The sequence below is a fragment of the Triplophysa dalaica genome, chromosome 2, assembly GCF_015846415.1.
Source record: "Triplophysa dalaica isolate WHDGS20190420 chromosome 2, ASM1584641v1, whole genome shotgun sequence".
NCBI classification, from domain to species: domain Eukaryota; kingdom Metazoa; phylum Chordata; class Actinopteri; order Cypriniformes; family Nemacheilidae; genus Triplophysa; species Triplophysa dalaica.
In genome coordinates, this window is record NC_079543.1 from 28676278 (window position 1) to 28945860 (window position 269583).

Genomic DNA, 269583 nt, shown 5'->3' on the forward strand with positions numbered 1-269583 from the left:
GTAGGATTTCTGTGAAATAAAATGCACAATCCTGAAGCAATAATTCACAATGAATGGAGAAGTGATAACTCTTTATAGAACATCAAATAGTGACTTTATATTCATTTTCATGTGTCCATTTATGAGGAATATGAAGCGTTATGGATGTGACAATCCTGAAAATGGCTCTTACCTGACTATGAAAAATCATGCAGTAAACATAAAACAAATGATTTACAAATGTAAAGAGAGATCTCACATGGGTATCTGAACCACCAAATGTTCAAATCTGTGCTGTTACCATAGTAAAAAATGCTGTAAAAACTTAATTTTTTCCTGGTACAGTTGATATTTTCACAGAATTGCCCTGCGGGTGTCATTAATATATATAATACCTTAAAAATACAGCTAACAAATTTCACATGATATCACAATAAAAACATGACATTTAAAAATAGGAGTTTGTTTGGGCAAATAAACTTTATGTTCAAATGAAGCTAATCGTAGGCCTGTCAGCATCTCAATAAACAGTTAGCAGATAATAGTTGTCTTTACGATTAAGTTCATTGAAATCTTCATTTCAAGGTAGACTGTGGGTGTTACAGTCATTTAAGGATTATTGGGTGTTCACTACTCTTCTCTACTCCTGACATTTCACAGATTTCTGAGCTAGTAAAACGCTTTGTGAAATACAATAATACTTAATCATTAAGATGTGAATACAGGCCCTGATCATGTCAGGTGATAATGCTGTGGTGCGTTTTCAGACTCTTAAAAAGGCAACAAGGTCTCATGATGACTTAAGGAACAAAACTAAAACAATACTGTACATCAGCACAACTTTGAAGAATTTCTTCAGTAAAATGATTCAGGATCTTTACAGCTACATGAGGGAGAAGAACATGTTTTATTATTGCATTGGTTCGGCCGGCTACATGCGCAAAATAAACAAAAACCAAGAGTTTTGTCATGTCACACGTCTACTTTCTCAATATATCGCTTCAATATCTCGCTCTGTAGGCTGGAATAAATACACTGTGAATCTCTATAAATTGTGTTAAGGTGCGTCACACGCAATTCCAGATAAAAAAGACACAGTAACAATGTCAAAATAAACACAAACAAACAAAGACAGAGGTCATTAGGTACATAGTACCAAAGATTTCAAAAGCAGTGATATATTGCATCTTGCGCTAATATGAAGTGCGCTGTTTGAATTAAATTAATACAGATTTATTTCTGAAAGGTGTTGATTTGATAAAGCGCATTATTCAAAGGAATACAATGTTCGCTGAACTTCTTAGTAGCCTGTTACGTTTATAATAAAAACACTTTGTTGTTAAAAAGTTTCTCAGTTCATGTCAGTTAAAAGTCCACCTCTGAGGTCAGTATCCTCTCGTTCAGCAGAAACTTTGGCACGTTTCCGTGAGGATAAGCAGTCTTTGGAGCAGGAAAGCCCCGTACGGTCCACGTTACCCTGACAACAGCGCGAAGGAGGAGAATATCAAGAGCAGAGCCGGCGAGAGAGTCTGAACCACACTCGTGCCAGAATTCAGCCGATCAGAGGCATCTGTTTGTGGGTCATGGTATCTGTGATTGTTGGAATTTTCTGGCGTCACTGTATGTGAGAGAGAGAAAACATCAGAGTCAATCCCTCAAACATAAACTCATCAGATTCAAAGCGTGTTTTTAATGCGATGAGGAATAAAGATAAAGTAGAGTTCACGTGAATATTCTGCAAGAAACTCAAGAGATTTTTAGTTAGGGGATTATCAGAGAAGCCGCTGAGATATTTCTGACTCATTTAAAGTCCCTGTGAAATTAAAAATGACTATTATTTTTTAATGAAACATTGCAGCATTTGTAGTAAATAGCTTAACAATGTGGGTCATTTTCTTTAAAAAATTCATGCACCCTCATAATCTTCAGTTAAAATCTGTTAAAGCACTTCTGCTCTGTAATGACTGTCCATCTGAGAAGACGTCCGCTTGTGAACCCCTCCTACCAGCTTCATTTCAAAAGGCAACGGCTGTTTTTAAACATCCAATCTATTCGCAGTGAAAAACTCAAGCCACGCCCATTCATTTTCTCCTTTAATGATAAATGAACCAAACAGACAAAAAATTGAAAGATGCCTTCCATGATGTGTCACTGGCCTGCTAGATTTTGCAATCACAGAATTGAACTTATAATCATACAAACTCTTGCAAAATTTAGAGATTGTTAAAGATTTTCCGCACAACTTGGACGAAGACTCACCATGTGATGTCATCATATTGTGTATTCCTTCAAAACCCGCTTCAAAAAGTCAAGCAGAAATACTATGAAAGGTTTTTTCTTATTCTTCTGTGTCTATGCCACTTTAAAAAATGTAATCGCTGAATGTACATTATGTGCCATATTGTTATGTTAATCTGTAATATTTGTAATATTTCAATAAAAAAATGGAAAAAACAGAGATATTATAGAAGGGAGATTGATGTAAGACTTACAGTTTGCTAACAACATCCATTGGCATCTATTTAAAATAAACTAGCCTCTGGTCTCCTTTCCTTCATTCTGCTGAAGGCGTTAGCATTAGCCGTTACGTTTTTGAAGTGAGCCTCACCGATGTGTGCGTCACATTCTTAAACAACACACCTGGAAACAACATCTATCAAGAATGTTGTGTTTATTTCCGTGTCATTCATCACAATCAACTAAACGCTGATTTCTTAAAAGTTATGCTATAGGTTCATGACATAAACTCATAGATGTTATCGCAGAAACATTTCCACAACCATAAACATGAAGCAGGATGAAACGAAACGTGATTGGTTTTTGACCTGTCACTCAAACTGGCCTCTTCGACAAGTTTTCCAGACCTTCAGTATGAATCTGCTGCATGCCTTTTAATGATAGGAAAGGCATAAAGAGAGAGCCACTTCAAGTATTATTTTTAACCTTTTGGGTAAAGAAACCCCAGCAATTTTTATTGCAGGATCTGAATAAAGCCGATACAAAATTAAGCATTTTTGGAAGCAGAAATCAGAAAGAAATCTCCACATAATCCTGTGGGGACTATACTGTATACTGTAGATTCCCAGAGATCATACCAGACACATACACACGCCAAAAACTACAACTGCTTCTCAGCAAGACCATTTATACAAGAGTTATGATCTGAAATACTTTCAACAAATATTTGTCTTGTGTTTGTTTAAACGCCCCGCAGAAGAGTTGTTCACATCAGACATTCATGGGAAAACTCTTCGGATTTGGCTGCAGTATAATGATGCATTATTAACTTTTCTGAGGTTAGACAATACATATGCAAAGAGCCAACAAGAAAAAAACATCAATAAGATTAATATAATGACAGCAAAGTCTCAGAAATCTCAACAAATGTGTCTGTCATCACAGTTTGAGAAGAGATGTCAATGATGTGTCAAACTGAGCTCAGATTTGTCAAGTCTTTAAAAGTCAAACTTAGTGAAGATCTCAAATATTTCTCATCGAATCGACTCAAATCCAGATTATTTGACCTCTACAATCCACGTTCATTTACACCTCCACACTCTTCAGAGATCTACACAATGACACTCATAGATTCTCCACAGTCATTTTAAGAGAAACTAAGTTGATATTTACAGTAAATGAATCAAAACTGAGATGGAAAATCGCAAGAAATAGCGATATAAAGAGTACATTCTTACACCCCGGTGCTGGAGTCAAGTGTAAATCACTGGCATCCACTGATCAGCTTTGAGCTTTTGTTGGTAAAATCAGTGTGGACCGAAATTATGGAGCCATTGATGGTCCTGTCTGACGTCTTCACATGGCCGATAGGAGACACAGGCTTGATTTTGTCAGCCCACAGGTCCAGCTCTTCAAGAGATCGATCCTCGCTCGGCTGTATCTCCGGCTCAACGAGACGCGACGCCTCAGACATGAGGAAAACACGCCAGTGGCGGTCGATGTAGAAATCTGGCCCATGCTGGCGTCTTCTTCAAAGCTCATGGCAGGTTTCAAAGGTTTGCCGCACCGGTTTGAGGGCATACAGAAACAAACAAGAAAAATCTGTGGGAGACCGGCGTCTCATCTGAATCACAACTGTTCGCTTGATACTTCAGAAACATGATGACAAAAACAGATGTGTGATGAATTATGGGAAACAACGAGATGTTGATGAGAGATGTCGAGGGGTGTTCATGTTGAACGTGAATAAACGCTGGAGGTCTCTATTGAGTGCTAGTTTCTACAAAAATGAAGTGTACTATCAGGATTTTGGCTACTTTTTTGTATCACCGTGAAAAAATCTTAAATGTAAGTATTATATGTAAAAAATATGAAATAAAATAATATTTATAATAGGGCTGTCAATAGATTAATCATGATTAATCGCATCCAGAATCTGTGTCTGTATAATGTGCATTTTAATTTTGTAATTATAAAAACATACACATTTTTTTAAGAAAAAAGTGATTTATAAATAAATACATGTAAACATTTTCTTAATATATACATGCTGTGTACATGTTTGTGTTTATAAATAATACATTAATATGCACAGTACACAGACATAGATTATGTAAACACAGACTTTTATTCTGGATGTGATTAATCGAGACTAATTATTTTGACAGCCCTAATTTATAGTAACAAAATAAATAAATCAAATACATTTTAATCGAATTTTAAAGCATGTCTGGTTCTGTAATAGTGCACAAAATACGCTTAATTAATAATATAATATAATAATAATAATTATTGTTATATATTTTCCATATTTTTGTTGTACAGGAAGGGAAGATTTTTTAAAAGCACTGTAGACATAACAATGAATTGAATTTTATCAAACAGTAAAGTGATAAATGCAAATGATTAAACTTAAAAGTGATACTTCAGCCAAAAATGAAATTTCTGTCATCATTTACTCACCTTCATGTTGTTCCAAATCTGTATCAATACTTTGTTCTGATGAACACAGAGAAGATATTTGGAAGAATGCTTATAACCGGACACATTTTGACTCCCATAGTAGGAAAAAATACTTTATCATCAACAGAAGATATTTTGAAGAATGTAGGACAGAAACAGTTCTGGGGCACTTTTGACGACCATTGTATTTTTACCTACTATGGAAGTCAATGGGGGGCAAAGTCTGTCAGGTTATAAGCATTCTTCCAAATATCTTCCTCTGTGATCATCAGTACATAAACTCGAAGGCGAGTAAATGATGACAGAATATTCATTTTTGTGTGAAGTATCCCTCAGTTTAAACTTTGCCATTAAGAGGATTTAAGTTCTAGTGAAACTGTTCATTTTTGTGAGGGTCAGACACGGCGGTGCAGGCATACAAATGACTGGCGGTCCACAATCTGATGGCGTTTTCTACAAGAACAGAATAAATATCAGGCCAAGAGAGGAAAGACAAATGCATTTGGATGCGGTCAGGAGTAACAGCTCATGCATCTTAGCGTTTGGTTAAAGGTTCTCGATCGATATCTTTCCAATTACGACTGAGCTCAGACACGTTTGTATTTAAAAAATGGTCGACTCCATCTCTTTTAATTAACTCTGAAATCAATCGCTCGCATTTACACTTTTACATTTACATGTGCACCTTTCTATTCATACATTGGCAAGCGGCCGTCTGCGCATGTGCAAGTTTGAACCAAACAATATACTCCATCACATTATTGCTTTTGTGTTCTGATGCGTCATCTTGTTGTTGTACTTCACAAACAACTGGACCAAACTTTGTTTCAAAGCTGATGTAATCGTCTCGACTGAACCGACCTCGTGTCCTGTTTGAGCGGGCGATGTTCTGCATTCCACAGACAAAAATACCAACAAATGAGTCCATTTTCCTTTTAAAAATCCTATAAAATGAGCATTAGTGTCAGAGCGGCTTCAGATAACACGGCAAAGACAAAGTCGTATGCTGATGTTAAATCAATGCAAGTTAAATCTCTCGGACCTCAGAGAAAAATGATCGATAACAAAACAAGCAGGAGGGAAAAAAGGCAGAAGAGAGAGAAGAAGTGAGTCTATCTGTACTGTATCCACACATAAACAAACAACAAATACATGTACACAAATGCATCGGTGTTGGCGAGAAATGGCTTCAGGTAAGGTACAAATGTGAAGGTACACTCTGAGCAGTGAATATCATTTGAAAGAGTTCTGTGTTGATTCGGGTAATTTCCATAAAATAATTCACAAGAATGCAAAGTAATCTCAACACGAAACAGCTCAGAGACAGAAAGTGTTCACGTTTAGATATGCAGAAGAGTAATTGACCTGAACAAACACAACACACAAAAGATACTCATTCTGCTCTGGACCTTATTCTGTTCAGCGCTGTTGACATTCAACACATCAATTATTGAACATCCACCGCAGGAAGTGTACGGCACAAACAACTCCTGCACTTTTACACTTTGCACAAAAGAATCTGACGAATGAATTCCGTTCATCGCGTTTTTATAAAACAGTCATTACAGGATAAATAAAAGAATCTTCAAATATTAGTAACTAGTTAACACATCAAATTCCTGGTGTCACAGCTGTCATTTTGTTTTAGGAGTAATGACGAGCATGCGAAATCGGACGGTGCAGTGAAAACGGCGGGAGCGATTCCTCCATCTTTCCTGTAGCGAGAGGTCACGCTGTGACGTGTTGATCTTCTATTGGTCTCACGCACTCACGTTATGTAAATTCGCAGGTCAGAGTTCACAAAACTTGAACTTTGCTACGCGCCGAAATGCTAAATATCTTTGGACATGCTTGCGCTTCTGGACTGTCGCATTCTAATGCGTATGAATGGAGGTCAATGGAATGAAAAGGCAAGTGTGACCGCGGATTTGCACAGTATCACTGACAAGATGTTCTGCTAAAGTCTGCATGAAACAGAAGTCGTCTCATCCTGATGTATATCAGACTTCTGAAATGAGAACAAATGTAGGCGGGGCTTCTAGTGTATTAAAAAAAATAGAAACCATTATAGAAAACACACTATAAAATGTAATTTTGTAATGGTTTTAATGGAAAAAGCTAATGGTTCATAATGGTATCTTAATGGAGAATTTCTGTAATGGTTTCTGTTGGGTTTCTATTGTTTTTTATGTAAACAGGAAGTGAAGTCATTTCAAGTCATTTTTTGATTAAAGATTATAAAAACAGATAAATCATTAAATAAACTGCATTGTTCCCTTAAAAAAAACAATTTCATGGTGATAGTAACGTCATTAAAATGACTAACTGTACACCCAAACGTCTCATCTGAGCTTCAGACGACACAATGCTGAACCTTTCTCACGGGACAACTTGATCGACGGACTGTGTTCAAACGATGACACAACGAGCTGTTCAATGTAAAAAAGCTAAACATTAGTCATGAAAAGAGATGCTGACATTTGGCCAGAAATCTGCTGCATTAAAGCTGTTCTTCTCTTTCATTGGAATATCACACAATCGAGAAAGAGCAAAGCTGGGTACAACAGTTTAAGGTGAAAATCAAGATTTTAATGTTGTGTATGTTTATGTGGTGTTGTGAACATGCCTTAAGACAAACCACATGCACATTTATCATTAAAAAACATTGCTGAGAATTTTCTCCATAAAAAGACTGAAACTGCCCCAGTTAATGACGTCATAAAAACCTGTAACCAATCACATCGACTCATTTTACCCCAGTCGATCAGTAGTTTGAAGTATTAATATGCAAAAATGGCTCACTTTCGGTTTTACTAGCGTCTAAACTTAGAGCGTGATTGAGTGGAGGCAGGGCTAATTTGAATATTCATATATCTGCATATTCTTATGAAGCTAGCACAGGGGGACTATAAAGTAGCGGGTCGAAACAGCACAAGCTGAAATATTTACCAAATGATTGTATCGGCTGCTAGGAAACAAGGCAACAAGTGCCCGGGATGAGCCATCTGTGCTAATAAAGACAGAAGCGTGATGAGAGGAGAGAGAATGAAAGAGGAGCTCTGGAGAACTGGTGGAAGGATGGTTTGAGGTAGTCATGCAGATCAAGGCCACACGAGATCTTCTGTGAAAGCTGGCAGAAATCTTCTACTCGCCCACTCTCTCCGGCCTCAGCGTCCCTCCTCAATTAATTTACACCGCCCGGCAGGAACGCCGCTGAATATCGCCTTCCTGAAATATGGCTGTCACGCCGGACGTGTTTTCCCGGCTAGTGTTTGTTGTGGTTTGATTAATTCTGCAGCTCGGTCTCATTGATGTGAAGCTTTTATTGTAATGGCTTGTGAACGAAGGTCAAATGAACAATCTGTCTGTCTGTCTGATGCGTCTCGTTTTCTAAGAGTTTAAAGCCGACGCTTGCCATCGACGCTGGTATTCCTCTAGCTCAACTGGAGAACATCTCACGGGTTCAACCTCCCAGGGAATGTGTTAGTGTAAATACAGTACTCAAAAACTACACCACAGGTCAGAAATACAGAATAAACACACAACCAAGATCATCTGTGGACACAAAATACCAAGCGAATCCACATGTTTGAGTCTCATCATTTTTAGGCAAAAAAGATCACAAGATGTGCAACCGTAGGTCCTGTTCAAAGAGAAGAAAGTATTGACATAGTTTACTTTAGTATTTAGTATACATACATCGTAAAAGTGACTTCCTGCAGATTTAATTTACAATTTAGTTTTAAACATAAACTTAGCTAGTTCTTATATTTTCTTTCATAAAACAAGGCTTAATATCTTAGCTCACTTTTCCTGTTATGTAGATGTATCACACTGTTAATGTACACAAGATTATTGTGTAATATTAAATATAGTTAAGTCATTAAATGAATTAAATACTGAAGAATACTTTGGTGTTTACTGTAGTAAATTGTAGATAATTGCTGTATAATATAAAAAAAATAACCATGCTGTGTTAATATATACTAGAATATGTTGTAATATAAACTATTGACAACTGATCAAATTTACATTTACATTTATGCATTTGGCAGACACTTTTATCCAAAGCGACTTACATTTCATTATCCTATACATTTATACTTGGGTATCTGCAATCCTCTGGGATCAAACCCACAACCTTGTGTTGTTAACGCAATGCTCTTACCACTTAACTACAGGAAATGTAGTAAATGTTTTTTTCTGAACTATTTTCTACTTTATTTTAATTGTATTATTATTATTTTCTTCTTTAATGTATGGGATTTTGATATGTGTCACGGATTATGTTGTTCTTGATAAAAACAATTAACATTCAGTCAAAAATAGTAGTAAATATTGTAGCAAACACTATACTAAACTGTAGTATACTGTAGTATATTTATAAAAACACTAAACTGTTAAAGTACAAAAGAATATTGTGTAATGTTAACTATAGTCAACTGATAAAATGAGGTAAATTCTGCAGTTTGCTTTAGTGTTTACTGTAGTATATAGCAGTGAACTAGTTCAAATACTCTAGTATACTTTAGTTAATTGTTTATCCAGTTTGACACAGTTTACTTTAGTACATATTTGAGTAAACAATAATGTTTCTCATGTGGTGATAAAGTGCACGTGAATCGTATACGTCCAGTAAAAACAATGGTTTCTGGATGAAAAAAGCTGTAACATCATGTGATTGAACACATGAAACTTCTTTTGATATTTGTATATCTGTATATATGTATTTGTATATTTGTATACACATATAAACCCACAGTAGAGCAGACTTGTATTAACACACACACATCTGAAGACTGTACGAATGATGTAAGCGGCACGCAACGCTGCGTGTTCACATTCATCTGAATCGGTCCATTCATTGAGTTTGGCTCCATCTGATGATGTTTGTTCAATTTCACTCTCATGCGTTCACTCCTCGTCTTTAAAGCCACTGTTTTCTCAGACAGAATAATGTCTTTCTCCACTTTAACTAATGATGCTGTTTGCTTTATGGATGGGCTTTGCACAAACCATATATCGAGCATTCTTAATGTGCTTCCGATTGCTCACCACCCTTTATATTTACAAGTGTTGCGCAATGATTTCATAAGCGGGAAATGAGAACGGGACGCTTTATATAAACACTGTACCCGCTAAAGCACTGTAATCCTGAGAGGTTTTCCCACTCCATACAAAGCGGAGGAAAACGTTGAGATCTCCTCTGAAACTTTGAGACTTTTTGGTTCTCAGGAGAAATATCTGAGATGCAGAAGAGTTTCCATTTGGTCGTCATTTAAGTGAAATATTAAAGAGATCGTCGTCGACTTTTCTTTCTGGCCAAACGAGAGTGAACTGTTTTTACATTGATATTCAGAAGGCGATCTCATCGTTTCCAAGTGCGCAGACACACCAACCTCCTCCTACACGGTTTCGTTGCTCGGGGTGTTCTACGGCCATCAGAGTAACAAACTTTAACACAGAAACGTCTTTTAGAATATGACTTTCCACAGTGCAGTTGCCACGCTGAATAAATGTTGGCTTCAGTATATTCTGGTAAGGTAGAGGCCAGAAGACGTGACACACATATCCCTCCACGCTAGATCTCCAGGGCCATTACATCTCTGTCAATCACAGACGCTCGCAACAAAACTCGGCTCTGACTCGACCTTGCTGATGAATATGAGAGAAATGATTGAAGTTCAAAAGATAATTGAAGCGACGTGTCATTCATCTAGTCCTCACTTCCATGGATGTATTTTCTCGCTGGCCTGAGGGAGTCCTGATGTCTTCACACAGAGAGGTGGGATTTACATTCTGCAGCCCATCTGGGTTATTCTCCTCAGAACCACATCGCTCGGGATCTGCTCTTGAAAACGAGGAAACCTGGGGAATTACACACATCTGCTCATGCAGGACATCGACTCGGAACAGAGATGTGTTGGGTTGACATGAATGCAACATTTCAATTAATGACCACCAATACAAGATGCCCATTTAAAGTCCCAGTGAAATTAAAAATAACAATTCTCATTTTCCATGAAATATTTCATGCGTTTATAGTAAAAAGTTGATCAATGTGAGTCGTTCTCTTTTAAAAATCTGTGTGCCCTCATGATCTTCGGTTAACATCTGAAAATGCAAAAACTACAATTCACTAAAATTTACTTCTATTTACTATAGTAAATGCTATAAAAATACTACATTTTGTCTCATATGGGAAGACAATAATAATAAATATTTCTTTTTTATAACTATTAATATATTTATTTGCATATCCATATTATTTAGGAATTTTACCATTGTGTAATAAAGCAAATACTATAATATAATACAGAAAATTTTCATGTGGTCTGCCACAAAGAATCATGGGAATGTAGTGGCCTGTCAACATAATAGACATGTCCTGCGTTCCAGTCCGCATATCATCAATCCTAATAGTATTAGAATTAGTACGTCCCGATTCGTAGTACTTTAGAAATAGTATTCCAAAGAATACCGGATGGTCTACTACTTCCGGAAATGTAGAACGATGCCCACTCTTAACGGCTGATATTACCCACAACTGACCTTGAGGGGGCGGAGTTGAGTGGTGCTCCAGTGCATTAATAAATAATAAAACAGATGCGTCACAAAATAAACACATGTAAGTATAAAGTAAACATTACAAACGAAAAAATGAATGAATAAATACTATAATGGATAGAAGAGCTGTATTTTGATATGTCTCAGTTATTGGCCACAATGTTGTCTAGGCAACAACGGCCAGTTCCGCTTCATGTTAGTATGTCCCAGTGCAAGCATATTGTTTTGCCATGCACTCAAAAGTAGCTACTATTAAAGCATAGTATAAATAGGCCTATTGAAACGCAGGGATGGTCAGTGTCCCAAATGACATACTATGCACTAAAACTATGAACTATGCACTCAACTACACATGAAAGAACTATGTATGAATTTCAGAAGAGTATTGTCATCCCAAATGGAATACTAAACGGTTTATACTAACCAGAAGTATATCGGTTTTCCATACGAGCGCAATACGGGTGAATATAAATCAATTTGTACATTTTACATTTAATGTTGTTTTCATGTTCCCAGAAATACTTTGGTCATCATCCGATTGAAGCGTTATCGCTCAGCAGGAGAGTTTCGCTCGAGTGGTGTCTGATAGCCCCGCCTCTAATCCGCTACATAACTCAAACTGCAAGCGTTGAGTGCACAAAGTCTCCACACTTTCACACTTCATATTTTCGGTTGAAAAGGTGCATCATCCAGGTACGTAAAGTGCACTTCTTTTTTGAGAATTTTCAACTTGAAGGCACTATTCTCACTGTTTATATTACAAACTGGCGCAGAACAGTGCACAAGTGCACGATTTGGGACGCACATTTACTAAACATGTTTTTGAATTTCTTATAAAATTGAGTGCAAATGTTTAAAAAATAAATTGTAAGGTCAATATTAACGGAGCCAAATGATCCCAACATTCTCCAAAGAAAAGCAAACTAGTTTTCTGTGTATCCCATGTCAAGCATCAACAAGTGTTTTGTCTGTAAAGGTTGATTTGCACATTCACAATTCTGAAGGTTCCACTCATAATTTGGACATTCGTGTGATTTCTCTCATAGTACAAGAAACCAATTATAAAAAGCCAACAGGGCAACAGAAACAAGAATATTCTAAAGTTCTGACGACAGTGAAACGTTTGAGCAGCAGACTAAAATCTGCTCAGAAGTGACCCATCAAAAATCACACAAGACCATCTGGACTCACTTCATCCACATCAACTCAACGCAAAGACCTGACTGGAGACGACGGGTCTATTTATTAATATACAGAACATCTGCACACGCATCAAGAGGTCAGTGCCGTCCACCCCACATCAAGTGTAATGACTTCTACACATCATCAAAGACTCCAGAAGGAAAAACCTGAAAACCTTGCTGACATGAAATTGTACCTGGCAACAAAAGTTCAGCTTATTTGAAAGCGTTTCATGCCGGCCTGATCTCTGATCATCACAAGAGCTTTGGTCTTTCAGGACTCGGATGGTGAAACATCAGGTAATAATCGAGTACGCTCAAAAACATTGAAAAGTACAGCAAGTCAGGACTGATTTCAAAGATCTCGAAGCTTTCAAAACAGAAACAAGAGTGTGTGTGAGTCACTGCAGTCAACGATTCAAGATCCACAAATAACATCTAATAATGACTAAATATCCATCTGGATGATGGTTAACAGTATTTATAACCTATGCGACACGGAAGTGATTATTTTTCAGTTCTGAAGATAAGATTACTCGGAAACACACACGCAGATGATAATGAATGACTAATAAGAAACTAAATAACATTTCTTTTTATTTCTGGTGAATGATCTACATCCTTGCTCAACAGATGTGACATCAGAATATTTCACAACAACGTCTCTCTTGTAGTTCCTTAAAAGCAGCTCAAACCTGCGTGAGATTGGTTTAATACGTTTTGGTCTCACATGAAAGAAGAACGTGGTTCCGCCCCGCAGGATCTTCATCTGCTCATTAGCGCCGCGGCCTCGCGGGATGTTTTCCGTCTAAATCACATCTGACTAATAAAAGGAGCTTCTCACATCGACTCTGTTCTTTCTCCGTGTTAACCTCTCATTAACCTTTTTATTAACAGTCCTGGCACTCGGATCACGGCGAGACTCGCCCCGAATTCATCAAACGCCACGGCACAATTCTCCACCTCGCCTCATTAGACTGATGTACTTTGAGAAAATGGTGCTTTCGGCGGCAGGTAATACGTTTCTAAAGTGCCCGCATTTGTTTGTCTAAAATCAGGAGGAATAATTGCAAAAAACATTTGGGCTTTCATCGAAAATTGCTCGATCGGGCGGCACATAAACAGAATAAATTGAAGCGCAGGTCTTGCGCATCCGGTTTTAATGGGCGCGCTTGCGAGCGCTTTTACACCTAATAGTTTGCAGTTCCATCGAAGTTGTGTTTTTGTGCGAGAAACGCGCTGTCATTTCTTATTTACTCAAAGCTGATTTATTTATTTTCACTCAGTAAGTAGTCTCTCTCGCCTCTGCCATCTCCAACCGCAGCCAAATATCAAAAGCCGGCAATTCTGTTTTATCTTCCCAACTTACCAAGTTATGAATTTTAATGACGGCCAATTTTCTAGCTCTTCCGTCCGTAATGAACCCATCAGTCGGCCGGCAGTTGACGCTTTCCACCGTGTGCCGTTGAGAGAAACAAACAGGACACTTGTGAAATGAATAAAAGAGACTAAATAAGGTCTCGCCCGTCTATTTTGAGCCTCTTTAGCCTTCAGCTAAAATTCTGAATGGCTTCGATGAATGTTTCATCATAAATTCCCAGCGCGCTGCTTCTTTTTCACGGAGAAAACGGAGACAAATATTGACATGAAAGACATTAATTCACTTAAAAGGCATTAAAAAAATGAACTGATAAGTACTTAACAGTGACAAAAATAAGTGTATGTAGTCTATATGATATATTGTATATAGGACATATGAAGAGTTTATTTCCAAAATGAGAAAGCGGTGCGTCACACGTTTTCCGAGCGGTTTTAAAATGCCGTGCGGCACTCTGAAATGTTGAAATATTTCCATCTCGTAGTTCCATATTTGCGCGCGCCTGCCACGTGTCTACTTTTAAAAAAACAAACTTGCGACGCAAAAAAAACAAAATGCGAATCACCCCTTCATGCTGGGTTCACACCAAACGCGAACTATCGCGCTCCACGCTCTTTATTACTCGCGGATAAAGTTTGTTATGATCGCGTGAGTGATGCGATCTGAAAAATATTTTCAACCTTCACAGAAGACGTGATTAACACGCGTATGTGTCAAGCGCCGGCCGATTCAGGTCATTCACACCGCCTGCCATTGCATTGACTTTGTATGTAATTTATTAAAGGCTAACCGCTTCATTCGCGTTTGGTGTGAACCCAGTGTAGTCCATAATAACTCAAAAAAATACAGCTAACTAACATAATAACATGATAACAAAATAAAAAAAAACATTATTTTAGATTTTTCTTTAAAGTGGGTAATCTCATTTTGGGAAAAACTCTTCATGTATAGATTCCTATATTTCCTCATAAGAAGTGTAACTGGTATGTGGAATGTGGTCTATTTTACTATATATTTAAATATATATTTATTTATATTTATAGCATTATGCGCTATATTTTTATCTCTTAAATCACATTTATGAGTATGAGTACTTTGACTTTTTAACTTTCATTTTTTATTTATATATAAAATGAATATACTAAATGCTCTTGTAGGTAAGACTATTTTCAACAATCCTTTATAATTAAATACGTTTATAATGTTAAAAGTATGTTTATAATGTAATGTTGTAATTTAATGTAAAATCACATCCAAATTTTTTGGCAGATTTTTATTTTTTTATTTTTGGCAAAGCATGACTGTAACGTAACGTCCATTTGTTCCCAATTGATAAAAAACCCATGACCTTGTGATGCAGGAACAAAAACATCATCGCAACTTCCTCCCACATTCTTTTTCTGTTTACTTGTAACGTGAAGTGTGCAAACCAAAAGATGAGATTATTCCTAACAAACGCGTGACATGCGTGTGGAAAAACAGCTCGGACCGTTGACAAACAAAATAATGAAAACCGTGAAGCTACACACAACACACACCGATAGCTAAATAACAACAGACTGTTCTTCCTCACCTCCACTTGTTCCCGCTCTGTATTTTTTTTTACATCACCCTGTGTTTCTATGTTACCAATGACGTACAACAGGCCAACACACTAATAGCTGCAAAATCCCTGTCATCACACACACACACAATGACTAATATACATTACTATAATACTCTTGGAGTCTGACAGGTTTGTGTTTATCTTCGCTTCATTTCACGGCTCTGCACAGTCCTTCTTTAGTGAGCTTGTAAACTGAAAATCCAGGCGGCCATGTTTCTGATAGCTGCCAGAGCTCCGGCTGTTATAAATAGTCAAGCCCTGGTCTTCAGCGTACAAGTGGGAATTTCAGAAGCACATCATTTGATTCATGACATTCCTTGCGAGCCCATTTATGGTAGGAGACAGGAACGGGTCGGGCCGGAGAGCCGCGGCTTTGAAGTCTGTACAGATAGCAAATGAATTCCATACGATTCAAAATCCATCTCGTGCCATCTAGCGCTGACCATTTTAGGTCACGACAGAACAAGAATGTTCTTCAGCGCTCCAAACTCAAGTTGACAGTCATGAGGCAGAACTTTCTTATCGCAGTGCATTTACAAACGTCAAAGTGAATAAACCAACTATGAGGGTTTGCTATAGAAAGCCAATTTAGTTTTGTTTTAACATGAAAATCCCACAAAACGACATATTGACTGGCTCCTCCCCATCTAAAAATAGCCAATAGCGTTTGGATTACATGACCACCTTAAATCTGATGAGAAGCTCAATGATGAGAGGAACGAAAAAAGTGTCGAAAGAAGACCAAGACCTTATGTCTATATCTTCTAAATGTGAATTTTCATACTAAAAGACAAAGAACACCCAACCTGATTTAAGACAGAAAAAATGCAAAAGAGAGAGAGAGAGAGAGAAAGATAGAAAGAGAGATAGATAGAGAGAGAGAGAGAGAGAGAGAGAGAGAGAGAAAGAGAGAGAGAGATAGATAGATAGAGAGAGAGAGAGAGAGAGAGAGAGAGAGAGAGAGAGAGAGAGAGAGAGAGAGAGAGAGAGAGAGAGAGAGAAAGAGAGTCCACCCGGCCCACGCATGAAGAGAGAATAGATGAGAGATATCCACTCGATTATCACATCAAAGAACTGACCACACGCAGCATCTGAGGTGTTGAATCGAATTAAGACAAAACACAAAAATAGTCTACAGTACACAAGAAGGTACTACAAAAGGTTCTTTGATGCCATAGAAGAAACTTTTGGTTCCATAAAGAACCTTTAATATCTGATGAATATTTCTGTTACACAAAAGGTTCTTTGTGGAGGAAAAAAGATTCTTGTGATTATAAAAAGATGATTATTTAAAGAACCTTTGACTGAATGGTTGTTTGTGGAACCAAAAATGGTTCTTCTCTAACATCGCTGTGAAAAACCTCTGAAGCACCTTTATGAGTGTTCACACAGATCTTAAGAGCTCGACAATAACACAACATCAGTGATTCTCTCAATGAAGCCCTCAGGTTAGAAAAAGATTCTTTTTTCATATGAATATGAACCATGCTTAAACTTAAACCTTTACTCATTTTGGTAAATTGCTACAACAACACTTTTCATATTTTGGGTTTATTTTTCGTTTTTAGAATAATATTTAGGCCTATATTTTCTATTTAAAAAACATACAAGTTTCATTCATTTTAGTCAAGAATAATAATCTAGTTATTTATAAATGTGTTCAAAAGCTAAATGATTAATTTGTAAATTAACATTTTTCATATTTTGGGTTTATTTTACGTTTTTCAATTAATATTTAGGCCTAAAAATGTTATTTAAAAAAACAAATGTTTTATTTATTTTATTTAAAAAATTAAATTAGCTAATCGTTTATAAATGTCTTCTGAAATGAAAATATTAATTTGTAAGATAACATTTTCATTTTTTTGCGCTTATTTCACCAAAACTAAAGCCAAAAGAAACGCATGTAGTCACATGTAGTCACAGGACATGCAAGAACCAGTGAAATTTGAAGTTATCATCCTGTGACCAAATCTAAATGATTCAGTTTTTCTGATGTCACCAGGGCAAATAAATCATGAGGACATTTTCATTTTTGTGTGAACTGCTCCTTTAATAAACCTGATCTTGCATCTCTGTGAAATTTCCGTGCTGAGATTTCCAGGAACATTGATGAATGGATCAAATCTATACCTTGAATGACCCGAAGTCACTATGGATAAAAGCGTTTGCCAGTTCCACACGGGGAAATGCGACGTCTTGTAAAATCTCCAATCGTAGCGAGACGGCTGCCAATAGCATTACAGATCCTCTTCGATGTTTAACTGTTGGCAGCGAATTCATTGAGCTGAATGTGTTCTGTGACTTTCTGTAAATGTAAACCTGTCCACATGAGTAATGATTCATCATCCCATTCTTCCTTTACAACGTTCATCTCCAAAACGCCAAAACCACACAATGAGTGAATAAGTCCAAATATCACGTGAGCTACATTTTCAATTTTCTGAAGCGATACGAAAGACACAATTAAAAGGAATGTCATGAAAACCAGTCCACAAAAGTGTGAATGACATGCGAGTCGAGTAGATGAACGAATCCATTACGGTTTCACATTTGGTGCATCGGTCCTGAATGTAGATGGATGAGCTCGATCTGTGCCGGTGAATTTTAAAACCATTGTCCCGTTTTGCAACCAATTATTTCGACACTTTGAAACTTTTGAGAAGCGTCAGACACTTGGAACACACTGCTAATTGGAAACCAACCAAATGTGACCCGCTACAGCGTTTACGACCCTGATTTACTAACTTTAAAGTTAAACAGAGTTTGCGTTACTTTGGTCGCCGCTTGTACGTTTCAGTTTCACCGAGCGTGAAATCAAAACTGTTTTCCAATCACAGCCATGCTGGAAAAGCGGAGGATGAGACGCTGACGGTTTGTTGACAGGAGCACTTGGAGCTAAAGCTACACAAAAAAAGTTCAATCACAATACTTTCATTTACAAACTCTGAGAACGTGCCGTGAAATGAGCTCCGGCACGCCGCTGGTGTGATGTTCAATTAATGCACGCATGGATTGGTCTAAACACACGGACCTGTGTGCAACCGCAAGTATAACAAGGTCATCCGTGCACCAGCGCTAATGATGAGCTTTACTCATCCAACATCACCTTTATCTTCACAATCTTGTAACAGCCTGGAATATTTGTGATTTTTCTCTGGGAGCGGCGAACGCGCGCCTTCAGACTTTTCAAATATTTATAAATGGAAATGTTTCACAAGATAAACACTTCTGCTTAAAGATTTGTGCATGTCGGTCGGGGAGCGGATGAGTGCCTCGCCATCTGGTGTAAGTCCTCTCCGGAGACTTCTGAAATTCTCCGTGGCCTACTTGTGTGGATTAAAGTGTGGACGGGCTGTGGTTACGAGAGCATGGTGTTGTAAACACACAGAGATGCGCAAAACTAGAAGCACACAGCTATGTAAACTCACAGCAAATGGAGTGCGGCGCGCTAACACCACTGAACAACGCTCCACTGACCTCTCACCAGATTCACTTCATCAAACAGAAGATTTCTTCAATTGCTTTAAACTATGCGTGTATACAAACACAGGCTTGCGACCAAAGACTCCTATTGGCTTGTCATTAATTGTCTCATGTGTTCGTCCATCATCACGGGGCTTTACATTTTGTACGGAACAAGTGGCGAAACTGAAGAAAACTAAAATCTTTGTGTCGTTTTTTCCGCTTTTTGAGCATGACTAAGGCTCCAGCAGCATCATGACATGTGCACAGACCCGAGGACGGATCGATGTGAAGCGTCAGCCAACGACACCGTTAATCTCAAACTCAAGTCAATAAGATTGTGAGGAAGGTGCAGTGATTAAGTGATCGTCCGGCCAGCCATATGACCTCCTCTAAACACACACACACACACACACAGAGAGAGAGAGAGAGAGACTTTCTGTATATCATTCTGTCTGACCATATATGTGTCGGTCTCTCTGTCTTTGGTTCTATCTATTTACCTGTCTGTCTTTCTTTTTAACATTTACCTACATACCGCTCTCTCCGTCAGTCTATTTGTCTTTCTGTTTATGGTTTATCTATTTACCTGTCTGTCTTTTCTGGACTGTCTATATGTCTTTCTACATCTCGGTCTACATGTTTGTCTGTCTGTCTATCTATCCATTTGTCTGTATGTCTTATCTGTCTGTATGTCTCTCTGACTGTCTGGTCTGTCAATATGTCTGTCTGTCAGTTTGTCTGTCTATCCATCTGTCTGTCTATAAGTCTGTCTGTCTGGTCTGTCAATGTCAGTTTGTCTGTGTGTCTGTCTGTCTGGTCTGTCAGTTTGCCTGTCTGTTTGTCTGGTCTGTCTGTCTGTTGTCTCATCAGTCTGTCTGTCTGTCTGCCTGTCTGTCCTTGGGTCAATCCATGTATAATAAATTTCATTAGAAAAACTATTAACCACCACATTTTTTCCAATGATATGCCACATGTTCTTTCAGTCTTCAATCTACACAGAATAGAAAGAAAAGAATCAGAAGAGAAATACGGATGTTTATTATTCACACTATTGGTAGAATAACTCACTGTGAGGAAAGAAAATGAAGTAGCAGCTCGACAGCTCATTCTTCTGTAGAACAAACTCAGTAATGTTCACATCATCACAGCAGTGTTGTTCTTTCTCATCCAGTCCTCCAAAGACAGAGTCTAATGACTGAACTGCGTTGGGTTAAACAAACGTCCCACTGTTCTCAGCAAGCCATCGGCAGCATTATTAAACTGTCTACCTGTATTAGAATGATGAATCTCAGCTGAAGTCACCACACGCCGCTGAATCCTACATTCACAACATCTCACAGGTATGACCGAGACATTCAGAATGGAAGGAGTTCTCAGTCTGTGTGTTCTCTGTAACGTGTACGATTGGATAACGACGAGCACTGGCATCAGGTGGCGTTCAGGAGATATTGTAAACTCGAATAGATGACTGTACATCTTCCCACTTTACTTCTCAAGTAAGTAAATGCTCAGGCATAAAACTTTTGTTTGAGACTTGCAAGTCAAGCAGATATTTTTCTTAAAATAAAAAAAAAGTTACAAGTTTTTCTATTTGTACACTTCTTTTGAACTAAAGCAAGACAGTATACTTCACTCTACTTTTTAACTACTGTAATTCTCATAAATTAAAATCTTAAATGAAACAGTAACATTGATTCATACTGACAGAAAAGTGTAAATATTAAAATACTAAAATTTTTTGAAAAATATTAAATATAAAAATGCATAAACGCTTGTATATTATATCAATTATTGTTAAATATAAATAAATACATCGAAACATTTTCTAAATATATATACATGTATGTGTATGTTTGTGTTTATTTATACAAAATGAATATGCACATTACACATACAGTACATTTAGAATGGAAACACAAACTTTTATTCTGGATGCGATTAATCGCGATTAATTGTTTGACAGCCGTATTTATTTTCAAGTATGCACAATCTAGTTTTCATACTAATACCAATGTACCAGCAGTATAAAGTTATTTATAAAATAATTGTAATGTATTTTACGGCACATGCTGAAAGACTAAACTTCACTGGATGTGTTGTTTGACAGTCAAATGAGCACAAGACAAAAGACAGCCGTGGAGGTGAAGGTGTAATTCAATTAAAAATGTGACAGGTTCATGCTCCAGGATCAAAATATCACGTATGATGCTGCTTTACATATAACTTTCCCAAACAATCTCATGCTACGCAATTACACACCTTGGAAGTGAACGACTCTTGTTACATTTTGCATTAATCGAAACCTGTCAGCTTATTTGATACCTGTTAACCTCCATCCATCACCTGAGGTGTTAAAGAATACGTGTTCAGAAAGAAAGAACTAAACAGGAACTGGAGGGATTAACACGGAAACAACAAAATCAGTAAAGTGAAACAAACAATAATGTGATAATTATTCATAAAATTTAATTATGATGTTCTTTATGCGTTTACAAACCGCTGACTGTTAATTAATTTATGACCTAAAAACAGATAAACAAAGATATTTGTCGTATGTCTAGATGGATGTCGTGCAGACGCTTTGATTTGCTTGACAAAATAAATTGTCTCAATCTCAAATCTGAAGAGTTTGATGATTTGAAAAATACACAAGAGAATGTGTTTGAGAATGACCACACCAATGGATGATAAATGCAGAGTTATCTTTAAACGTTTTAGTGTACTGGGACAAAAGTGATTCTAGACACATTTTTGAATAATTGTTCAAACACACAACAAACACAATTACTGTATGTTGTGTCGAAACATTTTCAAGCTGAAAATTAAACGAGACAAAGCAATCAGATGTGTTATGTATCCTGCAATCCGTAATTGCAAAAACAATGTTTCTGAAATCGAATACACTGCAAAAAACTTCTTTCTTACTCATTATTCTGGTCTTGTTTTCTAGTAAAAATGTAAAAAAAGAAAATGAGTCTTGTTTTTAGACAAAAAATATGAATTTCAGTGAATTTGTGCATAAAACATGGAACAAAAAAAAATGCCAATGGAGTTAGAAAAATAATCTTGAATTTAGTGACAAATGTAAAAAAGTAAACGTTAATTCAATTAATGTAGTATGTAAAAAAAAAAAATTCTTACCACATTGGCAATTGTTTTTGCTATTTTTAAGCAAATTTTCAATGAAATTTCATACTTTTTCTTTAAAAACAAAATAGGTCATGTGGTTAAAAAAGAAAATGCATCTTGATTCAAGAATTTTATAACATTTTTACAAAAAAAAAGACAAGAAAGTGAGAAAGTCATTTGTTGTAGTGATGCTGTGACAGTACGTACTGAATTTGAATATGTATCGGCCGTTAAAACAGTACGTTCTATATAGTATGAGTGGGTGTAATATGAATACATTTCACAAATACAGCGTCCGCCATGTTTTATGGTCATGTGACCCGTATTCTCTTCGACCTATGACCTAATAATTTAGTCACGAGAAGTCCATTTATTGTCACTTACATTGTAAACTGACGTCCGCCTTAAAGTTTTCCACAATATTTATTTGATTGACTTTTGAAATTTAACCGTTGCTCAGCTCCCGTGGCATCATGGGATAGATAAGTGTATATATTTTGCCGACTGTTTTATGCATACTGAGGTTTCGGGGATACCATTTGTGACTCAATTTTGCCAACTTTATAGTATAGTACGAATTATAACCTTATCCGAACGCGCTCAAACTTTTCATGACAACCTCAAATCCTTCAGGACTCGACGGGTTCATAAAAGTGGGCGATACGCACCAGGAGAAAGTCTACTAGAGAGAGTCAAAAGATATTATGTGATGACAAACACGACCCAATCCTTTACAAGACCAACATGAACATGTGTTAAGACACAAAACAAGGCCGTGTTCTGTCGACTTTGGGGTTTTAGTCTTCAGAAGGAAGAATGTGTTTGAGGAGAAAGCACTCTCTCCACCCAAAAGCTTTTACTCATCGTTTGATTTGCGTTACAGGTGCAGACGGGTCATTTATTACAGGTCATGAATCAAAAACACAAACACACAGAAGCCAAACAAAAGACACTCAGAGAAGAGCTCAGCAGATGTGAAGAGGACCGCAACAGATGCTGAGATGAACAACAGAAAAGAGTGAGAACTATAATTAACACAAACAGACAGAAAAACAACTTTTTTCTAGAGTTTGTTTGTCGCTGTGAGAGATGTGTGAGAACATGAGTTTGAATCTTCTTTTGTGTTTTATTCTGTGTTATCTAAAACAAATGCTCGAGGTTACAGGTTAATCAGATATGTTTACAACTAACATTCTAACTCATGCCTAGCAACCGGCCAGCATAGCAACCACATAGAGCATCCTCAGCAACACAAATCAAGCACCCTGAGCACACGTGTGTGGTATTACTTTACGTGTCATTCAACCGCTGTCTGTTATTACAGATGACCGTCAACGCTAAAACGCTGTGAACCTTTTCCAAAGAAAATCTAAGGGATCAAATCTAATCTCTCGCATATCACATTTGGAAAAGTCAAGCTGGCACTATCGTCCGGATGGCCTGCCAAAATGCCATGATCTTTGAATTTTATCTTGAAATCAAAGCCGCCCTGAATAGTTGAGTTAAATCCATTGGCTCTGCTGTAGCGGATCTCTTCCAAACGCAAACCGGTTTATAGCCGATAGGAGCGGTTCATCCAAAAGCCTCCAGCGCCCGGTAACACGGGTCAAATAATGATGTGAGAACATCAAGTCTTTAATGAGTTTGTTTTCAGACCATTCTGGATGGATTTATGTAGATTGTTAAAGCACTCCGGTGTCATTTATTCCCTTAAATGTGTGGAAATCACAGCAAAGCTATTTCATTTTCTTCATATCTGATTTGGAGGTACTGATGCAGACTACACGCAGAATAATTCACTCAATCTCACTTCTGAATGTGTGGATTTCTTGAACGTTAGTGTGTGTCATGAGCTGTTATTCAATTAGAAGAGCAGTTCTTGTTATCATCTTGAGAAAATGTTCAATTTCCATCCAAACCAACAACTTAAAATAACAATAAATTGCCACATTCAATCCTATGAGAAAACTATATTGAAAATTTTAATTCATCCTTATCAACTGGTAATGGTTTTGTGGATTTATATTTCATGTCTATAGACATGAGACTTGTTGACAAACACTTCTTTACGCAGTTCTATAATTTGTTATATTTATTCATTTTCTATGTTTTTTTATTTATAAAGTATACATTTATATTAATATTTTATAAAGTAAGATTATATATATAAATTATATATTGTATTATATTATTTATATAAAATATATTTACATAATACATTATATAAATACATATCATAAATGATATACAATTGTTCATAATTAAAAAAAAAAAAAATCCGGAAATGACACACATTTCAGAATATAATAAGAATGTGACAGAGCAATTAACATGAGCCCTTTTCAATCAGTTATCACAGGATGCCATATGATGTGTGACAACTATGTAAAGAAAAGCTTCATATACGTGTCAAGAAGATTTTACCCATAAGAGCAGTCTCGAGAAACATGACAATTATACACAGTTCAACTAAAATTGTGAAAGTGCTCAGACTTCTATGGAATTGTACACCTCTGGACCGACACCTCTGGAACCCGGACTAAGAATAAACAGATGAGCTGATACATGAAGCTGTGATAACACTTGACTTGTGTAAGATCTGCGGCGTTATAAAGGGTCAAACTTTAGCCGCATGTTAGAAGCGATGATGGCGAACTAGAAACAGTCTCCATGGATCGATTGTGAAGTAATGTGGGAAAGAGAGCTTTGTTACTGATCAATGACTATTCATTTGCAGTCTCACATGAGACATTTAATAGCACGTGTTGAGATAATTACCACGTCCGATTAAGAGCCGCTGCTGAAATGACCACCAGAGCCCAACGTGGTGGATCTGTGTCAGCCGTGTGTCTCAATTAAAGCATATGACTGCTATTGTAAGAGCCTGCAGGTGTGTCAAATGGTGAAAACACTTCATTTAAAACTCAGAAAATATTAATTTTATATAAAAACACAAAAAGCTGACAGTAAATAATGCAAACATGACAAAGGTGGGAAGTACTTTAATATTTTTTAACCATCTGTAGTTTTTGGGAAACAAAATACTTCACTGCTTGTTTTATACGCTGCATTTCATATATACACTATTAGTTGTTTTTGAAAGGAAGATGTGAATGCACTTAAGTATTAAATGTAAAAGTAAAGGGAGATTTTACCCATGTAAAAACAAGATAGTTGAGTAAATGTTTACCAGCTACCATATTTTGTTGATCCTGTATTTGTTTTTGAATTATCGTGCGTTGTTTTTTTGCCAAACCTCCTTAATTTTGAGAGTCCTAAAGTCCGAAAATTGCGTACGAATACGAAAAAACGCATAGGAAAATTTCGGATTGTACTGGATGTGCCTTAAAGACCTTAAAGCTAAGCTTGATTCTGTTTCTTATAAGACATGCACACAAGTCAACTTTATACACAACTTCAATTCAAGCTGATTGTAAATTATTTGAAGGTCATGAACAATATATGTTACCACGAGAGAAATAAAAGCACACTTTTCCTGCATCTTCTGACAGTCTGCGACTTCGAACAAAAAGAACACGTCGTCGGCTACAAGAGAAGTATTATTTACAGGACTTCCCCGGCCTCCCGTTTACTGCAACGATTAAAGAAGATTTGCTGTGTTTAATATTATCTCTTGGCTGCGGCTGAACTGCTTGGCAGCCGTACGACAGCCGTGGAACTATTGTAGGAATTTTAATCTGATCTTAAAGACTCTCGCATGTTTGTAGCTCCCCACCCGTCAGCCGCAGACTTCAAGACCCACCGGGGAGAAAAACAACTCATACCCAACACATACAAAGACAAAGCTATGCTTTCACTATACATCTTACAAGACTCTCGTTTCTGTACATGCTTCAGATCTATTGCTCCTGCTCCCGTTTCAATCCATCGTGAAGAAAAAGAGTCTATTGTTGGAATGTGGTGGGGTACAAACGTTACCGCTTGACTCCGAGGATTTTCCTGCGGCGGTTCCTTTATGTGAGGCCCATTAAACTGAAATTGTTGGTTTACGATCGCTAACCATAAGATAAAATTTTCTCCCACCCAGGAGACAAATTTGTTTGGTATCGTGCCAGCTTTCCATTTCTGCTCTCGTATACCCACGTTCAATGTTTAAAGTGGCCGTAACTCAGACAGTTTTTGCACATCACATGATAATCTTGAGCGATTACAGAATAGTATCGTACCCTTCACATATACATAGTATTTAGTTTGATCACATGTATAAAAGACAGATACAGCTGTACGATTATTTCCGAAAACATACGACATGTACGGGGGGCGAAACAAAAACACGTGAGCACAAATTGCCAACAAAACACAATCACCGCTCCATCTATCAGTTTCAAACGATCTTCCACGTTATATCCACCCGTTTATACTGTATAACATCAATTACTGAAATGCCGTGTACAAACAAACACACCTGAACGTCTCTCACTATCGCAAGAGTGACAAGCTGCAGGCCCACAGCGCAGCAAATCTTGACGCAGCGCAGCCAATCCTGATGGTAGTCGGGTCTTCCTATCGTTCATCGGTTGAGGCATGGACAGGCTATTTCAGTCGTCTTGCCGGGAAATAGCGGCAAGTTGGGAATAAAAAAATAAAATTGGGAATAATTTCCCAATAAGGGACTAAGAAAAGTTATTACGTAATGTCTTTTCATAAAATTCTAAAACCTTTCTGAACCTTGGAGGAGTGTATCTAGTAGGGATGAGTCACGATTTTCGAATATTCGAATAGTTTATTTAATTATAGAATTTCGAATAATAAAAATTCGCCGTGTTTTCACGTGTAACGCGTTCATGTAACCAAAGGGTGGCGCTGCCAATAACGACGCACCTAAAACCTAAAGGCTGTCAATCAAGAGACAGTAGAGAAAAACATTTTCCCACAAGAATTGGTAACGAAGTTAGACACATTGTAGACCCGCGTGGCATAACAGAAACGGTAAATTGAGACGATTTACCTTTAATAAAATGAATGAGAATAAAGTGCAGTGCAAACTCTGCAATGTTTAGCTGGTTTATCATAGATCAACAACTACGATGCACAGTCATCTGAGGGCGAAGCACCCAGAAGATCCATCCACAGGTCAGCAATCAGTTGCTAGTTTTATGGTCAGAACAACCAATTTGGATGCCAGACGGGCGGAGCAAATAACGGCTTTAATTACTAAGATGATCACTAAGGATGTGCTTCTGAACGGCTTTGTTGGAGGAGAGGGTTTTAACAATCTTATGGAGTTTGAACAGCCCGAGTTTACTGTTCTTCTAGAAAAACCATCACTGCCAGACTGGAGAAACTTTTTCATGACAATAGAAATGGAAGCATTTTGAGCTATTACGGTAATTCATGAAATCGCTCTGAACTGTTATTAAATGCCGTCATTCGGTTGATATGTTTTAATACGTTTTAAGTATGGTCTAAAATCTTGCTTTAATATATTTTCCTGATCAATCACACTGTTTTTTAGTTGGTAGGGAAATGTTCTAGCATTATGAGCGGTTGAAGGTGATCGACGTACTGTTAATAAGTGCCATCATTCTGTTGTTAATATATTAATGTTTCAGTTCGTTATCTTAATGTATTGCTTGACGTAAGATTTCCTATTCCATAAAACAAAGCAGTGTGCGGTTATACGGATTTAAAGCGTAAATGTTCTCTCTCTCTCCGTTTGTGTGTGTGTAATCCTGTAAATGCATCCATGTGGGGGGGGGGGTGCGAATTTCGAATAATTTTTCGAATAGTTCTCATCGATCTTCGAATATTATTTTTGTTTTAAATGCCCATCCCTAGTATCTAGCACAGAAAAGTAATAAGTCCAAATCATTTTTTGATCGTTTTTATGTCAAGCATGAGAAGAGATCACGTTTTACTGTTTAAAGTAGTCAGAATGCATGAATCACCGTTGCATATCCCCTTCATGTTTCATACAAAGATTTCTTTGGGTCACCGAAGGTCTGTCAACTTGACAAAGACTTGTTTTTAACATGTTTAATTGGACTTGAAAAATTTGATATTTCACAAAAAATATAGAATTGGATGTGAAAGAAAAATTAATTGTACCATTCTCGAATTGTAAAGAAGATTTTTTCCTTTTCATCATCAAGCACACAAGAGTCTTTATTCAAGTAAACATGGTCGGTCAACTTCATTTATACTGTAAATAAAATAATGAACACATTTGCAGTGTAATTCATTTCTATGATGGAAGCGCTACATCAACAAAAGAAATCAAAACAGTCTGTCATTGTTTTAACTTGACATCATAAAACACGAGGCGTTTTCTTGCATATTTTCAAGGTAATTAAGAGAATTTTCCAGCAGCGTTCAATCCGACTTCTCTCTGAACACACAGCCCTGGAGCCTTTTTGTAAACTTCTGAGTTATTTTATGGATACAACTTCTTATTCTCAGCCAGATTCAACACTGCTCGCTATTTTTACTCCACAACGCTTCCACAGGTTTTTCATCACACTTCTTCAATTAACGGTGTGAAATACACACAGCAGCGACCCGGCAAAACACCTCAACCTCAGGTGTCGAGGGAAAGAAACTCACGCTGCCATTCTTTAAAAAAAACAGTGTTTTCAGGGTGATGAAATCAGGTTAACCACCCAATAGCCCAATGATTGACAGCTACAGACCAACACAAACATACAGAAATTACACAACTGGAAATAATTGCTTCTCGATTCATGAGTGACCAGAACTGCTTTTATAAAGTGGTGTTTCAGTCTAGGCTAGAACAGGAGAACAAGAAGGCTGGGAAAAATATAGATAATGAGGTAATTATTAAAGCTACAATATGCATTAAAGCTTACATTCTCTTTTACTTTGAATTCAAAACTTTCTAGAAAACTCACAGAAGGACACTTCATGAAAAACCAGCATCTGTTAATGCTGAGCGGCCTTAAACTTTCCTCTTCCATTTGAAAAAATACAGAAAAAACAAGTCGTCGCACAAGCAAAATAAAAAAGAACTGGTGAAACAACAAACATGATTTGTTGCATCGAATATTATACTCGATGAATATTTGATCATGTGTTCTGGACAAAACATAACATAAGACTGAGAACACATCCACATGAAGCCAGAGCTCTCCCTGTCCGATTTTATTTCTCCTTCTCACGGCATCGTCTCAAGAAATACTCGAAACCGCCTCAAAACGATGTAGTAAACACGTCAAATCAGTGTGTGGCACTGTAATTCTGCCACACAGATACACTTTAACGGAGAAGAAGACTTGGAGCATGTGTATCAACTCCGCACGCTGGGGTGATGACATCACCGTTTCAAAATATATACGGATGGGCTGTACACACTAAAATGAGAGGTTGGCCTTTTCAGATTTATCCACTCTGGGACCTGGTTTCCAAAAATTGCGGATTCAGGCGCCCAAAACAGCAGATCCGTGTGGATGAAACGCAGATACGATACAAAATCTTTACGTATACAGCTAAATCCGTCTCCATGTGGAATGCCTCTAAAGACTCTAGATGTCTTACTGTCCACACCAAGAGATGACAACAAAGTGTGAGGCCTTTAAATTCAAATGGATTTTGATTGCCAGTCAATATTTATCAACTTGGAAGAAAATCACGATCACAAGAGTGTCATTGCTTTATATCTATTGTTATAATTTGACATGGACTTCATTGTTCTCTTAAAAGTATCCTAAATGTTTAGTTATCATTACTGTCCTTGATATGAACGAGTCTTAAACAATGTTTAAAAGGTGAAAATTAATCATCTGCACAATTTCTGTTGACCTTGCTTTCTTGTACCCTCAGACTCCACATGAAAAATCCATTAAAATCATTCTTAATTAGAGTTGTTACTGCCTGGAGCGCTACTGTATGAAAGCTGATCGGCTCTTTAAGTAAAGAGCACTTACAGGAACATGTGCATTCTGAAGTCGTTAAGAAGAAAAGTATGACATACAAAAGAGAGAAAGTTATTTTAACCTGATGCAGCAGGTCTCAGTCTTCTGACGGAAAACACACAAACTTTCTCAACGTTCAGGTGACTGATGCCACTCGAGAGCGTTGGGCATAAAAGACCAAAGAGTTCAACTGTACGGCACAAACCCTGCACACCTCAAAGTCCTTCACATCCAAGCGGATTTAACTCACGGCTCTCTACCGTTAGGTGACAGCTGAATATAGGTCATTCAACTAGATTATTAAATATAAACCTAAGAAAATAAAATGGTCCCAGGTTTCATCCAGCCCCCAAGCTGTCCGTCTACTTTCTGTATTAAAACCACAGTTTTACCACACATACTACAGTAATACTTTGGTCACAGTATCACATTCATGTTTGATTTAGTAACCATGTTAGTTGTATTCATAGTAAAACCATGGTTCGTCTGGGTCAGGGTTTACTATAAAAATATTGGGTTATTTCAAACCAGCATTGGGTCAAAAATGGACAAACTGAACTATTGGGTTGTAAATGAACATGTGCTGTGTTGTTTGAACCCATTGTTTGGTCACATCTAAACATTTTGGGGTTCATTTAACCCAACGGTTGGGTTTGTCCATTTTTGACCCAATGCTGGGTTGAATAACCCAATATATTTTACAATGTGACCCTATACCTCCAGTTTTAAGTAGGGTTGGGTATCGTTTAAATTTTAGCGATTACGATTCTACTTATTGAATCTGGTTCTTATCGATTCTCTGTTCCGATTCCAATATTTTTAGGGGTAGAGAAAAAAATTGCAAATAATTAAAGAAAGCAAATACTTTCTCGATACCCAACCCTAGTTTTAAGGAACACAACTCCACTAAATTATCGAAATACTTCAGCAACGTTTGCCCAACAGAAAAGCTTTTCTTTTATCATTCAAGGGCAATAAATGGCCGATGGAATGGACATTAGTGCAGGTAGTGTATTTAACAGTGTGTGTGTGTGTGTGTGATGCAATCAGATGTCGGTGTACACAAACGCGAGGTCTGGATACAGTCGACAGCCTCGAACTGCTCTGTACATCTATTCAGACACAGCCAGAGACTTAAGCCGCATAGAAATCAAGTGATATCAGAATTCAACTCATGCACACCAGCTTCCCACAGTTCTGTTGGCTGGATTTGGCTACGGATGCAGAATTTCCGTCTTCTCTCTCGGCTGTACGAAGACACCGGTATAATGAGATGCAGATTAAACAAATCTGATTAGGCATAACGCCGGATACGTTACTGTGAAGCCCAGCAACCGCCATTTATTCCAACTCTGAAGCTAACAAGAAAAAAAAATCAGATTTGACTGCCACAAACAATCGGTGAGATTTAAACTCAATTAGCATGTAAAGCCTCGGCGTGTAGGATCAGATTCCTAATTACTCATTAGATACGGATGTTTGGAATAGATGAATCACGGCACCATTAGAAATGCAAAACAGATTCACACTTCTAAATGGATTTTCAAGAGATGGAAATACCACGATGGAATCTTTTCTCTCTAGTGTCGCCGGCGGCGAGCGTCGGATTATCTGTTGTGAGGGTCTCAGAGGAGAGAGAGCATCATAATCTTGCCATAAAAAACACAACGGATGATATTACCTTTCTTCTTTCTAAGACAATCGCCACTATTTGTGCATTTATTTAAATCAGAAGAAGCTCCGACACAATCTAAATAAAACTTGCACAATAATGTCAAACGCTCTCTCATTTCATTTGTCGTTTCAGAATGAATAAATGTAAATGTAAAGCAACGAGTGCCGAGGTTTTCGATCTAGACCGAAAAGCAGCGTGCTGTTGCTTCACGCTTGCAGTAAAATATAGTTCGTATTTAGAAACGTGGTTTTCAAAAGCGTCTCTAACCACCACAGATCACACGAAATAGACCTCGGCCTTGCCTTGACCTTCTGCTCCATTATCTAGCTGATGTGATGGAGGACAGAGAGGTGATAAGATGTTTACTGTTAGAGTCCAGGGGGACCGCGATGGACGGCAGATTTTATGGCTGGCATGGCAGCGGCGGCCGAGCGTTGACAGCCGACTGTCATTTGGGTTCAGCTATTGAGTCGCTGCACATTCAAGGGCAAACTGAAGTTAGATAAGTGAACTGCAGGAGAGATAGAGAGCAAACATCCACCCGCAGTCACTGATAGCTTTACACCCAAGTCAAACCAATTCTCCAAGAGGTCTAGAACAAAGAACAAACAAAACCTCAACACACCATACACAAATGTGATCCAGCTCATTTCTACAGTCACATACATGACCTCAGTGCATGTCGCAACGTTTAAAATGTAATGACATCATCTGCCAGGTGACATCATCGCTTCCTTAAGTAAACCTTAAAGAGATGGTTTGATCTCAACATCATAAACAAACATTACTGGTTACTTCCGGTACACATTCACAAACAATAGAGCGCTGTAGATTATTTCTGATGGCAATCAAAAGAAACTGAGAACAAGCGTTACTTGACTAAACTTTCTCTCCCAATATTTTGAATTTAGACTGCAATGCCAAGCTCAACCACTAGATGTCAATCTAACATATGGTTTGTTTAAATGCCACTGAACTACAGGACCCGTTCAACAAATTGTTCATTTGATCAAATGAAGATACAACAAAATTCAACAAATCGTTAAGTTAATACAATTCTTATACATTAAAATAATAATATAAATTAATATAAATTAAATTAAATATAAATAGTTACATTATAAGACACTAGCCAAACAAAAATCGGAAGTTAACTGCAGATCAGTCGCGCACGTCTGATGAAACGGTCTATATGCACTGAAGTCTTATTAGTGTCTGCTTTTTATGGACCACTGAACATTACAATCAACAAACTAACACAATACAACAAAACAAAAGCATTAGCAAAGACCACAGTTTAAATCCTGTAATATTGAGTTAATACATACACAAACACACACACACACACACACACACACACACACAAGGCAACGCATTCTTATCTGAAATATTGAACATTTTTACCAGCAGTTAAATTAAATTATTATTTGTTATTGTGTCGTTTAATTCCATTTACTTTTTTGTTTGTTTGTTTTATAATGCTTGTCTGATTTTTTTACCAGGTCACTTTTGTTTGTTATAATTTTATAAAATTATAAATTCTTCTAAAACAATTGTCATCACAAGTCATTTCAATTGACTATTTTAAGTGTTAATCGCCGACGTAACATAAAAATAAATAGCATGAAACTTATTTTGATGAGTCGAAGTAACAAAGACGTTTTTTAATTATGTTATTCATGACGTCTTTCATCGAGTTGAAATGAGATCTTAAGGCAGCAAAAATGTAATAAACCATTTCCGTTATATGATGTAAATTATCAATCCCTTAAGCAATGCCTATTATTGTCCTATTCATCTGTCTTGCTCTTCTGTAAATATTTCAGTTAGAATGTCTTAAGTTTCATTCATCTATAGCACATTTTTAAAAGCCTAGACATTCATTATAAAGAAATCTTCCATTCCATAAATTACACTGCAAATAGATGTTCTTTAGGTGCTGTACATGACACATACACCAACATGACATGATCTCATAATACTACATTAACAAACCAACACAGTTAACCCCTCCATACTTCCAAATGACTCCATCCACCCAGTGAAGCCAAAGCAACCGGCCCCCGTCGCTGATGGTGAATTTACATAGACATGTAAGCAGAATTCAGCTGATAAATAAGAGGTCTGCAGCAGTGACCGCAGGGATGAAAACAAGGCGGTGAGATGTGGGAGTATTAGATCTTAATGGGACCTGGAGTCGCTGTGGGAATTGACTTCTTTGGCTCCTGGCGGTGCGGGCTGACGACTCGCTGTCAACACGGCTGATTATAGAAACGCTCGACAGAATGATGAGTGCTCGGCCTTTTCACGCTTCATTAACAAAATCAGGCAACCTGCCACATGCGTGCCGCAGCTCATTACACCGGTGCGGGGAATAATGTCGAATGCATAGTCTCCAGCACACGGCCACGCGTTATCATAACACTCCAGAAACCACGCAGGAGTGATTCACTCGCATGAATTAGACCCAATCGGTTGCTTTTTTCATTCATTAGCAAACATCCCTGTTATTATTGCTCGTAGACAAACATCAAGATGCTGCAATATGGCCATACCGCCGCCATATTGGAGAGGGCAAGACCTAAATGCATACAAGTTTTTTTGTTGATAAAAATCACAATGATGTTTACACCAGTGGAGATGGTGGTCTAGTGGGTTAAACCACTGAACTGGTAAATCAAAGGTTGCTGGTTCAATCCCAGCATCCACCACCAGTGTGTCCTTGAGCAAGACACTTTACTCCATGTTGCTCCAGGGGGATTGTCCCTGTAATAAGTGCACTGTAAGTCGCTTTGGATAAAAGCGTCTGCCAAATGACTAAAATGTAAAAATGTAAATGTACGTTCTAATAATTTCACATTTATTCTCCAAATTAATGAAGAAACAATAGGTATTTGACGTCATTCAACAGAAATTGAATGACGTTTTCAAACACTTTTCATTCTTCAATGCTAAATTCTAAATGAAAAACAGAATTAAAGCTACAAAACACATTGAATTGCTCTTTTCTTTTGTTCTTTGAGAAACATTAGTGACAGGAGTCACAGCAGCAGGTTTACGAACGCCGCCCCTTTAAGAGCAGCCGCTCTATGCAGATCTGACTCCTTTTCCATTTTCACCACTCTTTCCATTCATTTTAGATTTTATTTAACACTGTGAAATCTGTGCTTACGGAAATACAAGACAAAACGGGATTTCCGGCATAAACACGTGTGTTTTTGTTCAGTCAAGCATGAAAGAGAACTTAATAGTGATTCTGTGCTGTCTGACAGTATTTTCACTTTAGCCTGTGACTGTATACACCAGACTGAACCGCTGTCCTGTTGCGTTATGTCTGTCTATACTGAACGCGTCAAAGCAACCGATTCAAATCGTGCTTAAATTATTTAAAGGCCTTTACATGAATAAGAGCGTAATTATATAATGTAACGCTACACAAAGGAGGACAAAACATGCTGCGTTAATTGGCTTAAATATTTTAACGCATTAATCTGAAAAAAAGAATCTCATGTGTTAACGCGTTAACGTTGACAGCCCAAATTACTTTTCTTTTCTGCGGTGGCTTTGTAAACAACATAAATCATTGGACTTTTAAACTACATGCAAATGAAACGCACAAATCAAAAGAAATATTGAAATCTTGCGCATCCACTGATTAAATGATGATTTACTATCTTGATAAATAAAACTTTATGATTGTTTGCAGCAATGAAATAATCTGTCAGGTCTCTTCCATTAGCGCGGCTGAATTAAAGCAAACAGATCAATATATTCTGTGAGTGAGTTTAAATCATTAAAAAAAACTTAAGGCCTAATGACTATAGAATACAAAAACTAAACAAAAAAATACAAAGAATAGAAGGGTTTGGAGAAAAAAGACTTGAATAATTGTGATAATGTGTTAAAACCGTTAACGCACAATATCCAAGAGGTTATGACATTAAAATGCAAAAAGTGGATTCAAGATATCCAGATTTTCATAATTTTAAGGGTACACTATCAATCATAAGCACAAGATAAAATATTGAACACCTTCATGCAAGATATAATACATCTCTGGAACTCATGACTTAACCACTGTCTTAACATATTATTATAAAAGCGTATTTATTCTAGATCTTTATTAATAAATAATTGCTTAGGATTGATTGAGTTGTGTTTGTATTTGGTGAACACCATAATAAAAGTTGACATAGCTGACAACATAGTCAACTGAGAAAAATGTCATTAAATACATTGAAAACCAGGACTGCAAAGAATTGTGGGTAATTCTAGTTCAAGCCAGCAGCACCATGTGAGTTCCTCAATTGTCGACTTCATATGTCCGCGGGGTGTCGTGACACCGAGCTCTAATGCTGGAAAATGACCTCAACATCCAAAGTAGACGAGACGCTTTACAACCGATTTCATGACAGGATTTGCCAATAAATCACATTAAGCGGATGTTTAGCCCTCGGTCTGGATCTGAAAGGGGAAGTTTGGCTGAGAAAATGGTGGTGTAGATGTTTGCGAGCGACATTAAGCTGGAAGCCGTGGGTTTATATGAGCTTTGCGACAGCTGTGAGTGGGTCAATGTGCCCACAGAAGCCTCAGTCATTCATACTCATGGACGTAAAGTGTGGCAGCTTCACATCTCTTCTGTATCTGACCAGACTCTCAGATTTGAGTTCAACCGCTGCGGCTTCACCTTCAATAATACAGACCATTACAGGACACCCCTCTGTTATAAATCTTTAAATGACTTTATATCTAACATGACATCATTTTCATGTCAAATTCTTAAATGTACATCAATATATTTATTCAGAATAATAAGACAGACTGTTTAACGCAGCTCACGGGGCCATGAATGGTATATCTGCAAGGTATCTTATCCTTTAATATGTACATCATTCCAGAGTTCTCAACGTCAGACATGAAATGCATCTAAACGTGGTTAAAGAAGTACAAGCAGTTTGTCCCTTCACGCGTCCCATAGTTCAGTTGTTTTAACTGTTTATTAGTTAGCAGAATGTTTTTATTTTGTATTCACATGGATGGAGGATTTATTGGTGTTTGCGTATTACAGTATTTATTTACAAGAGAATTGAGAACAGTTTCACGGGAGAAATAACAAAACAGGTGTGTTGACAGGTATGCTTCAAGGTTACTTTAGTTTACTAAAATTGAAACTTTGAAAACGTGTCTGTTCATTGAAATCAAATCAAATATTGAGCAACAACTTTTGGAAAAAACTTAACTAAAGGAATTTTTTTTATTTTGCCACAAAAATAAACTGAAATAAGTCTAAAGCGCTACAATTATGATAACAAAATACTAAAACAAAACTAATCAAATAATGTTATATTGCAACATAACAAATAACAAATAAATGAAACAAAAATTGCGAAAACTTTAACTAAAATGAAAGCAAAAAACAAAAGATAATATAAATAAAACTAAAATCAAAACTATAATATCTTCGATATATAGATGTAATGCATCTTGTATTGCAATAAACTGTTATATATTGAAAAAATATGTATATTTTACTAAATATAAACATACATTTTAAAGACATGATATGTTCAAAGAGGTTTAGAAATCACTATAACTGTTTTAATCAATCTGAATTTGCCCAATTATTAAATATGATTTTATGAATTGAATGTCAAAACGTGTTCCAGAGTCTTAACCTGATTTCCTGTCATTCCTAATAATATATAACACAATGGGAAAACTAAGCTAAAAATTAAACAAATTAAAAATATTATTTAAATGTAAAGCACCGTGTTTACCAGAAAAACGAACTGAACCTTTGCTGAAGTTGAGAATCCTCGTTGCTCCTTTTAAATGAGTTCCTGCTGTATTTCATGACAGATCAATTCTGATATCAACAGGTGAATGAAACACTAAATATCTGTGAGCTACAAAATATTCAAATATGTCATCAGTGATGCTGAAGAGCACCGCCCAACGCCGCGCTCCTGTTTCCTAGACGCTGTTGAATCTGAAGTAGGATCTTTTGTTGATGACAGTCGGGTCCAAGAAACCTTCTTCCCAATGATTCAGCGAGCATCGCGGCGCTCTGACGAGAGTCATTATAGTTGGTTTCCATCATTCTGTGACACAGCGGGTCATTTTCCGGCTCTTCAGAGAGAGCATTAGTTAAACAAGCAGAACGGCCATTCTTCATCTCTATAGCCCCTTGTTATCAGAAGCTCTGGATGTGAATGTTATTTTAATTTCAGCATCGGCTAACATTCTCCACCAGCTGTGAACACCGACCGCTGCGGTTCATATTCTTCAGCTCGGATCTTCAACATGACGTCTGATTTAAACCCTTCAACTTTTTTTTAAAGCTCAGTTTTTGTTATATCAGATTTTTAACCTGCTGCCAACCTGAATTATGTTTTTAACTTCATGTTCAAGTCTACAAGGGTTCTCATGAAAACCTTTTTCTTAAAAACTTGAATACTCATTATATACTGAACTTTCTGTTCATCACATACATGAAAATATACTTCAGTATACTATAGAAATTACTAAAGTAAACTGTAGTAAAATCATAGATGCTATTGTATTCTTGAACCTATCCAGTATATACTAAAGTATATCAATAGTAAGTACTGCAGTCTACTATAGTAAATGAAGAGTTTGGTTCAAAAACGTGATAAAAAAAATGTCAGTATTGTATCAGATTGGTATTGAAAAGTCACTTTATGATTTTACATAAAATGTGATATCCGCCGTGTTATTCCGTCATGTTTTCCCTCTTTCTTTCCCAACCCCAATAAACGGCAGCCTCACTTCTCTGCAGAATGCGATATATCCGCTCAACCAATCACAGCACACCATTCCACGCACTGTAGACAGTAATGGCGGCGCTCTGAATACGGTATTTCTTATGTTACTAGAACCTAAAGATGTCATGTGAAACTTTGAGACAGAAAATAGTGGTTTCATCTTCACACTTTCTTTGTAAAGAAAACACATTTTTACTCAAATGAATCAAAATGGATTTCTAGCGTATTGGAACCAAACTCTTCAAATGTACAACAGGATGACTATAATGTTCAATAGTACAGTATTAGTATTACTACAGTATGTAGACTCTTTAAAAAAAGGTGCTTAAAAAGGTTCTTGAGATGGTTCTTTAAAGAACTGAATTCTTCTACCGCATCGCTGCAAAAATATTTTTATTTTTACTATATATTTTAAAATATTTTCATAATCTTAAAAATGTTTGAAATTATTGTTGTTGATTAAAACAATAAAATGTATTATAAATATATTATTAAAATATATTATTAAAACAACATTTATTTTACAAATATTTTTGAGGACTTAGACCAAATAATGTCCATGAAAGGTCATAATGCATATATCTAAAAGCATCTCAGGGTAGGACCTCAAGAATCGGCTGATAAAATGACACAAGCGTATGCATATTAATGTAGGATATATAATAAGTGTAAATGAGCTGCTGGTCCATTAAAAGGATCTATTTAAATAGACCAGGATGATTCTGGAGCTCATCAGATGTAAAAGATCACCTTCAGCTGAAGATCATGTAATTCTGTCCGGAGAGAGACAGCCTATTCATTAATAAGAGCTCACCGAGGGCTCTTCCTTCAGTTCCTCTCTCACCGGAGATCGATGCGACACCCTTCCCATACGACTCGCTGACGCCTTTTGTTTTCTGTAGCGAGCGCGGCATCAGACTTCACTGACAAACACGGCAGAGAACACAGACCACGCTGACATACTGACGCTTTCGTCTGACCGAGCAGATCGGAGCACCCGAATCTTTCTTCTTATTTTATTTATTTAGACTTCTCTCACATTTATTTTCTTTTGGCGTGACCCCATTGAAGCTCGGGCCTAAAGCTGAGAGATTCATTTTCATCGGAGTTCACCACCAAAAGTTAACAGTAAAGAAGTGCCTACTGTATGTACATCCACAATTGAGTGGTTTATAACGTAAAAAATATATAACATAAAAAAGACAAAATTTCATCTTATGTCAGCAGCTTGGGGGGGTTTGATGGGTAAATATTTAAAATATTCTAAGATTCTTGTGGCACAACAAAACACTTTTCTTCTATATAAAACTTTAAATGTAAGTCATACTGCGATATCCTACATTAGCAAAAACTGTAGTGTAGTATAGTATTAACAACAGTAAACTGTACTGGAGTATGATATGGTATTTTTGAGTGTTTTTAATTGTTGTAAGATGTTGTGTGCTATTGTGTTAAAACAGATCTGGTGAGTACCGTAGTATACTTCGGAATTTACATTAGTGAATCCTAGTATATTTTAGTATATAATAGTATTTAGTATACTTTTAATGTAATCTGTACACTTAAAAAAATAACTTGTAGAATTTACTTTACAAAATCTTCGTAACAATTTGCACGAATAATTTTTAAGTAATACATACAGCTATAATTCAAGTACAATTTACTAACCAGAATAAAGTAAATTCTACTTATTACATACATTTAGTATTTGCTAAAATGTCAAGTTAATATTCTTTAGAGTGAAAGAAGATTTAGAAAAAGACAGTTGACTTACTTTCATATTGAAATATATATTTTTTTCAACATAGATGTTCAAAAGAGAAGAGACTGGCATTAGTACAGTTACATGCTCAATAAGTGAAATACCACACTTCATGACTAATATCATTCCTCAACGCTCATATGAATAACGCTAACCGCTCAAAAAAAGAACGATACCAAAACTCTCCTAAATCTCAAAGATAAATCAACACAAAACCCAAACAAGTCTTTCTTTTTATGGAAAAACACTTAAAATGACAGTTAATCTGGAAAATTAATCTACTGAAGCAGTCTGATGCAAAGCATGCTGGGAACTACAGATCAACTGCCAATGTAGTTATAGTATTACAAAAAATGTATGTAGTAAGTAAACTTCATTAACCAATTTAGATGGGTTTAACATAATAAAATTAAGTTGTATTTACTTATTCACTCAAAAAAATGGTTAAACTCTTAACAACCAAATGCAAGATTTTGAAGTTATTTTAACTGAAATGTTTCGTTAAAGAAGGAACATAATTAAGTAAGTATATTTTAATAATTTCAGTCACACTTCAGAATAGCAAAATCTTGCTATTAACAAACCATTAACTACGACCTTCATTTGCTGATTATTAATAGTCAGTAAGGTTAGTTATTAGATTCAGGTATTGGGTAGGCTTAGAGATGTAGAGTATGGTCATGCAGTTTTATAAATACTAATAAACAGACACTATGCAAATAATAAGCATGTTAATAATAACTAGTTAATAGTGAGAACTGCCCCCTATCCTGAAGTGTTACCATCATTACTTTTCATAATCTAGATCTTCTTAAAATTCGTATTTTATTTTAGATTAGTATTTTGTAGTATGAACTATAGTAAAGCCTTGATGCCCGATGACTCCTGAGATAGGCGCAGGCTCCCCGTGACCCGAGGTAGTTCGGATAAGCGGTAGAAAATGGAATGGAAAAAAACTATAGTAAATTGTTAAACTGTAGTAAATACTAATGTACACTTTCACACAGTTCAAAACACTGTAGTATCTAGAAATGTTACTACCATAAATACTATAGCATATTTTCCACGTTGGATTTTCCTGAGCAAATAATAATACTAATAATAAACAAACGCCGAAAAACCCAACAGAGTCAATAAAACAAAAGAAAATTCACTTATCCAATATACGTCCTGAGAAAACAAGGCTTAATATCTCATGCTATCGTTTTGCTCAGGTAAGTTCATATTGTTGTAATGTTGCTCAGATATTTTTATTGGAAAACGAGACAGAGATGAAGAACAGGAGATTACGCAGTGAATCATTGGAAAAGCTGACTGAAACTGACACAGACGGGACTCTCCGTACAGGCGTGATGTGTGTGATACGGAGGGATGAGACGGTGATAAACGAGGCAAACGTCACGCCGTCCTGTGAATTATGAACGGGGCGCGGGGTGCGTTTGACGCGGTGCGGCGCATTGACAGGTGGAAGGGAAACCAGAGAGAGATGGGACGGCGCGTTGAGGTGACCCGGAACACCCCTCTTCAGACAAAAAGAGGAGAGCGATTAATCAGACCAACACACGGGAAGCTCCGAGCCCCTGAGGTTGATTTAGCAGGGCACGGGTCAGAGATCCAATCCCGCACGGAAGATGAAGTAATTACCAGATGGCCACGTTGATTTGTTCCACTTTTTTATAACGTCATTATTCTTCATTGCATAATTCATTTGGAGGACGGATATGAAAATGTTTCCCTACGCTTGACATTAATTCGGCTCTTAATCGCAAGCGTCAAGGGCGGTACGATCGGACATCACCCTCAGATGTGGGATTTCTCTCTTTATAGAACCGTAACTTCTGATCATAACACATTCTGTAAACTCTAAATGTACTGCAGTGCCTAAAAGTGATCTGGACAATATTTGCTTTCATAAATAATAAACTTGAATAAAGATGTCAATTTTCAAACGCTGGATACCAATAGTGTATATATAGTAGTAAAGTACACAGGAAAGTGATTGTGTTTTGTGTCGACCGTGTAAATGTCATCTCATGTGTTTACTTACATAAAGTGACTGTTCTTCTGTCTTTTGGTCCACTGCCTGAGCCCCAGCATCCATCTTCATCATCACAGTCTCCACTGTATCCATCTCCACTTCCCGTCTCAATCTGGTCCAGAGTGCCAAATTTGGGGATAGCCCGGCCCTGCAACAACTGGGACACATTCAGAAAACTTCATATAAGGTATAAAACAAATTTAAACACAGCCAGAATGTTTAGAAAGTACATCAAAATCTAAAAAAACTAGCATTTTGATCTCGATTAAAAAACTGTAAAAGGTGCTTAAAACCAAAATAAAATAAAACACTGAAAAATGTGTTTTGCTGTTTATTTCATAAGGTTTAAGTAATAATCCCTGAATAAAGGTATCAAAGGATATTTAATTACTAAATATTTATATATTTATGTATGATAAAGAAAAATACTGGAAGTGCATTGTGGTTTGAAAAAAAAAATCGTTAGACATGGCAGTATTAGTGTCAGCAGTTTGCCACTAACATACTATAGATTGTTCAAAGATAAATGAACATTAAACATTAACAAGTCTTTACAGAAAAAAAACGATAAAATTAAAGCCTCATGCCAAGCATACAGGGACCCAAAAGAAGAGAAAAACAGAAGAAGGTTGATGAGAATATCCGGTTCCCAGAATGCTTTGCATGAGGCTGTAATTTTTCTGTAAAGAGAAAAACTTGTTCATTTATCTTTGAAGAAACTGTTGCCAATAAACAGTTTTGGGTGTAACTAGTTACTTAGTATTAGTGACTGTAATTTAATTACTTTTCCATGAAAAAGTAAAGTAGGGATGACTCTATTTTTCCTGTAATTTATTACAGTTACTTCTGATGTAACTCTCACATTTTTAATACTTTGGTCAGTTAATAAAACTACTTTAAGAAGTTTTATATTTTTTATTTGAACGAATAAAAAGAGTCGTTTCATGAATATCTTTGAATCACTTAACCCATCAAGGTTGATATAGGATATAGAAAAAGTAATTAAATACTTTTCGGAGAGAGTAATTCGTACAGTAATCTTATTTCACTATTGAATATGTAATTACTAACTAGTAATTCGTTACTTTTTCAGAGTAACTTGCCCAACACTGACTATAAATTAGATAAATATAAATCTACAGTAAGTTACTGGCAACTAATACTGCATAACTACAGAAACGGTGTTGAACGTCAAGCCTATAAAACTCCATTCCATTTGTGTCTGAATAAAAACAAGCTCTTCACTTTAATCATCACATAAACAAACAGTTTTATCTATTGATATTGCTTAAAATAATCCAGCAGGTGTTTGTTTTTATTCATAAGGTTTTTTATGGAAACATCATAGCGAATCATTTTGTTAAATGAATCATTTGTTGACGCTTACACAGCGAGTGTGCAATTACCATTATTTTTAGCATTCAAAGAACATCTCTGTAAATGACAAAAACAACAACATCAGCGATACGACACAAGCCCCTGAGGTGTACCTGCACGCACTACCCTTCCTCAAAGGTCACGTTTGCATTCGACTGACATTAATATCCCTTTGCCTCTGTGGGAACGTATAACCGTCTGCTTGAAATGCAAGACGTCCTCTCAGATATTGAAAGTGCTTTGTATTTATTAGTCGGAGCTCATCGGGCCGCTTCAATTGTCGCTGGTAATTAACGACAGTAGAGGTTCAATATTTGCAGATGAAGTGGCCGTTCTAATGGAGTGGTACAGACGTGATGGATGAGTGATGGAGAGTCGCACGTTTAGAGGTCACATGACCACAACTAAACCTCAGAAGAATGGACGAGTGTTACACAGTATGCACTATGTAGACTGCACAGTGAGTGGTTTGTAATTTGTATAAAGTTGTGAATCAGCCAAAACGGTTAGATATTATAAAAAAAATCAATGGCATCACTGGCACGAGAAAACACTAATGAAACTGTATGAATTCACACGAATAGCCACCACATGAAAAAAAGGGAATTGGCACAAACTTGGGTTGAAAATTGTATCCCACAATGCATTGCACAAGTCAATGACAACTAAACCAAAAGCAGTAAGAACCCCAGGATTTTTAACATCTCATGTTCTCAATATTTGATGACTGTAAAAGGTTTCTGACAAAAAATTGAAATAAAAAAGAAAATAATTGGAATTAAATCTCAAATGCCGACACAGTTAGTGTACAGTATGTAGTGCACACTATTTAGTAAGCAATACACTAAGGAATGAACAGAGAAGGATGCGTGATTGAATGATGGTGAAGAAAACCTTTTGAATGATTTGAAAACACGTCCTTTATTCATCTCCACATTCGCAGAAATGTGTTTCTACAGTCTATTCACATCTTCCATGTCCTTCACTTTAAAAAAACACCAAGTGTTTTCAATGTCTCTCCTGAGGCAGACAAAAATAATACACAATTCTGCTTCAAATGTATAAATTATTCTCCGTAAGGCCCGTGGCGTATACGTCCCTCCTGTCACTTTCCTTCCGACCGTAACCATAAGCCTGGAGCGCCGGGGTCCTTTATCTCACCGAGGTAAAAGCGCCTCGTCTATTATCTGTGGAATGGCCACGTTCTCCTCCACGAAGCCTTAATGTTTCTTCACGGTGCTAAATGACTGTCTGAGGTTTGTGTCCCACCTTCACCATTCATCTCAAACTCTGGATAAGCCATGCAAGAGAGCATGTGGAGTAAAACCAGACTAACCACAGATTTACTGGTCTCACCACAATACTCATAGTTTAACCGTGATATTTGTGGTTCAGTTTATTGCTAATCCGTCTTGAAAATGACTTTGTAAGACCTTTAAAAACTGAGAGCTTTAAGAGAATAAGAAGCAAGATCTGAATGTGAGAAATGATATCTCTGGAGTAATATTTCTACAAAAGCGTTCTGTTTCTTGTGTAGATGTGTGTGAATCACGGCTTCTTGAAGATCCTCAGACGATTCTTTCAGGAGTAAACTTCACTGTGTGACCTTCAATGAAATCACAGCTGTGTCATCAAACAGAGATTCAGTCCAGTGTCTAAACGCAAAAATATCAAACTGATCCGATGAAATCAAATCATACTGAGAACTGAGCTGTGAACAGAGTGTCATCTCATGAAAACATGCCTGCGGCGTATTATCACTCCAAAATTAAAAGCACAAAAATATATACACAACATTCCTCATTTTATTCAAAGAATCTCTTAAGGATAATACATTTGACTGTTTAAGTTTCTGGTTTATTTTCCTTCTGATTACACAAACAAAAGTGCAAGAAGTGGAATACGAGGACGTAATATCAGATGAAATGAAGCGAATTCAGGTTGATCGGGACACGTCTTGACATCACCCAAACTTCACCTTATACCCTCATGTCCAGAGAACAATGAAAGTTTTATTACCACTGTGACCACCTGAGAGTAAATGGACGGGAATAGTTCACAAAAAAATAAAACACAAATATTCTTGTGGAACTCAAAAGGGCTTTGATCACGCATGACCAAACAACACAACTGAATAAAGACACATGAAGTTCATCCTAAAAACAGCCTAAGTGTACTCAGGCAAAGTTTACTTTGTATGTAAGTAGTACTATTTAATAATACTCGATTCAAAACTCATGAATATGTTAATAAGCGTGTGATGTCATCAAGCGCCACAGTTTAATAAAATCCTGGAGGAAACACTGCTTTTAGTATATCGTAAAGTTTACTAATATAGCCAAAATTAACACCATTAAAGTGAATACCACATGATTTGGGTCGTATATTTTATCTACGATTAAATCTTAACTCATTTTCAAAGTTGAAAGTTTGTTCTTGAATATTGATGTGTAAATAAAATAAGTATGACTAAATTAAGATTTTTATTGTATAAGAGCAGAAGGAAAGGTTGATATTGAGTGTATTTTAATATTTTGACTGTATTTCTCTGCAGATTTAATGTTCATCATTCGCTCAAGTTAATAGAGATGAGGATGAAGGTCAGTAAGAGAATTAGCTAAGTGAGATTCAGAGAATTGAGTTTGATGTCATGACATGTACACAGACGCTTGTATTCAGGATCTGTGAACAGCCTGTTGAATACTGATGTAAAGAACACGACTAGGGCTGTCAACGCATTAGCACATGCAATTCATTTTTTCAGATGAACACTTTTTTATAAACAAAATTACGCCATTAATGCAACATCCACTTTTTCTGTCATCATTGTTTGGCGTTACATTATATAAACACACTCCTATTAATATAAAGGCCTTTGAACTATAAAAAGGCTCTCTCTTCCCGGATTTGTTCAAAACCAAGATGTGCACGCATCCCGAATGTTTACAAACTTACAATTGGTCAATAGATTGTCAGCTCCTTGCTGGTGAACGCAGCTCAACACAACGGGACAGCGGTCCTGTATGATGTACACACGGGCTAAAGGCGGCGTCAGTGAATCTCTGTCAGACAGCGCAGCAGTATTAACTTCTCTTTGGTGCTTGAATGAACAAAAACACACAAGCTTATGCCAGAAAGCACACTTTGTCAAGTTTAGTCAAATTGTTCAATAAAGTATGAAAATGAATGTAAACAGTAGTGAAAATAGAAAGCGCATTACTGTGTGTTCCCAACAAATGTGAATGAGGCGTTAAGCGCGAGTGATATAGATGTTAAGTCAATGCAAAGACGAGATAGGACATCATACGGGGCGATTCGTGCGAAATGAGTGTATCGGGCGTTTGACGTGCGAAACGAGTTGAAAACACTGAACTTTGGCGAAAATCCAGGCTGCGTTAACCAATCAGGAGCTTGCTCTAGTAGTGACGTGATTATGACGTAGCGAGCGCAGGAAGAAACAACAAGAGAGGGCAAAATCATCGTTGCTATATGTGGATAGCTGGAGCTGTGCCAGACATTTTACTTTTATCAATCAATAATAAAAAGGATCTTGCTTGGAAGAAAGTGAGTGAGGAGGTCGGACAATATGGTAAGTTGTAAAAAACGCTCTTTACTCAATTTGAGCTTTATATATATATACATGAGACTCTAGCCGTCTGGCAGTAGCCCCTCCTATGACGCAAATTTGAGTCTGTTGTGAAGTGAATTTTTACACGTGAAGTGAGTAAACTCAAAATGTTCAACGAATAGCTCAATTTATTCGTGCAAGTCGCGTTTGGTGGGAACGCTCTATTAGACCCCTCCTTTATTAAAGGAGCCGTGCTCTTAAACGTGCTGCTGTGACTCCTGTCACTAATGTACAAAAGAAAAGAAGAAATCAATGTGATTTCGTAGCTTTAATGAGGATTATTCTGTATTTCATGTGTTTGAGAACTTTTATTTTGGACAGGAAGGGCACAATTATTATAATGGGTTTGATTAGTAGAAAAAAGAACATACAGAATTTAATAAAGCTGCAAAGCCAACAATATTAGAAAGTTGGGATCATTCATAAAATGAGTATATTTAAAAACATTAAAGCGAAGGGGGTGCGATTAATCGCGATTACTTTTTTAAATCTACTGACAGCCCTAATTATGTTACATTATGATTACATTCATGCACTGTAGAACTTTAAAAACACCATGTATGTGCAAAAACATGGTAATACCATGCTACTGTTTGCCATTTGTATCTGCATTACATTATCTTTGCATGTAAATAATTTTCTTGACCGAAGACAATGATAGTTAAATAAATTTGTTTAATATAAATCATTAATCAGTTTTTTAAATCGACGTCTTCTCCGCATGGTCTTGGATATAACTTAGAGATAAATCTATCTTAATTTATAGAAGAACCCATAGCAAATGAATTAGAAAAATATACATTTTGAGCAAGAAACCAAACTCATATTTCAGCTTCAAAGGGAAGTTAATCGAGTACTCGGCCTCTTTTCTAAAGCACAAAAATAATCCATCGATCCATAATTAATGCTTCTCCAGAGACGCTGTCCGGATGGATCAGACAAAGCCGTTCATCTTCATTTAGAAAGATAAAGCTGACCCGACAATCCATACAGAAATAATGAGATTTTAAAACAACGATCTGCGTTTTGAAACGAGCACTTTGAAAACATCTGAACAATGCTGTCCTGAGGATAAACCCTTCAATACAAGTGAGACTTTAATCCTTCAATTCAAGAAGAGTCTCTCACGGAGCCAGGAGGCTGTAAACAGGCTGAGGTGCAGAAATATTCTATTATAAATTGTGTGGCGGTCCGCGTCCATGTGTCTGTTTCAGTGTCAACGCTAGCAAGCTACAATTAGCCGTCTGATGGCAGACCGCGACACGAGATGCTTTCTGAAACTGGAAAAACAAACCCGAGGATGATGACAAGCCACAATTGACTGTCACTCACAGAGACCACGGCAGCCGAACGGACCTCCAGACACATCCACCGGAGAGACTGTTGTTTTGTGTTGCAATAACACATCCGGATAAGATTGCCACGATTAACATCCATCAGCATGGACAGCACGTGTGTTAACCATTCAACCAAACCAACGAAATCTCTGTGTGTGCACAATAAAAACAGATCTCTAGTAAATTCTGAGATCTCAACACATCTCGTAACAAAAAATGTTCAAATTCAAGTTTGCAATAAGTCGAATAAGATATTAGTTATAACGTTCTAATCTTGAACTGGACTTTTAATTGGACTAAGAGGACCACCGATGGGGGGAGGTGATAAATCTTTCTTTCTGTAATCCGACATCACGAGAGAACGTTCTGAGCAGGCGGCTGTCAATCAAAGAGCTTATCTCTCACCGCCTCCCAACGGCACCAAACAAACAGCATTTTATTTGAGGTTGGTTGTGTCGAGTGGTGTCGGGAGAGCGTTCGGCTCTGACACGCTGATATAGATCGTACGGTTTGAACAGACTGTTAGACCCGCTTCTGTAAATGAAAAGCAAGTTTAATTATGATGCCGACCGGCCGAACCAACGAACGCAGGTGCATTGATTTTTTTCACTCTAAAATAACATGCTTCAGATGTCGAGTTGCATTAGGAACATTAAACAGCAATCGTAACCATTTTAAGTCTCATGATCTCACATATTTTAAAGTCAAATAGATTGGATGGTAGGGGTTGAAAAAAGAGCCAAAAATCTGCCAAAGACTTCCCATGACAAACAAACTCTTATATTGTCTCCATTGAGATTCAACGAAGACTGTTGCTCTTGGGAAATTCCAGCATTATGGACGTGACATTTTTCGTTATGGATGTCACATAAAAATGCTCGGAGAATAAATTTGTCCGGATTATATTGAACAATCTGTTTATATTTTACTGAACCCTCGTTGATAGTCTAAATATAAAAAAAATCAGTCTATGAATTTTTTAATTTATTTATTTAAAAAAGGGAATTAAACATGTGTTATGCATGTGACAAAAAAGACACGTTTTTTGGGAGATGTTAAACTTTGTAGGATTTCTGTGAAATAAAATGCACAATCGTGAAGCAATAATACACAATGAATGGAGAAGTGATAACTCTTTATAAAACATCAAATAGTTCCTTTATATTCATTTTCATGTGTCCATTTATGAGGAATATGTAGCGTTATGGATGTGACAATCCTGAAAATGGCTCATACCTGATTATGAAAAATCATGCAGTAAAAATAAAACAAATGATTTTCAAATGTGAAGAGAGATCTCCAACCACCAAATGGTCAAATCTGTGCTGTTACCATAGTAAAAACCGCTGTAAAAAGTAAACATTTTCGTGGTAAGGTATATATTTTAGTAGAATTACCCTCAAGTCTCATGTGTGTCTCAGATAATTCTCCTGAAAAAGAGTCATAAATCTGACAAATGTCTGTCATGAGAGTTTGAGAAGAGATGTCAATGATGTGTCAAACTGAGCTCAGATTTGTCAAGTCTGTAAAAGTGAATATTAGTGAAGATCTCAAACATTTCTTAACACATTTACTGAAATCCAGATGATCTGACCTCGGCGATCTACATTAGTTCATGGGTCACACAACAACTCTCTCATTCAGCAATTTTAGGAGACTAATTTGAACTCCCTTGGATCTTCAAAACTATGAAAGTTCAATTCTCTCCGTGTTAGATTAGAAACACAATATATTTGTGTATATACATCATACTTAAATATTTACTTTCAAATAAAGTGCAGGAATATGAATTGAGATTTAATTCTGTTTCACGTTGACTTTCTTATCAATTTTGTAAAACATCTCGACTAAGAACCGCAATCCAGCTAATCCTCAAACTACACACCATTCTCATTCGTTTTCCAAATCCGGTTTTAAGGATGGACGGACCGTCCACACTGTTGCAGATCATCAGTTGGCGCATCTACACTGGTTACTATAGTAACGATGCATGCATAAACACGCAAGTAATCCACAGTCTTGACGCACTGATCTACAACAAACTGATCGTAAAGATGGAACTCTGATGGAAAGAAACAGGCATTTGTCTTCCGCGGGTGCACATCGTCAAGTCCACATAAAGCCGCTTACACCCGACACAAAGCTCATGAGAACTTGATCTGGAAAACTTTGTTCACGCTGCAAACTATTTCAGAACACAAGTGCGTAGCGTGCGTGATACAAACCATCTCCAAATGACGAAAACAACACATCGGAATCATTACTTCACTCATCCAACGTCCAACAAATCACTATTTCCAGTCTGCACAACTATGTCACAGAGTTATGACATTTCAATAAGCTTCAACTTTTAATTGTGTTTACGGATTACTTAAAAAAAAAAGAAACACAATACACATCTCTACGCTACCAGCTTGGTGTTTTTTGTGAGGACGGCTCTCCATAACCTCAAAGCCGATATAGAGATGACATACAATTGCTTCATTTTTCTCTGAGAGCTTGAATTTGTCGGCCGTGCACCTCGTCCGACGGGCCGATTGGATTTTTCTGCACCTGAAGCCAGATCTCGCAAAAAAGTCAAAGAGTTTTGTGTCAAATATTTAAAAAAGCGTCCTTTAAAGGCCAGAGCTGATGGGCGCTTGGAGAATGCTATCTTCGGCGGGCACCGGCCGCTCACGGCTGCAATGAAGTAATCTAAATGCATTTTGCCGGTGATGTGCTACACTTTGAGCCGCGCTTTCACGCGGCTTATAGAAATGTCGCCTGTGTCAAAATGATCAATAACCCCATTAGCTAAACCGAAGAGGACGAGAGCTTTGCCCGGCTCACATGGGAACGTTCCAGCCACGAATGAACCGGGAGGTTTTACTGCAACGCAACCGGCCAATTACAACTCCCCCGAGGTGTGTGTGGAGGACGTGGACACGAGCGGTTGGGTGTTCCGGAAAGATGGTTTTGAGTCAACACCGCCATCTCTTGAGACTTTTGCATGAAAAGAATTGTTTAAATAACGTATACGCAACAAAATCGTTCCTTTGCTCATCTACATGAGCATTTCTGTGCTGCGTATCCCATAATGCACCAAACTGCAAGGCGCAAGCTCGGAGACAGGTAACATTAGCCACCAACAGAGATGGCCTTTATATAAGCACCAACCCGAGCAAATGAGGCCGTTCCGGTGGTGAAAAACAGTCACGTACTTTCTAAATCTCTCCAGGTCTCAGAGGGCCGCTGGCTGTCATGTCCGGCCGCACCTTTGACAGCCAACAACAACTGGAGAGATTGCATTTTAAACCACGTTTCTTTCCGTGTATCTCGTGAGATCTCGGCGCTTTCTCTTGTGTAATTAACGACGTCAAAGCCTGGGCCTCCCGGCTGCTTATCTAGCAGCTCCGCCGGGACGAGGACCAGCCGTACTGGAAGCCTACAGGATTAGGATGATTTGTAGAGGAAGTAGAATGAGCTCGAGGGACGGCAGGCGTGACCTCTCAACACCCTGCCGATGCAAACGGAGGCCACCGGCGTGTTGGGTAACAGGGCTGACAGAGCGTGTAAGTGATGGCTGCTGTGGGACGCTGGGCGCATTGCTGGGATCCAGAGCTTCTTTTTTGGGGCTGTTTTGTGGAGGTCTGTGAATGAATTAAGCAGCTGTGTAAGGAACTCACAAAGGAAACTAGAAACAAGCGAATGAATACAGCATGTGTCGGGGGGTAAATTATTTGTAGGTTTTGTTGAGATGGGTCCAAAAACACATTCCACTAACATCACCTCCACCACGTGTGGGGTCAGGAAACATGTGGTTAATACCTGGATTTATACTAATGCTAAAGTAACTTTAACTAATCTATACTATAATATAATACATAATGTATATAAAAGAATATACAATTATTTTAGATAATATCAAATGTAATATGAATGTATATGTATAAATGTAATATACATTTGCATAAAAATTGTAAAAAGAACGGAACAGAATAGATAATATAAGATTATATAGAAAAGAAAATATAAACAGAAATAATGATTTACAACACAACACAATAAAACAATAATAATAAAAATAATAATATCAGTATAACAAACTTAAGTAAAATATGAAAAATAAATAATACGAAAATTTATAAAAAAATATATATATAATAATATAATACTCATATTTTTATGTTAGAATAGAATGGAGTATAAATACTACAAGAAATGTTACATTAAATGCAACATAATACAATAAAAATAGACACAAAATTTGATGAAATTTATGGTCAAACTTTACTGCCTTGTTGAAATACTAACATCATTCTTGCAGTAGCTCGATCATATAGATGAAACATATAAACTTTATAAAGAAGTTCATCTTTTGATATTTTACACAAAAGCATGTAAAGAAACAAGATTTGACTGGACACGAGCGCAGACTGATTAAAAAATCTGATTAATGTCACAGTCGATAAGCTTTCTCTGCTACTGTAAATGCCTCATTAAATATTTATGATTTGTGAAAAATGGCTTTGCTAAATCGAAAAGGCAAGAGAAGAGGTAAACACCATAAAAGCGTGCCCGTAAACAAATAAATGGTTTCAGATGTGCAGATGTCTGTAAGACTCCTTCACTAACAAGAGGAACGCAGGCGTCAGCTCTGAAATCTTGAATGTTTTCTAAACACTGCATTACTATTATATTTATTTAGACAAATAAACTGCTTTTGCATGTAAATGTTGAAAAACTAAGCTCATGAGGAGAGAATCAAAGTGTCTCATCAATTTCTTACAGACGCTGGATTACACTCGGTGGACAATGTTAAATATGAAATAATCAGGAGGTTAATAAATCTTGATTAATTTTCAGTATTTGATCATGGGCAGGTAAACTTCAGCACAATGTGACTTGATCACAGCCAATCAGAAGAGATACAGATGTGAGGGGTGGGGGCGGAGCTACAGAGTGTGACATCATAAAAACTCGGACAAAGCTATCTGCAAAACATCCCAATACTTGTCACCATCAGTAAAGACGGAATTCCCTTGTTTGCATGAAGAAGAAATGTTTGCTCTGTCACTTCATTGTTTCTAATGACAGGAAAGATTTGTTTTATTTTCATCGCTATTGTGAAATAAAGTGCACATTAGAGCCTGCTGAAGCTCAGAATGAAAATCTAAATAAACAAAAGCTCATCAGGACGATTCAATAAACCTGACCTTCAGTTGTACACAGATCTGCAATTATATTAACTAGAAGTGTTCAAAAAGTGAAGTGATTTCAACGCGGAACCCTAAAATACAAAAGCTGATTGTCTCTAAACAGCTTGTTAAAGTGTGAGTAATTTAAAAATACACAAAAACTGCTCGACAATTCAAGCTTTCAAAGAACAACACGGAGAGATTTCAAACCTGATGTTTCTTCTCCCGTTCCTCTTATTGATTTCAGGTTTTCTTTAAACTACATAAATGTCACCAGATTAGAAGTTACAGCCAAACTCAAACTGAAGAAAAAATCTGAATTTATTTTATAGCTGTCAAGAGTGACTTGATGTAGACTTGCATTGTCATAAAACTGCTGACGTGGATTAATGCACACGTGTCACATGGATGCCAAAGAAAGACATGTAAATATTAGAGATTAATCAATATATTGGCGAATTATCGGTCTCGGTTGCAAATTTTTACAATATTGGCTATCCTGGAATGTTTCCTATTTTACAAGGAAAACAGTTTTTTTACACCCCAGCTGCCAGAAAATGTCTGTTTTTTTAACAAGAATTTTTTATACAGTTTAATTTTGAAATATTCCCAAAAATCTATAAATAAATAAAAAAGACTGCAAATTTACAAATAAAACTGGGGAAACATAAAAAAAAATGTTTTCTTACAGTCAATTTACAGAAAAACATAAAAAAATCCCAAATGGGTTAATGATTTAGTATACATCCTTACAGCCTATCCTATAATTTTACAGTAAAAAAATACAATTTTACAGAAAATGTCAGTGTTTTTAACAAATTTATTTTTCAGTGCATCAGTTGAGAATAAACTCACTCAATCTAACCAAATCAAAAACCTCCTTATTAAACAATCCTCAAAACTGAAATCTGACACAATTCCACCAAAATCAAAGATTAAAGAGGAAATGTTTGTAGTTTTGTTGATTTCCGCATGCGTAATGATAATCCAGTAAATTGTGTTGTGCAGGAGACAGCGCTCACGTCTCATTGTTAATAGATGTACTGGACTCCAGATGGTCCATCTCTTGTGTCCTGAACACAAGGTCGTGGAGCGCTGATGGACTGAAGACAGCTGTCTGGCCCATATTTACCCTCACGGGACACACAGTTACAGAGTTATCAATAGAGTAAAGGTCATACTGAGAATCGCTGTGTCCTCTGTGTGTACAAACACCATCAGCACATCACTACGTCAACATTCACCCCTGTCAACATCACCACGTCAACTAGTAGAAATTCAGGCCATCAACTTCAAATCACGAGAGTTTTCATTATCATGTGTGGGAGACCAAACTACAAGTACATGCTCTTGTTATTGTGCACTAATATACAGATGAATTCATGTTTATTTAAATACTGAACTAGACTTCACAAAGAAACATCACTGTACCATGATATCCAAATATATACACGACAGTACCCCTCTCTCTCTCTGCACATCTGTATCCATCATCACTTCAGCTGTAAAAGCCAATTGAAGTCCGTACAGACCAAGTTATCTCTGCTTCACTAAAATGATTTTGGACGGCGCTCTCTCAAACCGAAGCCAATGTTCTGTCACCGGGGACGACGGTGGAATGGCCCAGCTGCCAATCTGAATCCTGCATCTGCCATCTTGCAGCCGTTGCCAGGTCAGCATCTCTGGCACACCGGTGCTCACTTGATGAAACTCAATCAAACTTATCCAGAATAAATGAACAGGACTGAAGATCCAGTGAAAGATCGTTCACACCTGCGGAAGCCGACCTGTGTCGTTACTATAGTACTGTAGCTTCAGCATTCTTCTCTCTCTGACTTTATGTCTATGTGTCTCTATCTGTCCAGGGTTTATACAGTCTCATGACATCACTTATACTGTCAGACTTTCTCTAAAAGATCAAAGACACACATCCGTTATGTGCACCATTAACATACAATACTACATATGGCTCATACTATACTCTTTAAAACTGTTTAGGGTACTGCAGTGTCCTATTGTATAGTGCTACATTATGTAGTATGTTATGTGTTATGTTATAGAATGGTATGTTATGGTATGACATGTTATGGAATGTTATGGTATTTACGGAATGTTATGGGACGGAATTATATGGAATGTTATGATATGGAATGTTCTTTTATGGTATAGCATACCACGTTATAGAAAATAAGAGATGTAGGGTAGTCGAGTGTAGTGTTATGTTTCCTTGTACAGTATACAGTACATATTGGCATTTTTTTAAGCTCGTAAAAACATGTTTTTGATAAAAAAGTCAAACCCTGTTGTGGTCTCAGGTGCATGAATTGGTATCGCCGTCTCCATGGAGACCACACGCGGATCAAACAGTGACGATGTGGGACTGAGCTGGAAAATAAACTCAATCAATTTGATTGGGATTGACCTTGTACCAGCCATCACTGGTGAGTATCTCTCGCAGGATTTAAAGCCCTTAAGTGAACTTTGAGAACGAGCCCTAGGAAGTGCTCCACTAACAAGCACACTGCATCACAGACGCAGGCAACCCAGTGCTGTTTAGGCTTCAGGCCTGAAACGCTCTGACATCTTAATAGCCTTTCTCTATGTGCGTTCATGCATTTCAGACGCACCGCAAATGAAGATTTGTTTGGATTTGCGTGTGGTGTCAGTGTGGCGGGGAGGGGGCATGTTTTCACCATCTAATGCCTTGAACCTGAAATGGGCGGGTATCAATAATTCACCAGCAAGCAGCAGGCAGTAAAGTCAATGAATAGTAAATAATTCAATCTATGGGAACGAGAGTTTCAATGCTCAGTATTTCAATGCAGAAACACCGGAGGAAGAAAGCTTACCACCGACGGCTTGATTTGAAACGGCGTGTAATAATGGAAAGACCGACACTGTTGTGTTCCCCATAACACTCACAAAAAAACAAACTGTTCTACACGTACAATCCCGTAATACAATGGATGTCTTTTTCCAGGTGTTATCCAAGGTTAAACATGCAGGAACCATCCATGCTACCAATATTAATAACAGAAACAAAACACCAAAGCAGAATAAAGCAAATGTTAAAGCAAATGTGTCAGAGCGCAACACATGACATGGCACGACTTTCAACTTTGTTCAGTAAATTTAATAAATCCTTCACATGATTTACTAATTTATGGGCAGAATTGATTCATTTGGTCCCTCAATTTGTAAATGATGGGCTTCATATAGCCTGACCACCTGTTTTTCTGCATGTCATGTTTAGGGCAAATGGGCAGATGTAAGAAAACTCGGCACAATTGAGAAAAATGCCGTAAGATACTTCATCGGCTAAACAATTGACAGTTTATAGAAACTATAAATAAATTACAAACAGTCTCCTAGTTACGAAACCAAAATATTGTTAATCATTCATATGTAAACCATCACACCAAAATGAGCATTACAATTAACTGTACGTAAAAATATCAGACCCACACACAGTTAAAGCTCCAGTATGTAATAATTTTGTAATAAAATTTCAGAAAATAACTTGCACAGTGTGATATATTTCCTCCAGTTGTGTACTTACAATATTTCAAAAGTCTCTAAAGATTTTTTATTTCAGAGAAATTCCGATTTTAAATAACTGGCCGTCCTGGAAAAGAAATGTCGCCTCTCAGTGACGCAATGTCCGCTCTATACTTTGTTCCGGTGTAGACCAGAATATCACATGGTCAAATGCGGAAGTGGTTGTTATGGATCACGATTACTCTTTGGCGAGTATTGAAGTGCCAGTAAAACGGAAGCGTCCATATTTGGATACACGCAGACTGTGTGACAAACGGAGGAATAAAACCAGGATAAATATCGGCCAGGCGTTTTCGAGATGGAGAGAGCTGCGCGACAATCTTGGACTTGACAGAGACTCTGCTCTCGCGAGTGTATTGATAGACAGGTAAGCAAATCAATTATTTATTTTAGAACGATTGGTTTGAGCACGTTAAACAACACGGCATTAACCATAAACACGTAACACTGCACAACATTAACCCAACAAATCATTTAACAAATAGCTGTAAGTTGTAACGGGATAATATAGCATAACATTTCACGTTCCTTGCAGTTCATTAATTATGATGACATAAAATAATACGATCAGATATACAGGTAATACAAAAACAAATAAATTACCTCATCCGTGATCATGATTCGTTTATCCAATTTAGATACATCGCTATAGCGAAAACGCATTTAAAACGACATCTCCCATCGTCACCTGCTTCATAGCGTCATCAAGCTTCGCCTTTGTTATTGTTGGAAATGCGCCCTCTTGTGGTCAAATACCAAGGTTACATACTGCAGCTTTAACTATTTATATATAATCTCATTTAGGGGTTAATATTAATATGTATTATTGTATAATTAGTTTATTAGATAAACAATTAGTAGCATTTTGTTGTTAATAAATAAACAGTTTGTTGAATGGGTCCTGTAGTTCGGTCGCATTTAAACAAATCGTATAGTAGACTGACATCTAGTGGTTGGGCTCTGTATTGCAGTCTAAATTAAAGAGAAGTTTAGCCAAGTAACAGTTGGTCTTGGTTTATTTTATGTTATCAGAAATCATCTACAAGCACTCACAGTGAATGTGTACCAAAGGTTCAGTTGGGGGTCACAAAAGTGTGCATGCGCAGTTACGTTTGTTAAGATGAAACCGTCTATAGTCAATACGTTGGATGCACTTGTTTTGTAATAATGAAAATTTAAAAAGGGGCTTTATAAATAAAGTTGAGAGTATTCAGTTATTCCTAAAATAATTTCCGATCATGTGAAATTAAATATTTGATTAAGTGAACGATGTCATAATATACTGTAAAACAGATCTCGGTCGCCTTGTGTTGAAAAAGCAGCGGGACCGAACTGAACTTGTCATGAGGTGGCTTTGTCCAGGTCTGGAGTTAAATCGATGCTTCCTCACAGGGCCAAGAGTCTTCATACAAATGAGAGAAATTGATTGGGTCACATTTTCATTTACATATAAATGAGAAGCGTTATCAGACCGTCCACTTGTGCGAGTGTCCTGACGGCTTGAACTTTCTCCAACTCGTCTTCAGTTCACAGAACAAGCTGTGATACATGTACGAAATAATAAATGATCCTGTTATTGTGGGGAAAAATCACACGGAGACGATGGAAATTTTCATTTCAAAATTACGATTTGGTGAACGGGCTACACAGCGAAGAAAAGTCATCCAATGGGTGCTCGAAATAGACATGAACTTCTTACATTCAGTTTCAAAGAGCATCTCCGAATAAAACCTCTTTTCATCACATTTTTAAAACTTGTTTTTTTTCATTTTAAATACTTTATAGTATAACACATGATGAATTTCCCATCATGACATTATGTGTCGAATAAATGCATATGCTACACATCACTGTCTGATCTCCCACAGTGACAAACACACATACGGCGTGTTAATTCTCATCTTTTCATCCTCGTAATGGGCATCGAGTAAAAGACAGATCACAGATGGTGTGAATTAGACGTCAGTGCCAGCACAGAGGTCAACAGAGACGACCTCAGCCGCCGCTTGGCCTGCTGGGAACTCCTGCAGTCCAACACCACAGAAAGATGAAGATCACGCTTGACGTGTTTAAACCCTCTGAAGACCCATATGGACGCGGAAAGAAACTTGAGAGAAAGAAACCGAGACACAAAGAAACTCGCAAAAATAAGAAGTGAGAATATGACCTGAATGGTGATTTGCTGAAAAAAATAAGTGCTTTGGGTAAAAGGCTCTAGTGGCACTGAATGAAACTGTGACAATTGTTACCTTTAAGGAAATTGCTATTTTCTTCAAATTGTTTCCACACTTTAGGAAATCACTTTATGAAAGGCTTTCTAATGCGCCCCAGTAAATTTCAAATCAAAACGGACTTATTTACTTTTTTAAAACACATTCATCAGCCCACGTTATTGCAATGATAAAAGCCCGCCGTCCTAATTTCCCACTCCAAACATAATAGCGAGAGAGAAAATGGAGCATTAAATCTGCTGTGTGGACCCTCAGGAGGCTAAATCTGAATTCACTGTTCAGTTCTGGATCTCAAATATGACTTCCAGTTTCCATGCTCAATAAAATAAAAGTCCCGCTCTGTGTTGCATCACGGTAATATAACGGGATGGGAGTGACACTGCGTGTTGACTTCAAACAGCATCTTTAAAAAGTGGAGATCTTCAACAGAGAAGACGTGAATTAAGAGTTAAAAAGAGACAATCCTCTTCTTTTGCACAATGAGACGCTGTCTTTAATGAGATGCTCTGGGCAAAGCAAAGCCGCAGGGATGCGATCTGCCGGAGGCTTTGAAACGCTAAGCATCATGGGTAATATTCAGCCTGGAATATAGACAACGTTATCCCATTGTGTTTCTTAATTCTATAACTGATATTTATACTCAAGTACAAAGTACTTCAAATAATAAATCACCATTAGGGGTGACCCCGAAAGTCACCTGATTAACCTGCAGGATGCAAAAAAATAATATATATAGTAAGCACAGCGCAGACTTTTGGAACTTGTCATTCTTTTCGCTGTAAGCAAGCGTCTGTGTCAGGAGGACGGAGAACGAGTCCGCAGGAAAAAGGTGAAAGGGACTTTTTGACTATTAAAATGGTAAGATGCTTTATTGCATTCCTCCTTCAAACGTGGTAAATAACGTAACTTTATTGGAAGTTTATTGGTAATTAACGTGCTGTATTCCCGTTTGATAAAACATATTGTCTAGCAAGTGAAACACCATTCTAACGTGATGTTATGGGAAATGTCCATACATTTTAATATTTTGGCTTGTGTAATGAATACATGTTCAGACATTTTGCCTAAACATATTTATTTTCACATTGTGACTTGATTCTGGCTCATTTCGTTTCTGTAAATTAATGTTTGATTGTTTTTTGGAGCATCAATGTTACGCTGCACTTTGTGGTGTACCTTTGTTATAACCACCTGGTGTCGTCGTCCCCCAAAACACACACACGTGTGCAATTCGACTATCAGTCGACTATACGCAAGACGTGACAATTCTGATTTGGCTATATAAATCCTCAGTCGAGGACACCCCTATTTACCGTAGTTCTTTTTGAGGTAACCATCACTGTATCATAGTAAACGCAAGTAGTGAAAACATAAAATTGAATCATTTCTATAAACTGGAAAATCAATGTACCGTAAAATATTTTTCTCCTGTAAAATTATAGGATATAAAGATATATTTTAAACAGTTTTCCCTTTTTTCTTGTAAATGTGTAGTATTATTCTGTAGTTTTATAGTGTTTGACTGTATTTAAAAAATAAATATAAATAAATACTCTTAAAAGACAGGAAATATTCTGCAGCTGGCGCCAGGAATAAACTGTAAAATAACGTTTTACCGCTTAACGTACATTTAAAATATATATATATATATTTTACAGTTTATGACCTTTTTCAAAAAATGGATAAAAATCTGTGAAAAAGTGTAAAATTATGTTTATGATTATTATTTATTTATATATTACGTGGAAAATCTGTAAAAAAATACAGAAAAATTGATAACACTTTCCTTGAAGGACCTATGTATAATGTATTATAAAAGTAGTTTTAAAACACTTTAATGCACCTTTTAATGCATTGTAATGTCTTATAAATAATTGTTGTTACGTTAATATATTATAACACTTAGCAATTCATTGTTACACGACACATTTTAAATTGGTTATAATTCTTTCCAACTACATATATCGCATTACAACACACATATATTATAATGCATTTGACCCTTTAGTAACTCTTTACAATGCATTATGCAAACATGCTTCAAGGTAAGTGTTACCAAAACATTTGTTAAAATTACAGCAATTTTTTTACAGTGTACACATTCCAGTACTGAGTCAGTCAGTATCCAAATCACCACTGATGTCATTTCTATCAACACTCGCTGGAAACGTTCCATCGGCCCATCATCACATATAACCTCATTGAAAGTTTTCATCTATTTCAAAAGCAGATGGCGTTTTCTCTGAATCATTCATCAAGCCTCAGATTGCTCTTCGGACATCATGTGCCTGGAGTTCCACGGCAAGATTTCTCTGAGGACCGGTGACTTCACGCTAAAATTCCCAGCAAATGTCCTCTACGTGTTCCAGTTAGCGCCATCATTACAGAGAACACGGTGTGGTGTTATCAGAGAGGACACGAGCGACCGATGATTCAGACTCATATAGAAACCTGCTCCTCTTTTCCTTCCAAGATATTTCAATCAGGCATATAACAAGGAAAAAGTTAAAGAAATAAAACTACAGCCGTGTCGTGCAAGAGAAGAGGCATGTTCTCCTCAACTGTGTAATTGTTTCAATGTTAAAAACGCCTTTATCAGTCCCCGTTTAACAAATCTGATCTTGTGAGAAAAAGTACCAAGGGGTAGAGAGGATTCACTCAGCTCACGATGCGATTCATGATACGATTCATTCACGGTTTATTTTTGCAAATAGGTGTTGAGACAAATTAGAAATGAACACCTGCCCTTTTGTTATTTCTCAAATGCTGCACCTTTCTTTGTGAAATAAAAACATCTTTCAGGCCAAATAACTGCAATTTTGAAACAAATTCCAAATCAAATGATAAATGAATAATACACAAGTCTCTAATATATAAACAAACTGCTTTTATTGGATTTTTTTAAATGAAAGAAATATTAGCAGATCCACGTTTTCCAAGTTTCTAGTGAACACCTGACGCCCCCTGCTGTTCAAATCATGTGTTGCGATTCAAATAACATCTCCACCGGCTTAAATCGTCATATATTATAATCGATTTTCAACCGGCTCACGTGAATGCTTACATCCCTACCAGGTGGCGATTTTGCAGAAAATCATACGATGTAAATCTCACAAAACCAATGATCATTAGAAGAACAAATTGAGGTCCACACAGACCGTACCAAAACATCCAAATGAGATTAGCCTCCGATTAGCATAAACGAATTGCCAATGAAATGTTGTTCAACACGACTATAAGCCATTATGAGACTTCCCCTGTAAAAAAGCCCAGAACATGTCAGACCGTTTCTAAATGGATTTGCTCTTTTTCAACAGTAAGGAGGCGAACACCATCTATTAAAGCTGTCGCTGCAGGACCATCAGGCCGTCGGGACGCCGCTTCGGAACGGTAAAACATCATTGATTTTGCCAGAGGATTGAACAGCTTCAGCAGAAATGTGAACATGTTAAGGCTGAAAATGGATTTTTAAATATGTATTCATTGATTTTTGGTCTCTAAGTGTTCCGCTGTGACGTGTTTTTGGAACAACGGTGGGATTTGAAAAGAAGGATAAACGAATTTCCTTCAATTGTATTAATCAAACAAACGCATTAAAGTGTGAGTCAGCGTTTTGAGCTTTTACCCGGTTCCAAAGCGAGACTGCTAACACCATTATAATCACATAAACAAATCGTTCAATGAACGTCACGACCTGTGGAGCTCCGCTTACATTTTCTCCTGAAGTCTGTGCTGAAACGTTCAACATTTCTGCTCCTTTCTAATGATATCACAAAAAACTGAAGATAACACACTGTGTTTCAGGCTAATTATATGATCATTTATGAGGCTTCACGCCGTGACAACAAACTGATTTATGTGCTGGTAAACAGGCGACAGCATCATGAAAAATTCTATTGTTTTGCAGTCACAAACTTCAACTAGAAACTTCACACCAACACCACTGACTGCGATTGACCGCCACACAACAATGTCAGGACGAAAATTGAATAAAGAGCAAAATATATCAGGATACTTGACAAATCATGGTGTAAAAGCACAACAAAAAAGAGAAATCTAATAAACACCTCTTATGCTATTTTAAATGATAAATAAGTTATGTTCATATATTTTATTTATATATTTTTTATGACGGATGAAAATATGGGAGGCAGTGTGTAAATGTATTTATTTTTTAACCTACGAAAATTTCAGACTCGATGTGCCTTGACTGTGTATCTAGAGTCACCGTTTGATTTCTTACTTGATTGATGTGCTTGAGTTTATCGATGACTTGACTGATCACCGGATCCACCTCCTTCACTTTCACTTCCGGGTTTTCCGCCTGAGCTTTAATCCCGTTGCCAACGACTCTGAGAGTGTAGCTGGAAAGACAACAGAGAAGAGAAAGAGAGAGGATTGTTCACTGTGAGTGGGTGTTATTTCTCAATCCACTTTTCTATGTAAAGGCGTCTGAAGCTCAGCTGTTGATGAAGAAGACCTTACATGAACCGGCCAGATTTACCAGCACACCGAAGAGATAGGCGTACAACAAAAGACCGAAGCACAAAGACCAGAGACAGGACGAATAACTCAAAGCCGAGCTATAAAGCGACAGGCCTGTGAGCTGAGAGACGGATTAGAGTTTATGTGAAGAGAAGAGAATAGATGTGCTGGTGATAAGATGCACCAGTGCAGAGGAAAACCCGCTGACAAATGACATGAAACATTACAGTTCTTTATGGGTGAATACATTTTACACCATCGGTAAAACCAGCCGCGTCTCACCTTCAGGAGGACATAAAAAGTAAAGTCATCAAACAGATGGGAAAAACCTATAAATGAAAAAAAAAATCTGTGTCCCCGTAATCGGATGAGTCTTGTTTATATTTATGCAAACAGTGCACAAACACAGAAAAAAACCCTCTCAGTTTGCAGTAAACATTTCGATGAGTAATATAATATAGACATTACAAGTGTGAGTCACTATGATAGTAAAACATACATTATAAATCATATTTGCGACTCTAAAGAGGTCAAAAAGACATGTCTTAAGTCATTATAAACACTGATAAATGCCGTTTTTTAATGCAAGTGCTTTCCTATAGTGCTTTCATAGATTTGTTTGTTTTGTTTAAATAAAACACACGGACAATAAAGAACAATAATAATAATATAGAAATCACAAAAACAGGAAAATTATACCAAACGCCTTATTATAGAATACAAAGCCACAATGTCAATGTTACTACCAGTATATATAATAATAATATCAAATAAGAATAATGAAAAACTGTTAATGTTAATAAGAATAATTTATGTAGTTATTATTTATTTGAATGAATTAAATAAGCCATTTCATGTCTATCCAGGAATGGTTTAACTGAACGGGGTTGATGAAGGATATAGAAAGTAAAGCTGGGGAGAGTTATTTACACAGTAATCTTATTACACCATCAATATGTAACTAGTAACTAGTAATTCATTACTTTTTCAGAGTAACTTGCCCAACACTGTATGTTAGATATATAAATATATGTCACGCCGAGACACTGGTGGTTTCATCTGGTCTATGTCAGTCAGCAGGAGAACCGGCACACTTGAGCCGTGAGTCTGTCTGGAGACAAAAAGCTCCTCACAGGAGAAGTGAGCTCTCGTCTCCTCCGCTTTGATTCCAGCTTAAGCATAAAGAGGCGTCTTAGCACACGGCTGTCGCTTAAACATTCTAGCACCTTCCGACGCTCTCATGTGAACCACTTTGAACTCGTGACAGGCCTCTCCGAGCCAGACGCGCACCTTCTGCTGAAAGTAAACGCTCCGGACATAAAGCGCTTTCCTTGTGTGTTTTTGAGCGACAAATTGGTTTATTGGAGAAAAATGCAAGACAGAAATAAACAAATTCAGTATTATACTTCTTTCTTGAACCTTCGTGAACCACAATCGTTGGAGGGAAACATCCAAAAAAACGCCAGCTGTTGCATGAATCCCTTTAAGTATCTACAGTATGATCTAATTTGGCGTCTTCTCAATATAAGACTCACTTCATGTAGACAAGCAGATAAAAGCAGACGCATGTCTGTAAAACACAGCAATGATCCTTGTTCAGTCTGTGAAGCTCATAAACGCTTAGAAGGGCTTGCTTTCATTTAACACACAACTGTGGTCGGGCGACACTGAACTAACAGCAAACAGGTCACTCGTAAACATGATTTAAAATGCGCTCGAGAAAATCAGCCTTCGAAAGACCCAACGAGATCACTCGCTTCATTTAAAACTCATCCTTCACCGTGTCTCCGTCCCTTCTCTGTTCACGTCCCACTTATATTTCATAAAACACTCACCCGAGAACACGGAGCGGATTTTAAAAGGTGTTGAGCGATAAAAACCAGTGCGAAGCTGAGTCAACCTCGAAAGAGAGATGGACAGAGTGACATCTGATCTAATGCTGTAGATTTCTAACACAAGCACATCATCAACATGTTTCTGAAACCGTCCCTGAACGATGGCTCGATGTGGGCGTTTAATCACACGAGCACGATTCTGTTTTTCAAGAGATTACTTATGAAACTTTACAAATTGACTCAACACCGATGCACGCCGCTCAACAAACCACCCACTGAAGCCTACACTTAATGAGAAACAGAACTGGGATGCTTAAAGGAGTAGTTCACTTTCAAAACACATTTTCATGATCATTTACTCACCCCCATGTGATCCAAGATGTTTATGTATTGGTTTCTTTAGTAGAAAAGAAATGAAGGTTTATGATGAAAACTTTCCAGGATTTTTCTCCATATAGTGACTTCAATGAACTCCAAACGCTTGAAGGTCAAAATGACAGTTTCAGTGCAGCTTCAAAGGGTTTAAACCACACCAGACCATGAATAAAGATCTTATCTAGAGAAACCATCGGCACATAAAAAAAGAAAAGTATATACTTTATAACACAAATACTCGCCTTGCTCTGTTCTGCGATGCCCGTTAATGACTTCACGTAATACGTAATTACGTTGAAAACTTGCACGTTCAACTTGTAATCACTGACTTGGTACTTCCACATAGGTCAAGCGTGACCTTTTCAACGTAATTACGTTATTTTGTGAAGTCATGAAAGTTCTAGACGTTCTGGACAAAGCTCAGCTTTCTAGACCAAATGGTTTTATAAAGTCACAAACAGTTGATGTCTTACATTTATCTTGTTGTGTGATAACATAAAATGTGTAAAGTTGAACATTTGACTATATATCAACTATTAACGGTATCTGATTTTCACTTCAAGGTTATCATAACCGGGGCCGTTTGCACGGTATTATCGTGGTATCCAACCCGCTGTTTTCAGATACATTAAAGGTGGGGTTACATGCTATTTCATGACAACATGCTGTCTTCTCATGCTGAACATGGTCAACTAGTCAAAAAACACGTTGGAGGTATAACGTAGTATTTCTGTGCTCGATAAACTCCCCTAGCACTCCAACTTGTTTCGGAAAGTTTTAAATAAATTAGGAAACCGTTATCCTATTCCTTTCATTGGCCATCCTCCCGAAAAAGAACGCCAACGCATCTTCCATCGAGCGAAAGACCATCAAAGCCTCTTCTCTCGACTGACGGAAGTTCATCTGTGTTTGTTTGTTCACTGCGTTTCGTTGAGGGATGTTATATAAATGGTGGATATAGCACTGGATTTGGAGATGGTTTGAAACTGATAGATGGAGCGGTCCCGGCGATGCCAGACATGAACCGCACGCGGTAAGTCAAACTGAGTCATATGTCTGTTTTTGGCAATCGGTGTGTACGTGCATAATGTAAACAACACAAAGCGATAATGAGATGATACGTTGTGTGTTCTTAGCTTAGTTCCGCCCCCCCTGTCTGCCTCCAGGCACTTGTCTTTTTATGGAAATAATTGTACAGCTCTATCTCTCTTGTATACATTTGATCAAACTACATACTCTTCGAAAATACGATACCCCATCTTTAAAATACATTGTAAAACAAATAATATCATCAGATTCATGTTAAATTTTGTTTATTTTGCATTTTGGCCAATAAAATTGCACTTAAAATTCTTAGTTTTAAGTCAAAACTAAAGACGGTTTCATCTTAACGACATAAACAAATGTTACTTTTGTAACCCCAACTGAACTTCTGTTACACATTCGCAAACAATAGAGCGCCTGTAGATTATTTCTGACAACAATCAAAAGAAACCGAGAATAACCCTTACTTGGCTAAACTTGTCTCTCTAATATTTTTTTTTATTTAGACTGCAAAACCAAGCTCAACCGCTAGATGTCAATGTACCATACGGTTTCTTAAAATGCAACCGCACTACAGGACCCATTCAACAAATTGTTTATTAAATAAAATGAACAAACAACAAAATTCAACAAATGGTTGATTTAATACAATAATTATACAGTAAAATAATAATATAAATTAATATTAACGTAAATTAAATGAAATATAATTAGAGACAAGCCAAACAGAAACCGGAAGTTAGGCAGGTGCAGCGGGTGCACCCGCTCAACCGGACTATAAGCGGGTACAGAATTATTTACAATATTATCATAATATGTCTAGAACTAACTGATCTATAATCAGGGTTTTTAATATCATGATGACTATGCTAATTAGCGCATGACATCATTTTCAATAGTTCTTCAGCTACCTTTCATAAAAAATTCACTTACCACAACGGCAGACTGACATCAAGTGAATTCTATATTAAGACGGAGAGTTGCTTGGCAACTGTAAAGGGCCTGGAGTTAAACTAATAATCTATATTGCGTTGTTTACCATGTAAGATTTATTCTCATTGTTTTTCACCATTTCAAACACTAACTACAACAGCTTGTGCCGGTACAGTAATTGTTGACTTTGATCATTTGGATCATATTGTTAACGGGATTTGACGAAAGCAATAGGCCGCTCGAGGTCAACATTACAGACGTCTGAAGACACTTCGAGGAGTTTCAGGCATGTCACCTGAAAAACAGCCTGTAATCGTGGTAAAACCGCAGTAATGTGAAGCCTGGAGTGGATTATTGCTTTAATAACTTCTTACACAGGAGGCCGGCCGGTCGACAGAAGGTTCAAAACTGTAGGAGTTCAATAAAAGCTTCTGTTCAAAGAGGCAAATGGATTAGAAAGTCTGAGGTTTAAGCAAAGAGATTTGATGGTGTTCCATCACCTGCCTGCAGGACTCAAGTTTTATTTTCAGACACACTGAGACACACTTAGACTCCAGATGTGCCTGAATGTACTTTGCAGTAATACCTGTTCATCAGGGCACCATTTGGAACGCCGTCTAGTTTATGTTTTCAGATCTGTTCCTCATAATTGCTACATAATAATCATGTGAACGGCTTTCTGCTAGAAGAATCGTCAGACAATTGTTTCCTCAATAAGGGAAATTACTGCTCATTTGTAAAAACAAACACTCAATACAAAGACAGAAATCCTTGGCAAACATTCTTCAATTTAAAATGACAGTCCACCCAAAAATGAGAATTCTGTTATCATTTACTCGTCTTGTCATTCGAAGCTGTATGACTTTCTCTCTTGCGCAGAACACAAAAGAAGATATTTTGAAGAATGTTGATAACCGAACAGCACCGGCACCCATTGACTTCTATTGTATGGACACAAAACTAATGCAAGTGAAGGTCTGCCATCCCTTTTCGGTCTTTGACATTCTTCAAAATATCTTCTTTTGGATTCTTTGGAAGATAGTAATTTCATTTCAAACCTGTTAAACTTTCTATCACTTTAATACATTTTAAAATGCGCCCGTAATTCAGATCCTGATAATAATCAGTATTTCTGATGATTTACCCCAAAATAACATTTCAATAATCCTTTATTCTATTTTTTTCCCTGTGAACACAAAGAAGATATGTCTCTGTGGTTTTGTGTTCGTTCAGTGTTGCTTTGTTACTTCAAAATAACTTATTTTATATCCTCCAGAAGGAAGAACCTTGTACAGGTTTGACCAAATGATGACAGAATTTTCCCTTTTGGATGAACTGTCCCATTAAGATGGGCCTTCTCTCGTGTAATGTCCCCCACTTCCTGTTTCAACAGGAAACAGGTCTGCACTCCTCAACGTGACCACCTGTGATCTCTAATCATGACAGACCGCGAGCGGATCAGACCCACATCAGACCTTCTCTGTCGCGTTCATCATGATTGGTACGAATAAAGATGAGAGAATAATGATTTGCGCTCATTTTGGCGAGGACTCAATCGAGCGAATCGCTCCAGCAGCTGTTTCCCCATCAACTCTTCTCATCCGTGACGTCTTGAGGGCCCCCCGGGACACAACAATCTAACTGTACCCGTGTTCTTCTGCGTGAATTCCACAAGACAGAGACGTTAATTAAAATAAATAACGGTTGAGATTGAAAGCGGCGGCTGTGAAAGGAAACGGGAAGTTAAAATGACGGGCGCTGAAGAACCCCGCCTCCTCCCTTATGAAGCTCTGAAACTCATCGCTGCATCCAAACAAACATGAATATATGCTGATTGAATACGACGGATCACGTTCACCATGTGAAGAGGAAGGCCGGGACAAGGACGAAGCGCGCCGGTCCATTTAACCGCAACTTCTGCGTTCCAATCAATGAGAACCCCCGAGCCATAAACATCTATTGATCTGTGCCAGGGACAAACTGTGGCATTAGCCAACAGGCACGGGCGCTCGGCGGAGAGCAGAGCTGTGGGCTTTCTGTGTTTTTCAAAAGGTCAATATCCATCGTACATAATCCTCGCTCGGCTCTTCGCTCCAGCAACTGGAGTCAGCGACCTCTGGATTTCCATTCGAAAGCGTCACCGGCAGCGAGAACAGTACAGTACCTGAGCAGATATATTCCTGACCTGAGGTCAGCAGATGTGCTGTAGCATTATATATCTTACTTATGCGTGTATATGTAATCCGCCTCGATAATGTTCTGTTATTACATCAATATCATTCTTTGTATTACTCATTAAAACAACGTGATGTGGAAATATAGATCACAAGCGATTAAAACATGACTCATACAATCACAATTTCAATTCTTAAAAAATGACAAACATTTATTTATTATAATTTATATAATTGTAATAATTATTAAATAGTAACGTGTTTTTAGCTGTAAATGCTAAAAAATATATACATTTAAAAATGAGAAAGTGTCCATTGTTTAACTACGGATTTATAAGTGATGAATAATTATAAACAAATAATTTATAGAATTATTTTATAATTATACACCGTCGTGAAGATTTTTATAAAGCTATGAATGCTTAAAAAGAAACATGTCCATTGTTTAACAGATTGGTGAATAATTGAAGAATAAGTTTACTTTTTCATTTTATAAATTTAGAATAAAATAAATAATCAAATTAGAGGAGCTTTTTATTTAATAAACTATTTAAATCAGTCTGCTCTTTGCGGATGATGTCGTCGTGCTGGCCCCATCAGACCAGGACCTTCCGCATGCACTGGGACGGTTTGCAGCCGAGTGCGAAGCGTCTGGGATGAGAATCAGCACCTCCAAATCTGAGGCCATGGTTCTCAGTCGGAAAAGGGTGGCTTGCTCTCTTCAGGTTGGTGAAGAGTTCCTGACTCAAGTGGAGGAGTTCAAGTATCTGGGGGTCTTGTTCACGAGTGAGGGAAGGATGGAACGGGAGATTGACAGATGGATCAGCTCAGCTCTCGATTTACCGGTCAATCTACGTTCCTATTCTCACCTATGGTCATGAGCTGTTGGTCATGACCGAAAGGACAAGATCCCGGATACAGGCGGCCGAAATGAGCTTTCTCCGCAAGGTGGCTGGGCGATCCCTTAGAGATAGGGTGAGGAGCTCGGTCACTCGGGAGGAGCTCAGAGTAGAGCCGCTGCTCCTCCACATCGAGAGGGGTCAGCTGAGGTGGCTCGTGCATCTTTTCTGATTGCCCCCTGGATGCCTTCCCGGGAAGGGTTTTCCGGCCATGTCCCACCGGGAGGAGACCCCAGGGAAGACCTAGGACACGCTGGAGGGACTATGTCTCCCGGCTGACCTGGGAACGCCTCTGTGTCCCCCCGGAAGAGCTGGAGGAAGTGTCTAGGGAGAGGGAAGTCTGGGCATCACTGCTTAGACTGCTGCCCCTGCGACCCAGCCCAGGATGAAGCGGAAGAAGATGGATGGATTTAAATCAGTCATATTCCGGCCACATTACACTGATATTACTGATAATTGTGATTATAGACCTTGTGTTAATCTAACACATATGATAATGTTATATAAATAATTAACACGTTTGATATTTTTCCTTAATTTTTCGACAGATATTGGAATAATATCATTATCATGAATTATTAATTATTAATTATCAATAATAATCGTGCCGTGATAATAATTTCAATACTTTCCGTAAAAATGACTCAAAACAGACATGACCAAAGTTATTGAACACACCCTTCAAAATTGTTGGGTTGTTGTCAAATATGGACATGTGCAAGTTTATGTTAATCCAACAAGTGTGTAAACACCAGGACATGTATGGAACGGTTGTGTTGCCATGAAATCAATAAGACAGGTCAACCCAACGGTTGGGTTTGTTAGACCCAGTACCATTTTCACGGTAAGAAAGCCATTTCTTACATTGTTATTCCAGCACTATTAACTCCATCGATGACGATATGTTATATACAAATCCGGTCTCAGCACCCAAATCCGCCTTCTGAACATCAAAGGAGACAAAACAAATCCCAGAAGGTCCTGCTGACAGGTTTAGATGTAAAGAAGAACGGCAGAACATTGTTATTTTCCTTGATCTCCTCACAAATCACTGGGTCTTAGCGAGTACAAGCGAGGATACAAAGACACAGATATGATCAGAGTTTTCTGCACTTCTGTGGCCTTTCAGCTGAAGGAAATCTGCTTTTATTGATGTTGTTTTATCAGAACCATCTCCTTGGCAATTTCCCAGTCCAATTACAAGCCTGCGAGATGTAAGTGTATTATACAGCATCATAAACCTGAAGCGGTGATGCAGGAGAATGTAGATTAATAACTCTCTCTCTCCAGAGCCTCAGCTTGATCAAATGATAAAACGTCTCTATCATCACACCACATCCACTCTTTTATATTACCAAGGCCAAAATCTTCTTGTTCAACACTTAAGCTTGAAAGTAAATCGTCTGCCAACAGAAAGAAATGAAAAGTGACTTAATTCACCAATAGAAAGGCTCAATGCAATCGCAGAGGCCTAAAGTAAGATCTGCTGTCTTCATAAACAGGGTTTATTTTTGCATTACATATCCATTAAAGCAATATTTCAATGCCCCCGTGTTTTACTCACCCTCAAGATATCCTAAGTGAATATGACTTTCTACTTGAAGAATAACGCTGTCGGAGTTATAAAACCAAGTATCATTTTACATCCACGTGGTGGAATGGAGGGCAATTTTTTAAAGCTCCAAAAAAAGTGCATCCATCTATCAAAGAACAGCTAGACAGGGATCTGTGGTCTTAACAAAGGTCTTCTGAAGCGAATCCATGCGTTTGTTTAAGAGAAATATTTATATTGACAGCGCTGTTAATGTATAGTGCGTTATCCACAGGCTTCAATGTAAAAAACTGAATTTTCTGTAAACTGGAAAAACAGAAAATATACCGTAAAATATTTTTCCCCCGAAAAATTGTAGGATATAAGGTTATTTTATATTAAATAGTTTTTCCCCATTTCTCTTGTAAATGATTAGTTCTTTTCTATATTTAGAAAATAAATTGTCAAAAAAAAATCTTGTTCAAAAAACTGAATTTTCTGGGGCACCAGAATTTAACTGTAAAATAACGGTTTCCCTGTCAAATGAAATTTCCCCCTGTTCTTCTTGTAAATTTGTGGTCTTTTTCTGTGATTTTACATTATTTGACCGTATTTTAAAAAAACACAGAAATGTGTAAAAAAAACATGACATTCTGTTAGATTACATGTTTTTTTACAGTGTTGTTTTTTCCGGCAGATGACGCAGTTGTCATTTGCCGGAAAAACAACCCTCACGCAGAAGAGGTATAACGGAAGCTATACATTAACATTTAAACCACTCTCAATATGGATATTTATCTTAAACAAATGCATGGATTTGCTTCTGAAGGCCTTTGTTAAGACCACAGAGCCGTGTCAAGCAGATGGATGGATGCACTATTTGGTGTTTCAAAAAATGTGCCCCCTTTCGCTCCCATTCTACCACTTATACGTGATATTAAAACTCCAACTGAATTATTCTTCAAGAAGAAAGTCATATTCAGTCAGGATGCCATGAGGATGAGTAAACATGGAGACATTTTGTTTTGCCTCTGAAATATCCCTTTAAGCTCTTTTGCTACACAAAATAGCAGAGATAAATATTTACTTTCAATAACACGACTTGCTTTTAAAAAAGAAACTGGCTCTATTTCCAGAGGCAAACAAGCACCCCCGCATCTCCAATAACACCTTGATTCTCATCTGACATCAATCGATGTGGAGTAAACAGCGGTGATTGCCTTTCCCCTCGCTCTTGTTTTCTCCTCCGTGTCATTCTTTGGCTTTGACCGACCCGTCTTTAATTCGCTCTGTCAGAAATGTTTCATCATTCACCTTCCAGACATTTAAAGACTAAAAGGGTGAGTCTGTGTGAACCTCCGGGGTTCATCCTCGGTCTTGACTTTCCTAACAAAATGTCGTACTGAGCATCGTGTCAGAAACCTTTAAGTGAACGAGATCCTCCGCGGCCTTTGCGAGTTAAATGGGACTCGCGCATGTCAATCACGACACCAACAGACATCTTCATTTTACAGAAATCCTAAAATCTCATCGCGTTTGCCGAAAGACCCCTGGCGTGATGTAGCGACAGTTTTTCCAGCGCAACCGGGACTCGTGTGGTGCGTAATGAGCGATTCGACAGATGCCGGGGCGAGCGGGTTCTCGCCTCTTTAAAGAAGCCCCGTGTGGACTGAACACGATCGTCGTTGTCACACAACGTGAGCTCCCACCTGGAAAACATCAAGCGCACATCACATCCAGGCCCTATCGCAGCCAAACGTCCCCTCGCGCCTCACCGTTACGTGCCGCTATTTAGATTTTTATGCCCTGATCGTTCATCTCCTCCTGTTCAGAGAATTGCTCCACCCGTATCGATTCCAAGTCAATTTTATAGTCCAGAAGTCCTGAGGGCCGACCGAGTGATTCCCCCCGTCTGCAGTCTGTATTTATGTTTCCACGCGGCATCTCGACGGACACCTTTTCATGTTCAGCGTGGTATCAGCGACTGGCCGTTACCATGGAAACACTCTCGCAAGTGCTCTTCATTAGACTCTGATCACCTCCTCTCGGTCTCATGGCGGCTGGTGGGCCGGTGGAGTGGCTCGGTGGGCCTGTGCTCATACTTCCACTAAATTTGTGACAACCACGTTTATGCAAATTGTAAACTGGGAGAGACATGAAAACATCTTGTTTCAAATCTAAAAGTTAAAATGACATCATCATTCATTCCCCCAAAACATGTTGGGGAGAACACGAAAGAAGATATTTTGAGAAATGCGTCCAGTGAGTTCAGTGTTCTTTGGTTATCAACATTCTTCAAAATATTATCTGCTGTTGTGTGAAGAAAACTATACAGGTTTGACATGACATGAGATCGAGTAAATGATAAAAGAATTCTTATTTTGGGTGAACTGTCCCATTAAAATGTTTTAAAAATGTAATATTTTGGATGAAATGATCTGACCTGTCAAATCTATGAGTTATTACTAGTCTTATTACTGTGACGCGTTATTTCAACCCTATGAAATGCTTGATTCTGATTGGCTAAGATACTTTTCCAATCACATAACTAATCTTTCCATCAGTGTGTTTTTGTTTTGCAGCGCTTCATTCATTTCTGCATTTGGGTGTCTTTATTCAATCTCTCATGACTCATAGCCTGCCTGGGCTCCGTTTAAGATTCTTCAATATCATCCGAGTGTCCTCTGGAAGACAGCACTCGAGACTTTCACCTCCTCAGGCCCGTGTACTTGAGCTCCTACCGCCGTGCTGAGCTCCAGAGATCTTACAGGTCTTGTGTGAAATGAAACAGCTGTGATCTTCTGCAAACCCAAACCTTCTTCAGCCTCTTGCTGTGAGAACATCACACGTTTTACCAGAAAAGATAAAAACTAAGTGTTAATCGAATCTGTCGTTGACACTGTCAAACACTACGGCAAAAATGGAAGATCTTGACTCAAGAAAAGGTTCCAACACTGTTATGCTCATTTAAACTCTTCCAGCGTCGATACACAGATAAAACTCATCTGAAGATATAACCAACTTAATAGAAATATTTACAGCCTTATGCCATCACAGACGTACATGACTTACTTCACTGCAATCATTTTACAAAATGTCCCCATGTTTAACTTATCCTCACTGCATCCTGACTGAATATGACTTTCTTCTTTAAGAATAATGCAGTCGTTTTAATTCCAAGTGGTATAAGTAAGGGGTAATCCACGGCTACTTTATACCACTTACTTATAGCACTTGGAATTGAAAGGATATGTGGAGGCGAAAAACAATCCATTAAAATCCTTTAATGCACGGCTTGCCATGGATTTTCCCACGTTAACCATAGTCAATTGCCAAGTTAAAAGTTTTATTGATGTTTACAGTATCATTTAATATCAAACAGGTCAAAATAATTTACAGGTTAATTTTAAATGTAATCAAACTGACTGGAGCTACGCGTGCGTTAAAGGCTTTTAATGCACACCTTACAGCCAAACAGAATCCAGTATTCAAACATGCCGTGATATAATGGAAGTGAACGGGGTTGAATTTTTTGAAGCTCCAAAAAGTTCATCCATACATCAAAAAACAGTTCGACACGACTCTGTGGTCTTAACAAAGGTTTTCTGAAGCGAATCCATACATTTACTTAAGCGAAATATCCATATTGACAGCCCTATTAACTTCCGTTATACCTCGCTATACCGGAAAAACAAGCCTCTGGTTCACGCGCAGTCCAGGGATAACAGAAGATAGATATCAAAGTTTATATCACAGAAATGAACCGTAATTATTAAAATGTAAACACTGGAATTTGACAGGTGTATATTGGTTTTATAAAGATGTTAATTAGATTATTATGAACTGTAAAAAAGACAATTAAAAAACTTAAAATATACAGTACAGTTTGTGCAATCCCGAACAAACAATTACACTGCTACCGTATTTTTGACAGTGAAATTCTGGCAACCACAGCTGCCAGTTTTTTACCGTAAAAGTTGCGGTTTATTGCAGCTTCTTTTGTTTAAAAACAGAGACTCTGTTCTTTCAGTGGATATATTGTTTGTCCATAAATTCTTTACAGAAAATTTACTATGAGCCATTAAAATTTGGTGAAAATGTAGCAAAAGGTAATAAAACCTGGAACAGCACCACTTCTGCGTGTTTTCAATGATTCACTATCAGTGCTCAACTAACGTCAACACCTGCCGTCTCCTCACATCTGCATTCACTGTAATCCAATTTACACAGTCGAGAACGAGAAGAAAGACTCACATTCACTTTATCTAAATGACTTTAGCATCAGATAGTGTTCCCTGAGTCACCCGGAAGAGAGAAAAACAAGGAGGATAGATGAGGAAAAAGTGGAAGAAAGCCTGCTTTCAGGAAACAGTGTGACATCATCCCGATGTAAGATTATCTGATGCTCTTTCTCTGGTCTGACACACCCGGGAGAAGATGCAGGATCTTTTCATCACAGCGTGTTATTTTTTCTGATGGCCGGTGATTGACGGGAACGATCAGCGGGGACGTGGGGGATTTTGGCAGCGGCTTCTGTCCGTCTTATCACAACATGCATATGGATGAGAACGTCTCCAGCCTATGTTCTTTGTGCTGGATTCAACCGCGGACGACGCATTAAATATTGAAGATAACAAACGAGGAATTCTCACGAACGAGAGGAGATGAGATTGGGAAACTTGCAAAATAACACATCAGTCTGTTTTTTTCTATTCCATCCACACACATCCATATCTATCCACCACCAATCCATCCATAAATCCCTCCATCTGAACCTGATAAGTGATATAAATGATATTCTGGAGTGTCTATGAGCCCATGAAGAGAACATGAGGGTAAATCAAGTATAACAGCGAGCTGTAAAACTCTCTCTCACCCGAGGTGAAGCAAACCCATTAGCATTCCGTGTTTGTCCATCGATACTGAATGTAATTTTCCAGTGGGCTGCTTTGAAAGAGGTCCCACGCTTAATGAATGAAACAGCGAATGGCCCATCCTGAAGTCAAAGCACACCCCTCAGAAGTGAAGTTCCCGCTCGCCTCTGCTTATCACTTCTGCTCTCCTGACATTCACATCAAGCTTATTAAAGTTTCATAAAGCGAATAGTAAAACTAGGTTAATTGAAATCATTTCAAATATCAAGCAAAGTATTATTTGAAGAAGAAAAAAATAAAAATCATAAAACTTAAATTGTCGCCATAAAATCTAAATAAATTAAATGTATACAGCAACATAAAAAAAGAAATTAAGAAAAGCACATCCAAAATTGAAAAAGAAAAAAAATGGAAAATTGAAAACTATACATATAAAAATAAAAGCCATTAAAAGCATAATTTAAAACATTAATAAAACTACAAAAAAAAAAAACTCAGTTTTAGATGAAGAAAGGCAGATGAGCTAAAAACGAATTATTCCATTGTCTCTTTGAATACTCGATTCATATTGGCTGGAAAGTGTGCATTAAAACCCTTTAATGCACGGTAGCTCCAGTCTGTTTGTAGTCATTTAAAACTACACCGTTATTATTGATAAATAAAATGACCATGGTATAAGGAATAATCCACAGCTAGCCGTGCCTTAAAGGATTTTGATGCACTTCATGGGGGGTGCTTGCCTCCATGTCGCGCATTAAAACCCTTTAACGCACGGCTAGCTGTTGATTATCCCTTCCATAACACACCAAAAAGTCTGTCTACCGGTTCATTTATCCATCTACATCCATCTGTCCACCCATACAAGTCTGACCACCTGACCTTCATCCTAGCAACCCTGAAAGCCCTAGCAACCATCTTAGCAACTACAAACCTTCATCTCTCTTTTCAAAGAGCTCAAACATTGAAAGTACACCAATGACCTTCAGATGTTTTCAGCTTCCAGACGGGTCTTCATCAAACCTTCACACACACCCTAGATGTATTTTCATCTCATCTAAGGAATGTTGGTAGAATCATCTCAAAACAAAGCTTATACTTCAATAAACACAACTAAGAACTACATTATATCGCTGAAAGGTTCCTCCAGGATGCTACGGCCCACACAGATTTAAAGGTGTCTGGATTTCTATTACTTTGGCTGTGTAATGTGTCAAGGCTTTGCTTTAGAAAGCTGGTGTTTGACCGGCCTGACGTAAAGATAAATACGGATGGTGCCAGTGGATGTGCACAGGTTGGCAAAGCGAAATGCGAGTCTCTCGGCACAGAGGATCGTTTATCTTCACTGTCACTCCAAAGGGCATCGAGGAAAAGGTGAAACCCTTTTGTCTCATCTGCCTCCTGCTTTTTTAATAAGCATGTTCTCGTGGAGACCACGCGTGACTTTAACAAATGCAGCATAAAGCTTGCGTCTTATCTCGCGGGTGCACACGCAAACTTTTCATGCAAATCTGAGCTCGACAAATATAAGAGAAACAACTGCTGTTTAACTCCATCACTGGGCTGGACATTTCTACGGTTTCATTATTCTAATTATTTTAAAAAAGCAATGCATGCGTTTTGTTACGATATCTGATGAACGACGTAATGTTTTTTTAACAAATGTCCTCAATCTGTAAATTTAAATGCATATCTCAGCATCATTTTAAAATTGACATACTGTTTTGGTTAAATTACTTCAAAAAGTAATAATTGCCTAATCACATTGTCAACACTGTATTGAAATGACTGATGTGTACAACTTTAACACTTTAAAGGGGTCAAATGACACGGCTAAAACAAATATTGTCAGTTCTTTTAGATTTAATGCAATGTGTAAACACGATTTAAGGTTTAAAAATGCTGTATTTTCCACACTGTGCATGTTTGTATCTCCTCTTTGCTCCGCCTCTCAATACGTAGAGGTTTTAAATAAAGCTCATGGATCTGAAAAGCGTGGTGTGCTATGCTTGGCCAGTTAACCAGTGTGTAGTTATTGGTCGAAAACTGCAAGTATGTGAGGCAAATGTAACAGCTCTTACCATATCTGGAACATCAGGTTCCTCTTCAATTGTACTGAAAAAGATATATAAACAAGACGTGAGCCGCCTTGCAGAAGCCCCTCCCATGATGCGTATTCGTGTCTATTGTGAAGTGAATTTCACGTGCGAATGAAGAGAGTAAACTCAAAATGTTCAAGCGTCCAACTACGCGCAAATAGCGCAATTTATTTGCGCAAGTCACGTCTAGAGTTAAGGCTCAATAAGTCAAATCAGACCACCAACTGACGTAGATTTGTGGGGGTGTGGTTACACGAGAAGTTTCAGGCAGGTCTGGTTGAGCATTCACTTTTTGATAGAATGCACCTTTTGTTCCCACTCCTTCATTCGTGCAATTTTACGTGTCTAATACATGCATGGGCAACTTATAACACACCAAAAAAACCTATTCGCACCATACGACCCTTTTAAGCATGAAAGGCTGTGCTTCTTCATAAATAAAGCAAAAAGATACATTCGCTTAATTCTCACGATATTTCTACCGATTAAAGACATAAATAAAACGTTGCAAAGTAACTTACCATCTGCCTTTGAGCTGTTCTGTTACAATTTTAGGTTTAGATTGAAATATTACACAACCGAGATTGCACTTCTCAAACAGTGACATGTACAGAACCGAGCTCAGCTCTTATGACTTAATGTTGAAGGAAAGGAAGTGCTGACTGCAGACATCCAAATATGAGTTTTCATTGCTCACCGACAGAATAACTTCAGGCGATAGATCTCTAATTGACTCGCACATTTCATAGTAATGAAGATTCAACATCTGCCATCAGCACATTGATGTGTACATTATGATCGCCGCGGGCAACGTCTTCAAATAAACAGCTTTTTGAATTCCCCGGCGTCATGCATTTGTCTTCAATAAAAAGGCTGGATGAACCGCAGCGGTGGTTTGACTTCAGTGGCGTCTGGAGTTTGAAGGTGACGGCAGTATGTTTAACACTTGATTTGTGTCGGAGGTTTTAATGAGAAGATCGCATCTCTTTGGTTACGGGACACATAGCACGTGATGATGTGATGCTGCGGTTAATTACTGAGAGGTTATGAAGCTGAAGGTCCACGCATGAATACATCATCACACAAACGCCTCACTGAGAAATGACTCTTCCGCGTGTTTGGGATGCGACAGCAGAGAGAGGACGTCAGAACTAATGTTCCCTCCACATAAAACCTCTCACGTAACTCCAGAGCAGAATAACTTAAAAGTGCTCGCGGAAAACACAATTAAAGTGTCTGAACATTTCTTAAAATCAAGTTTGATGAGCGGAAGTTCAACTTCATGCATGTGTGTTGTGTTGAGCTCAAACAATCGGTTATTATCATTACCAAACACAACTTTCTTAATAAGACTTTGTTTTTATTTATATTAATTTATAGGCCTGTCAAAAAAAAACAGAAGACTACATTTTATGACTTAAACTACACTTCAAATTAAAAACAGAAACTGAAATAAATATATATATATATTTTTATAAATAAATACAAATAAATAAAAAATTAAACTCGCATAGCAATATGAATACCACTATAATAATAACAATAATAAATAAATAATACAAAATAAAATCACTTTAATATTGTTGGTAAAAAAAGGCTAATTATAAAATATTAATAAAACTAAATTAATAAAACTAAAATAACTCTGAAAATAATAAATGTCCTATTCTAACCTAATACAGAAATGATCTTGCATTTGTCATTGGATTTCTTTCTACACCATGTCGGCACACTGAAGGTTTCTGCTCAGGTGGTTGTAAGTTTCTGCCAAATAGAAATCCAGCCAAGACACAAAAAATACTTATTTTTCTTAAGCTTGCTGCTTTTCTCTGGAACACATTATTATATTGTATTACGGTTTCAGAAAACATTATTCTAACATCGCGTAAGGTCACTGTGGGTTCTGCAGATGGTCAGATTTCTGCACTCTGATCTGAAGAAACGTTGCTTTTGGAAGAGGAGTATTTTCTCTCTGGCTGTGCGAGTGTGTTCTGTGAGATTCAGACTGGTGGTACGCCGGTGAGTGAAATGAACCCACGGCTGTAGGTGAGGGTCGATGGCTCATGAGGTCGACGGTTATATATTGAGAACGGGATTTCTATTACTCCAGCATGTAGGAGAGCGGGCACACCCACACACACTGTTGTCTTCCGAAGAACTTAGTGATACTTCATCCCAAAAATAAGATTCTGTCATCATTTACTCACCTTCAAGTTTTTCCAAATCTGTATAAGAGATATCAGAGAAAAATATTTGTAAGAATGTGTATAACCAGACAGATCTTGCCATTGACTCCCATGGCAGGAAAAATACAATGGAGGTCAAAAGTGCCCCAGAACGGTTTGCTGTCCTACATTCTTCAAAATATCTTCTTTTGTGTTCATCAGAACAAAGACATTTATGCAGATTTGGAACAACTCAAAGGTGAGTAAACAATGACCGAATTTTTATTTGTTGGGTGAAGTATCACTATAAGATAGATATTGTTGTTTAGCATTTTGTTTGCCCACATAAAGAAAAATTCTGCAGTATACTTGTAGTATTTGATAATTTGTAGTATTTACTATAGTAAACTGCCGTAACCTGTCGTATACTGTAGTATATTATAGTATTTACTAAAGTAAGGTTAAAAAATACTAAAGTAGCAAGGAATCAACAGCATTTTAGTTTACTGAAATTAAAATGTTGAAAACGTTCCTGTTCATTGAAATCAAATCAAATATTGACCTAAAAATTATTAGAAAAATTTAACAAAGGAAAAAATGCAAAATGGTGTAAGTTTAAAGCAGTAAAACTATAATAATAATAAACAAATGCTAAAATAAAGATGAATTAATCATAAATAGCAACATTAAAAATAAACATAGATATACTCACATTCACACAAGACACACAAAATATACAGTGCACACACTCGCATGCGGCAGAAGGACACACACACACAGCGCACATATACCAAAAACAGGCACACACTTTGTTAACACAAACAGTTGCGCACTGAAACACAATCACAAGCACAGAAACACAACCCCTATGCTCGCCCGCACATAACATACACGCAATGACACACACATTAACGCACACCAAAACACACATGCATGCACCCGGGAACACTAACGCACACAATATACTTTCAAATTTTTTCGGGTGGGTACAAGATGGACAAAAAGGATGTAAATGTATTCTACACAAGATGTCTATGGTTGTGATCCGTTTGGTTCCAAAAGTGTTGTTGATCAGATCTAATGGATTAGTGAATCAGAACCCAACACTTTCCCGCGATCAGCTGCACTGCTCTGAGAGTATCACTTAATCTGTTCTTCACATTCGTGAGCGGATCGATGGCGCACGGATCACCTGTGGCTTCATTTGGCCTTGCGTGACAACTTTTGAGCTCCTTTAAATCAAACACACACACGTACATACAGGAAGATCCGGACGAGAGCGCAGCGCATCATTCATCTACAAACTCCAGAGGTTCGGCCGGCCGCAGTGAATTAACCCGATTTAATGAGAGAAACAGAGTTCCTGAGAGCAGCTGGCAGGTAAACAGGGCAGAACCGCAGGGCAAAAGCAACCATCACATCTGTCAGTGAAGGAAGACTTGATGAAATCCACCAAAGTAAGACTTCACTGTGAAAAAAACACATTCCTGTTGTTTAACTGCTGAAGTGTTGTGTTAGCGACACAGAGGTCATGGGTTTGAGTCCCAGAGGAGTTTGCAGTTTGAATGAACTTCGATATACGTCTGTCAACTGGATGAATGTAATGTAATAAAAATTGCAATCTGCAAATTTTGCCTCTCTATCACCATCTTTGTTTGTAAGATAAACTTACAGTTTGCTTTACATAATTGTAGTTACGTGTGTCGAAGTCTAATGACGTCAAACATTTGCTGCACTACACCAGATCTGCGACAGACAACTGAACTTATATCTCATTTTTATAGTTTTAAGTTGTATTGAGATGTATTAATATTAGTATTTAAAACAGCTTTAATATATTTTATTTATATAAATATATATATATTTTAAATTTTATAACAGATTTTTGGTTTTGTTCAATTTTTTGCAATTTTGACACATACTTTTGTCACTTTGTGATTTATTGGTTTATTTTTGTTATGTTGCTTTTTAAGATTGTTTTATTTTGGTTTTGGTTTTATAATTAATATTTGAGTGCTTTAAACTTATTTCCATTTATTTTTGAGGCAACATTTACATTTTTACAATCAAATTTTACAATCATTTTTCGATCAATATCTTATTTGATTTCAATGAACAGAAAAAAATTCCAAGTTTTAATTTTGGTAAACTAAAATAACCTTGATTGTGAATTAGTAAAAATAAACTGATTTTTTGATTATATTCTTGCTCAAAAACTCATTTTTGTTTATTTTAACCCCATAACGTAAATGCCGTAATCTTGATTAAAATATCAGAACATCTCTATATTTTTTATTTCAGAAATGATTAAAGCAAAACCTCAGTTCACATCTTAAAACCCAAAGTGTCCACTACTGCATCATCTCTGACCGTTGTGTCCTCTCGTGCGCTTCTGTACCGGGCAAATAAAGCATTGTACCGCAGTATCCACGCACCTGAATTTACCATCTGCTTTTCTGCACAACGGCAGATGGTCTTTACGTAAAACTTCAGTGAATAAACCCTTCGCACCGACATATGGAATTAATGTCTGCGTTGGGCACGCGGCTGTGAGGTACAGCACATCTTTAGAGCTGCAATAATTGATGAGCACATCCTTCGCTTTCTGCTTAGCCTTCATCAACAACGCCCCAAAAATCTCATAAGTGCATGCAAAATCCTGAGGCAGGAGCGATTAGACCGAGTGTGCACTTGCTATTTGCCCTGTGCCTCTGCGTCCGTGTCAGGCAGAGATTTAACACAGACGCTCATAGAGAGAGAGAGAGGAACATGAGGTCACGTCTGTAGACACAGGTCTGTGTTTTCAGTCTTACGGTGTAACATGTATGTGAACCCCTGAGAAACCCCACCCTGTTGACTTGACCTCATGTTCTCACACGGGTTCCCACTTAGAGTGACCGCGGGTGGTGTTTTGACGTGACTTCGCCGTGCACGAACAAACGCTCTATTGATAAAAGCTCAGAGCGTACCTGCTCCCCATAACCGGTCTCCTGTTAGCTGCGATAATAACGCCTGATTTAATTCTTTATTTGGAGTCATACGTGTTGAATTCAGACAGAGAGAGAGAGAGCGAGAGAGAGAGGGACGAAAGAGATGATGAAATGGACACAGCTCCCCCTAATGGACTAAAACAAAATTGCACCTCAGACTAAAATAGTAGCTCAGAGTATTCAGCTCAGATGTTTTACATTTTTTCATTGGCCATTTAAAGTGGATTCAAAGGATACATTTCCTGACTTTCTGTCGGAATGATTTGACCTTAAAAAAAATATTTAACTATTGAATATTCACTTTTCAGTCATTTCCTTTTATTTTTGCTCCCTCGATTTTAATGAATTTCAAAATCTTTTGGTTTCTTAAAACTTCTTTGCTACGCAAAAAACATGCTTTCATACATTTTTGTGATGTACATCTTGTATGTCAAAATACCAGCAAAATGCAATGTCTACAGTTGCCACGGCTACACAACCGCATCATATATAATGTGATACATCGCACAATAGTGATTCTCTTTAGCGTCTCTTCATTGGACTGACTGCTATCTCTTATTGGTTGAAGGGGGTGAAGGTGGGTTTTCAGTCTCTCTCCTCAGGGTAAACGGGTCGATGAGGCCTGGGAAAGGTAATCGGGGGTAACAGCACACCCCCCATCCCGGCTGGCGGTAACGGAGCTTTGGGAGCCGAGGGAGAGTCGGGCACTGATGCGGTTCTGCAGGAGAGAGAGTCATCAATCCTGCAAGTGGATGCGGTTGCCCACACACTAGCAGTAATAATTTATGCTAAACAGAGAGAAGAGGAGAGCTGGGACGACGTAACAAAGGTCATCCTCATTTACAATGCCTTTATTCTTTAACTTCAAATGTATAAAAGAGTTTTTTTCAGTTACGTTTTCACTGAGATCCAGACTTCAGGGGCATTTAGACAGAGAGAATCTCACAAACCGTGGTTTTACGTCAAATAACTATAATACCACAGTAACTAGTTTAAGGATAGCATTTGAAGTAAAAAAAAGTTACTAAACTTTTACTATGGTAAAACCATGGTTCTCTCTCATGAGTCTGAAGACGTGTCGAAATGAATCAAATGCAAGAAATAAAAATAAGATGAACAACATAAATTAGATAAGAAGAAAAATAATCCATACGGTATGATGAAAATTTGGAACACGTATGTCAGTGTCATTTCATTTTGGCTCTTCACAGCGAGATAGAAATTCTCTCTGATCCCATGCAGGAGATTTAAAGTCCCAGTGAAATAAAAATTTACAATTCTTATTTTATCATGAGATAAAATAAGAGGCGGAGCATCCGTTAACTCCTCCCCTTTAACCGTCAGTCTGCTGCCAATTTTTACAGAGCCAATTAAAACGCAGTTAAAAAAACGCAAGCTACGCCAACACATTTTCTCCTTTGAAATTCCTTCACTCAGAAATGCTTTAAAACGGGGACTTTAACCTCTCAAAGAAGCCTCTTTATATTCCTTAGCGAAGTGTGTACATCGCCACAAGAAGTTCAATTTCAGCTTCTGGGGCGAAATAAATCAGTTCAATCAGAAGTTTCTGGAAGGATGACTTTTCCTTCGCACTTCTTTTCAGCGATTCTGAAGTTGACTACGGCTCTGTTCGTCGCATTAGCTTGATGGAGAGTACGGATTTGTCTAGTTCAACAAACGTTTGAGCAGTGTATTAGCGTATCGTATGAGCAAAGCTGTCTGACAAAAACTGAATGGCCTCATTTACAAATAGATCTAAATAAACATCTGGGAAAACTAGCAGACGGTGGAGAACGGAGCAGGGACGTGGCGTTGCGCTGCATGGTGCAATCCTGATGAATAAAACATTCAGGGCGCGGGTGCACTTGTTGATTTTGTGTGTTTGTGGACAGTCTGAGCGGGAATTAGGTTTCGCTCATCAAACATGAAGCCTAAATCTGCATAACAACCACAAACAAACAATCTGACTCTCAGAGACGTTTCACCCAACCAACAAAAAAACATCAGTCGACATGAAACACAACTCGCGACCCTTTTTTGAAGTGTATCTTCCCATGGCTTTGCTACAGTAACCATCATATTACCATGGTATTTTAGTTTATCAATTCATTTAATACTACACAATATCACAGCATGCATTACAGAAGTGTAGAAAATACTGCAATGTACACCAGTATGCTACCATTTATGAAGTACAGCACTACAGTATTTAAAGAATAAAAAATTACAATTCCTATTTTGTGCGCCCTAATAATCTTCACATAAAATCGAAAAATGCACTTCGGTAGAAAAACTTCTGTAATGACGTAAATTAGACGACCTGGGCGGAGCATCCCTTAACTCCTCCCCTTAAACTGTCTGTCTGCTGCCAGGTCCATTTCAACCATCTCAACGGCTGTTTTACATCCAATACATCCAATCAAATCGCAGAGAAGGACAAAAGCCACGCCCGACATTTCTCTCATTCGAAATTCCATTTCACTCGTAAATGCATCAAAATACGGAACTAAAAACGATCGTAACTTCCAGTTCACGGGGACTTTAATATATTTACAAATTCACTATAGTTAATACTAGGAAATACTGTAGTATGCATTAACAAAGTGCAGTAATCACTATAATATGCTTCAGTCCTATTTGGTATCGTTTACTATAGTAAATACTAAAGTATACTGCATAAGCGACACTCTCTGATTCATGGAGTTTATTTTAGGCTCACCTTAAGTTAAGAGTAACCATAGTCTTGCTACGCAAATGGTTATCAATTCACCAAAAAACATGGTTGTATATGCTTTTACTATAGTAAAAACATGGTATTTTTTAATAACCATTAACATGATCATAGTTTTATTACAAATTATGATAAAAATATGGTTACTACATATACCACAGCTAAACTATGATTACCGTAGTAAAACCACGGTTAATTTCTTAAGTATTCTGTTTGACCTCAAATTGGCATCTAATTTGAGCACTTTTCATTTGTAGAGCTCACAACTCACTGAATGATCCAAAACATGATCGTTTCATTTATATTCATTGAATTTCCACCTACATGATGACACGTGCTCTTAACGTGATATAAAAGCCTTGTGACTCTGATGGTATGGCTCACCTCCTCTGAATCATATGTCACTTCATGCTGACTTTAAAGATCCGGCGAGATTACACACGCCCGTGATGGAATTTTGCACCAGGACTTTATTATCATGAATCAGAAACATGTCGCATCATAAATAACCATCACGAAGAGCAAAAATCAGTTTTTTCTCCTCCGTCTGCTCTTATTTCTCAAGGCTGACGCGTCGTTCATCCTAATCGCTGGTGGCTATTTCTCGCTGGCTCTCGGATGTGCACCGTGGCCTTGTGGAAGTGACCGGGGTCCAGACCACTCGTTACAGGTCTGAATGGCCTTGCTAAATCAGTCTGTCCTCCCGTTTCATTTGTCCTTTAAATCCCTCTCTCCCGGCAGATGTCGTGCCTGAGGGTGGCCGGTTATTTATCATGTTCTCTCTGGTGAGCCGGGCGCTACAAGCAGGGGCTCTGGGTTCGCTGGAGGACGGGCCTGCCATGCGTAAATAGACCGTGATGATAAAGTTAGTCTGTAGCGAGACGAGTAAGCCATCTTTTGTAGGATACGGGTTATCGCTGCATCTTATTTGAGTGGCGGTGATCTATAAGGCCGTCTGGGGAAACCTATTACATTATAAAACGCATCTCAGAGAAGCGCCAGAGAAGCTTTAAGGAGTCTTGTATATATGAAAATAAACAAAACCACAAATGCCTTCCACATGAAAAAATACTGTAGTAAACTTTAGCATTTACTATGGTAAACTCCATTCAAAACACATGGATACTATAGTTTTTTAGACCCTAGATAGTAAAAAAAATAAACTGCAGTCTATCAATTTGGTATACTTAATACTTCAGAATACAGTAGTATATATAAACAACTACAAAATATGTTAGTTTACTATAGTAAACACAAAAGTATACTATACTATATTAATTCAGTTTCTCAAAACACTAAAGCTAACGCTAGAGAATATTCTAGTATACATAAAAAAGTGCAGTACATACTTTAAATCAATCGTAGTACACTTGTTTCAGTAATGTAACAACAGTAAAAACCTATGTGCAATACAGTATTTAGGGCTTTATTTAGTTTACTATAGTTAATACTAAATAATACTAGAGTATGCATTAGCAAAGTTCATTAGTTACTATAATATAATACAGTATACTAGTATTAAGTATGTTTTACTATAGTAAAAACCCATGTAAACTACAGTATTTAGGGCAGTTTTCCTATTTACTGTAGAAAATAATATATTTTGTAAAAGTATGCATGGACAAAGTCCAGTAATCACTATAATATACAACAGTATACAGCAATTGAGTTCAGTTTAGTATAGTAAAAACCAATGTACACTACAGTACTTAGGGCGGTTTTACCACCTACTATAGTATGCATCATCAAAGCTCATTAGTTACTATAATATACTACGTTAAACTAGTCTCTAGTACGTTTTACTATAGTAAAAAAATTATACAGAAATTAGGGCAGTTTTACAATCTACTATAGTTAATACTACATTTTTCAATGTAGTAACCATGGTACAAAAGCGTCTGCCAAATGCATGCAGGAAAATATTCAAATGAAGGTCAATACTCCTCAGTGTCCAGTAGGGGGCACCACTGTCTGTCGATTTGAGCTCAAGAAAGAGGCTGAGAATCCACCTCACCTCCTATCAGTGTTTCCTGATCATCTATAACCCAGCCCAGCTGTGATTCTGACTCCGCCCACCTCTTTTTTTGACATATGGTCCCACCTGCTATCCGCCAGTGTTGACAGCAGCTGACAGTTAGGAGGAAATACCACCGCGCGTGAATTTATGGGGCTGTTTGGGTGCTGACAGGCCAGGTGAGATATCAGCAATGTGAAGGAGATGGATCGGTTAGGGGGGCGGGAGCGAGAGTGTCCGAGTGTGCAGCGGAGAGCAAGAGAGAGAAAGCAGAACGCCACGGGTCTAAAAAACAGCTTTCAATCATAAACCTGTTCGCTATATAAAAATATACATGAAAAAGCAAATCTTTTCACCCATAAAGAAAGCCGACTGAGAGCAAAAGTTATGAAAGAATGAAAGATAGAAAGAAAGGGAGGGAGGGAGGGAGGGAGGGAGGGAGGGTGGAAGGAAGGAAGGAAGGAAGGATTTATACAAGGAAAGAAAGAAAGAAAGATAGAAAGGATGTATACAAGGAAGAAAGAAAGAAAGAAAGAAAGAGGAAGGATGGATGGAAAAAAGAAAGAAAGAAAGAAAGAATGAAAGAAAGAAAGAGAGGAAGGATGGATGGAAAAAAGAAAGAAAGAAAAAAAGGAAGAAAGAAAGAAAAAAAGGAAGGAAGGATGTATACAAGGAAAGAAAGAAAGAAAGAAAGAAAAAAAAAAGGAAGAAAGAAAGAAAAAAAGGAAGGAAGGATGTATACAAGGAAAGAAAGAAAGAAAAGGTGGGAGGGAGGAAGGAAGGACGGCACGAAGGATGGATGGATAGTAGGAAAGAAAGAAAGAGAGAGAGGGTGGGAGGGAGGGAAGCAGGAAGGAAGGAAAAAAAAGAAAGAAATCATTTTTTTACCCATAAAGTAAGCGGACAGAAATCAAAAGTGATGAACTATAGAAGCCTCATTAGAGTGTTTTTTTAGACGTCTACCTTCTGTCAACATCAGCGCCGCTCCAGCAGGACGTCCCGTCTGCAGAGGCCAGTTCACTGACACACAGCTGATCCGCCAGACCACCATAAAACGTCCGGTAGAGACGCAGACTGTTGAGAAACTCCCTACAGAGACATGAGACAGTTAAGTGATGGTCCAGCAGAGGGCACAATCACACAGCTCACTTCACACCTTATGGACATACCGATATAATAACATTCTTGTTCATTTTTTGGAAGTAACAAATGTAAAGCATGTTTTTTTGTCCAGACTTACTTTCGTCTGTGACTGAGCGTGTCGTCTGTGTTTCGTACCGGCCCTTTAAGAGGAATAGAGTTCCGGCTGCTGGTCCCATGCTGGACGCTGCTCACCTTCTCCGGCTGTCTGCCAGGACCACCACACACCTTGTGCACCTGCACAATTCAAACACGTACAAGCTGTAACTGAGCATTAATAAAAGCAAAGAGCATTAATAAACAGACTTTATAGTGAGGACCAGGACGACAGTACGGTGTGTGCTGGTATAATATGTTTTGGATGAAAGTATTCTTTAAATGTGTATCTGTACAATAACATTAGAGCCTATAAAAGACAAATACTGAGATTATCTCTTATCTTAACTTCATTGTTGACTTGTTCCACTAGGTGGTGCTGTTTCATCAGTTTTGCATTCAGTTGCATTTGAGATCAGAAACGATTTAGTCAAAAACACAAATGGGCATCGATCCACCAAAAAACACTTGTCATTATAAAAACACAGTTCATTTTAATAAGGGATGCTTTAAACATATATGATTCTACCATACTATTAAGTGATCCGCCTTAGCAGCCACATAACAACACGCAGGTAACATCACTATACAATGTCAAAGGATGAAGACTGAACTAAGATCGCCGTTTTTAAATATGATTTAAACTAGTGAGTGGCAAATAAAGTAGATATTCATTATAATACCACGTGAAAAAATACTGTAGTATACTTCGGTATTTACTCTAGTAAACAGTAGTAAAGTTCCTGCATACTATAGTGTTTTTTGTATTGAAGTATACTATATAATTTACCACAGGTAATATTATAGAATATAACATTAAAGTGTAGCATTTACTATAAATTAATACAGTATACTACAATACACTAAAGTAAATAATAAAGTGTACTACAGTATTTATTGATTCGCTGTGGTTGTGCGACAGTACTTTTCAATTCTGGATTATAATGATTGAACACGAAATGACTTTGACCGTGTGTATTTAAACTGATTTCATTGGTCTAATACTTGCACTGACCACAACACTCACACTTGATACTTGACCCTTTTACAACCTGACGACAACATCTTATTAGAGAACACTGCTTGAGATCCATTTGGTTTAAAGCCTTACGTCATTGTTTACACGCACTTTGCTTGCACGCCTAAAACATCTGAATAATCCTGGATTGTGATGCATTGATTTGCAGGCATCCTGTCACCCGCTCGCCCCTCCATCTGCCCGGGCGGTGAGGTTGGCACTGCCCGCCGCAGCTGCCCACACAGAGAGTATTTTAAGAGTACTTCGGGCACGCCGGCATGTGTGATTGATAGCCGCTCGTGTTCGGGCCACGCCACATTCCTCGCTGTCCAAACATCAGCTACACCACGAGGTTTACAACAGCGATGGAGAAACACGAAATGTAAAGAAACGTCTCATTTCACCTCGACATGACTGTGAGTGCATCTAGTGCCGGAGACAAAAGGTGCCTTTTAAAACTCTTCAAAATTTATTTAGAATGTTGACGCTTTATAAAACATAACAATAAAAATTGCTGTAAAGTATATGAAGATATTGGTTCAAGATTTAGATTACTCTGTTCATAATGTTCAAAAATCCTGTTTTTTTAGGATCTAATGTTTTTATTGTGTTTGTTAGCTGTATGTTTCAAGTTATTATGGCTTTTAAAAAAAACTGCAGTTTGATTGATATTAAAGTGATACTTCATCCAAAAATGAAAAATCTGTCATCATTTACTCAACCTCAGTTTGTTTCAAACCTGTATACAGTTCTTCGTTTTGATGAACACAGAGAAAGATATTTGGAAGAATGTTCACAGTTTTCCGTTCTGGGACATCATCCACTACCATTGTAGGATACAAATATTGTATTTTTTTGTTCTGTTAAACACATAATGAGATATTTTAAAGAATTTTGGAAAACAAACCGTTTTGACTAGCATTACATTCTTCCTACTATGGCAGTCGATGATGTCACAGAACTGAAAATTACTAACATTCTTCCAAATATCTTTCTTTGTGTTCATCCAAATTTATAACGGTATGAAATGACATGAGGATGAGCCAAACTGCTCACATACACACTGAAATCCAAAATATTAAAGTGTTCAAAGCGTATATTTAAACTTGATTTAAGAAATTCAATTAAATTTGAGTATCGGTTTACCATAAAAAAAGGTATCACTACATTCTGAATAAAAAAGCCCTAAAGTTGTAAAAAAAAAAAAAAAAAAAAATGAGCTGAAAAAAATCAAAGAAAACAAATATTACCAAATTTGGCAAAATGTAAAGTAATGAAAAAGTTTCATTCAATATGAATTTTTCAGCATTTCGACAATTTCCCTCATTAATCCTCAACTATTAAAGTATTCGCACATTCATTCCGAAATTTTCGTATGTGTTTTTTCGTATTTGGCGCACGTTTTTACGGTGTCTCCGAATTGTCAAAACACCTCTCAAAATGCAGAAATTCGAACCCAGTCCGAACGGCGGACCAAAAACTCGTAGGCAGTGTGAATGTTATTGACAAAACTTGAGGTCGTATTTATGTTTTAACATACAAAAATTCCGTACGCAAACTTGAGATTCCATGTGCAACGGCCTTGAGTCCGCACCATCTCTTACCTGTGCAGAGAGTCGAGGTGCGTTCTTCTGTGCGTGTGCCACAGCGTCCCCGACCAGTCCGTGTACTCCCAAAAGCACCTGCTCCAGGTCCTGTCCTCCGCGCGTGCGAGTCTCGAGAGCCTCCAGCGAGCGCACAAACTCCCTCCAATGAGAATCCACTTCGGCCAGGCTGGCCAGACATCCTCTCATCACATTGAGACAGTAGCCCGTGCAGGGCTCGCTGCCGGTCAGACCCTGACAGTGCGGGCAGTAATTCATCCGTAGCAGCGCCCGTCTGCACTCACGGCTGATCTGAATATGATCCGTGGTGTTGATGACCTCTACGCCCAAATGAAGCGCCTGCAGAAACACCCGGCCCGGCGCGGAGGCGCGGGAGATGTGCGCGGCGAGGCGCCCGGGGGCACCGGCGAAGGGCGCCAGGTCCCGGCAGGCCACACGGACGCATTCGCCGTAAGCGGGGGTCAGACGGGAGAGACCGGGCTCCACGAGTCGCTCGTAAACCAAGGGAAAGAGAGCATCGAAGAAGCGGTGCGAGGCTTCTTCCAGGCTGAGCTCGGACCCCAACGCGAAGAGACTGACGTCCGTGAAGAACTCCCCGACAGGACCCGCCGCGTGATGGGACAAGTCACGGTAGGTGTGCAGGAGGACGGTGTGAGTGTAATTCTCCGCCTGACGCACTAGAGACTCCACGGTTTCTGGAAGAAAAGATGAAAAACTGTTAACTGAATGCAAGTTTGCAGTGTTTCGTGGGTATGTTGCCCAGCACACACTTTGATTTATCCCAAAGGTGTCACAACAATACCATAATATTATTAATACCTGCGTAACACTTCGTCTTAAAAGTCACAGAGGTTGCAAACTCTCTCCGAATAAAAATATTGAATGAATAAAATTGGTGCGGTTGTTGAAATATCAAACGTCTCTTTGGCCCGGCTCTCTAAAGAGGACACTGGCAGTGCAGTTTGAGCACATTAAAGTCATTCTGCAAAATTGAGCCGTGGACCCTTTGAAAACCGCAGAGCTGAGAATGACTCCTGCAGATTCACCCCCTGTGAAACGCTTCTTTATCTGTGTGCACGGAGACATCTGAAGAGAGAGAGAGAGAGAGAAGAGCATCAGAGACCACAGAGATCTCCTCAATGATGAGCTCCCACAGAGAAACAGAGAGAGACAGAATAAGTGAGCAAAATAGTAAGTGAGTGAGACTGATGCTCTGTTCATATCTGATATTAAGATGCATTTGGGTAGAAGAACGAGTGGACAAATTAGACACATACACCTGGTGTACACAGAGAGTGAGCGAGTGAGTGACAATGAGTGACAAAGAGTGAGAGAGTGAGTGAGTGAACGAGTGACAAAGAGTGAGTAAATTAACGAGTGAGTGAGTGAGTGAGTGAGTGAGTAAACGAGTGAGTGACAGAGTGAACGAGTGGGTGACTGAATGAGTAAGTGAGTGAGTGACAGAGTGACAAAGAGTGAGTGAGTGAGCGAGTGAGTGACAGAGTGACAAAGAGTGAGTGAGTGAGTGAGTGACAAAGAGTGAGTGAGTGAGTGAATGAGTGAGTGAGTGAGTTAGTGAGTGAATGAGTAAGTGAGTGAGTGACAGAGTGACAAAGAGTGAGTGAGTGAGTGAGTTAGTGAGTGAGGGAATGAGTAAGTGAGTGAGTGACAGAGTGACAAAGAGTGAGTGAGTGAGTGAGTGAGTGAGTGAGTGAGTGACAAAGAGTGAGTGAGTGAGTGAGTGAGTGAGTGAGTGAGCGAGTGAGTGACAGAGTGACAAAGAGTGAGTGAGTGAATGAGTGAGTGAGTTAGTGAGTGAGTGAACGAGTGAGTTACAGAGTGACAAAGAGTGAGTGAGTGAACGAGTGAGTGACAGAGTGACAAAGGGTGAGTGAGTGAACGAGTGAGTGACAGAGTGACAAAGAGTGAGTGAGTGAGTTAGTGAGTGAACGAGTGAGTTACAGAGTGACAAAGAGTGAGTGACTGACAGAGTAACAAAGGGTGAGTGAGTGAACGAGTGAGTGACAGAGTGACAAAGGGTGAGTGAGTGAACGAGTGAGTGACAGAGTGACAAAGAGTGAGTGAGTGAGTGAGCGAGCGAGCGAGCGAGTGAGTGAGCGAGTGACAGAGTGAGTTACAGAGTGACAAAGGGTGAGTGAGTGAGTGACAGAGTGACAAAGAGTGAGTGAGTGAGCGAGTGAGTGACAGAGTGAGTTACAGAGTGACAAAGGGTGAGTGAGTGACGAGTGAGTGAGTGAGTGAGTGAGTGAATGAGTAAGTGAGTGAGTGACAGAGTGACAAAGAGTGAGTGAGTGAGTGAGTGAGTTAGTGAGTGAGGGAATGAGTAAGTGAGTGAGTGACAGAGTGACAAAGAGTGAGTGAGTGAGTGAGTGAGTGAGTGACAAAGAGTGAGTGAGTGAGTGAGTGAGTGAGCGAGTGAGTGACAGAGTGACAAAGAGTGAGTGAGTGAATGAGTGAGTGAGTTAGTGAGTGAGTGAACGAGTGAGTTACAGAGTGACAAAGAGTGAGTGAGTGAACGAGTGAGTGACAGAGTGACAAAGGGTGAGTGAGTGAACGAGTGAGTGACAGAGTGACAAAGAGTGAGTGAGTGAGTTAGTGAGTGAACGAGTGAGTTACAGAGTGACAAAGAGTGAGTGACTGACAGAGTAACAAAGGGTGAGTGAGTGAACGAGTGAGTGACAGAGTGACAAAGGGTGAGTGAGTGAACGAGTGAGTGACAGAGTGACAAAGAGTGAGTGAGTGAGCGAGCGAGCGAGCGAGTGAGTGAGCGAGTGACAGAGTGAGTTACAGAGTGACAAAGGGTGAGTGAGTGAGTGACAGAGTGACAAAGAGTGAGTGAGTGAGCGAGTGAGTGACAGAGTGAGTTACAGAGTGACAAAGGGTGAGTGAGTGAGTGACAGAGTGACAAAGAGTGAGTGAGTGAGCGAGTGAGTGACAGAGTGAGTTACAGAGTGACAAAGGGTGAGTGAGTGACGAGTGAGTGAGTGAGTGAGTTAGAGAGTGAGCGAGTGAGTGACAGAGTGAGTTACAGAGTGACAAAGGGTGAGTGAGTGACGAGTGAGTGACAGAGTGAGTTACAGAGTGACAAAGGGTGAGTGAGTGACGAGTGAGTGACAGAGTGAGTTACAGAGTGACAAAGGGTGAGTGAGTGACGAGTGAGTGAGTGAGTGAGTTAGAGAGTGAGCGAGTGAGTGACAGAGTGAGTTACAGAGTGACAAAGGGTGAGTGAGTGAGCGAGTGAGTGACAGAGTGAGTTACAGAGTGACAAAGGGTGAGTGAGTGAGTGACAGAGTGAGTTACAGAGTGACAAAGGGTGAGTGAGTGACGAGTGAGTGAGTGAGTGAGAGAGTGAGCGAGTGAGTGACAGAGTGAGTTACAGAGTGACAAAGGGTGAGTGAGTGAGCGAGTGAGTGACAGAGTGAGTTACAGAGTGACAAAGGGTGAGTGAGTGACGAGTGAGTGAGTGAGGGAGTGAACGAGTGAGTGACAGAGTGACAAAGAGTGAGTGAGTGAGTGAGTGAGTGAGTGAGTGAGTTACAGAGTGACAAAGGGTGAGTGAGTGACGAGTGAGTGAGTGAGTGAGTGAGTGAGTGAGTGAGCGAGTGAGTGACAGAGTGAGTTACAGAGTGACAAAGGGTGAGTGAGTGACGAGTGAGTGAGTGAGTGAGTGAGTGAGTGAGTGAGTGAGTGAGTGAGTGAACGAGTGAGTGACAGAGTGACAAAGAGTGAGTGAGTGAGCGAGTGAGTGACAGAGGGAGTTACAGAGTGACAAAGGGTGAGTGAGTGACGAGTGAGTGAGTGAGTGAGTGAGCGAGCGAGCGAGTGAGTGAGTGACAGAGTGAGTTACAGAGTGACAAAGGGTGAGTGAGTGAGTGAGTGAGTGAGTGAGTGAGTGAACGAGTGAGTGACAGAGTGACAAAGAGTGAGTGAGTGAGCGAGTGAGTGACAGAGGGAGTTACAGAGTGACAAAGGGTGAGTGAGTGACGAGTGAGTGAGTGAGTGAGTGAGCAAGCGAGCGAGCGAGTGAGTGACAGAGTGAGTTACAGAGTGACAAAGGGTGAGTGAGTGACGAGTGAGTGAGTGAGTGAGTGAGTGAGTGAGTGAACGAGTGAGTGACAGAGTGAGTGACAGAGTGACAAAGAGTGAGTGAGTGAGCGAGTGACAGAGTGAGTTACAGAGTGACAAAGGGTGAGTGAGTGACGAGTGAGTGAGTGAGTGAGTGAGTGAGTGAGTGAGTGAGTGAGTGAGTGAGTGAACGAGTGAGTGACAGAGTGACAAAGGGTGAGTGAGTGACGAGTGAGTGAGTGAGTGAGTGAGTGAACGAGTGAGTGACAGAGTGACAAAGAGTGAGTGAGTGAGCGAGTGAGAGAGTGAGTTACAGAGTGACAAAGGGTGAGTGAGTGACGAGTGAGTGAGTGAGTGAGTGAGTGAGTGAGTGAGTGAGTGAGTGAGTGAGTGAGTGAGCGAGCGAGTGAGCGAGTGAGTGACAGAGTGACAAAGAGTGAGTGAGTGAGCGAGTGAGAGAGTGAGTTACAGAGTGACAAAGGGTGAGTGAGTGACGAGTGAGTGAGTGAGTGAGTGAGTGAGCGAGCGAGTGAGCGAGTGAGTGACAGAGTGACAAAGAGTGAGTGAGTGAGTGAGTGAGTGAGTGAGTGACGGAGTGACTCAATATCTTTTCCTCTAAAGAGCTTTAAACACACTGATGAATCTCATGTCTCTTATACTGAGAATCATCTCTGTGTACGCAGGAAGCACTCAGCTCTAATTCAGATGTGATGTCTAATGTTAGAAATGACCGGCTGGGCTCCTAAAACACATCAGTTGTCATCATAATAGCGTTTGTTCTTTTAATTTCATGCCGTTCGTTGTCTCTTGTAAGACTCGAATCTGTCACAAACAAAATTTGGTACTTTCATGACCATAGAGCAGCTAATACGTCCAAATGCAGGGCTATTAAAGTAATCCAGTCTGATATAATAACACAAGCCAATAGCCGTCATACTGAATTATTTACAGAAAACCACTGAAGTCAAACATTCCTTTAAAAATCTTGAGGCTTAAAAGACTTAAAGCTCGTAAGGCTTTAATATTTCCAGACTTAACTGTCCACCAAAACAAAGAGATTTTACAGTCTTAGGAACATAAGAACATTTGGGTGAGGACCAGCTCAACCGTTCACCAGGAAGATGACGGATAATCACACATAACCTGACGACAGCTGACAAACAAATACACAATATCCTGTTGTCATACATCATCTTGTGCGGACAGAGACACACAATTTCCTCCCTGGGCTTTACATTTAAACATGGACAAAAAACAAGCCGAGAGTCTCCCAGAGGAAAATATTATAGCTCAGAGGTTTCTCTTTCAGAAGATTTCAGAAGTCATATTTCTAAGATATTGACTTTGATTGAAGTATCTGGCCGACGCTTTTATACAAAGCGACTTTGCAGTATACTCAACATTTGTTTTGGAGTATGTGCAAACCCTGGGATGAAACCCATGAACTTGGCGTTCCAGAAGAAGAACTTCTTCTGAAGTTTTACCGCCACCTCACTTTTGTAATTACAACAAGACTTACATTGCATTATCCTATACATTTTACATAGGCATTTGCAATCCCCTGGGATCGAACCCACAACCTTACGTTGTTAACGCAATGCTCTTACCACTGAGCTACAGGAAAGCTAGTTTCTGTTCCCAAACAGAAACATCGTGAACGAGATGACCGCGTACACCACCGGTGTTTTGCATTTGACGCGAATATATTAAAATGATAACCACAAGCATCGTTTTATGCGGTATATAATTGCAAATTATTACACGGCTCGTAAGAATGCTTGATTCTGAATGGCCAGTCGCGACATTTGCAGGTTCGTTATTCCCAGATAACAACCTCTCGGAACTAATAGCACACAGCAACCTGGATGCAGCACATCATTTTGATGTTTTCTTGGCAAATATGTCTTTTAATAACAATTACCACATTATATTTACAATTGATTCAACCAAATTACATGTTGGTGACATCTGAACGTCGTTTATTAGCTCAACACCGAAAGCAAACATTCGGTAAAAATGAGCTGAAAAAATATTTCACATTTCATGTCCAGTTTTTCTCCTCATGTGGCAAGTAGCTGTGTAATAAGCGGGATAATGTACAACCAGCCAGGTGTTGCTCCCCTTCCCGTTGGGTTCTGGTTACACTGTAGTGGATTATATGTGCCATAACAACCGGCTGCCTGTACATTACCAAATAATCAGACTAATAAAGCTTTCACGTAAACGTGAGCAAAGAGGTGTTCCCATGTCACGTAAACATGTTATCATGATTAAGTCCTTGCACCAATTATTGGAAATAATCACATTTTTGGTGGAAAAATGATTGAGATTTGAAGAGATCTCATCCGTCGTTTCTCTTTTTTATAAGATACAAGAACACAAATGAAAGGTTATGTAACTTCAGTTATGGGTAAATGGAGGTGTTTGGGGCACAGCAAAATCACCAGTGTTAAAAAATGTCAAATTAACACTTACAGTGTATACATAATCCACACTATCAACATGTTAATTTGACCTTTTTTAACACTGGCAATTTTGCTGTGGGGGTAAGAGAGTGTCAGTGGGGTGTAAGCCGACAGGAGGGTGAGAGGTTGTGCTAAAACGGCTTTATGGCGAAATATTTCTGTTGTTGTGTTTGAGAGCTGCCCACATCATGTGCCCGTCATGGGTTGTGTCACTAGGAGGGGGAGAGAGATTTGAGAATGAAAGGGGCTGGAAGTGAGTGCTAATGTATTACATTTTCTTTCCCGTGTTCACATATTTCCCCAGAACGAGGAGCTGGTGATAGATATGCTGGCATGCCACATTTGAAATGGCAGAACCGTGATGCCAACATAGTCAAGTGTCAAAACATAACATTTAACTCCGAGGAACAGAGAACGAAAGAGCATTTCTAACAGTGAGAGCATCGTACAAACAGCCGTACATTGATGTGATTTACCATCAACAATCCACAAGCACACTTCAGCAGTGAAGAGACACTCCAGCCCTGGACCCGCACAACATCAGCGGCTGTATAATGAACGTGTTAAAACCTTCAGGTCGAAAGCGTTCTCTCCTCTATTGTAACCTGTAAATTCATCTTGATACACATTTTGTAAATCATCATCGTTTATTTACCCTTGTGTGGTTGTAAACCTGTGTGTGAGTCTTTCTTTAGCAGAACACAAAAGAAGATATTTTGAGAAATGCCTCAGTGGTTTACAATGGAAGTCGATGGGGTTCAATGTTGTTTGACTATCAACGTTCTTCAAAATATCTTAATTTGTGTTCTGCGGAAGAGAGAAGCAGGTTTATGAATAAATGATGAATGAATTTCCTTTTTAGGGTTTACTGTCCCTTTAAGAATGCATACAGAAACATTTTTGCAACAGAACATCACTAGATAAACGCTATAAAAATCCTAACGACTAAGATTTTTCTCGTTTTAATGACTTTACCCAGACCTGAACATCACAACTTTATTATCCCCAGATCATTTGAGGTTTTCTGGGACTCAAGATCTTTTTTCACTGTTGTAATCTTTTGTTTCTTTGCCTGTATCTGTTGGTGTTCCCGAGGCTAACGATTAAACATAACAGCAGAACAACTGAAGTTTTCAGTTCCTGAAACCTGCCTGCCGGCTTCAGCGTTTTCTGCTGATGTCTTCCAGAGGGGCCGCCCCAGGTGAGCCCCCGGAGAATTCTGGGTAACATCAAACCGAACAGTGAAAAGATGCTGCATCATCAGATCACTCGTGACGGGTAAAACGCTGCTGTTTCCAGTGTATGAGAGCAACGAAAAGAAAGACCCCTGAAAAAAAAAAAAAAAAATGCCGGAACCCCGTCAACAGGTCTATTATTCATTTAAATCCACTGGGAGCCATGGAAAGTGCCACAACTATTTACTAGCCAGCATTCTTTTACTCTCTCCATAGTTAAATTCAGGGCCAAATTAAGAGTTGGCACCATGTGATATCGCTGACAATCTCTGCCGGCTTTAACTGGATACATTAATTCTGGGGATTTAATTTTTTTTTGGGTGAAAACAAAATTGAAAGCTTGTGAAAATAGCGTTCCTCTAGCTCAACTGGTAGAGCGTCTCAATTTGACTCCAAAATGTTATAAACATGGTAAACTATGGTTCCCATCTGTATTTGCAAAGACACATCCAACAACCTCACCAATACCGTGATTTGAACCATTTCAGCCTGCTAATATCAAACACTATATATATTACCAAGATGCGCCACTGCCATTACAACCAATCGGGAGAAAACAAAATTTGGCCGCCTACCATTAAAAAGATCAAATTGTCAATCGATAAAGACTCCAGATTCTCTTGGCGAAGCGACCATGGAAAAAGGTGATTTTTGTGCAATTTAAGCTTAGCAAACCAAGGCTGTGGTACAGTTCATATCAGGTTCAATCATTGATCGGAAATGTGCTGTGTTTAGAAATATCTCCCTTCCAACATTCAAGGAGATAAGACTGTTGTCTTGCTAAGAAGTAAATAGCTGTCCAGAGGCATTGCAAACATGTGGGGCGACTTTCGTAAACAGACTTTGGTAATGTGAATGTCTATTGTTTAAAGAGATACTTCACCCAAAAATGAAAATTCTGTCATTATTTACTCACCTCTGTGATGTACCAAGTCTGTTTAAATGTGACACTGAGAAAGATATTTGGAAGAAATATCAGATTTTGTCCGCCATTGACTCCCAAAGGAGAAAAAAATGCAATGGTGCTCAAAAGCGCCCCAAAACTGTTTGCTGTCCAACATTCTTCAAAATGTATTTTTTTGTGTTCAACAGAACAAAAAAATGATAAAGTATTTTTTACTTTTATGGGACTGAGATACGTTTGGTTAAAAGCATTCTTCTAAATATCTTTCTCTGTGATAATCACAACAAAGAAATTTATACAGATTTCGAAGGAGAGTAAATGATGACAGAATTTTCACTTTTGGGTGTAGTATCCCTTTAGAGCCCCCGTGAACCTGAAGTTGCCATTGTTTTTACTTCCATATACTTGACACATTTCCAAGTGAAATGGAATTTCAAAGCTGAAAATTAGTGGGTGTGGCTTGTGTTCTGCCCTGCGAATTGATTGGATGTGTAAAAACAGCGGTTGCATTTTGAAATGAAGCTGGGTTCAGACTGACAGCTGAAGGGGAGGTGTTAATGGATGCTCCGCCCAAGCCGTCTGACGTACCTCATTTCAGGGTGGAAGTGAATTTTCATATTTAAACGAAGATTATGACGGTACATTATTTTTTTTAAGAAAATAACCCACATTGATCAACTATTTACAGCTAACGCTGCAATATTTCATGAAAAAATAAGAATTGTAATTTTTATTTCACTGGGACTTTAAGACCTCTTCACACCAAGAAGGTTATCATGTAAATTATCAGCTAACAATGTTCTGTTCATTCTAAACTTACACATTATAAATGCATGAACCCTTTTTATTTAAATGGATTTTGATTAGCTCAATGTTTTATCATTCATCAGCCGTAGGATGATTTTTTAAATGTTATATTTAAAGTTGTCATCTTTGGTGTTAAAGAGTGGAAAAATAAGCACCGTACAGACTCATCATATCATTACGCTCCGTGACTGCGCTTGCAAACCAGACTTCTGCTTAACAAGAAACTGCTCATCTGCTTCTAGAGATCTGTCATGATGACACTGAACGCATGCATTTTCTTCTGTTTTTAATGCAGAGTGAATGTCCAGCACGTGACTGATCTTTACAGGTGACCTTTAACAACAACAATGCATCAATGCCGCATGAATAGTGTATGAGCCTCTCTAATGCACGTCCTGAAGACAACGAGAAGAACTACAACAAAACACAAGATGACTTTACACCAGGACAAAGCCAGGAAACGTGTTTGAAGGGTCACCAGGTAGGTTGTGGTCTTTTACCGAGTGAGTCGTATTCCGTCGGTCGGGGAAAAGGGACGCACTGAAAGACATTTGATAAAATGCACACAAACGGCTTTGTTTTTAACACAGCACACTAAAACCTTTTTAGCCTTTCGTTCACACTCACAGCATTTTTGTGAAGAAAATTTTGACGTTTTGAAAACCCTCTCTAAAGTGTACACATTTATATATGTAAAAAAAAAAGATGCAAATATGCATTTTAATTCATGTGATTTATTCAGCCCAAAACAAGGAAGTGGACGACATCACACTGCAGTTGTTTTGGCTGCTTTCATAGCATATTTAAAGTCCCCATGAAATCAAAAATGTCTTGTTTATTATAAATGATAATTTCTAATTTCAAATGCCTTCAACTTGTTTAATCAAATTCAGAAACTACCCCTCCCTCTCCAAAAGCATCTCTTCTTTTCATGACGTTCGTCTCGGCCTGAGGGCGGGACAATAATGACTGCCCGATGGCAAACCAAACTGAAACCAACTTCCAACAATCCAAACATACCTTCAAACTGAAAGCAACGGCCCTACGTTCTTCTCATTCCAGAAGCCGCTACACAAATATACATCACCATGCATTGAACAGCCTATATGTGAAAAAAGCATTTTTAACGATGAATTGACAACAACGATCGAGTAAGCAAGCAAGACTTGTTTCACAACACTTAACATAAAAAAACATGACAAAGCCACATTCTCGTACGTGCATGTTTTACAATCTTTAATCAGTCTTTCTGAAAGCGCTGCAGGTGTGAGATGTTTTTTCCTCGCAGCTGTTGCTTTGACATCTTTGTCCATCAAAGCACAATCAGAAATGCATTTCATTCCACACACTCTCTGTTGTCTATGTAGTCGACTGCTAAAAGGCTTTCGCAGACCCCGCTCTCATCCCTCAGCCGTAATTGTGGCATTACTCAATTTTCAATAATGCCAAGTAATCCACTTAAGCATGACGGCATATTATTTCTTTCAACTATGAGGGATGGCCCAGCGCCGCTCTCGGGGCATTTGGGTTCACTGCGGTGGTCTCAGTGTGGGAGGGGGTCGTCGCTTTATGGTGAAACAGTGATGTTTACTTGTACATGAGATTGAAGATATTCAATTTGCTCTGGAGTTCTTTCAATTTCAACTAATACGGTTTAATTTATATTAAGCCATTTATCGGTCAGTCACGGCTACCACATTATACTACATCACAGGGTTCTACTGTAAACAGAAGCTTGCATCGCTTGCCCCGCCTCCGAATTCTTCTGATTGGTTCACTGCTTTTGGAACTGACATTGATGAGCAGCGCTGCATGTAAAAGTAGATTTTTTGCGTATATACAAGATCATTATGGCTCACCCTCCGCCTCATTTTGAGGTAGGAAAAACCCTGACAGACAGAAATGTCAATGGCAAAGTGTTTAAATGCCAGCGCCGATCTGACAAGTCATATATGCTCGAGATTTACGAGCCGTGTGCTTCTGTATTTCCCTTCCTTCAATTGAAAGCTGTAGTGTGAAGTAAGAGGGGCTTCGCACGGCCCGACTTTAATGTTTGTTTGAGTTGGACCAACGCTTGTTCGCTGGCAGAACGTTTATTTGCCGGCACGACTGCAGAGGTGACACTGCTGGCAAACACAACTCTGCAAACATCAGCACCTCCATCTTAACAGAAGCGCAAAGGATGATGGGAAAGTGGCATTTGGACGGCAGTGAGATGTGGATGATATGCGGGTACGCTCATCCGGTGTGTTTAAATAGGGGCTGAGGTTACGTCTGGGACAGGCGCTGTCATACCCTGTCTTACATCGGTGTCTGGTTTATACAGGGCAGAAAGTCAAGATGTGGGTGAAGCAGGGAGACATCCAAACACTCGTACAATCACATCACAGTGTTAAATCTTTTGAGTGTGAAAATAATAATAAAAACAAGCAGGTCGTGCAGAAAAGTTATTTAGCGAAAAATGAATAAATGATGTGCCGGTTTGAGATCTTTCTGAGATCTTCTCTCATTCAGAAGCGTGTTATAATAAATAAGGAGTTGGAGAGAGTGAATTAGTCTGAAAAGTGTTTGGGTTGACATCTGACAGCGGGGGAATTCACCAGAGATCAATGGTGTGATTGTTCAGAGATATCGCTGTGAAACGATCCTCGTGTGACGACTCAATATCTGACAACTAAACTCGAGCTAATAAAAACAATAATACAACTGTCAAAGTTCTGTCAAAACGCAAATGAAGAGTCAGACGACCACAAATGTTTTCATTTATAAAGTGAAGGAATTCATCAAGCTCCAAAGAAAGCAGAAAATATTCTAATGAGATGAAGTGCATTTTATTTCATTTATAAAGTACTGTATCATCCAAACACAAACATGACAAGCACTAATGTTTTTAGTTATACAATGTATTTAATTAGTTATCAACTTTTTAGTAGATATATTGTTTTTACTTAAATTAAATAAAGTCCATAATAACTATGATATTTATCACATATGTGATTTTTCTTTAAAGGGGTAGTCATAATTAACTCACCCTAAGATTGTTCCATATCTGTAGAAATGTCTATGTTCTCTTGAACACAAAGGGAGATATTTGGAAAAATGTTAGCAACTGACATTTCTTGGACTTCATTGACTACCATAGCAGGGAAAAAAGGTAGTTAAGGCTGGCCCAGAATTGTTTGTTTTCCATTTTTGTTTCAAAATATCTCCCTTTGGTTGAATGGAATGGAATGGAATGGAATGGAATGACAAGACAAGACAAGACAAGACAGGACAGGACTAAACTGGACTGGACTGGACTGGACTGGACTAGACAATACGAGACTAAACTAGAATAAAATAACAAATTTTTGCAAAAAAAAGACTAACAACACTGGAGATGATCACAAATAACAGTTTTGATATATTCTGGATTTTGTCAGAATGTAATTCCCAAACAATCCATAGTTTTGATGAGTTCATCGATATTTATTTTTTCCATTGAGAATAATAGAGAAGTGTAAGTTAATACAGTGGAAATACCATATAATATATAATCATACCAGAGTGATACCCTCACGGTACCGCAGTCAATGTGTCACAACTTTACCATAACAAATGATGAGATGAGACCGAGTTTCAAATATATGAGGATTTACTCAGTGTGTGACTCATGCGAACCACACACACAAATATACCACATTGTGGCAACAAGAATGTGACAAAAACAGAAAAATACAGTGCGATTGTGACTCATCAAAACAAACTGTGCCCAGACATGCTGGAGATTTTAATGTCACCTTCCAAAATCCTCGACGCTTCTTTCCATTTCATTTTGCTAAACCAGCGGATGGGACAATAGCGGCCTTTCTTTCATTCTCCAGACACGCTGCCTGTCACAGCACCACTTGGGTCCGTCTATAACGTGGCCCGTGATTCGCTGCTCTGTCTAATCCTCCCTGAAAGGGTCCCGGCTCCAGAGGAGGCCCCTCATTGTTACTATTTAACCGGACATCAAAGCGTTTCTTACGCCACCTGGTCTTTTGGATGTTGGGAAACATGAGGACGACTTGTGTTGGTGTGATTCAGCTGATCTCAATGGCTCTGGACCACAAGAAAAGCCACCGGTGATATACGAGACGAGGCAGAGACCCACGAGACGGATGAGAGATTCTCTCTGCGGTTTGAGTGAACTCGCATTCAACCGAAGGGCCTCGGACCGCAGTGAGGGTAAAAAACATCATCTGTACATGTAAGCAAACTCATATACAAACTCACGTCCGGAGTGAACGAGCAGATTCATCAGGTTTTTTTGTGCATTCCACTGTGAGCGTAAGAAACGATGATTCACAACACAACCACACCTCATATCAAGGCTTTCTAGCCTAAAGCCATTGTGAGCACAGAAATATTGAACTCTGATGATAACTGATGCTGCAACTTTGTGCCAAACAGACACGAGTCACTCCTTAAACTATGAAGTTTATTAATGAGGGAAGTTCTACACAAAAGACTTATGAATTTCAGCTGCCAGACCATTAATGGTGGAAAAACCAGTAAAGACACAATTAGGAAGATCCCTTAGCAACCACCTAGCAACCCCCAACAACATCCTTTTGCTTTCACACATTAAAAACATTTATGGGTTAGGGTTTTAAGATCTTTCATCATAAAAATAAAACATACAGTTTTATAAAACAAAATATTTTGCCATGAAAACCAATGACATTCAAAGTTTTGCACATGACAGCACAGAGATGTGTTTCAATTTCACTAAATAAGTTTAAAATATACACTGGAAAAAAATCTGTAAACTGGAAAAACAGACATATACAAAATAATAGGGCTAGGCAAATCCTTTTGCTTGTTATACTGTATCATAAAAATATAAAATAAACTGTTCTGTTTTACCATACCCAAGGATGTTTAAAATTTAATATACAGGTTTGTGGCTCTTCGCTTAATTTTTTTATTCATCATTGCAATGTGATATTTACTGATCTTACTGAAAATCTATAGGATTTGTATTTATATATAATAATTATAGGATATAAGGATATATATTAAATTGTTGACCCGTTTTTCTTTTAAATGTGTTGTCTTTTTCAGTAATTATATAGTTTTTGACTGCATTTAAAAATAAACGGTAAAAAAAGAAATATTGTAAAAATGAAAGGACATGTTCTGGCAGCCGGGGAGCCAGAAATAATCTGTAAAATAACGGTTTTCCCCGTAATATTACATTGTTTTTCTTGTAAATTTGCTGTCTTTTTCTGTAATTTTATGTTTTTTTACCGTATTTCAAAAAAGACATTAATTTTTTTTAACAACCTTCCGTTTTTAATTCAGTTTGTTCCTTTTTACGTGGAAAATCTGTAAAAAAATTACTCTTAAATTACATGTCATATTTTTCTCATACATATCAAAATAAGTATTTTAAGCACTGTTCTTAAAACTAATTTCAAAAAGTTGTATTTTATCTGTTTCGTTGTGCATTTAAATGCAAATTCAGATTGTTCGCATTTTCGAGATGTCGCCAATATATGCATTTTCTTTTTTTTATATATCTTTGGATGATATGAGGGTTAATAAATTCTATTTTTCTGTAAAGTATTCCATTAATAATCCTGTTTTAATCTGCTATTGATTTAGTCACAGAGCTCATACGAACACAAAGCCCCTGACACTGATGATCCACCACCAAGAGTCCAGTTCATCAGTGTTATACATGAGATGAAGCTCAACACAAGGACAAAACAAGGCTGAATTATGACCTGACAGCAGGATTAAATTAGTCTAACCCATTTAGACCCAGAGGAGAAACAGACAGGACTAGATAAACTATTTAAAGGTCCCAAGGTCTGAATAATAAAAGTCTCATTGAGCAAAGCAAGATCAGAGTTTTAAATTAAGAGACAATTCACCAACATTCTAACCCCTCGTGGTGTTCGGCTCTGTGGGACACAATGAAAATATTTGTAATTGGTATCAAGATCTGTCAAGTATTTGTAAATACATTTTCTGAGTAGCAAAAACACCATAAGGCCCGATTCACATTTCGTGTGAAAAACGTGAGCTGGGCCTTTATCGCTCTTCAAATGACCCGGGTTGCACATGCGGCACTACGAAAAGTTGAACTACTACCATCTCGATGCGGCACAGACACATCTAGAAAACATTACATGTCTACATTTAAAATAATAAATACGCGAGCGCAAAAGACACAAAATGTGAATCTGGCCTATAAAAGGGTTAAAAATAAAGGATTGTCAAAAAGGCAACTTCATGTTTCAAACAGAGATGGCAACCTGATTATATATATATATATATTTGATGATACTCGAATATAATATCCATCCATCCATTTTCTACCGCTTATCCGAACTACCTCGGGTCACGGGGAGCCTGTGCCTATCTCAGGAGTCATCGGGCATCAAGGCAGGATACACCCTGGATGGAGTGCCAACCCATCGCAGGGCACACACACTCACTCATTCACTCACGCACTCACAACCTAGGGACAATTTTTCCAGAGATGCCAATTCGAATATAATATAATATTTAAAAAGGTTTTCAAATATTAGGCACTGAAAATGGTCTCCTGTTACTATGGGTGCTGCTGGGGATCCTTGAAATGAAAGTGATTTCCTTCTTGAGTATTGAGTGCAAACGGTTCAGCAGACCTTCATGTCCTCTCAGACAGGGACTGATCTCACTGGTAGCCAGCGGTTGGTTTGTTTTCCTCAGTCTGTGAAGGCTTATGTTAGTTTTGGAGTCAACTCAGTAGAAAAAGGGAAAACATCTACATTATCGGAGAAACAGCTCCTATCATCCAAACAAAACACGGAGCTTCTGCCAAAGCCGTCCGGCTCACTGTACAACACGACAACACTGACTTCAAATACCATCCATACCTGAAACTAACGCTGAGGAAGTACCACAACACTAAACCCGCTTGCCTTGTGTCCATCTGGACAAGTGTTTGAAAACACACACACAACTGGACCAATGTTAAAGGTCATTATTACGTTTAATAATAATAGTAAACTCATCCAAACTATGGAACGACACAAATGTAACTATGTTGTGACAAAACCACTCAAAATATTTGACCATGAGTTTGCAGAATCTTTCTCTTGTCATTTCTCCTGTCCGCAGCTTCCTGAGGTATAATCCTGAAATGTTTTTGAATGATTTCACATCTATTCTGAGCCCTCGTTGACTGAGTTTTCCGAATTACTTCATAATATATGTTTAACTGGTGTTTAGTGGTCTGCTGATGAAACACGTCTGGAACGAACAGAAAGTCATTGTGTGCTCGTCTGAATGATCAGCACTCATTTTTGTAGCCTTGCTTTTTTATTACTGCTAAACTGCTTTGACCTGTGACCTTAAGAGTGTTTCTAATTCTGCGTCCGCTGTGTTGGGTAAGTTACTCTGAAAAAGTAATGAATTACTAGTTACTAATGACATGTTCAATAGTGTAATTACTTTACTGTACAAGTTGCTCTCTCCAAAAGTATTTAATTACACATTCCTAATTACTTTCTATATCCTACATCAACCTTGATGAGTTAAGTGATTCAATGATAGACATGAAACGACTCTTTTTATTCATTCGTAAATAATATAAAACTTATTATGAAGTAGTATAATTAACTGACCAAATCATTATAATTGTGAGAATTATACATTAAAGCACAGATTAACAAAGTTATACACACAAATAAACTATAAAGTCATAAGAAACTATATACACTATTAATTTCAGTTTATTATAGTGCTTATATTGTGCATTGTTGCAAAGCAGTGGTATAGAAGGCACATTATATTCACAATAAAGATGATAAATGATGCTTTAGATGAACTTTTGACTGAAATGTCCTTTAGGGGAACAAAAATTGTAATTGCCGTGACTAATATGGTTTTAGCACCTTAAAATGTAGAAATATTTAAACAAATCATTCAACTGCTAAATTAATTAATGTACATAACATGTAAATTAGCCACTAAAAAAAATATGTAAAATAACCGTAAAAATAGGGCACGATATACTGTATTAATATGAAGACATTTTCCATATACATTTGTTTTACCTGTATTTTAAATTTTTCACCGCATTCAATTGCATTTTAGCATTAACAGAAATGTCTGTAAAATAAAGGAAATGTAATGGTAATATTCTGCCAATACTTTGTCCGTTTTTTACAGGATATTCATTACGATGTGTCTAATTTTATGTATGATGCACTTTAGTGATACTACATGTAAAAATAATCAACTAGACTAAGAATCGAGGTGTTTTTTTGAGGATAACTTGACCTCTTTCTTTCCTCCTTGACCTCCATTACTGAAACCCTTCCGAGCATTAGAGCATCCGGCGATGAGTGACGGATGGATATTACCGAGCCATTACAGCCGAGCTCGGGGTCTCTCCTGACATGTCCCGTGTTGATATTCTGATCGTCTAAACATTCCTCCACAGATTTAAGAGCTAGACTGTCTTGAAATCTTAACATTCCTTATTTCCGTCAGAACTGAATGCGATCAAACACGGCCCGACACAAAGACGGACTGCTACAACGGTCCAAGGTTTCCCAGAGAAGGTGCGAGAACGGCTACACCAAAAGGAAATGAAATGATAATCAAAGCAGAGAAACTTGAAGGAAAATCCTCCACAGCCCCGTGCCTCATTGCCACAGGAGAATTCCTCTTTCCCATTGTTGCCTCGGCGCCATCCGGGACCCGTAAAACCTCTCTAAGCAGAGTTTGAGTCTTTTAATCATTCATCGAGATTTTCTTTGAACCAGTAAGCCTTTTCTTTGGCTCTTGGACAAGTTTCGGTTTCTATCAGAGCAAATCAGCCATGCAATGCCTTTTAATGCCTGGAAGGTGGACCTGTTTACAAACACAACGCACGTGAAGGATGTTTTATCACACCGTAGCATCTCCGTCAAAAACACGAGGCGACAGGATTAATGTAAGGAACAAACGGCCTGCATCTCGCTGGCAGAGCTTTGAAGCGAAGGCTAATTTAATTCTGTTGTTGACATGTCAGATCATTGTCCTGTGCTGTCAAGAAAAGATGGAAGAGAACAGATAGCATCTGTGAACACCTTGATCCACAGCGGAGCATCCTTCAGAAGAACTCAAAACTGTGGAACAAGGTCCTTTTAGTTTACTTACATTACAATTATACATTAAAAACAAACTATAAAGCAAAATTAAAAATAAACAAATCATTTATCAAATGAAAAAAGCACACAACACAATTGCTAAAACTTTAGCTAAAATTAAAAGCTAAATTAAAATTTTTAATAAAAATAAAATAAAAAACTATAATAACTATGCTGTGGAACATGAAAGTTAAGTTACCTGTGGCACCACATGAGATGTGATATGTTTGGTCTATTACAGGTCTCAACAAAATAAATATATATATAAATAATATGAAAGAAGATTTGGCCTTGTTGTGCAGTTATAAATATAAAAGTTTTTAGTTAAAATTAGTAATTATGTATCGCTTATTGCTCCCTGAACTCTCTGTAAGTCGCTTTGGATAAAAGCTGAATGACTAAATGTAAATGTAAAAGTTTTTAGTTGCAGTTTAAAAATAAATGATGTGTTGATCAGGGGCCAGGGCATAACAAAACTTCCAATTGTGACGGTACATGATTTTGAATGAAACAAAAACATTATACACAAGCTATAAACTATATGACAAGCAAGCATTTTAAAATAAAATAAATAAATTTAATAAAACAAAATAATTTTTGATGGTGTAATTAAAAAACAAAAATATGACATCAGATCAGAGCGGATCACACATCAGTTTGATTTCAAATATTGAGAAAAATAATGAATAAATGAGCTTCTACTATCCAGCTAAAAGAGCAACTTTGTTACCAAATTTCTGTTTCAGAATCAGGCCTCAGAGAAACCGAGGCGAGAGGTTTAAAGTCAATTATCTTCCCTCATAAGTTCTGCGTTATTTCCAGAGTATTTACTTGAAACATCTGCCCTACAAGACCAAACATGATCCGAGCGTTCCGCGTGAGCGATTGCCCCTGAATAATGACTTTAAAATATCCACATAAACTTCAATAAGTGCAGGCCAGTCATGTTTTAAAGGCCTTTTCTCTCCTAGTATGAGACTCAAAATAGATCTAAAACAATGCCTCTCTCTCTCTCTCTCTCTCTCTCTCTCTTTAAAGAGACACACAGGAATTGTATAGCAAACCACAACACAGTCTGGGAAACCCCAGAAACTACACGGGATGAAAGACGTAGAACTTGATAGATGGCGGTCAGCCACAATTTAAGCAAAATGAGAATGCAGATGAAAGCGGCAGGTTCATGCGTGTGTATTGTCAGATCGCTGCTTTTGTGAAAAGACTCTTGAAGTACTTTGTTATTTAATACAATTCAATGCGGGTATGACCGACGGCTATGAATAGTTCAGTGACATCAGCCTGCATACAGCAGCATTTCTTTACATGAAAAAAATCTGGAAAACGTTTTCTGGACACTTTTCTGGCAAACATAAAATATGTTTCTTAAAGAGACAGTTCATCAAAAAAATAAAACTTCTGTCATCATTTACTCCTCATGTCATTTTAAACCTGTATACGTTTCTTTCTTCTGAAGAATACAGAAGATATTTTGAAGAATGTGGATGAGCAAACAGCGCCGGGATCCACTGACATCTATTATGTGGACACAAACCAATGCATGTGTTTTTATAAAATATCTTCTTTTGTGTTCAAAGTCAAGAGTCAAAAGTCAAAGTCTTCTTTATTGTCAATCCTGCCACGTGTTCAGTACATACATATAGAGGAATGAAATCACGTTACTCTCAGACCCATGGTGCATACAAGTAACAATACACAGCATAAAATTAAATATAAAAAAATATACAGATAAGAAAGAAACTCATACAGGTTTGAAATGACATGATGATGACAGAATTTTCATTCACTTTAAAAAGAGAAAAAAAAATATTCTGTCATCATTTACTCAAAACCTGTATGAGTTTCTTTCATTCGCAGAACCCAATAGAAGATATTTGGAAGAATGTTGGTTACTAAACAACATTGGTTGACTCCCTTTGTATGAACACAAAACCCCGAGACATTTCTCACAATATCTTCTTTCGAGTTCCACTTAAGAAAGAATCACAACAAATTAAACAGACAAACAGATTCGATCGTGTTTCAGGTACGAACAGACGTACCTCAAATTTTTTTTCAAATTCTTTTCCTGTATTTGAGAATTTCATACCGTGTCACATTCTGATGCGTTTCGCAACCTTTCCACATAAATAAACACTTATAATATGAACAAATCCATTCCTACCATTTCCCCGTGGACCTCCAAAAAGCAACAATCAAGATCTTTATCGTGCTTTTTGTTTCTAAAAACCTCAAGAGTTCACATTTGTAGAGTTGCTTTATGTTGACCAATCGTATTGCACAACAGATGCTATTTTCTCATCTACAAGAATCCAAAAAAGAAAACCACAAAAGCTCTCAGACGACACGACGCACATTACTGACACTTCCGACATTTGCAAGCGAACCACTGAGCTGCCAGAAAGTTTGTGTCTTTTGTTTTTCTGCTCTGTAATTTCAAGTCATTACGTCTGTCGGCCTGTATAACTAAAGTGTTTCAGGACACACAGAACAGAGTTTGGTAGTTTCACAAGAACCCATATTTCTGCATTCGAAGACGGTCGAACCGGCAGACGCATTCAATCGTGAAACCACATACTAACGCAAGGGTGCTATTTATTCTCATCACCCCATTTGGGAGTTTATTTGACAGCGAAATCCCACAAAAGCATCCATTCATAAAGCTAGAAAGAGAGAGACTGGAACATCTGAGAGAGAGCGAAAGTGTTTGGATTGCCAAAGTTTGCCATCTTATTACACACTAGACAGAGTCATCATTTATTCCCCATCATGCGTTTCAAAACCTGCGAGTCTTTCTTCAGTGGAACACAAAAGGAGATATTTGGAGAAATGTCTCAGTGGTTTTGTGTTCATGTAATGGAAGTCAACGGAGTTAAGCGTCGTTTGATTCTCAACATTCTTCCAAATATCTTCTTTTGTGTTCTGAAGAAGAATCTCGTACAGGTTTGACATGACATGAGCATGAATAAATGATGAAAGATTCTAGAGAGTAAATAATTGTGTTCGGTGTCTTTTAAGGAATTTAAAGAGAAACGAGACAAAGTTGACACTTAAGAAATAAAAGAAAACTCCTGAGCTATGAAAGCTCGACCTCAGCTTCGTCTGGGTAAACATGTCAAATTGCATCTTACACCGTCTGTCTATCTGTTCTCTCTCTCAGTCTCTCAGAGGGAAAGAATGTCGTCTTTGCTGAAACCTGTCATTTACAGCTTCTGAAAACAGTCCGTCTGTGGGAAAGGATTGTGCTTGAACTGAACCCAACTGAAATGTATATCAATTCACAGAATGGACTTACAGAATGTTTATGATGTGAACATTTGAGTTTCACGAGCAGATACGCTCTTAAAAATAAAGGTGCTTCAAAGAACCTTGAACATCTGAATGACCTTTCTGTTTCACAAAAGGTTCTTTGTGGAGAAAAAAAAGTTCTTCAGATTATGTAAAGGTAAGAAAGAGGGGACGGGCCATTTGGCCTAAAATCTAAATTTCCATTAATTGAACATTTTCTCTCCATTACGATAATTGAACGATTATTTAGTTTTTTGCCCGCATAGATCACTGACAAGGTTTGTAGTGTAAATATGCCCAACTAAAGGTGGGGTGTTTTTTCTAATGAAACCTTTCTTATCTCATGTTATTTTTAGATAATCAAAAAAAGTATTTATTGTTATTCATTTGAACATTTAGAATAATAGACATCTTCTTCTGATAATGATTAAAGAAGGGGGCAATTTTGACTATATTGCCATTAGAACCCCTGCCGCAAAAAGGAGTGATTTTATCCACTTCACCCATTTTACACCTGACAGTAGCGATCTGTTTGCTGTGTAAGCTAGTCACATGAGCCGCGCAGCGAAACATCAATTCATGACCCATGACCAAATATTGTAATAACAGGCCTTTTCAATCAAGGACATTTTTTTGAACTTATATAAACCAAATACATTCTATGTAGATATCAGAGAACAATTAAACATATTGTATCAATTCATTTTTTGGCACCTTTATGTGAATAATATACATCCAGGTCAATCAGAGCTTTGTTATTCGGTCTTTTCTCTCTTGCGTCTCACGCTGTTGTGTGTGGTGGTCTGTCAGCGGTAGTCTGGTTTGAGGTGAAACAGAGGTGGAACCTTTATAGCCGAATAACCAATGGGGTATAAGCGAATAGTTAATGGGTATTATAGTACACATTCACACAATGTCGTTTTGACCACAATAGACAGTATCATACTACAGTTTCCTACTATAGTCCATTTTACAGTACGCTACAGAATTATTTAATTTGCATTTACTTTTTTATTATTATAGATTAAAATAATCGGTTAATGTAATTGATAAACCGTTGTGGTATAATTTATAATTAAGTATGTCAATGCTCAAAAACACTACAGGTCTAGTACGTAGACGTTTAACTTCAGCATACTATATTAAATATTGAAGAATACAAATCGTACCATAATGCATTTATTTTTAGACAATATAGTATTTTGAACCACGTTAGTACATAAAAAGTGTTATACAATATACTAAAGTAAGCCTAAAGTATACTATGACATACATTAACAAGGTGTTGCATTGACTATAACAACTAAAGTACACTGTAACGAATTGCTGTAAAAACTACAGCGTTATTTTACAGAAGCTGACTGTATTTTAAATAATACAGAATATTGCTGTAAAGTGCAATGCATTCTGGGGTCACGTGACGGATTAACTCAATGTACAGAATATTGCTGTAAATTTCAAATCTACAATGGCGGGATGATCTTCAACAGTCGAGATTGGGGTAGTGCGCAAAATGAATGATTCACACCTGTGGTAAGTAACTTATTACGTATTTTTTTTTCCATATTTGGTAACTATCATACTGGTAACTTTATATAGAGGTATCTAAATTCGCGGTTCATATTGCTAACCCCGGATTCAACCTCCATCCGCGGGGACCGAAGGAGTCTTGCGGGGTTTCAGCAGCGCCGTCGCGGTAAGATTTCAAACATTCTCCGTCGCTATAGCACCTGAGGACAGAAGTTGTTCATGTTATTTAGAGTTTTTGTTCACACCAGGAGTGAAGGCGTATGTGACAAGCTACAGTTCATTGTATTAGTAAGTTGACGGTTGTTTTTTTAATGTTGAACATCGCGCCCGCCGTAGACTCGGTAAAAGTTACATGCTTCGACAGTTGGGATACCACACTCGCTCGTGATTATTTTGTGGTGTAATTCAAATTTGCAAATGCAGTCATCCGTTAAATCGAGCGCCCAAATTAAAATGAGTCACCATAGCTCGAGGTAAGTCGATGTTCACGGAGGATAGCCCGGTAAAGTGATTAATGTACGTAACCATCTAGATATACAGTTTATGTATCGGAGGCCAGCTGAGAGCTTGAGCAAAAGACGTTAGCGACACCCTCATTGTATAGCAGGCCTGTCTCCCAAATAGGACCGTTGGAGGGTGGGAGTGAGACCCGTTACAAAATACTAGTGTGACAATTTCTTGACCGTGACATCCCTAACGTTAGTTGGATTACATTTCTGTATAAGTACGGTTTTAAGTGTAAGTTACTCTGTTTAATTTGCTTAGAGTTTGTTTGTAGAGTCACTTATACTAAAATGTAGTTTAAATGTAAAATGCTTAAAGATAATTGTATAGTCACTATTAACTATTACTATTGTCACATGTATAATTGTTTGTTTTAGGACACACTTTGCCATGCAGGCCACTGAATGCTGACTACTGAAGGTTAGGTTGTGTGTGACGGTGCTCAGCACAGCTTCATGTCTGGCCTTCCCACTCTGTTCATAGCATGTTACATATTCAGGCTTGAGTACCAGGATGGGGCAGCATGTACTTGGAGTCCAATGAAAGGTATTAATTGAACAACTTCCTTACCTGCATTTTATAGATATGTTAATGTTATATACCTGTTAAGACCTTTAAAACAATATTTCTCAACGAGAGATGCAATTTTTTTGGGCAAATTATTTAGAAGTCTCCCCTATTTAACACTAGCAAGCTGATGATTTAATTCATGTGTTTTAATATAATATATTTTGTACATTTAATATATAACATTTAGTTTTTCCTGACTCTTTGTAGATATTAATCCAGAGAGTGGAACAAGAAGCGTCATCTAAAATGCCAGGATACAGAAGAAACAGGTTGCAGTGAACCCACATGTCGCCGCTCTTCTAAACACAATGATGAATATTCAGTGTAATCGATGAAAAGTAAGAAGCACACACACACACACACACACACAGAGACACGCACACACACACACACACACACAGATCTCATCATTGAATTACATCATTTTATTATTCTCTGACTGTAGATGTTGTCCTCTGTTTTTCTCTGACTATAAATTGAATATCTAACATTATTCTCTTGTTTCGTTTCCATAGTTCCAGCTACTTGTTGTGCTCTGATGGATCAAGATGTGGACCGTTTTACAGACTCACTTGGGCCTTGTTTTGCAATGTTGTTTCATGATGGTAATGTTGGTTAACGTGTTGTTTAAACATGAGTGTTTAAAGAGCCATGTTGGATACTATGAAGTTCTTACTGAATAAAATTATTTCATGTACAACAACGTACACAATTTGTCTGTAATGTATTTTTGTATCAATTAAAAAAAAATAAACAATGTATATCCAGTATGCAAAACATACTGGATATACAGTGATTTATGTATTTCTTCTAAATAAAGTAAATTAAAATCAAGCAATTTGCTGTAAAAAATACAGCATTATACTGTTGCTATTCAAAATTACAGTTTTTCCTGTATTCTGCAATTACAGTAAATGGCTGTAAATTAAATTACAGTACTGTGGCTGTACAATTTACAGTAACTGGCTGGCAACCCTGCTGCCAGTAGTTTACTGTAAATTTTACAGGATTTTTTTTACAGTGTATACTACAGTACTTGTTCATGCGGGTGTGATTTCTTACTGAAAAGGAGACTTCCAAGTTAAAGGATTACACCAAATCAAGTCCAGATTCTCTCGACAAACAGTAAGACATCCATTCACATTCATCTGCTCATCCACAGTGTTTGTGTACGACCCAAACGTTTGCGGCTTAAGAGCCTGAAGGGGTTGAGTGTCAAAATCACCCAACATCCCCGTTAACCCTTTACAAAGCCCACTAGAAATGGAGAATAGTAATGGGATGGGCGGCACTAAAGGGCACTTCAGCAGAGGGCAGTCGGCCTGCAGGGTTAGAGAGGGTAAAACTGCACTGAAGGAGCATTGTGCAAACGTTGTCAAAATGTTGAAAGAGCCCTGATGGAGGCCTGCCACAGACCACACACTTATAGGACATGAGCATGTCTTTGCCCTCCAACCAGAGTCCTCTCTACCAGGAAACCATGTCAATAAAAGCCATTCTGTTTTCATTAAGCTGCCTTTGTTACCCGCTCAGAGACAGGTTCTCATTAGCGACGGGCCGGGCGACATGTTGATCACATGCCGTCTACAGAGTAAACCACGAGCAGGTTCATGTCGCTGGAATTTAATGTGCAACAGAGATGTTCGTGCAGCATCTCACTGGTGTCCTTTTTAGAAAACTAAAAACATATGTCAAATATGGGTCAAAGACCAAAAAGGGTTCTAGCATAAGAACTATAAATGTAATACTGTTTTAAACGGTTGTTTTTCCAAAAAAAGTTTTCTGTTTAATTTGAGTGCTTTTTTGTTTTTCTGAGCAAAAAATAAATATCATAAATTTTTTCCTGATTTACAGAAGACGACCAGTAAAATGTCATTCAGTGAAACAATCTTGTCAAGCATATTTACAACAAAAGACTATTTATGACATATTTAAAGACTAATGACTTTCTCCCCAAATGCTTATTAGTTTAAATAAAAAATATATATATCTTTGCAAGTTTCCTACAGGTTTTTCTAGGGATGGGAACCGAGAACCCGTTCTTTAGAACCGGTGCCCAGTGAATCGATTCCTTGGAACCGTTAGCGTATCTGCTTAACGATTCCGCTTATCGGTTCCGCTCGTTGCAAATGTGTCATCATCATGACGTCACACACGCGCTGCGTTGTTTTGGTTAAGCAGCAAACATGTCATCGAGGCAGAAGCGATCTAAAGCGTGGTTATATTTCACTAGAAAAGACACCAATGCGGTCATTTGCAACAACTGTGAAAGTTTAATTTCGACAAAGGGAGGAACAACCTCCAATATGCAGAAACATTTGGCCACACAGCACGCAATTCATTTGCAGGACTGTCGTGTGTTTGATACACTACTACTTAGCGACACAACAACAACAAGTGAGTCAAGCAGCTGCGGAGCTAACAAGACGTCATCTGCTAATGCCGAAGGTAACTTCTCTATTTAGTTCATGTGAGCGCCGTTTCATCTCGTATCCTTCCTGAGAGGGCAAACATGACAATTTTTCTGCACACAAATTGTTAATTTGCCTAAGTTGATAGTTTTGGTCTTTACAGAAGACTTCTTTTTATTTTGTATGTCAGTTGAGTTGAATTTTGTTTCAGGTAGAATATTCCCAAAGGCACAAGCTCTTCCTTGACTGTTTAGTCTGTGTTTTTAGTTTTTAGGGCACTTAAATGGCAGTTTTATTTAATTTTTTTGTCTGGACCAATGATGAATGTGAAAAATTCTATAGGTCCCTGAACTTTACTTTGTAGCCTACTTTTAGGTTTGTTCTGAGGTTGCTACACATAATTTGTGTATACTCTGAGTATGTGCTCTTATCAGATATTAAAGCGAGTTAATACAAAGAAAAAATTTGTACTTATTCCCTCACCCAATGAGAATCGATAAGAGAATCGATAAGGAATCGGATCGATAAGCAATATAGATAATGGAATCAGAATCGTTTAATTCTTATCAATTTCAATCCCTAGGTTTTTTTCCATTTATCAATAAGAATTGATCATTTAAAGCACAATAAAATGAATTATACTCCCTTATTCTTTAATATATTTTATATGTACAAGTCAGAATAACCATGTTGTTCGAATTTGTACATAAATATTACGTTACACTGAATGACAATGTAACCAAATTTTGACATGTTATTCTCCCTAACCGTAGTTGAAACCATGAAGTAGACATTTTACTTACATTTAATGTGCTTTCTATGGACATAAAATTCACGTTCGTCTCATTTCTTTCGATGGGGACATCTTAGATCAATAAACAATCATAGTTTTCAAAATACACTGCTCAAAGCTTCCCATGTGACAAAATACTGTAGAATACTTAAGTATTTACTATAGTAAACTGAAGCACAATTCTTATTCTGTAGTATTAGTATAGTCTACTTAGTAAGAGAAATATAAAGTATATTACAGTATGTACTACATCATTTCACTATAGTTAATACTGCAGAATAATACACTACAGCATACTAGTTTACTACTTTTAACTTTAGTAAATACAAGGGTATACGACAGTATGTACTACAGTTTATCAGTTTACTTTAGCGTAAAATGTAAAGCATTTTACCACAATATACCACAAATTACTACAATATTTAGTATTTACTATAGTGGACTGTAAGTATTTGTCAATTCCCTATAGTTAATACTACAGAATACTATAGTGCACTTTGATACTGTGTAGTGATACATTCTGCCTTCATTACATCATGCGTATAAGTCCTAAAGCTTCACCTCCTAGTGATGAAAATGCATATAGGTACATAAGTATGGATGGCACGGAGGGACATTCAATCTTGCCAGAGAGACTTCCTGAATCACAAAGAGGACTGCAATCCAAGTCAACCAGGAGACATTGGCGAATACAAGTCAAGCATATAACATGTTTTATGGGCTCGGAGTGGTCCGTGACAGCTGAATTAATAGACCGGCTTTGTATCTTTCTTCCTGTTGTTTAGGCGTCAAGGATGCACACTTTAAAAAGAAAGAGGGCTCTTCATTCCTCCAGTGTCGAACGCCTTCCAAGTAGCTCTCAAAACTCCAAATTGAATTCAGGCATCTATGAGATCTGAATGAAACTCAAGCAGAACGAGTTCTGAAAAGTGAAAGTGCCAAACTCATACTAGAATTACTAGCTAGTAGGGGTTGAACAGCCTCAGGATTTCAGAAGTTGACTATTACATGATAAAGTCGTGTCGACATCACTAGTCGATGTCGACATTAATAAATAAAACAAGAACTAGGGAATGTTTCGCAAAAATATTTGATAGGTTTGGGCAGCAAGACACTCGTGCGTGAAAAGACATTAGAAACTCATTATAATTGTACATTTTGTCCATACAGTCGCGCTGCTCCGCATCCAGTGTTGACAAAGTTTTCAATTCTAACGGATTCTATTGTCTCTTGTCACGTCGCATCGCGTCTCCTCCGGTGTAGACATGGTGTAACTTTACTTCAGATCTGAAGCGTGTGTACAGGCCAAACTTCCCCTAGTTTACAACAAGTCAACTGAAAGGGTCATGTACACTAATAGATGAAACGACTTGCAAGCGCAGCAGCTCAGTGACACAGCAGCCAATATGTTTCTTTTATGTTTTATTAAATGGGAATCAAGTAAAAAATTGCCAATAATATGAAAAGATCACTGTGTATAAGATAATGCACTGAAATGTATGTACTGTTTTCTGCGAGCTTTTATGGCGTGAGAACAAATCGTGAATGATGCGGACAAAAACAGGACACATCTCTTGGAACCGCTTATATCCGCTCATTCATAGTATCGTTCAGCTCTGGGCATCTATATACAGCGACGATGATTTAGTCCTTCATTGTTGTTTCAGATTTCTGCCTCCGCTCACTGCGTCGTAATCACGTCACTACTAGACCAAGCTCCTGATTGGTTAACCCGGCACGAAAATTTGCCTTAAGTTAGATTTTTTTTGAGCGTTTCTCCCAAAATGCTCAATTCGCACAGCCTCATTCGCTCGAAACTCGCCACAGAATGTCCTATCGTGTCTTTGCATTGACTTAAAATGTAAATCACTCACGCTTAACGCTTCATTCGCGTCTGGTGGGAACGCACCATTAGAACAGTCAGCAGTCTTTTTAAAGGTACGGTTTTAAAAAAATCACATGACCCGCGACAAGTTGACATTAAGTTTTAATTGTCACATAAGAGCATTAATGCCGACTAGTTCGTTCAACACATACTAGATAGTTGAAAATTCTAGAGTTACTAGTGAAAACACAACATGCAACAACTGAGACTGACAGTAAACTCCCTCATTATATTTGAAAGTGACATTCACGCCAATCAAAATGTAATGCTAATGGAAGGACAACACATGAACAATAAAGGACAAGAACGCAGGTCAAATGTTTTCTGATCAGGTCTGAATCTGTGTGTCTAATGTAATGAACAACAGATCGTTCTGTACATGTGCCCTGAGGTGAGAGAGGAGCGACGGGACAGGAGGAGTGGAAGAGAAAGACTAATGTACCCATTTGTTACACACAAGCCCTTCAATTAAGCGTATTTATGTGATACAGATGGAAGCTGTGATTCATTACCCTCACCGCCATGCTGAACGAAATAAAACCATTGACAACAACACAACAAAATCATCATCTAAAAATGGTGTCTGTAACGTGCAGAGTAACTATTATGAACAATACAGACGGGATATTTTGTTCTTGGATGAATCTTAAAATAATGATTATGTTTATATTGAGATGGTTGACTTATCGAAAAAAAAAAACTTCTACGATAAATTTCAACAAACTATTTTTCAAGCTGGCAAATTCATAAAAATTCATAAAATGTTATTTGCACGTATGATGATCTACGTTTAGGGGTGGGGCTTCATTATGACATTCTCTAATAACATCTGTTCATTCTTGTATGATTTACATTATACGCGTTTAAAACATTTGCCAACTCATAAAATAGCTCTTAAATCCTGTGAGATCAGGCTTGACATTTTTTACAAAGCTGAACATCCCATTTACTTTACATTATCACTCGTTGATTAAGAGGAAATGCTGAAATATTTAAAAGACATAAACATAAAGCCGTTTCACAATACTTCTAAAGGGCAAAACATCAACACATTTGAACAAAAGTTCCCCTTTTGAAAATCTGCAGTCGCGCCATAACTCCATATATGATGATTCACATTTTTTGCATGTCAAAGTAAATAACCTCTAAGATTGAATGTGCCCGAAGGCCTCTGCAAAAATTCCAGCTATTTCCCCCCACCTTAAATTTAGGAAGCACGTCTTCTCTAAACCCTTTCAACAAGTGGCTTCCAGGTATTTTGCTCACTCAACGGAGCAATTTCACTTTGACTAGTGAGCACTTCTTAAGAAAAACATCCTGGCCTCTTATCCCGGCCTCCGTTCGGGAACAGATTGCTTTTTTCAGCATAACCTGGGCATTTTATGATACCAGTCCTCCGGTGAAGCAGAGCACACTTTGATGTCATTTAGAAATGCAGGAAAAGCAAAAAAGCGAAATGGGTGAAAGAAAGCAGGTGAATGACGTCTAGCCAGTGGCCTTTTCAAAATGCAAGATCTAGCCGAGCGAGAGGCCAGGACTGTAGCGCCACATGAGTGTGTTTGACTTTAACCCGGGGTATGAGGGTCCCTACGTCAGATTAACAATGTGCAAACACACCACCGGTGCCCGCTGAGAGAGACGGCGGTGAATTCGCCCCTTCTGTATCACTCGCAGAGAAGTTTTGCAGTCATTCCATGGCAACCACAACTATTAATCTCGGCTTGTAGAAATACGCCACTGGCCAAACATCTTTCTGAAAAACGTTCTGCCAATACAGACCCGTTCACATCATGAACACTAACTATATAAGCTGCGATGCCATTGTTTATTCAACACTTTGAAAGTCCAACTTGCAAAATGTTCTCTCTACATAGATAAATAAGTAAATTGAACATAGAATTGATGTTTTATTAACGAAGTTCGGAGGAGCAGGAGCAGATAATGATCACTGTTTTAGTTCTTACTGGCTTAATTTGTGCTTTAATATCATTGTTATTGTTTTTTTGAATGACGGTTTTTGATTGTTACCATAGTTGATGTTTGTGTGTTCAGTCTTGAGGTGTAAGTGCTCAATGGGAAACCGGTATGAATGCACTAAACACCAAGTGATTAAACAGATTATTTATAAAGGTTTTGGTATGTTTGAGGAAAAAAAGATGTACAATTGTAAAAGACAAATAAATTTGTGAATTTTTAAATAACCGAACTATATTCTCTCTTTATGTTCAGCCAAAAAAAATATTTAGTTCTGTCGTTCATTGAGCAAACTTGACTATGTTGTGACAACGAATGACTTCAACATGTTGGGTTGACTTCAGTCTTTGTTGAGTTAACTCAAAAACTTGCTTGTGATAGCTAGCCTTAATAAAGTTAACTCAACATTCTTTTCACTGTGATATTTAACATCCTGCTCACATATTAAATACATTTTGATTGCATGACAATAGCAATGGAGTTTGTTATTCTATTGAATTCAGTCAAAAAAAATTAAACATTATTTTTATAGTTATAGTTCTTGGTATAAACCTTTAGACAGTAGGACAATTAACGTACAACACATTTCTGAAGCTAAATAAAGTATCCTAGCATATATCAGAAGCAGGTGAGTATGTTTTATCGAGATATCTAACACGAGTACAATTTTTATTACTTCAACATGGTAACATATGTGCAAACAAAAGGGACTCACTATACATACACTGCATGATTTACAACGTGAGATAGTTTAAAATTAAACCACAACCATCACCTAGCATTCAAATCTTATGCTTCTTTTGTCTTTATTTGGAGACTAATCTTATTCTTGAAAATGACTTTTTTCCAAGATACAGATTAGTCTACACAAAAAAAGGCAAAAGAAGCTTGATAAGGAAAGGATGTACATGTGCTTTACAGACAAAACATTTACATTTTACATTTACATTTAGTCATTTTGAAGACGCTTTTATCCAAAGCAACTTACAGTGCACTTATTACAGTGCACTGTACTGTAAACATATTAATGCTTCTCACACAACATGAGCGCAGTCTCTTTGGGGATGGATCTAAACTCATAAATATGGTGGTAATCCACACACTTTTACTGTACCACCAAGAGAAAGCAAGTCAAAGGAGATGCGTTTCTATTTCTCTAGCGATGTGCTCCAAATATGACATTAAAAAAAGATCCAAACCGTTGTGTAAAAAGACACACAAATGCAAAAAGAGAGGTCACAAACATGACTTGCATTTGAGCTTATGATAACTATGGCCATCATTGCTTGCTGATTATTATGGAAAGAATTGACATTGTAAATATTTTGTAAATCTGCTCAGACTAAATATCCAACCACAATTTCCAAAATATTAACATTAAAATAATTCAAAACAAAAAAGTATGTTTGTAACAACAACTAAACTACAATACAGACTACAGTAGAGGTACGGTGTGGTATTTCTTCACCGGTGTTTATGACAGTATGTGAGTGGTAACGACCATCTGATCTGACGGCTGTGATTCAGACTCTGTAATAAGGAGCTAATCTCATAAAAAAGTCTTGTGATGATGAAGCAGAAGCAGGGACATCCCGGGGCATACACCCAACAAAATCCTCAAATGTTTTTAAGTGCTATGGTAACTGCCACCTGCGTACCGTTCTGGTAAATGATACCGTACAAGAGACGCTTGCCCTGAGATAAAATACCCTAAGACCACAAGAGAAATGATTCAGAGATTTTAATGATAAATTCTCTATATGAAATTAGTTCAGGCTCACCTTGAGCTTGAGCTCGATCTCTGTGTTATTGGCTCTGGCAGGAGGTAAACAGAAGCGTGTCTGCACCTGCGCTCGAAACGTCAGTCACTGAGCTCAGAAATAAAGGCGTAAAACAGAAGAAAGTCAACAGGCTTGGACTGACATGGGCTGCGTTTCCCAAAAGCATTGTAAGCTTACGTTTATCGTAGCTCCATCGGTGACAATGGTTCTTAGATCAACTTTAGGTTACGGTGCTTTTGGGGGCACAACCCTGGGCTGGTGTTGCTAATTTCAAAGACGTGACAATAAACTACAAAAAACACTGACCAACGAACTTCCATGACATGTTTTGTAGAAACGACACTCATTCTAGCTAATGAAATACTGACTTAAATTATTACAACATTTAATACTAGATTAGGGACACATGTACATGACAACTACTTACCAAGAACGCCAAATTGCTTTTTTGAAAGGAAGAGACAATAAATGATGTCAAAACGATCTCACTTATTGTCACTCGAATCTTCAAAAACTAACTAAAAATGCTGCATTATGCAAGGCCAGACGTAGTTAGCGTTGTTTCTTGGGTGCATACGCAAGTACTCGTGCATGCCTTATTTTTTCTTACAAATTCATATTTTATCAAATAAGATAATGGCATCCTCTTTAAAAAACTCAAAACATCTTGTCAATGAACGGTCAACACACATAGAAGGTTAAAAACAGTGTTGTGTAAACGCAAAACAGGGATAACTAGGTTCACAAAATATACTAACTCCCACCTTCCACAATGTTAGCGTACAGACCCGTGACACTTTAAGTGCAAGTTGTGGTCATGCGTAGGACCTGAATCATGATTTTTATTACGTCATCATGTTTTATTGTGTTAGTTAGCTGTATTTGTTTTTAGTTAATTTGGCTTGAATCAAAACATATCAACTGCAATTTGATTGATATCAATTAGAATGCACAATTAAACAAATCTCAGCGATGAGGGAGGGGTTCAAACAGACAAATCACAGCGCTTGCGTTCCACGTTAAGTTGACGTTTTTGTTAATTTCTGGAGAGGTGCACATCAGGCTATTCACAGCCTACGGCGTAGGTCCTACACACGTCTATAAATTTAACTTTATTTGAATTTAATGTAGAGACTTGATCTACACCGCTGGAAACCTTTCACAAACACACGCAGTGATCCGGACTCATCATGAGCTTATAACCACCGTCCTGTAACCCGAGATCAAAACCCTTTAGAGAATTAACAGAAAGCAACAGAAACGATTTTGTTTGTGAAGAACCCTGGACCTCCTCACATCTCACAGGAGATTACAGGTTATCCAAGTCTGTCATTTGGTTCAATTGCAGAATGCCGTTCCTCCAAAGGTGTATGCTGAGATCTGTGACCTGACATTATGAGCTGTAGAGGGTTTCAATCAAGACTTTCAAAAACAATCCTCACGTGCATCACACGAGGGACGCCATTAAAGCCAAAACCTTACATGAACTCAAGTCAACTGAAATACGGTCAACAGACAACAGAAGTACGCCCTTACAGAGCCACCAAGACACTTAATTACATATTGTGAAGTTCAGCTGGGTAGACTCTACTGTACCATGAAGAATGATGAGCAAAAAAGACTCATTTAAACCAAAAACACACAAACAGCATCTCCGGGAATCTTGGGATTTCCAGATTAGCCAGTGAAGAAAACAACTGAGGTCAGAGAGTTCAGGAGAACTCCTATCATACACCAGCGAGCTCACCTTGAAACGCCGCCACATTTCGTGAGATCAGGACCTTTAGACCAGAGCTGGATATCTGGAGAAGGTTTTGGATGTCCCGTCGCGCCGCCACCTGGTAGCGCTCCTCCATCTTTTTAGTGCAGCAGGTTAAATTCCTGGACACACAAACCTGGAGGTCTGAACCTGTTGGGTCAATGAACACAGATTCTGATAAAAAATTACATTTAAGGACATTTCAATTTTTTACACAGTTACACCAAGAAGGATTTTGAAATTTGACGGCAGGTAATTTTATTTATTGTGCTCCAGAAACACCTATTTTTTTCACAACGGACCTAAAAGTTATAAACTGTTCTCAGAATTTTTGGAAGATTTTGTCCAGCAAACATGAAAATTTGTGACTATTTTACAAGGTGCCTAATCAGTATGAATTCATGCAATCTTACTTGCACATTTAAATGCAAACGGTTTTCGTGCCCTTGACGGTCATGTTGATGGGCGGGCTTCGTTTTCATAATTGTGTATTTTAAGATTAGTTTTAATGTGCAAAGTTTATTTTTTCACGTATTTCTGTACAATTCACTGCTCAGCAATTGATACAAATTCGCCACCTCGTAACATTTACAAATTCCCCCAAGATCAGTCAAGCGCAAAAAAATGCCCTGGAAACCACCCACGAGCACACTTCCATCTGTAAATGTAAAAATATGGTTTCACTCTGTTCTTTTTGTTATATTCTCTTTAAGGACCATTAAGAATCTCGTACCACACCAGGGGGTTATAAACCTTCCGCTTTGTACAAGCTGTAACAGCCCAGCGTTGGTTGTGCAAAAGATAAAAGGCAAGATATCGCCAGCCATCAAAAATTCTTTTTCCATCGCCGGAGCTGTATGAAAACAGCGCTGGACGTGCCGGAACAGAGAACATCAAGCCATGTGTTGCAAAAGACACTATCACCACCGCGCCATCAAGATGTGTTTTCAGATTCTGAGCAAGATGCCGCGTGAAAAGGAATTCTGTGTCCATCTCACACGCGCAAAATTAAAGTGCCTCGGGAAGTGTTTATTTGTCACGTACGATCAATCCATCCGAGTGTGAACTTTAACACCTCCATCTTCCCTTGGCTTCAGTTTCACATGATTCAACAGGTTGAGAGATCTGGGACTTGTCAGAGACGACTGCAGAAGGGAACTCCGTACGTTGAGAAACCTCATCAATGACATGAAGTGACATTAAATCCCCCGTGGACTTTTTTGAGCACTCAATTATTCTGCAACTCATTTCTGCAGCTCCACCGAGAGAACACGCCCTTAAACATTCACATTTCTGAAAGCAAACTTGTGTTCTTTAGGAGGCTCAGTTAAGCAATGAAACGCTTCATTTAAAACAGGCAATGAGTCCTTTCACAAGTTTCTCAGGTCATTACTTTAGGACTGAAACTGTCTACACTCTTAAGAAAAAGGTTAGAAGCCAAAGAAGAACCAGAGAAAGATATTTGTAAGAATGCTTGTAAGCAAACAGATGTTGCTCCCCGTTGACTCCCATAGTAGGAAAAAATACTTCCATTAATATTCCAAAATACACTACCATTGTATTTTTTCCTACTATGGGAGTCAACGGGGGGGCAAAATATATCTGGTTATAAGCATTCTCCCAAATATCTTTCCACGTGTGGATCAAGACGTTTATACAGATTTGAAAACAAATCGATGGCGAGTAAACGATGACAGAATTCTCATTTCTGGGTGAAGTATCTCTTTAAGAAACTGTGTTTAATAAAAAAACAAACTTGATTCCTCAGAAGTACAGTATGAGCACGAATAGAAACACTCAACTTTGAAGTAATGTACAGTTGCACAAGACTACAACAGCAACCCCAAGCTCAACTTCTAAACTCTTGTAAAATCTGTTCTCTCTAAACAAGCGTCTTCCGAGCAGCACTTTGAAGTGAACTTCGTGTGATGACCTCTGCGGGGAACAGTGTACACATGATTCCTCCCCAGCCACTTTACATCCATTACCGCAACGGTGTTTGTCAAACTGGTTCCTCGTTTCCTCTGATATGAAACGTCCACGCAAAGACTATTACTCTCCATTATAAGCAAAACCAGCTTCACGTCGGTTCACAAGAGCAACGCAGAAATTGTCCAAACAACCCGACAAAGAGCGTTTCATGGGCTCAGAGGTCACAAAGCAAACAGTCGCGAGGTCTCGACGAGACAGCTGTTTAAAGCAAACACAACTTCTCATGACTACTAACTGGGACCTTAAAGTTTATTTACAAGTCGAGACCACTTATACTACTATTACGAACATTGATTTTGAGTGTTGATTTTGAGATCTCCAAGAAACATAAATTATAAAAGCTTCGCTCATCATTATAAACCATCAGTTCTTTACTGTTAAACCAGTTCTAAATGTCCTTTAAGTAGTCTTGTCTCTCATGCCAGTAGGATTTCATGGTATTGGTTCTCATCCATCAGATGGGAACTTCACACCAATAGAACCCGACACATTACCAGTAGACACCCCCAGAGACCATTACAGTTTCCACAAAAACCAAAACAACTCCCATTATAGCCATTCGACCATCCAATAGAACTGAGTTCATGGTTTCTGTTGCTTTTATTTTCAACAGGGTTACTGCTTTCATATCCCTAAAATTAAACTGAAGTTACCTCAAAAACGACAATCTGTCAGTATGTCTTGTAGCTATAGATACAAAGTGTCAGAAGTATTCTAGATGTAAACGCATTCAGAAACAACAACAAGTGTTTAAATACACAGACAGTCTTTATTAATACAAACCTCACAGCAATGCAGATATAAATGTTTTCGGAACGATAAGCAAATCCAGGTGGATGCTGCGCTTTGGTGGTGGTTGGGGAGATCCCACCTTTCGATGTAAAGCGCTTTGAGTACCCAGAAAAGCTTCAATTAATTCAAGAAATTAAATAAAAGCGGTTAATGAAGGATCTGAATCTGATACAAGTAACGTTAGACTATCACCGTGTAACGTTTCACTTCAGGTGGTTTTATTTAGATTTCAGACTCGCTCAAACTTCCGCGTAAAACAAACATTTCCAGTAAAAACGAATGCGTTGACTTTACATATTAACATCTTAGAAATCGTTCAAATCCAGTAACGTTAACACAGCTCGGGTCTCACCTGTCCTCGGCGTCTCAGGTAAATATTTCACGGGTCCGATCTGCTTCAGCTGGAAAACTTTACGCGTTTCGTCGCAGTTCGTCAAACTTCCCGAGTTTACTTCCATCAAGGACGTTAAAACAGCGCAAATCAAAACTCCGCGTAATTCCATCTTCAGCTGAGCGGAACCCGAGGACGCCGAACAGTACAGTCAGCACGTAGTGGATGTTACATGGGCACTGTTGAGGGTTTGACTGTGTTGGCTGTCAAGGGGAAGTGGGCGGATCATGAGTGTGGGTCATCAGACGGACGCATCCATGGCTGGACCGTCACCGGCACTTCACGACTTCGAACATTGTTCGCAAGTTGCCTGATCGTTTACCTCATTCGTTAATGTTATGAACGTTTATAAATTGTGAGCCCTTTACATTAGAGGAATTAAAAGAATGAAGGAAACCTGACATCGGAAAAATAATTAAAAGCAAATAAACGTCCCTGACATCAAGTGTTTGTTTGAAGTGGGATACCAGACAGCCATCTGCTGGACGCATTTATATCGCTCTGCGGTGAATCATTGACTGAAAGATTATTAAACACTTTGGTAAAAACAATCTTGCAGATGAAAACAATTATAATCTGAGAGATTCTACTAGACTAATGGAAACTATATGATGGTGTTTGTGAGTCTCTATTGTCTTTCAGGATCTGACTGATGAGAACCAGATGGAATAAGACCCAGAAAACATTACAGAAAGGAATTTTGTACGTGTTTGAATGGTAAATTGTGGTAGTGCATAATGTCAAAATGTCTTCTTTCAGCTAAAGATTAGTCCATTATGAACTTTAGGTTTCCAGAAGAATTAAAATAAGTGAGGGGAACTTTTTATTATCTATACCTCACAAGAAATAAGGTCTGGATAATAAGTGAGATTTACATTTCAATGTGCTTAGTTGCAAGAGTCTTATTTAAACCTTTCTAAGATCGTGCAGAATTAAACCCCAGTGGTATATAACCCTTATGATGAACCATTATTGTCTGTAATCTCCATTAAACAAGTCACAAAATAGCATTTTTACTAAACACTCGTTGAAAGAGGAATCCTATATTTTACAGCACGGTTTTAAAAGTTAAAGTTATAAATGATGGCCAGTTCCTGACATAAGTGGTATTAAGTAGCCAAAGACCACCCCTTCGTCATTACATTTGTTAAGTGGGCAGATGAATGACTTTGCTTAGGCTGCATTCTTATAATTGGATTTGACAAACCAACTAACAGCTGATTGACAGGGAACTGTGACAATTCATCCATTAATACATTTATAAGTTCAGCCCTAGTAAGAAGAAACTATAGTCTGGGTACTTTATTGATAAAAATTAAGCACTTCAGCCAACATACCAAAACCATTTGCTTATAAGTTCCTGAATACAAAAAAGCTGTATGGAAGACAAAGAATCAAAAACTTCATTTAATGAAACCACTACAAATCCAGCATTTGACTACACAACATTTATTTTCGAAAACAAATGTGACCCTGGACAACAAAAACAATTTTATGGGTCAATTTTTTGAAATTGAGATTTATACATCATCTTAAGCTTAATAAATAAGCTTTCTATGAATGTACAAGTTATTAGAATAGGACGATATCTGACAGATACAACAGTTTACAACTCAGGAATCGGAGTACAAAAAAATAAAAATATTGAGAAAATTACCTTTGAAGTTGTTAATCAGGGGCTCTCTGCCAGACCATCCACTCACAAAAATTAAGTCAATACATTTAAGCTAGGAAATGTATAAAATATATCTTCACAGAACATGATCTTCACTTCATATCCTAATGATTTTTGGCATAAAAGAATAGACAATTTTAACCCATACAATGTATTTTTGTCATACTACATATCTTCCCGGGCTACTTAAGATGATCCAGGGTCACAAATGACAAAACAAGAATGGAGAGCGTTCAACAGGTATAAAATGTCAAGTGAAACATGGGGTACAATCTCCACAATCCTCTACAGGCCGGGACAAGTGCAATACCTTTCAAAAACACTCAGCACTGCCACCGATCCCAACCTGTGCAGAAAGGGACGAGACGTCAACAAAGCGGTTCTCAGATGCGAGCTGCCACGGTCAGTTTTGCATGGATTTGCACAGCACCGCTTTTAAAGCTGAATGCAAACCAGCAAAACTGACCGAAGTCCAGCAAAGTCAGAGACGAGCTGTTCGTCGGCGAGAGCGTTCCGATCCCAGATGCATTTAGCTAGAAGTACTTCAAGTGCTCACACTGCAGTAGATGACAAACACACTACCTGCACTATAAGCACTTTGGCACTGCCTGAACTATGAACACTTAAAAGGCGACACGGGGCAGGTTGCACGTACAAAAACAAATGGCGGCATTTGAATTGGACGCTTCTCGCAGATTTCCAACACTTCAGAAACGCGGAGAAGCAGCAGGCCACCATCAGTTTTGCATAGATTTGCACAACTCTTGTTTTCTTGTAGTGCAACTCTGCAAAACTAGCAGAAAACTGCACCATAGTTTTTTGGGGGGGTCTGTACATCCGGATGTAAATAACAGTCCCTCGTGCCAGAAGGGGCACTTAGGGCAGTAGGAGCTAGTCTATTTCACTATCTGCACTAGATGCACCTTAGCACAAAGCCGTTGGGAATGACATCACCGTGAAAGGTGCTCGGAGGTTGAGGGCCGAAAGGTAATGGCCAGAGTATTGCTAGAAGTGCCTCCACTGCAGTAGGTATGACATAATACTACCTGCACTGTAAGCACTTTGATAATACCCTGACGCCAGCCACTTCCACACCAGGGCCACCCAAAGTCGGCATCCAATTGATTCATCATGTCACAGAAGTTATTCACACTTCTTCATGCTGCTCCATATCTCTTCATGTCTGGAGGGGGAAAGGCAGAACATTGGGGTTAGTTTATTGGCTAGGTTAATATTAATTCAAACTTCATTGGCGTTCACTTTTCACTACAGTAAGTTAACCCTTTTTAACAATGGTCTTTGTGATCTCAATCTTACCATTGTCTCATTATGGTAACCACAAATGAATAACGACATTTAAAGATAACTATAACAATACTAATGTAACAAATGTGTGGTTCAAAACATGGTCGAGCGCACTTTTACCATAATAAAACCATAATAGGGACAAGAGCGCCGATGGCCTCATGGCAAAGCACATGTCGTACGAGCACTGCGGTACCGGTGCTGCCTTTAACCGGCCACAGACTCTTCAAAAACAGACATAACTTCATCACACCCTTAAAAGGCTACTTATCTGGCTCCCTTTCTGGTGTACATTTGACTATCAATCGCCAAGTTGAGAGAACTAGTGAATTGAGCGCGTGAATGAATTGCGCAGCCTGCGGACCGCGCCGCCGTTGTGGCGCATGCGCACCGAGTCGCTCGCCTCTCACCCCTCCCCCAAACCGAGGCGATCTGAGCTAACATGGCGCCGTGAGTTCTCGAACCGGACCACACTTCGTTTAAAAACAACTTTATTTGACGACAATTAGTCAATTTAAGGCGTCAAGTAGGTGACAACAACGAAGAGCGTCAGGAAAATAAAGTTTGCGAAGGACGTTGTTGCTATCGCGTCCAGCTGAGGTTGAGGGAAGCTATGAAGCTAACGCCATGCTAACTGATGGGGGTTTCGCTTTAAACGCACACAACTCAAAAAACTGTTATGCAAAGTAACGTGTACAGTTCCAAAAAATAAGATTCTCTTGATATCAACACTATGCTCTTCCCGGTGAATTACTCAACACTGAAACTGCAAAGGCTAACATGGGTTAGCCTCTATCATTTCACATTAAAACGCACGCTAGTTCAAAAGTAACCCGTCAATTATTTGGATAATACACGTTTAAATCCCATTCAATGTTTATTCACAATCCGGGAAAGAAGTCAAGGGGGGGAACGGCCGCAAAACGGGAATGTTTTTGTCCCGCGCGCCGTTGCTAGGCTAGCCCGTGTGCGCGGCCTACGCGTCTCCCATGTGCTACTGCTTTGTTCTGGAGGCACTTTAACTCGCACGCCACAACACGCGCAACAATGACCAAACAATCCGCAAATACACAAACAACTTAATTCTGCGTCCGCAACACGCGCACAACATGGATCGTAACTTGTTGCGAATTGTAGCTCAGCCGCGCTATTAAATAAGAGTTGCATCTTAGCAGCACGCACGCTTTTCAAATCTCCCACAATCTCCACAACTATGGAGGTGGAGAGACTACCATGCGCCACTTACTACATTGTTTTTATCGCCGTCGCTGTCGTTTGCTCTGGCGGAGTTGGAAAACCTCGCTCCGAGTCGTCACGCGCGTTTAAGCGGCACCGCGCAATTGAGTTTCTGGATCTAGACGCGATAAAAAATGTTAACAACAGGTTCTCAGTCACTAACGCGGAGTAAGGCGAAATCCACCATCTTCACACACTTACCGATCGCCGCTGCGCTGGATAAACTGGTGCACGAACTTCAAAGTAGGGCTTAATAAAACCCGCGCGTCCGCTAGAACCCGACCGGGCTGTTTGGACGACTTTGTTAAGCGTAGTAGAAATGCAAAAGTGGCGCGAAGTCGACCTGCCTTTAACCATGTGGGTGAATGAAGGGCGGCTCCCGTCGAACGTAAATATCTACAACCCCCAACTCCTTCATTAGCATAAATAAACTACTTCCGATCTGTCGCCCTCCACCAATGAAAAAAGAAAGCGGCGGTGCATGAAAAGGACACCCGAACATGGGCACTTAATGTCCTCATCAGCCATGCGATTAATATCAACAATAAAGTCAAAGTTACGTATAAACTTAAGTGCGCTTTAGTTGTAGTTTTATTTTTGTGATTCATTTGTTTTAAAACTGTTTTGTTCATATTAGGATGGTAAAAGTGTGGAATTTGAAATCGGTGAATTAAATGAAATATCTCTGTAAATTAACACATTTGAATGATTTTGGAAATTGCATGAGACGTGTAAAATTGTAAAGTTTATTTTATATGAAATAATGTAAACAATAGATTTTTTAAATAGGATTAGTTTAGACTAAAATATGAAAAATATTGACATATTCAAAACGGTTTTTATTTCAATTCAACCCCTGTTTTCAATTCCATAATAACAAAATGTTGACACACTTGTTCAAATAAATCAAACCTACATTGCTGAAAACATTTTTTAAATGCTAGTAGATTTAAACAGATGTAATAATTTGCAGATTTTGTACAAATCAAGGTGAAATTTCGTTTGGTAAAGCAGAATATGTTGTTGCATTTCTGCTCTTTGTTCCTCACAAAGTCTTCACACACTGGAGTTGAGTGGGCTACGGGACAGGTCTTGTGCTTGATCGTTGGCTCGTAACCTTACCAACCCCCTCATTCCACTTCAGTACTTTCAGAACAGGGCTCTTTTCCTCAACGGGGGCAGATTTCAGGCCCCACGTGGACGTGGGGGTCAGATTTGGCTTAAGGCTGCTCTTGGTCAACACCCGCTTCTCTAGTGTGTCTGGACAAAGGATGCAGTTCCATTCTGGAGGACGAGATATATACCAAGAAGCTTTGAGACCTGAAACAGAAAACAGATTATGGCATAGTTTAGAATTTTTTTAAATGTAAAGTATAAGGGGAGGGAGAAAGAAAAATGATGGATAATTCAAATTTTGGGGAATTCTTTCAGCTATGAACAAGGAAAGGAGGACAAGGAAGGAAGTCCAGAAATGCAGTGGGGAAAAAGGATGGCATGAGCTGGAAGCGAGACCATGTTGTTTTCTCAATCTCTCTTTTCTTTCTCTCAATCTGTGTCTGTCTTTCCCTCTCTCCGGCTCGTCCTCTCTTAAAATGGCAGCAGACTCCTCCCACTTTGTTGGGGCAGGAACATTTGTTTTGTCTTGAGAAAGCCAGGCCGGGAATTATCACTGTGGATGACCTGAGGTCGAGCACACTCACCTCTGCCTACCGCAGTCTATTCATCGATGAAACCACAGAACAGACCGGATAAATTTATTAGCAGGGGAAAATATTTAGGAATAAATGTGAGATATACCAGCAGCTGATTTTAGTTTGGTTTAGTTCTTTTTGTAAATAGTCAAATTGTAATTTTTCTCTTTATTTTTTTACTTAAATGTATTTGTATTACATTTTTTAAATGTCTAACTCTGGATTTTTTCGTTCTAAAAATGGTAAAAAAATATTAAAAACGAATGCAAGGTGATTATTAAAATTAATTTATTGCCTAATGTGTTAAACGTGTAAAAGATTGCATTTGTCAACATCATGTAATGCCTAAGCTAACCTGAACTAACAATGAGTAATACAGTTTTTTAGCATTTAATCATCTTTGTTAATTAGTTAATGCAAATACAGTTGTTTATGTTACTTTTTCAAATTGTAAAGTTGAATCTAATCTATCTAATCTTTGTGCAACAACTATACTGTTAAAAGTTAAAACTTTAGATTTTAAAATATATTCATAAATGCTGAAATAGCAGAAGTATCGTTCATTGTTTATTTGATGTAATGCATCGACTTATGTTGACAAATAAAACCTTATTGTGAAGCTAAAAATACTTGTAAACGAATATTTATTTTGAAGTCGATATTGTGTGAGTTCTGTAAGCACTAAACATCAAAAGACAAGGAAATGTTTTCTTCCATATATCAATTTAAAGGGCTTTACACGGTCTGCAAAGTCACTGCCAACACATTTCAAAAACAAGTTGTGTTAAGGTTGTAGATACACAAGCGATGTTTGTTTTCAATAAAGTGTTTCTTTGTTTTCCCCGTTTTTATTTTCATCTATACTTAATGGAAACTATGTAAAACATTTTGTGACTGAATAAAATCAACGTCTGGAATAAAGAAATCTATGTTTAGGACATTTAAGGCAATATAAATCAGAAAAAACAACAACATTTGTATTATTATATTTACAGTTTAACCTCATTGTCCTGTAAATGATTTGTTTGGTAACCCCAAAATCTAAATATTTTCATTGTATTAATAAACTAAACTAAATGAAAAATAGTTGATAATAGATAAGATATTTTTGAAAATATAAATTATCTATAGAAAATGTTTTACAAATTAATTTGTATTTGTCTAAACCTTCCATGGTGGTCCATCATAATAAAAAACACATCAATTAAAAGATTAAACAATGTTTTGAGTTTGCCTTTCTCACATCTCAGACAACTAAACATTTTTTTTGTGTATATTCCAGTTGTCATTACAACACCTTACCATAGAACCCAAGGTACATTTGAATCTGAATATGGAAATGAGCTACAGACACTAATACAACGTCTGTGAAGTATTTTATGTCTCAATAAAACTATATTTGGAAAATTCCATTTAGTTTTTAATGAAGTTTTCATCCGTCCGTCTTCAGTGCATTGGGTTCTGCTCCCTGTTTCCCATATTAATCTCTCGGTGTCAGATTGAAGTCTAAACTCTGTGTATGTCAGTCACTGTTTTTCATCACATGCCCAAACTCCTTATCAACAAATTCCAGATTAGACCCACACAACTTTTACACATAACACTCTTTTTGTATGGAGGTGTATAGACGTCAGAATTGATGACAGATAATATTATGAACAAAAAATTGTAGCCATAGAGCTAGAGACAAATATTATTGCTCATATGTTGGTCTTTTATAGCTCAAGAGATTTAATGGAGTTCTGTTTCATAGATATCAACTTAGTCTTGTATGTTTCACTTAAACAATGCTTAAAGAGGAACAAAAAGAGAGTCTGGAGGTCTAAATGAATGTAGATTGTAGAGTTTAAATAATCTGGATATGGTGAGAAATGTTTGAGTTGATATTGATATCTTCACTAATATTGACTTTTGATTGCAGACGAGACAAATCTGAGCTCAGTTTGACACATTGTTGACATCTCTTCTAAAACTCTCATTTTCGGATTCGGATTTCAGATTTCAGATTTCGGACTGTTTTTTTTCTCAGGAGAAATATCTGAGATGTAAATTATTCCTCCATTTAATTTAATTGATGAATTAAGATATCTGTGATTGTTTTTTATGGGTTTGAGTAGAATTGTTTCCATGAAATTGTATCATTTCATGGTAGCTGATTTAAAATAAGATATGTAAAATGTGAAATAAACATTTTATAAACACACTTTGAACATCCTCCAGTAAAATTGTTAAAATTGTTGTAAAGTTTTTCTCCTCAGGGAATAGAAGTTCTATAACTTTGTGAAAAATATAAAGATTTATATGACAAAATCAATTTTAGAAAACAAAGTTTATTTTCTCGCAGTTTACTCTTTTGTTTGCAATAAATTAAATAAATATTGAAATACAAAGTGCTGTGAGTGAAATTCAGAGAATAAGGACTTAAAAGAAGACGATGGTATTATAATTGGACATAGTAAATTTTATTTAGTTGAAATCACAGTGTTACCTGTTTTTTGGAACATCATGTTTCATTTTTCAATGGCGCCCTCTTTTGGTCATCACGAAGTACTGAAATCTCATTTAGTATTTCTAAAATCACACAATGCATGCATGACCCATATTAATGCAATAATTCATCCTGCACTTTAATTTTTGTGATATGAAGCATTATTTATGTAAGGATTTCTTAAGATTGGTATTAAATCGGAGAGAAAATGTAAACTTGCCGACAATACTTATTTAACAGTTTGTTACACTTTACATGTTTTTACTATAGTATTTACTATACATTCTGCACAATTGCTTGTAGCTAACCCTAAACCACACTTTAATCCTATCCTTAATCTTGCAGTAAGTGCATGTAGTTAATTATATAAACATATCATTAATGACACAATAAAGCGACAGACTTTAAATAAAGTGTAAAGTTATAACCAACTTGTCTTCTGCATCTCAGATATGAAAAAGCAACCTCTGAGCAATAATATTTACCACAGTGTTCATATTAAAATGTACCAAATTCTAAAGTTTATAATTCAGGTCATTTGAAGCATTTAAAGATCTCACTAACTTCAATGTTTTATTCATCTGACAGAACAATTTTCTAATTGAATAAAGCGATTGTAATGCGCTCTTTTCTCTTTTCAAGACACGCTTTCTCTGTTGAATCTTGGTGTTCTTTGAAATTTCATTCTGAATTGATAAGAATATGACTCATTATCTATAAAACACAGATTCTTGATTCTTGTGTGTACGATATGTAAATAAATAACCAAAGGAAAATATACAATTTTATCATATTTATAATTTTATAAATCTCTCTCTATACTGTATATATAAAAAGCTGATTTTCTATAGATACAAATCTGGTGAAAGTAGAAGTACTTTAAAGGGTTTTCTCTCAGATTTCTCCACAATAGATCCCGAAACCAATTCATCTGGGTAAAGACAGTGAATATATCCACATTAAATGTATACTGTAGCTCTATATATTTTCTGTATATATCAGCAAATGTAAGAAGTCTGCTCAGCTCAGAAAGGCTTCTGAAAAGGTTGGCACAGATTTGTGAAGCTCTTTTAAACTGCATTCTTTCTAAACGTTTTGCATGTCATTTGATAAACAGTCAATATACAGTAGAGACAGTGTCAATCCTAGACATCTGGGGGCCCTAAGCAAATCTCGGTGAAGGGCCCTTGTCATAATTATTCAAATTAGATATAAAATTGACTGTATATTATAAGAAATGAAAACACTTCAACAAATAAAGACTGAAAGACAAAGAAAACATGAAACTGTTTAATTAAGTAAGCTAAGCATACGAAAACACATCAATCATTTTCTGTGATGGCACAAACTAAAAATGACATATTATCATCCAATGTGCGTTATAGCAGAGACTCACATGAACTCTGGAGTTGGTTTTGGGCCTGTAAGCCATTCCTTGTAAACTAACTGATATGATAACTAATGATAACTAATCATTTATCTTTATATGAACCTATATAGTAGTTCAAATACATAGCAATATTTACATATGATTTGACAGTTCATTGTAATAAAAATATAAAATAAAAAGATGTGCATTATAGCTGACACCCACATGAACACTGTACAGCTGGTTTTGAATTTGTGCCGACAGTAATTCTCTTTATACCCTAGAAACGTGTATTAAAGTTTATGTAACTTTAGAGATGGTCTCTTAATTACGAATATCAAACGTCCAACATCAAGCCAACTTTACGCCAGCGGACAACTACTGAAAATGAAAAAACGAAAATAACGCTTTTTATAGTTTTACAAAAACACACGCCTCCTTGTTCTTTCTCTTTAAAGCCATGGCCGCCATATGTAAAGACGCATAATCATGTGACATCCATGACGAGTATGTCACAGTAATTAAATATTAAACGGAAATTTCCAAACAATTCTCCTAAAGGTAAAACAAAATGATACAAAACGATGTTTTTCATTCGGTACTCAAGGACCCCCTTTGATGGTGCACGGGCCCAACGCAACTTGCATAGTTTGCGTATAGAGGGTATTCATTCGCCATCTTGGGAGGATCATACTCCACTGCTATTATTGATTTGATTTGTACCGTTACTTGTATTGTTTGATATATGGTGAAATTGAAAGTGAAAGAACCAGGAGCTTTTCCTGAACGACTCTGCGTAAGACTATTGCCGTTTTTAACACAGTAAGACCGACCTGTCATAGTTATATTTCCTTATCAAACAAGAAAAAACATATTTTTGCATTGAACGCTCTAGCAGCGATCCTCCCAAGATGGCGCAACATTCAACGCGGCGTGGCGTAGATTAACAAGCTATATACAAAGAGGCCAAAGACAAGGCACAGCTGGAATAGTGGGAAGATCACCAGGCCATCCCTAAAAACTTGGGACATATCCTTGTCTGTTTATACAATTGTCATATCATGTCCTCAAATAACCTTTGAATGGATTTTGCTCATAAATCAGAATTTCATTGCAATAAATTTTGAGAAAGAGCCACACTGCAATTCAAAGGTTTGTCTCACTAATATGTGCATGATGCAAGATTCTGCAACGTCCCGCGCAATATCTTCTGGACAACAGTCAACATAGCACGCTTACTTATAATGGGTGTAAAACCGAAGGTTAGTGGCATTTAGAGAGAAACAGACTGGCCGTCGGCCAAACTAACAGACCTTATACTGCAGCAGACATTATGTGTTATTTAGGTGCATGTGGATATAAACCAGGGTCTTGACAAATCATTTTCTCTGATGCATTATGCTATTCCATAATAATCTATGATTTACGGCTTATCATTAGTGCTCAGCATCACACCAGATTTAACTTTACTGACACTGTGATACAGTATCATTAATGCTCATACAGAGGGTCCGCCTTATAACAGTAGGTATTAAGGAGATGTTCTGTTCGTCAGCGATGATGATTAAATCTCATAGACCCCAAGTCCCTAGAAACTGCATTGCAATAAACTCAAATCCATTCAGAACACATTAGAAACCAAAAAGAGACAAACCTAGTGCCCCCTGGTAACAGCGACAAGACACCTTAGCAACCATCTTGGTCACCTTAGTATCTGCATAGCAGCACCCCATCGACCATCATAGCATTAGTTTAGCGTGGATTCATATTTAATGAATGCATATTAATATGCATAAAACCACCTTAAAGGGACAGTTCACCCAAAAAATGAGAATTCCATCATCATTTATTCATCAAACGTGTTTGAGATTCTCTCTTCCGCAGAGCACAAAAGAAGATATTTTGATGAATGTTGATAATTAAACAATATTGACATCCATTGTATGAACATTCCTCAAAATATCTTCTTTTTGTTTCACTGAAGAAAGACTCACATATAAAGGTGAATGAATGCTGACAAAGGTTTGTTTGCAGTGAACTGTCCCTTAAAGGATAACATTTGTATTTTTCATTTTGTGTAATTCAATTTGAGCTTTTAAATGCAAGCACACATTAAATTCATAGACAGTAAAACTTCCAGGACTGGGAATTCTGGTGACGCTGTGCCGCATTCACTCTTATGTGTTCCTCTTTCAGTTTAATAATCACATCTGTCTCCTACGATCCAGCCCTCCAGGGAGACGGGAAGTGACGGACCTCAGCGGCGGTGAAGACACACCAGCCGATCTCCTCTGCATCAAAAACATCTTTTTTTGTTCCCCTTCAGCGAGTGAATGTAATTGAGAAGCAGCTCCTGGTGTCTCTTTCACTCCGTTTGTAATTTAGAGCCCCTGGAGGGACAGAAAACACACTCAGAAACTAACTGTGAGGGACTTTACTTCTCTATACTCGCCCATTTGAGCATTTCAACTCACTCTCTCCCACTCAACTTTATTTAAGTCATCGTGAAATGTCTTCCCGACTTCTGAGATATAATTCAAGCAGTTTACGGAAAAGCTGGAAAAAGTTCCTTCAAAAATGAAACTTTATTTACTCTGTCACACTGAAAACCCTAATAAGTTGACTTTAAAATACTTCAATTTTTATTTTGAGTAATTCGTCTTCCAGAACATAAAGTAACATATTGAATATGAAACACATCTTCAGCCAAATATACATCTGACAACATTTTCTTTTATGAATTGTATTTATTCTTAATGAATTTTATTAAAAAATGTTTTTTATAACAAATATATTATTTGGTAATCTAGCATTTGTGGTTATCTGTCCAGTATTTGGAACAAAATGTTGTTGTGATTTCTTGGTTATTTAGGGACAAACAGGATGATTTTCTTTGTCTTTCTAGGTGCTCAGCAGATGTGGTGACTGTAAACTTTCATTATATGAATAAGCTCCTTCAAAACTCTATTCTGTGATAAATAACAGTTTACAAGTTTAAAACAAAAGGACACCACATAAATAAATGCCCTAAAACACCCTCATCATTCTTCACCGTCGTTTCACAGTAATTCATTACACATTAAATCTGTAAGGTCGAGCGTTACTTAAAGATTCCTGCTCTAGTCTCAGATGTCCCTGTACCACACTTTCTTCCACAGGAGCATGTAAGACAGCGTGTTAAATAGATGGAGGATGCTCTGGAACACCCCTGCTGTGAGAGCAATACTGAATCACGAAAAACAGCACTCCACATATCACCTTGGGTCTTAAAGGTGCTTTCTGATTTTTCTGTGAGTTTGTCATGCGGTGGATGGAAGTAATGCTCAGCAGAGGATGTGTGGTATGACAGCGCACCACTGACACCGTCTGATTATTTATCCTTGAAGCTACAGAACACTCAGAATTCAGGAAAATCAATGATTCTGGAACCCAATGTTCTGATCCACATGAAATGCAGCTCTGATACTGTTGCTTTGCTCGGCTATTAGTGACCTTCATTCAGTCTGAAGAATTTGACCAAAAATGAATTTATAAAGTGAGCATCATGTTGCTCAGAGATTTAAAAGTAAATATTGCATTTGCACATCCATTCTGGTTGTAAAGTTTAATTTCCAGAGAACACACATACTGATACTGGACTTCAACAAACAAATTAACTTGATCATTGCTTAGAAGAAACATGCACTTTGCAGAAAGGACCTTGGTCATCTAAAGACCAAAACATCCAGAGTGTTGAAGGTGGTTGATTTTTGACCAGTAAGAAACTGTCTAGCAACTGCCCAGAACAACCAGGCAACCACATAGCAACATCCCAGAATACCAAAGCGCAAAACAGAATATCATAGCAACCACACAGCATCCCTCGGGTGACAAAGAAAACCATAGCAACCACACAGCATCACTCAGGTTATCCAGAAAACCATAGCAACCACACAGCATCACTCAGGTTATCCAGAAAACCATAGCAACCACACAGCATCACTCAGGTTATCCAGAAAACCATAGCAACCACACAGCATCACTCAGGTTATCCAGAAAACCATAGCAACCACACTGCATCACTCAGGTTATCCAGAAAACCATAGCAACCACACAGCATCACTCAGGTTATCCAGAAAACCATAGCAACCACACAGCATCACTCAGGTCATCCAGAAAACCATAGCAACCACACCGCATCACTCAGGTTATCCAGAAAACCATAGCAACCACACAGCATCACTCAGGTCATCCAGAAAACCATAGCAACCCCACAGCATCACTCAGGTCATCCAGAAAACCATAGCAACCACACCGCATCACTCAGGTTATCCAGAAAACCATAGCAACCACACAGCATCACTCAGGTCATCCAGAAAACCATAGCAACCCCACAGCATCACTCAGGTCATCCAGAAAACCATAGCAACCACACAGCATCATTCAGGTTATCCAGAAAACCATAGCAACCACACAGCATCACTCAGGTTATCCAGAAAACCATAGCAACCACACAGCATCACTCAGGTTATCCAGGAAACCATAGCAACCACACAGCATCACTCAGGTCATCCAGAAAACCATAGCAACCACACCGCATCACTCAGGTTATCCAGAAAACCATAGCAACCACACAGCATCACTCAGGTCATCCAGAAAACCATAGCAACCCCACAGCATCACTCAGGTCATCCAGAAAACCATAGCAACCACACAGCATCATTCAGGTTATCCAGAAAACCATAGCAACCACACAGCATCACTCAGGTCATCCAGAAAACCATAGCAACCACACAGCATAACTCAGGTTTTCCAGAAAACCATAGCAACCACACAGCATCACTCAGGTTATCCAGAAAACCATAGCAACCACACAGCATCACTCAGGTCATCCAGAAAACCATAGCAACCACACAGCATCACTCAGGTCATCCAGAAAACCATAACAACCACACAGCATCACTCAGGTCATCCAGAAAACCATAGCAACCACACAGCATCACTCAGGTCATCCAGAAAACCATAGCAACCACACAGCATCACTCAGGTCATCCAGAAAACCATAGCAACCACACAGCATCACTCAGGTCATCCAGGAAACCATAGCAACCACACAGCATCACTCAGGTTATCCAGAAAACCATAGCAACCACATAGCATCACTCAGGTTATCCAGAAAACCATAGCAACCCCACAGCATCACCCGGGATGAAAAAACCTATTCAGGATATGGACCACACATCATCAGTCACACAGCAATGCCTTGGCAACCACCCACGACAGTGGGCACTGAAACCTTCATCAAACGATGCTGGCATAAAGTGTGCTCTTCATCTGACTGACAAATGTGTTTGTTTGAATCAGTCACCCTGTCTGTTATTCAATAGGACGATCATTTCTAAATAAATTGGAGGAGGATGAATTGACAAATAAGTCCTGAAATATGTGCTCATGTAATTTGCCAGCTCTTTGAAACTGCTGGTGGTTCTCTGGTAGGCGTTTTTACTGCAAACAACACTCACGGTGGCAGTAATACAAAATGATTTGACTTTATTTCAGCAGTTATCACAGCGTTCTGCATAAGACACCTGTTCTGCTTGCCTTAGGGTGCTTTAGTGGATCCAACATTGATCATTGATAGTGAAATATTAAAGATAATGGAAGACCAAAAACATTTACACAAAAAGGAGTTGAGATAAAAATTGTATGTAGTAAGAGCCGTAAAGTCATAAAAGCACACTAAATAAATAAACTAACTAAAAAGGAAAGAAAAGTAGGCTGAATAAACTTTAACACGTTTTGGTAAGGTTAAACAGATGTCTATAGGCTGCTATAGTCTGGGTTATGTGATTCTTTAGGACACATCAATAATAAAACAAATTTGGGGAAATACTGATATTTCAACTTAAAGGTATGCTTAAATTTAACCCAAACTTACTTTACTTGCACATCCTCAACTTGAAAACATTTTACCTGTATAGGGGGATATTGGGGTAAGATGATCCATTCTTTACCTTGTGGTCATCAATATGAAACAAAATGAGGCATAAGTGCAAAAAAAGTATTACATCTAATTTCAGGATGTTTCCTATCAATCTAAATTATAAGAACACATCTATGACATTTGGTTTATGGCTTCTTAGAAAAAAGATGCTCCTGTTGCTCAGTTTGCCCCATGGTAGGGGTAGGTTGATCTGAGTCAGGGGGTCAGATATAATGAGCATGCACTGAATTTGAATAAAGACCGTATTCTTAAAGATTTACCTTCTAAATAAGTAATTCAATCATTATTTTCCCTAAGAAATGTTAATAGCTATTTCCTTTATGCTAACTTAACCTAAAAAATAACCAAAGAAATTTTACATTTCAGTATCTTTAATTTGCAATATCTCTCGCTTTGCATTTCTGAAATAACCTGTCTCGTGAAACCTCAAAGTGGCAACCTTCCAAAAACTAAACAGAGAGTTTGTTGATTGAAAATAAATTCATTTCTGCTCTCGCTATGTCTGTTTTTGTAGATTCTTGGCGTTATACAGTACTCTTATGCCAAACAAGTTCGGCCATTAGTGACTAAAGTTGGAGAGATATATAGTATGAGTAAAATCAGGTGTAAAATGCTTTTCTTAATCAGAAAATATAAGTGTACTTTGGTGTACACTCAGTAGCCTATCCTGAAGTAAACTTGATAAACTAGAAAGTTATGTGACATTTCATTGAAATTATATAAAAACTAGAAATTGAAGTAAACGGAAGTGTCGACACTGGCTCGATTTAAGCCCCAGTGTTTGGCTCACTTTGTCCCATAGCTGCCATCTTGGAGAAAACTAGCTAGATTACAAATTCAATCTCAAATTATTATGAAGCTTTTATATGTTAGTAAATCAACAAAATCATCAAAAAATACCACATTTGCTATACAGTACCATGCCATTACAGCTGATATGCAAAAATATTACTTTGACAAGACCGAAAACACATTTGAAGTCAATTTATGCCGTCTAAATGTCTCCATGTGCTTCACATTTCCACATTCTGGCAAAAATAACAAGTGGTTCCGCCCCCAGTGTTATTTCTCTACCTTAAAATGAACTAAAAGCAGGCAAAGTTTAAGTCTGTGATTTGTCTTTTTCAAATTCTCCTTCCGTTTTCTGTGTGGTCCTCACTAGAGTTTTAATCAGGACGGTCTCCTCACATCTCATCTCGTGTGTCTTGAGGGATTTGTCCTCGAGCCGCTTGAAGGAGTGACTGAAAGACAGCTCGTTTGTCTTCCCACAAAAGTAAGCCATCTTACATCACACCAGACCAACCACCTCGCCCCAGGCCGGAATTACATATTGATTTGATATAATAATAAATCTACCTGTGAGAGACGGTGACCTGTAGTGTCCACCAGAGGGCAGCAGAGACACACGGCTGTGTCTTACTCTCTCACATGAAGGGACTCTGTTTAGGACCCTGCCTGTCATATACAACAATGTGACTGTGGAAAACACTCAATGCTTGGAGGCTCCCTCTTCTTATCTCTCCGCCTGTCACAGATGTTTCTCAGTGAAGACATTTTCCTGTTTTATATACGCCATAGAATCTCTGAGTGTGTGGTTTCTGGGGTAGATTTTATTGAGGGGATGGCATGTTGCATGTGGCAATGTTAAAAGAATCTATGAATGATATGCTTCTGCAAAATGTCTTCCATTAAAATACCATTATGAACCATAACACGTCTTTTATGTAGTGTGTTTTGGGCCTTATTCCAGTACGTTCCTATCAGCAATCCCTGCTCAAAAAAACCACAAGAAACATTGAATGGATTTTATAGTTACAATGTGAATTGTATAAATCGTAATGGTGTTTGTAGTGAAATAAAACTGGACTGAAACGGAACTGGTTTTAATGGTACCAGCTGATTCATTATGATATTTGTGATGGTAACTGTTGTCTTTCGACTGGTCTGAGTTTCAAAGCAATACGGTCTAGACATATATGAGATACTGGTGGTGGTAGCTTTGAGTTTGGAGGTCAAAGGTCATTCAATGAAAGCTCATAAGAGAACACTGCCGAGTGTCCCCATCACCGCTGTGTGCCCAGTGAAAGGAGACTGCTTTGTTGGATAAAAATAAACCACATCCCCTGTCTGTAAGAAAGGTGTTTTCTTCTCTCTGGAGTTAGAATCTTGAAATCATATCTGGAATGTTGCTGTTCTTATGTTTTAATGATACATAATCCAGACATTATTTCGCGCTTGAAATGGGAAATATCCTAAATCCAATGCGTCTGGCGAAGTGTACCAAAGTAGAATCAGGTGGTTGGAGGGGAGGGGCTTGGTGACATCACCAGAAGAGGGAATTCCTTTAGGAGGTAGAGCAGGCTGAGCAGCATTCACGCACCATATCAAACAAAAATCATTTATTAAAGCAAGTGTATCAAAACAGTGTCTCCTTGTCATGATTCACACACAATATGGACGTAAAAGTTGGGCTGTCGGGTTGGCTTTTCATCACATGAAATTTCATACTGCAAACAGAGATGGCGATAGAGAGGCGCCGGTTATTCTTTTGAAATAATCCTGTAAATGGAGAATGATGTGAAAATGTGATACTAAGAGACTTGTCCAGCGTTATTGAAATTCTTTATGATGTGTAATGAAAGTTATGCACCTGTGTATTTCTTCTCTGTTTCTAATAGAGAAAGCGACCGCGCAGCACTTTATAAATGACCCCTCTTACCCCGGGCCAGACGTATGATTTGTATTCTGTCTGCACGTCTGTAGATATATCTATAACTCCAGGCCTCTGTTCTCTCAGGAACAGTGATGAAGTGAACGAGTCGCTGAATCTCACTCAATTCTTGTGTGTGATCCTGTTTTGGTTTTTAATGAACGCTGGAGATGTCAAGGATCTTGTATTTTAGACAACACTTGACAGTAGATGCTGATGTTGTGTGACCGGCTGACCTCAGAAGATCTCCGTCACAATCAAATTCCACCTGCGTTTGGCATTCTGACCGATGGTGAAATGGGGAAAGGTTGCCTATTAAATAGTTATGAAGTCTGCCAACTGAGTTTGTGGGAGTGATTCTTGGCGTGGGATGCTGAAGTGATCATAACGTCCGTCTGCGGTGGATCTGGGTACAAGTGTGCAGTCTAGGAATGAGATTGGCTTCAGTTGACCCACACGTGCCCCGGTCCCTCGAGGCCACGACAAAGAGGGCGAGAAATATGGAATTACAGCAGGAAATCAAAGTCTGACTCCTCCAATCAGGCAGAAGGATTAGAATCATCAGACCAAAATCAGTCTAGCACTCCAAAAAGAAGCGAAACGAAATCACATTTTTTTATTGTGGCTCTTGCACAAAAATAATTTTCCTTTCAGATCAGGACAATAAAATATTTTTGGACACTCTTAAAGATCTGAATGCGATTATACAACGAAATACAAAACAGTATTTAACAACACATCATATATGAGTTGATATTGAGAACTTCACTAATATTGACTTGTGATTGCAGACGAGACAAATCTGATCTCAGTTTGACACATTGTTGACATCTCTTCTCAAACTCTCATCACATACACATTTGTCAGATTAATGATTCGATAAATAATAAGAAATATCTGAGACGCAGATGAGAAATAAGCAAACTTTTTCATATCATTAAAGTCTAATAACAGAGATATTAAAGAGATATCCGATATGACTTTTTTTAGGTGTAAACATCATTGGAAACGTGTCCATTGCTGATTTAAAATACATTGCCGAGATGTTTCGATTGCAGTCTTTTCTCATTCACGTAGACAGAATCTTACAGGTGCACCTCCTTCATACCTGACATATAAAGATAAGACATTCTTTTCACAGGTGACAGATCATTTCGCTGACAGCCGATACGCTTCAGCTACCCGTGCAACACAGTCGCTGCTCTGGAAATGTCACCAAAGACGACCGAGCCAAGGTGACAGTCTCCTAACACAGCAGGTGTCATTCGTCGCTGCTTTACTGTACCGTATCACTGACAAAAATCCCTTCCTGAGGACGGACGGCACATATCGGCACACTAATTCATCCACACTTAGTAATTACTCAACCGTGATGGAGTACATTCTTCACTTCTCACTGTGAGAAGAGCCGGTCGAGCAGAGCCCTATCAGATTCACGTACACAAAGTCAGCATGGCTAATAAGTTGAATTTTTTTCTTTTCTTATTTATAGCCGCTCCTCAAGTCTTCCTCAACAGCGGCTCTGAGATCTGACGTGAAGCGGGAGGTTTGACCGCAAGCGGGTTGCTATGCGCGGCCTCAAATTGAGACTTTCGCGCCATTATTTCCAATCAGAATCCCTTGACACGGAGGCAGCCTTCTGAATTAACCCCCCGCTCGCTAACCTCCTCTGTCGCCTCCCCTTCTCCCCTCATTTCTCCACGGGATCAATTGTACGGCGAATTCAATGAATTCTCTGCCAGCCCTGATATTTCCTCAGAGAGGCTTCTACCTGAGCTATCAGTCGAACGCTGGACGAGAGGCCGAGAGGATGAACTGAAAAAACAGACGAAAAAACAGACGAGGTTCTGTAGCTAAACGCTATTTAGCTGCGAGCCCGAGAGACGAAATGAAAGACGCTAACAGGAAATGAAAAGGCCATGGGATAAGATCAGGAAATACAATCAAGCGCTGTCGTGTCAACACGCCTCGATGGCAATAATAGATAACACAGTGTATGCTGAGACAGTGTATTGAACTCGGTGGTTTTTTATGCTCCGTGTTTATTTATGAGGAGCAGGGGAGGACTGACCAGTAGGACATTCTGTCAAAGTCCAGAACGGCCATACCAGGGGCGGACTGGCAGAAATATTAAAAACGCGAAGGCACGTGACGCATATGCATTAGCGAGTTGAACGCGTATGATTGTAACGCAATGCTCATGTTACATACAAGCCTTCCGCATCCCCCCCCATCGTCAACAGTTTTGGTGGAGGACCGATGCCTTCAAACACACCGCACACATCCCCCGCCGACTGTCTTGGTGGAGGACGGATTGCAATCAAACACATTGCCCCCCTCCAACAAATTTGGCGGAGGGCTGATGTGGGCCAAGAAATCCAGGGCTGAGTTTGCTTCCCAGTCCGCCCCTGATCATGAGTGAGAGAAAAATCTGAAATGAGAACTTTTTAATAGATGGAGAATGAAGAGCACATGGAAACTCTCACTCAGGTCTCAGACTCAGGTCTGCTCGGCCAATTGAATTAAGAGAATGCTCAAATTATCCAACATTCACATGTTAACTGAAAATATGGCTAAAAGCAAACCAAGCATGGAATCATGTGTAATTCTACCATTAATGCATTTGTTTTAGTGAATCTAAATCTGAATTTAATTGTGATTGTGTTTCAACTGATGATAAATTTACATTACTTAGTATTTAATGCCAAACTTACATCACATGACAGCAGTTTGAAGTTACAGCTGCACTCCGTTATATTATGCCATCTATTTTACCAGCTTATAACATTCCTCTGTTCTCTGATATCGATCTCAAAATAAGACAAAATTAGACAAAAAATAGTTTTTTCCTAATTCACAACTAATAAGCTCTCCTTATTCTTCAAAAACATGAACTCAGAAACTTTGAATCAAAGTCAGTATGTGGAGCTGTGACGGGTCAGAGGAGAACTGGTCCTCCCGGCTGAGTCCATTTATTTATGATTGGAGTTGGGGTGCCTCGCCTCAGGGACCATGTTGGCTTGCTCATGAGAGACTGCTGGTATTAGATATTATTATTTATTATTTAGGCGAATGATCTTGTTTGCTCATGCGCTGTTTACACTTTTTCTGTGAAGTTCAGCAATAAGTGATACATAATTCATGACATAAACTATTTCTTTAAAAATAGCAGCCTTCGTTATTGATTTTATTCATGGATTCTTTTAAACAGAAACCTTGAAGTTTAATTGGTGTTGTTGGATTATTCATGATTTTACAAATGAGAGAATCTATCTGATATTAATGCGTGCTTACACGGAGAAGGAGGCAAATGTCAAGATGAAGCGAGTCTTCAGAGTATTTTGGGGGTCAAACCCAAGGACCAAAGTAAGCAATAAGAAGGTCAAAGCTTTCTGAGCCGCTTTGCAACAAGGCTGGTGAAACAAGTAGAGAACCAAAGGACCTGTTTGTCTTTAAAACGTGTCTTGGATGGCCAAACACGACATCCAAGAAATGTTTGTTAAGCAGATCTCATATTGCCATCTAAGTTCAGAATCGAAACCCATTGAATAGTGAAACAGTATGTGTGATATTTTTAGGTGACCGGTTGTTCTTTCAAGAGGTATGCATCAACTGCAAATCACCGGCAAATTGGCCATCATTATGGCACTCCCGCGAATATCCTTTTCTCCTCATTCTGGGAAAAGTAATCACAGTAATTGTGAAAGAAATGTGATGCATTTATATGTGACTACTTATAAGCATTCCGCGTATTTCAGAAAGATCCTCATCAAATGTAAAGATCAAGCCCATCTGAAAAGCCGCCGATTGCTTGTTGGTCTTGACCTGACAGCATCTTAGTTTTGGGTTTTACTGAGAAAAACTTCAATGTAACAGTCAGATGAAATCCGTTTCTGTCAAATGTAATGAAACATCAAACTTTTGTTTAAGGTTTGTTTGAAAATGTGAACATTTTTTTTACGATTGCTAGCAACAAGATGAATTCTTATGATTTTTTTCATACATTATGATGTCAAACAAATCTGAAATAAATGATACGTTCGGAGAATGATGGTCTCGCTGATGTTTCTGATATTTCTTCTGCTTAAATGTTAATGGTTTTTCCTGAGCTCAGAAATAAATCTGTCAAATAATGGATATACTCAGTGTTGGCTAAGTTACTCTGAAAAAGTAATAAATTACTTGTTACTTATTACATATTCAATAGTATAATTAGATTTCTGCACAAATGACTCCCTCCAAAAAGTAATTAATTACTTAAGTTATTACTAATTTCTTTCTATATCCTACATCAACCTTGATTAGTTCAGGGATTCAAGAATAGACATGAAACGACCAAAGTATACAAATGTGAGAATGATACATTAAAGCACTGATTTGAAAGTTAGACTTTAATGTTAGAAATTGGATGTCTTTTCCACTATTTAATAAATTACACACTATTTAGCTCAATTACATCAGAATAAACTATAATTAATTTACAGAAAAGATCAGAGTAATCTCTTACTTTACTTTTTGAAGTAATTAAATTACAGTAATTCAATTAACTAATTACTTGATAACTAGTTACACCCAACACTGGATATACTGCACATTGCTGGGACTTTTTAGCCATAGATAAAAGATAATAAATATATGTAAAATATTTATATGAATAAATAGAAGAAATAAAGAAACGAAATGTTACTGCATGTGTCAAAGTTAAAAAGGACATTATCTGTTATTTAATTTTATACTGTGCATTTTTGTCTTTTAATTGTATGACTACTGTATTAAACTAGACATTTTTTTATTTTGGTAATAGTGAAAAATATTTGAGACCGTAATGAGATCAAAATAAGATTCTTGCATAATTCTCCTGCTATTCAAAAATATCTCCTGGAAAAAAAGAGCCCAGAAATCACAATAATATGAAAGCTCAGACATGCCAATACATCAAAAGTTACAGATTATTTTATCATATTTCAAGAATCCGATACAAATTCAATGATGAAGTTAATAGTACTTGAGGAGAAGTGACTTCATACATCAATCACGTGGACATCAGCCGGCTACTGGAAGAGAAACAAAAGTGAGTTTTTAAAAACAGAGACACATGGCTTGATATTTGTAATAGGCTTATGTGTCTATTCTGGGAGGGTTGACCGTACGTCTCCCGCTGTGTTGTGTTATTATGAAGTCTCCAGCATTCATTATAGACGGTACACTTGTTTCATACCTCATTGATCCTCGCTCATTTCTCACCGGCCTCCCAAAATTGCTCCAGATAATGTATCATTGCAGTATTGAGTCACGCTGCAGTGCAACAATCTTCAATATTTTCGTCTCGCTGGACGGAACTCTGACCTCCACTATCTCACTAAAGTTTCTCATAAGTTGGGTCATCTTCTGCTGGCCAATAATAAAGCCAACAAATAGAGTTTGTGGAAGTTTTATGGTAACAAGTAAACACTACAGAAGTGAGAAAGGGCTGGAAACTAAAGCAGAACAACACAGGGGATCTTAAATATATAGTCTTGTGTTTCAGAGCGCTGAGTGAAATGAACCGGGTGGATATCCTACGGCACACGAACGTGAAGATCAATATTGAAATGCTCAATCTGGCCGAGACAAGAATACAGTATGACTTTGTGTTCTTCACAATTTTGAAGCTGTCATGTTTGAAATATATGAAAGGAAAACGTTTCACCATCGCAGTGACAACCGATGGACTTTTTAAGTGCTGTCTTGGTTGTGTGTTATGTTATACAAATCACATCTTTGACATAACGTGCATGAAAATTAAAGGCAAGCATTGATGCTATTACACATGCTTTGTGTTGAGGACCTAAAAGAGTTAACTCGTACTATTTGTGCTCCGACACGAATGATTGAAGACAGGTCTGACTTTTCACCTGCCTGATGAAACAGATACAAAATATTGACACACACTTAAAGCCAAAAAGTGGAATCTAGAGCGCGTAATATCAGAGATGTGATGGTGAACTAAACCCCGGTAACCAAAGGTAACCATCGTTTGGTGTTTGTAGTAAAGCTGTGATTGTACAAATGGCAACCAAATAAAAACATGACTACTATACTTTTCCTCAAATACATGGTACATGGATGTACTCGTGTGGACCTGTGGTACTTCTCGGGTGAAGATGATGTACTGTGACAATGGCCCCTGACGAATTGTTCAGTATCATCACTCGTCCTAATGGAAGAGAAAACATTGTCCATTCGCTGAGATACCAAACCCCCCTCTGCATTTACCCGAGAAGTGATAACATCACACCTGAGATAAGACACAAAAGATGAGGACTTCTCCCGCAGGAGAGCGGAGCACAGATAAAGGCTGTTTGGAGGTAAACAAGTGTAGAAAATGAGCAACGTGAGATTTAAGCGGAGCGAGTGGGCCGAGTTTATTACAGCTCTCATTACTCTTGGAGCCGGCCTCTTTAGTTTACCTTTCATCAACGGACATAATAAGCTGTGAGTGTGTTAAAGGTAAAAACCAATTCCCCGTTTGCTCTCCACACCTACACAGCGTAATGTTTTTAAGATGTTCCTCCGAGACTTTGTGTGACTGGAATCCAATGAAAGCTTTGCTTGAGGATCATTACTTCTTGAGAACTTGATAGGTTGAACAAATCCGATGACCGTAAACAACCCTGCTGATCACTATACTGTTAATGCTGAGCCGAACTTCAGTTTAAAAACATTTACTGTATGATACCCTCACAAAAAGTACTTTTTCAAGTGTGCTTGTAGCTATAATTTATAAAAAAACGTCTTCTCTTTGTTTATTTCTCATGAATGTACTTAACTACTTAAACACTTTTTTTCATGAAATATTTTTTGTAAATAGTTGATCAATGTGGGTCGTTCTCTTTTTAAAATGTGTGTACCCTCATAATCTTCTGTTAACATCTGCACTTCCGTCCTGTAACTCCTCCCTTTCAACTGTCAGTCTTCTTGCAGTTCCGTTTCGAAATGCAACGGCTGTTTATATACATCCAATCAAATTGCAGAGAAAGACGAAAGCCACGCCCACTATTTTTCTCGTTCGAAATTCCATTTCACTCGAAAATGTGTCAAAATACAGAAGTAAATACGATCACAACTTCCGGTTGACAGGGATTTAAAAAAGGAAACTTGACTTCTATACTGCTGGATAGCTTGAATATCATGATCTTGAACTTAAATATTCTGTTAAAATATTTAATGATAAATGTGTTTTTGAAACTATACAGATTAAAGTGTGACATTTGCTATTAACGTTGTATAGTGTGTGCTTAAGGTTATTGTCTATTTAAATGTGTTTTTTATGTTTTTGCAGGCGTTATAAGTCATATTTATGTCAGATTTAAATAGTTTCGATGAAACCTTTTTTATTTCATCTAGTGTTGCTGAGAATTGGAGGACTGAATGGTTTAGCATTAACTTACCACTTGTTAATAACATGTGTACACTGATGATTCATTCACTATTAACAAGCCGTTTTCTGACATTAGTTCATGACATGTTAATGCATCTTTATGTCGTTAAAGATGCTATGCCAAAAGTTGTACAAGTGTGATATTTTTTACGTGTTAATTTATATTAAATATTACAAAAGTACTCATTACAAGTTCTTAGAAGTACTCCTTCTTTATTCTTCTTTGTTCTTTATTTATATATAATTTTTTTACGTTTGATTTGGTAAGTTTCACTTCCAGGTGTTAATAAATACATTAACTAACAAACATTTACTATCATGTAGTTAACCTGTGCAGTATTAACACTTGAATCCTCGTGACTCCAGTTTCAGCTGAGGTCAGACATTTATCAATTCTTGATTCATTCATTTCTTCATCATCATAAGTTCATGTGAATGTAAGTATTCATTCAGATATCAGTACATGATTATTCAAGGACCCTTATTGTAAGCGTTACCGTAGTTGCCAAATGTTGTCATGAAGGCCCGTAGGCGTCATTTATTGTTAAAGGAAAATGCCCTCGGAAGACACGGGTTACGATGTGCCGTACGTTCAACGCTTATAGAAACAGCACAGCCATTATTTACTCTCTCTGGTGTCGTTTCTAACCAGCCGGGAGAATTTCTGAAGAACCTTCGCTCAGATCTTTCCCTTTGAACGATGCCGTGGAGCTGTCTGCAAACATCCAAAAGAAAGAAACAAAAATTCACTCACGCTGCTACAATCTATCCCTGTGACATCACAGTTTTTAAAACAGTTTGTCCTTAATTCTGTCATTGTTTATCATCACACACACGTCATCACCCTCATCTTCTGATTGTTGCATTCGATCGACCTTTGTTGCTCGTTGATACGTTTTTCTCCCTTTTTATTCTTCTTCTTTGTGCAAACGGCAGTACTGAGAGACGTCGTCGGAAGGATTCGTGATTATGGGGTGGCGTTTAAAATAAATAAAGACAGAACCGGAGGAAAAACACGAAAATAGGCCTTTAGCCCACGTAGCTCTTGATTGGCGTCTCTGTTTTGTCAGCGTGATGCTGTAATTGTTTGTCTTCATTATTACTCTGACAAATGACAGTCTTTTCACTTTAAAACACAATGGATGAACAACGCAAATCTTGAGAAAACTGCCATGTCGGAAAAGTTGGGGAAGTTGGTTTTTAAGCATTAGGTGTCAACTTAATCCCTCAATCGTTTCTTCTTAGACAGTAAAAGAGATTAAATGAAAAGTAAAATAAATGTCCCACTTCTCAGATCACATGTGTCTCTAGACCCTCAAAAATGTGAATTGAGAGTCCAGAGATGTCTAAATAAGCTCTATCTTTCTCTCGTTGACTTGAGCCATGCTGTATTTATGAGCTACATTTCTTTTACTGAGTGTCTATTTACACTGAGTACAAATTGCCCGCCTTATAGGCAGAGATTATTTGCACTAGCTCCGCCCACCAAAATGTGATTGGAATAGAGGAAGTGTAAGAACGACACCATTTCAAACAGTGAGTCTAGTGGCATGAGATGTATATTCTGTATAGCTGTTTTACTGGAAACTGGGGTTCTAATCCACCTCTCGTTGAAAATGCTCTTTTACCTTTTTCTATCACATTACAGATCATAAAGGCATTTGTTTTCAATTAAATTGATTTAAAGGTGCAATTTGTAACAATTTTGCAGAAAAATATCCAAAAACCACTAAACTGGTGTTATATATTTTGTTAAGATGAGTACTTCCAATATCTCACATTTCCAACTACTTGTAAATCGTGAGAAAATCTGCATTCAAAACAGTGACACGGGGCTGTGCGGTCACCTGTCAATTCGTTCTTATCCGTGTTACCCTTTGTTACCACCTTTACTGACGTAGAAACTGCATGACAACAGTGTCGTGGACAAATGCGGAAGAAGTGTCTAGCGAGCCACTAACTTGTTTAGAGCACTCACTTATTTATGGACCATAATTATTCGCAACAATTATAAAACTTAACGTCATCCGCTAACATGATTTCTCGTTCCCGTCGGATTGATGTCCATCAGCGGTGGAGTTGAAGTCAACAGATCGCATCATTCCACATTCCTTCACTGCGTCATCAAGCTACGCCATTGTTGTTGTTTTGATCCTGCGCCCCCTGGCGGCGGTTTTTAAAAACTGCACCTCTAAGACTTGAAATTCATCTTTATTCATAAAGTTTAGGTTAAGGGGAAGATAGCTTTAATATCTCAATAAGTTGCCATCATTTTAATACTTTAAATGTATAATGTGTAATGCACAACAATACTGAGGTGCAAATAGAAACGTTATCTGCCACTATTTATATGAACCAATAAAATCTAACTACTATTTCTACTTAATCCAAAGAAAACACAGCATATCGGTAAAAAATGCTTCTATTTCACTTAGTGTAGGCAGAAGCTACTTCTAAAATCCGTCTTTTGCTATTTACACTTATTGCAAATGGCCGCTGCCTTTATTTCAACAGTTGACTCAGTTTTCGAAGAAATTTCAGGAAAAAACATTTAAGAAAAAGTTGGATCTTCGCTGAAACATAAATGAGGAATTCAACTTACTCAAAGGGTTCTTAAGCCGCACACACACTGAAGTGTTTTTATTCTCTAAATGTTTTACCAGCATCATTTTAATAAAGTAACAAAGCGTGGAGCAGAAACAGAACCTCATGTAAGACACATCAATGAAGATTCCTCCGGTAAGTGTTTGGTACTAAAGGAGGACTTTCGAGAGATGTTTCTAAAACTATTTGAAATATTGGTCAAAGCCAGTTAAACTGTCTGATGGGAATAGAGCTACTGTCTTTACGGCCACAGCGCCCCGAGCCAAACCCCTGCCAATAACTTCAGAGTTAAAGTGCTTCATAGAGCGAAATCTCCCACCGCATTTGACTCCACCTCCAGGTAAAATAGTTCAGAGGCAATTTAGATTCATAGAAAACGTCCTTTTGCTGTGAAATGTGAGGGTGCATGAGAGAGAACGGCCTCCAGACTCTTTTGAAGTAAAGGCAGTTACAATTACTGTGCACTTTGGGCTCTCGCTGCAGCCACATTCACTGCGCTCACTATTCATGTGACTGAGTGTGTGTGTGTTTGCCTGGAGTGATGAGAGAGAGAGAGAGAAACCCAATATGGATAATGCAGAAATTCAGCAGGTGGCATTGTCATAAACTGTGTTTAAATCAAGAGAAATACATACAAAGGCGTTTTGTATGATTCAAGACAAAATATTCTTGCTCAGATGTTTCTTTTTCTTGACTCCGAAGATTTGATGGAAATCTCGGTTGTGTTTCAGTGAAGTATAAACGTAGTCTCAGATGTTTCTCCTACAGTTGTTGAGAACTGAAATGGATGGGAGTGAAAATCCATGAAGATGGTGTAAATGAGTGTAGATTGTACAGGTCAAATAATATGAATTTGAGTAAATGTGATGAGAAATGTTTGAGTTCATATTGAGATTTTCTTGAACGATCTTTCTCTTTAAGCAAACGTTTTCTTTTCTGAGAAAAACTTCTGGGCCTGTTTTTGTCTGTAGAAATGTTACAAGTTCTGTTTTCTCATCCAGTGCACAATCACGAGCGCATGTGCCATATTTTGCTTCTTGTGGGTAAATATAAAGTGAAATGATCGTTTGGGAAGATTTTTCCTTTAATGAAAGAAAGTGCACTTTCACACATGGGTTAATTCATCCGGCATGAATGTAGATGGAGAGAGAGAGAGATTCTTGTGTTCATGTGGGAGTGAAGGCAGGAAACAGCGGCAACAATTTGTAAATGCAAATTCAGCCCAGTTGAGCATCTACACTCTGCTGGAGAGAGAGAGAGAGACAGAGAGAGAGAGAGCATTGGGACACTGATGCGTCATTCATTCTAAGAAGGTTAAAGCATTGGTGTTGTGTGTGTGTGTGTGTGTGTGTGTACGGTTTACACAGGGTCTCTGTTGAGCAGGGGGATGAAAACTCATTTAACTTTAATGATCCAAGTTATACACTTAAATTCGGTTTCCTATATAAGTTTGCTTTTTCTTATGGATGTTATGAAATAACTATTTTACTTTGCAATTCAAATGGATAAATTTAGAGGGAAAATAACGTAAAATACGGATAAAACAAAGTAAGTCAACCTCATTTAAACAAAAGCATAAGTTATACCGTGTCTGTGAACGGTTTGTCACGAGAACCGCTTTCGGATGCAAACGAAAAAGAGCAAAAAAAACAATACAAGAAAGTAATTGAAACAAAATCAAATCTAGGCTGAAAATATATTGAAAAATCTGTATGTTTCTCCAGAGAAATGTATGTACAGTAATCAGTTCTCAAACGTGAAATATTTTTTATTCCTAAATTGAAGAAGAGGTTCTGAGGAAAAATAATGAGTTCCATGTTTCTCTGCAATCTTTCTGTTGTGATTTAACAAGAAAAGTACAGGTTGTTAACAGATTTAAAAGGTTTCTTAAATATTTATAACTATACAACATTTCAATTGCACGCGTGTGTAGATAAATCAATAACAACATAGGAGTTTCATTAACCCTCCATTTTTTAAAAGAACAGGGTGACTTCTTTCTTTGACCACGTATTTCAGCCCAGCAAAACAGTTTAAGGGGTGCTGCAACAATGTGTCATGCATTCTGACTCCTTGACAATGTTAAACATGCTGTCTTCTCATGCTCAATATGGTCAACTCGTCAAAAAACAAGTTGGGAGTATTACGTAGTATTTCTGTGCTCGATACACTCCCCCAGCGATCGTACAGGTTTCAGAAAGTTTTTCCTAACATATAAAACTGATTTCTCAATCCCTTATTGAAAAGCACGCGGCACACAGAAGAGCAGGAGAAGGAGCTTGCGCATACGTCACTTTCACTTGTGCAGGACAGAGAGAAAGCATACGTTGGTGAAGCTCAGGTTTGTTTGTTTACTGCATTTGGGTGATGAATGTTATACAAACTGTCGATAAAACGCTGGATTTGGAGATCCTTTGAAACTGATATATGGAGCCATTCCAGCGCTAAAAGATGCCGGACATCAACCACATGCGGTTAGTGAAACTGATGTCTGTGTTTTGTTGACAATGTGCTTTAGTTCAGTCTACACCTCCCCCCCACACACAGTATGATTTCTGAAGAAATCAATCAGCTTTATCTATCTTTTATAAATGTGATCAAACTAAATACTCTTCGAAGATACGACGTATGCAATACTACTCTATAGGTACTCAAGATTAATATGAGATTGGCAGAGACCCTGTGTTTTACACCCGCTTTAAACAAACCTCTACTACTATTTCCAAACGTCACTTCTTTTAATGGGCAATTCTTTGAAAAGCATTATCTATAAGCATACTATTTTGTGTTAAAACAATATTGATTCTCTGAAGCTAAACTGTGATCGATATAATGTGATAATGAAAGACAATCCCATCTCATCACACGTACACCCATGTGCAGATTGCAGTGCACGTGTATATATGCAGGCTTTACCAAACTAATTAAGGTGCAGTTTGTAATTTCACATCTTGTTTATTGTATGCCAGTTTAACAAAGGATGAGAAAGCATCACAGGAGTAAACACTCTGGAAAGGATTAACTGATTCATGCCTGTTTGTTTGCTTGTTAGCTAGCTGTCAGACTTCTTCCCAGTGACTCAGTTGCGATGACATCATAGTCTGAGTAAGTAACAAACTGTCAAGCGGTTCAACGGTGATCCTGGTGGAATATTGCATTGCTCTCAGCCAATCAGATTCGAGAACCAAAATAACTGTTGAATAAATGTATTGACACATGAAATATTCGATTCCCCCAGTGAACTCCGGCTCACCATTAAAGAGGGTCACAAACCTCAGGTTCAAACCATAGAGACATTTCAAAGCATTGACTGGCGTTTGGATGTCCGGAGGCAGTGGATGGAGGAGAGGCCATCAGCATCCCCTCAGGACACTTTTCCATTCATCAGCTCTTCCTCCTCAGTCGCTGTCCAGGGTGCTGAAACGCTTTATTCACGGTACAAATGTGAGCCGACACCTCTGGCACATTTACTAACAGCCTGTCCTGTCCCACACTATACATTACATACACACACACTGAGAAAGAGAGAGAGAGAGAGCTAAGAGAAACAATCTTTATATGGGTCAATGACAATAAGAATGCCGGAGATGATGAAAAGGACAAATCTATTTTAAAAAACGGACTAATTTGTGGCAGTGTAACTGCTGACTGTATGTATTTAGGAAAGACTGAACATTTTTAAGGTTTTCATTTTCACATTTTTGACTTCCACTATGAGATTCAATAGTAGAGGTCATAGTCCCGTTATGAAGCAAATAAAATGAAGTAATGTGTAACTATTAGTAGCCGTAAATCAAGCATACCAATCAACCAACCAACCGACCAGTCTTATATTGAAGTATAATCTTAAAAGGGTTTATCGTCCACCTCAGACAGGTTTAAAAACATGTGAGAGCTATCATATTGACCCACTAACAACTGAAACCTTGTCTTTGATTTTTTTCTACATTTGCTTTTTACAGACTTCTTCAGCTTTCATAGGAACATCAACTGTCATCACATATTATTTCTGTTGCCAGATTTAATGTTTTAGATATTTTCAGGACAACTAAACGACAGCTCCATCACTTTTGTGTTAGCTTTAAAGAGAAGACGGCCGTCTCAAAGCAGGCGTCTTTCATACAGCCGTTCTGAGACATTTCTGTACCCTCCTTCCCAAACAACATGTCCTCATTATGTGCCCTCATTAGTGCTCCACTCGCAGTAAACACCTACACAGCTTTCTGTACACACACCCACATACAGCCAACAGAAACAAAACTGTGCCAAACCTCTTATCTGAAACATTCCCATATTGTGGAGGTTTGCAGAAAACGTGTGTGGCAAAGAAAGACAAGAGATGAGATGTGACTCAGTCAGCACTCGGTCTGATTCTTCTCTCACATCACTGCCCGAGCTTTGACACCACTGATGAAACTGTTAAAACAGGCGACTCAGCTAACCTTGCTGAGCCGATCTCCAACCGCTGGCTCACGGGGGCTCACCGAAGATGTCTGTTATATAACAAGCAACTGAAAAAATACAATTTCGATCAATGTCAGATGTTTAAATAGATAACAGATAATATTGACTTTGATCAAATCAGATTGACTCTTCCCAAACCCAACATTTGTTAGAAAATCTGAGACACAGTAAGTGTAAGTTTCCATTTTCTCTTCATTTAATCTCATTGACATCTAGAAGAGATAAATGAGAAATTAGAGATATCATCTGTGATTTTGTAATGGTGAAGCTCACATGGGTAGGCGATCTAAATGTTAATGCGTCACACTTGCGTACCGAAACCTCAGTGACTCCAGCCTTCTATGTATAAAAAATGAAGGAAGAATTTACAAGTACCTCAAACATACATTTCTAAACCAAATCCCAGACGCCGCATGCCATTTTCTGCGAGATCTGTTTCACTGCAGGCAACAGTCCACAAAATCCATTTTGACATTTTATTCCACTCCCCCATTTTCCGCTTTTCGCAGCAGAACACATGTAATGTTTTTAAAAGAAAGCTCTTAGACTGTTTCCATCTTTTCCACTCAATGTCACATCGAGGTGAGCACCTCCTGCCTTTCAGCAACGGAAATGAGCAAAGGCTACAGCGCTGGAGAAACAGAAGAAGATAAGTAAAAAGGGCGGAGACACTATGGCAGCGGTCCGTTTCAACGTTCTTGAACTCAAGCAGAGCAAAATTACTTTTCTAAGATAGCAATGGACTCATTTTTTGTTTTGTCTCATGGACCAGCAAACTGTTTTTCGCAAGCTGTCTCTGACAGAATTCACTGAAGTATTGGTCTTCTTCAGAGACTGATGCTTCATCTGCCATATTGAAACAGTCAAACACTTGAGAGCAAGCTGACGGTGTGTTTACAACATGAGTTACACGTGTATAAATATAACGTTTCAGACCATTTCCAATATTCATGTATTCATTATTTCTAGATGTGTTGTTGTCATTCCAGTCCAGTATCTAAACAAAATCTAACCTCAGGAGTGACATAAAGCCATCTAACAGGAATGTGAATGACTGACAGCATGACAAGACACATGAAAACTTTCATAAAAAACACATAAAAATATACCTAAGCTATAATGTTTATATATAATGCATGAAACAAGTGTGATAAAATGACTTACATTGTGCACAGTCCAGGAAACCATTGCACAAACAAATCAGAAACACAAGGATTTGTCAGTAACACAAAGCAAACTGAGACCTTAGACTCAATGTGCCTAAAGCCGATACATTTAAATTAACAATTTATCTCATAATAACATTAAAACAAGTTTTTCACTATTTCCAACACGTCAAACAAGACACTCAAACCCAGCAAAGGCTTTCCAAAGGTTAGGAATGGGGTCTGAAACATGGAGTGCCATTTCTCAGCGACCGCGAGGCTAAAAAGAAAAGAGTAAGGAGGAAAAATGAGAAGGGGTCATTGTGTTCAGCAGGATTGAGAAATGATGGCGGTGCTTCAGGAGGGTCGGTCTTTTTAGTCCATATGCCTGCGAGCAAGAATGATGAGTTATACCTTTAATCTAGTTTGGTGCGGATTGATGCTTGAGACCAAGCAAGTGTGTCTTGGCTGAAGGAACCGTCTTTGACCTCTCTCTCTGTCTTTAAAGGTACAATCCCATATGGTTTGAGAACACGCTGAGCTATATAATGAGAACGGTAAAGACAGTGATAATTGGAAGAATTATGTAAAGGAAAGGCAGAGTTGTGGAGGAAACTGGAACTGTCAGGTTGCTGGTAACCACTTGACGTATTACATGAATTACGTAGCACTTGTATTCCAACCCATCTCATACTTCCTGACGTAATCCATGTGTTTAGTATTCAAAGCCTCTTTGATTTGTGACAACTTCAAGTTCCAAACAGGAAGGATTAAACCACACAACAAATGGCTTGCAGCACCACATAAATCATTTTCTTTAGCTTTCCCCCCATCCCACGTTGGATGATCTTCATGAGAGTTCTTTGTAAGTCTTTATATAGTTGCTGTGCTTTCACACGATTTTCTTGTGGCCTTCCATGCCAAAAATATAGTCGTGTTTCTTATATTCACATGTTCAAAGTTCCTAAAGAAATGTGTTGTTGCTCACATGTTCGTAGCTCAAGAGATACATTGGAGTTCTTCACTTGTGTTTCATTTAAGCATCATCGGGGTCTTAGATGTTTCTTCTAAATTGCTTACAGGAGAAATAAAAAGAGAAACAGATGATGTGTGTTGAAACACATAAAGAGTCTGGAGGTGTGAATGAATGTAGATTGAGGAGGTGAAATAATGTGGACTTGAGTAAATGTGATGAAAAATGTTTGAGTTGATATTGAGATCTTCACTAATATTGACTTTTGATTGCAGACGAGACAAATCTGAGCTCAGTTTGATCAGCACATCATTGACATCTCTTCTCAAACCCTAATGACAGACACTTTTGAGAGATTTCAGAGGATAAATATCTAAGACGCACATGAGATTTACGCAAGTTGTCACTCACTCTTCATTTAATCTTACTAAAAATAAATAAATCATCATTCTTTATGGGTTGGTGCACAATGGGATGATGCCAATGGTTCACGTGTTATACATGACAATATCAAATTTGATCACGTGGATGTCATATTTCGGTGCTATTATCTCAGAATAACCTTAAATGTCAGTCCGTTCCTCACAAAGATAGTAAATGGTTTACAGATGAGTGGGAAGATAGTGCACGTGGACTACTTCAATGCTATTTTTTGTCCAATTATCCTTACGGTACAAAAAGGAACATTTTATTTTCACCCAACGGACTGAACGATTACTCAATTTTCTTTTCCTTACAATATTTTTATGCATTGCAACAGATTGAACTTTTAAGGACCTGCAACGCAAAAGACAAACACGCATCCAATTGACCAGGCCCTTGTAACATGCAGTTCAACACAGAAACTTTGACAGAGTAATTGAAAAGCTGCCGCTAACAATCCATTGACCATATCGAAATTTTTCAGATTAAGCAAAATAATTATGAACTCCGAATGAGGGCATTAAACACAAACTCTCATCAATATATTTGCTCATGCCACTTATAAATTCTCATTAAGACAAAAGAGAAATCTGTGTTTTGTTCATAGAGAGACGTTTGGCTCTGTTGATACTTTTAAAATGAGCATGCTCGCTTTTGCCATAAAGAGACACAGACAGAGAGACTAAGAGAGAGAGAGAGAGGGAGAGAGAGAGAGAGAGAGAGAGAGAGAGAGAGAGAGAGAGAGAGAGAGAGAGAGAGAGAGAGAAAACAAAGCTCGCTTAATGAGCAAAGGCTTTCACAAGCCCGTTATTAAAGACATGGAATGATGAGGACTTTTTACAATTACTAGACCTCCACTTATCTTGTATGAGCAGACTCCACGGAGAAAAGAGAGAGACTAAAAGCTGTCCACTAAGCGAACAATTACTGTTGCTCCGCTTATAGCGACGAGGGCCGATTACTTGCTGAGGCAAACAGCTTTGGCTGTCGTCTGTGCCAAGTCCATCCCGGCAGTGTGTGCTGTCTCCATTAACTGTTTGTTAATAAAAAAAATGTACGATGAAACCAAAAAAAATACAGAAATCATGTTTACAGTAATGCAGTTACAATTGCCGGATTTTTGACTATTGTTTGATTCGTTTTTTTAAATCATCCGCACAAAGATGCGCAGCCTCGTGCTCAGATGATGTCTTGCCTTACAAAAAAGATTGCTCAATCTCTGAAGAGCTCAATCTCAAACATTTCTCATCACATTTACCCAGATCCAGATGATTTGAGCTCTTCATTCATTTACACCTCCTGACTCTTCATGTCTTTCAGCAATTACACTCTCATTTCATTCTGTTTTTATTTCTTTCAACACAATTCCTAGAGAAACATCTCAATCGATGCTGAAACATAACTGTTTATCTAATCTTCCGTGCTGTGAAAGAGCAACATCTGAGCAATAACATCATCTTCTGGGTACTCTTATACAAATGTTCCTCAGAGCCAAAGTGACTTTTCTTCAAAGGGATGACCTCACTGACAATTTGCTGACGTTAATAACACGATGTACTCTTATTCAGAATACTTAAAGACAGGTTTCCAATTTAAAATCAAATGTTACCATTTAATTGAAGTTTAATTTACTCATTCACCAATGGCAATTTCCACTTGGATTTGACCGCGTGTTTTACACGTTCCTATCTAAATAACAAGAGAATATACAGTATGCTGTGTTTTAAGAGAATAACGAGAGAAGGGATGTTAATGCACAGCCTCACAGGAGAAAGTGGTGTTGTGTTAGTTTTGTTGCCGAAGGGCTCAGTGGCGGGCGGTACATTACCACGAGCCGTCTGGTGCTACTAAATGTACATCCTGTGGTGCCCGGAGCAAAATCACAACCTGTAAATCTCTGATCACCGGTGTGAAACTCTTGTTTATGGCGAAAATGTACTCTTTTTATGGGCGGGATGAAGCTTTTTGAAAAACATATTTCATTTTAACATCCTGTGAGCTCTGATGAACTGGTGCTGGAGCACAAAAATGGACGCAAAGCAAACTACAACAACTTTGGCACTCGAAAAAGTACAGATGTGTGTTTTTCATTGGATTTCGTACTTTAGAGTTTACACTGAGGTGGAGACAAAATATGATACTTTAATTAAAACCAAATGTTTAATGGTATTGAGATTAACAAAACATTTTAAAGGGATACTTCACCCAAAAGTGAATATTCTGTCATATTTGCTCGCCTTCGTGTTGTTCCAAATCTGTATAAATGTCTTTGTTCTGATGAACACAGAGAAAGATATTTGGAAGAATGTGTATAACCAGACAGATTTTGCCCCCCATTGACTTCCATAGTGGGAAAAAATCAATATTGGTCAAAAGTGGCCCAGAACTGTTTGTTGTCCTACGTTCTTCTTTTGTGTTCAACAGAACAAAACAATGATGAAGTTGTTTTTCCTACTATGGGAGTCTATACTTTCGTTCTAACATGTTTTAATTTTTAAACATTGCAACTATTCACCGCACAAATCCAGTTTTGGCACAAACTTTGACTTTCTGCACTAATACAGATTAAGAAAAAAATTAAATAAAGTATATAGCCTAAGTATCTATACATACATACACTGTCAAATCTAACAGCTCTCTTGACTTACATAAAATAAGTAAACTTTACTCAGTTGTCAAAATATATAATTTTTACTTATTTATATTAAGTTACACATAATTGTAGGGTGAAAATGGCAATTTTCTTATCGTTATGAGTGACATTAACTTAAAACAATAAAAATTTCTCTCTCTCATTCTTTTTGTTGCCTTTTTTCGATAAAAAGCCGCTCATTTCCCTCCAGACAACAGAGATATGTCAGGTGTGCTGTCTGCAATCGATAAGAATTGGACAATCCCATGATTGCATTTGCTCCCGGTGTATCCGGCCGGTGTCAGAAGACTCAACGCTCTGCCCCGGGGTGCGGGTCGAGACGCTTCGGCTCTCTTTCAAGATCATTAATCAGAAAAAATAATAACGTTGAAATCAGTGTAGCACAGCAAATTGTGGATTCAAGCAGTGCATTTTCCTTCACTAACACCTGACGTGTATTTGAAAGCCTTCCAGTGTATAACGATGAGCGTTTCAGGCCGGATGTCTGACAGATCGCTGCTTTGAAGCTTTGATTGGAAGGTTTGGCAGTAGGAAAGCAGGATTCACCCGGTTCCGTTTTGCCAGCTAAGTGGATGTGAAAGATAGGAGTGGAGTCTGGCTAATTGCTTGTAATTGACCAAAGTGAATCGATGAAAGTGCTGATTTGGTTTGCAGAAGGGCTCGCGAAAGGTTTAAGGGTATATTTGGAAAGGCTGTTTGCGCCATCTGCCAATTTCTAACGATTTCGGCTTCTCTGCTGGAGTTTTAATATAACCCTCAGCGCGCATATCCGCACGGGTCCATAAGCTCTCAGAGAGATCTGGCCAGGGGGGCACTCGGCACAATCTACCTATTATACAAATATCAACAGTGATTTTTTTCAGCAGTTACCACCTGTGGTGCATAAACCAGCCTGTGCAAATGCTGTTCATTTTAACGGTCAAAGCTTTCTGGATGTTTTAATATTGCATTGCTTGGCAGTCATGCTAATCAAGGTTTGTTAATATGTTAATATGTACAAACCAAATTTGGTACAAAAGTATCTTCGCGTTGTCAGTGATACAGATGTAAATGGCGCTTGAGCCCTGCTGACACTTCATAGAAAATGATAAATTAAAAAGACATAACATTACATTTTAATTTTAAAAGGCCCTTTCACATAACTAAGCAATTACTTTTAACACACAAACAGCATCATAGAAAACCATAGTAATTGCCTAGCAATGCTTAAGTAATCACTTAGCATCATGCTATCTACCGTTAAAAACAGCAAAATAAATGAAGAGGATAACTACAGTTGAGTTTTTTGATTAAGAAATAATACCTCAAAAATTAAAAGCACAACACAAATTAAAAACACACAGCAACACCTTAACCTCTACATGGCATCGTGATTTCAACCTTTTAGATCATCAAACTTGATAGAACAAACAACATATTAACAATCTGGCAGGAACACAAGCAACACTTTAATAAGCACCTGGCATCAACCTCTGCGCTCATGAGGAGCATCAACCATTTAGAACACTAAACCAAATATACTTAACAAAATTGGGCAACAACACAAGTAACTTATTAACAATCACCATTCATAAAACCAACAAAAATACGCACACTGAATATACTCAACAATCTGGCAAAAATCACAAAGACCCTAGCAACAATGTAACCGCAGGCTAGCAATGTGCTGTCCATCATTTACAACAGTAAATTAAATAAAGTCAATCGAAATATAAACAGTTCAGCAAAATTGCAACACCTGGCAATGTGCCATCAACCATTGAGAACACTCATGTAATACAGTTAGCAAAGTTTTCACAATCTGGCAACAACCCAGAACATCATTGCAGCACTTTAACAACCCCCTGACAACGTGAAAACAACCATTCAGAACAATGAAATAAATATAATAAGCAAAATATTCACAATCTGGCAACAACAGCAACACCCACCTGGCAACATGCTATCAACCACGAGAGCGCAAAACTAAATATTTTATGAAAAATGTTAACAATCTGGCAACATCCCAAAACATCACAGCAACTTTTTAATAACCAACCAGCAATGTGTAATCAACCGTGCGGAATACTAATCTAAATACAGTAAGCAAAATATTAACAATCTGGCAATGACGCAGAACACAATCTGGCAACCGTCTTTGTTCTTACAGAAAACACAGCTTTAATTATCGATCACAACTCTCTAATTAATTCCAGTATTATGGAGACCTGTGATTTGGCGGTCTCTGTCAGGTGAAGATGGGTGACATGTTCCATCATTCCACCTTGAGCAATCTAGAGCAGAGCGATTATTTTCAGCCTGTGACTGACTGTACGCACACGTACCAAAGAGAGAGAGAGAGCGAGAGAGAGAGACAGAGAGAGAGAAAGTGAGATACAAAACAGAGAAAGTTGCAGGGCAGAAATAATGGGAGCGACCCAACAGATAGAGAGCGGCCCATGTAGTTGTCAAAAAATGCAGACGTCAGTCTTTCTCTTGTCACGGCAGAGAAATGACACCTTCCCCCCGCTGGTGTCTCTAACCCTTCATCACACATGGAGTCAGATAGTGTCATGGCTTCCCCATCATGCATAAGGCCACCTCAGAAATGTGCACCAATCCCACAGAAAGATTGACACTTCTCTGTAGAATAATATCAGTCTTGGTCTCAAAGTGAATGCGGACGCTTTGAACTGTCAGTCATATCATGAAAAGCTTATGCTTTAAGGATTGCACAGCGGGTGATACGACTAGCCCGAGTTTGTTTATCAAAATACAGAATCCTGCCTGTTTAGCTGGATGTCACATTTAAATCGATAAGTACACGTTTACTTCTCACCCATACAAATTTGATGTGAATAAAAGACGCATGTATGTCTATCCTTCGTAAAGCGCGCACCGCTGTATCCACCGAGTTGTCACGTCTGCTCTAAAAGATTGTGTTTTGCCTGAAAGTAGCGTCTCATTTCCCTTGGGCACGCGATAACGTTTCGCACAGTGCAAATACAAGCAAATTTGCTGCTCGGGATTTTGCACGATTCAATATAAACCATGAGCAAACAGTAAAATAGATATTTCATTGGATATTCAATTGCGAATTAGTTTTTCACTTTATACTTTCATCCCATGGCAAAAGCTTGAGAAGTGATTTCTGATTGAATGTCTTTCAAGAGTAACTATTACAATGTCCTTAAAATGATGTGTGTAATGTTACCGTGTGTGAATGTAAGCAGTATGCCAAGTTGTAATGCCGAAAGTGTATGAATGACAAAGTTTTGGCCTGTGAAAAAATGAGTCGAATCTGAATCACACGAACGAGTCGTTTGTCGTTCTAATTTCAGTTCCGGGTCAGATTTGCATCACTTCGTGTAATGCGGTCCATTTGCGATACTGAACGCGGCAGACCAATCACAGCAAACTAAACCATCAGAATAATCAGAGTGGGCTGACAGAAAGGAGGGGATTAGACCAATGAATCGCCGAACGAATCATTTGAGGGTCACTCAAGAATGAGGTAACAACCCCTCCATTCCAATTGGGATATATCGCCGTTTGAAGGGCCCTTCAGAGTGACAACTATCGGGGCCGCCATACGGAAGGGTCGTTCCCAACCGAAGTGCTCATAACCAGCCACTTCTAAGGGCCCTTCAGAATGAAGGGTTTCGAAGGGTACAACTGATGGTCACTTCGGCTCCCATGATTCTTTGCGCTGATTCTTTACATGGTGACGCCGCCTTTCGATGGGCGCGGGATGATGACGAAGAAGGGCACTTCAAGAAACAGTTGTTTGGTCCCCTACAAAGTTCTCACTTTACAGAGGGTAAACCGAACGAAGGGATAGGGCACAGGGATTAGAAATTTAAAAATAAAAAACGGCCTTTTATTAGAAAATGATGTGTTTGTACACCGTTTATGTATGTAAACTTGCTGTTGGACACTCCATAAACCAATGTAGAACCTTAAAAATATCCCAAAATATTTTCTCTTTAAATTTAAATTCATGTTTCTGAATGTAAAGTGCAGAGACTGGAATGACTCGGAATTTAATTTAGCTCAATATAAACAAGAAAAGTCCCTCGTGAGATCTTTGTAATGTCTCAGTTATTTCTCCAACGAGATTAAATGCAGCGCAAATGAAAACTCAAACATTTCTCACCCTCCAAAAAAAAAGAATTTAAATAGATTCTTTGAAAGAGCAACAGGTGTTCAGTAACCTTCTGAATATCCCCTGTTGATTTGCTTTTGCATGAGTGTAGAGGACAGAATACAGTATCGTAGATGTCAAACGGTGGAGATAATCCGCTGGAGCTCTGGTACCAGTCTGCCTGTATAATTTGCTTATCTGACCTTTGTTCAGATGGTTTGAGATGAAAGCGCTCTGGACAGAAGCACACATCTCAGACGAAACACTGAACATTGACCTCATTTCTCCAGTTTACACATACTCGCTGTGAAGTCTCAAGTGCTCTTACCAAAGCCAACATCACTGACCCATGCAGATTATGGACAGGTTTCATGAAATCACGATTAAATGTAGCAGCCAAGCAAAATAAAACCAAGTCACAAGAATGAAAATACTAACAAACTGCAGTTGAATTGATAGTAGGACACTAGAAGAGAATATCTCTGCAAACATTTCTTATCTGCATCTCATTGCAAACTTAACCTTTTTGTAGTTTGCATCAAAGACAAATTGTCGCTGTTCTTCTGAAACCCTTGTTGTGTCCACATTTTTCAGGAAATGGAATAAACATCGATTTTCTTTTTAAAAAGTACAAAGTTGACCAGCACTTTTTAATACTTTTTATCGGTTAGATATTTGCAAAACCCAGCGAGAAACAAAGTGTGACTAATAATAATGAATTATTACAAACTTTGGAGATACAAGGCTTCATAAAGACAGCAGCAAGATGATCATTTGAATCCTGTGACTTTGCATGGACAGTTCGGATCTAAATTTTCATCATATTTTGACAGCAGACTCCAAGGATAGATGACGAGTTTGGTTCCAAACAGAAATTTCTGTTAAAAAATCATGTGTTTTTATTGTGCATTCCAATTACTATCAATAAAACTGCAGTTGTTTTGTTTTGACTTAGCCATAATACCTGAAAAAATACAGTTAACTTACACAATAAAACATTATAACATAATAAAAACCATCATTTATGATTGAGAACCAATCAATGACAGTAATGGTGTCAATGTAAACATGCCAACAAGACATTTTAAAGTTTTGGTCAGTGGTCTTCCAAGGAAGCACAGCCTGAAGTAAGATATATAACTTATTTAAGTTCGACTCTTTTTGGATTTTGAATGTGAAATGTCATTTTTAATGTCATCAGTATTGGCAGATAATAAAATGTAGGCCCAGCCGATAAATCATAAACTATTTCCTCTGGTTGAACTTTTTCAGCTGCACGCTGCTCACAGTTAAAATACAACACAGTACTGTCTTTATGTCGTGATCATTCACTTACCGCTATTAACAAAACATTGTTGATGTAGGTGCAGTATTTATGAATGTGTAAATTATAGGAACATATAGCATATTGATTAAATCAGACTGCTGTCTGAATGCTTTCTGTCTTGACATGTGGCTATTAAAAGACATTTCTGGTTTGCTCTGGAAGAACATCTATAATTTGTTTATTAAATAAAAAATATACCAGAAATGTTTGAAGGTTAATGAATCGTTAACTATTGTAAAGTTGGTACATAATTTTCAGGGGAAAAAAGAGAACTAATGGTTACCTTATTATCTGCAGTCAATGTTTTCAAAGGAAAGCAGTCGTCCACTTTTTGCCTTTTGTTTCAGTCTAAGGGAATTTTAGGGAAGAAACTATATCGCACAATATATCGATTATCTGCATCCAATGTTAAAGATTAATCAGTTAACGGCCAAAATTTACATATACTGTAGGTGCATCCCTAAATGAAACAATAATAATGGCTAAACAGTGAATCATTTCAGTCTGAGAGTTGCGCACGCAAGCCCAAACACCCACAACAAATGTACAAACCGCTGACAGCCCAGTGTTTTCTTTTCCGAAAGAAATTTATCATACGCAGAATGGCCATCCCATAAAAACAAACACAAGCAGCCTAGAGGTAGTGAAGTAGTTGTGATTTATACCAGCTTACGTGACTCTGCACGGAGTATTAAAACAAACACAAGCAGAAGAGTCTGTAACTCTCCATTTCTCCCTCACATTCATGTACATCAGCAGATCAGCCTCAGATTTATCAGTAAATGTTGACATAGTCACAGGTCGATGTGGGATTGACGGCAGTACTGTGGCGTCGACATCTCACAATAACCATAACTCCAACCGTATGTATGTAGACGTGACTTTCAATCAGAATAAGATGATTTCTTGTAATGTATCTAGCATAAAGGTTTGTAAGAAATGTCTATTACTAATAGTTTAATATCAAGTTCATGTCTACACTATTAAAGTAAGATGTAGGGTGATGGAGCTGCTTATCTTCCGAACACTATAGTCTCAAACACTAAATCAATGATAGAAAATCACAGATAAACAGCTTTGAAAATGATTTTCAGTTACGACATGAAGCTGGGCTTGGGGTGAGACAAATATCATCCAGTCCCTTCATTTCCTTCAACACTAATTTGCATTTTAATTCACTCACATTAGCTCGTTCTCGTTTATGCTAATTGGCCGCTAACCCAAGCGCTCTGCGTCTTCCTCCTCACAAGAGTCATCTACAGTACAGAGGTCTGTCTACGCATGCCTTCCGGTGAAAGAGTCGTCCCTCACGAGCCGTTTTGTGTAATAGAGGTCCTCTGGTGTCTCAGGTAGTGATGTGTGTTACCAGACAGCCTTTCTAAATATGCCACACTAATGACTGAGTCTTACGGCGCTGTCACGGGGGGAAAACATTGATGTTTGCCGTAATGGAGTCTGATGGAGCTGTTTAGAGGAAAACGCTGGAAGGGGAGTCGCAACTCGAAACCATAACCGCATTCGAAAGGAGCATTTTAATTTCTTACATGGATTGAAATCATCTCAGAGATTTGGGGATGAGGCCTGTAAGAGAGACAAGTGACAAATCTCTTTAATATCTCAATCCTTTCTCCCAGACAGCGATGAGCGACACTTCACCTCTAGAGCTACAGAGGAGGTCTCAGCCATGTCTCGTACTGGCTCAGAGAATGTGCTCCTAGATCTCATAATATGTCTCATAAACTGTTGAGTTAGTTTCTATAAGTATTTCCCTTATTATATAATTTAGTGAAACATTAGAACAAAGTTAACAAAATGCATAATCCAACATTTTAAAACCTTATAGTTGTTTCAACCCATGGTTGGGTAAAGTATGGACAAAATTCAACAATTACATTTGTTAATTTTATGTAAATGTATTGGGATGATGTTACCCAACCATGGGTTGAAACAAACCAACATTTTGTATTGAAACAGTTGTGTTTTGTCTGTTTTCAAAGGAATGTGTTGAAATCAACAAATTTTTAGGCCATTTTAGGACAAACAAAGCCATTTGGAGTTGTTTCATCTCATTCTGGGTCAAATATACACTGAAAATTATGGGTTATTTCAACCCTTCCTTGGGTCAAAATTGGACAAACCCAACAGCTGGGTCAAATTAACCCAGAAAATGACAACCCATCGTAAATGTATAACCTAGTCGTTGGGTTTGTCCAATTTTGACCCAACCCAACATTTTTCTTGTAGAGTGTTGACATTTTCTAAACCAACAGTTTGTCCACATTTTACAAAACCATGTGTTGAAACAACCCATCATTTTTAAGAGTGTAAAGCTCTTGAGTGAATACAGAGTAACCTTTAACAAAGCACATGTCTCACCTTTGCATTCAGATAGGCTACAAACACTGTGACAAACAAATAATACCCAGATGCCTCATGAGAGGGTGGCACTTTAAGTTGTGCGGAGGTTGTTCCACTCATAATGTTGTAAACATTATGCTATAGTAAACCGTTGTTTATTCGCAGTGATAACTGACACGTCCACCTGTTTCATTACAAGACCCCAATCTGGCGAAACCTTCTCTCCTTCCCATATACAGTACATCATTATATTACCCTAATATTTTCTCTTGCTCCGGCCTCTTAAAACGGGACGGGTTCCGCGGAGGAAACGTGATTAACTCTCTGCAGCACAGCCCTATCTCACACAACACAAGATTATTTGCAGTAATTCCCCAGTTCTGTTGGAGCGAGCAATTCTCTTATCAGCCCTTAAAAGAGTGTGTGGAAGAGTTAACACACACTGACAGACACACACTTCATCTAACTCTTGTTTCAGTATGAAATAAAATCTCAAAAACGCTCTCTTTTTTTAACGGTGAAATCTTTATTCACAGTTATCTTCACTTACAATCTCTTGACATTTTCAAACGATGTCTGAGAACTAATTATAAAGTTATTTAACATTAACCGTACAGTAAATGCTCGGACATGGGTTTAATTGTGGCTTGTGACGTCTTACTCCACATCTTTTTACTGTCTTCTTTCTGCAAAAAAGAGACAAAGATGTCAAGAGCTGATTACAATGTTTAGGTTGAAAATGCGACAGTATATTGCATTGGATTATTTGTCCTTTTGTTACTCATGTTTGACAAGAAAAGCCATTGCAAACCATTGCAGTTCCACAGGGAACTGTTTGGATTGTGTAAATTGGGTGGAGGCAGATTTGAATGCCAGTTTGCAGTCCGTCAGTCATGGCCGTAAAGAGAGGTTGTGTTGAGGGAACCTTTATATTGTGCTACTCCAAGGGTCCAAGTGCATGTGCCAAAGAAAATGTAGAACAATAGAATATAAAAAATAGGTCTAGCACTTTTGGGTACATTTTCGTGAGAGTGAAACTTGAACACATCTGGAACTTCCACTCTTCTTCTACCTTGTATCCTCCTGGAAATGCAAATCTCGTTGAAATGCAAACAGAAACTTCTGATCATTTCTGTTCGTGATGAAAGCGCTCGATCACACCGCAACGCGAAGAAGATCCGTGATTTACCATCTGCTGCCGAGCACCTCGATAAACCAAACAAGCAGCTGGACGTGTATACTTGCATTCGAACACACACGCAATCACACACACGTCAACACAAAGACATCAATCTCTCAGGTGCGCGGGCCACCCAGCACCTCAGATTGCGTCCTTTGATGTCGACGCCATTTTCTGTTTAATATTCCACTCAGATGCGCTCGCAAGACCGAAAGCTCGAGGGACATCACAATGCTGGAGCGCTTTAAGATTTCAGGGCTGACATGGGAACAAAAGAAAGGTAATAAAAGAATTACCGAGTGATAAAAACGGACAGATAAAGCAGGGAAAATATGTCATGATGACAATATTTCGTCAATAAATCTTACCAGAAATCACAGGGGTCTTACAAACCTGATTCGCTCAAAAGAACAGCGGTGAGGGTCAAATGTTCCTGGAGGAAAATATCATGGCTCGGAGGTTACAGTTCAGAAGTTATCACTCGTGTTTTAAGTATTTTAGTGTTTCTCCTAAAAGGGTTGGATGTGTGAACTACAAACAGAAAAGATATAAATCACAAAATGACCAACATTGAATAATTAAATCTATCGACAGCTCATGTTTCATCAGTCCAGCAGGCTGTTAATTGAACTAAATTTCAAGAATTAGGTGTCGGTATCGATGCAGCCCAACTCTCAGTTTAATCTCTCTGTCTAGAAAACAAACAAACGAGACTTTAAAGAAACCTGATTTGCCATTTTTCTCCTACAGCTCGGTTAAATCTGTTCAAGGTTCACCTGTGGGATCGTCTTCAACCCAGACTCTTGTGATAAAGGCCCGGATAGCGCGCGCGCGTCCGTTAAATAGCGGTAATTACCCTGCGGCGGAGATGAATGGCTCATTTGTGAAACGGACTTCTTGCACTGATGAAATATCTATTCAGGTTCACACAAGCTCACGTGCAAAGAAATACGTCGCGTGTGGCATTCTTACAACGCGAGCTAAACACCGCGCAATCGTGATGGGGTGACGCTTAGGAAACCGATTATTTTTAGAACGGTTTCCGGGGGTGAGCTTCCGACGTGGCGTGAATAATTCACGAGCCTTCATTACTGTTATCGACTGTGGACAAACCTACAGATAATGTCTTTCTCTGATAGAAGGCTGAGGGACATAAGTGAAGCATTGCTTCCGAAAGGGACGCTTTTCTCCTCCAAGATGGTCTGCGGCTCTTCACACCTCTGCGCGCGCACGCACGCACTCAGATGTACTCTGCTTCATTGCATCCCAAGCAGGCGTATTAGTAATCCATCAATGCTATTTCCAGCCTGTGGTCTCGCTGGCTGGCAGGGAGGGAGAGGATTGGAGGAGAGACCTTGGACGCCTCCGAGGCAAAATAATCACACAAAGGTGCCTGTGTCCCCAGCCGGACTTCTGGTGTAGGGGAGGGGGTGAGATAAAGAAGGTAAACAATATCAGCGACACGTGCAATAGATCCTGGGAGGCTCTGTTATAATATCGCAGTGTCACGGTGGCATGGAAGTCCAGACGGGGGCTGTGTGGTCTACGGTGTGTGTGTGGGGGCATGTTAGAGAGCAGGATATTGTTTGTTTTTGGTCGGTGCGTCAATACTTTGCCAAGTTTGTAACTCAATGTTGGACTTGGACTCAGAAAGTGAAGGGCTGTTTTCACTAAACTCGCATACTTTGCAGTTTGTCAATTTCAAGTACGCATACCTGGATGACCTTCACACACAGTGTGCAGAATACCGTGTATAGACGCCATCATGTCCAACCATGTTACCATGGTATTTTATTGCAAATACTATGGTAAAACTGATAGTTACTGTAGTAAAACCACAGTTGCTTATTTTTGGTGTTATCTTTAGTAAAACCAAGTGTTATTTTCACAAGGTTGTGTCCGTTGAACTGTAATAATGGCTATAATTATGATTTGCGATTTCTGTTCATCAGACGGCCAAATCAATACACACAACTGCAAACGTAAAACCCCTGTTTTGGTTTTCGAGTGGTCGACTGGATGGCGCTCTAAATTAAACAGGCAGATAATGAGGTCAGGTGACTAACATGGTTACGCAAATATCTAGTTGTGAGGGAATATTGAACAATTGATTTCGACATCACTTCCAGTTTAGTCATCACAATGGAAATGAAAGGTCAAGTTGGGAACATTGAGCTCTGAACGGTCGCCAAATGAGTATTCGACACGCACCTTTACCAAACAACCCTGCTGAATAAAAAACACACAGAATGTGTCGGAGAAATTCTAATGGAGTTGATGATATAGTGTTTGGATTTTACTGGACACCATATAACAGTGTCTACTGATGTGATGTTATCTGGTGGATGGGAACCATTGGAACACTATTAAGTCCTACTGGAATAAAACCTCAAACACACTACATAAAGGAATTTTGTACTGGTTTTAATGGCAAACAGATGATGGCTTATAATAGTATTTGTATTAGAAGTTATTAGAAGTTGTTTAGTTTTGTTTCAGCATGGATTTGTATACTGTTAACAGTGTTATATAACGGTGACTAATACAGATAGACAAACAGATAAACACAGGTTCAGTTCTTACATAAAGGCACGAGACGGTATTTTGTGAAACTGTAGAATCAATAAAACATCATTTTATTCAAGAAGATTGTTTTCAGAATGACGTGTGTGTGTGTGTGTGTGTGCGTATGTGTGTGCGCGTGTGTGTGTGTGTGTGTGTGTGAGAAAGAGAGAGATCCCAACTCAGAATTCTCTGTTGTCAGAAAACACCGCCACTAGATGGCAGACTTGTGTGTTGAATCCTGCAGCATCTCTCTCCCTCTCGTTCTCTCTCTCTCTCTCTCTCTCTCTCTTTGACACACACACATCTTCAGAAACAGAGTGAGCACCAGCACCTTTTTTTCTTACAGCAGGGAATCGAACATTGCGTTTCCAGAATCGATGTGAGGTGCTTGGAAAATGTGATGTTTTCCAGAGCGTACGGTGACTGTTTGTTTTTAATGCCGGCTGTGGCTTTCTCATCGCTGTCTTTTGTATCTCTGCCCGTCTTCACTAGCATCCTCAAACTGCGTGTGTGCACAACTCAGAAAGACTGGCTTTAGATTCAAGGGGAGTGGATAAATGTGAGCCAGTATAATCAGACAACACAGAACGGCCTTTAGGTAAACGGGATTTTGCCAAACGGGACGTGTTTCTGGATCAACACGGGCCAGTGCTTCTCAGTCTCTGTAACTCCAAGGCCACTACTCTTAAGTCAATGTTTGAAGGTCCTTATGGGTTTTATTTCAGCTCAAATAATGATGGGGTGCTTGTTTCCAAACTATTTTATGAACAGAAAGTGAGGCTGTCAACATGAAAAACGAACCATGCTGAATCGCAGGCTTGGTGGCGAATGCTGAAAAGTTGTTGATTTTTCTCCTAATCAAAAGTGGGTGTATGTTACATTTCTTAAATAGTAGTATTTCTCATAAAAGCACTTCAATTTGTATGTATATATTTTGGTAAAATGATAACATTTCCTTCCATGTCCATATGCATACAATTGAAAGGACATAATACCATCATATTAACATGCGAAACATCATAGTGATCTCCGTACTGTGATAGTGTCTGTGTACTTTTTTTTGGTATAGTAGACAATAAATCGTTATCATTCATTAGTTTGGACAAATTTTCTTCTACCAATGCAAACCATTACTATTATCATATATAAATATAACATATATAATCTAGAAAATTGAGTATATATGAGTATCCCAGTTTTTGACCTCTTTGACTTGGCTGGTGTTCCCTTGAACGCCTAAAAATCATCCAGCAACACCATAGCAACCACATTGCATCTCACTGGAAACCACCACTTTCTCCTAAAAAGTTGTTTTCCTTACATAAAGAAATTTACAATAAACAGCGCTCTTATGAAAATGAACCATGGTTTTATTATAGTATAACAACTTGTGTTAACATTGTTTTAACTACATATATGTACAACGTTTTTGTTTTGTGGTAAATCTAAGGGCAATTTTCATAACAGGACAGGCACATAAATAAAAGTAAGAGGTTCATATACATTTTAATCTCATCACAATACATAATATCCATATGATTTATGAAGCAGGATTAAGTGAGAAACAAAAGCAACGTTTCTGAGATTTAGGGTCACTCCAGCAGAGCATATGTTCACAAAATGATCACAAGTTTGTTTCTAAGAGCCTCAAGGCTAAACCCAGCTGGGATTTAAACATATTAATAACAACAAAGTCAAGAGGGTTATTGTGTTGTTTAGGAACTGGGTCATTATGATTAAACGTGTACATGGGGAAATAAATATTATTGCCATGATAATGTTACACAGATGAGAGAGAGATGCTCTTACATCAGGACTTTGATTCTGGTGATTATAACATCATTACAAAATAAATAAAGTACCATGTTTACCACGTTTTTGTTTTGGTCTGTGGTTGTGTTTTGTGGTAATAATATGGACTATACTCTGAAGTATACCATGTACTTAGTTCTACTGGTATATTTACTGTAAGATATATGGTTCTTACATGCATAGTAGTACCATACTACCTTTGTGTATGATGTAAATATCATGGGATTTAAACATGTTTAAATTAATAAAAATAAATCCAGAATGTATTAATATTGCTTTTATTAACTTACATATAACACATATAAAATATAAAAAATACATGTTTGTCTTCACATACAAAAAAAGAAGTTGCATTTCAATCATAAGTTATCCTAAAAATCAGCTCTTACTTTTATTTACCGGGGTCACTGCCAGCTGTACAGGGGCAATTTTTTTTTTACAGGGGCAATTTCTACCCCCATTAATTAACACGATACACTAATACAATCTTCCCAAAAATTCTTGCACGACTGGATTCATTACACAATGATATAATGAATAATTAATTTTCAAAAATGTACAATAACAATATTCCAAGAGACCAGTCGTTTTATGGCTCCAACTTATATAAAGTGCTTATATTATCTTTATAAAAAACTATATTTTCTGGTTTCAAAGCCAAGTCAAAACGACGCTGGTTCATTTTTGGAACCAACTGTTTTCAATTAAACTGCACTGCCTATAATAGCACATAGTTATCTCAGCCGTAGGTACTGCGTGCTTTAATGTAATGTCTTAAAGCTAGTACATTTAATCTTAATTTTATTTCTAAAAGTACATGTCAGGGTCTAGTTACACCCCTGCTCTTTATATTTCTGTTAGATGATTTTGTGAGATTTACCACATCCTTGGCACCAAAGGACACTGTAGGATGTTATGCCTTATAGTAAGTTTGTGCATGTGTATAATCATCACTGATTTGTACGCTGCTATATTTAGGCAAAAATCTGTCTGACATTCATTCAGAAAAATTGATTGTGACATCATATTAGAGATATGAGAAACAGACAAGAAGCAATTGAGTCTTGTGCCAGCGCTGCGTGGGAGCATTCGCATTCAATGCCAACACACCACACATGCATCTAAATACAGCTGAGGAGAGTTTCTGACAGTCTGTTCAGTCAGAATCCTGCTCAAACCTCTTCCTTTACCACCTTACACACACACACAAATTGGTGATTGATGAAAATACCTCAAAAAAGTAAAACTGTCAGATTCGTCATAATTATTCTACTTTTTGTACTTATCCTTTTAAAGATAAAGAGAGTCTTAAAAGCACAGGGACTTTACAAAGAACCATTTTTCTTTGATATTTGTGTTCATTTTTTATATCACAGAGAATCACTGTCAAGACCCGTCATATCAAACATTTTACTCACTCCATCTACAAGATCAGAAATGTCATATTAGAAGGGAATGAGATAAAGTCATGAGATGTTGGGTTGGGTGCTCTGTGAAGTCAACTGAAGGCCACGATCAGATTAGCTTTCCAACACACACAGTCAATTCTAAAATACAGATGAAGAATAGTTTAAAGAAATTCCCTCAAAATTCAACGATCACCCCTGTACACCCAGTTTGGCTCGCATGTTGATGTCCTCCGCTCGTGTCTCTTCACTTCTCTAGAAATCATCAAACAGCAGAGGAGGAAAATATGTCTGCCTACAGAGCTGTTTGTGTCTTATTTCCAGAGCGCCGGCATCACGGCCAAGTCCCAATCACACAGGGCTCAGAAGCTAATTAAAGAATGCAAATTGCACTTGATTCGGTCTGTGACCAATGCGAACATGAAGATAGACAGTGTTTGTGTTATTCATAGCGCGCGCCCGTCTCCAAAGAGGAACATCACAGAACAGCTGCAGTAACGTTGATTAAAAAACATGATCTGGAACCTGAATTGGACGACAAAAACTGTGTTGCCATGTCCTCAAATATCTTTTTTCAACGTGACCTTATTTGTCTCGAAACTTGTCGTTTTACTCAATCTCAGGCCTGTTGAAAAAAAAGCAGCATTAGTACAGCACAGTAGCTGGTTTGTTCTGGTTTATGCTGGTCTTAAACCAGCGCAGGACCAGGTCAAACCAGCTACCATGCTTCAAAACCTAATTTACCAGCATATGTTGCTTTTTTCTAACAGGGAGATCCAACACGCAAGGCAAGTTTTCATCCGGTTATGTTAAACGCTAATAGCTTTCATTACTTTAAAAAATAGAGTTACAAATGCTCAAGTCTTTTATATTTTATTGGACGTGAAACATGAAAAACATTTGTTGAAAACTAGCAAGCTAAAACGGATTGTAAATGCATGAAACCACATCATAGTTCCATCGTGAAGGCATTCGACCGCATCACACTTTTCATGAACACGCCACTTGAGCCATTTATTAACATTCCGCAGAAGAAAGTCAAACCAATCCCCAACACCAAACCAAACCATAAATACATTCATGAGTGCACAACTCTCAGAAACTTTTGTAGCATCAACAAATCCAACAGTCAATGGGCCCCTCGCTTTGCACATTGTAAAGTGCCTGACACCTACAAGAGACCACATAAAAACACGGTTAGGGGGAGGTCTCGCTGTCCTCGCTCGCACAGTTCCCCACATTCACACTGTGACAGCAGGTGGGATAAAACCCCGCAGTCTGGACCCATTACGGTTACAGCTCATCCGGTGAAGCCGCAGTCGCGAGTGTCCTAGACCATTTCCAGCAGCAAGTCAGCGGGCCGTTTTCTGATTCGTCTACGAGGCTGTCACCTTTGGAACAACTGCCACCTTGACGCTAACAGGATGCCACTTTGAGATCAGAGGAGCGCTACCCTCCCGGAAAGCCTTACTGTCATTTCGGTAATCTCGCGCAGCAGGTGCCTTAGTCTTAATCTCGCACCGTTCTCGAATTTCTGAGTCAACACGCGACGTCAACACACAAAACCGTGTGCTTGCACAGCGGATGAAGTGGAGATGGGGTCTCAGGAAAGACAAATACCGCACGCGTCGAAGCGGGAGCAACAGCTAATTGAAGTTTTTTGCGCTTTCTTTTAGTCGCTCTACTGTTAAATGTACTCTGAGCTTCATATTGGTGTTTGATTTGAAGAGCTGGGTGAACTGTCTAAAGCTCCTTGCTCTTATTTGTCTAGATAAATAGAAAGGGAGAGCAAAAGCAGACTTCTCGGTAATCTCACACGTTTCAACACTTAAGACAATCCAAAAAGGGTTTTAGGGGAACAAAGTGGACGATCAAAATTCTTCAAAAAAGTTCAAAATCAAACGTTTCCAATCAAGTTCTCCCAATGCCATATCTGATCCAGGCTACCCACAATCCCTTTACAGCCCTATACTCCTTCAACACCTTATTAACCTTCATTAGAAATGTTTACAGAATATCTAAGGAGGCACGTAAAATGTAACCGAGAACTGCATTAAGAGTCTCAATCTTCTGGTGCAGTTAGCAACCGGGCGGGGCGTGTGAGCGGGAGGCGTGAGGGTTGCATTAGTGTGTAAGCGTAATGATTTCCGAGTCCGTTCCCGTACGTGACTGCGGCATTCATAGCGTGACATTAATCACTGGGGTGCACTCCACTGTGTAATGAATGGAAACAAATTACCTCATCCACTTTGACAGGTTAATGTTCTTAGACTTCTAATACTCTCTGCCTTCAAGACATATGGACCCAAGTGCCTTTTGTCTTACAACTCGGAAAGAGTTTCAGGTCCTGAGCCAGCGGCAACCTCTATTGTTCTACGTCTTAACAACGCGGCGTCTCCGAAACCCACGTTAGAAGTTACCAAAGCGGAGATTCCGTCCTAGAGCCAGTGAACCTCGGCCGCACCCTGGACGCGGGTAAAGGGTTCATGATACCCGTGTCTCTCGTTTGGCTCATCAACTTTGGCTTGTAGCTCGTTAATCTTCATTCCTGGTGCGCAGTAATGCCAAGAGCTCAATTTCAAATCTGGTCAACTGTCATGGGGTGTCTGCACCATCCCATGGGCCGAGTGTATTATTTCTTGCCTAGCCCCTGGGCGACTCGGGCAAACTGACAATTTCATTTGCGACAGACCAGTGCTGTGGTTATTTTTCAACAGCGAGCGCTTCTGGGTGCTGTGTTGACTCTACGAAATCAACCAAATATGTCAAAGACTCCACGGGACTGCGCTGCTGGTTATGTTTATACCAATAATTTACTGATGAAATCATTCTGTGCTTTTGAACGTCGGCTAAAAATACCATCTGTGGTGGCTCTATCGTACAGCATAAGCAATGAGTTGAAGCAGTAAACAATATCCTTGTTTTCCAATAATGTTCCATTTATTATAAAAAAACTTTTTTCAGAATGTGTATCTTTAAATACACATTGCCATATAAACATAAGCCCTGTGTCTCACTTCGCAAACTACCCGTTATAAATAGTATTCGAAATCAAGCAAGTTGGTAATGCAAACTCTCAGCTTAGGAAAAATCAAATTTCTCATAGTCATGCCGCTGTAGATCTAGTATGCACCGGTGCCCTTAAATAACGGTGCAGGAAACACTGAGCGAGTTTGTCAAGTTGTCGTAAAGTTGTTCAGCAAGTCAAATAAATGGACTGTGGGTGGAGAGGTAATTAATTTAAACTTCCCTTCCTGCAAAATTGCGTGTGGTTCTGGATACAAACAGAGTTCAATGAGGGAAAGTCTGCCTCTAAGTGCCTTCTTCAAGTGCCAATCAATCAAAGGAGGAGTGCAGAGTAAAACCAGGAAGAGAGAGACAGAACGAGCCATCAGAGAAGTTTCTAACTATTGCTCGATTACAGAGTGAATGATGAGGAACGTTACAACATATATTACAACACTTATAGGGAAGCAGATGTGCTCTGCATCTCACAATCCAACCAATAAAAATAATGTTTCATAATGAGAAAAACACAGCAACTGCATACCAACCTGCTTAAAACCACTTAAAACACCTTAGCAGCTGCATAGCAATGACTTTGCAACCACCCAGAATACCATAACAACCAGCTACAACTTACTCAAATGACTTTAGCAACAGCATAGTAATGACCTAGTAACCAACCTGAATACCATAGCAACCAGCTAAAACTTACTCAGATGACCTTAGCAACAGGCATAGTAATGACCTAGCAACCACCCAGAATACCATAGCAACCAGCTAAAACTTTGTCTGATGACCTTAGGAACTACATGGTAATGGCCTAACAACCACCCAGAATACCATAGCAACCAGCTAAAACTTACTCAGATGACCTTGGCAACTGCATAGTAATGGCCTAAGAACTTCCCAGAATACCATAGCAACCAGCTTAAATATACTCAAATGACCTTAGCAACAGGCATAGTAATGACCTAGTAACCACCCAGAATTCCATAGAACCAGCTAAAACTTTATCTGATGACCTTAGCAACTGCATGGTAATGGCCTAACAACCACCCAGAATACCATAGCAACCCGCCAAAACTTTATCTGATGACCTTAGCAACTGCATGGTAACAGCCTAACAACCAATCAGAATACTATAGCAACCAGCTAAAACTTTATCTGATGACCTTAGCAATTGCATGGTAACGGCCTAACACCCAGAATACTATAGCAACCAGCTAAAACTCAGATGACCTTAGAAACTGCATAGCAATGGCATAGTAACTACTCAGAACACCCTAGCATCAAGCTGAAACTCAGTTAAAACACCTTAGCAGCTCCATAGTAATGGCCTAGCAACCAACCAGAATACCCTAGCGACCAGCTTAAACTTACTCAGATGACCCTAGCAACTACATAGGAATGGGATAGTTACCACTCCAAACACCCTAACATTAAGCTGAAACTCATTTAAAACACCTTAGCAACTGCATAACAATGGCTTAGCAACCACTTATAGTATAAACTTATTGGATTCCCTTAGCAGCCACACAGGAATGGCAATGACCTAGCGGCCATAAGAACAGGTTAGCAACTGCATGGCAACCTGCTTAAACCCATTTATATTAAGTGCATTGTTATAACACCTTAGCAACTGCATAGCAACTGAATAAAACTCACTGAGAACACCTTAGCAACTGCCTAGCAACCTGATAAAGCTCATTTAGAACACCTGAGCAAGTGTATGGCAACTTGATGAAACAACTCAAAACACCGTAGCGTCTGCACAGCAACCTGATAAAGTTGTGCAAAGTTCTTCCTCTCGCTCATGTTTGTAGTCCCAATTATCCCAAGTGAAGAACTCAAAGTTACAGACACATCACATTGCGGCCGTAATAGAGCAACCACACTGCATTTCCCTCAAGATAAACCTCTTTCTGCTTCAGCGTGCTGGTAACATCAAAGCCGGACAGCCGCAGTGTTTACAGAGCTGTGATGCGATTTGTGTCATCCCCACCGGGGGGTCAGGCAGTAGCGTCAGACCTGAGCTGCACTCCAGGAGATCCAGGAATCCCCTCTCTGAAATACAGCCTCTCTCCCCCTGAACTGAAGGGGGTACATCTCTCGGTCCCTTAGAGACACAGAGGCGGATAACAGATAGATGATTAGGCTTCAAAGTCATGTCTGGCTGATCAGGAGTGACCTCAGGGCTCCAGTTCAGCTCTAGTCGGGTCACATGAAGTTTGCAAGAAACAGCATTGGACCTCATGGCGCCTGTTCTCCTGCTGTCTTGCTTTCTAAAAAAAAGAATGAGATAGAACCTCAAGCTAAAATCCTCAGAATACAAACCCATACACTAAAAATACTGTAATATCTTATTGTAGACTGTAGTAAAATTTACTAGATAATATAACGTTTTTGATTCTGACTTAAAATTTTGGTAAGATACTTGCAATTAACGAATTTGTAAAGGGTGACCAATAAAAAAATCCTACAAACTATATGTATGTATGTAAACTATAAATTATTCACGTGATCTTTAAAAAAAATTGTAAACAGCAATATATGTATACAACTACAACTTATTAAAATAAAAAAAGAATTTAAAATAATATTATAAGAAATAAAATAAAAATGTAACTACGTACAAATTTAACTTTTTTCATATAAATATACATTAATAAATATAAAGTATTATATACCTACTAAAACAATTAAATAATAAATATGCAATATTAAATATAATATATTACAATATACACTCTCAAAAATAAAGTTGATTAAAAGGTTTTTCACATGTGATGCCATAGAAGAAATTTTTTTGGATCATATAACATCAAATATCATATATCATACAGGATATCCTAACGTATCATATCATAATATACAAAAATCTATATCTAAATGAGATGAGGCCTGCATTTTTTCACATTGATTTAATTTAATAAACAATATTACATGATAAATCTCTACTTTTATTATCATCATACTCCAACATTTACCTGCTCCTCACATGGCGATGTTAATGAGATAATTGGTTGACAGACCCTCAGCATCAGACGGGTCACCACACTCAGCATCACACACCGTTCCTCTGGTTAGCACATCTCACACGGCGTCTCATTTCCTGTCTGTGAGGAAACACATGATTACAGCGTTCCACATCACACTGAGCTGAGCTCTCACTGCACATCTACATAAAGCCACCTCGTGAGTCATTTAACCACCTCATGTGATAAATGACTTATTCGTGCTACACCGCAGCAGGTGTGAAGTGATATGGGTGAGCCGAGACAAAACCGCATGTTCCCTTTTCTACACAAATTCTAAGAATGGGACAGCAACAGGCATTTTCGGTCTGGACCGCAGTTTTCATCTATTCAGAGAGTTTTGCAAACAAGAAGACAAAAGAATACACAAACCATTCAAATACGGCATAATGGGATTTAGGGGCTGTTAAAGAAAAACATGACATACTGTATATAGACATCAAAGGAGAAATTTGAGCCATATAAGCACATTATCCATATTAATTTTATGGTTTGAATAATTTGCTGACTTCTGTCACATACGTTTAAAAGCACATTGTTTCAGATAATAGTAAATACATCTGTCCAAGGGAACAAGTGATTTGAGGTTGTGGTGAGACTGCCATCGAGTGCACAAGAAGCAGAAATTCTGATGCAATTTTCATGAGTGATGTGTTACACGGAGTGGCCTATCATAGCCGTAGAAAAACAACAAATCAATAATTTGCTTCTCACAGCCAATGGTGTGTGCGGCAAGACCAACACAACCCAACCCAACCAATGAAAACACTGGAAACAAGTCAAGAGATCGAGATCTTCAACGCTTCTGAAGGTTGGACATCACTTCAGATCTGCTCTTCTTATTACGGTACACTTAGTTTTTGCCCTGTCGCTCTCCAGTTGAACATTTTCATCTCTGTGAGCTAAAAGCCTGATCCAAGGACTTATTATCCCAGAGTATTTGTCATCATTCAATGCAAAAAAAACGTAACAGCCTTTCGCACAGTAAGAGAAACAAATGAGACCTGCAGAAGTAAAAGTATTATTTCACAGTCAAATGTCCTTATTTTTCACATGTCAAGTTTGCAGTTAAAGGTGAAACCACAACGGAGCTTTTGATAATAACAGATTCAGTTTTGTAGGCATTGTGACATTGTGGCCGATGTTTCAGTCATAAGAAATGGTCTCAGTTTGGAGAAAACTGCAAAATGTGAATGGATAAGTCTTTCAAAACATCAATATTCCACTTTTTGAGTTTTGTGGTTTAATAATACTTGCTTTGAGCTGCTGGCACGTTGCAGTTAGCGCCGACAAAAAAGAAGAAAACATTAAACTGCAATTAATGTAAGCGGTTCTCATCCACACTAGACACAAAACATTGTGTGCTCATTGTATGAAGAGTAGAATTGAAACAGTTCAGTAGATATACAATATACTGGAATAGTGTTTGTAAGTTTATGTCTTCATCTTGGCACGTTGACCTCATAAGTCATTTTGGGCAGCAGAAAAGCTAGTCTTAAACGAGTCTTAAAAACATGTCTTGGTCATATTTAAGAACAAAACTTAAAGAAATATGAAGTAAACTGTATTAAAGGCCAATTTAAGAACCGTTAATGGATAAATACTTTAATGCCATGCATTATGCTGGTAGGAATATGCTGGTAGAATCTGCACAAATATCTTTCTTTATATTTGAGTATTAAGAATAACACTGTATTGTAAATTTGCATTTACATTTAGGCATTTTGCAGACGCTTGCTACATTGCTTTATCCTATTCATTTTACATAGGTATTTGCATCCCCTGGGATCAAACCCACAACCTTGCGTTGTTAACGCAATGCTCTTGCCACTGAGCTACAGGAAAGCTAAATTTACATTTAGTCATTTATCTTACACTTTTATCCAAAGCGACTTATAAAGAGTTCATGGAGCGATAAGCGATATGTCATACAGGAGCAATAATACAATAGGTTTTTGGTTTTGTTGCATTTTTAAAATTGTAGTATTGTGAATTTATATCATTTAATTTTGAACAAAGAGAATGGATAAAGAAATTAAGACAATAAAAGAACATGCAAACAAAAAATAAATGTACAATATAAATGTAGTTTAAAAACAATAATATATAATTATATAAATATATATCTTATAATATAAATAACTTATTTACTAAAAAATTTAAAAAATCATTGAGAAATGCACTTAAACTATTATTATAAACATAAAACAACTTATATCAAATAGTAAATATTTTTTCTTTGGGAATGGCAAAACAAATTAAATAACACAATAAAATAATATGCAATTAATAAAATAAAAATAACAACAAAAATAGAATAAATGGTTATTCAAATTTTGAGGAACATGTACTGAACTATCATGAAATAATGTTATTCTAATGTAAATGTCTAATAGCATGACATAATTATTTGTTCCAATTTAATGAAATGTATAAAATACATGCGCAGTGAGTCACTAAAAGTGACAGTCAAATAATCAATTTTGTAAAATAAATGTAATTTTGTGTTGATGAGATTCACACATATTCTCTAAACATATAACATTTGCTAATACGTATGCACAGAGAATCTCTGTTTAATGAAGTCAGACCCCGTGTGAGTCCAAATAGAAAAAGAATCCATGCGCTCTTCATTAGAAATATGAAATCCCTGGCTTGTCTATTCACATATTGCTGACAAATTAAATGCAAAATTTACTTAGACGTCTCGGTTTGGTTGTCGCAAAGGTTAAAATCGCACGACACGCTCCAGGTGTTAATACTTATGCCTAAAACCTTTTCTTTTTCATGCATAAGTTATTTTCTCATGTTCTGGAGAGGAACATTTCCAAGACACCGGCATCGAGCTGGGCAGTGCTTCCGAGACATAACACTTCTGGGCAGGCCCAGCTCAGACATGTGGCCACCATAAATTATTAAAATCTCATTGCTTATTCTGCTTGCCTGTTCTCATCTGTGCACTGTGTAATGGAGGCCCCGTCGGCGGCGGGAAAGGCAGCGGAGCATTTGCATCAAGCATTCTCCAAATCGTCTGGGTTTGTTGGGGGTATTACCTGTTTACTCAGAGTCTGAGGGCAGCCGGCATTTTGTTTGAGGTCAGTAGACTAATATCCCGTGTCGCCTAAAGGATCAAGGGTTCGGGAATGGGTAATTTACCATTCGGAGCCATAATCCACCCGTGAGGGAGCAGAGCTCGACCTCAGGGTGGAGATTGCACGAGGAGGAGACGCCTTGGGAACAGAAGATGCATGTAAATTGGGAGAGCCGGAGAATTGTAAAAAGGGAGTCTGGGACTATACCTGCGTATGCCAACCTGGAAACTTTCGAAATGTGCGATGGGAAAATGCAAATCATGCCAATGCTTCAGGACAAGGGGCAGGTCGCTTAGATGCATGGCAGTGTTTTTCAAAATCCTAACTTTATAAATAACGTCTGCTCTAGCCTGCAGTATTCTGCACTGGCTCATTAGACAGAAAAATATATCTATCCTACATACTAACTATTGCTTGTTTTGTTTCTATTGACTGTTGTGTCATTTGGGGGGGTGAATCGTCTAATAGAATCATAATAATACACCACACACAAAAGGACAAAAGGCAGAGTTCCCATTAAAATGAGATCTCTTTAAAGGGATAACGAGCAACTTTTTGACCTTAAATGAATGTCTCTAAAATTATTTTAGTGATAGGTCAACTTTTAACTGGACGAATTTTACTGCCGTTGCTACCTAAGCAGCCTCCTATCGGCTGAAAGTGCCCTTTTATCTTTGGTGTTCAGGCTAGTACAAGTCCCGCCTATCCCCTGCTTTATGGCATACGTCACGTTTTACTCGTAGCCTGGGAGAAGTTAGCCAACAGCTAACAATAAAACGAAAACATCTAGTTTCTAGAGTTACTAGGCACTATTCCCATAGCGAGTTGAGTGTTTAAGGTAGTGATTACACCCATTACACAAAACACAACGAGTGCGTTTACGAAAATATATCTACAAAAAAGTTGGTTTTTTTTGAGTTGGTTACTAAACACATTCACGTCCATGCATTGTGTTTTGGGTGACTTCAAATGTGTTATGTAGCTAACTTTAGCAAGTTAGCTGGTATGTAGCTAGCACGCTATGCGCTAACAGCTAACAACCAACTGCTTCCGCAGATTCTAGTGTGAACTATTAGTACAGCTCAGTATAACCTGCAGGAGCCAAAAGAGTGCTTTAGTACATGCACAGTTTATAAAGTGAAATGATGTAACAGCGGTTTCTGACTAGTGAACAAATTCACGTGTATCGCGCTGCCCATATGGAAGTGTATACAGCCGCAATATGTACGACATTTATAACAGATATTTGTGCCACATGGGGGAACCATACACCAAAAAAACTTTGGCTGAAGTGAAGTCTCATGTTGTCTCAGATGTTTCATCTGGGAAAGAATCATAAATCTGACAAATGTGTCTGAGTTTGAGTTTGAGAAGAGATGTCAACAATGCGTCAAACTGAGCTCAGATTTGTCTCGTCTGCGGTCAAAACTCAAACCTTTCTCATCACATTTACTCAAATCCAGATTATCTGAACTTGACAATCTACAAGCAATTACAGGAGAAACATCTGACACCAAATAAAAAAAAATGAAACACAAGCCTCCCGAGCTAGAAAAGATCAACATCCGAGAAATAAAATAATAGTAAGGTTGAAACACGTATGCTTTCGTTTCACATTACGGACTCATGTGATGCACTTGTTAACCTGACAGAATGAAACTTTGTTCATGGTGACCCCATTACACGCTGGAAATGTTCAATTACGGTTACACAGTATTTATTGCTGAATTACACAATGTTTCCGCTCATAATCACGACCGTGTCTGAGAGGAGATGGAAAATGTCAACACTGCAAGATTCCTCGTGCGCTTAAACGGAAGAATAAACAGAAAGAGCACAAACTAATGAAACAACCCCTGATGGACGGCGATGAGACTTTGTCTCGACTATTTCTCATTGTAGCGACCAACACATCAAACAACACTTTTCGCATTTGTTCGTTATTTTAGGTCGACGGAGGGCCACTAAGGAGGATATCAAACAGGAGATTTATACGTTTGCGGTGCATTTTTTTAATTGGGACAAGTCTGTCACGATGTGGAGGAGAGAGAAGTGGAAGGCATCCGACATGTTATAAAGAGTCTAATTGCTCGGGTTTTTCTCCACATCTCCACGACTTCACACGTCCACTCTCAAAGAGACGGAGAACTGTCATCTAAAGGTGGGTGGTGGTGAATGTATGTGTGTGGGCCGGGGGTTATGCAGAGAGCATCCGCTGATTGCCATAGCAACCGGCTCATCACATCAACCTTCAGATCCGTCCGCACCAACCTTTACTCTGCTCAATCTCTCCTAGGGGTTCACTGTCAAGCCAACAGAGATTGAGTTTAACTGTATTTCTATCCACATGTTTCCCACGCATCATGAAACTTTGCGCAATTGGAGGAATTTCTGTTTTAATGCAAACAAACGCATTTCTGCCGTAGTTAAAGTCATTCGTTTACAGCAGAATGTGAACTTACACACTGAGAGCACTTATACACTACATTAGCATTCTGTCCACCGCTTCATAAAGGAATGAGAGGATGATCTTAACATTCAATTCAGTTTTATTAATATAGCGCTTTTCACAATGTGTCCTAAGAAGCTTTACATGAGAAAACAAGAGAAGCGGAAAAGGTAAAACACAGCACAGCACATGGTGTTTACAGAACAAGCAAGATCAATCTAGTAAATATCTAATATCAGTTGTCTCCAGGGGCCAGATTCACAAAACATTCTTAAGAAGAAAACACACTTAGAAAATTCATCGTTAAACCAAATTTAGGTTTGTAGGTTTAAGTACGATTTGTTTTCATCTTAGCATCACTAGTGCAGCTTTATTCTAGCTAAGAACACATTTTTATTTCATTTACATTGAAAACACCATCTTGAAAATAGCTAGGCTACATCCTGTAAGTTCAGAATGTCACGTGGAATATGATAAAAAAGTGCCGTTCCCATAAACTCCTGAAACTTCTTTAAGAACCTTTGACTAGCAAACAACACAGTCCTTTAAGTGAATTATGTTTCACTATAAGTTTCTGGGCTGAGACTCACAAGGGCCATTTGTTTCAACCCCGCGACAGCCTCTGCGCTTTAGCTGTGGTTCTCAACAGATTTATTATCTCTGTTTTTGGGCGGGTGCTCTTTTTTTTTCCTGCGATGGCTTCCCGTGCATCTCAACCTCTCCTTCAATAAGACATCATGCTTTAATGCCACCCCTCAAGTGTTGTGCCGGTAATAACTCACAAGATATCTCAGTACCGCGGCACAAATGACTTTGGATTCTCACGGCGACCCGGTGAGACCCATAACGCAGATGTCAAACGCAGCCGCGACATTGTCGTAAAAGATGTAAGCGCACGGCTGTCGTCCCTTTAGTGCTGAAGTGCATCTGCAGGAGCGACTGGAAGCTGGTGGAGGGGCTAACCGGAGCGCGCTATTAAAGCCACTGATGTCTTCTGACTTCCATTACGATGCGAGTATGATGGAGGAGCGCAACCGCCCTGAAAATAGCCATCGCGTGATAAATGCGTAGACCTCCGTTCGAGAAAATACATCAGGGCCTGGCCTGGAAATACAGCCAGGAGTTTTCTTACTGACGTAACAAACGAGAAGTTTTCTGTGAAAGAGGAATGTACGGAAACATAATGCTTTCTCAATTCGTCTACTGTAGGAATGAAATGATACACAATGCCGGGGGTCGAGGGGCACGTGAGAAGTGTTCCAATTTGGAGATGTTAGAAGAATCTGTTGAGGCGGAATTGAAAATGGACCACAAAAGACCCAAAAGCACCGCATGAGTGCACTGATGCGTACCAGCTAAACGTGTTAGAGAAATAGTTCAAACCCCCCACCAAAAAATGTCTCTTACTTCTTTCCAAACCGGTCTGATTAGTTTTTCTGTCGTGCACAAAAGATTCTGAAAAATGTTATGTTGGTTTAACATGAACATTCAAAACAGTGAAACTGCAATCATAGTTGGCCATCACAAGATCATAAATAATAATAAAAACATTCAAGCGCATGTGAAAATGTGTCATTCTGTTAATATTTACTCACCATAATTTCCCTCAAATACAGTTTGACATTTTCTTCTGTAGAAAGTTTAAGTTTGTAGTAAAGCTTCACAAAATAAATAAAAAGAGCTCAGGCTCATTGTAAATACACATTTCTGCACAACTTGAAATATGAGGCTCCAGGTACAAATCGCTGCCTCTTTCGAGTGGAATGTCCACTGGAGCCACGTTTTTTTTCTCCGTTTTATTAAAAGTTACTAAGCAGACACATGCAGAAAGAAAAAAAAATATTTGAGCCCCACAAGTGGACATTTCACCCGAAAGATGCTGCGCTATGTGCCTGGAGCTCCCGATTTTGGGTTAAGCAGAAATGTAGGCAGTTACGTATTTGCAATGAGCCCGTGTTGGGTATATTTTGTGGAGGCACAGACAGTCACAGTAAGCAGTAAAGAAAGCGTTTGTGTTGAGAAGTGAACAGGTGGAGATAAGACAAAGCAGATGTCATCACACACCTTTGGCAATCTCCACCATCACGTTTCCTTTACAGGTGTAGGCTGAGAGATTCCCAATGAGGATCAGATGGATGCTCTGTACTCACACATTTGGGGTTGTGGGACTCTCTCTCTCTCTCTTTTGCTCTCTGTCTCTTTTGCTCTTTTTTGATCTCTCTCTTTTGCTGGCTCTCTCTCTTTTTCTCTCTCTCTCTCTCTCTCTCTCTCTCTCTCTCTCTCTCTCTCTTGCTCTCTCTCTCTCTCTTGCTCTCTTTACCTCTCTCTCTCTCTCTCTCTCTCTTGCTCTCTCTACCTCTCCCTTGCTTGCTCTCTCTCTCTCTTGCTCTCTCTCTCTCTCTCTCTCTCTCTCTCTCTCTCTCTCTTGCTCTCTCTCTCTCTCTTGCACTCTCTCTCTCTCTCTCTGGGGGATTCTGGGTGGTTTCCTGTCGGATGAGTGGGTTTCGGATCCTCCGTCCAAATATCGTCTGAAGTGAGCGAGGAGGATGGTGTTCGCAGGAGCCATCTGTTTTGGTGCACAAGATCACGCAATGCATCTGACCCCTTAAAACAAACTTTTTGAGTGTTACAGTTTTTCTCAATTGCTAAAACACTAAACCCTATTGTCTGAAGCAAATGCTTAGTTGCCTGAACCCACTGATTAAATCAATCCCTCTTTTGGCAAAAACATAAGCACTTTTCACCTGCTGAGACACAACTTGCCAACACATTTTCATTGTGATGCACCCGTGCTGCATAATGGTAAGCACAGGTGACAAAAGTCAAACACAATTAAAGCACAGGTGTCACCATTTGAACACAACAACTCAAAATAGATCACACTTGTGGCTAATGATGTGAGGGAACATATACAGTAAGCCAGTTCAGAGAGCACTGTCTTGTGAGGCCCTACAGTGGATAGAAATCTAAAAGGAAGAGTGTGTGTGAGAGAAGGTCGAGGAAGTCGAGGAGGTCGAGGTGGTCAGCGAAGACAAAGAACAGTAATATCTGATGAAATCAGAGCTACTGTGATTGACCATGTTCTTGTCTATGGTATGAGCATGAGGGAGGCTGGAAAAATGGTACAACCAAACATCAGTAGATTCACTGTGTCCACCATAATGCGAAGATTTAGAGAAGAGAACAGGCAATTACCTTTTTTTGACATTATAGTACAGTATGTAAATGTTGACAGCAATTACTGCATGGCATACTATATACTGCACCACAGTATACTGTAAGTAAATATATGTTTCAGTACATCACTGTACTAATGTACTGTAGTATTGTAATGAAGGGTTGGTCTAACTGATAGGCCTTGTATTCCATGTATATTGGCCCAGTACAGAGACATGATGCTGTGGCTGAGTAATGCACTTATTTGTATATTTTTGTACTTTATTTTTACATGGGCTTACTGTACACAAGGTTCAAAGGCATAAGATTTCTGATGACTGTTTTTTTTGTTTTGCAACATGCATTTAGCCTACAGTGAACAATAAACATTTATTTCTCCAGCCTCGTGTCCTGAGCATTATGTTTTCTATTTGTCTACGTAGTGTTTAGTGACTGTTCCGTAGTGTTTTTAATTTTGATTGACTCGGGGCACGATTTGACAACATAGTTCAGTTTTGAGCACAGATTGAACTGTTTTGAGGTGAAAGTATGGTTTTGCTAAAAGAGTCTGAGGTTTTGTGAATGTAGCTTGAAAATTGGGTTTTGTGTTCACAGTTTAGACAAAAGGAGAGCAGCTTTCAAGAAATGTGTCTTAGCAATCGAGAAAAACTGTAAGATAAAACTCTTCTTAAGACATCTGCTCTCTTAAAATACAACCGTTTTTTCCATTCTTTACACACAAAATCTTTTATGTATGTACGATATTTTTAGATCCTTAATTTCCTCTTTTCTGTTTTTTTAAATGTTTGTTCAATTTTATATTAAATCATTAAAACACAATGAAGGTAAAACGGGCTATTAGTTTAATAAATTCATCAAATAAATTCTCGAGTAATGAAATCTAATAAAGCTATGATGTAAATGTTATATTGTCTGATCTTCGCACTGTTAAGTGCAGATATGAAGTAGGAATATTTGTTACAATGGAAATAACATTATAGTAATATATTATTGTCAATTCTTTATTGTGCATTATCGCATATATTACTTATCTTAGAGCAAAACTCTAACTTAAAAAAAAATGGTTTGCACATGCTAGGGATTGTGGCGTACTCTCTCTTTCTCAGATTTGGATGTTTTTCTCACTTTCTGTCAGATGAGTGGGTTCCGGAATCTCCATCCAAATATCTTCTGATGCATGAGAGAGGAGGATGGTGTTCACTGGAGCCATCTGTTAGGATGCAAAAGATCATGCAGTGCATTTGACACAATGCAAAAAAAATCATGTTCAAGTTGTGCTATTTTTTTAAGTCCTACACCAAAATCTAAATACATATTTCACATAAAAATAGAATAGAACAGATAAATGAGATGTTTAAATATATAAAGCGTTGTTTGGTCGTGAATGCAGAAGCAGGCTATAATGTTTCATATTAAGCCTCTTAAAGATGTTGAGCTCTTCTCTAACACATCTAACGCATCCTCTTAAAGTTAAACAGATCCTGAGTTAATTTAATCTCACACCCAGTTTAGCTCATCCAAACACACGGCCGGTAGAAACATATGGTTTGGGTTCAACAGGATAATCTCTTGTAATTCTGATTACTTGAGTTTATTCCTTTTCTTGTTCTTCTAATGCCTCGGTTTAACAACAGTAACAATGATTTTTCAGTCTAAAAAAATGCAAAGCAACGTCAGCGTTAACCAACATCAACAAACAGAGCAGAAGTTAAACGGATACTTCACCCAAAAATGAAAAATCTGTCATCATTTACTTGCCTTCCAGTTGTTACAAATCTGCATTAATGTCTTTGTTGTGATGAACACGGAGAAAGATATTTGGAAGAATGCATATAACCAGAAGGATTTTGCCTCCCATAGTAGGAAATATGTCTTCATCAGTTCTGTTGAACACAAAAGAAGATATTTTGAGGAATGTAGAACAGCAAACAGTTCTCGGCCACTTTTGACCACCATTGTATTTTTTCCTACTTTGGGAGTCAAATGGGGGCAATATCTGTCTGGTCATAAGCATTCTTCCAAATATCTTTCTCTGCGTTCATCAGAACAAAGACATTTATACAGATTTGGAACAGACAGAATTTTCATTTTTGGGTGAACTATCTCTTTAAAGTTAAAATACAAATCGACTGACATGCCACAACGCATCTTTAAGAGCAGAACTACTCAACGAGTTGGTGTTACCTGACTTAAGCCCACACAAGAATCTGGATATTCTAGCCAAGCACTCCATAACATTTGAGACGCTAGTTTCTCTTGATGCTAAGACCGTTTTCATCCTCTCCACGCTCAACGGAAACGGTCTCGCTCAGATGTTCGCCACTTCAATCGAGAGATTAAGAGAGTGTTCCAATCTTCTCACCAGGGAGGTGAAAGATCAGCTGGAAGCCACGGATCCAGTGCCTGATTCTGAGACTTGCTTTGACATCTGGGTTGAACATCCCCTACAAGAGAGAGAGAGCGAAAGAAACTAATCCATCAACCCCCCGAAGAGGCAGAATCATACCAACTCCTGCAGCCACTTCTGTCGAGGAACCCAACGAACTCGAAGGAACCTGTTTATCGGATGACATCAACAAGAAGAAGTGCTGCCCCTAGTGGTGAACCATTTTAAGCTGTCTGTTTGTCCTTCTTTGAAATATAGTGTTTATGTGGACAAGCTGAAAGAAATAACTGCATATTTGTTCTTTCATCCAACAAAAACTCATCGAGCGAATCCAGAAGGTTCTTCAGTGAGTAATAATAAGCAACAAAGTGACATTTTTTTATTCCGCCTGACGATAGCTTGTAGCGTTTTTTTGTTTTCCATCATCGCACAGTCATGACAGATTTCTTATAAGTGTCATGTGCAGGACGGATCACGCGTCTTTATGACTCAAGTTTGGTTAAATGCACAATTTGACTGACAGGCCATCAGATTCTGTTACATGGTTTAATCTTCGGTTGAAGTTACTGAGACCTCAAGGTCACACATCACGCTGGCCAAAAGAAACGTCACGGGCTGAATAAACCACAGGGACAGAGAAATGATCAGATTCAAGAAAGACCCCGGGGGTCCCACAATCTGACGAATGATGGTCATGTTGGACATCGCATGCGTCTAACACAGCAATATGAGAAAATGGAGAGGTGTTGAAAACAAATTGAGAAATTTGACATTGTCCGCCCGCATGCGTTGAATGAGGGATTTGATTAGAGGTTCCAGAGATTTCACTTGATGTGTTGTTGTGGGCGAAGCACAAGCTGACTCCCCACTGCTTCGTGGGGTATTCGACAGAAAATGCTAATATGCTACACATTTCACCTCTTTCTCATTTTCATTTTAGTTCACAATTTGATGGAAAACACTTTTTTTTAGAAACGCTTTTGACGCTTGAACCATGTAGCACATAATTGATGTTAATTTTCCCCCTCAAAATTTCAGACAAAACTTCTTCGAGACAAGTAGCCAAAGTGAGAGCTTGTAGCACAAAAATTAACAAAGCTATTCAATTATATAAACTTTTTTGCACCCACACACGGGCCATAGATGAGCGTTTAAGGCCTTACCTTTTAAACTTTTTTCAGCATAACGTGTCAATCATGCATTCAAAACCACTTTTAGTGCTGAGGCCCAGGGGCGGACTGGCCATCAGGTGTTCCGGGCGTTTTCCCAGTTGGCCGCTATCGTTTGGGGAAGGAACAGACGTTTTTGCCGCTCAGACCGACATTTTATACAGTACATCCACCCCCTGTCAACAGATTTAACCATGCTCACCCCCCAGACAGAAACGGTGGAGGGCCGATGTGGCCCAAAAATGCCAGGGCCGATTTTTCATCCCTATCCAGCCCTGGTGAGGCCAGACCTGTTGGAATTATTTTCTGAGTGCACCTTTTTAAAATATGATAAAATGTAGAATATAATATAAAAATATATATAATAAAACGTTGCGATACAATATTCCTATAAAAACTTACTTTATTTACATTAGAAATTAAACTTGACCTCCAAGAAAATATAATACTAATAATAGAAAATGTAGATTTATTTATATATTTATTTAAAAATATAGTTCATCTACAAATAACTCTATTAACTAATTTGTTAAAAAATACAGCATATAAGCCTGAAATGACATAGTTTTTCATCAATTTTGCTGGAGATGCACAGATAAATTTCTCCATTGATGCAATAGCCAATTATCCAAAGTGATATCTGCCGATACCGACTCCGTAGAGTAACGTAATATTCCTTCACTTTTTCAATCGTATTATTTTGATTGACAGGATATTTCAGCTCTGATCGTTGGCTGCTTTTAAAATAGCGGGCGATTGCTTTTATTAACCAACATTCGTTATTGGCCGATTGATAAGTAGTCTTTATTTCATCAATACGTGACATATGGAAAATAGAAATCCTTCATAACAACGTTTATAAGGATTCAGTTTCAGTCGGCTCAAGCAGGTTATGACTGGACAATATCACCCGCTTTTCAGATTATCCTTGTAAAAATAGCCACGATCAAGACTCTGGGCAAGCATTCATTGTGTGTCTCCGTCAACCTCGGGCTTCAGAAGAACTTTCTCTTATTCTCACTCAAGGGTGAAAACCATTAAACATTCGTTTGGACCGAGGATATAATTATGTCTGGCCCTGCAGCGCTTGTCATTAAGGCATTCTGGGAATACAGACCGCCGTCGGTCCAATAGAAATAGAAATAGAATCATCACGTTTGGCCATTGAACAGATGCACGGAGAGGTGAGCTTGTTGTTTGTGTGTTGTGCGCCGGTTTGTGTGTTGATGATATTTCATCCTGAGGGCTTTTCTCACACGGGTACATCTAGTGTGTATATCTGGGGATGAGTTCGGATTCTTGGATTCATTCACCGACTGTGAATGAGGGCACTTAAAATAACGTATGCTGAACGATGGACCATCATCAATACCCTCTGCAATTTATCTTCACCTCATTGTACAGTGATTTATAAAACCCACATCACTTCATTAGAAGTATAAATGAACTGAATGAAATGTATGGTATTTCATTTTAGGTACCGTTAGGGATGATGTAGTAGACATGGTAACATTTCATGCTAGAAGAACATACAAATATTAACAGTTAAACACTGTCTGTACTGACAAGTTGAGTTTATATGCTTCTGATATATCATTAAATATGATTAAATTGATTATTTTGTTTACGACAGTATGAAACAGTATTGTAGGTGGTTGCTATGGCTTTCTATGTGGTTGCTAGGAGGCTCAAGGGTTCTCATAGGTGCTAAATACTGCCTGATCTCACAGAAATTCACAATTATTTCACATGTTGGCTAATTTATATGGATTTGCACAACATGAATCATGCAAAAACGTAGACAACAATTAAGTGATGCCTCGCCCCTAACCCCGCCCCCAAACACAACCGCTTGACAAACCCTGTTGACGAATGGTTGTCTTAGGAAGGTTTAAGTAAAAAATCAGGTAAAGGAAGAACTTTTTAAAAAGACTGATAGAAACTCTGAAGAAAATTTCACAAAAGCATCACCGGTTGATCAAATCATGTACCTAAATTGCTTTAACTAACAGTAAAGTGGTGTCAGACACACTTAAATGTGTGCCATTTTCTGCAAAAACCTTCTTTTGCAGTAATTTATTTAATATTACCTGACTTTCCAAACGCAGCACATCAAAGTAAAAATCCGGCAGATGTGCATGAATCTTCTGGCTTCACTGTATAATAATCCTGTTTTATTATTGACAGAAATCAATAAATAATTAAGCGAGATTTATGCAGTCCATATTTATTAAAACTATCGAGAGGTTCTTGTCATCTGTCATGATAACCTTTCCTGTAAAGGCTTCATGAAATCAAATATGGAAATGCAGTAGTTGGGGAAACGGACACGGCTATCGATTAACAGACATGAATTGTGGGATACGACTGCCAAAGAAAGTTCCAGTCAGATGGGATTCTTTCATGTCGGCCTAAAAATCTCCATACTCCAAATACTGGATGGATGGATGAATAGATTTACAGATTATTACTTCAATTTAAATGTCATAATTTCATATTTGCACAGTCTGTAAGTGGTTCTCTTACAGTTCAAACGCAGTGGGGACACTTTCATTCTCAGGCCAAGTTGACAGTGCCGGAAATCTGCTCTATTATTGTAAAAGGCTGAAATGGAATAAATATGAGAATGCCTATGGGAAACAGAGAGCCAAGCGATATTTCACTGGCGGAGCGGCACATTTCATATGCAAAGGAAATAAATAACTATAAAACATACTGCCAAATCCTTACCTGTCAGTGATTTCCCATTTATGGACGTTTTTTCAGCTCGGTAATCAAAAAGCTGCGGCTACCCTGAAGAGAGATAAACATACAGAAATATTACCACAGAAAAATCATAGTCCTGTACCCAGAAATCATTGCAGCATTAGTCAAATCCCAAACCAGCAGCCACGCACGTCTGCTGGAATATAATTCAGAACAATTACGACAAAGCATCCGGCTGCTTCTCTTACATATGACAAAACCTCTCATCTTCTTGTGCTATAGTTTATGGGAGATCCTTCTTTACAACGGCTATGAGTATTCAAAGCGAAATCATCATCATCTCGTCTTTGAAAGAGTGTTGGTTGAGCTTTCCCGAAGTGGTTTTCTGACGCAATGCAGTTAAATGCAACTTTTGCTATTTATTGTCTAAGCCATGACATAAAACATTCAGGACATCATATACAAAACTGCTGTAATGCAATCTTTATTATAGTACATTTACATCTTTCTTCTAGAAAAGTTTAGAAAAGTTGTACAAATGACAAACTTTCCTGCTCACAAAGACCCACAAAAATGACAAAACAAGCGATATTATGATATCAGATGAGATTTGTCAAACCCTCTAGTACATTGCGAAACTGATCTTGATACAATTTTAACTTTTAATGTATTTCAGGGCTGGAATGGAACTAAAAACAGCCCTGGACTTCTTGGCCAAGATTGTCTCTTGGTTCCGGCCCGATCGTGTTTCCGGTTCGTTCCTTTTCGGCCCACGTTTATATGCGGCCCACTGAAAAAATTCCCTATACGCCAGATCGCCAGTCCACGCCGATTACTATAGTGCTTTAAACAAGTTTACGTTGTTGTAAAGCAAAGTTATTTATTTACGTTTACGTTTAAATTGAATTGTGTTTATTGAAAACCATAAAACATTTTTCTTCTTGTACAGCTGAATTGACGACGATAATAAAATAATAAAAAAGCACCTTGAAAATAAATTTGACTTGACACTAAATAAAAAAAATACCAGCCTAAATGTTACCTTAAGACCTTAACATTTTAACAAAATGAAAATGAGAAATGTTTAAGTTGATTCAGCAAAATTATTAAGTGAAAAAATAGAACCGAAACAAAACTAATTAAACCTATAATACGACAAAAAAATTAAACAAACAAATAATAAAATGACGAAAGCATGTCATAATTCCTAAAACTTAAATATAATAAATTACAACTTATATATTTTTTTTAATAAAACTACATAAAAATGAAAATACAAACTGTAATAATAAACAAAACAGCTTATTTTATTACATACAGTGGAGAGAAGAAAAAAAACTAACATAAAAAAAGACACAGAAATTAGGAACTTTGTATAATATAAAAATTATATAAAAAAATAGTATTATTGAAAAAAACATATAATATGATTAGTGAAAGCTGTTATATAATTGACCTATGGCTAAATATGGAGTGGCAGACGCGATCCTCAGCTGCCATTGGCTCATCTGCGATTGAGGGGAGGGGCTTTGAGATCAATTAGAGGTCAATTGCCGGTGGAGTTACACAACGAGATCATTATTCTTTTAGTGTATATTTCAATATATTACAGATACTGTTGAAATGATGGTTTGTAGATTGTAACAGTTTTTTTTATGTGAAATGTGACAGTATTGATAAAATTGACATCAAATTTAAAGTGTTTCAAGAATTGATCCACCATTCATTTGAACACTCATACTGTACAGATGATATATCCAGATGACCTACTAAGACTATGTAGTTTTTCTGAGACATTTAGTCAAATACAGCAACATAACAGCAGGTAAAGTTGAGAATGTCAGGTGTGTGAGACACCATTCACACCAGCAACCGTATGCACACGAGGAGCACAACTCATGTATGTCACAACAGAAGGAAGTCACAGGTTAGCGTGTCCTTTATCACCAACGGCCTCTCGCTCGGGTGACTGGAGACTTGTCGTATCGCATCTTCCATCGCGGCCCTGACAACAGCTCGCCGATCTTTCTGGGGTTATGCCGTCTCTCTTTACAAAGCGCCGAGCTGTCTGTGTGAGCGAGCATTGACAATTCTGCCGCTGCCTGAACATGTCAGTATTTTGTAGGGCTCCCTGACTATTTATAAGCACGCTCACAGTCTGGGGAAGGTGAGCTTTTCAGGTAACCGGTGAAAAATAGATCTGTCATGTGCTCGCTGAGATTTTTATGAGACGCTATCAAACGCTCCGTGAAAAATCTTGGCAACACTCGCACATCCCGGCGGAAAATGTATGGGTGTTTCAGAGCTTCCAGACTTCCATGAGTTTGAGGTCATATTATGTTTAGGCATCATGCTTACAGGCCTAACCAGCCTCTAAATAATTGCAAAAGGTACAGCCAACTAACACAATAAAGCACAAAAAACATAATAACATACTTAAAAATCTCATTTTGGAACCAAACTCTTCCAATTTTTAAGAACAGCACTGAATCCCATTTACTTCCAATATATGAACACAAAACCACTGAGACTTTTCTCAACATTTCTTCTTTTGTGTTCTGCATAACGCAGGTTTGACGTGACATGATAAATAAATGCTAAAAAGGTTTCTTTTCAAAAGGTGCGAACTGTATCTTTCTCCATCTTTCTGCCCATAGAAGAAGCAGAAGAGAACCGATTCCAACAAGACGAGCACTCGAGCGAAAGTAAATCCTACTAATGTCTAGGAATGGGTTTAAATTAACCGAATAAAACCAAACTTGAAAATCATTTAATCAGTTTATGGAGATATTTTGAGGCCTGTGAGGAGCTCAACGCAGTCGTTTAGTTGAAAATACTCGCCTGGGAATTGTTTGCGTCACTGGAGGGATTAGCTTCTCCTGCAGGTTAAATGGAATATCAGCAGGCTTCCGGAAAACAAAACGACCTCATTTCCATTCACATCTGTAATGACTAAAAGCCCCGATGGCTATAAACAGCGCTAATTCTTTGTCCCTTTGCCACCAGGTCTCAAGAATACACAAATGGCAAATATGGGAGTTTTTCTGTGAAACAACTGGAGGCCCATCACTGATGGATTTCCAGCTGAGAGAACCGAGAAGTCACGTGATAAAACGCACAACTGTCTCCAGAACATCCAACATTTGTCTCTTTGGATTTAGGCAATGGGAAAGCTGTTCGGAGACGACTGGATCGTGGTTGGATGCAATGGAACGGATGAGAAAATCGATTAGGAAACATTAAATGTCTGCGAATTATTCAATGGCCGCTCACAGTTAGAAACAGCACGCTACCTAGCCAATATGGATCGTCTGATGCTCGCGTGGGGTGCAGGTATGGATTCCCGCTCACATTAGCGTGCACTCGACGGCTCACAATAACACAGCCCATTTCCAAACTCCTTTTGGGAGGCACTTTAAGCCACTTCTGGTCACAAACGTGTCTCGGGAACGATTGGAAAACTTCTTGCTTTAACAAGAAGGGGAACATCACTTTTAACGGTTGAATAAAGACCCAACATTTGAAAAGGTTCGGGCAGGAGGAGAGAGAGAGGGCTTGCACACTATTCTCTAAAGATCGGGGTTGAAGTTGTTGTATCGCTACGAATGACAATGACCGATCGCAGTTTCTGTGCAATAAACGGACTACGAAAGCATTTTTAGTGACAAGCCTTTTAGAAAAGCCAAATATTACAGCTGCTGTTGTTGACTGTATATAACTGAAAACCTGGTGGTTCAGAGAAAAGCATAGTGATTTTGTGAAAGACCACTGAAATAAAAACACTGAAGAATGACCTCTCTGGTACTCCTTCCTTGAAGCCTTTGTGATGTTTTACAGAAACTTTTTCTATTACGTCTCGCTTGAGCTGGACTGGACAACAGTGTTTTGATGACCAGTTTAACTTCACTGTGCACATTAATGCAAACATCACAACACAACATCCCACATGAAAAAATATCCTGATGTTTCAGAACTTCATTTTAATCGCTAAAGAAGGACTGCAATTCTTTCTTTTGACCCCCGCAGATGAGATGTTTCAATTATATCTTTTAAATAAAAAAAGTTTGCGTGTGTCTTATTTATGTGTCAGATATTTTTCCCTCGAGAAAAAGAATCATACATCTGACAAATGTGTCTGTCATTAGAGTTTGAGAAGAGATGTCAACGATGTGTGGAACTGAGCTCAGATTTGTCAAGTCTGTAAAGGTCGATATTATTGAAGATCTCAAACATTTCTCATCAAATTTATTTGACCTCGATAATCTACATTCATTTACACCTCCTGACTCTTCATGTGTTTCATCGCTCTCATTTGATTCGGTTTTATTCTCCAAAGCACATTTAAAAGAATCATCTGAGACTCTTTTGAAAACTCTGTAAAATCTCCTGAGCAATGAGTGAGCAACATCTGAGCAATGACATTTTCCTCTGGGTGTGTTTCATCCCATTCCCAACCCTACAGTCGCACGGCAAGGGCTAATGGGATTGTTTCTGCTTATTTGAAATGATTGAGCCACTCCACTTCATCATCTTTGAGCATATGGCGACACCCAAAAAAGCTGATGTTTACAAGCCTTGAAATGACAAGCATTGATTCAGACGGTGCGTTTTCATCAGGAGGATGTTTTATAAAGGACAAATCATAATCCGTCTTCTCAAAGTCTCTGTAATGACACACTGGAATAATTAGTCCATCACCTGCGCTGATTGTACGTACAAGATTCAAATCCCTTGTTGGTGAATGGCTGATGAATATACATGGGCGGCACTGCATCATTTTGACAGGACAGTGCTTGCGTCGGCCTCTCTACAATATTAAACATTCATTATTCTCAATTAGGCTTTAATTCCAGAAAGATATGACCACCCACACGGGAGGAAGCGATGGGTGGTGGGCACGGGGATGACCCATTGGCAGGGACGGCGAACCCAACAGCTGTCACCGTAAGCGTGCCAAAGGGAGCGAGCGAGTTATGACATTGCGTCTCTCTCTCTCTCGCATACAATCTGTCCCTGTGCCCGTGTACGTCGACCAATAACATTTTTACAAATCACCGCTTGGCTTGAAAGCAATTCATTTTACTTTTGCCGCTGGGGAAAATGCATTTTTATGTCACTATAACAGAATAAAATCAATAGCAGAAGCTTTCTGATTCTCGCTGTTTGGAAGTCAAAGCCAGACTTCTGACCTGAGGCACAATGTCTGACCCACACCGCAGTTTATTAGGACCAAAACTGTCCACTTAGAGCCTGATACCATGACCGTGACCGTTACAGACGTGTCGATTACATCAAGACTTACTTGCGTTTAATTCAAAGCGATTTACTGAAGAAACTAACAAATGAAAACTTGCATTTTGCCTTTAGAGTCAACAAATCCTTACAAAAGCATACGCTCTTGAAAACAAAGGTGCTTCACACAGAAGTGCCATTTCTGGTTCCACATTTGAACTAAAGGTTCTGAACAGAACCAGCTCTTTCTAGCCTTTTATCATCTGAAGCATAGTTGTAAACTAGTTTGCTACTGTACTACTGTTTCACTTCAAGTAGCCTATATGTGGAAGTACACGTCTATACACTAAAAATAACAATTTAGTCTCAAGTAGTACACTTACAAGTACTTCATATTAGCAGCACTAAATAGTGTACTTAAATTGAAAGTAAGCTTAATAAAACAAGCTTAAAGGATTACAATGGAAGAGATTGTTTAGCTTCAACAATTTGATGTACTGACATGAAAACTCACAAAGTGATTTTGCCAAAAAATCCTGTAATAAAGTTCTCAGTTCTTCTGATGGACATGAAGTGACTTAAATCTCTCGCTTCAAATCATAGAAGGCCACCAACCTGCCAGAACTTGGTACGGATAGATTTCTCACCAGATTTTCTTCAGGACTTTCGCACCCACAATCCTCTTAATGATCGTGTGATGCACTATGCACAGAAAAATGGCAAGCGTGTGCTTAAACTTGCAGTTTAAATCTGAGTCTGGAGTACAAAAATGATACCACACAAGTAGATATTTTAGGAAAGAGCTAATAGCTGGGTTTACTGTTTGATCTTTGCCTACTTTTCTCATTTGCAAAAAAAGTGCAAAGGTTTCCAATACAAACATTATGAACCATCAGCATAAATTCCTTTAAGTGGTATGTTTTGGGTCTCAAGGATTTAATGATTACAGGAGGTTTCCATGAAGACCAATTTGATCCTTTTATAACCAATCAATCCAGTAGAATATCTCTGATGGTTTCTGTCATTTTTGATAACAGCATTTTAATAGTTTTGGCTGTCGTTCTGCTCACATCAAATTGCGGTTTGGAACCCGAATGAGGACAATGACTGCTACATTTGTTCCCGCTTGAAGAAATTATCCCTTGTTAAATAATGAACAAACATTAAGAAAATGGCAAATAAATAAAGTCCTTTGCATACACGCCCAGATAAAATTTTAACAAAACTGAAAACAGAAAAAATAGAGGGAAGCAGCGTCTCAATTCTCTGCATTCCAAATGATCCAAAATTAAAAAAGAATAGCCGTGAGAAACAAACGATGGCAGACATTATAAAGAGAGGATTTTGTCTGTTGGTTCCTGGCAGATTTTGCAAGCATCTCTGCAAATGCGTCCAAAGCAATCTTCTAAAAGTTTTCATCAATCACTCCAAGACATTTTTTTCTCCAGTTCTGCTGTAAGATGCATTGTGGGAAAAGCATCTCTCATCCAATACTGAAAGGCGTCCATTATTGTCAAGAAGCTATAGAGTTAATGTTTATAAATGAATCCTCAAAGCCACTTAACCGTGCTTTATAATGAGTGAGCAAGACCAAATTGTGTTTCTGATCGCCGCAGATAAATCCAACTGCACGCCAGTTGCCGCAGATACGCCGCTCACCAACGCATGGCCGGATTGGAGGGGCTGAATGTATTACCCGTCTTATCATGACTTCTCCTACTAATGATATTAAATATGAAGGGGACATACATTACGCTACAGCTAATTCTGTGATGCCTGACAGTTTGCCACTAGTTTAATTTTAACCATCTGCCATCAGGCGACAACAAAATCATGTCCTACCTTTCTATTTAGTTGAGCGTAATGAACACAGGTCATGGCTTTAATTAAGTTCGGCTAAGTGTCTGCACGCGGATGAACGCAAACAGAACACTTGCGTGGGAGAACTGATAGAAATATAGCGCTCAGTTTTGCTGTCGAGTTATTGTGTGCTGTGAGCGTCAATCGCGATTGATCGTGTTAAATGAAACTTTATCTTTTGTGTCTTCTTGAGTCTTCACAATCCCAGAGGAGACATTTCACAAAGATTGTGGCCAGAGGAATTCACAATAACAATTTTGTCATGATATACAATATATATAAAAGGCAATAAATGCATCTCCATCTTTATTTGACCAAATAACAACCACATTGTATCCTCTCAAGACTGGTGCTAAATTTCCTGCGGATTTACCATATGTTACCAGGGTATAAGTAAGTTTTTTCTATGATTTCTGACGCTTTTTCTCAAACCATATATCAGAGACGTAGATGAGACAAGCAAAAATTGAATCTGCTTTCCATTTATTCCCAATGACGTCTTGGAGAAATAATTGAGATATTAAAGAGATGGTGCAGGACGTCAGTGAAAGTTTGACCCTGGTGTTATACGGGTTCATGATGTGACTGTAATGCAGACTGGTGGACAGCATCACTGAGTCACTGCCTCTTGAAAAACAAGCGATTTGTTTATTTTGCAACACAACTCAAATAAAGATGGGTAAAGTACTGGTTCTGGAATCTTCAAATGCAGAAGAATTCGAGAGAGGTTTTACAGCTCAAGAGCCGATGTACATACACCCCATATCCAGTTCATGCTTACTCAATCCCTTTAAACACAAGTTTTAGCCTAAAGCTTCATACCTGGATAATCCCATATGTACCGCGGATCAGTCAAACTGTTGAAATGATTCTCAGTAGGAGAGACGGACGGGTTTATGAGAATTTTTGAAATGCATCAAGTTGTAGACTGATCTCAATATCTTCACTAGGTGGACACAGCAGACTGCTCGAGACCTTCAGAGCTCTGCTCACTTGGCCTACAAGACCATCGCTGGTTCGGAACCCCCCTATCTTCACTCGCTGATACAGATTTATGTTCCTGCCAGATCCTCTGGATCTGTTCCACATCTGAGGAATAATCTGCCCCCTGCTTCAAGATCAGCAGATTTTTTGGCCATCTTTAAGAATCGGCTGAAAACACATATCTTCCGTCAACAGCTGAGCGATCAGTTTTGATTTCTATTTTCTTAGCTCTGTATACTGTGGTAGATTGCGTGAGACCAGTTATACTGCACTTATGCTTTTTGTTGTTCTTATGTTGCTCCAATTGCTTCTATTGTTTACCTCATTTCAGAAATATTGTGGCCAAAAGCTTTAACCAGAACAACATCATCATGATTCATTATTACAATGAAATAAATATATGGATCTCACATGTATTTTTTCCAATTCACAACCATGTGACACTCTAAGACTGGGGATAAGCAACCTGTGATATTACCACGTTACAACAGCATGGAACGGTATGACGGTTAGTGAAAATAGGGATATATTGTGACACCCTATTGATTGAAACAGGAGTGAAAAAGCCAAAATCTGAGGCATGCAACCATTGGAAAATATCAAGACACATCTAAACTGTAGTTCACAGATGTGCATGCAACCGCAGGGAATATTGGAGTACATTTTCAAGCTTTCATGCTGGCAAATCTACACAAGAACACCCCACATCTGCTAAAAGAAGTACAGATTTTTGTCAATACAATGTAGTGTGCATTGTGACAAAAAGTAATTTATGATTAACAGCGACTGTTGTGATTGACAGAAAAAATTCCCATTCATTCCCATACGAACTAAAGCTCAAGGCCTGGACGCCATTGTACATTGACTGATTTTCAAACCTCTTCCCTTTTCTTGTGAAATTACACCATTCACCGTTCAATAATTGATGAACATCGAACGGACAGCCAACAATGGTAAGTCTGAAGGTCTGAGCTCTTTTATTCGCTCTTCTTTGCATTGGCGCCTAGATAAATCGGTCGGTCTTTTAACAGACTGTGATTGTCTTCATAAAAAGTGTGCAGGGAGGAAAAGAATGGCTCATAATTGAGAGCCATTTATCATTTCCGTAACACACGATCACATCTCCAACGGGCCCGTCTGAAATGATGAAGTCTCAGAGAAGTTACTTCACTCTGGGGTCGAGGGTCACCGTTGGCGACAGGCCATGATTTTTACAACGACACATCCACGTCCGACCTCTAAACTCTTAATTCTCAGGCTTTCCCTCCGTTTCTCAACGCTCCGCCATTTTGGCTCTCGGTCTCTGCTCATTTCATGATTGATTACGGTCTCAGCGCTCATCTTTCTGTGTGTTGTCCTCTATAACAGCCTCCCGTTTCACTTTCACCGGCTCGGGACTGGCAATCCAATTTATATTGTTATGTACACGCCGCGCGTCGGCAAATTGAATTGAATCTGGGACCTTGTTTTAATACTGCATGTATTCATCCCTAAAAATAGCCCGGAAGATAGATGGCTCGAGATGTGCGAACGTCTTCGACTCCGAGAAGCTTTATGCCGCCGGAGGAACAAATGAAAAGGTTTATGAGTCCTTTACCTCGTTTCTTAAGTTAAATTGCTAAAACTGCATTCCGCTAATGTTGCCGCTGTAGGGAAATGTAGTCGTTCCAGTTACTTGCCGCCTGTGGGGATGAAAAATATAAAAGGGGATCTCTTTAATATCACTTACACTCTTGTGTCTCCTAAGGGAAAAAAGACCCCGGTGAGCATGCACAGGGTTCCTAAAGAGCATCTTTAGAGGGCGAGAGGATCGTTTCAGTATCAATTTATATCAGTGCAGAACTTATAGGACATACGTATATGCCTCTTGCTTGCTTGTTGCTGATGCAAATCTGACCTGAAATTTTGACCCGAAAGCAAACAAGTGGAAACTTGTGGATGGTGGCTTTGAACTCGCAAACAGCTCTGGTCCCTTACTTTGAGATATGAAAGAGAAACTTCTGAGCAACAGCGTTTTTCCCAGGGCACCGCGGTTATAACCCTCCCGTCTCGTCACATGAAGGGGAGAGTCAGTCACACGGGGAGATCTGAAGACGACGCGAGGAACGCAGAAAAACGCTATCTTCCGCCATAATGAGCATATCAAAGCCGTGTTTGCACACTGCACATCCGAGAGGAATAAACAGAAAAACAATGGCAATCAGTCTGAAGGCAAATTACAGCCTGTCTGCTGCTCTTTGTCACAGAACACACGGAGGGTCTCGAGCGGAGACAGTTTGACAATACAAGAAACGCAAGTCACTGCATGGTGGAGTCGGTGCCAAAGCTGCCGATTGTTGGCAGTTAATCACAGAAACGTCCAGCTCTGGACCTAAACAAACACTGGAACATGCTTTAGAAATGTGACAGCTGGAAAACATTCAGACACTTCTGACGCAGTGTAGTATCTCTGCGTAATAAAACAAACCTTACAAAAAACCAACAAAATAATAACAACAACAATTATATTACCGTGCACACCAACAGACAATATGAAATGGATAATGTACAGGCAACCGGTAAGAAACGACATTCAAATATCACAAGCAGGTAATTTGCTTGAATCTTTGTAAATATTATGTCTTTATTATGTGTTTAAAAGACATTTTAATATTTAATTTGTCAACAAAATCTGTCAAATTGATTTGATGCATCCGGGTTACCGTGTGTTATTAGTTTTGAGCAGCTGAAATCTGGGAACAACGAACCTGCAAATGTCGCGACTGGCCAATCAGAATCAAGCATTCTAACCAGCTGGAAAAAAAGGTTCTTTGGATTATAAAAAGATAAGAAAGAGATTGGTGTTGACTGAACAGGTCTTTGTGGAACCAAAAATGTTGCGAATCGCAGTGAATTTCTTCTTAAGCACCTTTATTTTTAAGAGTGCACCTCAGTTGACAACTGTAATCCACAGCGGGTTTTTTCAGGCTTATCCAAAGTTTTCCAACCAATAGAAACTATCAGAGAAGTGAGAAACTAAAGAGTTAACAATGCTGTAAACAAAGCATGCACAGATGGAGACGGTGCTCAGAGAAGAGTCAGTGCCAACCGTTCCCCCCTGAGGGCAATAGATGAGCAGACCACAGGGATTGAGGTGAAGTGGCTGAGAGAGAGAGAGAGAGAGAGAGAGAGATGCGGTAAGTGGATGCACTCACATACATTGAAAATAGATGACAACATCACACAACTGTATCCCTAAGATTACACTCAAACACACATATTTCCTCCTAAAACAAACCGTACATTCAAGGATATAGATTTTACCTCACCAATTCTGAAGTGAGAATCAGAATGTGATGAAATAGAGAGGTTTAAGGGAAAATTGAAAACGTACTTGATTCCAGGGCCGTGAAGAGCAGTGAAGTGAGAAATATAGTGAGATCCACTTAACACCATTGGACACAATGTTCAATTGAACTTTTACAAATATGAGAATGCGCAGCACGTATTGCAGTCGGGTAGAGGAGTAAAATACTCCAAGACACTCCCAGAATGGAAATTATTACCCAGATATATCCATATGTCACCCAACCATGTAAAACCCAAAACACCAGCAAAGCGACCTACAAAAAAAAAACAATGGTAGACAGAAAGTGCGTCACAAATAACACAACGTTAAGATCACAGAAGCTCAGCCTTGGGTGACATTCTGGAAGACATCCAAACCAGAGTAGGAACACTGTACCCGTGTGACGTTTCTGAAGCGCAGGATAAAAGTGTTATGAGAGCGGGTTGAAATATTCATGCACATCAGATCACATTTAGACCCGCCTACAAAGCAAAGGCCAAAACACATTCTTCAAACGTCAATGGGTTCATTCACCTCCCACAACCTCCAGGCATTTTTGAAAGATTTATTTTCATTACATCTCTAGTTCTATTGTTTGAAAACATTGAGTGGCTGCCGCCACGTCAGCTAAAGAACGACAGAAATGAATTAAGCGAGCGTGAAATGATATGCAAACGTGTTTCATCAAAAGCACGAAAGAGAGCGTTTAAAAGGGCGGCAGACGGAAAACCTGAAGGATCTGCAATGTTTCCGATAAGCCCTCACCAAACGTATAAATAAAATTCTCCATTTATTGATTTCATAGAATTTTTTACTCCTTTGTTTTCTGTTTCGACGGATTTCGAGTCAATTGGAGGTGTCGTACATGCAATGCTCGGAAGAATAAAAGCTTGACATTATGCAAAAGGCCATGTTTACCCAGTCGAATCAGAACATAATTCCTAATATGATTAAATTATATTTACAGATTATCTCCTGAGCGCATTCCGGAAAACTGCCCATAGGATACCAGAAATACATCCGCGGAAAATCCACACGCAGACGTGAATTACTGTACATGCATTGTGTCTGACAGGTTTTGTCATGACAACTCATAACTGCCATCAATCATAACTTTGCAAGTCATGTTTCATGCAGTCAAAGGCACTTCCTCCGAATCTCACGTCAAAGGTGAACGGAAGTTCTTTATTTCAGTATTTGAGGTCTGAAAAAATACAGGTAATCTTTGTTGTTATTTTCACCTGCTTCTCCAGTTTTTCTGTTATGCAAATACATGCATGTATACACAATATTTTTATTTTAAATTTGGAAGAAATATTGTCAGCAGGTCACAGAATGATGATTTTACCCAAACACATCTCTTTAAATAGTCAATTCAGAAAAACTGAAAATAATTTGGAATTCTATTATTGTTTTATTATTTGAACATTATATCAGCTTAGCTCTACAACAGATACATAGAGCATATCAAATATGAAAAGTATACAAAAAAATATATTAAAACACAGTAAACAAAATTAAACATGATTTTGGTAGAGTAACCTTGGTAACATTACATGACATTGAATTTAATTTATTTCATTGGACATAAACACATGAACTGAAGTTAACTTCTGCTCTATGTTTGATTATAACATAACAATTGAATTTAAATTGAATTTATATTCATTTTAATGTATATGAATATTTTATTGTATATTAATTTAAATCAAAACCCACTCAACAGATTCTTTGCGAAGGTCTGCCAGAAGTTCAGTTTGGGCCAGATAACGTTTGTTTTTGTTGTTGTCTCTAGTAAAACTGTGTTAATACAAATAGTATCAATATGTCAAAAAACGATATACTACATTAAGTAAAACCATGGTAAACTTTTACAAGAGCTACTGAATAAAGAGATGCTTGTGACAACTGTCGATTACAGTTTCCTTCAGCCAAAATTGGAAAACCCAACTGGTGTCACATCTGTGACCTTTAGCGGCTCCCAGTCTGGGTTTGGGCTGAGAGGCTGGAGACTCTCTGGGATTCATGTTAAATTCATTACCCACATCAAATGGAAGAACACTAAGCAAATGTTTGGCAAGCTGTCTTCTCACATTTCGCCAGATTTTCAGCAGGCTGCGTTAGTCAATACCTAATTATGACAATAATGTCTGAAGACTGTTTCCATTAAATGAAAAGTGCCTGGATTTGTTGACGGAGAAAACTAATAAAGCTGGTCTCTAAAATATTCCAGTCTCTACCTGCCTCCCAATAAAACAATCACAGATGAGATCTCTTTAATGTCTTAATTAATGCTCATTGAAAGATCAGTGAGATTAAGTCTTCTTTACAATGTTAAACGTGCTATCTTCTCATGTTTGACATGGTAAACTTGTCAAAAAACGAGTTGGACGTTTGACAAAGTATTTCTATGCTCAATACATGCCCCAATCATTCGTATAGGTTTCGGAAAGTTTTTTTAGAACATAAAAGACCGTTACGTAACAACTTTTCTTAGTGCCCAATAACTTAGTTATTGGGCAATTCTCCCAGAAAAGCATGCCCACGGCAAGTCGAAAGAAATAGTGCGCCCACTTGTTAACCGAAGAGCGATAGGAAGACCCGCCTACCATCAAGATTGGCTGCTCCAAGTTTGGCGGCGCTGTGGGCCTACAGCTCGTTACTCTTCCGATATAGTGAGATAAGTTGAGGTGTGTTTGTTTGTTCACTGCATTTCAGTGGTTATATAAACGGTAGATATAACGCTGGATTTGGAGATGGTTTGAAACTGATAGATGAAGCGGTCCCAGCACTAAAAGATACCGAACATGAACCGCACATGGTAAGTGAAACTAAGTCATATGTCTGTGTTTTTTTGGAAATCGGCGCATAAAGTGCATAATGTAAACAACACAAACTACTTGTGAATCAATGCGAAGATGTATTGTGTGCTTGTGATATGGAGATTTGGACCCCCTGGAGGTCGTATTTTTCTAGAAATGATAATACAGCTGTATCTTTTTTTAAATAAATGTGATCAAACTAAAAACTCTTTGAAGATATGAAGTATGCAGAACTGCTCTATAGGTACTCAAGATTGATAGGAGATTGGCGTTTAACCGGACCTTCAAAGATAGTGTAGAGTTCCTCACACACAATTGAACACATAAAGTGGAGTGTACATAACCACACACATCCGCCCCGTCATCATTATGAATGATCTCTTCTATGATTTCCAACACAAATCTCTGATTCAGCATCGTTGAATGGCACAGTGGAGAGCAGTGATGTACCTCTCTACGTTACCTTTGGGCAGTTCTTCATACCATTCTGGCGGCGGTTCATGAAAAGCAGCTTAGAGAATTTAAACAGATGATGCTTTAGGTCATTAATTACCACATCAACTGTTATTAGCTTTGTAATGATGTCGGTTGGGCATCCATGACGTTCTGATTACCATCCGTGGACCTGTTAATCTCAACACACAAGGGGGAAGACGATGTAGACGGGCTGGAAAGTGTGGAAGGATGATGTGCTGGCAGCTTGTAACGTCATTGAGTCATTTATGAGACAGACAGACAGATGGACAAACAAACAGATAAATGGACGGATGAAGATACTGACAGACAGATATACAGATGGGCAAAAAGATTGACAGAAGGACAGATAAATAGGCTCGGATGGGCAAACAGACAGGTGGAGATATGGAAATATTTACAGAGAGACACACAGGCGGACAGACTAACAGACAAATAGACAGTTGGATGGACAGACAGACAGGCAAAAGATGGATGGACAGACAGGCAGATAAATAGATACAGCTGGACAGAATGATGGACAGACAGACCGAAAAATGAAAAGACAGACAGACAGGAAGATGGACAAACAGATACACGGACTGATGGAGATATGAATGGAGAGACTTACACAGAGACAGACAGACTGACAAACAGATACAGATTGACGGACACATTGATGGACAGACAAGCAGACAGGTGGATAGACAGACAGGCGGACAATCAGATTATCAAACAAATGAGATACGAATGGAAAGACATACAAAGAGACAAAGAGATGGATAGACAGACTGACAGAGGGATAGGCAGACACATAGAGAGACAGATACCTTGCATTCTCTCATCAGATCATAAGCAGATGTCTTTTGATTCACAAGAGATGTTGTTTAAGACACTTGTGTGTTTCTTTATTCCCCTTCGTTCAATTAAATCTCATCGTCAGGAGATCTATCTGAACATCTTGTGTTTCTGAACACATCCAGTACACATACTTTCACACATACATACCTACACTGACAGAATAACCATGAGAGAATCAGCGATTCAAATTCAAATTCTGAGTCTTGTCAGCTGTGTAAATGTACGAGTTAATTAATTAATTACACATTAATGTAAATGTGTTACTGTACGAGGTGGCTGATATGTATGAACATTGGGAGTCATTCAAAAGTATATTTATTATAAAAAACAATAAAGATGAATGCCACTGGTATTAAAGCAAATCATTATATGACATAACTTACTCCATACAAATGATAAATACATACAAACTCCACCTTCTAAAATAGTTACTTTAAAGGGATAGTTCACCCAAAAATGAAGTTTCTCTCACCATTTACTCACCGTCTTGTCATTTTAAACCTGTATGACTTTCTTCTGCAGAACACAATAGAAGATATTTTGAAGAAGGTTGATAACAGCGAAGCCCATTGACTTGTGTCAAAACCCATTGGTTTTGTGTCCATACAATGGAAGTCAATGGGTTTCGCTGTTGCTTTCCCTTTAACGTTCATGAAGTATTGTTCATGTATTTGACAACTGTGAACAACTGGATAGCGTAAGCAATAAATAAATAAATAAATAGAAACTCGAAAATAGCTTTTAGTAATAAGTTTTTAGCAAAAAAAGGGAAAATATTTAATAAATAAAATAAAAAAAAGAATCGCATCCAAATGATACTACATGTGTCCCATGTCTCGAGAATCAATGAAAGCTGGTGTTCTTGTAACTGATACTGAAACTATTTTTCTAGTGAATCCCACTGTGAAATATAACAATTTAATAATCTCACGCGATGCCCGTCCGCACAAACATTTAAAGTCATGTTTGTCTATCTTCCTTACACGATCAAGTTTAATATCATAGAAAAGTTTGTGTGAAACATAATCACGTCTGTCAGTCACCGCTGCCCGACAGGTCACACAGGTGCAAATCATTAAAGGGAAATAGCGTGAAATGCTCAGGAGTTTATTACACTTCAAGCGTGATAATTGCTCATCAGGTGACACGTCGTACGTCCCGGTTGAGACAGCACTGAAGGGTGCCATGAGCTCCTGGGGCAGTTGGATCATCTGTCCGGGCGTTGAATCATCACTTTTACACTTGAGTTTGAGCCTCAAGGGCAAGTTTGACTACTCCATCCCGAAAGTTTACGTATAATCCTGATATTATCACAAATCTCTTACTGGATTCACATTTTGTCATATATGAATTATCTTGTACTGAAAAAATTGATAATGTGCCTTAGTTGATTCTATTAAGATTAAATGTCATTTTAAGTGTTTTTCAGCAAAAAGAAAGACTAGTTCGTGGTTTTTATCTTTGAGATTTAGAGGAGTTTTGGTATTATTTTGAAGTTTTGCGTTTTTAAAGTTATTACCGTTGTTCCGAGGAATGGTGCTTGTGCCTAGTCTGAGAGAGGCACATTATTAGTCATGAAGTGTGTTTTTTTACTTATAGAGCAGTAATTGTGCTCATGTCAGTACAAAGACCACCAGTCTCTTCTTACTTGACCAATTATGTTGTAAAAAAAAAAATATTTCAAGATGAAAGTAAGTGATCCGTGAAGTTTGAGTTAGACACTTGATTTTGTTCAAGATCATTTTTATTTACTTTAAGTAACATTTACCTGTTATATTAACAAAAACTAAATGTATTTGCTAAGTAGATTTAACTTTATTCTGGTTAGTAAGTTGTACTTGAATTATAGCAGCAAATTTTACTTGCATTGTTTTCGTGCAAATTGTAACAAGGATTTTATTAAGTAAATTCAACAAGTTATTTTTTCATAGTTTTTTTGTATTGTATACAATTTATCCTAAATTTTCTTCTATAAAACATTCATATTGATGTCCACCAAACGTCAAGCAGAATCCAACGGATTCGATATATCAGCATGCTAATTTTGCCGCCTCGACCCGCCTCGACTTCATTCGCAGCGTGAATTCCCAGCGTCTTATCCACACAGCCCTCAATCATACGCTTACTTTTCCAATTCATTTCTTTTCTAAGGCTCCCTGACATCTCACCTCGTATCGACAGGCTCCTCGTCATTTCCACAGATATATTGTCACAAGGTAAATTACCATTTGCTTTCGCCATATTATCTCAGTTTGGATTTACATAAATGTGATTTTCCAACGCCGTGGCTTGAATTATGCATGAAAAAGCGCTTTTCTTCGGATGCTGCCCTGATATTCCCATCAGCATACTGTAGATATTCATTCGTTTCACATTGTTTGTCATTAATATGCATCCGTCCGTACCGTGATCCTAACACAGCACAACGGATGCTAGCTCTCTCTTTCTCCCTCTCTCTCTCTCGCCCGCTCACTCACTGGAATTCCCACTTGCTTACTCACCCTGGAAACAGAAGAGGAAAAACACACGTCGGTCTAAAAACATTTCATTCAACAGAAATCCCATAAATGATTCACGTAAAACTGTCCTGCAAAATACGAACATGGTTTTGGCGGTGAATTTACACGTTGAGAATTGTGGTAGCAAATGAGAAAAGGCGTGAAGTGGCTTTTCTTAGCTGCCAACTATAACAGTCGAATGAGAAACGGGGCGGTCAGAGAACTCCGAGTCAGAAAAATGGCGATATGTCAGTTTGTGCTGAGCTGGCGTGAGCTGTTAAGAGTGTGGAGAGTCGTGAGGGTAAAGGGATTGGTTTTTTTCTGGATAACATGCCCTGGGCGAGCACAAGCAATGGACTTAAGACCCGGAGAAAGCTTAGGATTTCTTGGGTCAGGTGTTGAAAGGATGCCAAACACGAGGACTGCTGTTTTCTCTAAAAATCCCCACATGCTACGCTGAACACCAAAGCTAACGGCGGCTTTACACGTTCAGACTTTTCTGCAAGAGTTATCAGCCTTTATATAAAACTATTTTATGCCGGAAGAACAGAGCTCGTTCATACACATTCACCGCTATACAGAGCAGAATAAAAGAGTAAATATTTTTCCAATCTAAAGGTCAAACAGGATGTTTTTATGTACAGTGGTGTTATTGGACATTGGCTTGCAGCTCAGATTGTGGAGGTGTGATATACACTTGTATAAACTATTTCATTATAAAATGCGATGAACAAAAACTGTATAGTGAAATACATGATTATGACTTTTTTTAAGTAAATTTATAGTCAATCTTAATAAATAAAGATATGTTCTGTTGTATTTAGTTGGAGTGTTCCAATAATTATACAGCTGTTAAATATATACAGTCTATAGTACACAGCTTAATTTATGATTTTTAATTTTGAGTGATGTCCACAGGTCCACCGGCACCACAGAGCAGAGGCTATAGACCACTTCGGATATCTTAACATCGTTGTTCCAGAGGAACAAACATCCGAACAAAATACAACCAGCAGAATATTTATAATCAATGTAAAACGTTAAACATTTTCCTGTAAGATTAAATAATATGTGTGAGATTTAAAAAAATAAATAAATACTGAAACCGCAAGTGCTTCTGGACCATATACATCTTGCGAAGTGGTCTATAGAACTCTAGTACATTTTGTACATCGTTTTTTGCAATTACACAGAACTTACTTTTAACTTAAAATGAAAATAAATGAATTGCTAAAATAATAACAGCCAGACTCTCATCTTTAAAAGCATCCATAGTTCTCGAAGCGTATCTAAACATGAATAATGAGAGTGTACCTTCCTCATACTCCAATAAACAGTTTTGAAATTCATTGTATACCCATTTTAAAGTTATAATTTTTTGGTGTACCAGAGTTTGCTACCTCATCTTAAATTGCCTGAAATGAAAGTAATAAGTACGAGGTCGCGAATCCACATTTCAGGAGCATAAAATTATATTGAAATGTAATATTAATTCGGCCTCACCCTACATATTTTGGCCTCTTTAAATCTCCGCCGGTCATATTCCATCATCCTCATCTTTCAAGTTTCCTCCAGTCTTACGCTAGATGCCATTTCAACGCACCTTTCAAAGAAGTCGCTGTTTCTTATGTATAAGAGATCAAGACTCGCACTTCTCCTTTATTTAAAGAAATATTTGTTTGAACTCCAGGCCAGAAATGTGGCTAATTTTTGGATTAAATGGATGCAGACAGAACTGGGTCTTTAAAACTCAGAACTAGCATTATTCCACTGACACTCGCAATCCTCTGTAATACAGCCGGACTCGCTGTCCTGAGACATCATTCTGAAGAATTGCACATGTTGCTCTTCATGAGATCATTTCGCTTTCATCTTTGAGACAGGTATAGAGTCCACAAGAAAGCTGCCATCCCACCCAAACCTGAACAAATCTCTTTTGAGGTTGGATTTTAGATCTGTAACTCATAAAAAAGTATGTTGGATTTATTCTATAACTTCTAGAATTCTAATAACTATACGTAACTTAGCAACTTCTTGTCAACCAGTCATTAGAATATATAGACCCCTTTTGAGTCAAGCTATCTTTGTAAGACGCTTGGTTTCTCTGTCTGGTAGGTGTAGATGTCAGAACACTTTCCTGGATGTAATCTTGTCAGTTCGTCTCCGGATCCATTGAGTGAGCGTACAGGTCGGCCAGGTTCCTGGCGTTAAAGTTAACTTTCAAAAACAATCGCGGTCGTAGACAGTGAGTGACCTTACATGTTAAAAATGGATCAGATTGTTTTAAACGCAAGCAAACACAACGTGCTACCTTAGCTCCGCCCACAAATACGCATCACTATGTTTACTTACAATGAAGGTATCAATAAGACAGTCTACTTAATTTCTGCTTACACTAAAACAAGCTAAATACAGTTGGTTCAGACTTTAATGAAACAACGGGATGACTTTCAACGTTTTGAGCGAACTCTGTGTAATGTGATCTGGGGTCATTGTGTACACGCCGAAGTTCTCCCATGCTCGGATGCTGAACTCTTCAAAGTCGGGAAGGTCTCGTCTCTCCTCAGCGGGGAAGCATTCATCCGAATGATCCTCATTTTGCACGCCTATCATTTTCGAAGGAGTGAAACTTGAACATTAATTGCACACGTCAACATTGATTAAGTTCCACAACGTCGCTCTTAACACTCGGCATCACCTGCTACGGATGGAAATGAGAAGTTTACCATCCCATACTCGATTCACGTAAGCAACACTGATATACACATGCTCAGCCATCCGCAAGTCATAAAAACAAAAAAAAATGTTTGACTTACCTTGAGGGTGTCATCGGGTCGGCAGGGGTCCTCCTTGTGACATCATTTCCTGTTTCCCCAGATGGTTTTCCGCTTACTGGAACAGAAAAGCTAAAAAAAAATTACAAGCATTTCAGAAATATACAGTTTTGAACATCTAAAACAGTTTATTCACTGAGGGAACATTAATACTTAATTTATTAAAAAAAACAAGAATTCCTTAGTGTAAAATGTCATATATAATCTGATCTTCATGAGCACACAAAACAAGTAAACAGAATAAGTACATAACATGTGTTTTTCTACAGTGCAGTATGTCATCATAAACTCATAGTTTTATTCTAGATTAATGAAAAGTAATGCAAATGGAAAATGTGTTGATTTTATTCAGCCCTCATTGAGTGTAAATGCTTGAAAATAAGAAAAGTGTTCATTAATCTATTGTGTTAGTTAATCAGTCTTGCGTTAGTTATGAATTATGTATGATCATGTAGCCGCTAAATGCAGTCATTGGTTAAGGGCACGCACGGTGAAGTGAATCAAATGCCACGTAATCAATTTAGTTGTCATTGTTTATAAATGTAAATAAACGTGATATCTTTTGCACCACTTAACTGAGAGAATATTAGTGACTTATTACACTTTTTATATATTTTTTAACAAATTTGGGGGGTTTGAATCGCTCCCCTCATGCATTATTCACTATTTGCCTGCATAACCTGCCAGATATTTCAAAGCCTGGTATTAATTTTGTCTGTAGATGATGCTGGAGTGCTGGTTAAGTGCAGGGCCGGGCACATTCTGCCTAATGGCACATCAAGTGCGAGAGCGAACAGATATGTAAGGAGATTTCACATATCCCAGAAGTGATTCTCAAAGTTTATTGAGTTACAACAGCGCTGTGGAGTTTTGTGAGACTTTTTGCTTTCAGTGACTCCCCATCACTTTACAGTCAAAAAGAAAAGAAAATAAAGTGCATATTTTTTATTTTGTACTGTATGTAAGGTCATGTTATCGCGTAAAACGCTTTTCTTTTGTCGGGAAAGTCAGGTCATAAACGGCTTAAGCAAAACCTGCTCTGCAGGGGTAGTTTTTTGCCAAATACTCAGATATCGCGCTGCATGTAAACGCCTTTACCGGTTTTCTCTCAGTTTTGTTTATGTGCACATGTTTGAAAGCGCAAAGGTAAAAGTTCCAAACGGATGTAATAGTAAATTTACTTATAAAAGTCCATACTCGAATCATGCAGTTGATGTAGAAACGTCAAAATGAAGAACTATTTTGCATATGGAGGTACTGCGGCCATGATCAGAGATATAAAAATAAAGCTTCTGACCGTTTTCCAGGTGCATTTTTAATTACTGAAACGACAATCGACAATGATGTCACTGCACGCGAGAACTCGGCACTTCCGTGTAAACACGTTTTCTGCGAAGCCGATTTATTACTATGCATGTAAACACATGAAAACAGGTTTCCTTTTAAGGTGATTTTTGATAGTTACCAGGTTATTTTGTGCATGTAAACGTACTCAATATGAAAACATTATAAAATTATATTTTGCATATTCTAATATGATCCGAAACGTGAACTTAATTTATGTGTTCCTGAATTGTCAGTGAAACAGGACCCATGCACTCCTAACGTGAAATTCACTGGATTGTCTCAAATGATTTTAACAACATCTGCAAAACATCTCTCGACTCTGATTTATTTATAAGGAGACTGCAAGTAACAATTTTAATAATAGATATTTGGCCAACATCATATCAATGATTTCAAATCCTATCGCACGTATCAGACGAACACTGTGGGGAGAATTCAGCTTGAGCAGAATTCTCTGGAGATTTATAAATAATTCATCATTATCCTGCCAATGGATCCTGAATCAATTCATCCCTAAAGAAAGACATGGAGCTCTACACCTTCTCTCTGTGACTCTCGTACCGATTCTCTGTGACTGTGAAGGAGAACAGATTGTGTCGACCCCAAAACACAATCCCACCGAGACCACAGTATTTCATGCTGTACTGTAAGTTTAAAAGCATCTTATATGAACTTGTGCACCTGATGTCATCATTTTGTGTGCATCTGTGATTTACCTTGATATGAGGACTTACATTGTGTTTTAAAATCGTGTTAACCTCAACAGTGCACATACATTATTTCACATCCGACCTTCACGGAGAACATATTAATATAATGCATTGTAAAATGGCGAATAAATACAGTGAAATGTTGATCATATATTTCATTCGATATTCAAAAGTGTATAGAACCAATGAGATTTGAGTTTAAATGAAGCACTGTTGTGGGTTTATTTTGTTTTCATTTTGTTAAATCTCAAAATATTTCTCTTACAAACGTATTGTTTGGCCTCAGAAGACGTTTAACAGCTCTCTGGAGTCATTTTGATTACTTTGATGGATGTTTTGCTTTTTGATGCTTCAACATTTTAGGTTACACTTAAGAATTTGATATCCAATTTTATGTTTGCATTGAATTGAATAAAGTCCTACACGTCTGAGATGTCATGAGGCCGACTGAATGATGAGAAATCTCTTTTGAACCTCAAGTCTAGTCACTGCTATAAGTTCTAGACAACCATAAGACTGAAACAGAGATGAAGGGGACTGGAAATTAAGTCAAACACAGTGAGCAGATACAAATTTGCAAATGCATGTAAAGAGAACAAAATAAAGACTGAAAAACAAAACAGATTCATACGCAAACATCTCAAGGCTCACCTTCTAGATAATACAAACGCTCTCATCCGAAGATCCTTCTTCCGCTTCTCATAGTTCATAAATAAATGTGGGTTTTCCTGAGAGAACATGTTGGCTTCACAGCTTCAAAAAAGGATGGCCCCCTGATGTGATGTACATTCAAAATGTAACTCCCTCTGCGCTCATTAAAAAGGCAGAATATATATGAATATTCCATGGATCACATACAACTGTACCCACCGGAGCACACATCTTGTTAGAGATCAGATTCAGCATTATTTCAACATTATCATTAAATCGTATTTTTTTCTGTATATCGAGAGGGATGTGTGTGTGTGTTAGCTTACAAAGAAATGTACAGTAAATGCATGAGGGCTCACTTTAGTACACAACGCTGGACTCATGAGTTCAGTGAGAGAGAAGTGATGCTTTAATTAAGAAAGTCTGGATTCTGTGCTTCATTTTTAAGGGCCAGAGGCTTCAACTCAAACTCTGTTAATTAAACCCATGTGTGACACACACTACACTACACATCGCCTTCTACCCCAGTTCATCTTGGAATGCATGTTGTTTAAGATTTTCACAAAAGCCATTTCACAATATTTTGTCCTAAAGGACCATTTCTAATCATTTCTAGCAGTAATATATTGTACGGTCGTTAACCAGTACATTATAAAGTATTTTTTTGAGATTTTTGCATTTGTTAGCAGCAGGGTTATTACTGTTACCAAAAACTATTAAAACATTTCCGTTAATAAATATCACATAAAAAACATACAACATTAGACATGTTCTTTGCAAGAAACTGAAATAAGTCTAAGGCACTAAAAGACAAACAATTGTAAACTGGAAATAATTAAATCTTATTTAAAAAATCTTGACCAAAATGAATAAAATAACCAAACCTATCAAAATTAAATAAGATATATAATATAAAATGAATAAATGGTAAATGACAAAGACTTTTTTAATGGCTTAAAATTTGACTATTAAGCTAATGAAAAATAAACATAAAAATAATAATACAATATTAATTCAATTTAAATAAATAAAAATATTAATTATATAAAATCATAAAACTAGCAATTTGCTATAGCAGTCACGGAAAATGCTAAGAGACGCCTAATAAAGAAATCGACCTCGTCATGAAAGAACAAAATCATAGAATCAAACCTATGGTTTAAAATGGCTGAACTGAAGGACACCATATAATTCATGACAGAATAAACATGAGATCAATGCAGACGGGTTTCTATGACATTAAAAACCTCTTCGCCTGCACAAGGCCACTTGCGATGCAACCCAACACCTAACTGGGACCCTTCATAGTGCACTAAACAACACAAAATCGACACCAGAACGAGACTGACTACTGTACTAATTTCAACATACTCCCAAATTAAAATAGACAACTCCAAATCTGAATATATCAGCAAAGAAATGACATTAAATAACATGTATGCAACATGTCAAACAGTTTCCAAGAACTGCACTCTAATCAGACACGACGACCGCCATCCCTTTATGAAACAATTCCCAAGTTAATTGCAGAACCCTTCGTGCAAATTTGCATCCCTTTAAACATCTCCGGTTACCTGCAGCCAAGGTTTCGTTTACAACAAACAAAATTGTGCAGAAGCCCCCGCGCCGGTTGATTTCCCCGGCCGACGTGCTGAGAGACGCCTAATAAAGAAACTGACCTCGCCATGAGAGGACATGTTGAGCGAGAGACTCTCAAGCCACATAAATCTGTCAATTAGACACAATCAGTATAATCAAGAACAACACGGATAGGTGCCTCGGCCTTGTAAACAGCTCGCTTTGGTTTGATTCGGGAAGCCCTCTCGAGAGCTAATAAGTGGAAAGCTTGCATAATGCATTCTTCCTTGTTTGCTTTATTTTTTGTATTTTTTAAATGCGGCAGTCAATTTGAGTACTTAAGACAGTATGTGTGTCTCCTAAAATTCTTTCAGAAAAGGTGCCCAAAATGAAAGAGATACCCGAGGTCCGCGGAGGAAAGAATTCGAGACGCATTCAATTGTTTTGTATTCCTTGTAAGCAGAAGTAAGACGCCTGTATTTCATGAGTGCTTCAAAATATCGTGTGTCTAAAAATCGAATTAAGATAAGTCACACAATTGTAAAGTGATTCGAAATGTGCGTAAACATGTAAAAACATTAAATTAAGCTAAATTTAACTCAATTAAGTACTCTGCGGAGCTCTGAAAAAACTAAATACAAAATTTCTACCAGTTAAATAATGTGTAAAAATATCAATCCCTACTTCGTTTAAAGAGAGCACGAAATAGGCCTACTTACAAAGCACACAGAAAAAAACTTAATTTCCAAATCTCAAAGACAGTGAACTGGTGTCAACACATCGTCCTTGTGACACGACATCTGTGCGCACGATCCCGTTGAAACCCAGCGAACTATCTGCAGCCTAAGTGTTACAGATTTCCACCGTTTAGAAACTGTATAAGAAAGTTTTGAAATTTGAAGTAGAAAAGGTGCAAAAGGGGGCTCGGGGACAAACTTCCAAGTTTTAAACCTTCCATTCACATACGTGGGATAAAAGCCATTAGGCAACGCGCCGTAACATTAATTCGGCGGATTAGGAAGGTAATACTTCTTTAAATAGTATTTGACGGGCAGACCTTCTGTACATCATATTTCGCTTAAAGTCTGCGAGTTCTTAAACAGTTTGAGGGCATTAAGCTGTTTGTAGAGTGTTTGTCAGTGCTTCACTTTCTATATATTCCCCTAAAGCTTGTCATTTGTGACAACAGTCTGCTAACCCGAGTAGAACAGGTGCTATCTTGTATGCTTTGCAAATTAGATTTGTTGAATATTAAAGAGAGGCCAGTCAGCTCAAGGTAAACATATTGCCGACATCAGTGTCTCCCCGAGGTACCGGCGCGATGACAGCGGAATATGTTTAAAACTTTCATCAGCTCTAATTTGGGCGAGTGTTTGACTTTTAATCTTTAGTATCACAGCGGCGTAATGCGATTACGCATCACCCCGTGAATGCCTGACGCGGGGATCCGTAGGGATGCAAAGCGGGATTTTGTAATAAACCGGACCTAATATTCATTTGTCATATCCGAGTTGAGCAGACTACCTTCATAATGGCTTATTGAAATGCTTATCCTGACGAGGCTGAACGCAAAAAGGCTGAATTGCGAATGTTATTTTGGATGAATGACTTTCGATTCGGGGAGAACATAATTCTGCAGGATGCTGTTGAACACATTAGTGGGCGGACGGGTGTATTGTTGTTAGTGCTGTTTATTTGCATGTGTTGATTGTGAGTCCAATTCACTAAAGAAATTATGCAAATGAAGGAACGACACAAAAACGCCCACAAATTTAGTGCTGATAGCAATTTGAAAGGAGCAGTTTTCTAGCTCGCAGGTGGGCTCGGAGTGCTCGGCTTTTAGAAGAGTAGACCACCATAATCTGATTTATACAGTACAAACTCCAACACAATGTTTCTTTATTTTACAAGGTGGCTTGTGTTAATAATTTCGTTTGATAATTTTTTTGTAATGCCACGTTTGGTTCATTGATGAGGTTATATGCTTTATGTAGTTTATATATGAGTGAGTTCATTTGGCTAAAAAAATATATATATTGTGCATCAATTCATCAAAGTGCAGTTGAGTTGTTTTGATTTAGTAACACGAATTCAAAAACTGTAAACATACAGTATATAATCCTGACAGATTTTTGTATGCACAAAAAGCCCACATATTGTTACAAATAGAAAGAGAAAAATTGAGACAGATTAACGACTGGCAATGTCTCGAAATCTACAACACACTCTAAAAAAATAAAGGTGTTTAAAAAATTCTTCACAGCGATGCAAAAAAATAACCATTTAGTCAAAGTTTCTTCAACCAACCATCTCTTCCTTACTTTTTTATAATCTGACGAACCATTTTCTGCACAAAGAATCTTTTGTGAACCAGAAAGGTTCTTCAGATGTTAAAGGTTTTCTTTGGAACCAAAATGTTATGGCATTAAACCTTTTGTTTAAGAGTTTACTGTGAAAAGTTTTATATAATATAAATAAATCGATTTCATTGACCAATTCACTTCTATTAAGTAAATCAAATCGATATTTGGTGACCTTTTGCATTTAAGGCTTTGCAGGTTGGTGTCTTCAAGCGTTTTGTAGACAATGCCACAGTTCTTCTGGATTCAGTCTGTAAGAAATGAACATCAATTGAATAATATTTCCATACTTATGTACAGTGGCCCATATACAGTCATTCACTTTCAACGTAAGAACGTAAAAATAAAATGGGACATTTTGGAGTGTGTCGGCTGAATTGATTGAATGGCGCTCAGATAACAGATGGAATCTATTGGACATTATGAGCCGTAAAGTATAAAATGTGTTTCATCACCTCACACGGCTTACTCTCTTACTGTTTTTACACGTCATTGAGTCCCCAATGGACCGTTGTGAACTCTGACTGCTTCAATTGGATTTTCAGATGTGACGCTATTGTGCAGGTGTCTAAATACAGACTGGAGCAGACACTAGAAAAAAGTACCTTGAAACTCAAGCTATTGTGGTTGCTTAGCAAATAAATCTAATAAAGAAGTCAAATAGTACTCTATAAGGGCACAGGGGGTGATATCAGACACGGCTAAAGTCACCGAATTGTTGAAACATAAATGCACAACGTAGACTAACACGCTGGTAAAGAAACGCAAATTTGAAAGTCAATATTTAACGACGCAGATGAAGATTAAGGGTGACTGGCGCTTTGTTTTGACAACAAGGCCGGCTTTATCGGAAAAGCAAATTCATCACCTGCCCGTCTGCGGATAACCGAGTCGAAGACAAAAGAGAAAGTACGTGTCTGAAATGTCAGCACATGCGCTCACGCTGCATATCAGCGTTCAGAGTTTATTATCATATCCCAGCGTGCACCAAACAAGACAAGACACATCCAAAAGATTCTTTAAAAAGTCTGAAGCAGTGTGATTCCCTTTCAAGATTTGTGTTTGGTGGAAAAGAAGCGAAGAAATGCTATAACAATGTCTGTAGGCCTATGATCTATTATTTCTTGCTATAGTCTGGAAGAACTTTCACTTACACGACAGGGACCACGATAGAGAACTACACTGGCCAAAACTTGTGTCTTTTGGAGTTCACGCCACCTTTAAAAAGGGAACAAACAAACGTACAAAATCAATCAATTAAACTTTTCACCTCAGATGTCATTAAAACGATTATTTATTTTAAATCTTTGAAATTGAAAACATTTACTTTATAGCATTTTACATTTTTAATCATTTTACTTGCAGACAATTAAAATTCTTATTTTTTAAACATTTACCTCATATTATTACTTTGTTTTGTTGATTTTTTCTGTTGTCTACATGTAAGTGTTATTGTTTTTTGGCACCTCTTTTGACATTGTATTTACATTTTTGCTGTATTTGGCTAGATTTTATTGTCAGTATCAATTAAACACTATACTTGCATTTGCTTGGTTTCTGTGTTTTTTTTTCCATCTATTCAATATATTATTATATATTGGGCCAGTTGTGAGTGAGTTCCATTGTTGTGGCACTTTGGCTCTTTATTGGGTTACACATGGGGATAGAGGCAGTGTTATGGGACAGTTAGGGCTGATTTCAGGGACATGAATGAATTTGTGGGTGAGTTTTGGTCTGCTTCAGGCATGGTTCTGGTATTCTTTTGGCAAGCAGCTTAAGGGCCATTCGAGGGAAATGGTCCGTGGTGGTATGTGGGCCAAAACAACTGGCCAAATTGAACCAGATAAGGCCCATAACCTATTTGCTATCTGGGTATGTTCACATACAGTAACGTTTGAAATCTTACGAGCGCGTTTCCCCCGGGACTTGATTGAACACATGATTGAAAAGGTTTCATTTGTTTCGCTGTACATTCATGCAGTTCTCTGTCATGTTCTATGTAGTTCACCTGAAATAAATCCTTCTGTGGTTGTTTTTCATGGTACACTACATTACTGATGTGATTCGTCTTTCACGTTCCACTCTGCGTAACACAGACGTGGAGTACCTGCTGTTGTTTGACCTGAATTTACATAGAAAGATCTCTCAGCTTATTGACACAAACGCAATACATTTCATCGCAAATTATTAAGAATTTTTTTTGTTGGTAAAAAAGAGCTTAAAACAACAGGCGTGGACAGTAACATTTTTATCTTCACAATAAGAATACAGTTGAGCAAAATTGATTTTAATGAAGTTAATTTAAGTTGTCCATTTAATTGGTTGCCAAGTGGTTGCTAAGGCCCCAGACTTCTTATTTCACCCCATTTCAAAAAAGGACACAAAACGTACCTGTGACTGAAATGTCACGATATGGTATTTCACTTCACGGTTATTGTGACCAAAACCACGGCAACAATAATTTTGCAATATCAGCTTCTTTAAAACGCTATCTGTCAAATTCACCTTTAATTTGGGTTCATTTTTTATTGAAATTACTTAAATTACTTGATTCATAAATGTATAGATTTATAGAGTTTGTAGGATTGTGGCTCGTTAAGGGATAGTTCACCCCAAAATTTAAATTCTGTCTTCATTTTCTCACCCTCAGATTGTTCCAGACTTGTATACATTCATTTGTTCTGTTGAACAAATAGGAAGATATTTGGAAGAATGTCAGTATCCAAACAGATCTCATCCCCCATTTAATGTCAATGGGGGTGGGATCTGTTTGGTTACCATATCTTGACCATTTCTTTCTTTTTTTCCAGAACAAAGAAATGTATAAGATCTGGAGGTGAGCAAATGATGACAGAATAGTCATCTTTGGGTGAACTATCTTTTTTAAATTAAATTATGTCAAAACTTTGAGAAAGTAAACAGCTCAACCTCTGCCCGTATATTTAAATATTCTTCTTATCCATTTGGCATTATTTTCATACAGCTCCAGGCATTAGAAAGAAATCAAAAAGCTGCAAAAATCTGGAGACAAACAGAGCAAAGGAAGCATACATCTGATTGCGTCCCTTCCCATAACAAATGCAAATAATGAGCAACTAGTAAAAAAAAGTTTGCTCACAACATTATGAAACTCTTACATCTGTTGGCCCCAAATCACTTGCATTGAAATAAAACAAGACCCCACAGAGCCAATTATTTTGGACTTTCTTGGCACAGCAGCTCTCGCATTAGCAATAGATACCCAGACGCTTCTGGCCAGTGAAGTGAATGGTATGACGGTTATAAAGCAGAGAGGTTCATTTCTTACCGCGGTCACTGTCTGTAAACTTCACCGTCCAGACGGATGCCACGGGAGGTCTCGGTCTGACGAGAAATTAACCAATTTTCATTTTGCTCAAAGTTTGGGAAGCGTGTAAATGTGAAGCTCTGAGCGCTACTGATGTTAAATGAGTTAGCGGGCGGGTGAGCTGGATTCGGTATTAAGTTGTGATGAGCAGGGACTGAAGTTTGAAGTTTTAATCAGGGTGTTTTCATTCTCGAGCTGCTGAGAGACCACATGTTGTTATTGCTTAGGAGTCAATCAGAACAATAGTGAAAGGACATCTGTTTCTGGGTACTTCAAGAGTTCCTCGCAGACCGAAACTGATGAGAAATTATCAAGGCTAACTAGACTACAGACACAAACATGAATAAACTAAAAGACAGTCTGTTGTCACACTGTTAAGTGCATAACTATGTGTAAATCATTACCTGCTTCTTAAGAAAGGGTTTTACCATGTTTTACCCCGTGATGCCAATACACAAAAAGCTATAAATGCAATTTGTAATATTTGGTTTAGCGATACATAATTCGATTTTGGCATTTTTTAAACAAACCTTCAAAGATTTCTCTCTTAAAGGTTCTGTGTGTAAGTTTCAGAGGCCACTATTGGCGATGTAGGAAATTGCAACCTACAGCTCCGATACCCCCCTCTCCCTCCCATTAGAGAAGCTACGGTTGGTGTCACAGGACAAAAGGGTTCCGTAAATGATAGCGGCCATTATCGGTGGTGTTGATAATTGCAATCTACGTCTCACAGGCGAACAACAGACCGAAGCTACGGACACAGGCCAGAGATGTCGTCGTCTGAGACAGCAGAGTGTAACCTTTGCAAGTCAAGTGACGAGGCTTATTTACAAAGAAAAATAAATAAATTAAATTGACTTAATTAATTATTTACTCTGATCGTCATAGTGAATATTATTGTTACTTGTTTAGCATTGTCTCAGTGATGTATTTGCTTATTTTGCATAGCATTTTTTTGGCATGAAAGTTGGTTCGTAATTTACTGCCTATTGAAACCGCTTGCTAATGCTAAAGGCGTGTAATCTAACCGCGAAAGTCTTAGCAGACGTTTGGCATCACCCATATTGATCAATTGTTTCTTCTCAAATCTCCGTTGACACTGTATTGCTGATAAACTATGCAACTTGGAAGTTTGGATTTATCCTATCAATTATTAAATTACACATTTGTATGCACAGAAGCTAAGCAATATTATAATATAATTTACACCCGATTTATGCAAATTATGATTGTAAAAATTATTTCTAACTTGATTTGCACACGGCCATGCAAAAAGGAATTATAGTACAATTACAAAGTGCTAAAAGCAAGGAAAAAGTCACTTGATGCTCATGCTCATCTATTAGCTGAAGCTATCAAACAAACAGTTCACTTATATAGCTGAAATTAGACAAATTTACCGGTCCAGCAGATAGCTGGCACCTTCGGCGTCGCTTAGCAAACCCTTGTCCTGCTTCAGTGTCCTCCTTTGGGAAAAGCCACGCCGATGTTTATCCGGGTTTTCTGCAGTTTTTTGTCTCGACTTCGCCTTGCTGCGTCGTATTTTCTCTTTTTTTGAACGAACAGATTGACGCTCTGTCGGTTCTTGTGCAGAGTATGTGTGGTCCACCATTATCGCAAATTTTGCTTCTTACTGCAACAAAGAACCGTTTATATTTCTAATAAAAAACACGGCAAGAAAATGCTGTTATTGTTCTTCCTCTTCTTCTGCTAATCCTTCTATGTAGTCGCTTTGCAAGCTGCCTCAAAACACAGCCAAAGAAGAAGAACTAGTCCCGTGCATCCTTCGTTTTATGAAACGCGCTCAGTTTGTCCGTGTAGTGCTACTATAGAAACATGGCTGTGCACATTGATAAAATACATGGAAGGGTGTGCCTGCGGTGTATATACATAAAATGGCTCATTGTAAGGTAATATAAACATTTCGGTTCATTTTGTAAGGTATTTCCTCACCACTCACAACATAGTTTTGTATTATATATTACATTTTGGTAAATAAATCCTTCAAAATCCTACACACTGTACCTTTAAATGACTATTTAGCATGCTGGTTTGGGTTTCTGTTGGTTTTAGATTTTTTCCTCATAAATGTTTAACTGTGTAAATGTTCTTTTATACACCAAATTGATACGTTAAAAATAAGCAAAAATCGACATCAAGAATATGTATTATATATTAAATAAATCATTAAAAAACAAATAAATGAATTCAATTAGAAAGTAAAAATGTTAAAAATAATCACACTCTTCAGCAAAAAAGTAAAAATCTTAACAGCCAAAAATCTACAGCTAGGCTAAGCAAAATAAATAAATAAAAACGGAAAGTAAAATATAAAAAATTATCAAAAATCCATATCAAGCGTAAGCTAAATAAATAAATAAAAACAGAATGTTAAATATAAAAAATAACCAAAAATCCATATCTAGCTTAAGCAAAATAAATTAATAAAAACAGAAAGTAAAATAAAAAAATAACCAAAAATCCATATCAAGCTTACGCAAAATAAATAAATAATGAAAAAAGAAAGTAGATAAAAAATGGGTTCAGAATCATGTTTTACAGACGTGACCAAAAAATAAATTGAATAAACGCATATTAATAGACCAATTTTTTTTTTTCTAAACTCATAGAAGTTTTTGTTTCTGACCTGACAGAACTATAAAAGGTTCAAGATTTATGTCGCATTCAATATACAGCTTATTTGTTTGTGAGTATTATTATACAGATTTCACAGTGCAATACATAACTGGATAACCAAAAACATTTATTAAGCGAGTAAATTCAAAATGAGTATTGATTTGCCCGGATTCACAACAATTTAATATTTGAGCCATAGGATTTCACGGGTTTGACTTCAACATAAAAAAGTTAAAATAACTTAAAATAACCGGAAGCTTTGATGGTGATAAGGGAGACAATAGTCATGTAGCTTTAGTAAATCTGGTTGAAAAAACTCGAACAGACTGATAATTAAGAAGACAAATATAGTGAGCAGAACATCATAAAGACCTGGGAATGGACATCTTTTACCCAGGGCTATACATAACCACCTTGAACTACCCAAATAACATAGAGATGAGCTAAAAACTGCCCAGGACTACATGGCAGCTGCATATCAACACCCTGGCAATCTCCCACTCCACATTCGGTCTTGTGGAGACTAAAAGAAATCACACATCCTTCTTCAGGAAAATACCTTTTCATTTCAACTCACCCACTGTTCACTTTAATTCTTTTCCAGGTTAGGGGCGGACAGCCGGAGAGAACCCCCGTCTGTGAATGCGAGCAGGATCAAATTAATGTGGAAAGCAGGAAGATTCTTGGGAAGAGCCGAGGCTTCATGTGGAGACACATCAGCACAAGCTAATAGAGGTGAAGACGCTTGAACGTGACCTCAAAGACAAACAAATCAAAGCGAGCATGTATAATCTTAGAGAGCGTGTCTCTGTTTGTCAATCATTCACTATCAGATTAAGGAAAATTAAGATCATACTCAATTTATTAAAGAAATACAGAACCACAATAAACTGGCAATTTCAGTTACATCCATTTATATTTAATATTTACAGAAATATTAATATTTCACATGCCAGTTTCAGATATGTATTTAAACAGGTCTTTGCAGGACTCAAGATTTTACTTCACATGAAGAAAATATGTTTGTTTATCTTTTATTTAAATAAGCTGCTTATGATCACAAATAATGACATTCTTTCATTCTTTTTTTCCGAAAAATATGGATTAATGAAAATAATTCTTAAATGTTTGAACATCTTACTTAAAATGACTTGCTTAGATTTAGTCAAATCAATTTAGGAAAATATATTTTTTTTTATATTTGATTAACCTTGTGAGTCTGAATTTGATACGTGATATTTTTCTGTGAATACATTTCAGACAGATTTTATGATCTTTTGGAACTCAAAAACCATCTGGATTTTCTCTTAAATATCTTATGATTTACAAACTGGTCAGGAAGAAGAAATGATGTCAGAACTATATGTAAAACCCTGACACAGAAACAAATCAGACACAAGACGCTCTCAGTCAAGCCCAACCAGACTTTCCCTTCTGCCCTTTTCTTGCCCTGCTGCCCTTTTCTTGCCCTGCTGCCCTTTTCTTGCCCTTCTGCCCTTTTCTTTGCCTCCCCCGTTCCGAATCCAGCTGCATCTCATCCTCAGACCATCAGGCCGAGATACTCCACATGTTCTGCTCACGTGCTTGAGAACGTCTGTCACAATAACAACCTCTGAGGAGTCTTTCACAGGGCTCGACCTGAAGTCCTCTGAGCATTCGTCCACATGCTGAGCTTGTGTTTCACTGTACTCGCACCTGTGGATGAATAGTGATGGAGGAACCCACGGGGATGAAGTCTGGATTGAGTTTGGTTGTCTGGAGGAAAAAAGGCATGAAGCTGTTTGCACACGGTTATCTGGCAGCTTAGACACGTAATATGAGATGAGATTTTGGTGATCAGACATAATAAAAAAAAAAAAAGGAAAGTGTCCAAGTAGGGTCTAAAATATTAAATAATGTTTTGAGCCAATTTCTAGCAGTTGGCAAATATTTTACATTTGAGCAAATTTTCTTAAATTCATACATTTTTAATCTTATTTCTATGGTCTTTTTCTGCTAGACACTGGACCACCGGTAACTATGTTTTTTTACCTGATTTTAAACATGCTTTGGCGTCTGCCATTAGTTGGTCAAACAGATGGCTATTGGTTTGTTGTGTTGATCTGGTCCGGATGCTGAATGAAAAAAAATGGTTTTACAGTTCATACAATTTTATATTCAATTTTGTTTATTTAATGTTAATCTTGATGGCACAAGGTTATTGTATCAAAACGCGCTGGTATTTCTAAACACCCATCAAAAGTGTACAAGGCATTTTGGCAGCACTTTGTTGCAGTTATAACATCAACCTAAGTGTGATACTTGCAGATGCCAAATAGCCAAATCATGACAGCCTGATATTACCGCAGCAATTACGGCAACTGCACCTGTGACTCGTGCGACAATGCTGCGAGGATGTAGATGAATATTTTGTACATTTTTATACTGTGTTTTTTCACTGTTGCTTTCTTTGGCCGGCGATTCATTGACAGCCTGAGGCTATGATATCACTGTGTCAGGAGTTACACTGATGGTGTTAATGTGCCATTGCACTCACACGCCCCTGGCGAGCTGCCATAAGGCCAACACATGTAGTTTTTCACCTTTTGACACCACTGAAACGTGTTGATAGTCGTTCTTGCGTTTTAAAAATGGTTCAATATGGGCTAAAAATCTGCATTCTACTCCACAACGTGTTTATGATTGTTTTGATTGAACAAGCTCCTTAGTTGAGTGGTTTGATAACTCTCACTTAGAAGTTCACGTAAGGGTATATGTACCCACAGTACAGCAAACAGAACACGATGAAAACACAACATCAATGTAACGTCAAGTTGCCAACAGGGTCTCGTTTATACCTAAAGCTGATTTTATTTGCTAGGTTGTCAACACGGTGAAACAATAATATTTTAAATAACCCGATATTCCCATTACACCGCATTAAGAAGTGAAAGAAAACCAAACATCTTCTGGATTTTCGTAATTAAATCAATAAATCATACATTTGCTGTGACAAACAGCGCCCTCTATGTTAAGTGAGTAATAATGCAACTCAACTGATGGACTAGCTCCAGAATCTGCACATTTCAGCCAACTGTATAGCTCGGAAAATACACAAAGTAATACATGATGCACTTTTTAATGAAGACCGTTGCCTATGATGGTTGTTTGGAGACCCACAACATGTTTTCAAGCATTTGCTTTAACGAGAGAACATTTGGTTTGGAATAGAAAGTGTCGTCAGATACGATGTCAGTATTCATGGACAAAATACCCCTCATGGTTGGATCATGAGGAGCCAGGTTTGTCTTTGGCCTACATCATTCTTCCTTCCGTCTTCAGTTTTCCTAAAAATAAATATAAGCAGGTTAAATATTCCACACTGTTCTTTAAGGTGAGAAGGTCCATACATCAAAACAAAAAGCAAAACAGGAGGCTTACCTAACAGCACCAGGTATCAAAACCTGTTTCACTCTAGCACAGCGTGACAGCTGTTCTCTTAACAGGTTCTGCTCATCAAATCATCACGGTGGTCGAGACATGTTTGACTGATCAATTATTACAAAATTAAAGTCCTGAATGAAGATGTCACGCGTCAAAACATGAAACGTCAATTTGACGGGCTTCACATAGCGTAGACCTTGGCATTCATCCTGAAAAGACTCACGAATGCATCTAGGCCTTAGAGCTGGCTAAAATCGCTCGACATCAGAATGAAGATCCTACGGCGTGAACCAGTGCCAAAGGGTTGGGAAAAAACAGCTGCTAAATAACTACTTTGTTAGTAATTTAGCCAGCTGTTCAGAAGCCCATTGGCAAGAGTTTCCATTGCCAATTCAGCCCTGCGTGGGCATGAAATGAGCTAAACCATCTGATTTTCAGCTTTGTTAACAATCGCACGTATGTTTAGTAAAAAAACGGACAATATAGAGCGGTAAATAACTAACATCCTTTGAGATCTCAAGACCAGCTGCTTTTCGAAGTACCTCGGCCATGATTGAGAGGTGAAGGAGCTTTCTCGATCTTTTGGACCGGATGTCATCCTCTATTTACATTGTGTCTGCTGGCGGTCATGAAGCGGCTAGTCTGGCTCGGAAGTAGCTGGAACAGACGTTCAGAGAGCAGAATTCTAATTAAAGGAGAGCATTGCAATTCCAAACTGTGTTGGAAAGTAAGACACATACAGAAATCTCACTGTTGAAACAGGGCAAAGAAATCACAACAGACGCATTAAATATGCATGAGCTGGGGCGCGGGCACGAGGATAACATTTTAACTGAACATGTTTTCAGGACCATATCCGGCGAATGGCAAAGAGAAGCCCTTCGCTGGCTGCGAGGAGAAAGAGAGAAAATAAGACAAGAAAGAAATTATCCCTGGCTGCCATGGAAACAGAGCAAGAGTGTATGATTGTGCGAGCGCTTCCTCGCCGGAGAGAGAGAGAGAGAGAGAGAGAGAGAGATCCATTACGAAGAACAAGGAGAGCATGCGAGCAGGTGACCTTGTGTGGGTCACCGAAGGTGCTAAAGGTCGTAACATTTAAACCAAGCTCAGGGCTGAGTGGCAGTCGGGTAATCATTGTGGGCGAGAGCTCGAGAGAGAGAGAGAGAGAGAGAGAGAGAGAACAAAAGATTTAATATATCCATGATATTGTGAATGAAATGGACGATACGTCAATGAAGATGCATGAGTCATCTCATAGGAGAAGAATTATTAGTCATGTGACTATCTGTCGGTCACTTCAATTCAAAAGGAAACGGAGGGCATTGATGGAAAGGTTTGGAACCAATCCCCGACCTGTTATTGGAAAAAATGTTGTTATTGTTGAAGTGCTACCTCGCAGTGTTGCCAGGCCTACGTGACAAAAACAGCCTGACATCCAATCAAAACAATCCCAGGAACAAAACTCAAAACTTTTCAGTCCAAAACAAACACAGACTTTAGACTACATCTACTATACATATTTATAGAGGAGTTAACTCAAGTCCTTGAATTTTGATGTTCAAGCAGCACTGGGGTGACATACTTTGCACTGTACATTGTAGTAGGCTTTGTGAGAGATTTTTTTATTTCTCTTTTTGTTGTCCTAATGTTTGACCCAATTGCTTCCATTGTTTACCCAACTTGTATGTCGCTTTGGATAAAAGCGTCTGCTAAATGATTAAATGTACAGTTACACAAAAACACCGATAGCAACCATGCACCAATGCCCTAGCAAATCCATGGTGGAGTTTTACATGGGCAAGCACCATTCAGTTCATTCATGTTTTGTTAATATTAAGATCAAAAGAAGCTGTTTTGTGTGTATCTGTGGCAATTTATGTGTCTTTTCTTTTGAGTGTGTGTGTGTTATGACTGCAGTAAACTCTTTAGGGCTCTTTAAAAAAAACTTGACTGCTGAGATGTGCCAACAGGCTGACACAAGCACAATACAGGCACTGAACAAAAAAAAGCTTAACCTTCACTTTCCTTCCCTTTCTCTGCACGCCTGGTAAAAGAAGATGAATTTGGGGCAAGCTATTGTCCATAGAAACAGAAAGACACGGAGAGCAGCAGGCATGCAGAATAACTAGGATAATCCTGTCCATGCACGGTTAGTTCAGCGTGAAGTGATGAAGTAAAAAGTAAAGTCTGATTTTTTTTTCATTTACCAGACACTTTCATGCAAAGCACAGGTAAAAAACCCTGCCATGTCATGTGTCAAACAGAGATGGCGACAGAGACGTTCCCAAACTGACATTTGTGGAGATGATAAAATCGGGTTATCCGTGATGTGCGTCAGTCAGCGTTAGTAAGATGAGGAGCGTTGTATTTCAGGGTAACTCTCAGCAGGTAAGAGCTCGCTGTGCTGAGAACTTTTCCTTCTGAAGTGAGGTGTGTTTTTTAAGCCCCTTAGAAATCAGGTCAATCATGAACAGTGTTCTTCTGTGCTACTGTAGATTAATGCCGAAGCATTTACAGGAATATCTCAGTGGTACTCCTATAGATGATCTTGTTTTCGGTCATGTCCATGAAGTGTCATCTTTGTTTCAGATGAGTATCCAGAAATGATTACAATAAAGATGACGGTGGGTCATATTGATCACTTATAGAGTGATTTTTCCAGCAGATGAATGATTAAATGTTGACAGTCAATCCATATTTATAGAGCTCACGCATTTCAATTCTGAAATTTGAATCTGATCTCATGTCTAGTCTTAGAAAAGAAAAAAATAATTCTGAAAAACTTGGTATGAAGCACTTCAGATGATGTAAACAACGCGGCCCCTTTAGTGCTTCCTGTTTTAGTTTTTTAGAGAAGAATTTACAATCAACAGAAAATGTATTACCGAATCAAAATGTTAAATAAATATTTGTTGTTATTTCTGCTGCTTACCTACTATATAATATTTAAAAAAATGAGTAAAACTGGAGGGTCTACTGGACCAATTTTGTATGATGTTTTGGCAAACCTTGATAGTTAATCTTTTATGAAACTAACAGAGAACCAGACTGTATAGACATTAAAAAAATCTAATAATGTTTTAGTTCGTGGAGCTTTATCTTCTATTGCTATAATGAATAATTCTCAATAACGGCCTACACTTTGATTATCAATAAACTAACAAAAGTATTGTTTAAAAAACTGTGCACTCCTAAAATTGCTGCCTTGTTTCAACAAACCCCATTTGTTGGGTGTGCATATTTTACCCAACTCTACAGTTTGTTAAAGCCTAGCATTTTTAAAGGGGTCATATGGCGCACATACATGTTTTTCTGTGTATTTGGTGTTATAAGTTGCCCATGCATGTATTAGACAAGTTAAATTGCAAAATCGATCTAAAAGCGAATGCTCATCCAGACCTAACTGAAACACCTCTTGTAACCATACCCAATAAATCTACATCAGTTGATGATGTGTTTTGACTAAGACAGCCCAAATGCATTCGGAAGTAAGATAGGCGTACCTGTCCGTACAATTGCTTTCGAACCTGATGTTCCAAATATGGTATCAGAGTTCACCAAACTTTATCTTTGCTACGCATCGAAATTTTAAATATCTCTGCGTGTGAATGGAAGTCAATGGAGGGAAAATTTGCCGTGTCATATCACCCCTTTAAGAGTGTCAAATCGGAACACAGTTTGTTAAGATATCTTGTGCTGTATTTAATCCTATTGCTCTTGAGAAATACCTGAGCTAAATTATAAAAAAGCTCTTTTGATATATTAGTTTTTTCCTCCACAGGCTGGCAAAAGAGAGGTTATGTGTTTAGACTATTCATCATGCCGTGACTCAGACTCGAAGAACCAGACGAGCCGAGACCTTCCACATGCAGTAATCTAAATACACAAAGGCAAATTGCAAAGACAGACGTTTGTAATAATACTCAATGGTTTATTTACGATAGAACTCGAAAGGGGTCAGATATGGGTATTTACTTACGCCAATGACAGACAAATCCATCTGTGAGCCACAGAAATGAAGGCAGGGGTGTTGAAGATGGCCGACTGTGCTTAGATTCATGTGAACATTTTTAAACCTAAAAGGAAAGACAAAAGCAACTTTGAGGACATGTGGAGTAAAAAAACTGACATTTAATTTTAGAGCCGAGTAATACTCTCACACATGGCCAAACTGCATTTGGTGTCAAAACCTGAAAAGGTCAGAGAGCATCTGCCAAGAGAAAAGGAAGAGGCTATCAGAATTCTCCATGCTGGTTCTCTGGGTGAACAGACCAGGTGCGTCTGTTAAAAATGACTGTCCAACTGTTGCGATGTCCTTCGAGGAACACGACGCACAAAACCGTCGACAAGACAAGCAAACCAGGTGGCAAGAATGATCAGCCGTGAGCATCACGGTTTAAAACGCCGGCCAAAACTGATCAAGCATTTGGCTGCGTAAGGTGCCATTGCAAAAACCTTGAATCAAAGCAGGATGTTTTTTTACCAACAGTGTAGATATGGAAACTAAAATGATTACATATTGATTTTATTTTTAAGGCTGAAAAAAAAACTTCCTATACATATCATATTTGGGCTAATCCTATTTAACATAAAGTTTACTGAGGATGCTCATTTTTAATGTTGCAGAATAAACATATAGTTGCGAGTCTACCTTGAGATACACAGAGGATTTTGTCTTAATTCAATGAGAATGTCCTTCATATGACACCATGAATCTAGCTGTCAGGAGACACATATACAGTGAAGTTACAGTATACTATATAAATGGGATACCGATACACCCCTCAAAAACCTCTTTCATCATTTAGTCATGTGATTCATGTCCTAACAAATCTATTTGACATTTGGTGTTGTGCAAAAAAAGGGAAAGATATTTGAAGAATGTTGATAACCTTTGAACCTCATTGCAATTTCACTGTATAGACACAAAAGCACCGAGACATTTCTCAAAGTATCTTCTTTTCAGTTTCACAGAGGAAAGAGTCACAGGTTTACAACCAGATGAGAGAGAATAAATGATCACTTTATTAAAGTCGTGTGAGATGAGAGATAACATCACAAAATGCATTCAGACTTCTGTTGTTTGGCAAGTTGATGTCCAGAGTCCCAGACTGAAAATTTGTCTTTTTTTTGCACAAAGGAGAAATAAATGTAGACTATGCAGACTGGCACTCACTTACAAAACATTCCAGAATTCTCATCCTCAAGGCTCCCAATTGAAACACGACTAAAGCCGGCTTTGTAATAAATTGCTCGAGTTTGCCAGCAGCTCAAAAGTTGAGAAATAAACAAATAAATAAACAAAGCTTCTCTCAAAGGCCACTGGCAGTTATCGAGCACAAACACAAATACATTTTTCATTATATTTGGGAAATACTTCAAATTAGTGTCCTCTCTTCACCTGAGACATCGAGCGTTTTACCGGCACGTTTAATAAATGCAATACCGCCTTCACTGCCAAGAGCCGACCAGCCTCACGAAGTTTCTGCTATCTTTAACGTTTAAAAAGCCTTCAGAGGAAAAACAATTAAGCTTCTCACAGAATAGTGCTGCTGTGGCCGGCTATCACTAAGAGGAACATAAATACAATTTCTGTTAATAGAAAACTACCGCGCGCTGACAGCAAAGGTATGACGGGCCAGCGTGGAGCGCGCTGCGCTTTTATCATTAGCGCCGTCTCTCCTCGCAGAGAAACAACTCATTTCCAAACAGCGCGGCGGTGGGTGGGTGTCCCCCTGAGCGCTGACGTGAAATATCACCGTAAGTCCTACCATTTCCCAAGCTCATTTTGTTTATTACAAGAAGTGTCTGCAGTCAGGGAGGGAATAAATGAAAGCGCTAGAGAAAGAAAAACAGGAGCCACAAAGCGCATCCATAAATCTCTCAGAAGCCATTTTTACGCCTTCAAGAGAAGAGAAAGTCTTATTAATTACAAAGGAGGATGTCACCTGACAACAAGAGATGACACCCAAATCCAGCTCGACTGAAGATGTTCTGTTTGTTTCAGTTTCTCAGTTTGACACCGCGCGCTTTGTCTCGCAGCCTAAGTTAAAGAAATCAATCACTCGAAATGAAATACCGCGTCATCGTTTACTCGCCCATATGCGGCTTCAAACATGTACAAGTTACTTTCCTGGAATGACAAAAAAGCTGAATAAAAGTCTCATAAACATCCCCTATGGAAATTAACCACGGTAATTCTGTACTATAAATAATAGGTTTTGCTACAACCATATCTTTAACATGGTATTTGTAGTAAAACTATGATACTACCAATGGTCACATGTTTACTACAAAACTATAAAAAGAAAAAAACATGCTTCATTTTTTGAGTGTGACTCATTGTCTCATGACTCAAAATTGTTTATAGTAATATATTCTGATGTTTCTTCTGAAGTCCCTAAGGAGAAATAAATACAGACGAACATGAGGCAGTTGTTGACGTATAGAGCTGAATATTATAGAGCTGTATGGTGCAGGGTAAATTTTGATCATATTGATCTGTTATTTCACAGATTATGAGATTTGCAAATACAAGCAAAAAGAGATCAATTCCAGAAGAGACACTAGTGAGATTCTCATTGTTTTTTTCTCCATCTCCACTCCATTTAAAGTGATACTTCGCCGCAAAAATGAAAATTCCGTCATCAGTTACTCGCCTTTGAGTTGTTTGAAATCTGTGTAAACGTATTTTTTCTGATGAACACAGCGAAAAATATTTGGAAGACTGTGTATAACCAAACAGATTTTGCCCCCCATTGACTCCCATAGTAGAAAAAAAACAATAGTGGTCAAAAGTGCCTCAGAACTGTTTCCTGTCCTACATTCTTCAAGATATCTTCAAAACCTGTCTGGTTGTTAGTATTCTCAAAGGCTAGTAAATGATGACAGAGTTTTCATTTTTGGGTGAAGTATCACTTTAATGTTGTCTACAGAGAAACAACTGAAATTACTATTGAAAAAATATTCAGGTCTTTTCCAACCTGCTCTCACAGGAATTCGTAACTACTTTATGAAATGGGTAATTCGTATGAATACGTAGTTGGTGAATCGTATAAAAAAGCAATTACTAGAAAAATTCAATTCTGAAGCCACGCCCCTAAACGTCTTATATCACTTGCTTGAAAGCAAATCGCACTAAAATGTATGAATGAGATTGTACGAATTAATTTGAACTATAGCCAAATTAGCCACCTCGTAAAATAGTTACGTTTTCGCAGCAATTGTTTACAATGCAATTAATTTAAGAATCTCTCAAATCTCAGAGAAAAACATAACAATTTTATGTTTTTGTAAATTGCTTGTTAATTCGTATGAATTCCTTTAATCTTATTCACTGGCGTAACATCTGTGTAGTGTGGTAAGGTTACGGATGGATCATGCTTGATTTTTATCTCATGGTCGTGTTTTTGTATGATTTGAATTGCATCATTTGAATGATGAAATAACCAAATGGCTCACTTTGTAAATGCACTATTAAAGTATGATAAGGACCTCCCTTTTTATCATCCAGAAGCCATCAGGTGAGATTCCAGGGCACACTTTTTGTGATCTCGACAGGGAACTTCAACAACTAGTCTGCATAATGCAATGCAAGGGTCAAGTGCTTGAACGTAAATCCCTCTTCTTCTCACACGCTATTTTGGAGGCATTCAAACTTCGGATGGCTCCCAGCCCTTAATGAGCACCGTCTGAAAGTTCTGTTAAAAAAAAAAAAATGCCAGATGAAAAGCCACAGATTAAACAGCGTGTGAAAAAGTCAAGGGCCGTATTAAATGCTTCAAGGGTCTCCATGGAGCCTTGACCACAAATCTTATTAAGACCAGCTATCTGCCGGAGATACCCCATAATAGATGCGTTTAGTTAAGTGGCGGTCTCGCTCTCCAAAAGAAATGGTCATAATGTCACACATATGCCCCAAATCCACTTTATGAGAAAATACAAATATATCAAAGCTTATCCGTGACTGTTCTGATTTCTCTTGTCATTGTGGGCGAAAGGTTCATAACGACTGGTGTGAAGTTTGACGAAATACTCAAATGGTTATTTTGGTGCCGATTTAGGGGGAAGAATCGTTTGAGGTTTATTTCAGAGTGTCTCAGATTGCATTTTAATCATCTCTACGCTAGGAATAAAGAGCAATATTAATCTAGAGGGTTCGCATTTGCATTCTGAGATTAAGATGGCGACAAAATGAAGATACGTTTCAAGCATCGAAATAACGCAAAAAGACTGCGACGCCCACTGCAAAGAGACGGAAAAAAGCTCAGAAAGCGTGTAGGTGTTTAATTTGCTACTAGACGCGGGCGAAAGGTGCACTTATACAATATGAAAAGAAATGGGGGGAAGACAAATGCAATTTAGTATTTTGCTAAAGGCTCTGTTAGAGTTAATCAGCAACTTGTTCATCTGGAAGTGTATAATGAACACAAACACAGTCGAACGTTTTGTAATTCCGAAACTAATTCTGGCACGGGCGCACCGCTGCTATGTTGCTTACAACACACCCCAAAAATTGTAATTATGTTAAGTGCGTTTAGAATGAGGAAATGTTCCCCACCGGCTTCAAGATGAAAATGAAATCCATAAAGAATAATCATTGGGAAATAACTTAAGACCTTTTATGTTTGGCACTCCAATGACTAATCAGAATTAATTTGTTTTGGCAGTTATCTGCACACCGCAGCGGTTCATCACAACTGTGATAATTATAATAAGAATTCAAATATAGTTGCAGGCTTCAAAAGATGTGGCGACATGTGCGTTAGGCACAACTCAGAGGTCAACAGATGGATTTTAAGATCACCGCTGGTTGAGGTCGAGCATCTTTTAAAATCACCAGATTCGTTGAGTCAACACAAACATGAGATGACTCTTGTCTGATGTGATTATGTGAAGGGCTGAAATGTAAAAATAAAATATATGAATATATAACAATATTTTTTTTGCAATACGAACGCCACTCAGTCTTACTATTCATCCAGGACCCGTACAGATCTCCATTTGCTCACAAAACTTCTCGAGCGGAATTCAAATAACGAGGCACGTTTCTTATCTGTAATAAAAAAGAAACAATAGCAAACACTATTAATACAACAAGCTTTAAATATCTTTAGTGATTGGACCCTAATCTAAACAATAATAAAGTACACAGCAGTTCTCACACATACGGTCAGAAGCATCTGTGAATGGCCACTAGGGTTCTCCACAAAACAGAAGCACCATCAGGTTTGAATTAAATCAAGAATCCCCCTGACCCTTCACTAGCCTGCACCCGCTACGCTGATCCACAATCTGCTTCACATGCTTCACTCGAAGTCTAATTCTGAGGTTACAAGAAAAACACATTCTCACAGCGACTATTCAGACTGATCTTTCCATATTTTTCTTGTTAGAATGGTCCCTTACATTGTAACTGGGTCACAAATAATTGAGAAATGCATTTATAAATTCTTTGTTGGATATCTTTGATGTAGAGATTTCATGGCAGGGGGGATGGCTTTGGTGAAATATAAAATGTAAGTCCTCATGTGCCATATTTTGAAACTTCAAAACACAGAAACAGGCAACATCATAGCGTCAGGTAATTAGTCCGCAGATGTGGCTGGAAAAGCGTGTTCCTTGAAAGGTAACGCGACTCGAAGTGTAAAGAGAAAATGCATCTGATCCAAACAGCTATTAGAACCAATTGCAAATCTCCCTTCAGGATTCACACTTCGAGGGTAGGGCACTTGGGTGTGATTGATATTCGGCCGAAGTTTCAAACTAAGAAGCTGTAGATTCCCGTTAATATGAAATAATTATTGCACATTTACTTATCGATTCGCTTCAAAAGACATGAATATGTTGCCAGGAGTCACGTGGAAAACTTTTATGTTGCTTGTTTATTAAACTTTCAACGACATGGCACCTAAAGAGTTGATGGAAATTTACAACAAACGTTCATTTTAAGGTGAACCGACTGCTCCCTATGAACATGCAATGAAACAATCACTGTATTTTAATGCATGATTGTGCTGACCATGGTTACGTGTTAACATCATTGTTTGCTAGACATATAAGAGTAGTAATGCATAAAGTGGTATTGAAAAGTCGCGAAATAACAATTGAATATTAGATATTTGCATATGAGTCTTCTTTCTTGTCAGAGCGTGCAAAATGTATAAATTGAATGTAAAAATCACAAAAAAAGATCTTATGTGTGTGGATGGCCCCTCGCCCCCCCATAGGGAATGAAATTTTTGTGTGTCAGCTTGTTCACCTCTTCCGAGTTTGCAAGAGATTGAGATGTTCAGGCCGCCAGCATCCAATCAGAGCGCAAAAACATTATTCAACATTTCAACCATGTTCTTCTAGGAGTCATCAAAGCAATTTTCATTAAAATGAACAAACAAAACAAACAAATAGAGTAAACATATACACTGAAATGGGAGCTAAAAAGAAATACACATTAGTGAAACAAATCTTAAATTTAGTCAAATGGACTATAATTGATGGAAAGAGAATTAAAACATTGATGTGAATACATAACAAATAATAAGTAAATATTTTCCTTTTATGAATTAAATAACGTTCTTCAGTTTAGATCTGTTTGCAACAAGGATTAAAGCAATTACAAAAATATATTTACTGTATGTACTGTGTATATATATATATATATGAAGTGTTTGGTTCCAAAATGAAATAACTCCGTTTTTATATTTTTTTAAAAATCAATGTTTTTTACTTGTGCATTTCAATTGATATCAATCAAACTGCAGTTAGTTTGTTTCAATTCAAGCCATATTAACTCAAAACATATAGCTTACTAATACATTTTTTGAACAGAGTTATCTCATTTTGGATCCAAACGCTTCATATATACATATATATAAATATGTGTATATGTGTGTAAATATATATATATATATGTGTGTGTGTGTGTATATAAGCTGATATTCATTCTTTAAATAAAAAATAGTGCGTTGAATGATAAAACATTGACAGCAAATGAAAACCCATTTGAATTTATAGGGCTCACGCATTAGCATTTGTATAATTTATTATGTAATTACCTGATTAGTCTTATTAGTCTAATACAGTTATATTTTTTAGTTGGTGGTCTTTAACTAACAACATTTCAACTTAACGGGCTCTATCCATACAAAAAACTAAGATTTACAGTCTATTGAGAAATGAAACACTGCTGTATATTTTGCTTAAAAGTTATAACGTATTGACGGTCGGTATAATTCATTTTATTCAATATCGCAAGCCTTCCCCGAGTTGATTTACAGCTCCAAATAAGCAGTGCTTGAGTTCTCAGAGGAAGTGATCTGTGAGACTACAGCTGGCCAGCCGTGACCATAATTTAACAAATGCAAACAAAGCCAAGCTCAAGATATGACAGCTGGGAATTACCGACATTTTCTGGGAAAACTTCATTACAAACATTTAGCCTATTTTTGCCCTTTCATGTAAACACATTATTCCCACAATGTAAAGGACGAAGGTAGGGTGGAAGATATTGAGTGAGTCTTTTTCTGTTGATCTGGTGTTTTGTTATGGTTAATGTATGTACAATATGCAGCTCATTGATCTCCTGTTAATGGAGGCATGATGGACCAGATTTAAAGATGTGTCATAATGTGTTTTGGAGGCTTTGAACAGCAGTTTGAGGAGTATTCACAAACACACACATATATATATATACTGTATATACACAGTAAAACGTTCCTGTAGTTTTTGCAGCAAGTTTGCCAGTAACTTGCTGTATATTTAATTACTACTTAATTAAATTTCCAATTATTAATGTTTACTATATCTTTAATCAAAATAAAACACTTCGAAGGAGAGGCTGGCATCGGCACATCAACACTGCAAAAAATGACATTCTTCCTAAGCATTTTCTCTCGTTTTTTGTAAAAATATTTAAAACTTCTTAAATTACGATACGTATACATAATAAGAAAAGTGACTCAAGATATTTATTCTTGTTTAATGAAAGAAAAATATAGAATCTAGGTAAGTTTATGCTTAAAACAAAATTGTATATTAAATCTACAGTAACTTAATGGCAAACCTGCTGCCAAATTACAGCAAAGTTTTACATTGTATATAACGGCTTTATGACTAACGGTTAAGAGTTTGACTTTTTTATTGTTTGTTTTTGCATAATTCACTTCATACAAAGTTATACAAAATATACTGTATAAACAAAATACATATTATTGTTGCAGCGCAACGTGACACGACAAACTGATTTGTTGTGTCGTGCTGTGGGCGTCTGGTGTAGACCGGGTGTAACGGTTATTTGACAAAATCCTAAAATACTAAATAAATTTGGAGAGTTTCTGTCATTTTCCACTTATTTTTCACACGAGAAGAAACCAATTTCGCAGCCTTTGTAGTCTCGGAAGTCAGCGATGTGTTTACAGCGTGATCCTCGCAAGACATTTTTCCAAGAGCAGCTTGTAGAGATTTCCGAAATGTAGACCCACTTATTCTAGAAATCGAAAGTACGTTGCAGATGTGATAGATAATGAATTTCCGTTGCGATCATTTTAACTTGAGTATTTTCTATGAGGGTGACAAAGCATTTTCAGTGCATTACTATGAATGGCAAGCATCGTGCTCTAGGTGGATTGTGGGATTGATAACGGCGCTCTGGCGTTGTGATCATAAACTATGGAGGTGGATTGTTTATGCTATAAAAACAATGTTAGAGTAATGATAATCTCATCAGAATCATCACTGACGATAAAGAGAATGAAAAATGTCCTGATGTATTACAGTAATGTGAATCAGGGGATGAGGATAATGAGCTTCATGCTCTTCATTGTTTTCTTACAGGGGGATCAAATGTGACTTTTTCTTCACATTTACGTTCAGTATTAGTCAGATGAAACGCCGTCACGCATTAAATCATGCAGTGGCCAGAAAACCCTGACAACCGTGACATGTTCATAACTCATCTGGTTTTTTAGGTCACCCACAGCAGGCCGACTATCAAAATTAACACGTGCACACGTACCTACACACATACACACACACACACGCACGCACACACACACAAACACAGCATTATAGCTGTTGTTTGACCCTCCTCGCTGTGACTTTTGTAGCTAATCTCTTAAATCCCTCACATTCTGTCTGACAGCATATCTCTCTCTCTCTCTCTCTTCACAATTCAGCACAGCAACTACACATACAGTACAGACGCATTGATTAAAATCCACTTGTTTGTTCGATAATCACAGGAAATATCAAGTGACAGAGGATTTACTGTCATGAATTCTGTCATCATTTATTCTCTCTCATGTGTTTGTAAACATGTATGTGACTCTTTCAGTGGATATATATATATAAGATATTTTGAGAAATGGTATTGTGTTCATTCAATGAAAGTCAATGGGTTTCAGTATTGTTTGGTTTTCGACATTGTTCTAAATATTTTCTTTTGTGCTCTGGAGAAGACAGAAACACAGGTTTGACATGACGATGAATAAATTATGGAAGAATTCTCATTATTGGGTAAACTACATCTTTACATTTATTACATGTACATCTTTGCCTTTGCAGACGCTTTAATTCATATTGACTTACATTGCATTCTATTATACATTTGTATTCGAGTATGTGCAATCCCTGGGATCGAACCCATGACCTCTAACCACTGAGCTACAGGAACGCTTTAAATAGACTTAGTGTATCCAGTAGGTTTCTATTGTGACAACTTACCCCGTATACTGTCTGGTGCAGTCTAGACACTTGCCCCAGTCTCCACTATGTTCCTTCATGATGTTTTTTTTTATACATTATATAAAATTTAAAAAAGCTTAAATAAATAATTAAATCAATCAATCAAAATGCGTCAGATGATTTTCTTGTACAGTAGTGCTAATGAGAGACAGACGTCTGGAGAACATTTCTTGGTGAAATGGCACTTTTGAAACGATCAAGCCAGTAATAGCCATCATGTCAGTTGCCACACCGTGACATGTGATAGAAATCCTCTTCTATCGTACTGTGTGGCCTTAAAATGAGGTCAAGAGCACATCCATCTTCTGTCAGCAGAGGCTAATGCACTGTAACAACTTCAAAGAAGCCCACGACAGAAAAATAAATATATAAAAAAGGAAGCAAAGTACAGAATGTTCAAAACAGACAAAGCGCACGTTACAGGAAGGGTAAATTCACAACTAACAAATGTTTAATACATTGAATATAATTCAACTATATAAAAATAAGAGTTGACAGTAAAAATGTGTTCTACTCTCTCGGAAATTCATAATTATTTTACGAAGCGACTAATTCCTGTGAATTTGTACAAAGTGAATAGTTTAGAAATGTAAATAAAAAAAAAGCAAAAATTGAAACCCCACTCCTACACTTTGATTGGAAAGTGAATACGAATTGATAATTTCAACGTGCCTTGAGATCGTATTTGTTGGATGGTTTACATTCATCTCAAATTAATTATTATGATTAAAAATCTAATTAAGGTGCTTTCACACTTTGTCCAATTGCAGAGATATCATATAGGCAGTGACGTGGCTTTTAATAATCATAATTTCTTTCTTTGTCTGACACACATAAAGCTCAGTTGGCACATGCTACTAAGATCCATTAAGGTCAACACACAACCAGGCGATGTAAAATATTGTATTTTACAATAAAAACAAACCTAATGGCATATTTTCACCGGGCAGCGAACAGTGAGGGTCCGAATCAATGATGGGCTTAAATTAAATACATAATCACTTTAAAAGCAGCGACGGGGCCGGAGCCCTGCTGAGAAGACAGCAACAGGGCGTCTGTATGCCATGCAAAATCCATTTGAAAACGAGTCAGGGTGGACTTTTAACACACAACACCAGCTTGTCTAATGAAAAGGGAGGAATGGTTCTGTGCGCTCAATATTGACGTGTCCCCACGGTGCTCTGTGAAGCACAGGCCTCCTCTATCAATCATAGCCGAGCGGAAACCTGTTATGTTCCCTGGATGAGTCTCAGGAATGTTGTGTATGTCTGAATGTGTGTGGCTGAGATTCATTTCATTAAGGAAATCTCGTAAGTACTGCTAGATAGCTGATAAAACATGTTGCGAGGCTTCTGAACGAGTTTGAAAGGAAATTCAATTAATAAAATGGCGCACTGCGTACTTTATAAAAGCCATTTTGATCATTTTCCACCTTAGCGTCAATTTGTTTTAAATGACACAGACTGGAAATAGTCTCTGGTCGCCAATAAGATCGATGTAACTGCTTAATGTAAATGAGTACATGGCGATCTTATAACACAGATTACAGATTCATTCTGCTCAAAGTCTTAATTTCATTGTTAACTTGGAGCTTTATGTTCACAACTCATCATCCTGCACGAGGAAAACGTTGCCGTGGCGACATTCATCCTCCAATGCCTCCAATGAGTATTTCACCTAAATTCAGACAACAAATGAGATTTCAGTCCATGTGGAATTCATGGATGTTAATTGGAATTGTAACGTAGAGCGTGAAATGCTGTAGTTTGATATCTTTATTGGTAGATAAACAAAAAAGGTATTCAAGCAAGTATTCACAATGGTGAGCTTATAATAATGATTTACAACTTGAGCTGTTGGGTATGGGTTTGTAGAAAATGTGACATAATAATAATAATAATGCTTTTTATTTATAGGTGCCTTTCTTGACACTCAAGGTCACCGTACCCTATTAGCAAATCAACAGCAACAAAGACAGTCAAATACAATGCACTTAAAGACACAACACAATTATAATCAAAGGGAGTAAGCTGTGCTTAACAAATGGGTTTCAAGTTTAGATGTAAAATATGAGAAAGAGTTGATATTACGATGCTCAGATGGGAGAGAATTTCAAAGCTGGGGAGTGAAAGCTCTGCTCCCCATGGTAAGAAGACGGACAGTAGGAATAGAGGAAGAGGATCTGAGAATGTGAGCAGGTGTGGCAATGTCGAGGAAGATTATGAATAGCTTTAAAAGTAAGGAGAAGTATTTTGTAGTTAATCAGATAAGTGATGGGGAGCAAATGAAGCTGTTGTAAGATAGGTGTGATGTGATGGATAGAAGGGGTGCAAGTGGTAATATAGGCAGCTGAGTTTTGAACCAGTTGCAACTTATGGAGTGTTTTATGCGGAAGTACGAACAAAAGGGAATTACAATAATATAAGTGACTAGACTATGAACGAGAATGGCAGTGGAGTGAGGCGTGAGGGAAGTACGTAAACGGTTAATGTATCGAAGGTGAAAGTAAGAAGACTGGGTAACATTATTAACAGAGGAGGGGAAAGCCAAAGTGCTGTCATAGATGACTCCCAGACTCTGAAGAGAGGGGGAAATAAAGGAATTATCAATTGTAATAGAAAAGTTATGAAGTTTGTTTAATGTTGATCTTGTGCCTATAAGACGAGGTTCAGTTTTATTACAGTGTAATTTGAGAAAATTTTAGGTAAACCCTTTACATTTTATTTTAAGAAGAAAGTTAGTGAGAGAGTTTGGAGTTGGGTTAGGTAGAAAGGTAGAGCTGGGTGTCATCTGTGTTGCAATGGAAATTAATGTGATGTTTGCTTAAGATATAACCAAGAGGAAGAAGGTAGATGATAAACAACAGAGCCCTGGGGCACACCTGTATTAATATTGATTATATTAGAGGTAAATTATTTTAATTAAATGAAATGAGTGCGACCAGAGAGATATGAATGAAACCATCAACAAAAGTAAAGAATAGTACATAAACGAACCTAAAATTTTATGTTTCAAACAGAGGTGGCGACAGAGAGGCAGAAGTTAAGAATTACTATCTCACAGGAATTCATAACTATTTCACCAGGTTGCTACCTCGTATGCGATCATTGTGAATCGTACAACAACATACAATAACAATTATAGTATTAAAGCTAAATACTGAAGCCCCACCCCTAAGCCCACCTAAAACATCACTGGCAGGAAAGCAAATCGTACTAAAACGTCCAAATGAGATTTCATAAAAAAATTAGCCACCTCTTCAAACTGTTTAGTTTTTGTGTTGGAATTACAGCTTTAATTAATGGTTTTGGTTTGAGAATCCTTAGTGGATTGCTAAACAATGTTAAAACTTATACTTTGGCCATACTTTGACCTTCCATCTTACAGAATCATGCTGGACTCTTTTAAAAGGTCTGTCAGAATTATCATTCCTGTCTACAGTCCTGGATTTACAGCTAATACACGGGACTGTTTTCACTGTGACGGGATCAAGGTGCACAAAACTGACAACATGAAGAGCGTGTTAAAATCATCCTCTTTAACCGACTGAATCATGTTTTGGGATCATCTAAAGCAGAGCTCATATTATTATTGATTAAAAACAGGATTCAGATGGATCACTGGGGTACACGTTTAAGGAAAACATCTGTCTGTGCTGTAAAGACAAACCAGAACTTTACTGTACAATAATTCAAAATTCAATTGAGCCACAAGAATAGTAATGTAAGAGAAATAGATCCATTAATATAGAAATGCAGTAATCAAGTGTCTCAACAGCTTTAATATCTTTCCTGATAAAGCCCATTCAGTGCTTGTTGACCAGCTTAGTCTTCACTGGTTAACTCCTTCCTGTCTTCGATTGGGTTCTGTCATTTCGTACCGTGACATCTATAATTTTGCCCTTCATGACAACTGTGAAGGGGATGAATTTTTATAACTCATCCGTTTAAATTAAATTAGGCCATAAAATTCAGAATAATTCTGCCATGACCACTTGAAGGACGGGTGGTTTCACCAACTAGGCCCTCAGCTGCACCCTCATCACGCCTTTTTGCGCACTTTTGTTTCATTTCTTGTTTTGCAAGCTAAGTGTCAGTCCACTTTTGAATGTATTCTAGCTCCCCCGACAGCACATTTTATTGTATTGAAACCCAAGGCTACAGTAGCTGATATGTTCTTCAGTGACCATTTCAACACACAGCAACTGTGCAAACTTCGCAGTATTGACTTGTCCTCTCAGCCTGCAGCATCAAACGGAGATGGATGAATCAAGAGGGAACCCTTTGGCCCTGAAATAAGCTATAATGTAATTCCAGTGCGGTCTGCCATGACCTCGCGTGAGCTACATTCGGGCCGTCTCAAAGAATATTTGTGCAAGTGCTGGAAAACCAAGACAACAAAATACTGGGGCAGAGGACATAACCCTGTCTGAATCTTCACATAAAGCCCTGCTTTCACTCAAATATAAAGAAATAAAGACAGATCAGTTCATGAGAACAATGAGTAATGCTCTGTAGATAAAGAAAATGGTCTTTTGAAAATTTAACTAAAATACTTTAAATATAAACAAAAAATAAAACCCACGATGGGTGGAAAATAATACTCACTAAACAAAACAAACACTTCCCACAAGGGGGAATAAACTGAGGAGTCAAAAAGAAATCGTCTTAAAAATATAAAATTAACAAGGTATAAACAAAGCTTTGACTAGTGTTATATACAACATGAAAAAACGATACTTTGACATGAAATAATTGACAACAAACCGGCAAGGGACAGAGAACCAAGGGGCATTAAGTAGGGGAAAACTAACGAGGGAAAAATAACTAAAGGTAGGTGACAGGAATTAACAATAAGGGCATGATTACGGGAGACCGGAGGACAAAGTGACAACAAAAGCCACGTGTCTCCACACATAACGCAACAGATACCCGAAAGACGTGGTTCTGTCACAACTCTATCCAGGGAGTTAGAAAACTGTCATGACAATAGAGACCAAAACAATCTTTTTGGTCTAGGCTGTAAACATGTTTTTCTATTAAGTTGGGCATTTGAACATGGGGCTCAGTGACATTCTGCTCCGTTTTTGGATCCAGTCTCTAGCGGTCAGTTCATGAAATCCAGTTTAAGTCACTTTCATGCTGGTTTCACGAGAGCATACCGGAATGTTGCCGCTTAAAACATACAGTATAAATATCCAAAATAATAGCATGGTGATTCATTGCTGTTTTATGTTTTATTAAATTGGTGTTATTATTGGTTCCACAATAGGGCAATAAGGACAAAAACTACATTTCATCGCGTAAATTTACACAATTTGTTCACAATAACACGTCACCTGGGTTTTTGACACAACTTTTTGCACAAGTTTGCAAACTGCAAACTTAAAATCTGAAATCGTGTCTTATTTGTTGAATTAAATCCAATTTGTTTCCTTTTCATATTATATGTTTGATGCTTTACGCTTGCTTTTCTAATAAGTCTTCCTGTTTGTATGACTCCAATAATACAGATTCATATACAAAATTGATAGATCGTCAAGCAGTTAAGTGCACTTACACACTCAACATACGACATGATCACATACAGACACAACAAAGAAGGATTCATTTGCACTCAATCTTTAACTTTGTGTGCTACAGCACACACCAAATCTATTTCCCGTTGTGTTCCGCATGAAGAAATAAAAAGTTTTTCACCCATTGCACATTGCTCAATACAAGACCAAGCACTTCTTTATTAAAGCACGATACTGTCCATGTGAAACGCTATATCTGAGAGTGCCTGTTATCTTATGAGAAATGTCTTAAAACATCTTCAGACCTGATGCTAATCCTCTTCCCCCATTTTGTCATCATGTTCCCAGGCGGTAAAGCCGAACAAGTTGTGATGTGTGCTAGATCGAAGTCTGCTGCCCTCTCTGACTGTCCGCCTGACAGCACCCAGTGTTCAAATGACCCATCCACTCCCAGACATCTTCAATCCTCCGTTCCTTCACTCAGCCTTGATGAACAAAATGAATCAAACCCCAGCGGTGCCAAATCATCAATGGACCGCAGGCCTGTGAGCTGAAGGCAATGATGCCGATGAGGTCGAGGGCATCGACGTTCTGTTAGTGATATAGATGGACATACGCAGCTGTATCTGCAAGTATCGCTGATTCACATGTAAGAAACTTTGAAGAAAAATGTACACAAGACAAGCTGCTGTGATACTGCGGTGATATGAAATCTACAGTTTAGACTTTAAAGTATTGGTGTTTCAGCATTCTTTTTGATATTTTGGAAACTGACAAACACTAAAGCAAAATATGCCATTTGAAAAATGTATGAGCAGGACTCATGAAGTAAAATGACCAGTGTTGGGTTTGCTTAAGTAACCAAGAAAGGGGATTTTACAAACACACAAAAAAAATGTTTTGACATTGGCAGGTTTGATATGCCCGTTTTAGTACAAATTACCAAAATATATATAAAGAATACTGAATGAACCGAATTGAAAAACTAGCATTTAAAGTTGAGAAACGTATGCGCATATTTGATTCTTTTTGACTCAAGACAGCAAAAAGATCAAACTGAACTGGAGAACTGGAGAGAAAAATATCAGAAAATGATCTCACTCTTCAGAAAGCATCTCAACGATTTGCGAAAATACAAAGTCTGCACTCATCGATTTTATCTTCATCCAAAACCCAATGATCTGAGTGATGCTATTCAAATATATATTTCTCCCCAAGAAACATCTGAAGCCCAGCGAGAACTCAATCGGTTCTTCTGAGCTACGAAAGAGCATCTGACAGTAGAGTATCTTCTGCCGTCGCACAGCCGGGGATCTCCAATCTCAATAAAAATCAAGATGAAGACAGCTGCAGAAGAACTGATCCAGGAGCGCAGTCAGCTACTTATCCATGCCTGCGTCAGCCGGCCGTTCCTGGCAGTAAATTAAGGGGTGGAAATTGTTTCTCTTCTCGTGAGAAATCTGCTAAACGCTCTCATGCGAGCCTCCGTGTTGGCTGATAGATTTAAAGGCGGCCACAAAACCATCAGTGCCCCGACACGATTCACGATCCTTAAAGATAAAACCACAAGAGAGAACGAGAGAGTCGTATCGAAGTCTTTTAATTCAAGAAGTTCATTTAAGAAGGCGTCCAGAATCAAAAAAGTGCACATAAGTGTACATAAATACATCATAGAAATTAGTAAACAGCAAACGAAAAACATAACAAAATGAAAACAAAATGAAAAGGTGAAACCTCTTTGTGCATGAAACAGAAATGTGTAAACTGATTTTCTAATATCACAGAATATTATAAAGATGAAGATGTTCTTGTATTATTTACACTACTATTCAACTATTCTGCAACTTTAGGGTCACTTCAGTCAATTGTAAAATGTAATTTAATATGAATGTATTGAAAATGTAAAGAAATAATCTGTTGTAGTGAGGTCAGAATAGATGTGAACTCCTTTAAAACATCTTAAAAAGCACGGTGAGACCTCAGGAAACTTCTTGATAAAAATAAATTTCCATTTATGCAAATCTACACAAAGACAGACTACACTGAAGTTAATTAATGGATAATGTACACGCAGTTGGTTGTTATTGTAGAAATAAGACACAACAGTGTGATCAGGACCCGACGCGAAGCGGAGGAACCGCCGGCTGCTTGTACATTATCCTGCTTATTACACGGCTACTTGCCACATGAGAAAAAACTGGACATGAAATGTGAATTTGAAAAAATTTGATCAGTTCATTTATACTGAATGCAGACCTTCCGCCTTACTTTTCTGATTTTAGTTAAGAAACGACATTCAAATGTCACGAACAGGCATTTTGATTTAATGATTTGTAAATAGAATGTTATGAAAATACTTAGTAATATTTAATTTATTAAAAAAAACAAATCTGTCAAAATGATTTGCTATTAGCTATTAGTTTTAAAGGTTGTTATCTGGGAATAACAAATCTGCAAATGATGGGACTGGCCAATCGTAATCAAGCATTCCAACGAGCCGTGTAATAATCAAATAAACAATGTCTAAATTTATTTTGGATTATTCCAGTTATTCCCATTTGAGATATGTTTTGATGAGTTTTATTATTTATTATTTATTATTTAAAATAAATGATATTTTCCAACAATTATTAAGTGACTATAAACATCTGAACAGTAGTGTAAAACACGATGTGACTCCTGGACTGTTTTACGTACGTCATTTACACATGAATTAATGTGTAATGATTGTCAATCCTCTCAAGCGAACAAATAAAAATGACTTGTCTTGCTGTTGGGCACGTGAAGTTGTTGTAGAGCCAAATGTCAGACTGATATGTGCTCAATAACTCATTGAAGGCCTTTAATTGTCTTTGCATCGTTCATTAATAAAACAATTAAGCAGAATGTGATGTTAATGACTTCATGAGGCGTTTGCTCTTACATCGCACGGAGTGACTGATGCAGATGTCACCAGCAGAAATCTACACATTGATCTTCTGTGAACCGATGGTTTTACTCTGATTGATTGAGAAAAACAAGACGTTTGTGAGATCTCTTTGATGTATCTCATATCTAGATTTAAGCAAATGTTTCCATTTGCTCTCTGTTTAATCTCATTGAGGGCTAGAAGAAAAAACTGAGATATTACACATAAACTGTGATTTTTCTCACGGGATGGCTCGTTGTTCTGCGTCAGTCTGTCAAAATAACAAGTTTTTTTAAGAAACATGTGATTGTTTATGAAGATGTCCTCATGAAGATGCCTAGAGACATCGCTGCACTTCTCCACCCTGATGTGAGGTGGCATCTGAAGTCTCGGCATGCCGGAAGCTCTTGAATAATCCACATGATGCAACAAGCCTGAAAACACATTTAATGCTTTAGTAACAAAATCCGTCGAATTATAACTCTCATGTGGATGTTCACGACGCACATCTCATTCAAACCCATCTGATGCTGATGGCCTTTACAGTATTCTATGTAACTTTTATGAAGCATTTATAAATGTGTTCATTAATCATTGAAAAGAACTTTACGAAGGCATTATAAAGCAGTTATGACCGCATGAATATAAAGGGTGATTCTATTGAAATACCTGCCAAATAGTGAGCAGGTGTAAGAAAAACAACAACACCCTACAGTGTCCAGTCTGACGGGCTATATTGCAAACAACATCAAGATAATAATGAATCTGCTTTCAAGGCAAATAAATAATTAATAAATACATTCATTAAGATTTTACAACATGCATGTTAAAATGGCTCTCTATTTGGCAGGTATTTCGTTAGAATCCCTTTTTTTATTCATGCGGTTATAACTGCTTCATATGCATTTGTAAATGATTTATTAATCATTAATAAACACAATTAGAAATGCTTTATAAAGTGTACCTTAATGTTACGTTTTACCATATTCTATGATGCAGATGTGTGCACGAGAAGAGCTGGTCACAGTGACGTCATGATTTCATTCACATGCAGTTACATATTGTTTCCAACGCTGAGCACAGCTGTACAACCCCCCCAAAAAAACTCTTTAACGTATCGATTGTTTCTCTTTGACAGTAATGAGATAAAATAAAGAAAAAACAGATAAATGTCAGATAAAATGATAAAAAAAAAGACAAGAAACTCAAGTCTAGCTTTGCAGTCATATTCGCTCATTGAAGTCTTGTTTTTGTTATTCTTAGAAATTTAAGAAGCAATATCTGAGACATATGACACAAAAATGTCAACGTCTGAAGGATACATCTGATGTTATAGCGTGTTGACCGAGAGGTAGATGTTATTGCTCAGAACTTACGCCTTCTATCAAATCATCTTAAAAGTTTAAGTTCGAAAATTGTTCTTAAATTTAGTGACACTTCACTTATAGGTTATATATAGTTCACCCAAAATGAATCCCCATTAACTTGACCATAGTCATTTTTATTTCAACTACGGAAAGTCAATGAGGACCATTTTTGAGATTAATTATTACTTTAACAACACTGAATGTTTATCATTTTACTACCACCATTTATCTTATTTTACTTTGTTCCGTGTCATAGATCGATTCATTTTTTATCTTGTGAAACGACAATGTCTTGAGTATGTCATTTTCTGATCAATAAAGGATTGGCCAGTGTTTCTTAAAATTGCACATATTCTCGCTGTCTTCGTATAGTGCGTCTTGGAGTGTGGATATTTGTCAGTGTCGATGACGTCCTTGATCAAACGCTGACAGAGAAACAAACACTTTCAGGCTGATGAGTTAAAGGACGGCGTCTTGATCACAGTTCTTAAAAACAGTTTCGTCGCTTCAAAAATCTAACGTGTGTGTGCTATATATAGAATATTGATCCTATTCCCCTCTTTGTGATGGTTTTATCTGTTTTTATTCATCCGACAAACAAACATTGTAATATTAAAAGTATAGAAATGTAACGGACTAGGCCCCAAATATTATGAGAATTGAATAGTGATAGTCTCATGAAGAACATTATCATCTAGACATAAATGAGATTTAATGGACAGCAAATCGAAACTTTTGCTTTGATCTCATCTGTGTGTGATATTTCTTGAGTAAAAAAAGAGTTAGAAATCTCAACATTGTTTCAAACTGAGATCAGATTTGTCTCGACTGCAATCGAAAGTCAATATTAGTGAAGATCTCAATATCTTCTCATCAAAATTATTTCAGATTATTTGGCTCTACAATCGATATACATTTCATATTTTCATGTGATTTAACATTTACGATCTCATTTGTTTCAAGTTTAGACTTAAATGAAACACAACTGAGAATTCTATCAAATCTCTATTAACATATCATTTTAGCCGCTTTAGCGTCTCCTTGTAGAATTCGGTTGAAACAATAGAAACAGTTTTCAGTCTTTGACCGAGACGACCCTTCAGACAGAAGTCAGACAGGTAACCCCGTCAACCCGTCTCACACCATTCGGTTTCAGTGTTGCATTGAACAAACTAGAAATTCTGTCATCTGGACTTTAACACCACATGCTTTTAGACTAAAAGAAGATCATTCTGAAGTGTGACAACGGCAGCCTGTGGTTTGAAGACGATGAAGCTAAAATACTCTACAGAAACACAGTGAGGTTCAAATCTTCCTACAAGTGAAAGAAAAATAGCAAAAAGAAAAACAGCTATCATTTTAAACTGACCCTAAAACCATCATATGGGTCAATTTATGAAAATGAAGTAAGGGATAATCCACACCTAGCCATGTGGAATTGAGCCATGGAGGCTAAGAACCACACGACGCCGCCACAAAGTGCAGTAAAATCCTTTAATGCAAGGCTAGCCGTTGATTATGCTGTTTATACCATGGTCACTTGCCAAGTTAAAGCTTTTATTGATGCAATATCGCTCGAGGCGGAATGAGATTGTGCTCTTAAATCAACATGGCTGTGATTAGGTCAGGGGCACGAGGCCGTTTGCCGAGAGATGGAGGCAAACATAGCCGCTGATATAAGAGCAGTATCACACGACTACGAGAGCGATATTGCATTTAAACCACAGTTCGACGGCACAAGTTTATAGATAAATCAGAAACCGTGGTAAACTGGTGGAATATCTCAAGGCTATCAGCCGATCACATTTGAGAACGAGAAAGAACTGCTGTTTACAGTGTCATTTTTCATCAGACAGGTCAAAATGAAAATGTTATTTTTGTCAGTTCATTTCAAACATTGATCAAACTGACTGGAACTACCCATGCATTAAACAGTTTTAATACCTTCCAGCCAAACAGAATCAAGTATTCAAACAGACCATGGTATCATCATAATTATACAACAATAAAGCCAAAAATATAGTTCAACCAGGGTAATTACAAAACTATGGTAATCAATCTGCCAAAAACATGGTAACCACACTTTTACTTTAATAAAACCATGGTCAATTTTCCAAAGGGTGTAGAGAATCAATTTAAAGTCGCAGTAAAATAAAAAATTACAATTCTTATTTTTTCATGAAATGTTGCAGCGTTTATGAAATAGTTAAATAGTTGATCAATGTGGGATCAATTTGTGCACCCTAATAATCCTCAGTTAAAATCTAAAAATGCACTTCCGTCCTGTAATGACTATACATCTTAGATGACGTGTGTTAAACTGCTTGGGTGGACCATCCGATAACTCCTCCCCTTCAACTGTCAGTCTGTTTCCAGTTCCATTTAAAAATTACAATGGCTGGTTTTATGCATCCAAAGAAAGATTAAAGCCACGCCCACTATTTTTCTCATTGGATATTCCATTTAACTTTGAAATGTGTCAAAATACGGAATTAAAAACGATGGGGACTTTAAATAGTTTGACAAATCATATTGTTTTATTAAAGACGACGTCAAACTGTGACAGTGAGCAAACTAAAAATAAAACCAGATTGAGCTGAACATTAGAGATTATTTAACAGAACATCAGATAACAGAGAGAATCAGTAATGTCATTCCCAGGTGAGAGGTTTCAGCTACACAGTAATTGGCCCGGTGGTTACATGACAATGTCAGATATTACAGAATGCAGAAAGCAGATTTAAAGCGAGTCGGGTGAAAATTTAAGGGATGAAAATGACACTGATAGATGGAGAAGAGCTGATTGGCATGAATAAGAGCTGTCAAAGAATCACATTCATTTATTTACAGCCGCCTCAGGACCGACGCCTCGCGTCATCTTTTGAACTAATGCGACGGCTGTAATTTCATATTCTGCTCTTTGCGCAGCTCTCTCATTTACTGAATGACTGCTGTCGCATAAAACATAAGCTATTCATCAACATCTTCCTTCAAACATGATGTAAAGTTTTGAGTTTAATGCCGTCGGTTGTCAGTTTACATTTTCTACCATATGTTTCACACTGTTTACCTTATCTAGTGATTTTCCATGATGTGATGGTACAATTTATTACTCCTGATAAGCAAAGTAAAGTTGAGCTATTTTCTTCTGGAACATAAAATGTAAAAAA

General features: G+C 38.1%; 1 protein-coding gene and 1 long non-coding RNA gene across 2 annotated transcripts; one reads left to right on the forward strand and one right to left on the reverse strand.

The window, feature by feature from the left end:
- Positions 1–867: 867 nt before the first annotated feature.
- On the reverse strand, positions 868–132212 carry gpc5a (glypican 5a). Its single transcript, XM_056740428.1, has 8 exons — positions 131988–132212; positions 128840–129001; positions 93690–94384; positions 91072–91208; positions 90795–90920; positions 63929–64049; positions 42387–42534; positions 868–1597 (listed from the first exon to the last, which is right to left on the reverse strand). The coding sequence occupies exons 1-8, from the start codon at positions 132136–132138 to the stop codon at positions 1452–1454; spliced, it is 1686 nt and encodes a 561-aa protein (XP_056596406.1). The 5' UTR covers positions 132139–132212; the 3' UTR covers positions 868–1451.
- LOC130414501 (uncharacterized) lies at positions 116960–118986 on the forward strand. Its single transcript, XR_008905616.1, has 3 exons — positions 116960–118224; positions 118456–118586; positions 118764–118986. It is a non-coding gene; the product is annotated as an uncharacterized LOC130414501 (long non-coding RNA).
- Positions 132213–269583: the final 137371 nt, after the last annotated feature.

Excerpts from the sequence above, each read along its gene's own strand:
- gpc5a (XM_056740428.1), bottom strand. The coding sequence starts at position 132,138 with ATGGAATTACGCGGAGTTTTGATTTGCGCTGTTTTAACGTCCTTGATG. Across the intron at positions 90,921-91,071 it reads ACGCTCAGTCACAGACGAAA|GGAGTTTCTCAACAGTCTGC; the intron begins GTAAGTCTGGAC and ends ATGTCTCTGTAG. Across the intron at positions 64,050-90,794 it reads GGCGCTGATGTTGACAGAAG|CTACACTCTCAGAGTCGTTG; the intron begins GTAGACGTCTAA and ends TTGTCTTTCCAG.